We start from the raw sequence: 288,358 nt of genomic DNA on the forward strand, positions 1-288,358 counted from the left end.
TGAGCTCCACATCTTCATAACTACAGGCATTACAATGAGAAATTTTTTATGCTAATGAAATGTCAATTGTATAAACAATTCTTACCACTGCACCTAAGAGAACTGGGTGTCAATATGGAAAAAGTGCAAAATTTTGTACATTTTTCTTTTGCTTGTTAACTAAACTTACCACAAACATTTAAATTCTACTACACCCAGAAAACTCTAGCTCATCTTTATGAGTTAGCTTGAAATTTCACACTGCATTGCTGCGTTTACATACATCGCAATTTCAGAAGAGGTAAACCAAATTTCGTGCACAAGATTCCATGATAAGGCATCAATGGATTTTGCTAACCCAGTTAAAACTTGGTTTCCTGGTTGTTAGTTATTTAGTGAACAGCCTGTAGTAATCAACTGTTCCAGTTTGTGAATTAATCAACATGATAGCTGTTTCTCATTGGTTAAATATTGAAGGTGGATATTTTTCTGGTAACACCAATATTTCTTCTTCTTCTTCGCTATACAAAAAACCATTCCATCCAGATTAACCCACATTTCTAAATGCAATTAGGTACGTGATTATTCCATCAAGATCCAAAATGGTAGAGCATTTAAATGGGAATGAATATCGATTGTGGAAAATGAAATCCAGCAGCTATAAATGTGGTTTCAGGCCGAGAAATGGGATGTGTACATGACTAATCAGAAACATTGAGAAATCCGTTTCTGAAAACAAGTTTTTGGAACCCCATGTAAACACAGTTTTGACATTAGAAAACGAAATTAATCAAAGTCTGTCAGCTTCTTCATTTACTAACCCGAGTCGAAAAGGTCATATGGCATCGCACTACTTTCCACGACCAATCCATATAGGAGAATAAGGTTTAATATCTAATGCTAGAATTATTAATGTAATTTTTGTGCCTGTCTGTAACTAACTTGAAGATCTACGTCAGCATGATCTATGGTTCGTGAACAGCATTGAATTTAGGTATTCCTACTGGCAAGTTACGCTGCAAATCGATTTCATGAGGTATATTCCTTTTCTATTTGCTTGTAAGAACTACTAGTTTAAAGTTTTACCCTTTGACTTATATGTCAGATTGGGTTATTTATTGCAAGCCCTTGATAAAGTCCTTGCGCAAGAGCTTCTGTAGCAAGCCACTGTATATACTGATGATTTGCTGATTGCTGCTGCCACTGGTTCAGGTCACATTAGCCTAATGCAAAAGATCATGCAAGCTTTTATGGATATAGGAGTCACTACAGCTTACAAAAGTCAAAATGCACAAAGCAGTCCGTCATCAGGCCACGAGTGGCCTACCGGGACCATCCGACCGCCGTGTCATCCTCAGTGGAGGATGCGGATAGGAGGGGCATGGGGGTTAGCGCACCATTCCCCCAGTCGTTACAATGATATTCTTAACCAAAGCCGCTACTATTCGCTCGACTAGCTCCTCAATTGGCAACACGAGGATGAGTGCACCCCAAAAAATGGCAACAGTGCATGGCGACCTGGATGGTCATCCATCCAAGTGCCGACCACGCCCGACAGTGCTTAACATTGGTGATTTCACGGGAACCAGTGTATCCACTGTGGCAAGGCCGTTGCCCAAAATTCATGAAGAATAAATATAATTATTTGATCTTATAATAACACAACTATGTATATTAGCTAACAAAGAAAAAAATAGTGTGATAATAAACTTTCCACATCATCAAACACAGAAACAATTGAAGTCAATCCAAGGGTTTTGCTCCTCCTGTCGGTGATTTGTGCCTAACAAAGTACTCAGTAATGATGTGTGACAAATATGCACAATGTCTCTCGTGAGAAAGATTGATGTCATACAAACCCGACATAAGTGTAGACTTTTGTCTAGTGATGGATGCCTTGCAAATATGTTTGGGTTTTCACTATTTGCAGTTAGATAAGCTGAAGGGAAACTGTGATTTATGTTGTAGGTAATTCAACCCATGTCCTAAATAGATGTGAATAGGTTAGAGGCATTAGCAGTGGTGTGAACGTGTGAATACTCCAACTATTATTTAATCAAACACCACACTAAGTATACTGTGACCACAAGGCATTTAGTTTCTTGCTCAGCTGCAGATTCTTGCATTCATGACTAGCGTGTTGGTAGCCATCACTGAAGGAATACAGTATAAGTCATGGATGCAGACTATGTGTTGGATGATGCATTGTTGTGGTTACTGCAAGGATTAGGTAATATTACACAATATCTGGACACCAAACGATAATAAAGTGATAGTAGTGAAAACTGGTGTTTACAGGAAATATTTTTTAGATCTATGTGCATGTATGTTGGAATTTACGAGAAGCTGAACTTACCTGGCACAAAGTTAAGGCAAGACTCTCAAACAAATATCATGACCAGATCACATCTCATTATCTAGTTTCATCTGAGAAATCTGAGTAGGAGACATTGGTGTGTATCTATTCCCAGGGAGGTTGAAGAAAAACTCATTTAGACACATTCTGTGAGGCCACTTCGAATTAAGAAAACGTGCAAATAAGCTGTATGAGTATAATAACTTTCTTAGTAAGCTCCGAAACATGCAACAAATTACAAAAAAAACCTATGTGATTTGTCAAAAATCAAAAGCCTCAAATATTTGTCATGAGAGTCACTTACATCCTATCATTCTCACTTGACTGTAATAATTGTTTGCAACTAACATTTATTGAGCCCTTCCTCAAGCAAAGGCTGGTGGCATTCTACAACGTTTTTTGTTAGTATTTGCTACTGTACTGAGTCAGAAATGAGACAAGCATGACTATAATTATACATACACAATCAGACAATTTCGAGACTATTGGTAAGCCTGAAGAACTTCTCTCGGATAACAGGCCTCAATTTATCGGTGACAAGTGGATAAATTTCTTAAGGATAATGGGATAAAACAAATTTTAGTGTTAAATATTACCTAGAAGGGCATCGTGTAGCATGATGTTTCCATTAGCTGCATCTGCTCATGCATACTTACACATCATAGGGCTGGATACAAATGGACAAATGGACAAATTACCTGGAACGTTTTGGAGCGATTGTAAATACTTTGCCAAACATGTTAATAAATTGCACTGCACATGGGTTGTTGCTTGACAGGGAAAAAACGATCAATGGTGTAAACTAATTTTTAAGATTGAACATGAAAACAGTGCCATAAGAATAAATTCAGGCAAGCCTTAGCTAACTTTGTATGAAGGGCACTTCAAATAAAAAGAGTCACTCATGGATGAGACTACTGCATTGGTGATCTTGTTTTGGCCCAGTTAACAGAGGCCATTATTAGCCTTAAAGAAAATAAACAAATGGAAGTTGTGGTTTGAGCCATCTGAAGATGTGTGTATCCCACACCTGTGATCATATTTACTTTGCATTTAGGACTTGAAAAGAATAAAATGGCCATATCTGAACCAGGGTACAAACCCTTTCCGTTTAGAAGCAAATACAAGGGGCTAAAATGGTGTCTCTGCCTGTAAATAGTTTTCCTATAAATAATGCAATAACATTATTCGTTGCATATTGTAAGCTTATTTTTCAATTTTTGTGCTGGTATGCAAGATATTTCCCCTTTCATCTTAGAATGATTCTTGGCGATTGTTAAGGAGCCTACATACTTCTTAATTGGACATTTTTTTAGGTAACATGTAGGGTTAAACTAATGTTATGTGATGCAATATAATTTACTCCTTTAGGCTGACAATATTAATTTATGTTTGGTGGTTTTGGAATATTTGCTATGTCTTGTGTTACTTATTCTTGTATAAATACCGGTACTAGGTGACAAGACTTTGTGTTCCCATGGCAGATCTATGTCTGCATCTACGTACATACTCCACAAGCCAGAGTACGTTAAGTGGTGGAGGGTACCCTGTACTACAACTACTTGTTTCATTCCTGTTCCACTAGCAGACAGAACGAGGGAAAAACGGCTGTCTATGTGCTTTCATATGAGCCTACATTTTTCGAATCTTATCTTCCTGGTCCCTATGCGAAATTTATGTTAGCGGCAACAGGATTGTTCTGTAGTCAGTTTCAAATGCCAGTTCCCTAAACTTTCTAAGTAGTGTTCTTCTAAATGTCTTCTTCACTTCAGCGATTCCCGCTTCAGCTCCCAAAGTATACCTGTAACATCTGCATGCTGATCGAACCTACCAGTAACAAATCTAGCAGCTCACCTCTGAATTGCTTCAATGTCTTCTTTCAGTTCGACGTGGTGTGGATCTCAAACACTCGAACAGTACTCACAAACAGGTCACACGAGCGTCCTATATGCAGTCTCGTTTACAGATGAACCTCACTTGCCTAAAATTCTTCCAATAAGTCGACCAATCGCCTTCCCTACCACAATTCTAGCATGCTCGTTCCATAGAATATCGTTTCACAACGTTACGCCCAGATATTTAAAAGACATGACTGTGTCAAGCAGGAAATTACTAATGCTGTATCCAAACATTACAACTGTGTGTTTCCTACTGATCTGCATTCATGTACATTTTTCAACATTAAGATCCATTTTGAAAATACTGGATTATATTATTATTTATTGTGACTTCAATTAATATGTGTCATAGAGTTTTTTTCATGTAGGGGAGATGCATGAACCTTGAGCAAATCTTATATCTCTGGTCTTCACTCTTTGACTTCAATCACACCAAAGGTTGCCTACACTGATATGAGTATAGTCAGCAGTTGTTACAGGAGGAAGGAGCAACAGTTCCAATTTCCTACGAAAACTGTCATTTTGGCACCTAAAAGTAAGTCTTTCTGTTCTTAGTTCAGTGTTAGTACAGCTATGTACATAGCAATAAATGGGAACTGAAATGCTTAGTATATCCTAAAAACCATGCTGTGATATTCCTGTCATGTTGTTACTGTAGGTAACTTGGTTATATTTTATTTTGAGCATGGCACAAGGCACAATGCAGTGTTAGTAGATAACGGAATGTGTTACTAAAACTGCAGTATTAATTTTGAAAGATGCCAAGGACCAAGATTATCCCATCTCTGGGAGCTCTGAAAGAAGCTGCAGCTGTTGTGGACTGCCAGTGAGAAAAACAGTGAGAAATTTTCGTGTTTCAAGAGTCACTCTACAGAGATATTTACAAAATCCTACATATACTGCCTACAGAAACTGTGCTGTCCAACAGATATTTAGTCCTGCAAAAGAGAATGAGTTGGTTGATTACCTCATAACTGCCACAGAAATGCGCCAATTGAATTACGAACATTTGCATTCCTGAATAAAAGCATGTCTCCATCTTGGGACAAAAAAGGAGAACCTGGTAAACGATGGTACATCGACTTCACGAAACGCCACAGACGACTATGCTTAAGAAACACCGAAACAACGAGTCTAACTCTTTCAGCAAGCTTTAGTAGGCACAATATTACCACACCCTTCAGCACTTTACAATCAATAATGGACAAAGTAACATTAACATCAGAAAGAATATATAATGTTGGTGAGAGTGGTAACTCCATTGTGCATGTGCCAGGAAAAATATCGGCAGCTAAGGGTTGCAAGCAGTTTGGACCTAAGAGATCAGCTGAGTGTGGCAGTAATGTATAATGACTGCATGCTTTAATGCATTAGGCAACAGCGTGCCACCCATGTTCATATTTGCAATGGTCAAATGTAAGGAACATACACTGAAGGGTGCACCACCTGGGTCTATAGGTTGTGCACTACCAAGTGTATCCAACATCAGTATTTCTTGGAAACACTTGGAAAACTTCATCTCCCATGCGAAGCCAAATTAAAATGACAAACTGCTGCTAATACTTGACAACTGCAAAACTCATATCATCATGGACAGTATCACATCAGCAAAGGACAATTGTATAATCTTACTTACGTTGCCTTTTGTAGCCACAAGCTGCAGTCTCTACATGTCTTTGGTCCACACAAAACTATCTACAATGGTGCAAAAGCAGAATGGCTACAGTCACAACCTGGAAAACCTATAACCATTTACAATGTTGCTCAAATTGCAGGTCGACCTTATCCATTACCATTCACACCTGTGAATATTCACTCTGGATTTGGAGCAGCTGGGATATGGTCTGTAAATGGGAACATATTCCACGATAACGAATTCCTCACATCATGTGTTATGGATAGACAGCAACCTACTTTGAATACAGAGGCTTCCCTAGGAACATCCAACTGGCGTCAGGACAAAGTGGTATTTCTACTCATCCACCAACGAAATTACAGTCATCCCCTATAGGGTCACTATGACCATAACTGAAAGCTCTTCCACGAAACAGTGGGTCTACAAAAGTGTGATTCATCAACAATAGAAACACAGCACACTGCATGAGAAGAAAAAAAGAAGGGGCTGTCAGCCAGAAAAGGCAACTATTTAAGTCGAATGCAGAAGGAAGGAAAACTAAGGAGAAAATTATAGAGGATTCCACATCAGACAGTGACTCCTGTCAAAGTGATTTGTGTGAGGATAGTGACAGTGATGTGAGTCTGACTAACTTCTCATTGCAAAAGCCGTCAGACAAAAAGGAAGCAGACGATATTTCATTTGATGGAGGCATATACGTTCTGGACAATGGGTTTTGATGAAATTTGAAAAAAAAAAATTAAAACACCTTGTGGGAAGGTTTATTTCTGTAAAATATGGAGACCTGACTGTAAAATTTGTATAAAAGGGGGAGAGTAGGTGGAATATTTGTATGGCCTTTAGTAGATAATGTTGGTGAAATTTTGCAAGAACACGTTGTCAGATTACTTCCAGAACCAGCATTATGTAGGTGTGGGAAACTGAGATTCCCTCTTCATTTGAAGGTTACAACATAAATGAATCAAAAATGGATTAAGCTTTCTAATACACATTAACAACGGCTCTGAGCACTATGGGACTTAGCATCAGAGGTCATCTGTCCCCTAGAACTTAGAACTATTTAAACCTAACTAACTTAAGGACATCACACACATCCCTGCCCGAGGCAGGATTCGAACCTGAGACCATAGCAGTACCGCGGTTCCGGACTGAAGCGACTAGAACCGCTTGGCCACCACGGCCGGCCACATTAACTATGTGCCAATAGAGATTAACAATATAGATGTGTTACAAACGCTTCAGACAGTAAAAGTACCTTTTGTTATTGAACTGTTAATTAACATACACTTTGAGGCCTAATTGTTTGCAACAGGTATAGTACTATTGCGTGTGTTTGTATGGATGTTCCGTGTTTATTCAAAGTAAATGACTTGTCATTTTACTTTCAAGGGTGGCTCATGGTACATAACCACACTATACCTTGAGCCAACTACAACATTTTGTAAAAATGTCTCCATATCCCAACTGTTTAAAAATCTGATTATGTGTTCTGATCATTCAGGAGGAAATAAGACAAGTAATGCAATGGGTAAATTAGCACACCAAAAACCTTACAACTTCGTCTAAATAGACGATCCAAAAAGACGTCACCAAAGTACAAGCCCTTCCTCTACATCCTCATGAACTACATCACAAGATGGCTGATGAAAAAGTAGACTGTTGTTTCTGCTGTCATCACATTCCAATTGTCAATACAACTCAGATGCCTGATGCAAAATTATGTCATTAGATGCAAGACAAATACCCAAGGCCATCTCACTGTTGCTTTTTGGATTGGTTTCTGGTAACTACAGAGTGAATCCCAGGATGAAAAACCAACAAATCCCATTCACATTTACAGGTAAGTATCAGGTCTGGCATTTATACAGGTTGGTCCATTTTTAGTGACCGGGCCAAATATCTCACGAAATTAGCATCAAATGAAAAAGCTAAAAAGAGCTAAACTTGTCTAGATCGAAGGGGGAAACCAGATGGCGCTATGGTTGGCCCGCTAGATGGCGCTGCCATAGGTCAAACGGATATCAACTGCGTTTCGTGTAGTAGATAAAGAAATATGAATGTTTTAGTTGGACCACTTTTTTCGCTTTGTGATAGATAGCGCTATAATAGTCACAAACGTATAAGTACGTGGTGTCACGTAACATTCCGCAGTGCGGACAATATTTTTTGTGGACGGTATTTGCTTCGTGATAAATTACCCATGTTAAAATGGACCATTTACCAATTGCGGAAAAGGTCGATATCATATTGATGTATGGCTATTGTGAACAAAATGCCCAATGGGCGTGTGCTATATATGCTGCTCCGTATCCTGGACGACATCACGCAAGTGTCCAGACCGTTCGCCGGATAGTTACGTTATTTAAGGAAACAGGAAGTGTTCAGCCACATGTGAAACGTCAATCACGACCTGCAACAAATGATGATACCCAAGTAGGTGTTTTAGCTGCTGTCGCGGCTAATCCGCACATCAGTAGCAGAGAAATTGCGCGACAATCGGGAATCTCAAAAACGACGGTGTTGAGAATGGTACATTAACATCGATTGCACCCGTACCGTATTTCTATGCACCAGGAATTGCACGTGGACGACTTTGAACGTCGTGTACAGTTCTGCCACTGGGCACAAGAGAAATTACGGGACGATGACAGATTTTTTGCACGCGTTCCATTTAGCGACGAAGCGTCATTCACCAACAGCGGTAACGTAAACCGGCATAATATGCACTACAGGGCAACGGAAAATCCACGATAGCTGCGACAAGTGGAACATCAGCGACCTTGGCGGGTTAATATATGGTGCAGCATTATGGGAGAAAGGATAGTTGGCCCCCATTTTATCGATGGCAATCTAAATGGTGCAATGTATGCTGATTTCCTACATAATGTTCTACCGATGTTACTACAAGATGTTTCATTGCATGATAGAATGGCGATGTATTTCCAACATGATGGATGTCCGGCACATAGCTCACGTGCGGTTGAAGCGGTATTGAATAGCATTATTTCATGACAGGTGGATTGGGCGTCGGAGCACCATACCATGACCCGCACGTTCACCGGATCTGACGTCCCCGAATTTCTTTCTGTGGGGAAAGTTGAAGGATATTTGCTATCGTGCTCCACTGACAACACCTGACAACATGCATGAGTGCATTGTCAATGCATGTGCGAACATTACGGAAGGCGAACTACTCGCTGTTGAGAGGAATGTCGTTACACGTATTGCCAAATGCATTGAGGTTCGACGGACTTCATTTTGAGCATTTATTGCATTAATATGGTATTTACAGGTAAACACGCTGTAACAGCATGCGTTCTCAGAAATGACAAGTTCAGAATGGTACATGTATCACATTGGAACAACCGAAATAAAATGTTCAAACGTGCCTATGTTCTGTATTTTATTTTAAAAAACCTACATGTTGCCAACTGTTCGTCTAAAATTGTGAGCCATATGTTTGTGACTATTACAGTGCCATCTATCACAAAATGAAAAAAGTGGTCCAACTAAAACATTCATGTACTAAACGAATATATAATTAAAAATGGGGGTTCCTATTTAAAAAAAAACGCAGTTGATTTCCGTTTGACCTATGGCAGCACAATCTAGCAGGCCAACCATAGTGCCGTCTGGTTTCCCCCTTCAAGCTAGACAAGTTTAGTTCTTTGTAGTTTTTTCGTTTGACTCTTATTTCGTGAGATATTTGGCCATGTCACGATCAATGGGCCACCCTGAATATGAAATGGTGTGATCAGTAAAATATAATAAATTCTGATGACTTTACTCGTGTGTTGCTGAGAAACTGTTTAAACTTTATTTTAATGTAAGTTGTGTTTCATTGTACTCATATATTTAGTGATTTCATGACAGTGTTTTACTTCACATGTGGAATTTCTACAGTAATAATATGTAAAACACATCTGAAATCAGATATTAAATGCTATCATTTTGTTATATTGAGCTGTTTATGAAATATACTGTGACTGCCATTATAAATCCAGCTCTTTATATTACTGGCTACGATTTTTAAAAAATGTGTTTGAGATACATCATGAACATGAGACAAACATAGAGACAATTCAGATGATTTGCACACTAATTACTACATAAAATGTGTCTGTGCTGTATGTGGTCTTGTGACAAGTAATGCCTCCGAATTTTTTATGTGAAAACTCTCACACCTTTTTAAATACAATGAACGTTATTAACATTCTAGATCTTTATTCTTTATGTCTGCATATTTTCAGCCATCTGCCACTCGAGAGCTCCGAATTGTAGCATATAACGTGGTGGATGCAACATAACCATGCCAGTGGGTGAGAAACAGTGTGTTGCAGTCGAGTATAGAATTCCAAGAGTTTCTCCACACATGGAGCATCGCCTCCATCAGTATGACAATGCTAGACCATGGACTAGAACTGTGACATCTGCAACAATACAGCATGTCGGATTCACTGTCATCGATCATCCTTCGTATAGTTCCAGCTTGGCCGTATCCGAAATTTATCTGTTCCCAAAAGTAAGAAAAGAAACACCTTCTAGGACTTCACTTTGATAGTGATGAAGTAGTGCAAGCAGAGGTGAGTCAAACATTCTACAGTGACGGTATCAACAAACTGGACTCTTTTTCGGAGAAGTGTCTTCGTCGCCAGGGTGACTATGCTGAGAAATAAATATACAGACATGATGAATAAGGGTGTAGAATGTTAAAAAACGTTTATTTTATATAAAAAGCTTTAGAAATTTTCAAAGAAAAATTCTAAGATGTTACGTTTCAAATGGTTCAAATAGCTCTGAGCACTATGGGACTTAACATCTGAGGTCATCAGTCCCCTAGAACTTAGTACTACTTAAACCTAACTAACCTAAGGACATCACACACATCCATCCCCGAGGCAGGATTCGAACCTGCGACCATAGCAGTCGCGCGGTACGAGACTGAAGTACTTAGAACCACTCAGCCACACCGGCCGGCTGTTACGTTTCAGTGCACCCTTGTATATAATTATGATTGTGGTCTAATCTTTCCCTTTTTTATGTATTGAGAGGCTGAGTAGAGACACCTCTGTGTGAAGTCAGGATAGCTGTTGGGCACCTGTAAAGTGTCTTTGACACTGCTATAATGTTATTAGAGTTCAACCATTTGTTCACAATATGTACTAGTCGTCATTATTCTGCACCAGCCTCGACTGATGCCTCACTAATCTTCTTGTTGGATTCTAGCTGATGTATGTCCAGTCAGCTCAGCATCTGCATTCGCATGCGAGGTCTTAGAGTCCTTGGCCCTGTGGTGGGTTGCTAGGGATCAGCCATAGCCATTTCCCAGCATGAAGTGGCCTCATGCAGGATGCTGGATTGTCCTCGGTTCCATTCCAAATTCTATGCTGACCACTGATCATCAGTCAGGGGTGTTGGTTGTCATGTGATCAGTTGATTTCCTCACTACCAGGTGTGGTAGGTTCCAACACCAAAGATTCCTGAATATTGAAGAGGAAATAGACCCTAAGAGGCACTGTTGTGGGCTACCATGTTGAAGAACGAATATGCTTGTCTCACTGCCTTTGGTTTTCTATCGTAGTCTTCTTTCTATTGAAAGCATATTCTCACTCAGCAGACAATGTCAAGTGTCTGACCCACCTGAGACATACCGACTTGCTTAACGTTTCTGTCTCTGTCTCTGGCATGACTTGCTTTTACCTGTGGCAGTGTTGATGAGTTTTTATAAAGTAATTTCCTACCCCTTACTATCCTGTGCCACAACACATCCCTTCTCTTTAAGAAAGCGTCCCGAATTTTCGATTTCACCCACTTATTACTAATTAGTCTATACTTGTCTTGTATTTCAAAAAAAGTTACCATATAATTGTTTTCTGGGCTGCTTCCAAACCTAAGTCTTGAATGTTAGCTTAATTAATTAATTAGTTTTTCGTTATGTCCTGGTTGCATATGCCATATACACTACACACATACATTACTTATTACTAGTTCATATCCATTCCAGTTATCTAATGGATGGTTGCGTCTTTTGAATGAGATAAGCTGCACAAATAGACGCTAGAACCAAGATTATGCTGGTCGTTGATGTGCTGAAAACAATGACACTTTGACTATCTTTCTCACGATATTGTTTAACATGTTACAATATTCAGTTGACTGAAATTCATACTCTTTCTGAAGTTATTAATTTTGCTAGGGATTGCAGCCAAGTGAAATCTAAGGTATCGCTAATAAAATTTACGGTTTGGTTAGGCAGTAAGAGTGGTGATTCGCCGGCCAGTGTGGCCGAGCGGTTCAGTCTGGAGCTGCGCGACCGCTACGGTCGCAGGTTCGAATCCTACCTCGGGCATGGATTTGTGTAATGTCCTTAGGTTAGTCAGGTTTAAGTTGTTATAAGTTCTAGGGAACTGATGACCTCCAATGTTAAGTCCCATAGTGCTCAGAGCCATTTGAAACATTTTGAATTTGAAGTGGTGATTCCTTCATCCAACACAACATTGGTCAGGACATAATAATGATTATTATGCCCTGCTGGTAGCTAGAAAGTGAAATTGTCTTCCTGCCAGTTACTGTTCCAGGTATAAACATGGAATAAACCCATTGATCTCCAATTTTCTGGGATTTGGGTTAGGACCTAAGACTTTTTCCTTGAAATCTACTGCTTCCATTTTCTACCCCTACATCTCATCATGCTCTTCAAAGCCACCACAAAGTGCATGGTAGAGGGGAATCCCATTGTATTAGTTTTTAGGGTTTCATCCCATTCCACTGACATTTCGAGCACAGGAAGAATGATTGTTTGAATGCCTCTGTGAGTGCTGACAACTACTTATTTCACATGACTGTTTGTTTTATGTATCACTATTGTAGCAAAAAAATAATATTTTCTCCAATACAATCTTTGAAATCTGCAACAGATATAACAACATGTTATGCTGTCTAGTAACTAATAAGACTTCATGAGTTTGTGTCTGTATCCATTTCCCAACTGTATTTTTTTAAATTGGAAGTGGGTGTACCATGCGACACTGGAGGTACATGTTTTATATCTACTACTGAAAACTGTATCCTACTGTGCAATCTACCTTGATCACTATCCACTTTTACATCAGACAGGCATAAAATAAAGCTATATTCTTATTTATTAAGGGTAAGACATATTGTAGTCCTTGTGTAGTCTCTTTCTTGTTTCTGTAATGCCATCAAAATCTGCTGTGGATTTAACAACATTGCACTCAATTCCCTATGTCCTGCTTCATGCAGATTTTTGTCTTCAATCCTTGCATTGTCTAATCTGTCTGGTAAGGTTCAGAATGGTGGAGCAGTTACCACATTGCTATCTAGTTTTGCTTAACTGGGTTTGTATTTTCTCTAGATCACTACTTAAGACATTCCTGTTGTTCTGTGCACATTGCTCTAATTCTGCTATTCAGTTCTGTACCATTTTAGAGAGTTGAGCATTCCTTGCTCCATGTTTCATATCTGTGTTGAGTGCCAGTCTACTTTTGCTTTTGTATCTTCATATCCTCATTATCTGCTGTTCCAAACTCTGTTTTTAACAGTTTCCAACCTCATTTCTTATGTATTGCCGTTCATGGCACTACTTCTGTTAACAGTTGCAACTGAGTCCTCAATTTCTCATATGAGGTTTTTAATTCCTGAATAAAAAATAAGTGCCATCAGTCCCGTCTGTCTTTTATATGAGTATATAAAGACTGAACATGAGAAGTAAAGAATATTAATACTAACCTAAGTAACAAATACCATAAGTGCATTTCAGTTGAGAATTTATGCTATTTATTCCTAGACCTAAGTGCATAAGGTACATTTCTCTGATGTTCCTTTTTCCTTGGTAACTCTTCTTTCTCCATGATGGTTTATGGAATCTATTGCAATGCATCAATGTCACATCGATACGGTTTTACTCTACTTACATTGACTATAGACATTCTAGCTGGCAACTGTAATTTTACGTTGACTGGTGAAGTCATTTCCCTATCTTGGTAAGGTCCATGATACTTCGTTAACAGCTTTTTTATTTTGCTGTTGGGGTAATATCCACTGCCCTAGTCTATATAGCGGCAGTTTGCTCATCTGTTGCCCAATACGTTCTTGCTTCTCTAATAGTTTGTATTGGCATACTTCACCTTTTGTGAAATTTCTTTCAATTCCGTCACAAAATTCTCCAGGTTTCACAGTGTAGACCCAGTTTATGTTGAATTACTGCATTTTTCGCCCATATATCGCTTCGTATGGTGAGAAACCAGTTGCAGTATGAACTTTTGAATTATATGTAGTGACGACAAAACTTAAACACACATCCCAGACTGAATGCTGTGCATTAACGTAATGGCTTAACATCTTGGATAACGTCCACGTCTCGTGGTCTTGTGGTAGCGTTCTCGCTTCCCGTGCACGGGGTGCCCGGGGTTCGATTCCTGGTGGGGTAAGGGATTTTCTATGCCTCAAGATGGCTGGATGTTGTGTGTCTTTCATCATCATTTCATCCTCATTCACTTGCAAGTCGCCATAGTGGCGTTAAAGAACTTGTGGAGCGGTGGCCGAACCGCCCCGCGAGGGTTCTCCTGGCCACCAATGGCATACGCCCATTATTATTATCTTGGATAATGTATGGTACATCACTTCGTTCCATCCATTTGTTTGAGGATGGAACAGGCTGGTATGCAACTTCTTAATTTGCAGTAAGTGACATAACTACTTCATTAGTTTGGGTACAAATTTCGTTACCTGCCCTGTAATAATGGTTTCTGGCATGCCAAATTTCAGTAACTGATTCTTTCTCATTGCCTGTACTACCATACTCGTCTTCTGGTCTGGGACGACTACCATAACTAAATATCATGAAAAATGTTGTAACAACATAAGAACATATTTATTACCCGCACGTGTTGTATTAAAAGGTCCTAAGGTGCCCAACTGGTACTCAAACGCAATACCTTTGTCATTTACAGACAAGTTCTCTACCAACTGAGCTATTCAAGCATGACTCACAAACCAAATTCAGAGCTTCACTCACACCAGTACCTCTTGCCTACTTTCCAAACCCTGCAGGTATTCTGTGCACGTAGTGGGGCTAACATTCCTGGAAGAAATGGCTTACCCACAGCCCTAGGAATTGTTTCCAGAATTAATTTTCACTCTGCAGCAAAGTGTGTGCTTATTGAAACTTCATGGCTGATTAAAATTGTGTTTTGCAAAACTCAACTCGCTCTGGCCATGAAATTCAGAGCGTCTTAACGCAAGATGAAATAGTGTTCATTGATTTCTGGAAGCCATTCAGTACCGCTACAGTCTGTCGCTCAGTGAACAAAATACCAACTTACCGAGTAACAGAAAAATTTTTTAACCTAATTCAGAACTTCCTAATATTTATTAGTCAATATGTTTTTCTTAAAGGAACAGAATCGGCAGATGTAAAGCAAATTTTGGGAGTAGCCCCCATGATGCTGTTCAAACGAGGCTGCTAGCTATAGGAAATTAGCATTACTGGGAGACTGTAATGAAATACAGGAAGATATGGGAGGGTCAATGATTCGACAAACAAAAATCTTGCGAAATGCAGATCTCCCTGTTCATCCATAAAATTCAGAGTGTTCTAGACAAAGGCTCCCATGTTGATAATGTGTTCCTTGACGTCTGGAAAACATTCAGTGCCGTTCTTCACTGCTTTTCCTTTAACAAATCACGAGCTTACTGAATATCAGACCAGATTTGTGATTGGATCGTAGCAGATAGAGCTCAACATGTTATTCTTAACAGGAAAAAAATGACAGACGTAAAGGTAATGTTGGGAAAACCTCAATGGAGTGTTACAGGACACTTATTATTTACAGTATACTTAAATGATATAGTGGATGATGACAGCAGTTCTGTCAGGCTATTTGCAGACGGTGCTGGTGCCTACAGGATGATTGAAACCCCACAAAAAGCTGTAGCAAAATGCAGAAAGACTGGACGATGCTCAATGATAGGTGAAGTGCTTGACAGTTGACCAAGAATACAAATGCATTTAACTTAGTGTGCATAAAAGTGTAAAGTAATCCAGTATTTTTTTAATGCACTATTTGCAGTAAAGTACTAGAAACATCAACTTCTGTAAAATGACTGGAAGCAACCATCTGGAACAGCCTAAACTGGACTGATAATGTAAAATAATAGAAGGAAACTCGGATGCCAAGCTGAAGTTCATCACCAAAATTGCCTTATAAAACAGTCATTCGACACATTCCGGAGCATTTCACATCAGTTTGGAACACTTATAAGGTGAGATTAATAAAAGTGAAAAGAAGAACTGAGAAAGAGTGGTATTTTTCATCATGGGTAGGTATGAGATCATCACAGAGATGCTTAAAAAACTAAGCATAGTGCTGTTTGATGTGTTTGTAAAACATAGAGCATATTTGTTGTTTTTGAGTGAAATTATGATAGACAGCACATCTGACAAAATGATGGACGTTGTTTGTATCGATATTTTGCTACACATCTACCGAAAAAGAGTTTCATTACAATTTATCTCATTGTACTGTGAGTTTCCACAACCACGAAATGTAAATAATATAACAGTGACAATTGCCAAAGTGGTAGATGAACTGTGTCTTCCCAAGCCGTAAATTACACAGTAGGAGTTTAAGAAGAAAATCCGTATTCTACACGCAACATACAAGTGAAAATGCAATAAAATAAAATAAATCGAAGCTATCCAGATCTTCCATGGACGATGTGCATGTTCCCATGTTGTGCTATTTTAATGAACTGTTATTAGAAGACATAGTAGAAGAAAATAATTTTTGCATAATTGTGTCTTCTTTTTGAATGTTGGGGCAAAGACACTCCGACAGCAATTAAAAGTCTGACTGTCAATTTGGAGGAAGCTGATGTAATCATAGGTTCCTGGTGTATATTTTCATGGGTACACTTATATCTCAAACTCAAGCATTCTCTAGACCAGAGTCTTGTTTTATTTTACTTCTATATACACAGTGCTAGTTCAAAGCAAGCAATAGTTTGTCTGCATTGGTGTCAAAATACTTTTCAACATGAACAGCATCTGCTTCAAAAGTAGATTAAATTGACAAACTTTGTTGGTATGTGTATGGGCTTGTTTGAGAAATATGATTCCCCCCCCCCCTACCCCATCCACACACGCACAGACAAGAAAATATTTTGACAATTAGAGCCCATATGGTGGTTCATCAACAGTTGTTCTTCCTGCATGCCATTATTGAATGGATAGTATCAGAAGTACCCTCTGCCACAAACTGTAATGTGGCTTGCAGAGTATAAATGTAGGTATGACCTATAGACACAAACGTCTTGAGTGGTATGTGTTATACAGTCTATAAATTATGAACATTTGCCTTTAAAAAATCGTGCTTCATCAGTAAATCTGAATTTTCTGAGACCCATGTGAATGACGTAGAAGGTCTGTGTTCTCATCTGGATAAAATTCTTCAAACATCACAGTCCAGAGAACGTTTCTGAGTGTTTGCAGCAAACAGACGTTTTTGGCTCGTGATAATGTGCTCTTAGAATAAGAACCTAACCTAATAAGTTGCACACTATCTTGGTAATGTTTACCAATTGTGAACTATTCTGAATATTATTTTAATGCCATTTAAGGAATAGTGAAATATTTTAAAATATTGTTCGTGTTTCCTCCAGAAGAGAATTTACTATATCTTTCACAACTGAAGTCAGCTGTGATTCAATGACATATGCTACAATTTTTATGGTTCTGCAGGTACTGCACATTCTCTATCTGTTCATGGATGTAAGTGTGAAATAATATTCAAGAATACTGCTAGAAAGAGTGGAAGTTGTAACATAAAGGTTTAAGAAAGTACAGTCCATAATAAAGAACTACAAAGTGTAATTAAGTTTGGCAACAGGCAAAATGTTACAGAAGAACCTGAAAAAATAGAGAAGAAGAAGAAACGAAGTAAGGAAGTTAAACCAGACCTGTGGAAAACAAATGGTCAGAAGTAATAAATTCAGTAAAGGAAAAGAAGAGAAATTAATGAACGCTACTATTGGATTGGTGGTGTAAATGCACGGAGAAACTACTTAAATTTGTTAGCTGAATCAGAGAAGCCAGTGTAGGACCAAACCTCACGTGTGATGCATGATAAAATTCATTTCCATGAGTGCCATTTCATTATAGTCATAAAGACTCTGCAAAAGAGTACCTACCAGCAGATCATGAAAGTTTGAAAAATTTTGAACTCTATATAGAAAAATGTGGAAGTCCACATATTTCTCCCAAAAAAGACATTAGTATATGGGAACAGATTGAAAGATAACTTTGATCTATCTTAATAACCAATGTGTGACAAATGCCATATGTTTGAGGAAAGGAAGGACAATGAAACTCTAGAAAAACGGTAGAAAATGAGAAAGATCTAAAAAGTAAAGTGGGAACTGGGAACAATTGAGATACATTCACTGTGGCTTGAACGAGAAGCTGCAAGAGGATCCACTGGAGTAGCCTCCAGTGTTCTTGATAATGTGAAAAACAAGAAAAATTGCTGATAAACTGAGGGTGCTAGTGTGGGATCTGTGTAGTGGACAGAATCAAATTAGGTGTTTTCACACTGAATCTGTAGTTACTAAATGTCCTGAATATAGCGCAACTGTCAACCCTATGACACAAGTCTATGATGCCGTAGTCTAGCTAGTCGCAGTACCATCAGAGTCCTTGGTTCAAGCCTTCCAAACGACTCAAAAGCAGAAGGCCACGAGCTGTTGTGGGAGTAACACTGTGAATGTGAGCTTCGTTAACTCCATGAGCAAGGCCGGTATTTTCAGTCCTCCCTGCTAGTCACTGGAAAGATCCAAGTATGATCTCAGAGCCCAGATGCGAAACATCATTTGTTCCAATATGTGTCACAGTCTGTAGTTGATTGCACACTATTCCCTCAATGGCTGCTAGAATAGTCTCTTCAGCATTCTGAGTGAGGCCTACAGTCATACACACTGTATGTAGCCAGTGTTCCTTCCCATCCCTTGCTACCATTTCCCTGAGCATTACCATTATTCACCACATGTTTGAACAGCCGATGATTGATAGATTTCTACCCTTTTGTGTTTGCCTCTTCTTGACACTAGACAAAGCAGGTTACCCCAAAACAAGTGCAGTGTGTCCCACTGGCTCAGTTTCACTTTCAGTGCAAAACAGTGCCTCAGACATTTGTTAGAGGGATTAGTATAGCACCTTGAGTCTTCTCTGGCCCCTTTACACTGTGTATAGGATGTCTTGACATGCCACTCATTGTCAAGTGGACATGTAACAATGGGGTTTTTGAGGGCATGGTTACTAAGAAAGTTCGACAAGAGCATTATTTTACGATAAATGTAGACAATATACACTCCTATTAAAAGGGAGAACTAATGTGACACGACACGTTACTTAATCAAGTGACAGTAAATCACAAACACCGATTGAATACGAGAATGGTTATACAAAATACTTGTAAATTGCAAAAATCTTTGCAAGCTTCTGAAATGATTCAAAATATACCTTTTACATTTAAATACTTAAAGAAATATGGGAAATGTTACTTGTGATTGAGGATACTGTAGCCAAGATTTCTAAAAAGCACAGTTAACTTAACAGCTGATGATATAGCACTACACAGTATAACATGTCCCTGCAAAGCGCGGGCTATGTTTACAATTGACAAACTAATACTACACAATATATATTGACACCAACAGGAGTTTTTAGAAAATCAACAGTATAAAGATGTTTAAATTTTACATCAATTTATTGTACATAACTTTTCAAAAGCTAATTTATGCAGGCTGATGCTAATAAAGAGAAAGGAAATGCTGGGACTCGGTTTATATACTTAAGTATAAGTAAATAGACGTGCGAATTTCACGAATTTGACCACTTAGCTGATTTTGCATCTCCTTTTACACTAGCATGCCAAAAAAGAACACTGCAGCTTCAGTGTAGCTCACAACAACGTGCACATCTATAAGGAGTGACCAGATGCTCAACATCGTGTGTGAGAGCATGAAGTTGCTGAGGTTCATACTATTGCAGAACAAACAATATTGTAACAATATCTTAATGTCAGTATAATACGTTTTTGCTTTAGTCATTGCGTCTAAATATTATGATGAAGTGGAGATTTTATTTATTTTATTTATTTATAGAATAGGGATTTACTTCCATTGTTGACCCAATTAAAATCCCATGATGTTTCCTTGTTCACACTCACTGAATGTTGTCCGCTTCTGGAAAGTAGTACAAAGTTTGGTTACAAAATTAACTGAAGGTAACGTTGTATTTACAGCACCAGTGAGCTATAATAGCCTTGACTAACCCTAAAAATAAAAACAATTCACAAATATTCTTGTAAATGGCACACAGAACAACACACGAAAATTTAGAAACTGTGCATTTAGGAATTCAGTAAACAAACCACACTGATAATAAAGAAGTCTCCCGTTGTCAGGCACCTCAGTGTTACTTTTACTTTAATGAGTGTCTCAACATTATCTTTCATATGTACATCTAAGTTCTATATAGATGTATACTAATGTTGGGTTTCCACAGGCATGAATTTCTTATGCACGTATGATCCCATTATCACTTGTTTCATCAACTTCCATTTGTAAACAGCCCACTTGCGCACTATCATGACAACTTCCAATTATGTTACAAAAGTTAAAAGTTGCTTAAATCTCTTGCACGATTTCACATTCCCCAACATCGCCTAAGAGTTTTAGCAAGTGGCACTAAATGGATGTGCCTTCATTTTCGTCTTGTTCATTAGACAGTTGATGTCCTGAATCGCGTGTTTATGTACATGAATAATTAGTGTCATTTCAAAATAACAAACTAATCAGCTTAGTCTTCAACTAAATAAATAAGTACTTTTTAAAGTGGCAAAATGTTCTGAATCCAAGCAACAACAATATAATTCAGCAATTGTTTATATTCTCTTATTTATAGTAACACAGGATAGATTCAAGTAACATACAGATTCAAAAGACATTGCAACTCAGAGTTCGATTTTCTAAGGCTCATACTGTGGCAGTACAATTAATACTGTAAAGATGTCCTTTATTTCAATATAATAATAATAATAATATTTCTTGCTGTAGTCATTCAGGGTAAATGTTATGGTGAGACGAAAGTACAACAAATTTAAAATTGGAGTTTGTAGAAATGACAATGCCAAATACGTAATTTAAACTAACTGTTGACAGTAATATGCTCACAATGCTTAGTTTTGATGAAAACGCAGTTTCATAATGTGCTTTTACTTGTAATAATTTCTGACAATCAGTGAAGAAATCGTAAATCCACTTCTCCCAAATTCAGTCCACTGCATCTTCTAATTCAGTCAACTCCATCTTAAGTCAATTTCAGCCTTCATCATGATTCTGTTCCACAGCGATCTGCCCATTGATATGTTATAAATTTGTAACTAATAGCTAAAAAAAGATCAGTGAAAATCTGGAAGCTAACCTTAGACTGGTTAATAGGTAGGAGAGGAGGCAATGATAATTGTAAATGTTTGAAAATGTCGTTTTATGGAGAAACCTAGTTAATGCCATTTCACCCTGGCCATCACATCATGTCCAGCTATTCCACAAAGAAGTCACAAAGGTCATCAATGGACATGTCACATAATGTCAAGGTTTCTCAGGAAGAATGATTTCGCAGTGTTATCATCTGCTAAAGTCGGAAGTTAACCTGTATTCATAGCGCTCATGGTTATTATTGTTAGGACAAAAAAATATATATCCAACCTCTAAATGATTGCGGAAAGATTTATTAAAGTGCCACAACTTAACGTAAGATCAACAACAGAACAACTATATAAATATTTTTTAAAGCTTCACAGATCTCTAATACAAAGAACAAATACATCAAATATTAACTTTGCATCAAAGACACTTGCACACATGTAACAGAAACAAATATGAACTTGTGATATTATTTACAATCCTTTAACACTCTCCCACAAGTTCAAATTTCATCACCAAATCAAGAATTTAACTTAGTCTCTATTTTCATTAGTCACTTCCATCCCAATCAGAGTTTTCATTCTTGATAGTTTCTTTGCTGATAAGCCCTTAGTAAGAATGTCAGCTACCTGAACTTGTCTTGAAACATACTCAACATTGATCTTCTTCTCATTGACTATATGTTGTATATACTGATAGCATTTTTCAATATGCTTAGAATGTTCATAGAATCCTGCGCCTTGGACATATTTAATAGTACTTTGATTGTCAATGTGTGAAGTAGGAATGAACTCTTTTCAACACTGTCAATATCTTTCAATAAAATATCAAGCCATACTAAAGATTTACTTGCCTCACTGGCAGCAACAAATTCAGCTTCCAATGATGATTGTGCGACACATTTCTGTAGTTTACTTTTCCACATTACTAGACCACCACATAACTTCATTAAAACTCCACTTGTTGAACGTCTAGTCAATTTTTCATCTGCATAATCAGGATCGCTATAACCTTCTATAGCAGAATTGTTCGTTTTCGTAAACTGAATTCCATCATTTATTGTACCCTTCAAATAGCGAAGAATCCGTTTAACTAATTATAGGTGTGCTTCGGTAGTCGAATCTTGTGCTCTTGAAGCAACATTTACAGCATAAACTAGATATGGATGTGTCCCCAATGTTAAATATGTGAGACTGCCTGTAATTTCTCGGTAAGTGCCGGTATCAGTAGCTGATGGTGAATTACCAGATATCCATCCAGGCTCAATTGCTAATGATATTTGCTTTGTATCAGTCATATGATACCTGGCTAACACTCTTTTCACATATGCAGTCTGATTAATCTTCATACAGTCATTAAATTGCAAGACTTGCAAGAAAAGATAACAATCCACTTCACCTACTACCATATCAAACTCTTCATATAATTGTTTTGTGTAATTATTAATTGTTTCACCAGGTCCCATTATCAATCCATCATCCACATCAAATGAAACGATTAAATTTTCATTAAAATACATACAAGGATGAGCATTACTCTCCCACAAATTTGATTTCGTAAGGTATAACTTTAAACACTCATACAAAAATTTTGCTGCTTGCTTCAGTACATACAAGCTTCAAAGCAATCTGCAAACACGACCTCTACCATCATCATAACCTTGTGGTTGTTGCATATAAATTTATTCCTCCAGTTTACCATTCAAGAATGCTGTTTTAATGTCAAATTGTTTGATGTTGCAATTTCTTTCAACAGCAACACACGAGAGCGTTCTCAGAGTTTCAAACCTAATCACAGCAATGAAAGTTTCAGAAAAATCAAGCCCTGGCCTTTGGTTAAACCCTTTTGCAACTAACCTTGCTTTGTATTGTACCATGTATTTGTTATTATCCAGTTTAATTGCAAACACCCATCGATTTCCAATAGCCTTCTTTCTAGCTGGTAAATCAACTAATTTACAAGTACCAACCTTTTGATGTGAGTCCATTTCTTCATCCATTGCAGCTTTCCAATTTTCTACATCTGAGGATTTCACTGCTTCGTCATAGTTCCTCGGAACTTCTCTCAGTATCACCATCTTTTGTCGCTCAGATTCATCTCTGTATCGTATCGGCCTTCTAATTGTTTGTCTGTCCCTCAAAACTCGATGACCATCTGCATTTTCAGTCGCTTCTACATGATCTTGACGATCCAGTCTTGTAATATTTTCTTCTGATATTTCTTCATCATTAGAATCAGATGTTTCTGTTGGGGATATGTGAACAAACATTTTCCATCGTGCATAGTGGTGTACAAGATATTATACGGCATATACATGTTCCGTGTTTGTTGATGGGGCAACGTAATATAATTTGGTAGACAAATGTATTAATATGTGTTGTGCGAATAAAGCATAAGTTTATTTTGTCCCTCAAATCGTGTTAACTGTCATTTAGCTGCGTTAACCTGCATAAATTACAACAGTTTCTGTATCATTCATACTCGAGATGTCAATTAATTTGGTCACTCTTCAATAATTGCTTAAATATTTCATCCTTGAATTTTACATCTCGGCTAACAATAACTAAAGGTATACACGATGCCACAGTAATCATAACCAATTATATAACCTTCCAGAGATTTGGCATCAAATTTTCTCCATTTCTGTGCTGGAATCCAGACAAATCATCGTGTCCCAAATACATTTAGATGATTAAACTGACCCCTCCTTCTCAAAAATAATTCTGTTGGTGTCTTTCCTTTAACCTTCGTTGCCCTGCCCCCAGTTCATTTCAGAGTATGAGTAGCTGCAAGTACAGCTTCTCCCCATAAAGCTTTTGGAATTTGCTTTGCTGAAGCCGTGAACATACCATTTCGCAGATAATCATGTTTCCATGCTCAGCAACTCCATTTTGCTGTGGTGTATGGAATGTCTCAATCCAATTGAGTCAGTAAATCTTCTCACATCACACATAGCCACCATTAGTCTTCAGTTTTTTAATGGTACATTGAGTTTGTGTTTTCACCATCTCAATACATATAGGGAACTTCTTCTTTACCTCCTCTTTTTTCCGTAAAAGCGAAGATTAATTCACCTGGGCTAGTTGACTTGTCAACTCATGAACTAAAACCTAGATTATGATGTTTACGTAGCATACAACCTTCACATAATTCATTGTCTAACGTTACATTGATATCATGCACTGTCAAAAATATTTGTACATGTTGTTTGTTCTGGTGCCAAAATCTTTCATACCACAATTGAAGAGTATCAGAAGCTTCCTTTACTACACACGACTTTATATGCTTAATCACTTTCACCGCCAAGATTGAAGTTCATTTTTGCTTTTAGATAGAGCAATAGCAATTGGAATATCGTCTCTAGAAAACGGCCATATTTTACCATCATTTTTGATACTTTGATCAATACCTTTTTCTCCGGCCTTTTTAACAGAAAATGAATTACAAGCACCATCTGGACAATACCATACATTTTCAAAATACCGTCTGGTCCACTCTCGTCCATTCAAACTTTCAACATCAATACGACCACTCCCAAATGCTTCGATATGCACATTATTTTTAGCACTGTCCATTTTCTGTGGTACATCAAAAGAAGTGTATAAAACATACCAGTCTTGACGATTTGTAACGTGATGTGTCCTGCCACTATCAATATACCACTCGACACATTCTGATACATCTACATTTGTAGGTAAATTACATACTTTAAGCAAAGTTTCTTCTGGAATTTCTCGTAACATTGCAGAACCACAACTACCACTAGGACAATTCCTGGAGATATTACCTTTGCTCTTGCATTTAAAACACACAATGGGCGTTTTGCAGCCTTTCGAAATGTGTCCAATCTTACCACATGAAAATCATTTCTTCACATCGCAGCTGGTTGAATTTTGCGCCTTTTTCGCACTACGCAATTTAATTTTGCTTCGTTACTGATAGGTACACTACCCTTGGTTCTTGAAAACATTGCAGCAGCTACATTTGTTTCTTCTCTGTCTTGAATTCGCGGCTCATAATTCAAACACCTTTTCTGTAATTTATGCTATCTTTTGTCAGCTTGTGACAGATCATGCCAAGTTACGTAAATGTGATCAAATTCTTTTGGCAGTGGCTGAAGCAAACTTGCACACAAATAAGCTTCCTCTATTGGCTTAGTTAGCATAGACATCTTTACTTGTACTTCTTCAAATTTTGCTAAATGACCTTGCATACCGCCTGACCATTCCCATTCCATATTGTGAAACTTATGTCGCAACAAGTCGATATTTTCAGCAGACTGAATAACATAAATCTGGTGTAACTTATCCCAAACATCTTTTGCAGTTTCAAATGTAGCTAGTCGAAGTAGCGGTTTTGTTTCTAGTGACAAAACAAGACGTTTCTTCACTTTTGAACTCGCTTTCGTCCAAGCATTTAATTTCGTTACATAATCTTCAGCATTTGTTTCCGGTTTCACCAAAGATCCGCATACAAAATCGTAAAGAGCGTCACATTCTAAGACAGGCTTCATGAGAATACGCCAGGTAGCCCAAATTTCTTCGCCATTTACTTTTTCAACTGGTTGTTTTTCTTCAGTCATAATGTTTTGCCCTTATTTTCTGTTTACGCTTACAAACACGACGAATATGTTCGTAAACTGTCTGCAAAAAGGGTGATCGCGTCACGAGCCGTCTGCATGAATTAGTCGAATCTTACACTATTAAACACGTCTCAGTTATATATCAAATCCATGCTGATCGCAACCACGCTCCTCTGCTACCATTTTAGGGTACAAAAAATTATATCCAACCTCTAAGTGCTTCCGCAAAGATTTATTGAAGTCCCAGAACTTAAAGTAAGATCAACAACAGAACAACTACATATATTTTTAAAACTTCACGGATTTCTAATACAAAGAACAAATATATCAAACATAAACTTTGCATCAATGATACTTGCACCCATGTAACAGAAAGAAATATGAACTTGTAATAAGTAGCGGATTTCGTGCTTCTTTGTTTTATTCATCTTTATTTTATTATTGTATTTTGTTTTCTTGGCCAACTGCAAATGTTCCGTGATAACCTGGATTTTTTTTTTCAGTGGGTGTTCTTGCACTAGCGAGGTCAGATATCTGAAAGCAAAAAATTTTGCAGGCTGTACAAAAATAGAACTGAGTGAGCCCTGTATGGTGTATAAGTAAGAACATAAGTTGAAGTAATGTTCATGAAATAATATTTTAAGTAAAAATGTCATCGTGAATGTATGAGAAAAATACAGTTATTTATGACATCATTAGTTACATAAGGACAAAACCGTAATGGGTTAGGTAAACAATATCAATTTATTCATTCATAAACACTGTTCGATGTGTTTGTATGTGTATATTTCCGTTAACAGATAAATGTCATCATTTGAAATGATATTTCTATTCTGAGCATTTAACCACTCAAAATTGATCAAGAAGATAAGTTATGAAGTTCGCTTTACCTTTTAATAAAGTTTATCCTCATTACTTCTTCATTTACGACTCTATACTGCAACTTTCATGGACAGTAGCTCATAACCTCATTTTTACTGTACGGTACTAGGCTAAACGAATTAACGTGATGTGACCTGACGGGTAGTGTGAAGATAACCTTACGTGACAGTGGCGTGACGGGCAGTATAAACTGATTTTTAACGAGATGAATCAGCAGCAAACCCATGACATTGTCCAGTGTTTATGATTTTCCCTGTATTGAGTTCTGTTTGTACACTTCGTTGTTATCCAAGTTGCAGATCCTAGGTCTTTACACAGTACTCAAAAATGTCCGCGGTACTCAATCTGTTGATTATTTCTGATTGGTGTTTGTTACTCTGTGGTAAAATATGTCTCATGTATGAATTTGTTAGTGTTATATACCATACTTGTGTATATGGGTAACTATTTATTTACACGTGTATTACTACAGTTGGAATTGGTGATAGATGCGCCAATTCAATTTCGTCTATGTGAATTAGGTTCTTCGAATCTGCTGCGCACTATCTCGATTTTAGCTCTGCGATCATTCGAGACGCCAGGATCGAAGTATCGTTAATTTACTGGGCTACTCTTGGTGATCGATACTAGTTGCTCCAAAGATGCTAAATAGGCATTGAAAACTTGGAGCGAGTGTTTGGGGAAAATGTGCAACAAACTGATAAGGGATGATGAATGTTAGTGTATTTTGAAATGGAATAACACACTAAAGGGGTAAACATTATGGAGCAATTAATGGGAGGAACATTCGGGTGAGTCATGAAAGCAAATCATAATTAGTGAATGGAGACAGAATCACGGAATATGCACTTTTATTCTAATGCTGAGTTAAAAAGTACCTAAAAGTACCTGTTTGTCTGCTTTGATTAACGTTTATAAGGCTTTCTGTTCGTAGTAAGCGTTTCGATTTGGTGCCTTGCAGACATTGTATCCGCAGGATAGGTTGAAAGACCGGTTGAAGTATGAGAACATATTCGTCTTTGAAGATATATCTCTACAAAACAATTAATACAAAATCCTGTGTAAGTTCGAGGTCCCTATTTTGACATGTCAACTCGATTTTGCGTAAGAATAATAAATGCAGCTCTGTTTTGCATGAGATGTAATCCGTCATATAAAATGACATGTTTGTAAATTTGTCCTCAATATCTCATTTTCAGACAAAATATCTGTGATGATAAATGGACTCAGTGACGTTTTTCTGAATCAACTATCATTAAGATTATGCCGAAACATAATCCTATCATGAGTCAGACGATATTTGTGTCCAAGAGACTTACCATTTACAATCTCCGCCCTACCCCTCCCGTGACACACGCCCACAAACGTGTTTACACGATTTGTCAAAGGCTTGTAACTGTTGGGGTACCCCATCTGCAGTGGCACATCATCTTATAAAACAATATTATTTTATAAAACACACAAATATTCCAAATTCGGGATGCTACCAAGACTTAATAAGTGGTGTGGATAGGCCTAACATTTATCATAGTGTAAAAACATAGAAATACTTTTTGAAATGCATATTGTAAGTTTTATGCTACTGTCACTGTGTTTCCGTAATGCACATTGCCAGTTCGTCGTAGAAACGTGTAATTACCACGTTTCAGTGCCTACCGCTTCTGTTAAGGAACTAGTGTAGATGATAAAAATAGAGCTGTTAGTGATAAACTTGCATTGAAATCTATTTTGAGCTGCCTGTTGTGACACTTTGTCCTGGAGTAGCTTATTAAAAGATCTCAATTTAGTCCTGTATTTCTCTTTCCTTTCTTTACTCGGTAAAAATTAATATTACCTTTGTTAGATTTGGAAGGAAGTGTCATTTACATTATAGTTCACGGGTGCTTGCAGTGGCACATAACAAAGGTTGTCTGATGTTCCTCAAATTGAGGTTGTAGTGACATATATTGTGGAACAGAAACACTCATAGTTCGAGTAAGCTGTGTGTTTGTGTGTTGTTTTCCTAGTCTTGTTTCGTAAGGGGCATGTATGATTGTGGTTCTTTTCCTCCATTGTATTCATATTGTGTGATGTTAATGTAGATGTAGTGTCACTTGTGAAGAATTAATTACAAGAGGGATGAGTTTTTTTGAAGAGGTGTTTGCAGGGTGAATTTGAGCCAATACTAGGTATAATTTTTCTCCTAGCATAATTCTTTGCTCAGAAAAATACTTTCCTGTAAGTGTAGTTGCCCAAAAAATAATTCTATAACTTGTTAGAGACCGGAAAAATGAAGAGTAAACTAGTTTCTACTGTTGTACTGTCATGTAGTGTGAAGCACCAACGTTTATTTTGGCTCAGATTCTTTCACATATATAGTAATATACAAATCTAACACTGTGCTCTCTTTTATGTAACATCCTCTCTATATTTTTCCAGTCAAGTAAATTCCTGTCACTGGCATGGGAAGTTTCAAATAAATATATTGGCCTAAGAATGTCTCGGAACTTACTTACACCCCCGTAAAACTCTTTAAAGTTGTTAGGCGAATAACATTGAACAGTCAGTGCTTGTGTGCCCCATCTCTCGTGGAAGTATTAAAGGATACAATACAGTGCAGCAGGTGTGACTGATCACTTTCAACAGGGCATAATTATATTTCTCAGCACTACCTTACCACTCTGGCACAGTACTGTCTTCCACACTGTTTTTAACTATAAGTGTATAGTGATCTGCACAGGAATATAAGATTTTGCTCTGGGATGTTTGTTTGTAATGCCTTAAAACATGTAAAAAACTTGAAAATATCGCATCTCAGTAATCAAATAGAAGGTTTCATCGGGCACAGAACAATGTATTAATTTTAGACAAACTATCATGAAACATTTGTTGTCTTTGTCAACTTGCAACCAAACTGTGACCTAACGCACACCTCCCACTACAGAATGGATCAGTATGCCACTGCTACCTTTATTTAAAAGAATAATGCCATAGGTGATGACACAACCTTCTTTTTTATTATGTCACTAGCCAAAGCAGAATGGTCCACGAACTTGTCTGCACTTCGCCATTTAACTGATGCTGGCGTCCAGATTTTGATTCTGTGATGTATGAAGCACCTATTAGTCATTAATGCACATATCAGTGCACTGCATCAGTAATAATTTGTTTTGGATCTAGTGAACATACTGCTGAGCAAACAGTTTCCTCTTGGCACAGTGAGTTTTTATAATGCATCAGATATTACCTTGGTCCACCCATATGCTTCATAAAGAAAATATGTAATGTAATTCCCATTGCAATCAGCTGTCAAGGCGTCCCATAGTAAATATAAGCAGTGGTGTATATTTTCTTAACATGTAGTTGCTTAAGATGATAAACTTTCAAGATGATGGTCTGTTGACTGTGAGAACCGTCTGCATTTAGGTATTATTTTATTTCAATGTAAAGTCGAAACTGGTAGCCTAAAAATAAAACCTAAATAACGGCTGTTGGTATTGTATTATTAGAAACTGACCAGCCGTAGTCCCACACTTCAGACAGAAGATGTAGTTACATTCTTTTATCACTGTAAGTTTCTTGAACTTTGCACGTAACTTAGAAACAGCACCTTTATCTATACTGATGGTTCTAAGACCAACTCTGGTGCCATAAGCATCTTTGGCAACAAACATTTTAGATACCGGCCTCTAGAACAGTGCTCGATTTTTACTGTAGACCTTTCCGTCATCTATCAGGCCACCCAGTATGTCCAATGACAGAGGCTTGTTGATTGTGTATTATGTTCTGATTCATTTAGTGCCCTCCAGAGCCTCTGTGCACTATACACATATCGCCCTTTATTACAACAAATCCAACAATGCCTCACTTGCTTGCTGCTGATAGAGCTCGTGTGGGTCCCTGTTCATGTCACAGTGCCGGGAAATGAAGCTGCCGATGCTGCAGCTAAGGCTGCAGTCTGACTACCTAGCCATGTAACTGTTCTGTCCCTTCAGATGATCTCTGTGTTGCCACTCGTGGAAACATTATGTCGCTCTAGCATGAGCACTGGTCTTCTCTAGATGTGAACAAACTCTGGGAAATTAAACGCCTACCAATGTCTTGAATCACTTCTTCTCACCCCTCTTGCCACATGGAGATACTTTTAGCTAGGTTGTGTATTGGGCACTGTCATTTCAGTCACTGTTATTTGTTAAGTGGGGACTCTGCACCACTCTGTGCTTGCTACAACCAACCATTGACAATGTGCTGGTGCTGATTTTACAACCGTTGTGTTTTAATGTATGTTTGCCATCTGAATCATCAGATATTTTACCAGATACAGCATGAGCTGCTGATCGCATTTTCCTTTTTATTCGCTGTGATACTGTGATTTCGGCTGTTTCAAGCCTTAAAGAAAAAAGAGGGGGGGGGGGGGGGGATTTAATATGATACAGGTGCAAATACTCGACTGACTCATAGTCTGCCATAACTAAAATATATTAAACTGCTCCACTTCCTTTGACCAGTGACCTATAAAAATCTGCTGTCACTCCATCACATAAGCATTTACGTATAATCAGGTACAATTAATAATGCTGTCATGAGCTTCATATGTGTGAAATAGCTTTGACTTTTTGACTGCAATTTTTTACATAGTTTAAACTTACACATCTGCTATATACATTTTTTGAACTAAAGTGATCAGGTGCACTTATGGTGTCAGTGGCTCTTGGATTGCACGCTGATGTTGGCAATTTGTTTATATCAGTTGTAGCCAATCAGATGATATTATATGGCAGTCGGTAAGAATCACTGAATCTAATGATTTCTTTCAGTAAAAGATGCAAATTGATTACATTTCTTTTCAATGTGATGAGTGCCAGAATAACTTTTACTGGTCTGATTATTACAAATTTGAACGTTTATTACAGACTTTTGCATTTCTTTGGCGACTGAAAAAAGGCTAGATTTGCTGATAGATGACCTGTAGTGAAGCCTAATGCCTGAGGTTGGTTTGTTTGGATGTGACAGTTTGATTACGAGTTGATGAACCCAGTGAATGTGAATGACAGAAAACTAGATGTGCTGACAGACTGATCTGTGGTGTGCATCGAAGGCTAGTTTAGGGTGGAATTTGATAATTTGCTTGTGAGTTGGCGAAACCAGTGTATCTCAACACGAAAAACTTGACTGTCACAATAAATTGATCTGTAGCATAGCCTGATATAGGCCTATACATTTTCATTGCAATAACTGCTTGTGTGTCTTACTTTGGATTTTGCTGAAAATTCTGATGTGGCTAAATTATAACGTAATAGAACAAAATACAAGTTAATTTTATTTACAAATCATAGGAAATTGTCACTAAGAATTCATATTGACAGCTGACTCCCGATTTATTGTATTTCGTTGTTACCGGCATTAGCCCCCATTGCTGCATCCAGTGACATCTCAAATTCACTTTTACTGTAACATGTGACTGTAATTGTCATATGTTTACCTCATTAAAGGTTTATGATGATCTCTGTCACATGGCTTCACCATCATTGCTCTATTTCAGTGCGTTTTGAGTATAAAACTAAACCATTAATTTTATGTATTTTTTTTTAGAATTAAATACTTACAAGAAAATGACCATTTTGTGAACTTGTCATCCATCCGAAAGTTAAGAGCTTGATGATCGGAATAAATTACGATTCCTTGCCAGTGAAAATTAAAGCTTTTCAAGCTTGTGAAACATTTTTTTCCCAGTGTAGTGTGGTTCATGCTTATTTAAAGTTTAACTTGTGTCACAGAGTCACACGGGAATTCTGCGACCATTATGCCATTAACTCAGCACAGTCTTAACACTGCTTCAGGTCACTGTGTAAAAACAAACCCACATATTATAAAAAACCTCATTGACACATTGTGGGCATTGTCCATAAACATTTCAGCTGTCACAAAAGCAAAAATTACCAATGCCATGCCAGGCTGAAGCTATTTATGTTTAACTGGCGATAGAATAAGGCCTGGCACACATAGTTTTTTCATTGCTTCTTCACGGTCTGTGTAAATATATGATACTTCATTGTAACACCCAGAAATTGTGGTGCTGGCAGTCGGTCATTCACGTCAGCTCATTCTTTAGTCGAGTGTTTTGTGGGATTTTGACAGTGATACATTGAACAATGTGTATTTTATAATAGTTTATGCAAAACTCTTAGAAAACACACTGCGTGTCAGTTGCATTTCATGTATATTTGGTTTTGCGATTGTAGTGGTGATCATAACCTACAATCTCCTCCTCTTCTGTGCTGGATGACTTTTCTGCAGAAAAGTGTAGCGAGGGGTGAGTGAGAACAAGCGGTTATAATTCACAGTTGTGGCAAATTCTTTGAGATTTTCTGTACAGTAATTGGTTATGATTGTGTTTGCACCAAAAGGTGGTTCGTAGAATGAATTTTGATTGTGATACGGAGAACATACATTGATGGTGGTACAGGTGATGAACTGGGATCATGACATACCCTTTAGTGGTGCACGGATCAAAGATTGTTTGTGATATAAGCATCGTATTTTGATCGTGGTACATAGAACAAACTAAGATGGCGCCATAACTTGGCAGCTTCAGCCAACAAACAGCTTGTTGTGGACCAGCATAGCTGTCATTAGCCCATAAGTCTGCAAGGGCACCTGTTGCTTCCATTAACGAATTAAATGGAACACCAGTGCATGATGTTTGGTTGTGCACTGCTCCACGCCTGTGTCTACGTGTGACACGTGGAGCAACAAACACAGCCCCAGCTGGCAGTGGCTTCTTCTGCTCCATGTATGGGCAGATCAAGCAGCACCTCGGTGGTGGTGGAAATACCAACACAACCACTTGAGACAGCAGCAAGATGTACACTCTCTGCATTGCAGAAAGGTGCTCAGAAAATTGAGGAAGAGTAGCTTCTGAGCACTGAGTTTACTACCCCAGAGGTGAATCCACCCCACATTGTTAACTAGTTACATGAATGAACACATCATTGTACATACAATAATATGAATGTGGTTCAAATTTAATGCAAAGTAAGCAAGCAAAATCAGACAGTGTAAATACACAACAGAAACAGATTATGCAATTATACAAAATTAATGGGTCCACTATTCAAAAAAGTCTAGTTTTAGTCTACAAAAACATTTTTGCGAAATTAATTATTAGTTAGTGGTGACTTGTTGTTTCTCCTATAGCTGTGTTGGAAGAGTATGTAACTTAATTAGATTACATTGAGACAGGATATTGTTCTAAACCCATGCAGAGTTCGTCTACTAACTATGCTAGTAGTAATAGTTTATATATAACCTAATGAACATCTGCTCTCACAGCATTCTAACAACACCAACATAGATTAGATTTGCATGGACTGAGGAAATCTTGTTTTCCCAAAGAGCAATGTTAATACGGATAATAGTAAAATGAATAGCACCACATGTGGACACTGGACTTGAAATTCAATCAGGCCCCCTTCCCGAGGTGGTGTTGGTGAAGGAATATCTCTATCTGCTCATTTCTGAATTCTTTTATTCTCTTCTTAAATTATACAATAAATTTATGATTTCCTACTTCCAAATTCCTGTATTTTTCTTTTAAAAAATAAGTGCAATTGTTGTAAGTAAAGAAAAGATAGCACCAAAATGCGGACAAAAGAACTCCACCTAGCTCCGCCTTCACATGGTACTGCATTGACAACGGTGGCCATGGCTGCAAGTGTGTAGCACAATTTTGCTGCACAGTGGTGGCTATGGGCAATGGCCAAGAAGTCTGTGTCGAGCACTACTTACACCCTACATAAAGCAATAAGATGGCAGGCCCTAGCAGTCATAATGCAGATTTTCTTTTATTTATTTATTTGTTTGTTAAAGGTAACTCTGTGTATTGTGACGTGATTAGCTTGGTCATGCACACATCCCCCCCCCCCCCCCCCCCCCCCCCCCCCACACACACACACAGGTGCGCGCACATGCACACTATGCAATCAAAAGTATCTGGACACCCCCCAAAACATACCTTTAGATTTCCACACTTCCAAACATTCCTAGGTCCTCTGTTTCCGATGCGATAGTGAAGTGCAAATGCGAAGGGACACATACAGCATAAAAGAATACAGGCCATCTATCCAGACCATCACACAGGAATTCCAAACTGCATCAGGATCCAGTGCAAGTATTATAACAGTTAGGTGGGAGCTGAGAAAACTTGGATGTCATGGTCAAACAGCTGCTCGTAAGCCACATATATTGCCAAAAATGCCAAATGCTACCTCACTTGTTGGAAGCAGTGTAGAAATTGGTCTTTTGAACAGTGGAAACATTTTCTGGAGTGACGAATCACGGTACACAATGTAGCAATCAGATGGCAGGGTGTGTCTATGGCGAATGCCTGGTGAACGTCATCTGCCAGTGTGTGTAGTGCCAACAGTAAAATTCAGAGGTGGTAATGTTATTGTGTGGTTGTGTTTTTCATGGAAGGGGTTTGCACACCTTGTTGTTTTGTGTGGACTATCACAGCACAGGCCTACACTGATGTTTTAAGCTCCTTCTTGCTTCCCACTGTTGGAGAGCAATTCAGGGATAGTGACTGCATCTTTCAACACGATCAAGCACCTATTCATAATGCACATCCTGTGGTGGAGTAGTTACATGACAATAACATCCCTGTAATGGACTGGCCTGCACAGAGTCCGGATCTGAATCCGATAGAACATCTTTGGGATGTTTTGAACGCCGACTTCATGCCAGGCCTCACCTCATTGCAGCACTCCATGAAGAATGGGCTGCCATTCCCCAAGAAACCTTCCAGCATCTTATTGAACGTATGCCTGCGAGAGTGGAAGCTGTTGTCTAGACAGGGTGGATCAACACCATATCGAATTACTGCATTACCGATGGAGGATGCCACAAACTTGCAAGTCATTTTCAACCAGGTGTCCGGATACTTTTGATCGTGTAGTGTGTGTATATCGCTGGTGTGGATGGCAGAAAAGAGATATTTTTTATTGGGCCAATTAAGAGTGAACTGTCGTTAACAAATCACTTGGTAGGTGATGTACAATTTTATGTGCTTTTAATGACTGAATCTCTCTTTGCAATCTTCACAGTCCAAAGATCGACAGTGTTGTGCTGACTGCATTTTTTGGTTTTCACTAATCAGGGAGATGAGTGACTCAAAAACAAGGAAAGTCTTATTAATCAGTTACTGCCTTTTGTAATAAAATATAAATTTGAACAAGCCAACCTAAAGTCCAGTGTTAGACGTCCCTACAATGTCGGATGTTTGTGCCACTGTAGCTGTGAATTGTAACACTCTATTAGTGTGGTATCTCTGTGGCAGGAACTCAGGAATTTTCAGAAATTCCTGTGTCGCTGCATGTTGTCAGAACTGAAGTATTTCCAGAATTTATTCTGTGCTGACAATACTTTTATAGTAGGGTTTCTTCTACTGAGGGGAGCACATACGAGTTACTAGTCAAACATAGGCCTAGGAACTCCGTGGAAGAGATCTGCAAAAACACTGAGAAATTGTTGTTGTTGTTGTTGTTGTTGTTGTGGTCTTCAGTCCTGAGACTGGTTTGATGCAGCTCTCCATGCTACTCTATCCTGTGCAAGCTTCTTCATCTCCCAGTAGTCAAGTTGTGCCACAAACTTCTCTTCTCCCCAATCCTATTCAATACCTCCTGCTTCTCTTTCATGCCCCTCGACTCTTATAACTGCCATCTGGTTTCTGTACAAATTGTAAATAGCCTTTCGCTCCCTGTATTTTACCCCTGCCACCTTCAGAATTTGAAAGAGAGTATTCCACTCAACATTGTCAAAAGCTTTCTCTAAGTCTACAAATGCTAGAAACATAGGTTTGCCTTTTCTTAATCTTTCTTCTAAGACAAGTCGTAAGGTTAGTATTGCCTCACGTGTTCCAACATTTCTACGGAATCCAAACTGATCTTCCCCGAGGTCCGCTTCTACCAGTTTTTCCATTCTTCTGTAAAGAATTCGCGTTAGTATTTTGCAGCTGTGACTTATTAAACTGATAGTTCGGTAATTTTCACCTCTGTCAACACCTGCTTTCTTTGGGATTGGAATTAATATATTCTTCTTGAAGTCTGAGGGTATTTTGCCTGTCTCATACATCTTGCTCACCAGATGGTAGAGTTTTGTCATGACTGGCTCTCCCAAGGCCGCCAGTAGTTCTAATGGAATGTTGTCTACTCCCGGGGCCTTGTTTCGACTCAGGTCTTTCAGTGCTCTGTCAAACTCTACACGCAGTATCATATCTCCCATTTCATCTTCATCTACATCCTCTTCCATTTCCATAATATTGTCCTCAAGCACATCGCCTTTGTATAAACCCTCTGAGAAATTACTTTGTTAAAATTGATTGCCAGAAACTTGTTACATTAGTATGCACACTACTCTGACCTGCCACTGCTGTGTCTTTTGCCTTGGCCCAAATTGTTAAAAAGTTTTCGAGACTCACCAATGTGAACATCCTCAACTAACTGAACGGCTTTTCTGCTGGAAGCTTATCACTTTCTGTTGGCACATTCAGTGGTGTGCATTACCCTGTTCTGATGTGAACAGTATGTCAGCATTCCTAAGGTAGCAGAAGCTATGAGTGTTTACAGGATTTGTTGTGTGTGTGCTGTCAGCCATTTCAAATTTTTGCTAAATTAACCTCAATTTTTCTAGTAATTATCAGCATACAATCTCAGGAGTAGTAATAAAAAAGAAGAGAAAAACAAGCATTCAGTTATTACTAATGAGTTACACAAATTACTTTCAAAACAGCAACTTCTAATCTCATAAGGCAACTTTTTGGTAAAGTAGGCCCTCAGTACGAACAATTAAACTCAAATGTAGATATTCAATGTGTATTTCAGTTATCATCACAGTACATTATATAAAAGCCAATAGTTACCTTGTACCGGAAGAAATACCTTTATACTTCAACAAGAATGCAATGCTACAAATTCTAAAGAAGGCAGGTGTCAACAGACGTCAATGCTGTGATACTATTGGTTTAATAATTCACACTTGCAAAATACTTGTACAAATTATTTAAAAAAGAATGGAAAAAATGGTGGAAGCTGTCTTTGGGAAAGATCAATATGGGTTTCAGCGAAATATGAGAACATGCGAGGCCATTCTGATCTATTCTACTTCTTAGAAAATACGTTGAAGAAAGGTAAAATTACAAAAATAGCATTTGTAGTTTTAGGAAAAGCCTTTGAAAATGTTGACTGGAGCACACTCTTTAAAATTATGAAGGTGTTAATGATAAAATAAAGGCAATGAATGATTATGTACAACTTGTAGAGGAACGGATTGCATTTACAAGACTGAAAGGGCATGAAAGAGAAGCAGGAATTGAGAAGGAAGTAAGAGAGTTGTAGCTTATCCCCAGCGTTATTAAATCTGTACCTGGATTAATGAGTAAAGGAAACTAAGGAGAAATTTGGAAAGAGATTTAAATTTTAAGGAGAAGAAATAAAAACTTCTAACATTTGCTGATGACAGTGCAATTCTTTTAAGACAAGGCACAGGACTTCAAAGAGCAGCCAAACAGAATGGATAGTGCCTTAAGAGTTCATAAGATGAGCATCGACAACTGTAAAACAATGACAGTGGAATGTAATCATCTAATTTGAGTGAACGACATGTATTTGTAATTGCGAATGTGATTAGACACTAGCTGCGCAACTGTGGAGTGATGATGAAAATACTTGCCAGAGTGGGACTCGAACCTGAATTACCCACTTATCGTGAGCTGTCGCTCTAACCACTTCGGCTATCCTAGAACGACACCAGGGCCAACCCAAATTCCCATATTTCACTGTGTCTGTCCTGAAATGGCACAGTGATAATGTGGAAGTTTGGGTCAGCCCTGAAGCTGTGCTCGGGTAGCCCAAGTGGTCAAGGCAACCGTGATAAGCAAGAAATATGGGTTTGATTCCTGGTACAGCACGAACTTTCATTGTCACTAATTAGTTGCGCAGCTAGAATCTAAATATATTTGCAATTGGAAATACATTTCGTGCAGTTGTCGATTGCCATAGTGTCTGTTCCTTCAAACATGCATGCATATCTGAAGGACACTGCAAATACTAATATTAGTGATACTGACAGAATTAGATCAGAGAATAAGGCACTAAAAGTAGCAGATGGATTTTTCCATTTGGGCCGCTAAATAACTGACAAATTCCGAAGCAGAGAGGATATAAAATGCAGACTGGCAATAGCAAGCAAAAGTTTCTGAAAAACAGGAATTTGCTAACTTCTAATATCATTATTGAAGTGTTCGGAAGTCTTTTCTGAAGATACTTGTCTAGAATGTAGCCTCATGTGGAAGTGAAACGTGGATTATAAGCAGGTCAGACAAGGAGAGAATAGAAGCTTTTGATATATGCTGTTACAAAAGAATGCTGAAGACTAGATGGGTACGTAATGTAACTAATGAGGTGGTACTGAATAGAATTATGGAGAAATGAAATTTATGGAACAACTAGACAAAAAGAAGAAATTGGTCAATAGTACATATCAAGGAATAATGAATTTGGTAATGGATGAAAACATATGGCATAAAAATTTTAGAGTGAGACCAATGAATGAATGAGTAAATACAGTAATGGATTGAAATGGACGTAGGTTGCAGTAATTACACTGCAACAAGATCAGCAAGTATAAGATAATGTGATGGGTACTTATGAAGTTTTATTTGTCAGTGAAAAACATAAAGTTACATAATTAATTACTGCACAGTACTCCGCTTTATCAGTGGACTGTGACATTTTGTTTAAGGTCCTCTAGTGGCTTGCTGTAGCACTGTTATGCTCTGGTTTCAGTCAGCATCAGAACTGCTATTAAGTACTTTGAAATCAACAAAAGATTAATTTCATAACAGGATATTTTTCCCCCTCAAGGTGGCAATTAAGATTTTGAGTATAGCTCGTATGTTGTTAAGAGCCGTTGCAGGAATTACAGGTTGGTTTTTTTGTGGGAAACTAGTGCTGGGTGAAGGATATAGATTGCCAGTAGCATGCTGTGGCAAGCACTCAGGTTGTCTTCAAGACAGGCTGTACTTCTGTGTCCATTGTTGCACTCCTCTAGTTTAGCGGTACTGGTGGTCATTCATATACGGGGTGATTTTGATGGTGCAGGAAACAGTTCATATAAAGATAAGGAGGAGAAAAGGTCATGTGAAGGGTGACAGTGGAAACCAATGTAAGTGCCATTTTTCCATAGAATGCATTTTTAGTGCCACAGTGTTCTCAGAACACCTAGACTTGGTCCTGGTGCCAAACAGTGGAGAAAGTCATTCAGACGTGCCCACGCATTCCTTTTGTTGAGCTGTACTTCCCTCTGGAATTCCAAAATTTAGATAAGTGTTTTTTGTTGACTACAGCCCTTCTAGTTAAAAATGTAAAGCTGTATTTATGTACTTTTATTATTGCAAATAAAACTTAGTGTGTCAGTATTAATGGCACTTCAAACAACAATTTTTTTCCTGCTATTTTGTTGAAAAGCTGCACTTTTGAGAATGTGGCTGTTTACAAAATACAAGACGGTCCTTGCAAAGAAGAAAACAGCAATCCACTACTGTTAGTAATGCTATTTATTTACACAAGTTGCACAGTCTCTGCCTTCAAACTGATAGGTTTGTCTTCAGACGGTTGCTCTAGTTTATATTTCATTTGTTGTCGTGTACATTAATTGTTGCAAAAAAGCAGCTGCCAACAATTTAATATAAACATGAACAGATGTTTGAAGATGAACCTGTTGGTTCGAAACCAGTAACAGTGCTACTCGTCTCAATAAATAGCAATAGTATCAGTGCCTGGTTGCTGTTTTCTTCTGTGCAAGAATCAGCTTGTAAAAACTTTCTTATTCACACACCAGTCAGTTTCCTAGTATGACATTTAGAATGTTCTTAGTAGAATATTTATTTTCTAATTTGTATCATTTCTTGCAGTGAGTGGGATAATTCTGTTGTACCTAATAACTTCTCAATTTTTGGGATACAAATCAGTTATGTTCAAACTGAGGTGCATTGTTGCTCTACTCCCCCTCCCCCCACCCTGTCCCCTGACAAATGCCAGATTTAACACTTTCCATGTCCACTATTCGTGTGGATGTAAAGACTGCAAATGCGTTCCAAAAGAAGTACATCCTGTTGAAGATGGAAAAGATATCTGACAGTGTAGGTTTCAGTGATTGAAAGCATACATGAAAACACACCAGGCAAGCGGGAGTAATCCATCTGTATTAGTGTCTTACTCGTGCAGTAACAGTGTACCGTTAGCACTCGTTCAGTCTCGATGTACTGGTGGGGATTGTTTGTGCCTGTCTAGTGGGACCAGTCATTCCTCTACAGTCCCTCAAATGTGAGGCATATCTGCACATCCTGCGGGTGATCCTGCCTCCCCCACAGGGAGACGTGTCTTTGGTGGTACAAAGTGAAATACGGATTTTGGGTGACGTTGCCCGAGCTCTCCCCCTCATTTCTATGCGGAGGCATCTCGCCGAGATCTACCCCGTCCACTCCTGTTGAGACTGAACTGGTACCGATGGTTCACTACTCCCTTACTACTAAAACACTCGTACAGTCGTACAGACAGAACATAATCACTTGCATAGGGTGTTCTCATGTGTGCTCTCAGTCACTCAAACCTACACCGTTAAAGATCTTTTATCTCCAGCTTCAAGTGGGTGTACCTCTTTTGGAACATATTTCCAACCGTATTTCCATATGACCTTTTTTGCTCCTTATCCTCTCAGGCACTATTTCCTGCAGTTTGTTGCCGTTTTGCAAAATTTCCCTGCATGTAAGGCGAGGAAAGAATGCCGCATCCAGAGGTCAGCATCTGATTCCTCGTCAAGATTCGAGAGAAAAGTTTATCTAGCAAAGCCAGATCGGTTACATTTTGTGAACGTGTGTGAAAATGAGGAGCTGGTAACACTGTTTTATTGTGCAGTGCATCGGAATGTACAGAGGAATGTGTATCATTCTGCACTAACGTACTAGCTGTCGTAGCTACTGTAGACTTCCGGGACATCAAACCTCTGTCTACAACAGAGCTGTGGTTCAAATTCTCACCCTGTTCCTTTCTTACTTTTTAGACATCCGTTCCCCAGTTCTCGCTGTTTATAAGCGGGCCACCATTTTGTCACGTGACGGTAGCTCGTCACACGACAGTGGAATCTATTAAGCTTCATACATGTGTCTACTAACCTGTGCAGTGCACGGCTGTAACTGGTCCAGTCAAGTTCACGTAGGTTGGTTTCCCGATGGAGTACACAAAGGACGAATACTACTTCAATGTGCTTCTGGTGCTGGGTGCATCCGATAACTGAGCTGCTGCTGCTGCTCAAGCATGTGCTGAATGGTACAGTCAAAGGTGCCATGATATAATGCTTTTCATCACCTGGAGCATCTGTGTCCTCAAGCAATGGACAGAGGTCATCCGAACACTAGATATACTCCACAGAGGACACGGTTCTTGAAACTGTTCACCAGTCACCTCGACGAAGTATCCGTGATATACGAGGCAGCTCCAGCTGTCTCAAAGACTGGTGTGTGAGGCTACATTCCGAACAAAAACCTTCAGCACATCTCCTTAGGACTTACATTTGTACTTGATATTAAGAAATATTTCTTTTTCAACTACTGCTTCCCTCTCACGCCATTCCATTCTGTTGAAACTGCACAGGGTGCCCGCTGTGGATAATCTTTCAGTACTTGTATTGTATCTCTGCTGTAGTAAGACTTTGAAAGAATGTATTCCAGTAACACTTGTCTTAAGCTTTCTCAAAATTTTTAAATACTAAGACATCAGTCCGTCTTTCTTGCAGTTTATCTTATAAGATCATTCATAGGGTCAGTATTGCCCCGTTTGTCATTGCATTTCTCTAGAACTCAGACTGATCTTACCTGAAGTCAGTTTCTACCAGTTTTTTCGCTTTTCTGCAAATGATTCATGTTAATATTTTGCAAGTGTGACTTATTAAACTTATGCAACAGTATTATGAAAAGGATAACTGCTACTCACTATATAGTGCAGATGCTAAGTTGCAGATAGGCACAACGAAAAGACTGTCAGAAAGTAACTACCGACACACGACCATAGTCTGCTTCAGTGGCCAGTCTGCAACCAGACAGTGGTCATGTGTGTGTGAGTTGTGTGTTGTCTATTTTTGACACAGGCCTTGTTGGCCAAAAGCTCACTTTCTGACAATCTCTTTGTTGTGCCTGTCTGCGGCTGAGCACCTCTGCTAAATGTTGAGTAGCAACTATCCTTTCCACAATATTGTTACATTCCATCCTGGATTTTTCACTGCTTTATTAAACTGGTGGTTTGGTAGTATTCACACCCTCCAGGTCCTCCATTACTTGAAACTGGAATTATTACATTCTCCCTGAAGTGTGGGGGTGTTTTACCTGTCTCGTTTATGTTGCACACCTGGCTCTCCCAAGGTTGTCAGTGGTTTTGAGAGGAAGTCATATACTCAAGAGGCCTTGTTTTGATGTAGGTTATTCACTGCCCTGTCAAATTTTCCTCACCCATCTGTTTACTTTCACCTCAGTTTCGAAAATAGCATTAGACCCCATCCACGGGTCTTTAAAGGATTGAACTCCCGTATGGAACACAGGTTTAAGCATCTGTTTACTTTACAAATGTGTTAATACGTTAAATATTTTACATTAAGAACATAAGAAAGAAGAAGTTTAGAAAAGATTTTAAATTATGTTAATAGTTTGCTGTAAGTCGCCAAGTGCTCTCATTACCAAGCACTGGATGAGTGCGGTGCCAGTAATTTTACTGTATTTTAAACAAAAACTAATTCTTCATATATCTCAATGTTTATGATGATACTTTTCCTGCACTGTAGGCCGTACACTGATATAATTAATTGTAAATACATTGGACACTATCTGCAAAATGTGTCGTGAATAGTGTCAGTAATAAAAAAAAAATAATAAATTAAAACATCATGCCTGCTGCTGCAGTTTTACTGGATTAACAACAAAAATGTGGTTAGAAATAAACTACTTTTCATCATTTTGTGGGGGTCTCAATGAGATTTTTTTGTAATGGATTGAAATAATATGTAAAATTTGTTAGAAGGCACCACTTGCTCTCATTCTTGAAAATTGGATGAATGTAGTGATTTGCATGTGCGAGTTAATGCTGCCTCAAGACATGCAGAGTGTCCCAGGAGGAATGGTCATTATTCAGGTATATGAAGTGAATGACCATGCGAAGCAAAAAAGTCTAGTAAACGTGCTCTACAATACATATCTTAAGAGCCGCGAGCATTTATTCAGTAGAAGAGATATCTGATGGTGGCAAAGACGAACAAGGGCTCATAGCTGGCAAGGTATGCGCCTTACAGCCCACATTTACTGGACCCTTTTATTATTATTATTATTATTATTATTATTATTCTATACTACCACCTCTGAAAATATGAAAAGCAAAGAGCTTGCAGTAGAAGAGATTTGTTTCACATTATTGAAAATGAAGAATTGCTCATGGCTTTGGACGTACACGTTTTAGAGTCCAAGTTTAGTAGACTTTTTGTTTCAAATGATCATTCCTGTCTTGTCCCTGGATATTGACCGTTTCTCCTGGGACATACTGTGTTAAACATTTAGTATAAGATTATAATTCTTAATTAGTAGAGCTGCACACGTCTGTCGATATTAAACCTACTATCAAACAACAGTGCTTACAATTTGATAGTTCCCATTCTTTCCATGTCAAACGCTCTCTCCCATACAACATCGGCATTCGTGGCAAACGTGTTTGTTCGGGTGCACTCTTTATGGCAATACACCACCACTCTTTCAGCCTTCGCTGGACATAATTATCCCAACAGCCTAGTTTAAAAGCAGATTTCCTGGGCCATCACATGCAATCCTGGTACCGCTGATCCCTCCAAAAAACTACTTTGGAGTGCACCACTGTTACTCAGTGTTATCCTGGGAATGTATTAATCAGCTACTCCGACAAGGCCGTGAGTTCTTAAAATAGTGCCCAGAAATGAGATCCATTCTGTCTTTTGCCCACCACACCTAGAGTAGCTTTTCATTGTCTTCCCAACCTCCACAATATTCTCGTCAGACCCTCTGCTCCTTCTGTACCTATCTCCCTTCTCTGTGCCTCCTACCTCTCTTACTGTCCCCGCTGCATGACTTGCACCACCACCTATACCAGCCCTGTAACTGGAAAAACCTATACTATGTCGCCTGTGAAACGACACGTGTCACTTACCGGCTGTTACGTGAACACTGTTCAGCTTTTTACATTGGCACGACTACCACCAAATTATCAATTAGGATGTATGGGCATAGGCAGAGGGTATATACTGGCAAAACGCAATGGCAGTCGTGATCTCGGTGCCTGTTTCACCGCACGTGCCATCTGGGTTCTTCCCCCAGACACCAGCTTCTCAGGACTCTGCAGTTGGGAACTATCGCTACAACATATCCTCGGTCCTAATTTATGTTAATTCCTTCTGTCTCAGCATTTCTTCACAGTAATTACTTCTACCTTCACTCCATTTTAGTTTTCTACATCTTTCATTGTCTTACCTGTCTATTTTTCACTGCCCCCCCCCCCCCCCCCACCCCACCTCCCACCTCTGTTACATACAATGCACTTTGCTTTTCACTCTTATTAACTCATGCACAATGTTTAAGCAGTAATGTCTGCCTTCCATATTATGCAGTCTTCCACTTTTAAGCTCTCAGGTTTTCAAATCTTGGCCGGTGCAGCCCCCAACAATCAGTCTTTCCTTCTCATTGCCTCTGGTAAGTCTCCCCTGACCTGTGGTTCTGGGTGACTTTCCCAAAATCTACCCCATTTCTTAAACCTCTCCAGTCCTTTTCCTCCACCCCGCTTCCTTCCCCTTCAACCCTTCTTCCTGAAGAAGTAGCAACTGGCTCAGAGAGCTTGCCTAATTATAACCTTCTTTTACATGTGTGTGTTATGCCGCCTCTTGGTGAGTGGGTTTCTTTTTTCTATCTAATTACATTTTGTCTTAATGTGTAGAGTATGACAGCATCCCAAATTTTTTAAATTTCCTCAACAACTGTATGAAATATTGAAAATCAAAATTTTTGTTGCCCCTGGAAGCCGTTAGATAGGCATTAGCAACTGGGCTCGTGCTCTGGATTAGCCATTTAGTAGTGTGGATTGTCTTTACGTGAATTTCATCTGACATCCCTGAAGGTAGGGGGTGGCTATTCGGCAGATACGAGTGATAAACACTATCTTCTTTTTTAGGTACCGAGTGGTGCTCGTGCGGCGCAGTGGTGGCGCAGCTGTGCCGATGGTACGCTGGCTGTGCCACCTACATGGGCGCGCCGGCTACCACCCGCACCGCCGGCACGCCAGTCCTCTGCTGCTGCAACCGCGTGCGCCGGCCGGTGCGTACGTGCCACGGAGGGGCGTGGTGATGTTTGTCGGTAGAATCTTGCGAGGGGCATTGAAAATTCGCTACTTACTGCTCGGCGGTGCTGTCGGAGGGGGTGTGACACTGAACAAGGTAAACTTTTCTGCTCATTTCCTGAGGCTACACGTGGCTTGAAGTGTTGTGTCAGATATTGTATTTAATGCAATTTCTTTGTTACCTTTTTATGTTCGAGACAGTGACGTCTGGAAAGGTTATACCTTACTTCTTCTGTAACTGTTATGTTATTGCTGTTAAGAAGAATCATACCGCAATTCTAATTTCTTTTAAATAACGTAACATGTCCATTCATATTAGTAAACTGTACATGATGTGCATAACATGACAGGGTTCTTGTTGCAAGACTGTTAAATAGTCTTGAAGTAGTTTTAGTTTCAATATATTACTAGTTAATTGTACTAGTATGTGTTTGGAATAACTTTCAACTGGTTTATGTTGTGGTGGTGGTGGTGGTGGTGGTGGTGGTGGTGGTGGTGGTGGTGGTGGTGGTCTTCAGTCCAGAGACTGGTTTGATGCAACTCTCCATGCTACTCTATCCTGTGCAAGCTTCTTCATCTCCCAGTACTTACTGCAATCTACATCCTTCTGAATCTGCTTAGTGTATTCATCTCTTGGTCTCCCTCTACGATTTTCACCCTCCACGCTGCCCTCCAATGCTAAATTTGTGATCCCTTGATGCCTCAGGACATGTCCTACCAACCGATCCCTTCTTCTAGTCAAGTTGTGCCACAAATTTCTCTTCTCCCCAATTCTATTCAATACCTCCTCATTATTTATGTGATCTGCCCATTTAATCTTCAGCATTCTTGTGTAGCACCACATTTCGAAAGCTTCTATTCTCTTCTTGTCCAAACTATTTATTGTCCATGTTTCACTTCCATTCTTGGCTACACTCCTTACAAATACTTTCAGAAACGACCTCCTGACACTTAAATCTATACTTGGTATTAACAAATTTCTCTTCTTTAGAAACACTTTCCTAGCTATTGCCAGTCTACATGCCACAGTTAGTAACATCTATTACATGAATTGTACCCGTTTAGATTTTCAGTGTGAAAGTATTCTTAAGACTTTGTAAGAACACTCTGGAGATATCTTTCAAGTCTCTTTCGATATTCAGTGTTATCAAATGTTCTCCATTGAAGAGGTAATGTCACCTATTTTGAGACTCTCCTTCAGTAGTCCATGTGGTGTTGGAAGCTCCACAATGTACTCAATGTGACCTAAAGGCATGCACCGGAAAACTCCAGCTGCTGCACACCACCCACAGAGTACCTCAACCAAATAGTAATACAACACAAACAAAATATTGTACTAACATGGGATATCATATGCAGAAACCCAGACTTGCACTTTTATTTGTAGCATGCCTTCAAACATAACGTTAATAGAGAAAGTGTTTACCCATTTACAGATGGTGAGGATACAGAAAAATTCGCACCTCTTAGTCTGGACAGAAACAGCCCAAATTTTACTAAGAAAAATTTTGTAACTTCACACATGCTGTTCCCTATAAACCAGCAAGCGTATTACTATTTCTTAAGTAACTGTAATCCAAATGTTAAATATTATATAGAGATCTTTTCTTCATTCATGCATTTGAGTACGATGCGGAGGAACCGGTGGAAAAATGCCCGTTGGGGCACAAAAAAGGTAGATATGTTCCTGTGTCAAAGACTCTGACAGAAAAGTGGGAAACAGCTATCTCAGTCCTCATTCCACCATCCTCGCCAAAAATTTCGGCAAAGGAACATATTTGTGCTCTTTTAACACACAACATTGTAAATCCTTTTCTTCATAGTTAAGCCTTCATACTCAGCATCTCATTCTCGCTGACACTTTCTACATATGTCTCTCTGTCTCATTTTTCTCCCATTGCCACTTTCTCCTGTGTGTCTCCCCCACTGTCACTGACTTCATTCCTTTCTCTTGCCCTTTCTCAGCAGTGTCTCCCTCTCTGACACTTTGCCTGTCTCTCTGTCCAACTGTTGCTGTCTTCCATTCCCATTGTTTTTCTCTCTTTCATGCTTAAAAGTCTGCTGCTTTCTCTTGAGCTACTGTTCTCTCCTCTCCACATTTGTGCGTGATGAGGGGTTGCTCAAGGTTTTAAACTGTAGACTGTGAAACTTTATCTTTTGGGTATAGGGCACTGGGAAAATGCCCAAATTTTTTAATGCGTGGAAGTAGGACGAATGGGAAAAATGGACAAAAGTTGGCCCGCTGGGAAAAGAAGGGACCCAGCAGGAAAATGCCCTTGTTGGAGCACAAGAAGACGAATATGTTCCTCTTTAAAAGATTTGGGCGGAAGTGTGATGAACCAGCTGTCACAATCCTCATGCCTCAACAACAGTTTTGGCGTGTGGACATATTCATGCTTTTTTGTCCTGAGATAGAGTAGTGGAGAGACAGTGATGGTGGAAGAGATATGAGACAGTGCCTGTGTGTGTGTGTGTGTGTGTGTGTGTGTGTGTGAGAGAGAGAGAGAGAGAGAGAGAGAGAGAGAGAGAGAGGGGCAAGAGTATTGGTGGGAGAGGGAAAGGGACAGTGAAAGAAAAAGAGAGAGAGTGATGGAAGAGACAATAGCAGTGAGAGCCAAAGAAAGAGGAGATAGTGGTGGTCAGGCTGTGAAAGAGAGAGATGGTTGGAGATAGTAGCAGTGGGAGCAAAAGAGAAGGGAGGCAGTGGAAATGAAACAGAGATAAGTGGAGATCAGATGCAGGCTCGTGTGGTGGGGATCCCCCACCCCTGCCTCACCCTCGCCAACACCCCACACCCTTCCTGCCGTACACCACAAGAGTGAACTTTAATGCTCTTGTATAGGGGAGGGTACGTTTTGGACCGAAATTTTAAACACGTGTGTAGAGAGGAAAAAATAAGTTAGGCCTCCCAGAATTTTTGGGCTGCCAACGATATGGTGGATACAGTGGTACTTGGAGGGAAAGTAAAGGAGAAATTATAACTGAGCTTGTGGTGTCTTTCCATATTAGTATCAAAAATCCTGCAGTACTCTTGTCAGAGATGATACAGTGCGCCTTCTTGTGGTCTGTTGCCATGTTGGCGCACTTTCAGGTCAAACCTACAACAAAGCACAAAGGAAAAAAGCTGATGAATATTTCATAACAAACTATGACTCTCTGTGTTGAGTAGTTCTTGAGTTACGATTTTTGGAAATTATAGCAGGACTTTATGGACACCCTGTTTATTGACATTAAACACATAACAATGACACATTTTAACTTGGCTGCTATGTGAAAAGTGCCGTGTATGGAAGCTCGTGATTGGTTCACGGTGAATTGTCTGCTGGGACAAGTCCCACCTCTTCCTCCAAGTGCAGTCAGATCATAAAAGAAGGAAACATGTAGTGAGTTAATGCATCACTGGAAGAACAAGGTAAATCTTTGTCCACTTTTATAACAAATATTAACAATTGCTACAATGTTAACAATCACTGGACACAACATTGTCCGTGGATCTTCCCTGTATTCACAATGACTACTTAATGCTGCAGTGCATAATATTGCAACATAGCTATAGGCTGGGAAGAGTGTAAACATAGGAGAGTGGCTCAAAATCAGCTGACTTTCACAGATCAGAGACAGGCCAATGTAAAGTGTGCAATTAATGGATCATTGAACTGATGGCATAGTTAGATTCTGTCAGTGGTAACATCCTGACACAGCTTCTCAAAATAGAATGAATATCAAAAAAGGAACATTCCATTTGTCTTCCTACACCATGTAATAACTGTTGTCAAAATTATGTATGTATCATTTGTGACTTCTGCACCTCTTCAGAGAAGGTTGGTGATCTCTGGAAGTTATACAGGGTGATTCAAAAAGAATACCACAACTTTAGGAATTTAAAACTCAGCAACGACAAAAGACAGAGCTAACCACTATCTGTCGGCGAATTAAGGGAGCTATAAAGTTTCATTTAGTTGTACATTTGTTCGCTTGAGGCGCTGTTGACTAGGCCAATAAAGTTTTTGGTCCCTTTTTCTTCGAAGGTCCTACTGTAACTGGACTACAGTATCTGGAGATGTTAGAGAATTGGCTGTTCCCTCAGCTCGAACAAGAAGCACAACAATTCATATTTCAGCAGGATGGAGCGCCACCACATTGGCACTTATCTGTCCGTAACTACCTGAACGTCAACTACCCGAGGCGATGGATCGGCCGCCAGGTAGCTCATGACAGAGCACTTCATCACTGGCCTCCAAGAAGCCCTGATCTTACCCCCTGCGATTTTTTCTTATGGGGGTATGTTAAGGATATGGTGTTTCGGCCACCTCTCCCAGCCACCATTGATGATTTGAAACGAGAAATAACAGCAGCTATCCAAACTGTTACGCCTGATATGCTACAGAGAGTGTGGAACGAGTTGGAGTATCGGGTTGATATTGCTCAAGTGTCTGGAGGGGGCCATATTGAATATCTCTGAACTTGTTTTTGAGTGAAAAAAAAAACCTTTTTAAATACTCTTTGCAATGATGTATAACAGAAGGTTGTATTATGTTTCTTTCATTAAATACACATTTTTAAAGTTGTGGTATTCTTTTTGAATCACCCTGTATATTTGTGCCAGAGCAAGTATTTTCTCTTGTGAAGTTTCTGCGATTGCCGTCACGTCCTGAAGACGTGGGATGTCGCTCAGCATGACGTGACGTGCAAATAAAATTACTATCCCGTGCATTATCTGTGCTTTTACTTGCAATACCTCATTTTATAGTTTTCATTTATGAGTATTGTTCACTGCTAAGAAGACATAGGAATATGCGTCACTCCTCTGGATTAGTAAATTCCAGCTAGAAGTGGGATGCTTAAAGCTAATATGCTAATATGAGCTCCATATTTACATCTGTGGGTGAAAATGTGTGATGATGGATCAGATATAATCTAGACTCCTCTTTCTAATCGTTTTATTTACTGTTACTGCAAAACCAAATACAATAAAAGTCTAGATCAGGTAAGTGGCATACTCACATGTTTTGTGCAACAGTGTTGTTAGTGCTCACTGTGAGGTACGTGGGGAGGGGAGGGGAGGGGAGGGGAGGGGAGATAATGTCTTTCAAGGTACGAAATGAAGGCATATTGTCACTGTCTCATGTTAGTATACCACAACCTCCGAAACTGTAACACATTTGGAAGAAATGGGAAAATATTTTGACAACCGAGATTGTATATTTAGTGTACGCTTTGCCGTTAGGTCTCTACATAAGCACAAAATTTGACATATTTTGAAAAAAACCAGTCAAATATGTATGACAACAGACATTATTAATTTAGTTTTTGTGAGTGAAACTTAGCTCGTGGCCTAACCTAGGCCGTGAGCTAAGCTTAGTAATATACCAGTATGTCACTGACTGGTTTTTTTTAGTGGTCACATTACAACCTAGCCACAACCTCATAATTTGTGGTGTACTAGGGAAAAAGTCAAATATTTGTCATGTTGTTGTTTTTGTGGTCTTCAGTCCTGAGACTGGTTTGATGCAGCTCTCCATGCTACTCTATCCTGTGCAAGCTTCTTCATCTCCCAGTACCTACTGCAGCCTACATCCTTCTGAATCTGCTTAGTGTATACATCTCTTGGTCTCCCTCTACGATTTTTACCCTCCACGCTGCCCTGCAATACTAAATTGGTGATTCCTTGATGCCTCAGAAAATGTTCCACCAACCGATCCCTTCTCCTAGTCAAGTTGTGCCACAAACTCCTCTTCTCCCCAATTCTATTCAATACCTCCTCATTAGTTATGTGATCTACCCATCTAATCTTCAGCATTCTTCTGTAGCACTACATTTCAAAGGCTTCTATTCTCTTCTTGTCTAAACTATTTATTGTCCGTGTTTCACTTCCATACATGGCTACACTCCATACAGATACTTTCAGAAACGACTTCCTGACACTTAAATCTATACTCGATGTTAACAAATTTCTCTTCTTCAGAAACGCTTTCCTTGCCATTGCCAGTCTACATTTGATATCCTCTCTACTTCTACCATCATCAGTTATTTTGCTCCCCAAATAGCAAAACTCCTTTACTACTTTAAGTGTCTCATTTCCATACCAAGATTATAAATGTGATTGCTGCTCATTTCACTTTTATCAGTTTAAACTGTGCTGTTAGCTCTCAATGAAACCACAACCACATAATTTTTGACGTATTCAGAAAAAAGCCAAATACTTGTGAAAATAGCGAGAATTGTCTCTTTTGTCACCTCTCGTTGGCATGTCAAAGTGTCATTACTTTGGCTACATGAAACAGAGACACTGTCAACCTAAGAGCAGTAGAGATACACTGCCACGGCACTTTCCTACATGACATCGTATTTTAGAAGTGCACTTAGTCCACTGTGTGGGCAGCTTCGTGACCCTGTTGTGTAATTGGACGGTTGGACTCGAAGTTTTTGCGGCTGCGTAGTCTCGGAAGAGCAAGCCTGCTACTGCTCCTCACGCGGTCCAGACAGATGACAATCACTGGGCGATAAACCTGTGCTGTAAGGAGGCCGGATGAGTGGTACTCCTCTTATTTCTTCGAATTTATAGCTGCAGTAAGGGTTTGTGAACTTTTGTGAAGAAGATTGACTTGTCATATTTGTTTGCCATGTCTTTTCCTGCAATAAGCAAATCTAACCTCGTACAAAAAGTGGCAGTAATATCCTTTGTTCGTCACTGTGCAGTATGCCATAAAGCGTTTTGTCTTTTACTGTGGTGGCCTCAACTTTTCTGCTGTTCACTGGCTAGTTTTGACTTGTTTGTGGTGCCCTGTAGATCTTGTGTGACTCAGAACGTGCTCTTTCTAACTGCAGATTTTACTGGGATTCTTCCACTAACCAGCAAATGTTCAACTTCAGTCAAAACCACAAGGGACCCACTGGGGGGGCACTCCACGGCAATGGCTCGAGAGCTGATCTCGGAGCGATTTCGGACACCGTCAAACATCAGTCGCATTCCTGGAGATTGGAAATGGCATTAAATTTCTCATTAGTTATACATATGCGAGGATAACAATTGTTCTCATTTGCTATTTGTTTTGGCCTTCCTCAAACTCCTTATGTCAAGTAAACACACAATGCTGTGATTGTGTTTAGTCACCAAATTGTGCTTGCCAAGCTCAGCAGACAAACATTAATCACTCTTTAGTGTCAGTCGATTTTGGAGTGCCGTAAGTGATGTAGCAGTCTTGTGACCCCCACGACTGACCTGAGTCGTGGGAATGAAGTGGTATGTGCCAGAGCATTCTATGGAATGCACGTGGTGTCGCTGTAGAGATGTGGCACAATGGTAGAAACGACCTATTGGGTTCAGATTTGCCCATCACTGTGCCTGAATAAAGTTGCCTGATGTATCAATGCAGATCATCTGGCTTGTCTGCAAGGAATGGTGTGCCTCTTCAACCATGTAATGCAGTATAAGAACAGTGGTCAGAAAGAGGTCCTAACTTCAGGGGACTAGAAATGAGTTTTGTGTCTCATCACTAACAGTTGGTTTGTAACCCGACAGGAATATCTGCTGTCAGTGAACGCAGGTAGGTATCTCTGAAGTAGTCTGGCATATTTTGCAAAGGGAACAGCACACAGTGGATGTTTGGAATGGAGTACCTTGTTAAAGGCCATTGCTCTCAGGAGCACATAAAGCTGCACACCTACAGTGGGCCAGTGGGCCAAACCACACAGAAGTGGACAATAATTGACTGGAGGCATGTAATGTGGTTGCAGTTTTGCGTCTTTTCGAATGGTGTGAGGTGTCGAAGGCACTGACGGATGGCACCGTGAGGCCTTCAATTTGCAGCATGTGGAAGGTAAATTGTAAAATTTGTGAATGGCTGTAGTGTAAGCTGTTATTGTGCTTTATATAGCTTGAGTACACCTTGACACGGTTTTAAGCTGCCGTCTGTTACCTTAAATGTCTCTTCTTGGTGAGTTTTTGTCTCGCTACTTCATTCTCATAGTTCAGATTCTGCTTGCTACCGCCATGCTTGAACTTCTAAAACTTCTGAACTCATTGTGTATTGTAGGCAATGATAAATGAAAGATCGCAACTTCTGCGCCGAGCTATGAAATGACTTTAAATGAGCTGTAGCTCAAGTAGGTTGTATCGATGAAGACGTCAATCGTTAAAACACTTGTGACTCATGAGTCGTATGGATACTCAGTGGTAAATTAAAAGATAATTCACTTGTCCTGATGACGAAAATGGCATTGTCAGTAGGCTGCATATTGTGGGCAGTCCATGCCACCTTCAACTGGAGGCATCACGGTGTAAACACGCAACCAGCCAGGAGATGCCTTGCATTCACTACCATTGTACCTCAGCCCTCCTGTAGCATCTGTTCAAAAATAAATCGATACATACGGCCTCTAATTTGACCTTACACACCTGTTTCCTCTATCACGATCATCTTTTGCAGGGATAATTGTTCATAGTTGACCAGGATACTTGCTAAAACTTCCTGGCACGCTGAAATGGTGTAGTTCAGGCTGGAGATGATTTTGTATTTTTTTGTACTGTGACTTGGGCTCAGTTATTCAGGCTTCTCTCTCTCTCTCTCTCTCTCTCTCTCTCTCTCTCTCTCTCTGTTAAAAAAGGAAGGAAAAAAGTAGAATGTTTATGTATGCCTTCTCAGTGACCAAGTATTCCCACTTCTTCTGCGTCTTCATAATGAGTTTGGTGTGTGCACTCCCGTATTCCAAGATGACAAACATCACAAAATTGCAGAACATTCGTAATTATGCGCCAATGGTTTTTTGAGCAAAATGCAGTTGGCATCCCTGCTCATGCTTGTGTTTAATGTGTAACTGCCGGAAGTTTAATTGTTGTATGTCTGTTAGTTATTGTTCACTGATGTACTGAGTGAAACATTGTGTCACACAGTTTACGAATTTCGAGTTTGCAAAGTTAGAGAAGCAACTCGTCCGCATTAAATTCTGTGTGAAACTTGAGAAAAACTTTACAGAGAAACATAAGTAGAGAAAAACTTTACAGAGAAACATCAAATGCTGCAAGAAGCCTACGGTGATGAGGGCTTAAGCTGCACTCGGTGCTACAAATGGTTCACACAGTTTAAAAATGACTGGACACAAGTTAAAGGTGACCTTCATTCAGGAAGCCTTTTGAAGTCTGCCGACAACACTCTTTTAAGGAACATTGACGAAACGGTGTGTGCGAATTGAAGACTGACTGTCCGAGAGATTGCAGAAGAATGTAACATTTCAGTTGGATTGTGTCACGAAATACTGACACAGCATCTTGGAACGCATTGTGTTGCCGCCAAGTTCATCCCACGGTTTGTGAGTCATGCGTGACTATTGCACAAAAAATGATACCTCTGTGCTGCTTCATCCTTTGTACTCTCCAGATCTGGCCCCTGCAGACTTTTTTTTTTTGTTTCCTGTATTGAAAACCCCATTGAAAGGACAAAGATTTGCAACAATAGATGAGATAAAAGAAAATTTGCAGATGCTGATCCAGCAAGAATGTACCAAGACTGTTTCTGGAAGTGGAAAAAGCATTGACAGCAGTGTATCAATTGTGAAGGAGAGTGTTTCGACAGGTGCCGTGCACAGTAAGTAAAAGGTAAGAGTAGAAAAATTTTGTGGACAGAGTTCCGAAATTTTTTTGAACAGACCTTATATGTTGTTTATTTGACAAGCATTTGCGCTCCCAATCACACTTCATCTGGTCCACTAACTTATCCGACGTTAATCGTGCTGGGACTGTTTGGAACAGCAGACAGCAGGCAAAATGCAACAATAGACATACCTGCATTTTGCTAGCTCCCGCATCCCCCCACCATCTTTCTCTGCCCCCCCCCCCCCCCCCTCTCTCTCTCTCTCTCTCTCTCTCTCTCTCTCTCTCTCTCTCTCTCTCTCTCTCTCTCTCTCTCTCTCTCTCCCCCCCCCCCCTCCCCCTCCCCCTCCCCCTCCCCATCGCCCTCCCCCCTCTATTTCACACACACACACACACACACACACACACACACACACACACACTCCTGTGGTGATCCTGTAGCTGTCACCACATCCCACATGGCTGTTGCCATCAGTTTCTGTCTTCCCATCCTTCATTATCTTCTTCTCTTTTTCTTGTGCCCTCCTTTACCCCATTTATCCCTGTAAAGACAGTTTGCCTAGGGCATCATCATCATTGGCAAGAGTGTGGGTTTTATTGAAACCAAAAACGTGCAAAAAGCAGCCAACAGATGGCACTAGACAGAAGGGTGCTGCTTTCCAAACTGTCAGCATAATGGGTGCGAGGTACGTCGATATGTTAAAGCCTGGCTGATAAAGACCTGCCGGAAGATATGACAGTTATGCAGGATGGTGCTCCGTCTTATATTGCTACACATTTGAAAGATATCTGACGCACATTGTTTGGTGAGGATTGCGTGCTGAGCTGCCACATCCACCGTGCTTGGTCTTCCAGGTCCCCATTCCTCAGTCCATATGATTATTGGTTGTGAGGTTACCTGAAGTCACATGTCTACCACTATCTTCCAGTCTCATAAGGGATGGTACAACACAATATCCGAAGACCATATCTCACCATACCTACAAATATGCTGTACAGTGCTGTTCACAACATTGTCCGTCGACTACAGATATTGCTCGTGAATGACAGCTGACATATTTGGCATTTCCAGAATGAGATTTTCACTCTGCAGCAGAGTGTGTGCTGATATGAAACTTCCTGGCAGATTAAAACTGTGTGCCGGACCGAAACTCGAACTCGGGACCTTTGCCTTTCGCGGGCAAGTGCTCTACCGTATGAGGAACCCGAGCACGACTCGCGCACGGTCCTCGCAGCATTACTTCTGCCAGTATCTCGTCTCCTACCTTCCAAACTTTACAGAAGCTTTCCTGCGAACCTGGTCCCGAGTTCGTGTCTCTGTCTGGCACACAGTTTTAATCTGCCAGGAAGTTTCATATTTAGCATTTGTCATAAACATCATCATCTTCGCTAAAAATCAACTGTTAATGCTAATTATTGCTTTTGTACCACACGAAGCACCATCTGTTGGTCATTTTGGGCACCTTTTTCTTATTTCAGTGAAATCCCGCGTCCTTTCCAGCATGTATTTCAATTTGTACCTGTCTGCCTACGTTATTCCACAAATTATTGAATTTTCAAATGTTAACAACTTTTGAGTCACTCTGTATCTGACAATGTCTTGTTCATTTTATATATTATATAATTTGTACTTGAATCTCCTCCTCCTCCTGACATAAGTTTTCTTACACTGGCCCAAGAACTTGCCTCAAGATCGTTCTTTCAAAGATGCCAAGTTGCTTTTCATCAAATTTTGTTAATGTCGATGTTTTGGCACCGTATGTTAGCACCAGACTCACTAAAGCTTTATACGTCACAACTTTAGTTTTCTTGATCAGCAACTAGGTTTATGTGCCCACAGTAGCAGTTGTTGGCGAACGCTATTTTTGGATTTCAGAGCTGATATTATTTTTCCAGTTTACTTATGATCAAAGATAGGTGAAACTGCATACGGCATCAAAATTATACGAACAAATTTCTGTGGACAGGCCTTATTAGGATACTCTTCCTTAGTTATGGGCATATACTTACTTTCCCCTTCATTTATCTGTCGATTCATCTTTCTAGCAGCTCTTTCAAGATCTGTAAAGGCTTCTTTCATTATTCTTGGCTTTCTTGCCGTTGTGATCTGCGTATGCCAGCACCTGAAGTGATTTTTATGGAATAATCCCCCCCTGTTTTGATGCCTGCATCTCTTACAACTTTTGATAAGGCTATGTTAAACAGAAGGCAGGATGATTCATTCCCTGTCTTACCTATTTTTTGTGGTCACAACACTTGATAACATATTCTGTATTTTAACTGTAGGTGTTTTCCATAGCGCTTTTGCTAATGCAATCAATTTATTAGGAATCTCTAACTCTTCCGTTGCTGTATACAAGGCCCATTTGTCAGTGCTGTCATAGGCTCATCTGAAGTCTATAAAGAGGCGACAAGTATCGATCCCAAATTCTGTACATTTTTCTTGTATTTGTCATATTGTGAAGATCTTTGTCGACGAACTCCACATTGATAGTCCCCAAAGGCATTTTAACAAAGGGTGCAAGCCTATTAAAGAGGATGTTGAAGAACATTTTTTATTCTGTAGATAATAGGCGTATTCCCCTATAGTTCGAGCACACCATAACGTTGTCTTTCTCATGTATTGGGCGTTTCATGCATATTCAGAGATACTTTCTTTTAACCAAAGCTTAATTACTAGCAGTCGTAGAGGGAGACCAAGAGATGAATACACTAAACAGATTCAGAAGGATGTAGGTTGCAGTAGGTACTGGGAGATGAAGAAGCTTGCACAGGATAGAGTAGCATGGAGAGCTGCATCAAACCAGTCTCAGGACTGAAGGCCACAACAACAACAACAACAATTACAAACATGTGGGAATGTTTCATAAATTCCTTCCCTGTATTTGAATGAGTTATGACTGTATTAGATCCATTCCTGGGGCCATATTATTCTGCGTGTTCTTGAATACTGCTTCCACTTCTTCAGCAATTAGTACTGGTCCCTCTGTTTCCGAGTGCCTTCTATTTACAGAGGGTGAGGTTCCTTGGTGCTCAGCCGAATCCTAATATAACAGTTTTCAAAGTGGTGCATCACTGCTCAAAATTGAGCTGTATGTATTTCTACATAAATTTATCTCATTCTTGTCTTTCAAGTGTTCCGTTTGAAGAATTTGACAATGTCAGACACAGACAATGTAAAAGATTCTTTAAAAAGTTTATTAACAAAATCAAGAAACGCTGTTCCTCTTCTTAAATGAATAATAGCTGTAGTTAAGAAACGAACAAGGTGATAGCACAAAATGAAAATGAGAGGTCTCACTGAGACTGTCTTAAAGCAACGTTAGACTAAACTTTCAGTTCTGCCATCAGTGCACGGAGTTCAATTTCCACAAAAGGTTTAATTCTTCTGTCAAAAAATGGAGTTAAAGTTCCTTTGGAACAGTCTGCAGTCACTGTACCACAAGAATAATTTGAGCCAAGTTTTACGACATCCAGTATTGCGAAGACAGATCTGTCAGCGGTGTCACAGTGACCCGAGGTTATGTCCGTAGCGCCGGCGGCAGAGACGGTGGTGTCGGCGTGGGCCGGATGTCCGATTCCTGGCTCGGAGTCAACTGCTGAAGGGGGCCGTGCACTGGACTAAATACTGTTCAGCGGCAGGATATCGTGGGATCTGTTTTCTGTCACACATGTTGAGGAAGCAAGTAGCAATGCGCAAGTGCGAAGTCTACTTTTTGGCAAAAGTAGTTGCCTGGCAAGCCAGCAACTCCACGATGCTGAGACGGAATGATGTATGGTCATCCTCGCAGACATAATGTTGCAACATACCATTTTTTCGTTCCTGCTCTCTGTCTGTTTGTACAGCTTCTTTTCTTCCCTTCTTCCTAGTCTAATCTCTTACAGATCTTTAGGTATGATCTATCTTTTGCATTCTCTTGTATGCTTAATTTTTAATTGCTGTTACTCCTGTGTAGGATACGGCAACCTGAAATGTTGCACAATCCTCCAGGGTGGGGCTTGAATTGTTGCTTCCCAACACTCATAAAACACAGATACATGCTATAGATGGCTGTAAAAAGCCTTTGTTAAACCTATAGGATCTGATGATCAGTGAGTTTCTTCAGGTGCATGTGGGATACACAAAGAAACTTCTGGACACACTTCTTCATTGATTTGAGGCCATTATCAGGGCTACAGGCAGTGTGCTGCAGTATTACTAACATTTCTCTTGGGATTGACTAATTTTATGTGCAGTGTGCATATCTCTGTAAAATTTTTGCTGCTTGTACATCTTCATGGCCAAGAAATTTAATTAATTACAACAACCAGCCACTTTTTTATGTATTTTTATTTATACCTATACACATTTAAGACTTTTGTCCACCTTTGGTTGCTGTTGTATGTATTTAAATCTTCAGTTAGCGCATCATTATTAAAATATTGGATACAGTTTGAATCTTGCAGCTGCCCAGTGCAAAATAAGGATTTTATTTATGTACTACACTTGTGTGTATTATATTTACAATATAGTGGTTTAGCACCTGCTACTTCACTCACATATCTTTTTCTGTGCGATTCAGGCAAAGCCGATTTGTGGTGGCGACTGTTAAATAGCTTTCTTTGATTTAGTTCACAAATTTCAACACCGTCTAAACTTCTCACACTAATACAGGCCATAGAAGTATGGTCTCTCCTGGATGTACTTCTGACCAAAAAGCAATTCTGTAAACTAGAGTTGGAAGTTTTTGTTAATCTTGCTTTTTGAGTTCATGTACTGGTATTTCCGTAGAAGGTTTCATCACATATTTCTTTATTTTTAACCAAGAAGTCAAATGCCAATTTTTGTAGATTTAACTTTAAAGATGTTTCAATATAATGAAATATTTTTGTAAAACTTTTTGCCCCCTATTTCACTCTTTTAGGGGTTGAATTTACCACTGAAATTTATTTTTTTTATTTCTAATCACGAAGTCACATACCAATTTCCGTAGATGTAGTTTAAAAATGTATTAATAATTGTTTAATAATGATGTATTTTTCAAAAACCTTTAACTCTTTGTTTCACCCCTTAAGGGATTGAATTTCCAAAAATGCTGAAACACGTATTTTTGTGTCTCTGACCAGGAAACAAAATACCAGTTTTTGTAGTTACAGTTTCAATATTGTCTTAATAGTGACATAAAAAAAAACTTTTGTCCCCTTTTACGCCCTCTTAAGGATGGAATTTTGAAAAGTTCAAACACAATCAATGTTTACAGTGTAAGCTCAACACCCTTTTCAAATTTCTGTTCTTAGTGTTTGCGGCTGGGCAATGAGTCAGTGAACCAGTTAGGGTGTTTCCTGTTGTGTATAGAGATAACTCATTAGAAGCACTTACTTTCTGTCCTGCTTGTTGTTGCTCATATTTTTGACATTTGTAAGTGTGGCATAAACACCTTTTGCTTTGTGCATTGTTTGAAATGATCACAGCCTCCTCCACGTTGCTGACTGACGTGTTTGTTTAAGTCCGAAAATTGTGAACCTGTAAGCGAAGTGTAACTTAGATATAGACAGAATTTTCTGATATAAACAAACATTTTAGTTGGCAACACGGTACGTACTGTGCTAGATTTCATAAAGTAATATAATCCACAGACAGAGACCTCAACATTCAGTAAAATGAATATAAAGTAAAGAAATTTGATGATAAGATGTTAAGCAGTTCTGCTGGGCAGCAATTTCTCATATATTGTGAAGAGTGGTAGAGTGTCAGTCTGTGAATGCAACGTGCCTACAATGCTCGCTTGATATCCCTGCCTTTACTGCATAGAAGCCGGCACTAGCTCATCAGCTGTACACACTTGTAACATGCAGCCGCCTTCATATTTGATCCTCCATCGTACACTTAATGCTTTACTGATTATCGAAGGGGAGGGGGCAGAAATGTGTTGCACGTTCCTTGTCCCTGTGGGAACTGGGAAGCAAATATATCGGTGGAGTGCACACATCCCACCGGCCACAGAAGTTTCTCACCTACAGTCTGTACAGAGCATCTTTTGCCGTGACGTGTTGCAGACATACGAGAAGTGGAGGGACTCCATCCCAGACATGGGCTGGCTAAGCGACATGTTCCCTGACACGGAGCAGTGGAACAGCTTCCGCTCGTCACTGTCGGAGGTGAAGGACAGCATTCGCGACAGTATAGACCTCGGTAAGTGTATGCTGGTGGCAGGTGGCGGTAAGTGCGACACGGTCGATCGTGACAGAGTTGGAATTATCCACATATTTGCAAATGTGCATCGTCAGATTTCTGTGGGTGTGGGATCTGCCCCGTATCGGTTGGTGAGCAGTAGTGGACACGTAAAGGCAGCCCCGGCACTTGGATAGTGCACCAAAAATGAGCATCCAGCTGTGGTAGACTTTCTGTGGCCACTCGGCGAAATGAGGCTGATTGTTAGTCAGCAACCTGTGTGTGTGTGTGTGTGTGTGTGTGTGTGTGTGTGTGTGTGTGTGGTGCAACAACAAAAGTTTGGCTAAGTTCTGACTTCCTGTAGTAAGTGCGCACTGTTATCTAGCCTTACAACTGTATTGTCACTGAAAAGAACATTATATGAAGCTTTCAGAGTGAGAAATCCCTCCTTTCTGTCTGAGTGAAACCAAATGGAGGATAGTGTCTGATGATGGCTGAGTTACACATAGATCAGAATAATGCAGTGATTGACAGCAAGGGCAGTTGTATCAACAGCAGCCAACCAAAGGCAAGTGAGCACACGTTCTGTTCTGTTCAGTTGTGTCAAATCACCCTGTGGACATCGTAACACCACTGTTGCAATTCAGATTGGTAGGGTGCTATGTTTCTCAGTGCAGATATTCTTATTTTAAGAAGTGGTGTCAGAAGCCAGAAGTGGACAAGTGGAAATAAATTGAGTGTAAAACCCTACAGCTGTTGTTGCCCCAACTGTATTGGTTGTGTTGATAATGGAAACCTGAGTTCTTTCCCTTCTGTGCATAACTGCCAGTTACTTTATTGTTCTGATCTAATTATAGTCGGATACATTTCTACAAACAGAGGAAACTGTGTGATGCAGATTGTGTGTTGGCAAGTGTGCATCTCATAATGATTTTGGCCAAACATTGAAACAGATGCCGTGCCTAGCAATTATTGGAAGCCGTCATAAGTGATGAGTGTTGAAAATTTTGCGTGTAGTTTACAAGTAACATTAACATTTCACTGAATACTGGAAGTGTTGAGTAATTGGCAGGGACATTAAAAAGAGTGAAAACGTCATTAGACTAATTTTTCATTCTTTTTCATGTTCCAGTCGACAACTGAATGATGCTATGATTCGGGGAGCTGCTATCTTTACACTTAAATTATTTACATTCTGCCAGAACCTTCCATAACACATTTCATATAACTAAATAAATATTCATTTTCTCTTTAGAATTGACTGTTTGGTTTTACTCAAGGAGGAGGAGTTGTGAAGAAGAAACATCTTCAATCTTGATATGTGAAGCACTTCCACAGTTGTGTTTTTCACTAATTTCAGAGGCAAAGTATATTAACTTCAAGGAGCACAGAACATTCTTCTTTCTAGTATTTTTACATCTGTCATTATTTCCTTCAGTCTGAACTGAAATAGTCGATGACAAATTTGGGCATTAAGTACGTAGTTTGTGTGATTTAAAATTTTTTGTCACCTTTGGATTTTTCAGTTAAAAAAGTGTTTGTTTATTGCATCATTGATTTGTGTAGAGTGATTTCAGTGTAAGGCCACTGTGTAGTGTTTCTTGACACATTCAGTATAACAAGCAATAACATCGGTATATTACTGACATAGAAGACTGCTTAAGATGACCGAGACAGTCGGAAGTAGTCGCCCTAACTAGTTTTTTCTTCCAAATAATCGTATGTTTGTGTGACAGTGTGGTAATGTGGAATTTGTGCCATTGCCCTTTGTCATGAAAATATCAGTGTTTTTCCTTGTTGTGTAGCATCCGTGTGTTAAATCCAATAAATTGTCTCTAGCGGCCTACAGCTGTACTATAAACTTTTATTTCTCACACCAGACCCGTTTTGGAGCGAATTTAATTTTCAACACAGTCAAATGGTCAAAAAGAAATGGAAATATGTTACAGGAAACTGTTTATGCAAGTAGAAATGAACACTCACCTATTGTCTTCTGTTCTACAGCAGTATTTCTTATAAATTAAGAATATGGTTAAAAACAAATCATTAGGAACAGCTGTTTTAAACCCTAGTATTTTCTTAATTTTTCAGAAAAATTGTAGACTGAAAGATAATTTATGTTTTACATCATCTTAATATTTCTAATTAGAATCAATTGAGATTTTTGGAATGTATTTTCAGTCTACAACTGAGTGTGCACTGATTTGAAATTTCGTGCCAGATGAAAACTGCACTGGACCACAACTCGAACCAGGGACCTCTGCCTTTCTCGGGCAAGTGATCTACCGACTGAGGTGTCAGAGTATGACTTACGAACCCCACCCTCACAGCTTTACTTCTGCCAGCACCTCATCTCCTTCATACCAAAGTTCTCAGTTCCCCTGCATAACTTGTGTGACCAGCACTTCTGGAAATAGAGCTATGGGGGTGAGTATGGCTCACGAGTCGTGCTCAGTTAGCTGAGTTAGTAGAGCACTTGTATGTGAAAGGCAAATGCCCAAGGTTAAGTTGTTGGTCCAGCACACAGTTCTAATCGACTCAGAGCTTTACACTTTAAGATGATTATTCAAGCAGCTACTTTCTGTATATACAAAAACAACAAAATAATTAGTTACAATGGAGTTGTGGCATTTGGATGTGCTTTCCAATGTGAGACTTAAAGGCATATTGTTGTGGACTGACAAGACAGCCAGTCCACAGTGACGGGTAACCGAAAGGCACGCGCTTAAACTCACGCAGGCTGGCGTGAGGTCTGAAACAGGAAACGTAATGAATGCTATAAAGAAAAGTATGTAGCTGCTGGAATACTTAACTTTAATCCACAATTGTTGAACATTGGTCTTGTTACTGTACATGCTTCATTAGATACATAGCAAAGGATAAATGGCGCCTTGCTAGGTCGTAGCAATTGACTCAGCTGAAGGCTATGCTAACTATCGTCTCGGCCAATGAGAGCGTAATTCTCAGTGAACCTTTCCTAGAAACGCCGGCTGTACAACTGGGGCGAGTGCTAGGAAGCCTCTCTAGACCTGCCGTGTGGTGGCGCTCGGTCTGCAGTTACTGACAGTGGCGACAAGCGGGTCCGTCGTATACTAGCGGACCGCAGCCGATTTAAAAGCTACCACCTAGCAAGTGTGGTGTCTGGCGGTGACACCACACACATATTTGCAAGATGTTTCAAATGTAATATAGCCTCTCCTCCTCTTATTTTATCTTTTTAAGTATTTTGGCATTGGTGTCATTACTTGTACCCGTGCAACTTCTTTTTCCAAATAATGCTGTCCTGAAACTCTGCATTTTCCATTTGTGCTTTAAAAAATGTTCTATTTCTTATTGTGTCAAAGCTGACTACCACATTTTTGATATCCCCTCCTATTTCTTTCAGCACTGTTATTTTGGATCTGTAATAGCTTAGTAAGTTAAAAGATTTGTTTTTTATTCTGTCGCTATTTATTCCCGCATAGAATTCTATTTTTCATTTTCTCATTACAACTTTGTGACTTTCAGATACAGTTCTGCATTAGATTTTAATGTGTATTCTGGTTAACTGCTCCATTTAGGTCATAGTATTTTTCCTTGGATTCTTCTTTCAATTTTCCTAATTTTTCGAGTTATCTGTTAGTGTTCAGTTTAAGAGTTTTTGCTGCGTAGAACGTTTCCTGCATGACCACTGTTTCGTAGTGTTTCAGATATTATGATTTCATTTGTCACAGAGAGAACTACATGATGGCTTCATACTGAAATTAGCTGGTAGTGCACAAGTGTATGGTAAAATAAACAATAATTTCAGGAATATTAAATAAAAGCAAGAGTGGCAAAATAGTTTTAACCTATAAAGTGTTAAATGCAACTGTGGACAGGTGCACAAGAATATTAATAGGTATCTTCCAAACTGCACGAAAAGTTTTTTAAAGACGTACCTGTGTAAAATGCACTAAGATTTCTGATTATTTTGTGGAAAGTATACTTATTGTCAACAGAGGAGTTGCAACAAAGTATTATCTTTTATAACACTGAGGAACATGTTCAGTTCCTGGTTTAGATGCTTGCAAAATTGGTGGTTATTCTCAGATCAAAAGCAGCCTAAAATGCCTCCTCTTGTCATTTTGCCTGTTTGACACACTACTTTAATCAGTGATGTATTTTTTTACAGTATGAAACTGACAGCTGCATTTCTCAAACGAAGTAATGTTGGATAATCAAAGTGTAACTGTTAATTGTATAAAAGATTTGCTTTGACATTTGACAACAAGTTTAGTGGCTTGTATTCTTGAAGTTTGATATTGTAGTCTGTGATGTCCTTGTTTTGAAAGTATTTGAGGCTGCACATAATGAGCAGTAGTTCGAGATAGTGCTTCAGAATGTAGTCAGTTGGTGAAAGCTTTTGTTGCTGTATTTATAATAAATCTTGTGCCACTGAAATTTCAGCATAGTAGCAGTAAATTGTTGAGTTGTAGAAAGTAGTGAGGAGTGTGATAATACTGCACTTCGTGGGGACGTGTTTTTCTGTTTAATTTGCTGTTCATGTGGTTATCAGTCTTTCTTCATTGCATTACATTTTCTCTGTCCATCAGAAATGCATATTTGTACCAGTAGCTCGCTACTCCTCTACAATCTGCCAGCTTGCAAGACGGAGAGGTGAGCCAGATCTGGATCGAATCCGTGCAGCAGATTGAAGGCTTTGGGCTGTTACAGCATCCAGCACTAGTTTAGCACTCGGATAGTTTTCCGTGAACGTTCAGGGAAATACAGGGCTGGTCCCCAAATTCTCCTCAGAGAATAGGATACACGAACAGTTAAAATATAATGACACACGGTACAAATATATATTATTGACAGGCAGATGATGCCATGGTTGCCATTCTTTTGGTTAACTTTGATAATTTTGTTGTCAGGAAGGGCCTCCAGCCACAAAAGTGTGCGTGCGCGCGCGTGTGCGTGCGCGCGCATGTGCGTGTGCGTGCGCGCGCGTGTGCGCATGCTGACAGACTTTTGTCTATGACTACCCTCTGCCTCCCACTCATGGTTGTGGTGATAGATTGCCCCTGGTCTCATGCTGTTATAAGGGAGTTGGGTTGCAGTATGTGGCAGTGGGTTAGTGTGTCGAGTGAAAATCTGTGAAATATGGAGCAGTAAGTACTCTTGGGAAAGACTATGTACTCTGTGACTTACAAACTTTACCGAGTGTGTGAAAATGTATTTATTGATATGAATATAATAGAGGGAAACATTCCACGTGGGAAAAATGTATCTAAAAACAAAGATGATGTGACTTACCAAACGAAAGCACTGGCAGGTTGATGGACACACAAACAAACACAAACATACACACAAAATTCAAGCTTTCGCAACCAATGGTTGCTTCATCAGGAAAGAGGGAAGGGGAGGGAAAGACAAAAGGATGTGGGTTTTAAGGGAGAGGGTAAGGAGTCATTCCAATCCCGGGAGCGGAAAGACTTACCTTAGGGGGAAAAAGGACAGGTATACACTCGCGCGCACATACACACATATCCATCCGCACATACACAGACACAAGCAGACATTTGTAAAGGCAAAGAGTTTGGGCAGAGATCTCTGCCCAAACTCTTTGCCTTTACAAATGTCTGCTTGTGTCTGTGTACAGGGTTATTACAAATGATTGAAGCTATTTTACAGCTGTACAATAACTTTATTATTTGAGATATTTTCACAATGCTTTGCACACACATACAAAAACTCAAAGTTTTTTTAGGCATTCACAAATGTTCGATATGTGCCCCTTTAGTAATTTGGCAGACATCAAGCCGATAATCAAGTTCCTCCCACACTCTGCGCAGCATGTCCCCATCAATGAGTTCGAAAGCATCGTTGATGCGAGCTCGCAGTTCTGGCACGTTTCTTGGTAGAGGAGGTTTAAACACTGAATCGTTCACATAACCCCACAGAAAGAAATCGCATGGGGTTAAGTCGGGAGAGCGTGGAGGCCATGACATGAATTACTGATCATGATCTCCACCACGACCAATCCATTGGTTTTCCAATCTCCTGTTTAAGAAATGCCAAACATTATGATGGAATTGCGGTGGAGCACCATCCTGTTGAAAGATGAAGTCGGCGCTGTCGGTCTCCAGTTGTGGCATGAGCCAATTTTCCAGCATGTCCAGATACACGTGTCCTGTAACGTTTTTTTCACAGAAGAAAAAGGGGCCGTAAACTTCAAGCCGTGAGATTGCACAAAACATGTTAACTTTTGGTGAATTGCGAATTTGCTGCACGAATGAGTGAGGATTCTCTACCGCCCAGATTTGCACATTGTGCCTGTTCACTTCACCATTAAGAAAAAAATGTTGCTTCATCACTGAAAACAAGTTTCGCACTGAACGCATCCTCTTCCATGAGCTGTTGCAACCGCACCGAAAATTCAAAGCGTTTGACTTTGTCATTGGGTGTCAGAGCTTGAAGCAATTGTAAACGGTAAGGCTTCTGCTTTAGCCGTTTCCGTAAGATTTTCCAAACCGTCAGCTGTGGTACGTTTAGCTCCGTGCTTGCGTTATTCGTCGACTTCCGCGGGCTACGCGTGAAACTTGTCCCCACGCGTTCAACCGTTTCTTCGCTGACTGCAGGCCGACCCGTTGATTTCCCCTTACACAGGCATCCAGAAGCTTTAAACTGCGCATACCATCACCGAATGGAGTTAGCAGTTGGTGGATCTTTGTTGAACTTCGTCCTGAAGTATTGTTGCACTGTTATGACTGATGTGAGTGCATTTCAAGCACGACATTCGCTTTCTTGGCTCCTGTCGCCATTTTGTCTCACTGCACTCTCGAGCGCTCTGGCGGTAGAAACCTAAAGTGCGGCTTCAGCCAAACAAAACTTTATGAGTTTTTCTACGTATCTGTAGTGTGTCGTAATCATATGTCAATGAATGGAGCTACAGTGAATTTATGAAATCGCTTCAATCATTTGTAATAGCCCTGTATGTGCGGATGGATATGTTTCTGTGTGCGAGTGTATACCTGTCCTTTTTTGCCCCCTAAGGTAAGTCTTGCCACTCCCAGGATTGGAATGACTCCTTACCCTCTCCCTTGAAACCCACATCCTTTCGTCTTTCCCGCTCCTTCCCTCTTTCCTGATGAAGCAACCGTTGGTTGCAAAAGTTTGAATTTTGTGCGTATGTTTGTGTTTGTTTGTGTTTCTATCAACCTGCCAGCGCTTTCGTTTGGTAAGTGACATCATCTTTGTTTTTAGATAAAATGTATTTATTGTTTCATTACTCTGACATGATATGATACTTGTGTAGTTTTGTCAGTTAGACTTTAATAATACATGAAATATCCAGTAGATCAGTTTTTAATCTCTCAGGGCGTTTTCGTCATTCACACTTTGCCAACAATCAACAGATATATAAAGAAAGTAATCCAGAGGGACTAAACATTAAAAATACTCATAACTAACAAATGAATAATCAAATGGTACACTATAGTGATTTCAGATAAACATTTTGCTTATTCTTAGTGAGTATAATCCTTTTCATAATTTAGTGTATTTTCATCAATAACTTAATTTATTCTTCTTTTGCATTATTATTCGTGAGTATAGTCACCCACCACATTATGGATGAAACATGTTGAGAACTGTATCACCAGACCTGGATTGTGAACGAATCAATAAAAGAATCTGCACATATATGGCGAAGTTCGTAAGTCGTATATCATTTAGCTTTACCCAAGAGTATTTATTGCTATATATTTCACAGATTTTTGCCCACCACACTCACCCAATGCCACGCACCAAGACCATAATAAAATAAAATTTGCCAAATTTTGAAATCTGGACACCATACTACAGGTGATAAGTGCTAGTAGGTGATAAATGCTAGTGTAAAAAAAAGAAAGATCTCTCTACTCCACTCGTAGCTGCCTCTGCGAAGTCAGAGAGAGATGACAGAAGCAGGTAGATGGACACTGTTGTCTCTGCTGTTGAAGAGCTCGGTTGTGGGTGTCAGTTTCTTTGGCCGATACATGTGTGCTGCCATTTTGTGATTGGAGTGATAAATGGCAGTCAAATCCAAATGTCGAAGGATGTAAGTAAATGCGGATATAGTGTCCTGCGTGACACATTTAAGTCGTTTAAAGATCTGAGCATTATGTTGCGAAGCAGTATGAAACGGAACGCACATGTGAGGATTGCGGTAGGGACGTCGAGTTGTCGACTTCAGTTTATTTTAGAATTTTGAGGAAGTGTGGTTCATCTGTAAACTAGACCGCATATAGGATACTAGTGCAACCTGTTCTCGAGTACTACTAGAGTATTTGCGATCTGTATCAGGTCGGATTAAAGGAAGATATCGAAGCAGTTCAGAGGTGGGCTGTTAGATTTGTTACTGGTAGGTTAGAACAACGTGCAAGTCTTACAGAGATGCTTCGGGAACTTAAATGGGAATCGCTGGAGGCAAGGGAACATTCTTTTTGAGAAACACTATTGAGAAAATTTAGAGGACCAGCATTTGAAGGTGACTGCAGAGTGCTTCTACTGCTGCCAAGCATATGGATCACAAATATTTGATACGAGAAATTAGGTCTCGTAGGAGGCACGTAGATGGTCATTTTTGCCTCACTGTATTTGCAAGTGGTGCAGGAAGGGTAATGACTAGTAGTGGTACAGGGTACCCTTCACCATGCACTGTGCGGTGGCTGGCAGAATATGTATGTAGGTGTAGAGTTGAAGAAGTGGGCTGGGTAGGGGGAATAGAGAAGAGTAAAAGAGTAGTGGTTGCATTGGCGGAATGAAGGCACGGAAAGAGCAGTATTGGGAGTAGGAAAGTGATGGTCGACACCAGGGGGATTGCGGAAACAGAGGATATGTTGTCGGCACAGTTCCCACCTGTGAAATTCAGAAAACCTGGTCTTGGTAGACAGGATCCAGATGACACAGGCTGCGAAGCAGTAATTGAAGTGAACAACATTGTGTTGGGCACCATGTTCTGTGGTCCTGCTGTCTAAAAGCTAAGCTGCAACCATTGTACTGCTTTCTGGGTATCACGGGAGCCTTCAATACTGTTCTGTGTGTGACGTCTGCTAATAAGCGAAAGATTGGCAACTGTGAACGCTGGGTCATCTCGTTCTCTTTTCTCGATCAGAACGTGACTTGATTTTGTATCTTCTTCACTTATGTATGAGGTCTGTTCAAAAAAATCCAGAACATTGCCAATTTAGTGTCAATGGTGTGTTGGAGAGGAATGCTGTTGACATCCGTGCACACGCCTGTGTTTAATGTGCAACTTCTGGGAAGTCCCATTGTTGTATGTCTGTTAGTTATTGTTTGGTGTTGTATTGAGTAGAATGTTGTTGCTCAGTTTGCGAATTTTGAGATGGCAGAGTTAGAGGAGCAACGCGTCTGCATTAAATGTTGTGTGAAACTCGAGAAAACCTTTACAGACACACTTCAAATATTGCAGGAAGCCTATGGTGATAAGTGCTTAAGCCACACTTGGTGTTACATATGTTTCACACAGTTTAAAAATGGACAGGTGCAAGTTAAAATTGATCCCCATTCAGAATGCCCCTCAATGTCTATCGACGACACTCGTGTTAGGAGCATCAGTGAAACTGTGCATGCCATTCTGATACTGACTGTCCGAGAGATTGCAGAAGAATGTAACGTTTCAGTTGGATCATCTCACGAAATCTTGAAACAGTAACTTGGAATGCATCTTAGTGCATCATGTTGCTGCCAGGTTCATCTCATGGCTCATGAGTCAAGACCAGAAAGACCTCCCCTCACAATCTGTGAAGAGTTTGTGGATCGTTTTAATGAGTACAAGATGCTACTTAAGAGAATCATAACTGTTGATGAGAAGTGGATCTACGGTTGTGTGTTGAGACCACGGTTCAATCTTCACAGTGGATTGGAAAAGATTTTCTGAGGCACAAAAAAGCTCATCAGGTCACTTAAAATGTCAAAGCCGTGCTGATAGTTTTCCTTGATTTTGAAGGATTACTTCATCAAAAATTCATGCCACAGAGTCAAACTGCTAATTGATTGTACTGTCGGGACGTGTCGCGATGCCTGTGAGAAAATGTAAGAAGGAAATGACCTGAAATGTGCTGGACAATTCGTGGCTCTTGCATCACGATGATGCATCTCGACATTCATCTCTGTCGGTGCATTACTATTGCACAAAAAACGGAATCACTGTGTGGCCTCTTCCTCTGTACTCTACAGATCTGTGTGCTGTGAACTTTTTTTTTTTATTTCCAAAGTTGAAAACCCTGTTGAAAGGGTGACGGTTTGTCAAGGACAGGCAAGATAAAAGAAAATTCGCAGATGGCGCTTTGTGCGATCCAGCAAGAGGTCTACAGAGACTGCTTCCGGAAGTGGATACGGAATTGGGAGTGGAGTATCAATTGTGGAGTAGTATTTCAAAGGAAATTGTGCACAAGAAGTAAAAGGTAAGAGAAAAAAAAAATTTTTGAACGAAGTTCTGTAATTTTTTGAGCAGAGTCTTTGTCTATCAGTTCATACAGATTTCACCTGATGATGCAGCTAAAATTCTGTGAAACAGTCATGTGTATAAATAAAGGACTTACAGGTAAAGCAGTCCTACCTTTTCAAAATTCCAGAAAACTCCAGACCTAGACAAATCTAATACAGTGGAGAATTTTTCGAGAGTGGAGTCAGGTTAAAATGAGAAAACACGATAACAGAATGAGGCCGAGTGCACTCCAATCCGGGATTATATTGGATAGACGGCTCGTCAGTCTCACGAGGGGCGCCGAGGTGCTGCCTCCAATGTGCAATCGTGCTGCCGCCCGATAGCCGGACCTGCAGTGGCAGTTGCTGGCACGGGCGAGTTCTGTCGTGATGGTTTGTGCCAGTGCCTCGTGTCCTATTACGGTAGCTGCTTCCAGGGTGCTGGTGTGATAGGATTCGTAACCACATATCCTAACTTGATACAGTAATTGTTCTCTTTACCTCTTTTTATTCCCGGCTCAGTACGCTACTCGAGTGTGGGCTGGCGATTCGAGGAGCGTATGCGTCACGTGTGCACGAGTACTCCCTCTCATAAAATTGTTGTCATTGCCATCCCCTCTTAATGATACGCATTGTCTCTCGGGTCGGTTCTCCACGTGAAAATAAATAATAAATTTCGACATTAGCTTTACTCTCTTTTACGACAGTCTTTTTGTTTGGGAGTATCATTTACCGATAAGGCGTATGTAGGGATCCGTAAGGCTCTTCTAGAGTGATATGTAAGACCACTGGCCTACAGGGGCACTGGTACAAAAATGTTCCTCCGATGGATAGCAAAAATATAATGTAGTAAATAAAAGAATGGTAACTGCTGAAAAGATGAAACTAAATGGGAAGACTCGCGTCTCTGCCAGTGGCGACGGTGTCACGAGAGGGGTGCGTATGACGTGTAGCTCGGCGACACTAGTCTCGGAGGCAGCTTTTGTGTAAACTTTCAGACCCTAGGATCTACAAGCTAGGAGAGGCGAAGATGCGGGGCTTCCGGGAGTGGTTCAACAGCCGACTGCAGGACGCGATCGACGCGGCGGAGCGGGAGGAGGGGCTGCGGCCTCTCCCGCCCGGGGAGTCCGACGACAGCTTCTCGGCCAACCTCGCCTCCAGTGAGTATTCGCAGCCGACTCTGTCTCGCTTCTCGCTCACGTGTGAGAGCTGCGAGAAGTGTTGAACCTAATGGTACCACCTGTTGGCTTTGACGCGTGACCTCATCAAAACTGCAGAGAAACCTATAGTGTTGTGTGTGTGTATGCGGGGGGGATTACAGATCGGTCTGTTGCTATAACTTGTGTTACAAAAAATAATGTAGAAGCAAAATAAATAATGTCTGTCTGCACTCGTGATGCCACACACTCCAACATCATTACTTTACAAGTCAAAGCTGACATTAGGTATCAGAAGGTTCTAGCCTCTTGTGCCTTTTTTATTTACAAATTTTTGTTGTCCATCAAACTCTTGTTGAGATGTTGAGCGAAGTCCACGTGGTTATTGAATGATCCACTCAGAGCTGAAAGAAAAATTAAGAGCAAAAAGAAAATTGAATAATAAAAAAAACCTCAGATTCATGATAGCATATGCACAAATGATAAGTTGCAGTGTGAGTTCTTAAATTAATGTGAGAAATTTGTGTACAGAATCAAAGGAGTGTACCACAAGAAAATCTTTCAGCTGAAAATGTGAATGTTTATTACTAAGTGTTTCAGTTCTGCTGGAAAACTGTTTAAAATGTGAAATCTATTTCAATACTGCTCTCATTTCCATTCAATGACTAAAAATGTGTTGCCTGAGTGTAAATAGCTTCCTTGTCTACTGTTTGATGAAGGGACTATATGTCACGCGATGAAAGAGTTAGAATTCTGAGGTGCTTAAGATGACCACCACTGCTCCCTCTTCCTTATCCTTGTCCTGGTCTCCCAGCTCTAGTGACCTCAGTGTGAACACCGTATTGAATTCTTATCTTTCCTGTCCCGCTGTACGGTGTTGTAAACCTGTCGGAAACCCTTTCACGAGCAGTCGTCTGTAAGAATGTTTCTTGTATTTCTGGAATAATTCGACTTGTTCAGTTGTGTGTGGACAGACAAAAGAAATTTACTTTGGTTGTGGCCACTACATAACATAGGAAATTTTATAAATGCTACTTGCATTTCTCTTATCAAATAAGCTGTGTCAGGTGTTTCCATCATGTTACAATACAGAATTTTCCGACAAGTCTACATGTCTCACTCAGTCAGCTGTATTCTGTTTCTGTGGCTAAAAATAGTGTTAAATGTCAAAATAATTGCTACTGGACCTTTGGCAAGACCCTGAATGTGATGTGTGGACAGTGTTATGAAAGACCTACAATAAGTAAAACTGCTGGAAGGATTGCAGGAAAGAGCAATGGTAAAGTATAGATAAGGTGACATCTGAGCGGAGTGGGTGATCCTCTCCACCTGATCGTGGCAACAAACTATTTAATTACAATGAAAAGTGACTACAAGAAAATTTTTGTTTGTGTTATTATAATAGTGTGTCCATTTACATGTGTCTTGCGATGCACATGAAAGAAATACCACAATGCCATTGTACTCTTGCTGTGTAGGCGTAGGTATAGTTTTCTGGTGGGAATTAAATGGTGAGAATTGTTGGAGGGGGAGGGGGGGTGGTAGTGCGGTAGAGTGAGAAAGTAACTCCAATAGGCACAGACTCCATAGACCCATCTCGGTGGAGGAGAAACAGAAAAGAGCTTAGTGTTGCAGCCATGGCTCCTAGAGCCTCAGTCTCACAAATCAGGTGATACTGCAGCATGATTTGGTTGCCAGAGTGGCTTTGCTGATGACAGTTTATCCTACTCTGCCACGAACCAATCGGGTATTGTTACATCAGCAGAAAGGTAACTGATGAAAGAAGTGGTCTTTTTGTGAAATTTAAATGATAAAAATTACTCACGTTAGGGCAGTTGTGAAGTAGTTTTGCACAGACTATACTGCATATTCAGAAATTATTCTGCCGAGCAGGAGGAGACCTCAAGCAGATATGGTTTCAGCTTTTGTTTGAGGTTAATTTTATTACCTATAAAATTCTTTACATCGCTGGGTCCCCCCCAGGGGGTCCACAACTCTTTTGTGGACACGTGCGTAGCGAGCACGGGACCCCGAGCTAATGTGGCCCTCCTTCCTTTCCGGGCTGCATACCTTCCCTTTCCGCATCCTTCCCCGTCCCCCATCTTCGCTCCCCCTACGGGTCCGGGGATTAGAATAGGCCCGAGGTATTCCTGCCTGTCGTAAGAGGCGACTAAAAGGAGTCCCTCCCCCTCAAGGGGGTAGTTAGCACCTGCGTCCGGAGATGGACGGTTCCACGACCTCTATTTGCGGTCATTTTGCTTTTTCACTTCTCGTTTCTTCCTTCCTTTGGTTGGTTCCTTTCTTTGCTCTTCTCCACCTCACTGTCTTCCTTACTCTTTCCCTTGTCTTCTTCTCCTTGCCTTCTCATTGCCTTCTTCTCCTTGCCTTCTCATTGCCTTCTTCTCCTTGCCTTCTCTGGTCTCCGCCTCGGCATTTGAGACAGTCTGTCCTCTCTCTCCCTCTCTCTCTTCTTTTTCCTCTTCTTCCTTCCTCCCTGTGCGCACCTGAAGGCCGACCCACGCATTCGCACGCGTAGCCGGTGACGGGGTAACGCGTAATTCCCCACCCTGGGTAGACAAGTAAGGCACGCACGTACCCCCTGGTAAAGGCCAGGCCCAGGGAGGGGTGATTGCCTGAGCTGATACCTTCTGACCATGCCGATTGGTCCCTCCGTCTGTTTCTCGGGAGGTGTGACCTGAGGTGTAAACATTCACCTCTCTGAGAGGGTCCCCACAAGGAAGGAGCGCGCCATCGGAGACGCTGGCAATCATGGGGGATTCCTCCGCAATGGATTTCACTCCATCTCTCTCGACTTCTGCCCAAAAACGGAAACTTGACCAGCCACCAGTGACCAAAGTACTACCGCCTGCCCAACAGTTCCTCGTCGTTTCTCGATCGGAGGACGGAAAGGATTTTTCCTCTGTGAACCCTTTCGTTATCCAGAAGGGCGTAGATGCCATAGCCGGACCTGTCAAATCTTGTACCAGGTTGCGTAACGGTACCTTATTACTAGAAACTGAGAGCGCCTTTCAGGCACAAAAACTGCTTCGGGCCACACTCCTGTACACGTTCCCCGTCCGGGTGGAGGCTCACAGAACTTTGAATTCGTCTCGTGGTGTGGTCTATACTAGATCCCCCGACAGATTGGCTGACGAGGAGATTCAATCTTTCCTCGCTGAGCAGGGCGTGACAGCTGTCCATAGGGTCATGAAAAAGGTCAATAATGACCTTGTACCGACCCGGACACTTTTCTTGACCTTTGATAGTGTTAAGCTGCCATCGCGCATCAAGGCGGGCTACGAGGTTATTTCTGTTCGCCCCTATGTCCCGACACCTACGCGCTGCTACCAGTGTCAGCGTTTCAATCACACTCGACAGTCTTGTTCCAATGCGGCTAAATGTGTCACTTGTGGCAGGGATGCCCATGAGGGTGACTGTCCACCTCCGTCTCCTCGTTGTGTGAACTGTCAGGGTGACCATGCCGCATCCTCCCGCGACTGTCCTGTCTATAAGGAAGAACGCTGTATCCAAGAAATTCGGGTCAAAGAGAAAGTGTCCACCTCGGCTGCTCGCAAGCTATTGGCTAGTAGGAAGCCCACGCTGCTCCCAGCGGGGAAATACAGTACTGTCCTCGCCTCTCCTCGGACTACCAGGGAGGTGGGAACCCAGACATGCGATCTGACCTTCAGCACCACGGTCGTCCGTTCGGCCAGTGCTGAGATCGCGCGGTCGACGTCTCCTCTTCCTCCCATCACCCCACAGACACCAGCCCCTTCATCAGCTTCTGCTAAGACGAAGACCCAGAAGTCAGATGCACGGGCCTTCAAGAAGGAACCGTCCCGTGCAGACTTCCTACGATCCCATCACATTGCACACCGGCCTGCAGGCAGTTGCCATCCGCATTACTCTCCCCACTTTTACATTTTCCATTTGTACCGTTTACACTCCATCGTCATCTGCCATTACCAGGGCAGACATGATGCAGCTTATTGCTCAGCTACCTGCCCCATTTTTGTTCACTGGAGACTTCAATGCCCACCATCCCCTTTGGGGCTCTCCAGGATCCTGCCCGAGGGGCTCCCTGTTAGCAGACCTTTTCAACCAGCTCATTCTTGTCTGCCTCAATACTGGCGCCCCTACTTTTCTTTCGGACACATCTCACACCTATTCCCATTTAGACCTCTCTATATGTACTACCCAACTTGCACGCCGGTTTGAGTGGTATGCACTTTCTGATACATATTCGAGCGACCACTTCCCGTGTGTTATCCATCTCCTGCAGCATACTCCCTCCCCGTGCTCATCTAGTTGGAACATCTCCAAAGCAGACTGGGGGCTCTTCTCTTCCAGGGCGACCTTTCAGGATCAAACCTTCACAAGCTGTGATCGTCAGGTCGCACACCTCACGGAAGTCATTCTCACTGCTGCTGAATATTCCATCCCTCACCCTACTTCTTCTCCACGCCACGTACCGGTCCCCTGGTGGACTGCAGCATGTAGAGACGCTTTACATGCTCGTCGACGTGCTTTACGCACCTTTAAACGCCACCCTACAGTGGCGAATTGTATCACTTATAAACAATTACGTGTACAGTGTCATCGTATTATTAAAGAAAGCAAGAAAGCCAGCTGGGCTGCTTTCACAAGCACCTTCAACAGTTTTACTACTCCTTCTTCTGTTGTCTGGGGTACTCTGCGCCGGCTATTTGGCACTAAGGTCCACTCACCAGTTTCTGGCTTGATGGTCGCGAATGACGTCCTTGTGGCCCCGGAGGATGTCTCCAATGCCTTCGGCCGCTTTTTCGCAGAGGTTTCGAGCTCCGCTCATTACCACCCTGCCTTCCTCCCCCGCAAACAGGCAGAGGAGGCTAGGCCACCTAACTTCCGCTCCTTGAATCGTGAAAGTTATAATGCCCCATTCACCATGCGGGAACTTGAAAACGCACTTGCCCGGTCACGGTCCTCCGCTCCAGGGCCTGATTCTATTCAAATTCAGATGCTGAAGAACCTTTCTCCTGCGGGTAAAGGTTTTCTTCTTCGTACTTACAATAGCATCTGGACTGAGGGACATGTTCCCGCATGCTGGCGCGAGTCTATTGTTGTCCCGATTCCTAAGCCGGGGAAGGACAAGCACTTGCCTTCCAGTTATCGACCCATCTCGCTTACCAGCTGTGTCTGTAAAGTGACGGAGCGAATGGTTAACTCTCGTTTGGTTTGGCTGCTCGAGTCTCGACGCCTACTTACCAATGTCCAATGTGGATTTTGTAGGCGCCGCTCTGCTGTTGACCATCTGGTTACCTTGTCGACCTTCATTATGAATAACTTCTTGCGGAAGCACTCGACCGCGGCTGTGTTCTTTGATTTGGAGAAGGCTTACGACACCTGTTGGAGGGCGGGCATTCTCCGCACCATGCATACATGGGGTCTTCGCAGTCGCCTCCCTCTTTTTATTCGTTCCTTTTTAATGGATCGACAGTTCAGGGTACGTGTGGGTTCTGTCCTGTCAGACACCTTTCACCAGGAGAATGGGGTGCCACAGGGCTCAGTTTCGAGTGTCGCTCTCTTCGCCATAGCGATCAATCCAATAATGGATTGCCTCCCAGCTGATGTATCAGGCTCCCTTTTCGTGGACGATTTTACCAATTATTGCAGCGCGCAGCGTACACATGTCCTGGAGCGCTGTCTTCAGCGTTCTCTTGACCGTCTTTACTCGTGGAGTGTCGCCAATGGCTTCCGTTTTTCTGCCGAGAAGACGGTCTGTATTAACTTCTGGCACTACACGGAGTTTCTCCCACTGTCCTTACGACTCGGTCCCGTTGCTCTCCCATTCGTGGAGACAACAAAATTTTTAGGTCTTACATTTGACAGGAAACTTAGTTGGTCTCCACATGTGTCATATTTGGCTGCCCGTTGTACCCGTTCTTTAAATGTCCTCCGTGTTCTCAGTGGTATGTCGTGGGGAGCGGATCGAACCGTCCTACTTCGTCTATATCGGTCGATCGTCCGCTCCAAGCTGGATTATGGGAGCTTCGTATACTCCTCTGCACGGCCATCCATCTTACGCCGCCTATCCATCTTACGCCGCCTCAACTCCATACAACATCGGGGTTTACGACTCGCGATCGGAGCGTTTTATACTAGTCCTGTAGAGAGTCTTCATGCCGATGCTGGCGAATTGCCACTCACCTACCGGCGCGATATACTGCTTTGTCGGTATGCCTGTTGGCTACTGTCGATGCCCGACCACCCGTCTTATCGTTCCTTTTTTGACGACTCTCTCGACCGTCAATACAAGTTGTATGTCTCTGCCCTGCTACCCCCTGGAGTTCGCTTTCGTCGCCTCCTTCAACACCTTAATTTTTCACTCCCTGCAATCTTTCGAGTGGGCGAGAGCCACACGCCACCTTGGCTCCAGGCTCAGGTTCGCGTTCACCTTGACCTCAGCTCGCTCCCAAAAGAGGTTACCCCCGGTTCGGTCTACCACTCCCGTTTTGTCGAACTTCGTTCGAAGTTCATTAATATGACCTTCATTTATACAGATGGCTCAAAGACCAATGACGGGGTCGGGTGTTCCTTTATTGTGGGGGCACAAAGTTTCAAATACCGGCTCCATGGCCATTGTTCGGTCTTCACAGCTGAGCTCTTTGCCCTTTACCAGGCTGTTCTTTACATCTGCCGTCACCGACATTCTGCTTATGTCATCTGCTCTGATTCCCTGAGCGCCATCCAGAGCCTCAGTGATCCGTATCCGGTTCACCCTTTCGTGCACCGGATCCAACGCTCTCTTCAGCAGCTGGTGGACGTCGGTTCTCCGGTTAGCTTTATGTGGGTTCCTGGCCATGTCGGTATCCCTGGGAACGAAGCTGCAGATGCCGCGGCCAAGGCTGCGGTCCTCCAGCCTCGGACAGCTTCTTGTTGTGTCCCTTCGTCGGATTGTAGCAGGGTAATTTGTCGGCGCATTTTATCGCTGTGGCATGCCGATTGGGCTGCACTTACGGACAACAAGCTTCGGGCCTTGAAACCTCTTCCAGCGGCTTGGACGTCCTCCTCCCGCCCTTCTCGGCGGGAGGAGGTCGTTTTGGCCCGGTTACGAATAGGACACTGCCGGTTCAGCCATCGCCATCTGCTGACGGCTGCGCCGGCGCCGTTCTGCCCATGTGGGCAATTGCTGACAGTCCGCCACATTTTAACGTCCTGTCCGGATTTTAACACACTGCGTCTTGATCTTGGCCTGCCATGTACTCTAGATGCCATTTTAGCGGATGACCCACGAGCAGCTGCTCGCGTTCTTCGTTTTATCAACTTGACAAACCTCTCTAAGGACATTTGATTATGCTGCTTTTTTAATCCTATGCCTGTCAGTCTGTCTTTTATCGTGTTTTCCCTTTTAGTTGTTGTTTTAAACTTGTGCCTCGCGGTGCATTCTTAACGTAGTCTGGGCACTAATGACCATTGAAGTTTTTTTAAATGTGGTTGATTGTCATGAACAAACTTCATAAGAGGGTAAATATATTACCAGGCTGTCGTCAGTATGCCCAGCTGTTTAAAGAGATGTCTACAAGAGGCACTGGAGGGAATGCCATACATTATCTTTGTACACACATCTGGGCAACACCATTTCTTCAGTGATAAGTTATCTAACAATATGAGACCATAAGACATTAGCTAATGAAAATAGGAAAAGCAAGTAGACTTTCTGACATTTTGCATCTGCACAATCTAAACATGATCCGCAATGAAAAAGTCTCCTTTTAGAACAGGCTACAGACTCAAGTAGTAGGAAATTATTAAGAACAGATTTACATAATTAGAAAATTTAATGTGATGTTATGTACTGCAGTTTTATGTACAATTATTAATGGCTTTTGTCATCTGACAAACAGAAAGAAAATGACACTGAGGTTAAAGTAATTATAGTATTTTTCCAAATTCTGATATTTTTTCCATTGTAAGTGACAGAAGATATATTTGTAGGTGTATAGCCAGATCGACAGTTCCAATTTTTTGCACACTGTTTTCACGGCTAGCTGTGATGAGTAGTTGAATTTTTGCACAACTATTTTGAGGACTAGGTCACTTACTGAAACAATGGGGTAGAACACAGAACTGTTGAGCTGGCTAAACACGTGGAAATATAACTTCAGAATTTATAATTTCATGAGGCCATTGCAGTATGCTTCCTGCGACTTTTATATGGTGTTTTATGTTTTCTCAATATTACAGGTTTCCAGACACTGACTGCTTTTCTGGAGAGATTAATAGAAGGTCTGTAAAGTGAGGCTGGAGCGTTTTAAACACTACTTCCCTCGTGCTCTTGCCATTCTAGTTTTTTTAGCCAGTGGGAGTGGAAAGATGAATCCTTCCTTTCACCCGTCCGCTACTATAGCATTGTGCGATTGACGACAATAGGCGAGTTCCGTGCCCTGTTTGGGCATGTCGATGCCACAGCTCTGACTTAGCTAAAGATGTTTTTTCGTTTAGGGTCGGCAACCATTTTCTATCTGAGACTGGGAGAAGCCTTACTGTTGATCACTCACATTGGATATCATCTGACAAGAGCTCTGTTTTCATAGAGAGTTTTGATGTCAGTTTGATCCTTTCTCTCTTGAGATGTGAGTGAGGACATGGTTGACGATTGCTCAGAAAGGTGCCTGTCACAATCTATGACTGCAGTTATTTCTAGGAGTAATTATCAGATACAGAGAGCTTTGAAAATATTTTGTCTGCTTCCAGAAGTAGTGTCATGTACAACAGATTTGAATGAGCAGAGAGAGTTTCAAACATCTTTCAGGAGCTAAAATTCTGACTGATTAGGCATTGAAGAGATCAGTCAGCAGGAGGAATCGCTAATCCTTTGTTTGGCTAGGATTAGTCTGATCGCAGTATCTGTTGTGTTTTTGAATACGTCACCTAATGATAACTTGAGTTTGTTCGTACTGCTAGAAAGAATTGTCTACTATATAAATTGTTTTTTCTTACTGCCTTTATGTTCTTGTCTTTCAGTTTAACCAACTTATAACAGGCAATAACTGAAAATTATGTTCTCATGTGTTAGCACTTTCTTTCATCAGTCCTTTGAATTATGAAACTGATAGCTACCACATACACTATTTCAAATCCTCACATCAGGTTTTGGTTTTCCATGCCCCTAAATCACTTAAGGAAGATGCCAGGACGGTTACCTTCAAAACACATGGCCGATTGCTTTCCTCCGCCTTTTTCAAAGCGAGCTTGTGCCCTGGATATTGCTATCTGACAGCTTGATTTTCAATTATTTGCTTGCATTTTTCCCATTTACAATAGCCTCAGCATTCATTTTGTGATAACAATTTTAAACAGCACTTAGCAGACAGGCTGAGATTCATTACTTGTCCACGATTTTCCACAGTTTGTGTAACCATTCTTTCAAAAGCTTTGAAATGATATATGAAGGCTGTAAATGTAGGTTTGTTGAATTCTTTATGTTTTTCAATTAACTGTGTCATACTAAATAAACAGTCTGTACATGATTTGGAACTCTGATTGATTAAAACTCTGTGCCAGACAAGGACTCGAACGCTGCCCTTCTTTGAACTTTTCCGATGTACTCTGTCAGTCCTGTCTGGTAAAGATCCCACACCGCGCAGCACTAGTCTAAAAGAGGGTGGACAAGCGTAGTACAGGCAGTGTCCTTAATAAATCTGTTAGATTTTCACATTTTCTAAGTGTCCTGCCAATAAACACAGTCGTTGGTTAGCCTTCCCCACAACGTTTTCTATGTGTTCCTTCCAATTTAAGTTGTTCATAATGTAATTCCTACGTATTTAGTTGTATTTACGGTCTTTAGATTTGACTGATTTATCGTGTGACCGAAGTTTAATGAATTCTTTTGATGGATGACCTCGCACTTTTCATTATTTAATGTCAATTACCAATGTTCGCCTCACACAGATATCTTTTATAAATCGTTTTTCACTTTGGTGTGATCATCTAATGACTTTACTAGTCGATAAACTGAGGTTTGAGTCCTGGTCGGCTGTTTGTTAGAAAGTTTCAAATTGGCTTACTATCCACTGCAGAATGAAAGATTCATTCAGGAGTCTTTAAAGGATCTTACTCTTATAAAGCTGTGTTGGTCACTTAATAACATTTTTCTTATATCCGACTGCCTGACAAAAGAAAAAAGACGCACCCAGGAGGGAAGGAGGAAATGAAATGAAGCTTTATGGGTTGAGGGGGTGCCTGATGTTTCAATGATTACAAAATCGAGTCAAATTTATTGTCAACTTTGCGGTATGAGGTGAGTTATGATCCTGAAGTTACACTGCTTCTGGCTCGGATGTGTGCATGAATTCACTCGGAAAGGTGCTGTATGTTTGTTGTACCGTTTCCTGAGGTAAAAATGAGAGGATGGGATGTGTGTGTGATGTTCCAGCCGTGACCCGAGGTCGTACCCAGCGACTCCCCGCACCTCGACACCAGGGGTAACACAACTGTGTCTCGCGAAAACGTCGGAAGAACGGGACTTCTCCAGGTTGCCACCGTACTTGTTGACGATGGCCGTCCAGAGTAGTGCAGAACACGGTGCGATGCCGTTTGTCAACATTCTGTGCCTCTCAATTGAGGCACAACTTGACAAGTAGATCTCTGTGTTCTGCTTACGACAGCTTCCACTGGGAAGGCAATTTCGTTGTCTAGTTGTTACTGATATCCAGTCAATGGTGCCGGGTGACAGTGTTGCTTTTTCCTCGAATTGCAAGGACTGATGCGAAGGGGTTCCAAAATGCTCAGTGCACAGTATGTGATCTTCTCTGGTAGTAGTCAGATATGATTGACCGGAACCTTGATGACTGGTAAGCCTGTCCTGTGGGCCACTGCCACATCCAAATGCTTCACAGATCTGGATATTATATGACCAGCTGTGCAGATGGAGACCCACAGTGTCCCCTTCTGAACTCAGTAAGGTGTTGGTGATGCTGAGTCATCCGTGTACATAGTACCACACTGTCCTTCACAGTGATTGCTCAGTGTCTGATGCTGTTTTTGTCCTTCACATACCTTAAGAGGCCTGACAACAACATGAAACATATAATGCTCTCTAGTGGCAGTCCTACCTGTCACCGAGAATTGCAAATCTCATCATTTAGATACCCGCTGATAACGTGTATATATGTATTCCAAGTTAGAGTGACATCTGACCGTGTCATCTGGGTGATTCACTTTTTTGTCAGGTGATTTATGTTTCCCTCCTAGTTTTCATCCACATTTTTCTCAGGAAACAAACAACATGTAATTGTTTGAGAAAATAAGGGGAAAATAATGGGTAACAGAAAATGTTGATATTACTGATGTTTGGAAGAATTCCACTGATATATTCAAATACATACATCAGAAAAAGTTTTGCATCTCCCCGGTTTCCACAACTCCTGAAGAATATGTTGACTGTATCACACACACAGTGCCTTTGACTGTTCAGAGATGTCATTAAACCCACCCAAAGATGTAAACAACCATGCAGGAGCAGCACTTAGTAGACGTAGGGGTCCGACAGCCTATCAGTTCCAGTCATTCCACGAGGAAGGAGGTAAATGGCTCATGATGTCTGTAGTTCAACTGTGCCTAAATGATCAATACTGCAGTTCGATCGCGTCCGCGTTGTTACTTTGTGCCAGGAAGGACTCTCAACGAGGGAAGTATCCAGGTGTCTTGGAGTGAACCAAAGTAATGTTCAGATGTGCAGGAGATACAGAGAGACAGGAAATGTCGATGACATACCTCGCTCAGGCTGCCCGATGGCTAGTATTGCAGTGGATGACCACTACCTACAGATAATGGCTCGGAGGAACCCTTACGGCAAAGCTACCGTGTTGAGTAATACTTTTCGTGCAGCCACAGGACGTTGTGTTAAGACTCAAACAGTGCGCAATAGGCTGTATGATGCGCAACTTCACTCCTGACATCCGTGGCGAGGTCCATCTTTGCAACGACGACACTGTGCAGCATGGTACAGGTGGACTTGACAACATGCCAAATGGACCGCTTAGGATTGGCATCATGTTCTCTTCACTGATGAGTGTCGCATATGCTTTCAAGCAGACAATTGTCGGAGACACGTTTGGAGGTAACCGGGTCAGGTTGAGCACCTTTGACACACTGTCTATCAAGCGGAGCAAGGTGGAGGTTCGCTGCTGGTTTGGGGTGCATTATGTGGGGCTGACGTACACTGCTGCTGATCACGGAAGGTGCCGTAATGGCTGTACAATAAGTGAATGCCATCCTCCAACTGATAGTACAACCACATCGGCAGCACATTGGCGAGGCATTCGTCTTCCTGGACGACAATTTGCACCCCCATTGTGCTCATCTGAACCCTATCGAACATGTCTGGGATAGATTGAAAAGGGCTGTTTATGGACGACGTGACCCACCAACCACTCTGAGGGATCTACGCCTAATTGCCGTTGTGGAATGGGACAGTCTGGACCAACAGTGCCTTGATAAACTTGTGGATAGCATAACACGATGAATACAGGCATGGATCATTGCAAGAGGACGTGCTACTGGGTATTAGAGGTAACGGTGTGTACAGCAATCTGGACCACCACCTCTGAAGGTCTCGCTGTATGGTGGTACAACATGAAATGTTTGGTTTTCATGAGCAATGAAAAGGCTAGAAACAATGTTTATGTTGATCTCTATTCCAGTTTTCTGTACAGGTTCTCGAACTCTCGGAACCGAGGTGATCCAAAACTTTTTTTGATGTGTGTATAATATATTCAAGAATTACTCTCAAAATAGTTTTTTTTAATGTAGTATGTTTACATTTTCTGAAGAGTTTGTGATGCTGTGCCCCTCTTCACGTAAGTGCGCTGTTAATGTAGATTGGGGATTACTAAAGTTAGGGTTGCCCTGAAATCTTATATCTTAATCAAAATGACTTACCGGTTGGCCCTATTAATTTCTTAGGGCAATTCCATGTATAATTTGTATAATGCCATGACTAAGTTAGCAGTGACAATTTTTTATTGCCAATCTGGCCCCTTTAAAAATGTTTAGGGTCCTCTCACTATAAAATATGTTTCTTTTTTCTTTTTAGATGCAGGCAAATTGTAAAACATGGCACTGCAACCCTTAGTTCATCTTAAATTAATGGAGCAAGTCTTCTTTTAACATTATGAGTGAATTTTAGATATTCCTTTATTAATTTTAATGTGCACAAAATGTGATGACACTGTATTTTGCTTTTATCCATATAGGTTGCACTTTGATGCGGTTTTAGGCCTCGAAACCAATTGTGTTTTAATGAACAACAATTTTACCAGTTATTAGCAGAATTCCTCGTAATGTCATGACTTTCAGCAGCTACGGATGCCCAGAATATAAAATTGTTGAATTTTTCTGGTGTATAGTTAAGAACTAGATGATACAATTGATGTGACTAATCGTGCCACATTGCACATTTTTGTCGAGAGATTGAGTGCCTTGCTGAAATTGGCGCCCACTTTGCTATGTCAGCTTATTGCCTCTTTCCACCCTCATTCCCATTGTACAGGTTATCTGTGTGTAGACTGTCGCTATAAGGCAGTGAGTGGTAGTGGTGCTACAGGATGCGTGAGATGGCTGTATTAAATGAAACGAAGGTCGACAGGGGTGCAGTGAATGAAGGTGATCGTGATAATGGAACAACAGTAGTATTCTGTACTGGAGAAACAGGTGTGCTGTGGACGAAAGATAGGAGGGGTTTGTGTTGGTGTGCAAACTAAATGTGACAGTTTCTTTTTAGCAGAGCAGAAAGGTGATTTGTAGCTACAAGTATGAGGCTTACTTTTTCAGTTAGTGCAGAAGCAATGAAAGATAAATATGTTTTGTAGAAGTCATTTTAATTTTTCTCAAAATATTCACCTTTAAAATTTGTATGCTTTTAAATATGTTGTAACTAATTCTGGAAACATTTTACGCTCTTATTTTTAGCCATTCTCAGACCCATTTTCCCTTACTCATTGATTTCCATTGTTTATCAGTTGTAGCTACTGTAATGGCAGCATGTGCTTTCTATTGGGTGATTGACACCTTAACCATGTAAAATCATGTTACCAACAGACATAATTATTGACAGTGTATGTTGCTTCAGTATATTGAAGGCTTGCCAAACTGGTATTGTCAGTAAATACTGAATGTGTGCAGGCTCCTTAAGAGTTAGTCAACTGAGGTTCTCCTTTGTGTAAATAGTTGCAGTGCACCTCTTTTCTCGGCTGTGATTGTTAGGGCTGTGTTCAGGTGTGTCCTGTTAGCTGCTTCTAATATTGAATTAATATGCCTACAAGTTCAGAGCATCTAGCTTCTTTTATTGGGAGTGAAAGCTCTGTTCCACTGAATAATTTCTCGGAGGAAGGATTCATTTTTCCCCTCGCTATTAGATTCCATTTGTTTTCAGTGACTGATAATTCAATAACTTGAGTTCATAAGAATTTCGTACTTGTTTAAAAACAGTGTATGTGATATCAATATGCAGTAACATTTTCAGAAACTGATTTTGCCTCTATTTGTAAATGATTTTGTTTTAACCAGTGTACAGTATGCAAAATTGCACATAAAAATTGTGAAAGTCTATCTTTGAATGTACTTTTAATTTTTTACTAATCATAATTTATTCTGCTTTGTTTTTAACTGGCTGCTTTGTGCTGCTGTAGATTAGCTGTGGTGGTTGGCTGTTGCTGCTTTGCTCATGTAGTTGGCTTTCTGTAGACCTTAGTGTTTTTATTTTGCTTATTTTGGGTGCTCATAAGTTGCTTATCACAGAGGTATTATCCAGTTTTGAATGGGGCCACATTCTCTGAAAATTTAATCACCTCACTGAAACAGTATGATTATACTAATATCAAAAAAACGTAATTATTTTTTTTCCCTTTTTCTTTAAGAAATATATTTGACTGTGCATATTCTGGATAGAAAATAAAATCTATTGTAGTCAAGTAAATCTCTTCTCTACAGTGAAGACAACAAATTGTGTAAAGTGAATCTTCTCGATGAACTGGAAATAATTGGTCTTGCTGTTCATAAATAAAAAATTTACTCTTCTTAAATGTCAACAATCCTGCCCAGATGAGAAGTAAAGATTTTATTTCAGTATGTGTGATATGATATTCAGTTTTAACATTTCTGCTCACATAGGCAATCAAATGATGACTGACAGTTTTACGTTTGCATTGTGCTTATTTACAAACAACAGAAATACCTTATAGTTTCACTTTCATTGAGGCATAAACCAAATTATACAATATTGAATGAGAATGTCTCCTTTCCGGGATGCTGCAACAGTCATTTAAGTGATAGACCACACACCCAGTCTTAGATTGCACACTTCTAACATGTTGTAGTATCACCTGTGGAGGTGCCCATTGATGTGCAACTTGGGAAAGATGACATTTCCTCAGGATGTACAAAACAAATGAAAATATGGAAATCAGCGTGCAACATTAACAAAAGCTCACACATTTCAGAGTCTCTTCATAAACTGGTATTAATAGTATTAATTTCCATGGTTTTCTTTTGTAGAATATGCCTAAAACATCCTTTATGATGCACTAAGTTCCACCACAGCATAGTATTGTATCTTTTACAGAGATATGCGAGTTGAACCCAGAAGGTTCTCCTTTGTAAGTCAGTTCAGAAATTGCAGGAAGGCAAGTACTTTCACACTAGTGACTTAGTTGCAGTGATTCAGCCATGTGGTTCACTTAAAGCCGTGCACAACTCTCTTAGGATTGCGTCACACATTGCCAGACACGCAACTGAACTGCTCGGCAGAGACTCTGTGGCAACAGCTGCGTTCTCATGTGAGCCACTTACAAAAGTCAGCAAAATGGTGAATATTTCATAGAAAAAAATGTGAGAGAGGACACCTATGCAGTAATCATTAGAGCTTGCTGAGTTCTGCACGGCTTTGTTCGCTAAAGAGATGAGTTCATGTTGGCTGGAACTTTAGAAATAACTGGTACAGTGATATGGAGCACCGTGCTATAGAAACCACTGTGCCACGAGTATCTGGGACAAATTCACGGATTACTTTGTTAGCCCTGAAGAGGCTGTTCTTAGGCAAGTGAATAAGATGTAAAATGTGTTCCAATAAATAATAAACAAACCAATACATGTGGGCATTCTTTTTTTATACAGTTTTATTTTCAAAGTAAAGACACATTTTTTCTTCTCCCAATCATTGTTTGATGATCTTACTGCTATAATCCTTATTTCCTGAAACCCAAATTACAGGACGAAATTCTGCTTCAGTGATGAAAACTTCCAACTTGCAGCATGAAACACAAACAAAAATCTTTAAAACGACACAGGAAAAGCCCGTTATTTGACAGTTGCAAAGCACAAATGACCAAAAATGCTGTACAACATGGCGATATGGCAGCTTGCTTTTATCTCCTTTTTCTGCAGCCGCACTGCTAGATCGCCACGTGAGAGAGGGTCGAATGTGGCCGAGTCATCTTAAAATGTCGTGGGGCCAGTGGCTGTACAGCATGTCATACGGTCATATGGCCAATTAGTAAGGCCATATGGGAACTGCCTGTTAAATGAAGAATGCGACTCAACTGCACAAGTTTGTAAGGAGCCTATCACTTCCACTAACAATTTACGGATTGACATCAGATTTACTGCTTGTTGTACTCACAGCGGTATTAAACCTTATGATGAGAATTAAATGAAACCATTTTTTTTTTTTCCAAGCCTGTTTGTCTATGGTTATTCACAAGCCCACCACAAGGCTAAGTTTTTGGTAGCATTCTAGTGCACTTGAAAAGTAAGTGTAGATGAAATTGACCAATTATGATGTATAAAACCAGGAAAGATAGTTTCATTTAATACTTGTAATAATGTTCACTATTGTGAGGAATTGATAGTATTTTCCTTACCACAGATAAGCTGCAGCAGTTTTAGTGCTGTTAGGCAAGTGGTCTTATGTTATGACCGTGGCTGTATCCTGGTGATAATTATTTCAAGAAAATTAATAGTTTATCACCTTGTTATGCTACAGATCGTTTATGCTTTCTCTTACATCAATTTTTTTTGCATCTTTGTAGCTATCCTTACTTTGCCCAACTTTGAAACATATGTATTTGTGACGATGAACATTAACAGTTGTTATTTGATCTACATTTGTGAAATAAACTTTGCCTGTTAAGGATCTGCCACTATTGGAGCATGAAGCTTTAGTTTCTTTTTGTCACACAGCCATGTGCGGTCTTTCGGTATTGCTTTCATACCTTCAGAAGCATACAGTACATTTTGTACAGTTTAGAACACATTTATTTTTAGTATTTGATTTAATTCCAGATGTGAAGTTAATGGAGCTAATGGGAATGAAATCTTTAAAGATACAATGGAGAGCCCTGCAGTTGTAAGGCCTGTCCAAGTGGTCCGCTTGCATTTGTGGTCCAGCAGAGAGAGAGAGAGAGAGAGAGAGAGAGAGAGAGAGAGAGAGAGAGAGAGAGAGAGAGAGAGAGAATAAACTTCATAGTTTGGTGGACCCCACTCCCACTCACTTGCACATAAGCTGCGAATTAACAATGTGCACTTGCACAATGTGCTTGCCTTACACCATTACACCTTGAGCGTCCTTCCTCTTCCCAATCTATGCCGTTAACATTAATAGATGTAACAAGTTCTGTTAATTCCTTTTTGTTAATTATGAACAAAGTTGAGATTTATAATCAGTTTTCACGTTCCTCGACAAGAATCTTTCTCATTTCTTCTGTCTAATATAGTTCTCATTGTCAGTGTACTTAAACTGCAAACTGAATACTCGAATTATTTCATCAGTTAGTTATTCATTCATGCACATTTACAGACCCATGTCTAAATCGGTGATTTTTAATTATCTTAAGTATTTTGTTACAGCTTTAATTTTAGTTACACATAACCGTACTCAATCAGTTGGGATAATACTTGTAGAATGGCCCATATACAGCATACAGTTCCTTCTCATAAAAGAAGGAAAATTGTCAGCTAACAGCAGTTACAATTCTCAATGCATTCCAACACTTGCTGGGCCCATTAAAACTGCCATGTAATGACATAGTTGTATGGGGTCCACATTTCTGTAGCCACGCTGAAGGGCCACTCGTCCGTCGCCCTGAATCGGCGAGTGCACACCTGCTGGACGGTGAGTGCAGTTGCCTGCTTCTGAACCATCTGCAGGGTGGTGAGAACGAATGCCGTTCACACAGGTTCATCGTGCTGTTGGAGTGCTCTAATGCATTGGCCTGAAATGATTTCAGTAAAATAAATTTAAAGTTACTGTCCCTGCCATGCTGACAGGTGTAAAGCACTCTCTTTCAGTTATTTTAGTTATTTTCTGGCTATCAGACTCGAGTGTGGGTGTTATATGTAGAGAAGTAAACCCGACTGTGTACCTAATGAGAACATGTCTCTCTTATGAATTTGATATTAAAGTTGTTCAGTTTGAAAAACAGAAAATATCGCTCTGAAATAATAACAACACATAATATTGCTCTGAAACAATAACACACAAAATATGTATAGTCATTCGTTAATAGTTAAGCTCGTTTCACATTCATACTGAAGCAACCATTGCTACATTGTTTTTCTCCATTGATTAAACAGGTAATCACTGACCACAAAAGCCTTTTCATTACATTCTATTATCATTGTGTTCCTCCACAAAACTTATATAGTAACAAACTTGGTACTGTTTCAACCTAAAATCTCGTAACTAATCTCCTGTGCTGTTCCGCGAAATGACTGAATTACTCACATTATTGAAAAGTTATTTGGTCTGCTGTGATAATGTGTAACTTACTTTTTTGAAGCCCCTTCTGGATAGGAAGATGACAGACATTGTTCTTGCAAAACCCCATTGAGAAAATCATGGATATTATGCTGCTGCCACCATTGTCTATATTGTGTATCAACCATGAGAATAAAGTAAAACGACATCAGGGCACTTAGAGAGACATATAGTCAGCCAGTATGCCTCTCGATCGGTGTGAGAATTGTATAGGACAGAAACTTGTGAACAGTGGTAAAAAATATCCTCTGCCATTCACTGTACATAGGCTTGGGGAGTGTGCGTGTATATATACTTTTGTAGTGGTATCTGTCCCTGTATTGTGAATTCTGCGTCTTTAGGTAAGAATTCTGAAAGTGATTTCTTGTCCTTTGGACACACTGTACATTACCTTAGTGTTTTTCATATTGTATACAGGGGGTTTGAGTATTACGGCTACAAACAAAAGGGGTGAATAGATGACTATAAATAATCCTAATAAACGTAGATCCAGAAACAAGCGATTACCCTGCTACGACGTTTCCACAAGTGCACTTCACACGAAACAACCATTTCGATGATGTTCCAGATATGAAATTTTGTCACTATTACAAATATTTTTAACATCGTCTGGATTAGACATGGAAATCGTACCTATTGGTGGTGTGTGAAAATTTGTGCCGGATCTGGAGTCGAACCTGAATTTTCTGCTCATCACGAGTGGTTACCTTAAGCATCACATCTATCTGTGCACGCTACGAGGACCGATCCGAACTTCCATATGTCACAGCATCTAGTCCACGGTGCCCGCATCTTACCTGGATTCCTGCAGAAGGGTTAATGAGCCATACGTTTTCAATGTTACTATTAATATGTATTGCTATCTAGACTGTAATTATTATTACAGTGTCTGTTCCTTCAGACATGTATTGATATTTGAGGGAACAGAGATTGATGACGATCTGCAAGTGTTGTAATATGAAATTTTGTCGTAGCTGTAAATATTTTTGACATCGGCTATGTTGCCACAGCTGCAGATTGTCACCATTGTTTGTTCCTTCAGATGTGCATGCAGGTCTGAAGGAACAGACATTCTAATAATAAATATTACAGCCTACATGAGCAGTAAGATGCTAATACTAATGTTGAACACATTTGCCTCATTAACCCTGGTTGCGAAAGTCCAAGTAACCTGTGAGCGATGGGGACATAGACACTGCATTCGGGAGTTCAGATCGGTCCTGGAAATGTCCACAGGTAGCGGAGACAGTTAAGGTGACCACTCACGATAAGTGGAGAGTCAGAGTTAGAGTCCCGGTCTGGCACGGTTTCCGTGCCTGATACAGCTGATTTAAAAAATATTCACAACTGCGACAAAATTTTATAATTTTACTACGGCTGGAAATCGTCACTGACATCTATTCCTTCAGACATGCGTGCACGCTTGTTCCTAATGGTACAGATATGCTCGTTTGGTACTCGCACGACAGTACAGTGGCACCCTTTCGTGTAGTAATATGTAGCGTGAATCGTCAATACGTATATTGGTCGTGGCTCCCTAGTGTCGTGGCCCCCCGTATCTGTCAGCTCGACCCCGTTGGATTTTTTTGTGTGGGGATTTTTAACAGCTTTCCTGTATTACAGACCTGTTCCTAGTTCCAGTGAACTCTATTGTTACTGAATTTGGAACGCGTCTGTGATTTTTTAATATATTGTCATTGATTAGGAGATGGGCTGAAGCCTGCCTTCACATTATTGGTGGCCATTAATGCTTTTATCCATAAGTGCATGTCTGCAGTTTGGGTCCTTGGGGACTCTTACACTCACCTATAATATCATACTGGAGAAATCATTGGTTTCCGGATGGAATATTTTGTGACTTATTCTCATTCCAGAGGTGATGGGAAATGACTGTTGATACAGTCCAGTAGTCAGTCTGCAATTCTTGTATTTTACTGGATTTTCCATTTTTTCTGTTGGCCACTGTACAATATCAGTGCTGCAAGGGTCCTGCTACATAGTGCCCTTGAACCGTGAACCAGTTTCTCCGCCATGGACTTCGATCCACTGCATCGATGATGTTGGAAGACACTTGGTGAAATAACACACCCAGAAAAGTTGACCCGTATCAATTTCCTGTAACATACAATCCTAAGTTCTTCTAATTGATCGGCTACACAGGCATTAAATTCCAAATAGATGTTTGGACGAATGCATCTCATAATGGACTCTGAACAACTTTTACAATAAAATCTGAACATCCGTTGTCTTTTTGGTGACAATTTCTTTGACGTTGTGGATGTCACTTGCCCTCTGTGCCCTTCACTTGCGGCCCCGTGGAGCAAACGACTCCACCCAGCAAGTAGAAGGACCATTCCGCAACCTTAATCTCCCGTAGCACAGGTTCAGTACAGCTGGGATCTGCAAAACCCGTCAAAAACTTCCTGAAAGTTGGGTGCTTCTTACATCCTACCTACTTTAACCCACGAACTTCTTTTGTCGGTCAACGGAGATCGAGGATGTGGAACATCTCATTCTACAAATGACATGTTACACCTCGCAGACCTATGATTATTAGGATTGTTCTCTGCTTGTCCCTTTCATTTGTACCTCAAATAGTCAAACACCCCTTATCCCTTATATTCTCCCAGTTCCTTTATATCCTGTGTAGCTGGGGTTGTTACTGTGGGCATTCAACAATGGTACCTAGGCAGACTCCCTCCACAGTACAGTATGGTGCAGTTTAAATGGATTTTTTGGATTGGTGTATTTAACTGAAGTGGATTCCATTTTCCTTGCATGTGGCATGTGCATCTTACATTATTTGGTTTTTGTATTTTCATTTGGCATTTTTTTATCCTTGTGTTGCATCTATTTGCATTTGAGTTTTTAACCAAACCAAAAGTTAAGAAAAATTGTTAAAAATATTCTTCCATTGCCATTTGTACTTGACATTTGTCCTTTTCTCAATTTTCTTTTTAGAGGCAAAACCAGATTTGAAACTGAATGCTGCAGATCCGAAATACGACGAGGCAAGGAAGAGGCAGGGTAAGTCGGGATAGCTTTTTAGTCCACTGAGAAGCTAAGGAAAAGCAGGCAGTGCTCTGGAGTTCTGTAGTGTACTGGCCATGCCCATTGTGATTGTCATTACTGATTACTTTATATTTATTGTGGACAACTATAAAACTCCTCATTAAAGTTAAAAATTTGACAGATTTTGAGAAAAGAACCTGAGCACTTCATGGCAAATGAAATTTGACTTGTTGTTATTGTTCAGTAGCCAGTTGGAGAACAGCATGGAAAAGTTTCAACCAAACTTAGCAAATATACGGTTTACTACCGAGGAAAAGAATACTGTGCGCATGACACCCGTAGAAGCACCGGGACGGGGGTGAGAAAATAGTGACATCTCTAACATTTTATCATCTCATTCAATATATATTCAAAAATTTATGATTGTAAGTCACAAGTACAAGTTGCCTAAACAAAATTAAACATTCATCAAACCGTACTTTTTCATATAACATACATATGCGTCGAAGTGAGCATCACTCGATTATATGCAGACATTATGTTGTAGCAATGGCGCTCACAATCTATTTTCATTATATCTGATTCTGTGTCATTATGAAAGGCCAAACTGAGAGCTTTAGAAAGCATTCCAAGGAAGTGTAATTCTTCCACAGTGATGATTTATTTTAAAATCCTTAATTGACACTTTCTTAACTGTTGTTTGGTTTAACAATCAATAGACTCTAGTGGGAGTTGGACGAAATCCTTAGTGATTGAAATTCTAGCACAAGGAACTCTTCAATAATCAACAGTAAGGAAATGTAATTCAAACCAAATATTTATCACAGTGTAAAACACACACACAGTGGTGACAAATAATTCTTAATTCCTATGTTATTTGTGTCCTCTTGAAAGTGGACATGAAACATACTACCTGTAAAGTGTTGGAAAAAGCTCGATTCCACATTTTTTACTTTCATCTGCTTTGATCCCAGTTCCTTAGCAAGAGCTATCCTTCAATCATTCACATGCCGGTGGACCTCCTGAAATCTTGTATATCTGCAGCAAGAAAAGAATGCTAAAGTGTCATATAGAATGTAAACGTCCTTACATAAATCTTAAAAAAAAATCCCTTTTGTTATTCAAGTGATTAAATACCTGTAGGCTAATAGCAGAGTGAGGCATTTAAGTTGTAAACAGGTCTTTAGGTTCTCTAATAGAGTAAAACATTTGGAAAGACTAGAGGCATCTATTTATATCTATAATGTTGTCAAAAATTGACTGGTCACCATCTGCCACCTGGTGGGGGGAATATGACCGAGGTCAAAGTCTTGCCTAATCATATGTAGTGTAAGAGCTTATGTTTGTGACATTTTAGGTCTGTGACGCAGACAGGGGTAGCCAAGATAGTGCCAAGAAGAGAGTAATAAAACTGGGTGATCCTGCATGCAGTAAGGTAGTTATTTGACAGATGGTGGAGAAAATGGTGAAGAGAGATACGTAATTACAGTTTGAAAGGGGTGTGATTAGTTGAAACTGGAAGAGAAGAGGAGGTAAGAAGGAAGTGGTAAGAAAAAAAAAAGTGGCAAGTACAAAGGAGATTTGAAGTGTGTGTAGATGATTAGTGGTTGTGAGCAGAACAGAAAAAAATCTTAAAATGTGAAACAAAAAAAAAAAGGCCAAAAAGGGAGTGAATGTAGAGAATGGAAAGTGGGAGGGAGCAGATTATTTAAAAAAAAAAAAAAAAAAAAAAAAAAGAGGATTTTTAAATGAAGCATAACGTAGGTAGAGTTGATTAGTTTTATTGATAGCTGAAGAAAATCGTAAAATTTGAATGATGGTTAAGGGAATAAATATCGTTAGAGAGAGATGCAAAAGAATAGACCAGGAAAAACATGGTGATATGGATTGGCCAGGAGCTAAACAGAAATGTTATTAATGGAAGAGATTTGTGGAAGGAGGGTTAACAATACATGATAACATGAGGCAGCAATGTGGACATTTGAGATTGTTCAGCAGGTATTTGTTAAATTTGTAATTGTTTATCAACTGGCACAATCACTTGATTTTGGCACAAACATGTAAAAAGTAAAATAAAAATAAAAGAATTAAAGTACTTAGCAGCTAAACTACTAATGTTGAAAATAGTGTGATAATGTAAGATACATAAAAAAAGTGGCCAAACACTCGCAAAGCCACTGATGGAACCATATTGTTAATGAATACGTTTGTGAAGTGTATCGTATAAAGGACAAACTTGAACTGTTCAGTTGAGAAATATTTTCTAAATATTCTGCTCTGAATGTCCTGTGATTCCCTGTGGCTCGTTACAGAGTAACATACTTATGTTTTGTTGGATTTGTCACCCAGTATACTTTTTTTGTGGAAATATCTTCACAGCATTGAAAAGCCTGTAAAATACAATCACAGAAGGATGCACTTTGTCGAAGGTGTCTCGAAAGGTACTGTGCCGCAGTTGTCATCACTGTGGAAGCAGCTCAGCATAGTGTCCTTATGTTGCCCTTCAGTTGCTTTCGGTGTACACGTACACCAAGTACGTATAAGCTGAGACTCCAGCAGTACATCTGTCCACACTAGTGTGTGTCATGACTGACACTGCTGGAAAACACGACCGAGCAGAACTGAAGGGTAAAGTGGTCATTACTGTGCAAGTACCATTAGTAAATGGATCAAGTTTGGAAACAAACTAGACACAAAGATTGTGCTGTTGGCATTTGTACTGTTGTGGCAAATATTTTCAATGTAATATACACACAGAAATAAAGTGGGGTAATGAAAGGGAACAGGGTGGGCAAAACATACCAAATTCTTGATATGGGTTTCTTCATAAAATAGTACTTAATAATTAGTCTCCTAATATTAATCTTTCATAAAATTACTTTAGACCACAGTAATAAACTATTAATGTATACTTGCATACAGAGTTGTTTATTCAGCAGGTGCTAGGCTCACACTAACACTGTCACAATAGTAATATACACTGAGCTGACAAAAGTCATCGGATAGTGATATACACATATACATATGGTGGTAGAATCACATTCAGGAGATATAAAAGAGTACTTCATTGACGGAGCTGTCATTTGTACTCGTGTGTTTCATGTAAAAAAAAAAAAATAAAATAAAAAATAAAAAAATAAAAAAATATTCCAATGTGATTGTGGCCACACGAATTGAATTAACAGGTCTTAAACACGGAATGGTAGTTGGAGCTAGGCGCATGGGACATTCCATTTTCTAAATCATTAGGGAATGCAATATTCCAACATCCACAGTGTCAAGAAAGTGCTAAGAATACCAAATTTCAGGCATTACCACTCACTACGTACAACGCAGTGGCCGACTGCCGTCACTCGATGACCGAGAGCAGCAGCATTTGTGTAGAGGAGCGACACTGCACGAAACGACCACAGAAATCAGTGTGTGATGTACGATGAACACGTCCGTTTGGACAGTGCAGTGAAATTTGGCACCGACGGGCTACGGCAGCAGACGACCGACGTGAGTGCTTTTGCTGACAGCATAACATCAGCTGCAGTGCCTCTCTTGGGCTTGTGACTGTATTGGTTGGACCCTTGAAAACTGGAAAAGCGTAGCCCAGTCAGATGAGTCCTGATTTCAGTTGTAAGAACAGACAGTAGAGTTGGAGTGTGGTGCAGACCCCACGAAACCGTGAACCCGAGTTGTCAACAAGACACTCTACAAGCTGGTGGTGGCTCCATAATGGTGTGGGCTGTGTTTATGTGGAATGGATTGGGTCCTCTGGTCCAATTGGACCGATCTGTGACTGGAATCGGTTACGTTCAACTTCTCAGAGACCATTTTCAGCCGTTTGCGGACTTCATCTTTGCAACCCACAAGGGAATTTTTATAGATGACTGTGCGCAATATCACTGGACCACAGTTGTTCGTAATTTGTATGAAGAACATTCTGGACAATTCGAGAAAATGATTTGGCCACCCAGATCGCCCAACACGAATCCCGTTGAACATTTACGGGATATGATTGAGTGATCAGCTCGTGCACAAAATCCAGCGCTGGCAACACTTTGGCAGCTACGGATGGCTGTACAGGCGGCGTGGCTCAGTATTTCTAGGGGACTTCTGACTTCTTGCGTCCGTGTCGTGTCGAGTTGCTGTGCTACACCGGGCAAAAGGAGGTCCAATACAGTATTTGGAGGTATCTGATGAGTTTTTTTCACCTCCGTGTACATTATTATTTTGCTTCTTTGTCTGTGCCACTATCAGTGCAAGATTCTGATCTCCTACTACGCAGTCTGTGCTGTGTCGGTAGCTCCATGTGGGACCTGCTGTCGTGTAGTGACGGTAGTGATGTCTGCTGTCGAACTCCGTCCGAAGAGTATCTCGAACAAATAATAAAATACAAAACAGATATTTGAAACAGTCTTCAGAATGATGTAACTCTTCAGGCTTTCCCGGCGAGATCTTGACACGTGGAATAATCGGGTCTACTGCCGGATGTTTGTGTCGCTCTGGCGCAATGTTTCGGCCACGTAACTCGTTGCCTTCTTCAGGTGATACCTGAGACTGCCGTATGGGAGGATCTTGTCCAGTATTTATGCCCAGAGGGCGCTGGGCGCTCTGTTTGCCATCCGCACCCGCCTGGCGCTGCTTGTAATGTGTTGTCTTTTGCCCGGTGCTCCCTCGGACGTCCGCACCCGACTTGGTCGCCATCTGGACGTAAATACTGGACGAGATCCTCCAATACGGCAGTCTCAGGTATCACCTGAAGAAGGCAACAAGTTACGTGGCCGAAATATTGTGCCGGAGCGACACAAACATCTGGCAGTAGACCCAACTATTTCACATGTCAGTCTTCAGAATGTTTGCAACTTTATTTGTTGTTTGCAGCCTTGTCTAAACTAGCTACAAACATTTTCACTTACGCATTCGCATCTTATGCTACCCTGAACTGCCGGCAAGAACTTCACTTTTTGTGTTTCCGTCAGGAGCTACACAAACAAGTGAAGGGGATGGATTAATGATGTATGGTGGTGCATGAAAAATATTTCCTGTTGAAATCCGACAAAGAAAAAGATGTAGGCATTGTTGGTGGACAATATCATATTAGAGAAGACACGGTGAGAACAACATGCGGTAAGAGCTGAATTAGGAGAACAGCTCCAATTTTGAAATTCTAATGAATGCGATAAGCCTAGTTGTTTCAAAGAAGAGATAAATTTCAGTAAAACAGTTGCTGTGAAGTGAAGTGAAGACCCTCTAGGTTTTGTCAACAGGAGATTCCTATCAAAGCTTTGCATATTTGTTCCATATATCAAAACCAACCAAATCTCAAGTAGTTGCTGTAATTTGTGTAGCTTTGGATGAAGAATTGAAAGATTATGTGAAGGTAATTCAGTTACGTCAATAGTAGTGAAACATATTTTGTTGACCACAGATCTGTACATATATTAAAATCACACAGATGTTCATCATCTTCAACAAATGCTACTGCTTTCATTTCATTGTCACTGGCAGTTCCAACGAATGTGACAGGGTAATCTGTTTCATTTTTGTGCTTTTATAATTGGTTCAATGTATGTTTCAGAGGCACTCTCCTGCTTCACAATGTGTGACAAGTTCAAATATCTGGTTCCTTGTTGATTCCATTTTATAAAACACAACACAGAATGCAACACCACGTGACACAACAAATCGCGTAACATTCCACAAAGTAGGGCAAGGCATAAACAAACAGTAGTGTCGTATGGTGTTTTTGTTACTTGCAGTGCAGAAACAGTTTCCTTTTATCCGTATTGACACAGCCGTGGAACATTGTTCTTCCATTTGCACTTGTTGCAAACATCAATAGTCCCATTGTAGCTGCAAACAACATTACAAACATTGCTGCAGAACATACATAAAAAGTTGATATGAACATGGCTCAATATACGAGGCATTCTGAATAGTAACATTACTGAATTTTTTATGTGAAAACTTACATAAAAGAAACTTTATTAACGTTTTACACCTTTATTCTTCATGTCTACACTACTGGCCATTAAAATTGCTAACCAAGAAGAAATGTAGATTATAAAGGGGTATTCATTGGACAAATATATTATACTAGAACTCACATGTGATTACATTTTGATGCAATTTGGCTGCATAGATCCTGAAAAATCAGTACCCAGCACAACCACCTCTGGCCGTAATAACGGCCTTGATACACCTGGGCATTGAGTCAAACAGAGCTTGGATGGCGGTACAGGTACAGCTGCCCATGCAGCTTCAACACGATATCACAGTTCATCAAGATCATCAAGTGACTGGCGTATTGTGACGAGCCAGTTGCTCGACCACCATTGACCAGACGTTTTCAATTGGTGAGAGATCTGGAGAATGTGCTGGCCAGGGCAACAGTCGAACATTTTCTGTATCCAGAAAGGCCCGTACAGGACCTGCAACATGCGGTTGTGCATTATCCTGCTGAAAAGTAGGGTTTCGCAGGGATCGAATGAAGGGTAGAGCCACGGGTTGTAATACATATGAAATGTAACATCCACTGTTCAAAGTGCCATCAACGCGAACAAGAGGTGACCGAGACGTGTAACCAATGGCACCCCATACCATCACGCCGGGTGATATGCCAGTATGGTGATGACGAATACACGCTTTCAATGTGCGTTCACTGCAAGTCGCCAAACACGGATGCGACCATCACGATGCTGAAAAACAGAACCTGGATACATCTGAAAAAACGACGTTTTGCCATTCGTGCACTCAGGTTCGCCATCGAGTACACCATCGCAGGTGCTCCTGTCTGTGATGCAGCGTCAAGGGAAACCTCAGCCATGGTCTCTGTGCTGATAGTCCGTGCTACTGCAAACGTCGTCGAACTGTTCGTGCAGATGGTTGTTGTCTTGCAAACATCCCCATCTGTTGACTCAGGGATCGAGACGTGGCTGCACAATCCGTTACTGCCATGTGGATAAGGTGCCCGTCATCTCGACTGCTAGTGATACGAGGCCATTGGGATCCAGCACGGTGTTCCGTATTACCCTCCTGAACCCACCGACTCCATATTCTGCTAACAGTCATTGGATCTCGACCAACGCAAGCAGCAGTGTCACGATACGATAAACCGCAGTCGCGATAGGTTACAATCTGACCTTTATAAAAGTTGGAAACGTGACGGTACGAATTTCTCCTCGTTACACGAGGCATCACAACAACGTTTCACCAGGCAATGCCGGTCAACTGCTGTTTGTGTATGAGAAATAGATTGGAAACTTTCCTCATGTCAGCACGTTGTAGGTGTCGCCACCGGCGCCAACCTTGTGTGAATGCTCTGGTAAGCTAATCATTTGCAAATCACAGCATCTTCTTCCTGTCGGTTAAATTTCGCGACTTTAGCACTTCATCTTCGTGGTGTAGCAATTTTAATGACCAGTAGTGTATATATTTATTTCTCACGGTATAGTCACCCTGGTGACAAACACAATCCTCCTAATGAGATACCAGTTTGTTCAAACTGATGTTGTTCACGGAGCCACAGTCCGACCTCTGCTTTCACTGCTTCATCGCAATCAAAGTGAAGTTCTCGAAGGTGTTCTTTATTTTTTGGACACAGATGAAAATCGGATGGGGCCCATTCGGGACTGTGCGGACTATGATCGACAGCAGTGAACCTGAGGCATAAGATTGTTGCAGATGTCACAGTGCTCGGGTGTGACATTATCGTGCTGAAGGAGAGGGTACTCCATGTGTGAATGAAATTTTCTGTCGTTAGAAACTCAGTTACAGCATATTGTTTCTCAGGCACCAACATAAGTTACATTACACACTCGGAACTGTCTAGCGACAGAGGGCTGAAACTTACGTCACAGAAGCACGAACGTCGAGCGAGTAATGACGATTGAAACAAATGTCTGTATTGTAACCCGAAATCATTTATTCAAAACGTGCTACCCATCTTGACTCCAAAAAGTGCCACCTTCAGGCCCCGAGCGTATCAGTGTACGAACTACAGTGGAAAATACCAACAGAGTCTTCAAATGGAAACAGTAACTTATTATGTGAGTTGTGCCAGTGTGTGGAAGCAACATGTTGTCTCACCATTGATGAGCTTGTTACTACTACGAAGGTACGGAATCCGGTCGATTCTGGCCCCGCTGCATTCGACTTTGTCAGTTGCACGTGCTGGCTTAATGTGGTTAATAAGTTACTGTTTCCGTTTGAAGACTCCTTTGGTCTTTGTCACTGTGGTTTATACGTCGATAGCAGTTTGAGCTCGGGGCCCGAAGGTGGTGCTTTTTGCCGTCAAAACTGGTAGTATGTGTTGAATAAATGATGTTGGATTACAGTACAGCTGTTGGCTTTAATTATCATCACTCAGGTACTTCATGTCCAGCTGCTGTCCCACTGTCCCGAATTAATTATCAGAGTAATGTGTACATCATATATCTCAACCGATACTGAGAACATAACAAAAGTTCGGAGGCATTACTATTCGGCATGCACTTGTACATAGAAATTGTGCACTTATATACTATTTAAACATCATAATTATCATAAAATTACGTACCTGTGACACTTTCTGGAAAAACCACAAATTAAATTCAGAGAACTTCGGTACCCTCACAGTAAAAAAATGAAATGTGATTACTCTGTTATGAGCTACTGAAACCCGCAGGCGCCTTATAAGAAAATTGATCAAAAAGTATCACAGTAAAAAATCAAATGAAATGCAATTACTCTGTTATGAGCTACAGGAAACCACAGGTCCTGTATACTAAAATTGCTCAAAAAATATCACTGAAAAAACTCTGAAATTTTATTGGTGGAGTGTGAGTTCTACCTGGATAGTCAAGTGATGATGTGATGTGAGATTGTTAGAAAGTCTCAGACTGGAGAGGTTAGTGCTGTGGCATTGCGGATAGACTCGTGTGTGTGTGTGTGTGTGTGTGTGTGTGTGTGTGTGTGTGTGTGTGTGAGTTAGATGTAAGTTTGTGGCCACCGTGTGCCCCCACCACGGGTGAGCTGTGAGCCGCAGGGCACGTGCTGCAGAGACGTCGGAGCAGCGCATGGAGCACCTGCAGGACGAGCTGATCCAGGTGCAGCTGCGCTACCAGAAGGAGCTGGAGCGGTTGGAGCGCGAGAACAAGGACCTGCGCCGCCAGATGCTGCTGCGCGCCAGCGCGGGGCAGCTGCCCGCCAAGAAGATCAAGGTACCGGGGCCGGCAATAGGGGGGTTTACACATGGCCGCTAGGCGGCACTGTCTAGACTTGTCGATGTTATTGTTTTTAAATTTGTCATTTATTTTTCTTAAAACACTGGCAACACAGAAATTGGTTGAGTGTTTAATGAAACAGTGCGGCAAAGCAATGAAAAGAAACAGAAAGTGTGATACGTTAGAGATAAATTTTGATTTGAGAAATAAGTTTGACTGTTTATGCATGTGTTTGCCAACCAGTAGCCAGCTGTTTCTGGGACTACTGTGTATAACATTGGTATACACTGAAGAGCCAAAGAAACTGGTACACCTACCTAATATCGTGTAGGGCCCCCGCGAGCACGCAGAAGTGCCGCAACACGACATGGCGTGGACTCGACTAATGTCTGAAGTAGTGCTCGAGGGAATTGACGCCGTGAATCCTGCAAGGCTGTCCGTAAATCCCTAAGAGTATGAGAGGATAGGGATCTCTTCTGAACGCTATGTTGCGAGGCATCCCAAATATGCTCAATAATGTTAATGTCTGAGGAGTTTGGTGGCCAGCGGAAGTGTTCAAACTCAGAAGAGTGTTCCCTTAGCCACTCCGTAGCAATTCTGGACGTGTGGGATGTCACAATGTCCTGCTGGAATTGCCCGAGCCTGTCAGGATGCACAATGGACACGAATGGATGCAGGTGATTGGACAGGAGTTTACGTAAGTGTCATCTGTAAGAGTGGTATCTGGACATATCAGGGGACCCATATCACTCCAACTGCAAATGCCCCACACCATTACAGAGCCTCTACCAACTTGAACAGGCTGCTCCTGCCTTGCAGGGTCCGTGGATTCACGAGATTGTTTCCGTACCCGTACACGTCCATCCGCTCGATACAATTTGAAACGAGACTCGTCCGACTGGGCAATGTGTTTCCAGTCATCGACAGTCCAATGTCGGTGTGTCATCGGGGGTCCACAAGTGGGCCTTCGACTCTAAAAGCCCGTATTGATGATGTTTCATTGAGTGGTTCACACACTGACACTTGTTGATAGCCTAGCTTTGAAATCTGCAGCAATTTAAAGAAGGGTTGCACTTCTGTCACGTTGAACAATTCTCTTCAGTCATTGTTCATCCCATTCTTACAGGATCTTTTTCTGTCTCCAGCGATGTCAGAGATTTGATGTTTTACCGGATTCCTGATATTCACAGTACACTCGTGAAATGGACATACAGGAAAATCTCCACTTCATTGCTACCTCAGAAATGTTGTTTCCCATCGCTTGTGCGCCGACTATAACACCACATTCGAGCTCACTTGTGTCTTGATAATCTGCCATTGTAGCCGCAGTAACTGATCTAACAACTGCAGCAGACTCTTGTTTTAAATAGGCATTGCCGACCGCAGTGCCGTATTCTGTCTGTTCACATCTTTCTGTATTTTAATCTGCATTCCTATACCAGTTTCTTTGGTGCTTCAGTGTATCTGGCAGCCGGAGCAGATTTTGAAGATGTGAAGTTCGTATATCCTGCATTGCACCTCGTATATGGTCCACTAGTGTCATAATACTTCGCAACATAGTATGCACAGCCTGACAGCTGCTTTAAAAATGATATTAAATTTGATGATAATTATGTCGGTATGCTTGTTTGACAAACCCATGTATGGTAAACAATGAGCAAAACAGAAATGTTTGTGCCTTTACTGTGATGTAGAAATAGTGGCAGGCATGTCTGAGATGGCAGTACATTTTATTTCACATGAATTTACAGCTGTGAAAAAGATCTGTTTCTGATGTTTTCCACACAATTTTACAATTCTCAGTTAGAGGGTTGTGTAAACTGGTGTAACAAAGTGCTCCAAAAATTCGACCAAGAAAATTTAAGATCTGGGTATGATGTCACAACAGGAGACAAAACTTAGATGTATTTGTCTGAGCAAGAAACAAAGCAAACACAAGTTGTTTGGATCAACTGAAACTAAGAAATACAGTACAATCACAAAGCCCTCCCAATATTATTGCATGTTGTTTTGGTTACATTGGACATGATGTGACCATTGCTGTAGGGGATCGAAGAACAGGTAACGCTGAATGGTATACTACAATTTGTTTGCCACAAGTTATCAATAAAATTGATGTTGCCAGCTATCACATGACACATTGAAGTATTGAGAGTTTGGTGGAGCAAAACTCAAATTAATGTTAACAGTGGAAAATCCAGTATGGAATAACATCAGTATCGAGAGGATAGATTACTACTCTCCTTTCTCACCACGTAGAGGAGGCATTGAGTCACAGATAGAAAGAGAATGCTAAAAATCTTCAGCTATCGGACTAAATCCTCCATTGGACATAGAAAACTAATGCACAGACACACAAGTGCAACCTGGAGACTACAGTGAGCCTTTGTGTGTGTGTGTGTGTGTGTGTGTGTGTGTGTGTGTGTGTGTGTGTGTGTGTTGTGGGGGGGGGGGGGGGGGGGGGAGTGGGTTGTGCTTGCGTGAATGTGAGATGAGGGTCCCCCCCCCCCTGGAGGACTTTCACTGGAAAAAGAATTTCTTAGGTTGTTTTTGTAAAAACTTGAAAGGGTCCCCTCATACACCGTATATAACTTGTCAATGTTGTTTGTCGTGGGAACATAACTTGCATAGCCCCATTTTGTAAATATCAAAAAATTTTCATAGATTTGAACCTGGCATTCCTTTTCATATATCTGTCCACTGAATATTACTGGATAATTCTAAAGACCCATTTGTCTTTTGCTGCTTTCTTACTGTATATTGCATGTGGTATGTCCTGAAAGGGTCTTCTTTACTGGTGTATTGTGAAGTGTTGTTTATTTAAATAATTTCACATATTTTTGTTATAATCTATATTTTTTCATACAAGTACTGCTACAGATATGTTTGATAACACAAATACGTTGAGACTGGATAATATTCATCTATTTTTTCATGTAATTCGTGCAGTTGATAAATGGGTGTTGGAATTTCAACACAGAATTTATCAACCATCAGGAACACATCAGAAATTTGTGGCAGTTGAGTTCAAGTTTGCATTCTGTGTGATATTGCTTGCACAACAGATCTACTACCTTTAAAGTGGAGGTAATGATCAGATCTAAACGTGGTTAGCTGAAAATCAAAACTGATCATTACTAAAAAAAAATTTTAATGCCATTGTGGTAGTTAGTACATTCTCTATACTGTAAATATTGGGTGAACATGGATTCCATAGACATGATATCTTTTTTCTTAAAAAAAGTGTGAGAGAGACTCAGAGAAATAACCTTCCCTTCTGCTGCTGCCAGCTGCTCCAGGCAAAAAGATTGTACTTAACATTTCACACTCATCTGTTGTACCACTTCGGCAAGTTTACTCTTCTTTGAAAGAAAAATTGTATCTATAATTCACAGTACATGCTATTTTGCAGAGCATTCACCTCTTCTCATCGATCCTACTAGAAGTTATTTTGTGGGATGACTTTCATCGAATGCTTAACCACTAAATGCCGACAGGTACTTGCGTCAAACTCGGTAAAACCTTGTTCCATTAATTAAGTAAAAGCAGGCAGATTTGTAAAAAAAAACAGTTATCAGTGTGGCAATTTAATGCAGGAGGAAACAAAATGAAACTTCACAAGCTGAGATGGTATGTGATGTCGTTTCAGTGATTGCAACATCGAGTAAAATTTACAAAGAATTTGGCAGTAATAGCCTGCATATCAGTATGACGTTGCACCTACTCTTACCGTAATGCGTGCACCGATTCGACGGGGAGCAGTGCACCGAGCCGTCGTATCCTCTCCCGATCCGAGCTGGCCCACAACTGTTGTAACTGGTCCTCGATGTCACGGATACTGCCACTGAGACGGAGTACTGTCAGGGACAGATTTTGTGGTCTTGCTGGCCACAGTAGGACCTCAATATCACATAGATAGTTGATAGAGGCACGGGCCATGTCTGGATAGGCATTGACCTGTTGAAAAATTGCACCATGGTACCGTCTCACGAGAGGTAACTGGTGAGGCACAGAATGTTCCTGACGTACCGCTGTGCCGTCAGAATTCCTTTAATCACTGGCAGCCGTGACCCGAAGTCATATGCGACAGCTCCCCACACTGTGATAGGACAGCTGTAAGTCTCCAAAATATTGGAAGAGTGGAACCAGTTCAAGTCAGCACCGTGCTCACTGACGATTGTTGTCCGGAGAAGAGCAGAGCTGCGATTCGTTGTCGAACACGGTGTGACGCATTCGTCATCAGTGCAGGCTTCTCAATTGCAGCACAACTGCAGATGCAGAAATTTCATCTAGATCTACATCCACATGTACACTTTTCAAACCACCGTGAGGTGCACGGCAGAGGGTACATCCCATTGTACATTTATGTTGCAGTAAAGAAAGCCACCACGTGGGACAGTACTTTCCTAGTCTGACGGCTGCTGGTCTGTGACCAGTGGTATGTGACAATACAGAATGTTGCAGGGAGTCCATTACTTGTTCTTTAGTGACAGATACAGATGTGAAGGAATTGCAAAGTGCTCGGTGCTGAAGGTGATCCTTTCTCATTGAGGTCAGATCTGGTCACCTGGATTCTTGATGATGAATACTCGTGCTCTCGCATTCCTGTGCGGTCCTACAGTGGGTCACTGTCATACTTTAGTGCCACAAAAACCTGGATATTGTGTGATTCGACCAACCTGTTAAATGGGAACACACTCTTTTAAAGTGTCGATTACACTGTGTTATGCAAATACAGGGCATCTCCGTGTCCTCCAGAGTGATAACTCGACATCTAACACTGTTTGTACCCTTTGTATATCCTACTAGGCCTGGTAATAATGTTAAACACAAATAAATCTGATGCACTATGGTGGCTGTTCGACCTGTCTCCGAGAACCGTAACTCTAATCGTGTATGTACGTGCCAGTTCTATGTATGTGTACAAAGTTGCATTGACATAGGCCCGTGTCTTTTGGGTGCTTCACTTTATTTTGTCAAGTGGTGTATATGTCCATTTATATGAGCTGTTTGCTTCCATAAAATTGAGAAGCAAACACCGTACTGCAGTGTGCTAATACGTATAGTTGAAAGCTAATCTGAGGGAACTCTCCACTGATATTGGCATATTGTGGCCAATTTATTTGTTGGGGATGTATGGTAAAAATTAATTGTGTGTGGGTTGTGTACAGGCACTTTGAGTCAGCAGCAGATGGGTGTTTCCATACAAATTGTGTAGGGATGCATTGATTTGTAAATTCTCAAAAGAATGTCTTTTTCACCAAATGAAACAGTTGTAAGTCAATTTAAATCACAAGCCCTAGAAATTTAGAAAAGCTAGATTTTTTTCGACAGCGCTGAATACAAAGTTATGAAGAAGCAGCAGATTAAAAGAAGAGAATTAGTTATCTGTCTATACTGAAATCTCTAACATCAAGTCAATACACTATCACAGCAGAACGGGAAAGAAGCCACAATAATTAAATAACTACCATTCTTCTTAACATTGTTCCACTGGGATAATCTCCATGGATTGGGTTTCTAAATGAGTTACTACAGTAGTTACACACATTGGACTCAATAATTATCAGTTGCCTCCATTTATCAGCAGCAGCCATTTCTTACATTGCTGATAATGTCCTTAATCTAATTGTACAGGTCCAAGCAATTATTTTGAACATAAGGCATCTGGGAGTAGAGTTTTCATGTATCTCCTTAGCTTTTGTACCTGAAACTACTTCTTTATTACTTTCAAATTTTCTCATTACTTTTGTAGTGACATTAAGTTGTGAAATGACAAATGAAATTAAACTCAATTCTATACATGAAATTTTGCTTGTAGGTTTGATTATAGTTCAGGGCAAAAATCTGCATTTAACATATGTACAGTCTGCAGATTTCTGAGTTCAGCTCGATTCGAGCCCATTTCCGTGTTTAATACAGTTGTCCCTTTGCTCCGAAACATGTTAATGTTCACTGTAAGAAGGGTCATCGTTATGTTGAGGTTGTTAAGACTGTTTGTCAGTACACAAAAATATGTCGGTTGCATTTCTTTGCAGCACCTGTTTGCCTTACAAGCCGTGCGACTGTGTGTGCTCAGTTGTGTCTCACGTGATGTTTCCCTCTGATTGCAGGCAACCCCGAGCCTCCGCCAATACGCGTGGGTACGTCTCTCGCAGTCGACTTCCTCTTTTTGGCAAGAGAGAGAGGCTGGCGAAGACTGTTGTGTTGCGCTGCTTTCCTATTGCTACCTTTCCCTGTGTATTAAAGGCACGTGCTGTTTTCCTTTACTCTATCCAGTGTACCTACGCAGCTTCCCGCTCCTCACCTTTCGCTTTAACGTCGCTGTTCCGGCCCTGTAATCTGTTTGTGCACCCGAAAAAGTGGAAGTGCTTTTCCTTTACGTTAGGTGTATTTTTACTAGTAATACACCATCTCCAGTCGCAGTATTTTATCCTCTGTCGAGTTGCAGTTTGGAAATGCTGAAGACTTACACAGAAAAGTGAAATATTGTTACTGAAAATGGATGTTTACTACTGAAAATATCTCTGATCTAGAAGCTACAGTCAGGGGCAGCAATGATGAGCTGTCCACTAATAACTGCTTTACCTTTGTTGTCGTGTGTAACACTAACTCTCCTTTAGTATATAAATATTGAAAGGAGCGAAAGTACTAACTGCTGCAAAGTCGAGGTGTTCAGTGGTCGATAGGCACGTAAGCGAGATTCAAATGTTGCTAAGCTTTTGCGTTATGCCCTTCATCATAACTAACAGAATACATGTACAGATGCACTGCTACATTCTAACACTGAACGAGGGAGATTGTATTTCAAAATTTAGATTTTACTCCTTTTAGTTAGCGATAATCAGAAATTAATCTGCCGCCCGCCCCCCCCCCCCCCCCCCCATTTTTTTTTTTTTTTTTTTTTTTTTTTTTTTTTTTTTTTTTAAAAAAATACATAGATACATAGTTGACCTTTATTATGAATGCAGCAACTGTGTACCACCTTTTATTATCATGTAATATTTGGTGAAAGACAATAATACAGAACAATTTCTACTTTTCTTCAGTAAGTGTACTGGCACTTTTTTCCCACATATTCTTCACAACTGTTACGCTAATGTTTATATAATCATTACTTCAGTCTTCATATTGGAGTCAAGAACTCTACCAAGTTTAGAATTCAGGCCCAGAATATACAGTTCTGAATGACTTATCAACTCATTTGTTTTACATGGATTATCGTCATTGTTATGTTTGTCTTCATTTATTCTTGGGAAGATACGCTGCTCCAGAATATACTGAAGTGACAAAAGTTACGGCATAGCGATATACATATATACAGGTGGTGGTCGTTTTATGTACACCAGGAATACCGTATTTACTCGAATCTAAGCCGCACCTGAAAAATGAGACTCGAAATCAAGGAAAAAAATTTCCCGAATCTAAGCCGCACCTGAAATTTGAGACTCGAATTTCAAGGTGAGAGAAAAGTTTTAGGCCGCACCTCCAAATCGAAACAAAGTTGGTCCATTGTGATACGAGACATAATTTAGGTTGAACGAATGACGATACAGCTACAGTAGTTTGGTTTGAGTCGTAAGCTTAGCAGTTAAGCTTTACCAGGTAGCCATTGCTATGCGTCAGGCGCTTTGTCCGTATTTATACGGGTACCCTTCCTTTTTCAAGTGCTTCATCCGGTTTGAATTGATTGCTTATTTGTCTTTGATCTGATAAGTGCCGTTCCCTTTTTGAAGGTGTTTACGTCACTCTAAGCTGAAAATGCATTACTGTATTGTGCCATGCATTGTTAGTCGCTTTCTGATAAAGAGTGTTTACGCCGGCCTGTTGCCGCTCGCCACATTGCTTGCTTTTGTGCACGGTACCGCCGCTTACAATAAAAAAATAAATAAATAAATAAAAATAAAAAAGAGGAATCATCTCAGTAGCGAAACAGTGGCAAGAGACTGCTATTTGTTGTTACTTACACTGCTGCTCTCTTTGATAATGATCGACAAGAACCAAATAATAGACTGCGTATGATAGAAGATGTTCTGAACGAGAGTTTAGCGAAAATTTTTCTCCGTTTGGAAACCTTTGTAGACGCCTCTTTTAGTACGTTACATTCTGCACCGAAATTAATCATCAAAGATTTAAAAATCTAGTCAATTGCCATGCTTCATTTCTAACTGTATCACTATTAGGCATAAGAATAATACGAATATAAACATGACATATGTGTATTCTTCCCCGTTTGCTGTTCTCTCACTCTAGTTTCGTAGTTTATTAGGCAGACAGGATTTAAATGAGATAGCAACAAACACGAAAGAATACATGGCAAAATGTTTATATTCGTATTATTCTTATGGTGAAGAGAATACTGCATGTGATTCACAACTCATAAAAGTTCCTATTAGCGTCTATCTCTTATCACAGGTAGGAAAAAAATTCAGTTGGCCATATTGACAAACATCCCAAACAGTCTTGCCGCTCGAACTTTCGTAGTACAGTGAAATGTTGCTACATTCGAAGATGAAAAATACGGAGTTTGTATTTCCTTCGTTGGATAATGTATGAAAATGAAGTGGTCAAAACTCGGGGTGGAGAAAAAGGCTCGTCTTCCACTTTTTTTTTTAATGACTCAGAGTTTTTGGCACCATATCTTTGTGCCTGCAAAGCATGCCTGTGTAGCGCTACATATATTCGATGGCAGAAGTTAGTTCTGGCGGCACCTACCAACATTTTTCAGAACATCCGCTTACTTTGCACTCGATTCTAAGCCGCAGGTGGTTTTTTGGATTACAAAAACCGGAAAAAAGTGCGGCTTAGACTCGAGTAAATACGGTAAAAGGACAGTGCATTGGTGGAGATGTCATGTACTCAGGTGATTCTTGTGAAAAGGTTTCCAACGTGATTACGGCAACACGACATGAATTAAGACTTTGATCACAGAATGGTACTTGGAGCTAGACGCGTGGGACATTCCATTTCTGAAATTGTTAAAGAATTAAATATTGCGAGATCCGCAGTGTCTAGACTGTGTCGAGAATACCAAACTTCGGGCATCACCTCTCACCACTCACGACGCAGTAGCCGACGGCCTTCAGTTACTGACAGAGGGCAGCAGTGTTTGTGTAGAGTTGTCGGTGCTAATAGACGAGTGACGCTGTGTGAAATGACTGCAGAAATCAGTGTGGGACATACGACGAAGGTACCCATTGCGACAGTGCAGTGAAATGTGGTGTAAATGGGCTATGACAGTAGACATCTTACACGAGTACCTTTGCTAATAGCACGACATCACCTGCAATGCCTGTCTGGGGCTCAAGACGGTGTCTATTGGACCCTAGAGGACCGGAAAAAGGTGGCCCGGCCAGACGAGTCTGGGTTTTGGTCGGTAAGAGCTGACAGTAGGTTTCGTGTGTGGCGCAGACCCCAGGAAGCTGTGGACCCGAGTTATCAACCAGGCACTCTGCAATCCATTTGTGGCTCCATAATGATATGTGTTGTGTTTACATGAAATGGCCCGGGTCCTTTGGATGTTCAGTTACATGGAGATCATTTGCAGCCATTCGTGGATGTCGTGTTTCCAAACAGTGCAATTTTTATGAACGACAGTGCCCCATATCACCTGGCCACAGTTGTTCACAACTGGTTGGAAGAACATTGTGGACAGTTATAGTGAATGGTTCGGCCACCCAGGTCACTCGTCACGAATCCCATCGTATATTTGTGGGTCATAATTGAGAGGTCAATTTCTGTGCAAATTCCTGTACCGAAACACTTTCACAATTACGGATTGCTGTAGAGGCAACGTAGCACAATATTTCTGCAGAAGACTTCCGACGACTTGTCGAGTCTGCGCCGTGTCGAGCTGCTGCAGTTAGCTCGGCAAAAGGTGCTCTGCGACAATATTGGTAGGTACCCTGTGGCTTTTGTCACCTCAGTGTGTGACAAGACAACTTTCTTGGCATAGTGGTTATCTCTGATGCATGCACTCTTAACAGGTTGTCTGTTAATTGCCCTTGTGAACCGATCAATCTGTTAGTGAAAATTGTGTCAGGATTGTTCATTAATTCCTGAGATCGTCCAAAACCCAAAAAAAGAAAAACGTTTTGGAGGACTTTAATTTATGATATCCATACACTATCTAAGCAAAAGTATCGGGACACCTCTATGTAATGTGAAGTTGACCACTATACCATGTGTACCGGTATGAAATGAACGTTTAGATACAAATGTGTCAATAAGGAACATTTGTTGTGAACAAGCCCTAATTTTTTTTTTCTTCCTTTCTTCCTTTCTTTCTCTTTTTTTGGTATGACATCTGTGAAAGATATTTAGTATACATCAAGTCGTGGAACAAACATCATCATATGTTTTCATCGTGTTAACAATGCCGAATTTTGCACCAGAAAGTGATGATTTGCGGAATGCATTAATTTTTTGTTTTCATTTGAAAAAAAGTGCTGCAGAGTCGCATTGAATGCTTGTCGAGGCATATGGTGCTCTATCAGAAGCAACATGCAAAAGATGGTTTCAACAGTTCAGAAGTAATGATTTTGATGTAATAAATGAAGAACATGGAAGACCACCCAAAAAGTTTGAAGACGCCGAATTGCAAGCGATATTGGATGAAGATGATACTTTGAGTCAGAAGCAAATGGCAGCAATGCTAAATGTTGCACAACAAAAAACTTCTGACCGTTTGAAAGCTATGGGAAAGATCCAAAAGCGTGGAAAATGAGTGCCACATGAATTGAATGAAAGACAGATGGAAAACCGAAATACCATTTGTCAAATTTTGCTTCAAAGACATGAAAGAAAATCAATTTTGCATTGAATTCTTACTGAAGATGAAAAACGGATTTATTTTAAGAATCCTAAACGGGAAAAATCATGGGTTAATGCGGGACAACCATAAACATCGTCTGCAAAACCACATCGATTCGGAAAGAAGACAATGCTCTGTGTTTGGTAGGACCAGAAAGGTGTGGTGTATCATGAGCTTCTAAAACCTGATGAAACTGTGAATACTAATCGCTACAGACAACAAATGATCAATTTGAACTATCCATTGATTGAAGAAAGATTAGATTGGGCCAGAAGACATGGCAAAGCAATTTTTTTACACGATAATGCACCTGCACACAAAGCAAAATTGGTTCAGGATACAATCAAAACACTTAACTGGGAGCTGCTACCACACCCGCCGTATTCACCAGACTTGGCCCCTTCCGACTACCATTAGTTTTCACCAATGGGACACGCACTGGCTGAGGAACACTTTGATTCCTACGAAGAAGTCAAAAATTGGGTGTCTGATTGGTTCGCTTCAAAAGACGAACATATTTGTTGGCGTGGTGTCCACAAATTGCCAGAAAGGTGGTCAAAATGTATAGAAAGAAATGGTCAGTACTTTGAATAAAATGTTTTTACTTTTCAATTCAAAATTAGTGTTTCATTTCCACAAAAAAAAACGCCCATTTCATACCGGTACTCGTGGTATGTCACAAGAGATGGACCTGCCAGTACATAAAGAAACGGTGAGTATTGGGTTGTCAGTAGAGAAGCAGTGATGACAGAATACGCTTGTCAGGAGAGTTCACTGGCGTCACATGTTGACGAGTCGTCAACAAATTTGTCAGGGACATTCGACCCTTCTAAAGCTCCACATGTCGACAGTCAGTGAAGTGGAAATGTGAAGGAATAACCACAACTAAATCGAGACCAGGCAGTCCTCTTATACTGACCATTTAACACAGTACTGTGAAGTAAATGCACATGCGTCAGAAATAACAATGTTGGCAATGAGACTGCCAATTGTAGATAAAAATCTGTGCCCGAGATTAAAACAAAGCAAGTACGGATAATGTGGTTGATTATTACGGACAACATCCTTTGGAATCACAGACCGTGAAGACTGGTGGTAACGATAATTCATCTGAGAAGAGATTAAAACCATGTGCCGGACCGAGACTTGAACTCGTGACCTTTGCCTTTCGTGGGCAAGTGTTCTACTGCAAAGGCAAAGGTCCTGAGTTCGGTCTTACATGCAGTTTTAACCTTTCAGGAAGTTTCATATGAGCACACACTCTGCTGCAGAGTGAAAATCACATTCAGTGAAATGAGGGATTTTCATAATCTGTCGAGCTGGATACCCGCGGCTCGGTTGAGCAAGTAGCCTGCTAATTGTATTTCTGTGGGGTCCTTGATCACTGAATCGCAGTAGGATGAGGCTTTGACCGGCATCTTGACCTAATTGTGATAAGTGAATGACCGGTGGAAATATGATATTCGGCCACTGCTGATCTGCTGGGCTGTAGAAGTCAGGTATATCGTGTGTTCGGTGCAGTGTTCTTGTAGAGTGTGTATCGTATGTATTATGTACCTTTTACTACATCTGACACAGACAGTGTTATTTCTGATGCATGCACGTTTACCCCACTGTATTGTGTCAAGTGATTTAAATTCTGCCAGCGATTAACCTTGATGATGGCTGTATGCTAATCAGTCAAAATGTCAGGACAAGAAAAGTATTAGCATTGGACAGATGTATGCCCAAAACACTTCATTAGTGTCCTCCCGTGATTTACAACTGTTTGTGTGATTAATGAAAAGGCCACTTCAGTGCTTCGTTAAACTTTATGAAATCCAATATCAGTTTTGGCTTTTTTTATTAAACCATACATTTATTAATCTGTACATTTGATAGCTGTATAAATGTATATAATTAGAGTTGGAGAAAACGAGACTTACTTATGTTTATGTACAGATACCATAATACTTTGTCCAAAATATATGTGTCTGCTAAATTTAAAGTCTTGCTTGTCTAATGGTATTGTGAGAATGTGGTCATCTCAAGACTATAATTCATTACATTATAATTATCCTTTGGGTTATGAAAATTTATGTTTTGATGTATTTGAATTTGCACATTGTATAAGTAAAAGGCTAAAAATGGTTTTTTAATAAAAGTGGAACATGATTTCAGTGGACAGGGCATCCGAATTAAGTGCAAAATTACGCTCTTAGTGTACAAAAGATGAAGTATGGGAAACTGTAGGGGTTGTTGGTATAGCTTGGATGTTAGCACAGCTTGGACATGTTGTGGACTCTTACAGAGTGTATTTTCAAACATCTAGATACAGTTAAAATCTACGGAGAAGGGAATTTTAAGTATACATTGCTCATTGAGCTTGTGTACTTCTGGATGTTTTTGGTGGGAGTAAATTTCTATTTCTTCAAAAATGTCTATAAAGTATCATTTATTCATTGTATTTCTCTTTCAAATTCTAAAGGTGGCAGGGGTAAAATACAGGGAGCGAAAGGCTATTTACAATTTGTACAGAAACCAGATGGCAGTTATAAGAGTCGAGGGACATGAAAGGGAAGCAGTGGTTGGGAAGGGAGTAAGACAGGGTTGTAGCCTCTCCCCGATGTTGTTCAATCTGTATATTGAGCAAGCAGTAAAGGAAACAAAAGAAAAATTCGGAGTAGGTATTAAAATTCATGGAGAAGAAATAAAAACTTTGAGGTTCGCCGATGACATTGTAATTCTGTCAGAGACAGCAAAGGACTTGGAAGAGCAGTTGAATGGAATGGACAGTGTCTTGAAAGGAGGATATAAGATGAACATCAACAAAAGCAAAACAAGGATAATGGAATGTAGTCTAATTAAGTCTGGTGATGCTGAGGGAATTAGATTAGGAAATGAGGCACTTAAAGTAGTAAATGAGTTTTGCTATTTGGGGAGCAAAATAACTGATGATGGTCGAAGTAGAGAGGATATAAAATGTAGGCTGGCAATGGCAAGGAAAGCGTTTCTGAAGAAGAGAAATTTGTTAACATCCAGTATTGATTTAAGTGTCAGGAAGTCATTTCTGAAAGTATTTGTATGGAGTGTAGCCATGTATGGAAGTGAAACATGGACGATAAATAGTTTGGACAAGAAGAGAATAGAAGCTTTCGAAATGTGGTGCTACAGAAGAATGCTGAAGATTAGATAGGTAGATCACATAACTAATGAGGAAGTATTGAATAGGATTGGGGAGAAGAGAAGTTTGTGGCACAACTTGACCAGAAGAAGGGATCGGTTGGTAGGACATGTTCTGAGGCATCAAGGGATCACCAATTTAGTATTGGAGGGCAGCGTGGAGGGTAAAAATCATAGAGGAAGACCAAGAGATGAATACACTAAGCAGATTCAGAAGGATGTAGGTTGCAGTAGGTACTGGGAGATGAAAAAGCTTGCACAGGATAGAGTAGCATGGAGAGCTGCATCAGACCAGTCTCAGGACTGATGACCACAACAACAACAACATGAAGGATTACTAGTTTTTTCTGATATGGTGCATTGTATGAAGTGAGTAGCAAAGGAGGATTTATTTCTTGTGTTTTTCTTTTTTGTTATGTGTGTTCTTTGTAACACTCTTTAAAGTTCCTTCCTGTTTATCCAACATTCAGAGCAGTAAATTTTATAGATGCTACTGTTTTGGTGTAAGTTTTGTATTATGAAAAAGATAGTTACTCACTGTGTAATGAAGAAGCTGTGTTGCAGCAAGCGCAGCAAAAAGGCTGCCAAACAAGTTAGGTTTCAGTCAAAAGACCGGACCTACACACTGCTGAAGCCAGGATCTTGTATTATATCAGTGTCACATATGAAAAGATGTAATAGGGATTGAGATTTATATGCGATGAATTTAATTATGTTTTTTAAAAAGGATATGAATGAAGAATTTGTAGGAGACTGGATCATAGAATGGAAATGAAATAAAGTGTTAAGTACACCAGGAGTATAATTCTACACCTGACTTCGATGCTCCCAACCGATGCAACCGTGTTGCACTATTTAGTAAAAACCATTTTAGCCTCTTACTCCTACAACATGCAAATTCAGATATGTCAAAATATAAATTATTGTAAACCAGAAGACTATTTATAATCTAATGAATTACACAGTCTTGAGACGACTGTATTCTCATGATACCTTTAGAAAAGCAAGGTTTGAAACTGCCAGGCCTGCACTTTACATGTCTACTGTAAGTTTCATAGTCTTATCTGTATGTAAAAATGTAGGCCTTGTTTTTTCATCTTCAGTTACATATATGTATACATCTGTCAGGTGTATGACAGTTTCAGATCCACTTGAGAATGGCATAACAGAAAAAGGTGAAATTCTACAGAGCAACTGGAGCAGGTTTTTCATTAATTCCCAGTGTTTCTTATGTGCCTATAGACTACCCAAAGTCCAGTTCTGTGATGAGTTGTTGTTACCTTTACTGTGTCCCAGTATTTGTACTTCTCGTCATGCAAATGTACTAATATTGTTGTGTGTGGAATTAAATAACTTGTCTCATCTCCGCTACGAGCAGTGTGTAGACATATATGACCAACTCCTTTCTGTCTTCTTACATCACCTTCAACCTGTCTCCTCTTCTCCCTTATTATTTTAGGACAATATGTAGACAGCTACTCAATTCATATTTCATGGACAAGTTTTGTCACTCACCCATCACATCTTGGTCTCAGTCCCATCATATTGTAGCTGAGATGCTGTTAATCACAACTGTTTTCTCTGTAGGCCTGTACAAAATATCTCTAGTATACTTATAAGAGTTTCTGCATCTCACTTGAAAATGAAATTGTGTTTCTTTGGACATGGAATTAGTTGCCTCCTGAAAGAGCTTTACTAATGTATCAGTCATTCGTGTGACTTGGGCAGTCTTAGTATTTCTTAAACAGTTAAACTTGTAGAAAACTATTTCACATCTGATAGTGCACAAAGGAATATCTGCACAAAGAGATGACTTATTTTCCAGCGCATAAAACACTCATAACTTTCTCACCTTCAGATATTTCCAGGCAGCTTTTGAGTCTACTGCAGAATGACTGGCGTGTTATTCCTGTACCGAGGCTCACCCATCGCAAGTGGTCTTTTTTTTTTTTAATTTTTTTACAAGTTTGTATTAAAACTACTGGTCTTTTGAGAATATTGAATGCTGACAAGTGGTCTGTTTTTACCTTTTTTTTTTTTTAAGAGTTGTTATTAAAAATACTGGTCTTTTGACAATACTGAATGCTGAAGTTAAAGTTAGGAGTGACCACTTATCTTACAAAACATTTGAATACAGTAATGGAATCAAAGAACTAGCAAGGATGATAGTTTATTAACGACCAAAGCCAAATTTGTTATGCATGATCTCGACAAAGGTCTCATCGTAAAACATCCATACTGCTTATAACTGAAAAAATGAGAGAAGTGTCATCCAAACACAGTAGACATCAACACTTATCTACTAGTGACAATACATATGTAGACTATCTGATGGAAAGTATGCGGACACCTCAGTGTAATGTAGAAGTGACCACTAGCTGTGACAAGAAGCAGACCCTCCGGCATAAAAGGATGCAGGGAATATTGTGTTGTCAATAGGGCAAACAGTACGTGTAGAATCGGCCACCGAGCAAAGCTTGACAACTTTTTAACCCCTCGGTGCCGAATGTCACAAATTCGCATCGTACCAATGCTGTGCCAATAATTGGAAGGTTAACTGTTTCTGAGTGTCAGTGCCGTTGGATGGTGTTCTGCACAAAGCTACCGACACTTCTGACAAATGCTGCATTCTCCCAATTGGTGCAGGTATCACTAAAGTGCCACAATTTTTTATTTTTATCTTTCCTCTAGAAATTTATTCACATTCGTGTGGACTAGTCAGTGTCTGTCACGTGAGTAACAAATCCCTCGGGAACATTGCAACCCTTACAAAGCCACCCATGTTCAGTGTCGGTGATGTGATTGTGAAGTGGAAATGAGGAGGCACAAGCACAGTTAAACAGAGACGAGGCAATTGTACATACTGACGGTCGGGGACCCTCTAGAATTGCTGAGGGTGGTCGTAAAAGGTTGTGTGAAATTGGCAGAAGAAATCGCTTGTGAGTTCCGGAGTGCTACCGGTACTCCAGCTAGCACAGTGACACTGTACTTGGAGGGTTAAAAAGAATGCGATATGGTGGTCGAGCAGCTCCTCGTAAACCACTCGTTCGTGTAGCTGGCAGTAAGGGACTCTCGTGGCAGTGCGAAGTGCAATACCCTGGACAGTGGACGACTGGAAACGAGTGATTCGGAATGACAAATTGTGTTATAGCCGTGGCCGTTTGATGGAAGGGGTCGGTTTTGCTGAATGCCTGGAGAATGTTAGTTGTTGTAGTGTGCAGTTCCTACAGTGAAATAAGGAGGGGCTGGTTGTGAAATCTGGAGACATTTTTCGTGTTTAAGTTGTGGCCGCATTATTGTACATAAGAAGTCATGAAATGCAGAAGAGTATGAACACATTTTGCAGCATAATGTACTGCATACAGCAGAGGAAAAGCTTGAAGATGATGATTGTTGGTATCAGCGTAACAATGCACCCTCTGATAGAACAGCATCTGTGAGGCAACAGACTGGCTGTCCAGAGTTCTGACCTGAACCCAACAGATCACCTTTCGGACGAGCTAGAACATTGAATTCATTCCAGACTGCAGTATCTAACATCACGCTACCTTCTCTGGTTTCGGCTCTTGAAAAAGAATGGGCTGCTGTTCCTTCACAGACATTTGGACACCATATAGAAAGTCTCTCCAGGAGAGTTCAAGGTCTCATAAAGACAAAGAGTGGACACACTCCATATAATGTCTACTAATACGTGGTGTGTCTAAAAAGTTCAGTGAATGCTATCAGACAACAAAACAAAAGATACAAACAAATGGTCTTTATTGCCCTTCAAAATAGTCGCCACCTGCTACAACCCACATTTGACAATGTCTATAGAGCTTCTGGCAACTATCAGCAAAGGCCTCCTGTGGAATTGATTGCAGAACGGCTGTCATACGGTCTTTGGTAGCATTCACATCCACATGACATTCACCTTTAATGACCGCCTTCAAGCGGGAAATGGGAAGAAGTCCGCAGGGGCAAGATCGGAGGAGTACGGTGGGTGTTCGAGAACAGCTACCATTTTCAGCACCAGAAATTGGGGCACACGGATCGCGCAGTGTGCAGGGGCATTGTCGTGGAGCATCATCCATTTTCCAGTCCTGTGCAACTCTCTCTAAACCCACCAGATATGCTGTATCAATCGGTTCAAAACTGACTGCTAAAATGCAGCATTAATAGTTTGATCTGCAGGAACAAATTCGGTGCGGATATGCCGTTGTTATCAAAGAAGGTGATCGACAGTTTCTTCACCTTCGATTTTTGCAGATTTTTTTTGTTTACGGGGAAGACTGAACACTGTGACATCGATTGCCGTTTTGATTCCGGATCAAATTGAAAGCACCAAGTCTCATGTCCCGTGACAATGGTGTTCAGAAGCAATGGATCCTGGTCACACGTGGAAATGAAGTCACCAACAGTTTCCATCCGTTTTGCTTTCTGCTCGTCTGTCTGCTCCTACGGCACAAACCGGGAGCGGATCTTCCGGTTATCCAAATCACCGCAGACAGTGGTGTGCACCGTGTCTCTGCTAAAGCCCAGTTCCTCTGCAATCGATCAGAAAATCCATCGCCAATCTCGTGCTAGCATTTGTCGCACTTTCTCGATCTTTTCTGGGTTCTGCTTGTCGATGGCCGATCTGAATGTGGCTCGTCCTCAGACCCATGACGTGCACCTATCACACTATTGATTTGGACCAGAAACTTGCTCTTGTAAATTGGATTTTATTTCAGAGTTGGTTGGAAGGATTACTGTAGTGTTCTCGACAGTTGACTTAATAGTCCATTTCTCGTTAAGTATTTGTACTGAATTAACACCACTTCCTAAAGCTACCTAATTGTGAATGTTATGGAGCTCAGCACTATGACTGGCAGGAAATCACAACATGAGAAAATTGATCTGTGACATTTTGTGCCTAAAATATATTATAAGTTATTTTCCATTTGTACTTTTCTTGCTGCTTCATTTGTCTAACTGGTGTGGAAGACCTCTCAGAGGGGAAAATTTTTTTTTTTTTCCATTGTAGTACAAGTGTTCAGTGGTGTATCAGGATCAAAACACTTGCCGTTCATTTATATGATAAATTATAAACAATGTATTCCCTTGTTCAGTTCACTCATATCGTAGGTATTTTGATGTCCTCTGTTGGCACATATAACTTACTTTTTCTTTGTGTGTGCGAGAGATGCGTTCTGAAAATTTGGCCTTCTGTTATTGTCACACAGTGCATATGATGCTAATTACTCATGGTAACTAGTGGCCAACAACTCTGCATTGTATCTTGACGAAAGCTCATAAGCCATTTACAGTTAACAACAATTGTGCTGCTTAAGAAACTTTCCTGTTATATTCTACAAATTTATTCGGCTTATCAAGTAATCACACCAATCTTTAAACATGGAAACAGAAAAGATTGTAACAACTACAGAGGTATCTCGTTAATCAACGTTGTGGGTAAAATCTTCTCAGGCATTGTTGAAAGGAAAGTGCGAGTATTAGTTGAGGACCAAGTGGATGAAAATCAGGGTGGGTTTAGGCCTCTTAGAGGTTGTCAGGACCAGATCTTTAGCTTACGGCAAATAATGGGGAAGTGTTATGAGTGGAACAAGGAATTGTGTCTATGCTTTATAGATCTAGAAAAGGCATATGACCGGGTTCTTAGGAGGAAGTTATTGTCTGTTCTACGAGATTATGGAATAGGAGGCAAACTTTTGCAAGCAATTAAAGGTCTTTACATGGATAGTCAGGCAGCAGCTAGAGTTGACGGTAAATTGAGTTCATGGTTCAGAGTAGCTTCAGGGGTAAGACAAGGCTGCAACCTGTCTCCACTGTTGTTCATATTATTTATGGATCATATGTTGAAGAAAACGATAGACTGGCTGGGTCTTGCATATGCGGATGACTTAGTTGTGATGGCAGATTCGATTGAAAGTTTGCAAAGTAATATTTCAGAGCTAGATAAGTAGTGTAAGGACTGTGGTATGAAGATTAGCATCTCCAAAACGAAAGTAATGTCAGTGGGAAAGAGATATAAACGGATTGAGTGCGAAATAGGAGGAACAAAGTTAGAACAGGTGGATGGTTTCAAGTACTTAGGATGCATATTCTCACAGGATGGCAACATAGTGGAAGACATGGAAGCGAGGTGTAGCAAAGCTAATGCAGTGAGCGCTCAGCTACGATCTACTCTCTTCTGCAAGAAGGAAGTCAGTACCAAGACTAAGTTATCTGTGCACCGTTCAATCTTTCGACCAACTTTGTTGTATGGGAGCGAAAGCTGGGTGGATTCAGGTTACCTTATCAGCAAGGTTGAGGTTACGGACATGAAAGTAGCTAGGATGATTGCAGGTACTAGTAGATGGGAACAATGGCAGGAGGGTGCCCACAGTGAGGAAATCAAAGAGAAACTGGGAATGAACAACATAGATGTAGCAGTCAGGGCGAACAGGCTTAGATGGTGGGGTCATGTTACACGCATGGGAGAAGCAAGGTTACCCAAGAGACTCATGGGTTCAGCAGTAGAGGGTAGGAGGAGTCGGGGCAGACCGAGGAGAAGGTACCTGGATTTGGTTAAGAATGATTTTGAAGTAATAAGTTTAACATCAGAAGAGGCACCAATGTTAGCACTGAATAGGGGATCGTGGAGGAATTTTATAAGGGGGCCATGCTCCAGACTCAACGCTGAAAGGCATAATCAGTCTTAAATGATGATGATGATGATATCAGTCCACACCTGTAATTGGACACCACACACAAATACACAAACACTTAAAGAATTGTGGAAAATTGCTTAATTGATGCTTGTTGTCAAATGAAAAATGTGCTGCTCCAAGATTAAGTAATGGCTGACGGCTTCATTTGTTGTGTTTCTGGTACTGCCACATGCTACTAAATAGTAGTTCCTTATGCATTGCTAGTAGGTACTGTATATCATATAAACTGCTTCGTCTTACTTTTTATGTTCTTTTGTTTGAACCTAGCCCAATATATAACATGGAATGTGTCAAAATAATGCTTTTGTGAGTTAGAACTTTCCTCTTTTGGCCTCTTCAATTTACAGTACACTAGATAGATTCCTAACCATTCTCCAGTGGTCATTTGCCTGTAACAGATCACAAGCTTAAAAGAAAAATTATACATGTGTATGTGAGAGAGTGAATGTTTCATGTTACAATATAGATTTCAGGTAGTAAACCTTCCCCCCAACACTCCTCCATGATTGAGGTGTAAGGCTGTGTACCATTTTTACTTCAACATTTGTGATTATTCTAGCCACCTAATGCTGGAAAATTTTATTTTATAGTAAACTTTATTATTTCATGGAAACATTAAGACAGATTGAGGTGGTTATTCTATATTCCTTACTCCAGTAGCTTAGTCTTGGCACTTTTCTCAAGTTTTAAATGAAATAAAAATTCCCACTTTGTCTATTCCCATTATGTAAGACATGGGAATAGACAAAGTGGGAATTACATAACTAAGTAAAAAATTTTGTTGGACTATAAACTGGTTACATGCCAACCTGTTATAGTTCACAAAATTTTGTTGTTATATATTTCACTGATCCCCATTTCATAAATTACTAACACTTGATGTTTATTACTCAGTGCCTGTGCGACTTCTTTATTGTGGCTGTGTAAGTGATTGTGGTGGGTGCAGTATTTTCTCTTAATGTTTGTACAACTAATTCGGTACTGTTGGCTGGAAAAATTTAGACTGAAGCTCTTGCCCTAAAAAAAAGTGGTAGAACAGATTGTCTCTGTTAGTCACAAATCCAATTCTGCACCTGTATTTGAATGTTGTTTTGTATGTTTTTTTTAATTTCATTTTTTAAATCTTAGTTATTAAATATTTGTAATGCTCCAAGAGATTGAGGGTGTGTTTTTAGCCACATAGTATTACAAGTAATGAAAGAAGTACAGGTAAAACTCTCAGTGTATAGTTGAGATGTTGAGTGAACAACAGGCACACGAACAAGATTTAAATCATTGCTTCCTTCCTCGTAGTGTTTCTGTCAGTCAGTTATTAGTGTACAATAAATTATTTAGTATGGAAGTGAAGATGTCTGTAAGAGAATTAGGTGATTAACATATATCATTAGGAAAATTTGTTTGAAAAAACTAAGACATTTTTAATCATGAGCCTCCTGACGAGTTTTGCATCAACCTTTCCATTTCAGAGTAGACCTTGCACTCAAAGTCCATGTTATTTGTTGGATATATTCCAACCTTTGTCTTCCCCTAAGTTTTGCTCTCTACAGCTCTCTACAGCTCTCTCTAGCATCTTGGAAGTTCTCCCCTGATGTCATAACAAATGACTTATTGCTTTCCTTGCTGATTCTGTGGGGAACTTCCTAATCCTTTATCCTATTTGTCCATCTAATTTTCAGCTTCCTTCTATAGGAAATCTCATACGCTTCAATTCTCTTCTTTCCCAGTTATTCACACTGTCCACAATTCACTATTGTACAATGCTGCACTCCAAACATACATTCTAAGAAATATCTCCCTCCTATTAAGGCCTTTGTTTGATGCCAGTAGACTTCTCTGCCCAGGAATACCTTTGCTAGTCTGCTTTCTATGTCCTCCATACTTCATCCATTATGTCCACCTTGTCCCCAATTTTGATCTAAAGTTTATCTCTAATATTATTTCTAGTACTCCTTACTACTGGCGAGTACTTTATTTTGAGACGTAAAATCCTGAGTAAAATGAATCGAATGAATTTTGCCTCCCAAAATTAATTACTGGCCAGCCGTACTATCTCCTTGAGTTTATAAAAGTTTTTTTTCAATGAAGTTTTCCTCTTGGTACAGTTATTGGCAGTATAATTAAATGAGAGTTAGTGAATTGTAAAGAGTTGGTTCCAATTGTCAACATTACAGCCCTCTTTGAAGAGAAGCGCTGCGGGTTACGACCATTGCTCAAGAGGTGTCTGTTACACACCCCTTTTGCCGTGTCAGAAACCTGCGTGTTTAAGTTATTTGCTGGTGAAAGTATCACCTTCTGAAATCATCCAGTAGTTTGTGGTAATTATACAGGTATAGGTGTCCATACAGGTATAGGTGTCCAGACAGAGTTGCAGTTATCATCACTGTACATCTCCCAAAGTCAATACAGGCCCACCTTCTCCAACTCAGAAGTTGACCCGATTGCCACCGCACGTGTTGCAGAAGTCGCTGATCGACATGTACTCGGAGGTTCTGGATGAGCTGAGCGGCTACGACTCGAGCTACAACACGCAGGACCACTTGCCGCGCGTCGTCGTCGTGGGCGACCAGAGCTCGGGCAAGACGTCCGTGCTCGAGATGATTGCGCAGGCCCGCATCTTCCCCAGGTGAGCTGCTGCCTACAATAATGCAGTTGCTGCTGCAGCTAGCAGCACGTAAGGTAGCATTTGCTCTCACATTCAGAATGTGCACTCTGTTGCATTTGTGTGTTAGTCATCAATAAAATGTGCTTGGCTCAGAGTACGTTATTTTTCTGTTACAAGTCTAGACTGAAGTGCTGTGTTCAAACCATAAAATTACTCTCTTATGTTTCATCTGAGTTTGAGGGGAGACATCTTTTGAGAGTATAGTATTTTACGTCCCCATGTTTTGTGTAATGAAATCCACCCAGAGTTCTGTTATATTTATATGAGATCTTATAACACTTCTGTCCGCTACTCTTATACTCTAATCACAAAGCTGGCAGCAGTTCGTATAAGGAAATTATTTTTATTCAAGCAATTATAGTATAAAGAAACAGAGCAGTGTTACCCTCTGAGAGGAATGTTGTTACATTGACCATGTTGTACCTAACGGAGGTGGCTTATCGGAAGTGAAAGTCAAAATTACGTTAATATTTAAAAAGTACCAAACAATATTTTACCTATCTACACTGTTCAAAGAATAAGGAAAACAGTCGCCAGCCTAATTAGGCAAGAGAATGATTGACATTCTAGTTCAAGAAAATAAGTATTAGTAACTTTAATGGACAAACACAACCTATACTTTGCCACATGTGAGTGCAATAAACTCTGGCACCTGAATACAGTATGTTCACGTTAAGGTTGGAGCTACCAGATCAGAACAAACTATTTGCATAAATATAACAGATAACAAAACACACTATTACCTTGAGGACTTAGTCAAACTGAATGGTCTCGATAACATTACTATTAATATTCACTATAGAATCGTAAAATGGACATAGGTTCAATATTACTTTTCAAACATTTTCCTACCTGACAAAATATTATAAATGTAGTTCACTGCAAAATTATAAGCTGGTCATAGGTTAAGTCTCCCTCAGCTAAATACGTTTTTATTTAGAATGAAAATTAAATGGAATTCACTAACAGATTACTTCTCAGTGTCTTTTGAATAAAGAAATTATTGTTTTCATAGAGAGTGGTCTTTCTAATAATCGTTATCTAGCATGAGCACAGTAGACAAACTGCTGATCCTGATACACAATTAATATGCACTTTTAATACACAAGAGGAGTCCAATATTGTACAGAAGTTCACTTGAATAGGAAGAGTAATTGAAACTTGCTATAATTAAGTAACTTTGTACATTTGACTTACTTTCAGTGGAGGAGGGCCCTTAATCTTAACCACTGTAGCAGATCATACTAAACACACTTTCAATACACCAAAGAAACAAGTCCTTAACAAATATGAACATGTAACCTTCAACAGTATTAGTTTTTAACTCTTACTGCAGTAGGAAACTACTTGATGTGGTTATAAGACAATAGCTCACCTTTGGTTGATTTTCAACAGACTGCACTGTGATCACTTACTAAACAAAACTTTGTAAGCCTCAGTTTTGAGAACCTTCACTTTAGAAGTTGGCAACAAAATTTTAATAAGCAGTCTTAATAAAAAAATTATTTTCATCAAGCACTCGGTACTCACTTTAGCGTGGGAAGGACCCTAGATGGTTGTGTGACTAAGGATTTAAAAAAAATCAAGGTAGGTATAAGAGTTCGAGTATAAGTTAACTTATATTTGAATATAATAGAGGGAAACATTCCATGTGGGAAAAATATATCTAAAAACAAAGATGATGTAACTTACCAAACGAAAGCGTTGGAATGTAGATAGAGACACTAACAAACACAAACACACACACACAAAATTCAAGCTTTCGCAACCAACGGCTGCTTCATCAGGAAAGAGGGAAGGAGAGGGAAAGACGAAAGGATGTGGGTTTTAAGGGAGAGGGTAAGGAGTCATTCCAATCCCGGGAGCGGAAAGACTTACCTTGGGGGGAAAAAGGGACAGGTATACACTCGTGCACGTGCCCACACACACACACACACACACACACACACACACACACACACACACACACACCCATCCGCACATATACAGACACAAGCAGACCTCTGTAAAGGCCATTGGAATGACATTTCATTTTGTACCGGGACACCTTCGGTAGACATCCGCAGCACCCTCGGAGCACATCAGTACGTCGACTATATTCTGCGCCCCTTTTAATTGCCTCGCATGGCCGGCCGTCCTGGGCTTATGTTTCGGCAAGATAGTGCCCACCCACACACGGCAAGAGTTTGTACTGCTCGTCTCCGTGCTTACCAAACCCTACCTCGGCCGGCCGTAATGTCGCACCTCTCCCCAGTTACATTTTTTAGCATTGAGGGCACAGTCCTCCAACCGACTCAGAATTTTGGTGCTCTAATGCACCGATTGGGACGGAGTTTGCTACGATATCCGTCAGGAGGACATACAATAACTCTGTCATCGATGCCAAGCTGAATGACTGTTGGATAAGGGCCAGAGGTGGACCAGCATGTGACTGACTTGCTCAATTTGTGAAGCTATTTCTCTTGAATAAATCATCCATTTTGTTCTGAAATTGTTATCATTTATTTGTCTGTACATGTACATCAGATCTGCAAATTTCCATCCCATTTGGATTCCTTTGTGGTGTGTTGTTGTCTTTTTTTTTTTTTTTTTATTGAGTTTGTGTGTGTGTGGGGGGGGGGGGGGGGGGCAACATGCTGTTATTCTTTTATTGGCTACCAAAGAACAAACATTGTTAGATGTTCCACAGAGAATGAAGAATGTGTATGAGGCAGCATGTCTGTTGAAAACAACCATTGTCGATTGGTGCGTTGAGAGGTGCAGCTGCTTCATGATAACATACATCCTCATACCATAGTGGCATAACATGGGAGTAGGAGATAGAGTACCTACCCTATAGTCCTGATCTCTCCCTATGCGATTACCACATCTTTGGTCCCTTGTAAAAAGGCCTCGAAGGTTCGACGATTCGTGTCATACAAGGATATGCAGCGGGCAGTTACAGAACCCAAACACAGCAGGACATGGTTTTTTTTTTTTTTTTTTTTTTTTTACTATTCTGCTATCTCCAACCTGGTGCATCTGTAGGATGGATACACAGCAATTTTGCCTAAGTGATTCAAATGGACACACACACACACACACACACACACACACACACACACACACACACACACACACACACAGAGAGAGAGAGAGAGAGAGAGAGAGAGAGAGAGAGAGAGAGAGAGAGAGAGAGAGAGCGGGGGGGGCTATTTCAAAACCTTTGGATCAAACATCCAAACATCTAGGGGTGATATACCACATCATGGCAAACTTTTGTCAGAGGTTCACAGGCACTTCCTGGTGATGTTAGGCATGTTTTTTTTATTGGTTATGCCCCTGAGAGATGGCAGGGTGTGAGCACAGTGCTCTATATGTGTGTGTGCGCCTTGTGTGTTTCTGATTAACTTCTAAAATATGTTTCTCTGCTTAGAGATGTTCATTCTTGAACTTTCCTTACTGGGCTAGCTAGTTTGCAGCACATCTGGTTAGTAGACCCTGCTAGTTCAGTGACATTTTTTGTCCCAAAGTTGGCAAATACAACACATCAGTCATCAATGTGGCCACCACCTATTTTCTACATCAACGTGCAGTAACCGTTCACAGGTGGCAGATGGCAGCACTGCCAGTGGAGAGTAAATAAAGCGTGTCAGGGAGACGTGGAAAACAGTGCAGTTGTTGTCGTTTTGCGGGAATGGAGCAATTTACCTGACATCCGAAGGGGCACGATTATCGGCTTTCGGGCCTAAGGTGGGAGCATTTCAGAAACAGCTAATTTTGTAAACTGTTCACGTACTGCTGCGGTGAAAGTATAGTGCGTGTGGCGAAATGGTTCTGACCAAAACTGGTGCTGAGGCACCTGTCGTGCACCACTGCGTTGACGTGTACGGGCAAATAGATGTGCAACTTCTGAGCTGCTCATTGCCCAGATGAACCGAGGGACTAATTATATTGTCTCCTCAGTGACTGTTCGGCAAATATTGCTGCGTACGAACCTCTGCAGCAGGTGCCTAGTTCGTGCAGTGGTGCTGCCTGCTGCTCACAGGCGACAAAGGCTAGACTTTGGATGCCGATACCACAGCTGCTCGTGCTATATATGGCCTTTCCAGACGAGTGACATTTTCGCTCCGACTGACAGGTGGCCACCGGCACATATGGCGTGAAACATCTGAAAACGACGACCTGCCGTGGTCGTCGGAAGGATCCAGACTAAATGGCATTACTTGGGTGATCTTGTCATTCTGGAAGACTGGGGAAAATGTCCAACCGTACATGCAGTTCGTGTTTCCTCAGCAAGATGGCGTGTACCGGCAGGACGATGCAACTTGTCACTCAGCTCGCAGTGTGTGCACGTGGTTTGAAGAGCACATAATGAGTTTACTGCACTATCCTGGCCACCAAACTGACGAGGTTAAAACACAATCGACAATATGTCGGACTACGGGCCGTTCACGCAGTAATCTTCACCTGAGAAACCTTGTACATCTGACTGTGACACTGGATTCGACATGGCTCCACATCCCTGTCGGTACCTTCTGGAACTTCATTGACCCGTGCTTTGCAATTGCTAAACATGCTTTGGAATTGGATATAAGGCCTAATCTCCCTCCTCCCTCCTCCCTTTATCCATCTCATCCTTCCCCTTCTCTCTGTCCATCTCTTCCTCCATATCTCCCTCTCCCTCCATCTCTCCCCCCTCTCGCCTCCTCCCCCATCTCCCTATGTTCCTATCCTGCCCCCTTCTGTCTATTTCCTCTTCCCCCACCCTCCTTCCTCCCTGCTGCCTGCACTTGAAATGAATAGGTAAACGGTTTAGGACACAACAACAAACTGCCTCTGATGACTGTGACATCACAACGATTTACGTTAGGTTCGTTTGAGTAGTTACCAGTGGACTCATTTACATGCGCAATTTAGTATGAGCATTTTCCTGCTCCCACTTATGGCTACTTGAAGTACGGCTGTTAGCTGTATCAGCAGTAGCAACAAGCAGCTGGACACGAGCTAGAAAAATTCTTCTATCGAGCCCAAGCTGCCAGATTCGCGCATGCGCAGAGCAGTCTAACTTACAGTGGAGAGGGCAGTAGTCTCCACATGACCCGTGTTTAGGTTTAGTGATTTTGTTGTTTCTTCCTCATTTACAATTATCACGTCAAATGAAAACAAAACAGATTTCTGTGGCCATTCAATATGCATTCACATACTTATGGAAGGATAAAATATGTTATTAGTTTTAGTTTCCTGATTTTATTTTATTTTCAGGTTTTTGGCAGTCAAGCATTAATTGCATTGCAGAACACTGAAGTTATTTTTGTTTATTCGCTAAAGAAATTGGACTTTTATGAATCTTTTCCGCAGAGGCAGTCAATTTATTTGAAATGAAGTGTTTCATTCCACATTATTGGCTAGTGTCAACTGTTTGCTGAATTACAAGTGCCTGTTTTTATCTCCTGGCACATATGGCGTTATGCCATAATAAAGAACCAAACCTGAGACAATACTATACTGGTACTCCAAGAAAATCTGCAGCCCGAAAACAATGCTAAAATGCTTAATATCAGGTTGGGGCCTACATATTTGCAAATCTGGACATATGGATGTGCACTTTACGCTGAATTATGCATGTTAGTCTGATTTACGAAATTCCAATGGTCTTGGAGTACCTCTGATGATGTGTTTTGTTTACGACGTAATGTAAGATCTCTTACTGCTATATACGTATGAACATGTGGGCTCCCTACATCATTGTAGCTGCAAATTTGCAGCAACGCCGTTTTCTGGTGCTCTCTGACAACTGCTGAAACGAATTCTAATAGGTCATGGGAAAATATTGTGAATAGTTGTTGAAAAGCATTGCTTTCAATGTAAATTTCATTTTATGCCAGATGAGTTTTGTTACGTGTGTGACTGCGCTTTCAATTTATAAATCACAGAGCGTTTGATTCTCATTTACAGCTTAATACTCTGAGGGCCAACCACTTAGAAGAATTTCAAGCCCAGACATTTATGTATTATTTAAAATTTGACTGGCACATTTGTGTGATGTATATTAAAGTGTAACACATGCAAAAAAAGACCAAGTTTATATATGAAAGCTAAGTACTTCTTGCAGCTACACTTTGTATATTCATTTAAACCATTAACTTTTCCTATATACGTGTTCACCCTACTAAACAGTGATGTCAGTTGCTATTGGCTGACTACATCACATCTCCTATGCTCCGAATATCTGCTATTACCAGATGGCGAGATCACGTGATGTCAGCTGTGACCGGTTCACTAAAGCGCATCGCAACCTCGATTTCATTGCTTTGGAGACTAATGTGCTGTTTTTGGTGGCATTCAAATATATACTTTGCTAATATGAAAATATGCAGCGTACTTTTTTTTTAAAGGTGGGTGGTTGTTCGTTTTATGAAGTGCCGGGAAATTTCTACGCCAGTGTATAAAACCTCAACCATTCAAAGAGTTGATAAGTTTTATGGTTCTGAGAGAAAGTATACTTAACACAGAAAAAGCGTGTTTTCACCTGGGGAAAAAGTGTTTTTGGACGGATATCTGGGAAATTTTTTTCCTTGTCCACGTATTCACCCTGTATTAACAGCGACAGTAAAACACGTAAAATAACAAGTAATGCAACAGCGACAGCACCGTCCTGGCCTGCACTGACTGCCACGGCCTTGCTGCAGTGCTGCTCAGCTGCTGCTGGATTACTGGTTCCTCCACATGTCTTATTGCCACTGTGAACACTTAACAGCTAAACCAAATATTGCTCTGGACTAATTTGGGAGCACTCTGTCAAACAGACACGTGAAATCCCATTTTAAAAGTTACTTTGTTTGTAACAAGAAACAAATCAACTCTTTCTGTCGACACTGGGCAGTGCGCGAAAGGTTTGATGGACAATATGTGAACGGAATGGGAAGAAACCCTAGTAACTATTAGAATGGGACGTACCCTCTTGCACGTGGGACGTACCCTCTTGCACTTCATGATGATTGCAGAGTATAGGTGTAGAATTAGAAATATTTGTTTGGGTGGACTACACATAGGCATTTCAAAGCTGAAATTGCTAATATCTGCCGAAACATTGGAGGAAGTGTGCATGACAACTCTTAGTAGGGGCACACGACTACTAATCGATAAATCTCGAACTGTAAATTTGATTGAGGAAGAGATTAATTTATGCACAACTAGGCTGAAAGAAGGAATCGGTTGATTGGACACATTCTGAGACATTAATGCATCACTAATTTGATAAAGTAGGGAAAGGTTGGGAATAAAAATTGTAGGAGGAGACCAACAAATGTGTGCAGTAACCTGGTCTAAATGAATGTACGTTTCAGAAGGACGATTAAGGTTTACGGTCCTGTCGACATCGAGGTCGTTGGAGACGGAGCAGAAACTCTGAACAATAACAGTATGGTGAAGGAAATCGGCCGTACCCTTTCAAAAGAACCGTCCCAGAATTTGCCTGGAGAGATTTGGGAAAGTGACAGAAAACTGAATCGGGATGGTCGGACACCGTGGTTGCCTGGAGATGAAGCAGCTTGCAAATGATAGACTAGTGTGGAGAAATGTTTTAAATCTTGAGACTGATTATTTTGCTGGTGTGATTTGTTATCTTTGTCACTACCATTTGAAATCCCTAATGGCTGTTCCACTGCTAGGTGCAATATGCAAGCTGTACACATGCCTTTGCTTTCGTAAACTGCATGGCACGTTTGCCCCTTGCTCTTCCTCAGACAGATCTTTGCTATCCAAAAATGGCGGAAACTTTACAAGATCCTCTCAGTTTCACCAGATTTTGCATTCCTCATCTGTAGATTGTCTTACAATGTCACATGATGTGGAATATTTCATTCCTATTGGCCAGCGAAGTCTGTTATAAAACTGTAGGGCTGACTTTATGAATTGAAATAACAGAAGCCAACATGCATAAGTTTCACTCAAAATTGCTCTCTCTGCAAAGTGCACTTCCATATATTATTTTACTTAAATCCTACTTTCTTTCTGTTAAAAATATTATGCTTTGTAAATTTCTATTGACTTTCGATACAAGTCAACGTGCTGATGTATTGTCTTGGCTAGAACATTAGTTCCCTGAAATTTTATTCCACAGCCTTCTTACTGTAACCAGCGTTCCACTGTGGCCTAGTTTATCCAAAGAGACAGTTCCTCTTATATTGGGCTACACAGGTGTTAATACATTTTTTGTGGTTCCAATATACAGGGTGCTCCAAAATAATGTACATGCTCTGTGAAAGTGAGTCTCTCTCTTTAATTAATGCAAATAGAAATAATTTTTTGTGTGTAATGATTCCAAAGACTGTGAAGAGCTTCCGTTTGTTGCATGATTGCAAATGAATGTGATACTATAGCTTTAAGAACCAAAGCTGTTTCTAAACTGATACTGGAAAACGAGGAATGTGAGTGAGGTTTGACAACATTCCAGAGTTGAAGTTGGATTATCTTTCCCTCCACAGTTAACAATCACAGGAATCTGAAAGAAGTTTGAAGTTGATGGAACAGTGCATGATGTGAAGAAATGTATGTAAAGGAAGAAAAAGACGTTCAACAGACAATGAAAGTGGTGTTGATGCAGTAAATCAGTTGTAGACAAAATTCCTGAGAAAGTTTGAGGCAAATGGTCTTGTGAGATTGAAATAAGTGAAACCATTGTTTGCAAAATTATGTGGACTAAGAGAGGAAAATGCATTCTGGCGCTTCTCTGTGATCTGAATTCGGCTGAGTGGTTCAGCATGCTTGAAGAAGATGAACATTTCCAAGATCTAATTCTTTGATCAGATGAAGGGACTTTGAAGATAACTGATCAAGTAACTGTTGAAGTTGCATGTACTGGAACAGCAAAAATCTGTATGGAGCTGAAGAAAGGCATTTGGTAATCTACCAAGAGTATCATCCTGGAGTGGCTTGTCATCTAGAGATTTCAGTAGGCCGTACTTCTTTGAAGAAACTATCAGGTCACTCTTATCTAGAAATATTGCAATAGCAACTACAGTTCATAAATGGCATTTTTGACAGTGAGCTAATATAACAATGAAAATAATCAATTTTTGACAGTATAATGTAATTGGATAGATAAAAAATCTACTCACAAAGCAGTGGCAGGAGAAAGCACACATAAAAGAAGGTTATACTTATGCAAGCTGTCGGAGCCAGTGGCTCCCTTTTCCAACAGAAGGGTTGAAAGGGAAGGAAGAGGGGTGAAGGAAAGGACTGGAGAGGTCAAGGAAAAGGGGTAGATTTCCAGAAATGTGGGTCAAGGGAGCCGTCCAGTAAGTCTCTACTTTCTAGCAGTTCTGGTTGACTTTCCTGAAATTTTGCCCCTTTTCTTAACCCTCTCCAGTCCTTTTCCTTCCTCCGTAAGCTTGGATAAATATAAACTTCTTTTATGCGTGTGTTCCCCTCCTGCCACTTGGTGAGTAGATTTTAGTAGGAAGAGCATTATTTTCAACAGGATGGGTTGCCACCTCACTTTCAGCTTGATACGAAGGAATTTCTCGGCCGTACGTTTCGTTTGAGATGGTTAGGGCAAATATGGTACGTAGTATCCAGCTCGTCATTGGATTCAACCCCTTCGGCTTTTATCTCTGGGGTGCTCTGAAGAACACAGTGCATGCTGCAAAACGTAAAGACTGGATGGTCAAACAGAGAAAATTGAGCAAGCCTGTGATGATATTCCATTAGAAAATACAGCTGATATTTTGCTCCTTTCTAAGTCTTTGTTGACTGTGCATTGCCGTGGTACCTGGTTATTGTAACCATGTACCATCTTAAGTTACACCTTAATATATTCAACACAAAAAACTTTTCATTTCAGTGTGATAAGGAAAAATACGCACACCTTTTATAGAGCCATGCAGTTTATCTATTTCTGTCAAGACCTTAAAATTATTTTATCCCCATGCTTCACCAGAAAGTTTCCAGTGAAATTACTAATCTTGTTTGTAAATGCTTGGGATGTATAGCAGCTGTTGTTATTTATTGGTTATGGAAATCTTTCAGATGAACGATAGCTTGTAATTGATGATGATGATGTTGCCTGTAGAAAATCAGATATATTGTGCCCTCCTAAATCCAAGACCAGTGTTTCGTCTCTGAAGATACGTCCCGCAGACAGTGACGAAATGTTGGCGAATAGTTTTATGCGTCGACCGCTTTCTCCCTGACTAGAAGTTGACATCGGCCGCAAAAGCCTCGGTTGTATCAGAATATGTTATGTAATTGACCCACAAATGGAGCTACACAGTTCAGGTCGGTAACCTTGTGGTGATGTCTCCTGCCATCTTCGTACACAGAATGTCACAAAGTGTGTGATTCGATAAAACTGTGAAACAGAGCTGCTGCTCAATACTTGCTTTCAGGATGTGAAATATTTGTACTGTCGACAGGCACATACACGGTGTATCGTAATTAATGGCATAAACACGTGCAGTTGAAAGTACACGATGCTAGAAGCAAAAAGTCTCAGTAAGCAGTGCTCCAAAAGGCATACCTTAAGAGCTATGAACAATTCATCTTCGATCCAGTGAAACAAATTTCTTCTATTGCAAACTCATTCCTTTCCATATTTTGGGAGGAGGTGATCTGGATCAAAACAAGAAAAAAACATTCCAGTAAGTGTGGAGTCTAAAGCACTTACCTTAAAAGCTATGAGCAATAGTTCATCTTCACGACTATGGAGCACGTGCTCTACTGAGCAAGCACTCTTTGCTCTTGAGGTTGGCACTATAAAACCCATTTTATACTAGACATTTTTTTTCTTCTTTTGGTCTAAACTACTCTCAAAATATGGAAAGTGATGAGCTTGCAAAAGAAGGGATTTGTTTCACAATATCGAAAATGAAGTACTGCTCGTAGCTGTTCAGGTGTGCATTTGAGAGCCCACATTTACCGAGACATCTAGTCGAGTGTACTTTCAGCTGTTTGCATTCACACCATCAATTATGATGCACCATGTATAAAGGTACAGGATAGCCAAAATAAAATTGTCCCAGAAAATACAGTGCCTGACAAAAAAAGTGGAGCACCCAAAGAGGAGGAGGTAATGAAATGAAACTTTACTGGTTAAGGTGGGTGGCAAATATGAATGAGATTTACAAAGGTTTTGGCACTGGGATAGGGTTGCTGTCTGAGCTTGTCCCACACGTTCTGTTGGGGACGTTGAGCCCAATCAAAACGACACCTCCCTGTACAAAGACCTGTGTGCATCCACAAAAGATAAGGTTACGCCTCTGGTGGAACAGCGGCAGTGTGGTATAATACGAATTGCTTCCTCAAGAGGTACAAACATCACTTCTGACTTTTATTGTCAACAATTGAGACGTCCTGCAGACGCAGTCCGAGAACAACAACCGGGAAGACTGTTTGAAGTGACGGTACTCCAGGCTAATGCCCGCCTGCATTCTTCTAGACTGACAAAAAACAGTTTACAGCAGTTATGTTGGGAAATCATCCTCACTCACCTTATTCACTTGGTCTTACGCCCACAGGTTTTCAGCTTTTCAGCTCTCTATCAAACAGCTTTCGAGGAACTTCCATTCTAGATGAAAATGTGCTCCGAGCGTGGCTTGACGAGTTCTTCGCCTCAAAACCACTCGATTTCTACAGTCACGGAACTGACAAGTTAATGCAGCATTGGCAGACTGTTCTAAATAGTGAAGGGAAATACATTATTGATGACTAAAGTGTGTGTTATGTATATCCGTCGTGTTTATGAAACTTACGGAAAAATGCTACGAAGTTATGCGCCACCCCAATAGTTTCTTCAGGTGAATTTTCCTTATGATTCAATGAACTGTTCAGTTTCTGTTTCGTAGGTGAAATGTCAATGTATGTTGCAGAGGAGCGGGTGAGATGATGACCCGGGCACCCGTGAAGGTGACTCTGAGTGAGGGTCCGTACCACGTCGCCCAGTTCCGTGACAGCGCCCGCGAGTTCGACCTCACCAAGGAGTCCGACTTGGCCGAGCTACGGAGGGAGGTAATCCCGCTTCAGAGCTTTCGTTTCCTGTCTACACATTACTGTTATCGTCAAGCAGTTATGGCCTACTGACTTAACACCATTGTGCCAAACTTATCTTTAAAACAATCTCACCAACAAATAAATTTTGAAAAAATTTAGATTCTTTTCTGTGTCGTTTAAAAATCTCATTCTCAGCTGTCCTGACGGTCTTCGTCCTTTGGGGGATTCTTCTAGCACAGTATTGATGTATCTATCTTTGTGACCTCTCATTACATGGCTAATCCCCTTATGGTTGATTCACACTTGATGGAACAGAATGTCAAAACATTCCTCAGTACATTTGAAATCACTGCATTCACAGTGGCCATCAACGGAACGGAATGGGGTGGGACGGAACAGAACAGTATCACCGTCAAGGTTTCTCGGGCAGAAAGTTTCGATGTTGATGGTGCGGAGGTGGTATCGTTGCCTGCTAACATTGGAAGTTAACCTATTTTCGCCATGTTCAGTCATGTTACAGTAGTGCATTTAATGCTTTTGAATGTTCTTAGTCTTTATTGTATTATTTTCATTTGTTTTTGCAACACATTGCAAATTTTCCATGACAGCTTGGGTATTTTCTTCCATTGAGTGTTCCAACATAAGAGGTCAGATATCTGAAAGCAAAAATTGGTTTTGGTTTTGCAATAATGAGACAGAGAAAAAGTCTACGCTGTGTGCAAATTAGAACATAAAATTAAGTAATCTCTATTTAACAGTTAAAAGTCAGGTTGGTTGAAGGAGAAAAATGGATGCGTTTCTAAATTAATTGGAACTTAGTAGAAAAGAAAAAAAGATGGCTAAGCTGAACAGGGTTCATGTATTGACTTGTTTGATAGATATAGCTTCCTGGTGGGGGGGGGAGTAGAGGGGGAGGGGTGAGTGAGTGCTTTGAAATGAAATGTTTGGACAACACTTCCTTTGTTTTCTTTCTTAGCAGTTTACCGCACGAACTTTATCATGAGCATCCATTATGAAGTTTGCTTTGGCTATTAATAAATGTTAACATTGTTAGTTCCTACTATGTTCTGACTTTTTGTACCGTGGACAGTGTATTACAGCCGGCCAGTGTGGCCGAGCGGTTCTAGGCGCTTCAGTCTGGAACCGCGCGACCGCTACGGTTGCAGGTTCGAATCCTGCCTTGGGCATGGATGTGTGTAATGTCCTTAGGTTAGTTAGGTTTAAGTAGTTCTAAGTTCTAGGGGACTGATGACCTCAGATGTTAAGTCACATAGTGCTCATAGCCATTTGAACCATTTTGAACAGTGTATTACAACTTCACTTTGACTATTCATCACTGGGCTAAGTGCACTGACATTGTGTTGACTTTCCTCTAGTGTGAACACTCCAACATTTGATGGTGACGTCACCTGCCATTCTGATCCATTCTATTAATATGTAGTGTAAAATGACCTTTAATCCTTTTGGCTTTTGTTATTATTACTAAGCCATGTTCTTTAAGTATGTTATGTTTTCTTTGTGTGTGTGTGTGTGTGTGTGTGTGTGTGTGTGTGTGTGTGTGTTTTCCTGTTCCTGAATTCACCATTTATTACTCATAGAATCTTTCAAGATGCCAAAAATGTTGTGCAATACACTGTGCAAAATAAAGTACCACTTTTTCAAAATCCCTCCATTGTCTCCCATCATGACGCAAAAGCTTGAAATTTGGCTCAGAAATGCCTACAATCTTCCTTTGTAATGCTGCAAAAGCTCAGTGTCCTGGGACATCATGCCCGAGCTCACAGGCTCTTCAAACGGCAAGGTGCTGACTGATGTGAAAAAATGGCCAGAGCTCAGAAGTTGATGTGAGGTGTAATGTATGGGGTAGTCAGAAACAGTCTCAAAAACTTGTAAGCGTGTTGCAGGGTAGGTTGTGCTGCAAAATAATTTAAAAGAGAAAAATTTTATTCGCTGTGCCATTTCCGAATTATACTGTATATCATGGTAGTTAGCCAATCAGGTCTTTGTACACACAGGCATCTGTTGGTCCATGAGTTACCACATGTTCAAATGCTCATTACTAGTTAATATGTGCCTTTTGCAGAAGTCAAAAATGTAAGCTCTGTGAGCAAAAGCTACATCCATTTGGGTTGAGGAAATTAAGTGTACACACCCATTTGGTGACACTGACTCCGGTAGGCTGCTTGAATTTGTGCGTGATGATTCGATTGGTTACATTCAATGTTAAATTACTCAGAAATGGCATACTGTATTGAATTTATTTCTGAACAGTTATTTGTCAGCACAGCCTACCATGCAACGCCCTTACAAGCTACAATTTCCATGAAAATGCTATGAAATGAAGTGTCCATTTGGATGCACTTTAATAACTTTCAGATGTCTTGTCCACACTTTGTATTATTTCCAAAATAATATTAAGCATTTTGACATTCCATCATTTTCAAAGCCTATTAAATGCAACATCAAATTGGTCTCAAAAGATGTCAAAATACACACACCAAAAAAAGTTTTGCATCACCTCAGTTCCGACAGTTCTGGAACCTGTACAGAAAATTGAAATAGAGATCAACATAAACATCATTTCTGCTCTTTTTTATTGCTCATGAAAACAACACATTGCATGTTGTACCAACATACAGCGAGACCTTCAGAGGTGGTGGTGGTCCAGATTGCTGTGCACACCGGTACCTCTAATACCCAGTAGCATGTCCTCTTGCATTGATCCATGCCTGTATTCGTCGTGGCGTACTATCCACAACTTCATCAAGGCGCTGTTGGTCCAGATTGTCCCACTCCTCAACAGCGATTCGACGTAGCTCCCTCAAAGTGGTTTGTGGATCACGTTGTCCATAAAAGCCCTTTTCAATCTATCCCAAGCATGTTCAATAGAGTTCATGTCTGGAGAACATGCTGGCCACTCTAGTCGAGTGATTTTGTTATCCTGAAGGGGGGAATCATTCACAAGATGTGCACGATGGGGTCGCGGATTGTCGTATATGAAGACGAATGCCTCGCCAATATGGTTGCACTATCAGTCGGAGGATGGCATTACGTTTCGTACAGCCTTTATGGCACTTTCCATGACCACCAGCGGCATATGTTGGCCCTACATAATGCCACGCCAAAATATCAGGGAACCTCCACCTTGCTACACTCACTGGTCAGTGTTTTTAAGGCGTTCAACCTGAACCTCCAAACACGTCTCTGACAATTGTCTGGTTGAAGGCATATGCAACTCTCGTCGCTGAAGAGAACGTGATGCCAATACTGAGCGATCCATTCGGCATGTTGTTGGGCCCATCTGTACTGTGCTGCACAGTGTCATGGTTGCAAAGGTGGACCTCGCCATGGATGTTGGGTGTGAAGTTGCACATCATGCAGCGTATTGCGCACAGTTTGAGTCGTAATACGACGTCCTGTGGCTCCACGAAAAGCATTATTCAACATGCTGGCATCGCTGTCATGGTTCCTCTGAGCCATAATCCGTAGGTAGCGGTCATCCACTGCAGTAGTAGCCCTTGGGCAGCCTGGGGGCGGCATGTCATCGACAGTTCTTGTCTCCCTCTATCACCTCCATGTCCGAACAACATTGCTTTGGTTCACTCTGAGATGCCTGGACACTTCCCTTGTTGAGAGCCCTTCCTGGCACAAAGTAAGAATGCGGATGTGATTGAACCGTGGTACTGACCCTCTAGTCATGGTTGAACTACAGACAACACGAGCCGTGTACCTCCTTCCTGGTGGAATGACCGGAACTGATCGGCTGTCAGACCCCTTCCGTCTAATAGGCACTGCTAATGCATGGTTGTTTACATCTTTGGGTGGGTTTAGTGACATCTCTGAATAGTATCAGCAGTCGATGTCTGTCTTCAGGAGTTCTGGGAACCGGGGTAACGCAAAACTTTTTTTGATGTGTGTGTTACATTTCATCATTGATTGTAGACATAGTATAATGAGTAAAATATGCTTTCCTAGCTTACCAGCATTATGTCAGTCATATAAAATCATTCATTAGATACATTGTACCTTGTCAACATTCTCATTCACAAGACGAAGTGCAAAGTGCCACCAAGGAAGAAATTGGCAACTAAGTTGACTAAACCACTAGGTGGCACTGGATACATGGTACATGTTGCATTTTGAGAGTTGGCTTCCACCTCCACCAGCTAAAATATTGCAAAATTTGACCAGAATGAAGTTTGTAACTGTCCCAGATTGTTGTTTGGAGAGCCACAACAGAGGATGTAGATGGATGGAATTTTAGAAAATGTAAATTGCATATCACAATTTGATAACCACTCACCGCTGTACGATTGATTAAAAATATTGGACTTCATTCTCTGAATGACTGGAGGCTCTGGTCGTATGATAAGGAAAAATTAAAATTGCAGATTAGTAATAAAATCATGCCAGTGACAGATTGGTGTCACATCGGAATTTTTCTTCTTCCTCACAAGCCGAAAATCAGAACTTGTAACAATAAATATAGCAGAAACATGTGATATGGTGAATTAATAAGGCTGCAACATGTTGTTAACTCAAGTCAGTTTGTATATTAGAAATCATTAATAACTACAGTGTATGTTGCTTACATTCTGACGGCTGAAAGAGGAAAGACGAATGCAAACATTCATCCTTCTCATAGCTGCTCTCTGAAAAAAACTGAAGGTCACGCTTTCTTTAATTTAGGCTGATAATGCAACTATGAACAGTGACTCTTTGGCCACAAATCTGTACTCAAAATTTTTCATAAAAAATTATTTTTAAAAAGGGATATTGCAGTTTGTTTGTTCACAACTACAGTTTCATTATCATAGCAATTTCACCAATAAACAGTTCATCGAAATCACTATACAGTGTTTTAAAAAAAGGTATCTTTTTTTTAATGGTTGAAAATAATACATTGGAAGAGGCTACTGAGTGGCACTAGAGTACATGAAGCAAATTGTCTGTTAACAGTTTTTGACAACTTACAGTGTGCAAAGTACTAACATCAGTAAAAGTTCATAAATAGCATTTTATAATCATTCCAAAAGCACAGAAATACCAGTTGAGGCACACAGCACTCACTTATGAAGAACAGATGGCACTCATGCATTGCTATTTCCGCCAGTGGGAGGAATTGCATAATTGCCATAGAGGAAATTCAAACAATTTGAGGAGGTGCAATCCTGGAGCCCCATATATCAGTTCCATGAACAGTATGGATTGCCTTATCTAATTAATTTCGGAACCTCCAAACATTTTAACTAATACACAGTCCACTTAAAAACCAATGAAATATTACTGCTAATGGTACATTGGCAATTGTGCTACCTGGCATAATGTGATCCCTTTTATTTATATCACACATCACAGTTTTTTTCTAGGAATCAGAGATAACTTCTACACAGAAGTATAACTGTACGACGAACCATAAAATATGCACACACACACACACACACACACACACACACACACACACACACACACACACACAGAGAGAGAGAGAGAGAGAGAGAGAGAGAGAGAGAGAGAGAGAGAGAGGGGGGGGGGGGGGGAGGGGGGGGGAGGAGTGGGAGGGAGGGATAAGAAAATAATAAATATAGATTGAAGGTAAGTTGATCTATGTTATTTAATTGTGATCCCAATTGATGGTTCCAGTTGCAGGTAACTTATCTAATGGCTTAAAGGAGCAACAAAAACTTCATTTTCTATATTTATAGAATTATTGACCAATTTTGAAAATTTGAAATGTCATAATTTACTCAATAAGAGATATAATCTTACATTAAAGGTTTAACATAATAGGAGAATTATTGCAATATTTGTAATTGTGTGTACTGCGTGTCTCAAGGCAGCATGACTCATTGCACACCAGTTACCCAGACCATCTTCACGCAGTATTTGAGAATGAGAGTACTTAGTGGTTTCCAACAAATTTTATACATAATAGCAGGCCTTTACAAAAACTTTTTCCCTCTGAGACTCCCTACAGAATGATGAAATGAAATAGTTTATTGCCTACTAAATTTTTGCTGTTAATGCACTAGAACTTCAGTATCTGATACGATGCTTTAATGTATTACATCTTTACTACTAATTCTATTTGTAACACACCGTATGGCAGATACTGTCCACATGTACCACTAAGTGTATGTGCAAAATTATATCACTGTACAACACACAATTCAGGAGATATGACATCATAAGTGTAGAGATGCGTGAAAAACTAGCTTTTGCTTAAAATGGAGCACAAATTACCCAGACAGAGGTTTAGTGGTAGATGAGGAAAGGGAAAAATTAGTATTTTGTTATGAGTAGTATTAGGGCAAGTGCATGTCTTCCACATTGTTATATTTCAGGACGTCGGCCTAATGATCTTTATTTTTTTCGCAGGTCGAGATCCGCATGCGGAACACCGTAAGGGATGGAAAGACAGTGAGCAGTGAAGTGATCTCGATGACAGTGAAGGGTCCCGGCCTGCACAGGATGGTGCTCGTCGACCTTCCGGGCATTATCAGTGTGAGTGTCGTAGCGTACTATCTGTGGGATAGCCGAGGTGAGCTGTCGGACGAGTGTGTGGGTTTTGTTGAATTTTGAGTGTGACTAGATAGGGATGGATGTGATCTCGGCCAGTAGCGAAGCGAGTGTCGCTATCTGGTGGAGTTGCTAGTAATTCTGTTGAATTGTGGTTTGGCTGTGGAGCTGGAACCTCATGGGTTGGTCTCCTCTGACCTGCACCAACTGAGCAGCTCGGCAGACTCTTGTTGCCTACTGAATGTTGTGGTCAGTGTCTGGTACACTTATTTAGGGGTTAGAGAATTCACGTTGTCACATAGCTAACACAAATAATTTGTCCTTAGATGTAGTTAGTGATTAAAGAACTCTGGTTTAAACTCAACAAAGATTGATTGATCTTTAACTTGCACGTAGGAGAGTAGTGAGCAAACGGAATCTCACCAGAAAATTACACAGTATCCGTTAAACTTCGGTTACACAATAAATCACTCAAATCTAAAGGCCGTAAATTCAACTAAATATCTAAGAATTACTATTACAAACAACTTAATTGGAAGGAATACATAGAAAATGTTATGGGGAAGGCTAACCAAAGACTGTGTTTTATTAGCAGGACACTTAGAAAATGTAACAGCTGTACTAAAAAGACTGCCTACACTCCGCTTGTCTGTCCTCGTTTAGAATACTGCTGCCTGGTATGGGATCCTTACCAGATAGGATTGACGGAGTACATTAAAAAAGTTCGAAGAAGGGCAGCATGTTTTGTATTATCGCAAAACAGGGGAGAGAGTGTCACTGAAATGATACAGGATTTGAAATGTACATCATTAAAACAAAGGCATTTCTCGTTGTGGAGAAATCTCACAAAATTCCGATCACCAACTTTCTCCTTTGGTGCCTACATAGGGAGAAAAGATCACATGATAAAATAAGGAAAATCAGAGCTCCATCAAAGATATAGGTGTTCGTTCTTTCTGTGTGCTATACGAGATTGGAATAATTGAAAATAGTGAAGGTGCTTCGATGAACCCTTTGCCAGGCACTTCAATGTGATTTGCAGAGTATCGATGTAGATGTAGATGTAGAACACTTGGATATTGATAAATATAGAAGGTTGTAGAATTGAATATTCAAATTTAAATTTACTAGGGGCTGGTGTTTACCAAACTCGTGACCATTTACACTTGATTCCAACACTTTATCCACTAAACTGTAGTGATATTAGATTCTTTGTCTTCACCTGTGATCATTTACTTAAGGTGTTTCCCCAGTACCAATTACAAAAAGACAAATTAAAACAATTATCCTATTCAGTGACCTATTATTTTCTTCCAGACTTGTTTGGAGGGCATGTACCCTGTTTATTGTGGGGATCAGTAACTTACATGAGTATTTCTTTTGCTGTTATAGTGTTGCCATTGTTATTTCAATGTTTAGATTTATCTCGAGCAGTGTATACTAAATATTATTCCACCTGTCACCATTTGCTTATTTGTCTGCACGTGCAGCAGTCACTGACTTCTTCACCTGATTGTGCAGTATCAGGTGGAAGACAATGACAGAACAAACTGTACTTAAATCTTCATCTCAAAGTAAAAACACTACTTACAAACTCTGAGTTCAGAAATCAAACTGAAAACTGTCAGTTCCTAACAACAGACCAGGAGGAATCTACAATACAGTTCTCTATTGTCTCCCAACTCAATACAGACATTATTCTGTTTGCTTGCTTTCATTCCCACTATGATACGCAAATCCATTGTGCACCAGCAATTCGTCGAACGTACAGGTGCGCCCTCACAGGTACTACTTCTTATGAAGTTACTATGGTCGCCATCCTGTCTGGAAGAGTTGTGTGGTCTTTTAGTCTGTTTCTCCAAATGAAAATAAATAATACATCCACACATTAGTTGTAATCTTCTATGTAGCAATATTTACTTTTCTTTTTTTTTTTTTTTAAGTAACTTCCGTCGTTAAGGAATATGTAAGGATACACATAATTCTGCTAGAATGATAAGTAACTCTACACTAGATGTAGCCAGTTGTCTGCCTTAATTTAATTTTAAATATGTTCCACTGAGACATCAGTACAATGAAGTGTATGGCAGATGACTCATTATGTTCAGGTAAATAAATTTCATATAATCCACCCTTCTACCTGGGATGTGGGTGCAAGCCTTTGAAATGTGTCATGGAAGAAACTACGGACAACTTGGAACCCTTACACAGAAAATGTTGTGGGGAAGGTGGGCCAAAGATTGTGTTTTGTTGGCTGAACACTTAAAAGATGCAACAAATCTAGTAAAGAGACTACCTACGCAACCGTTGTCGTCTGCCCTCATCTTAAGTATTGCTGTGCAGCATGTGATCCTTACCAGTTAAAACTGACAGAGGACATATAAAAAGTTCAGAGACTGGCAGCTTGCTTAGTATTATTTGAAAATGGGGAGAGTATGTCATAGATATGATAAATGGGTAGGTGTGGCAGTAATTAAAACAGAACTGTTTTTTGTTGTAACAGCATCTGGTCATAAAATTTTAATTACCAACTTCTTCCTCTAAATTTGAAAATATTGTTTAGAGTCCAACCTACATAGATAGAAATGACTGTTGCTAGAAAATAAGAGAAATCAGAGCTCGCGCAGAAAAATTAATTTTTGTTTTGTACTGTTTGAGACTGTAGCAGTAGATATATATTCTTAAACTGGTTCGATGCCCCCTCTGCCAAACACTTTAAGGGCGAATTGCAGAGTAATGATGTAAATGAAGATGTAGAAAATAAAAGTTTACCAATGCCGATAAATGTTGTAATTAGCTTGTGTACTGTATCTAATTGCAATTTCCAAATGACTGTCTGACATGGATGACTTAAAGGTCATTGACATTCAGTTTGGAAACAATTTGAAATAAGTCCTGACAGGAGGTAGCACTCTCCAGGAAATGACCTATATACATAAATATGAGAGGATGATATATGAGAGTGCCCGTGTTCGTAAGTTTTTTTTTTTAATTGTACATTTAAGCCACAGATCATGCAGGGGTATCATTAATGGGTTGGGCATATTACCAAGTTGACATCAGACAATCTGTTTAAAAACAGAGAAAATTTGGATTGTAGAAAACCAGAAACCTAAACTAGTTGTTATACACAATTACACATACTTGAATATGTTAAATAGTAAGTAATCAACCAAATATGCTCAGAGAGGCACTCAAAATATAAAAATGTCTGCACTACAGTTGTTGTAACTGAAAGCTACAAGTAAGTATGTAATTCTATGAAGTTGGTATCTCTTACATCCATAAAATATTATTAAAACTATTCACAGCATAGAATTGATGGTGAGGAAAGCCTTCTCAGAGTGAAAACTAGTAGGAAACTAGTGCCACGATCCGGCCTCACATGGGTAGCATGAAATATCAGCGGCTGGAAAACTTGTTTGGCATAGCAGTTATTTTGTTTATGGGCCGCTGGCAAGAGTTAAGATTAAAATTCAGAGAACTATGTTAGGTAACTTAAGATAAACTCTGAATACTATTATAACTAAATTATTTAAGCCGCGCACACCAGGGAAGTTCTCAGGAGGCACTACTTACTTGACAGTCATCGTCATAGTTCACCCGATTTACACAAAATGTTTATAAATCACACGAAAACATTCCTTATGAATCACTCTGTATATTAATGAGAACAGTATCAAAATCCATACAATACTTCCTGAGATTAGCCTTCACACACCGACAGAAAAATATGTCGGGGGACTTTAATTTACTAATTTGTATACATTATGTACCTACTGGTGTAGAGGTGTAGATAAGCTACATATACACTATTTTAGAAGTGGGACAGGTGAAGCTTGCCTGATTATGCTCTTTGCAAGTAGCAAACTGATGACTAGCAGTTGCAAAAGTAGTTAAATGGCCAGAATGAAGCTACTATTAAATAGATTTGAAGCAACAGGAAGAAAAAAGGGGGGCAGGAGGAGGGCCATGTGGCATGACGACCTGGCAAGAAAAGAAAACCTGACGAAGAAAAAGGTAAACAAACTGGGGAGAAGAGACAACATACGGGCTAGAAACACTTCAAAAAACGCTGTGATGTGGAAGTGTCTTTGCCTTTCAGTATGTTGTTGTTGTTGTGGTCTTCAGTTCTGAGACTGGTTTGATGCAGCTCTCCATGCTACCCTATCCTGTGCAAGTTTCTTCATCTCCCAGTACCTACTGCAACCTACATCCTTCTGAATCTGCTTAGTGTATTCGTCTCTTGGTCTCCCTCTACGATTTTTACCCTCCACGCTGCCCTCCAATGCTAAATTTGTGATCCCTTGATGCCTCAAAACATGTCCTACCAACCGATCCCTTCTTCTAGTCAAGTTGTGCCACAAACTCCTCTTCTCCCCAGTTCTATTCAATACCTCCTCATTAATTATGTGATCTACCCATCTAATCTTCAGCATTCTTCTGTAGCACCACATTTAGAAAGCTTCTATTCTCTTCATGTCCAAACTATTTATCGTCCATGTTTCACTTCCATACATGGCTACACTCCATACAAATACTTTCAGAAACGACTTCCTGACACTTAAATCTATACTCGATGTTAACAAATTTCTCTTCTTCAGAAACGCTTTCCTTGCCATTGCCAGTCTACATTTTATATCTTCTCTACTCTACATTTTATATCTTCTCTACTTCGACCATCATCAGTTATTTTGCTCCCCAAATAGCAAAACTCATACACTACTTTAAGTGTCTCATTTCCTAATCTAATTCCCTCAGCATCACTCGACTTAATTCGGCTACATTCCATTATCCTCATTTTGCTTTTGTTGATGTTCATCTTATATCCTCCTTTCAAGACACTTTCCATTCTGTTCAACTGCTCTTCCAAGTCCTTTGCCGTCTGACAGAATTACAATGTCATCGGCGAACCTCAAAGTTTTTATTTCTTCTCCATGGATTTTAACACCTACTCCGAATTTTTCTTTTGTTTCCTTTACTGCTTGCTCAACATACAGATTGAATAACATCGGGGAGAGGCTACAACCCTGTCTCACTCCCTTCCCAACCACTGCTTCCCTTTCATGTCCCTTGACTCTTATAACTGCCATCTGCTTTCTATACAGATGGTATATAGCCTTTCGCTCCCTGTATTTTACCCCTGCCACCTTCAGAATTTGAAAGAGAGTGTTCCAGTCAACATTGTCAAAAGCTTTCTCTAAGTCTACAAATGCTAGAAACGTAGGTTTGCCTTTCTTTAATCTTTCTTCTAAGATAAGTCGTAAGGTCAGTATTGCCTCACGTGTTCCAATATTTCTACGGGATCCAAACTGATCTTCCCCGATGTCGGCTTCTACCAGTTTTTCCATTCGTCTGTAAAGAATTCATGTTAGTATTTTGCAGCTGCGACTTATTAAACTGATAGTTCGGTAATTTTCACATCTGTCAACACCTGCTTTCTTTGGGATTGGAATTATTATATTCTTCTTGAAGTCTGAGGGTATTTCGCCTGTCTCGTACATCTTGCTCACCAGATGCTAGAGTTTTGTCACGACTGGCTCTCCCAAGGCCGTCAGTAGTTCTAATGGAATGTTGTCTACTCCCGGGGTCTTGTTTCGGCTCAGGTCTTTCAATGCTCTGTCAAACTCTTCACGCAGTATCGTATCTCCCATTTCATCTTCATCTACATTCTCTTCCATTTCTATAATATTGTCCTCAAGTACATCGCCCTTGTATAGATCCTCTATATACTCCTTCCACTTTTCTGCTTTCCCTTCTTTGCTTAGAACTGGGTTTCCATCTGAGCTCTTGATATTCATACAAGTGGTTCTCTTTTCTCCAAAGGTCTCTTTAATTTTCCTGTAGGCAGTATCTATCTTACCCCTAGTGAGATAAGCCTCTACATCCTTACATTTGTCCTCTAGCCATCCCTGCTTAGCCATTTTGCTCTTCCTGTCGATCTCATTTTTGAGATGTTTGTATTCCTTTTTGCCTGCTTCATTTACTGCATTTTTATATTTTCTCCTTTCATCAATTAAATTCAATATTTCTTCTGTTACCCAGTTTATTTCTACTAGCCCTTGTCTTTTTACCTACTTGATCCTCTGCTGCCTTCACTATTTCATTCCTCAAAACTACCCATTCTTCTTCTACTGTATTTCTTTCCCCCACTGCTGCCAATTGTTCCCTTATGCTCTCCCTGAAATTCTGTACAACCTCTGGTTTAGTCAGTTTATCCAGGTCCCATCTCCTTAAATTCCTACCTTTTTGCAGTTTCTTCAATTTTAATCTGCGGTTCATAACCAATAGATTGTGGTCAGAGTCCACATCTGCCCCTGGAAATGTCCTACAATTTAAGACTTGGTTCCTAAATCTCTGTCTTACCATTATATAATCTATCTGACACCCATTAGTATCTCTGGGATTCTTCCATGTATACAACCTTCTTTTATGATTCTTGAACCAAGTGTTAGCTATGATTAAGTTATGCTCTGTGCAAAATTCGACCAGACGGCTTCCTCTTTCATTTCTTAGCCCCAATCCATATTCACCTACTATGTTTCCTTCTCTCCCTTTTCCAGCACCCGAATTCCAGTCACCCATGACTATTAAATTTGCGTCTCCCTTCACTATCTGAATAATTTCTTTTATCTCGTCATACATTTCATCAATTTCTTCGTCATCTGCAGAGCTAGTCAGCATATAAACTTGTACCACTGTAGTAGGTGTGGGCTTCGTGTCTATCTTGGCCACAATAATGCATTCACTATGCTGTTTGTAGTAGCACGCCTTTGAGTAAGTGAGAAAAAATAATAATGTAGAATTAAATTTCTGATGTTGTGTATGTACTTTCTGTTGATAATGCTTTATAATACAGTGGCATAATATGGCAGAGGAGTAAGTGTCAGCTAAATATGTGCAGACGCAGACAACCGACATGGCCACAGACACGCGGGAGGCGATCCGGCAGATGTCACAGGCGTACATGTCGAACCCGAATGCCATCATCCTGTGCATCCAGGACGGCTCGGTGGATGCGGAGCGCTCCAACGTGACCGACCTCGTCGCACAGATGGACCCTCAGGGCAAGCGCACCATCTTCGTGCTCACCAAGGTCGACATGGCCGAGGAGTCGCTCGCCAATCCGGAGAGGGTGAGTACGTTTCAGTTATACACACATTCTGTGGGTCATAATTGTGATTTTTCCGTATGATGTGGAACTAGAAAGTTTCACAATTACAGTTTGAAAAGCGAAATTGTGTCGGGGGTGAATCAAAATTAAAATTATTAATATTCTCTCTCTTCTCCTTTCTCAGTTTTCATAAGCAACAACTATGTAATATTTATCAAATTTGAACGTGTTCTCCTTTCTGTATAACATTTCTCTGATCATTGCAGCTTAATTTTTTCGACGTCTCAAAACTAAAATTCACATCAGTAGTGGTTTAGTGATTTCTTCTTACGAAACCAAAAGTTTTGCAAAAATCAAATGGTGGAAAGTCCAGGATGGAATAACAGCAATGTGGAAAGGACATACTTTTACTCATCAGGTGGAAGAGGGGTTCAGTCACAGACTGGCACAATGAAAAAAATACTAGAAATATTTAAGCTTTCAAACAAAATTATTCTTCAGGCGTGTAACTCTCAACATTCAGACAGCAACTTACACACACGTGGTTACTTTATCTGGATACTGAGGCCCACCTGTGACTGTATCTGATGTGAGCAGCTGCCTGTTGAGGTAGGTGATGAGGGTAAGGAGGGGAGTATTCCTTTCATTGTGCCTGTCTGCGACTCACTTCCTCCTATATCTGGTGGATTTTACATAAATTGTATTTGTCTTATTAGTATTGTTGTTTTTCACATCTTTGGAATTACATGGGGATGGCATACTTGGAGCTTCTCACAGACAGTCCATATAGTGTTGATTGCTCCCTGCAGTGCCTACTGTGACTGCGGGATTTCTGTTGTCGAATTCTTTCCGTTGCACGTCTCGTGGGGAGTACGCCAAACAAATAATAAAAATATAAAACAAATATCTGAACTTACATAGACATTCATCTATGTATAAGTAAAAGGGGTTTGGAATGCCCATTTTCTCTTTAAGTATGATTAAAATTACTATAAAATTAGTTGTACACATTTAATTTTTTTTATTTAGTAAGTTTTTCCTCCACACAACAGTTTTTCTTCAACATAACCAATACTCGAAAATTACTGCGTTTGTTACATAAGATCTTAATTTATCTCCTCAGGATGTCCCTCCAGGTGTTTCAATCTTGTAGATCTTGTTCCTCTGCCCCAAGTCTTCTCACTGTCAAGTGTACATTTTGGAGCCAGGTGGTCATAGGAAATCCTCTTCTCTTTTCCCCTCCAGTTCCCATTCCAGGATCAATTCTGGTATTCTGGTTTCCTCCATTCTTCTTTTTCTTGTATCAATCACATCATGTATTCTTTCTCGTACTTCCATTCTCTTAATTATTTCATTATTTCTTATTTTCTCTTTACTAGAAATTCTTGCGGACCTTCTTCAGAAGTCCATTTCTGCTGCTTGCAGTTTTTTTTACATTCCAGATTAATAGTCCAAGTCTCCAGCCCATACATAACTATGCTCTCTAGTATCAATTTATATATGATTCTTATGATTAGTTATTAAATTTCTGCGCCACAAGATTGAGTTCAGCATCCCAATAATCTTCCTTCAACTGCTAATTCTTTTATTAATTTCTAACTGTGATTTTTCACTCCAACTTTAAAGTGGATTCCAAATAACAGAAAGTATTGGCCACCTTAATTTTCTTTTCTCCTATGCATAAGCAATCAGGATCATTATTGAGGTATTCTGTGTTCTGATAGTTAATCTTTAGTTCTCAGTTCCTGTTTTCCATTGCTAACTGGTTACATATATAATTTGCGTCCTCCCCATCTTGTGATATTACTACTTGATCATCCGCAAATAATAGGTGGTGTAAATAAACTCCATCTGTAATTTCTAGCCACATACCAGAGCTACAGACACATTCCTATAAACAAACACAAAATTAATTAGCTGTGTGACTACCCATCAAAAAGTACACCAGCTATGCAGCAATTTAGTTTTGCCATAAATCATTAGAGTAACTTGCATATGTCAAAATGGGTGTGAGAATTGCAACTGGCATGTTGACTTGCATGTGCAGATGAAGAAGATCCTGGCAGGCAAACTGTTCCCGATGAAGGCGTTGGGCTACTTTGCTGTGGTGACTGGTCGTGGCCAACAGGACGACTCCATCCAGAGCATCAAAGAGTATGAGGAGCGATTCTTCAGGAACTCCAAGCTCTTCAAGTGAGTCGAACATTACCAGTAATCACATTACGTGTTAAAGTTTTCTAATTAAGACCATTTTCTAGCATAGTGTTGCATAGTATCAGCTTTCAAACTGGAAACTGCTGATTACCTTTACCCTTTACCTTTAGCTTTACCTTTGTGTGTGACCACTAAGGCTGTCAGTCCCTCCCCCCTCTCTCTCTTTTCCCATTGAAATTCAAAATTGCTACACCACATTTCTATGCATAACTTTCAAGACTCTTTTTGATTTAACAGTTTGTATATTCTCTTCCACAATACATACATTAATCACATTACACTACCATCTTCTCAGTTCAGTATACAGAATAAGAATAATATATCAGAAGTTGATTTTGCATTCATCGCTCATATATATCTCTACTTTGGAAGTCTGCACATCTCTGAGACAGGTCTGGAATCTGGCAAATACCAATTTCCATGTCCAAGCAACTATTTCCTCTCACAAAGTCACTGCAGTCGCCATTATGTATTGGAAGATCTACATTGGCCCCAGTGTAGGTCACCACATTCTGAATAAAAATAGTATCCCCAACCAATAACTGTACCCTTACACCTGACACATTATTTTATTATTTTTAGTTAAGAGTATCATTTGTCTGTAAGAAGACGTAGGCATATCCATGAGTACTCTGGAATGGTACTTATCTCCATACTGTTCAGAAGGTGGTGTTGCTATAGTCCGATTAATATTACTTCATAGTTGATGTCTGTCACTTGCTACTACGGTGTTACCATATCAGCTGCTGCCTACCGCTCAGTTATAACTGACTCACAAACGTGGCAGGTCCATTCACAAATGCTGTTAATGTGAAATGCAGAGCAATGTTGGAAGCGGCAACTGCGAGATATATTGGAAATGTGAGATGCTGTGTTGACAGCTGATTTTAAATGACCAGTGAATGAACTGTGGCAGATGACACGTTTTGCAGTGTACCTAAGGAAATGGTGGTCAACAGTGTTCAGCAGATCTAAAAGCACGATCACTCTGTTCACAGTGATTAAAGCTAACCTCTACGACCAAACTCGAGACACACACAATGCAGTTTCAGTGCTAAAAGCAAACTGTAATTTCTTACTGTCATTGGTTACCTGAAACTGTCCTCACACTTGATACACGAGCTGACACATTACCAACAGACGAGCAGTCCTTTTTGGTATTTTGTTAGAGATTATAGGCGACACAAGCAGATTGCAAATGGAAAAGGAATGATAGGAAGAAAAATAAGAGGAAATAAAAAAGTCAATATGATTGTGAAAATGACACGGAAAAGAACTAGTGATCAATAATAAATTTGAAACAGTTAATTGAATAACAATAATAATCAAACTTCCTGGCAGATTAAAACTGTGTGCCCGACCGAGACTCGAACTCGGGACCTTTGCCTTTCGCGGGCAAGTGCTCTGCCATCTGAGCTACCGAAGCACGACTTACGCCCGGTACCCACAGCTTTACTTCTGCCAGTATCTCGTCTCCAAACTTTACAGAAGCTCTCCTGCGAACCTTGCAGAACTAGCACTCCTGAAAGAAAGGATATAGCGGAGACATGGCTTAGCCACAGCGTGGGGGATGTTTCCAGAATGAGATTTTCACTCTGCAGCGGAGTGTGCGCTGATATGAAACTTCATGGCAGATATAGCGGAGACATGGCTCTTGTAGGAGACGAGATACTGGCAGAAGTAAAGCTGTGGGTACCGGGCGTGAGTCGTGCTTCGGTAGCTCATTTGGTAGAGCACTTGCCCGCGAAAGGCAAAGCTCCCCAGTTCGAGTCTCAGTCGGGCACACAGTTTTAATCTGCCAGGAAGTTTCATATCAGCGCACACTCTGCTGCAGAGTGAAAATCTCATTCTGGAAACATCCCCCAGGCTGTGGCTAAGCCATGTCTCCGCTATATCCTTTCTTTCAGGAGTGCTAGTTCTGCAAGGTTCGCAGGAGAGCTTCTGTAAAGTTTGGAAGGTAGGAGACGAGATACTGGCAGAAGTAAAGCTGTGGGTACCGGGCGTGAGTCGTGCTTCGGTAGCTCATTTGGTAGAGCACTTGCCCGCGAAAGGCAAAGGTCCCGAGTTCGAGTCTCGGTCGGGCACACAGTTTTAATCTGCCAGGAAGTTTCATATTAGCGCACACTCCGCTGCAGAGTGAAAATCTCATTCTGAATAATAATCAAATCCTTATGGTCAGATTTAGAAATAAAAAATAATTCACTATTTTTGATGCACGAGATAACCTACACGAGAGGTTTCAGTATTAACTGTTGCACTATGCAACCGTGCTATGTTATGTCGTTACCTGTATCACTCTGGTGATCCAATCGCAACGATGTGATTTGGTATCCAAACAAATAAAGAAAGAACGCCAGACGAGGAATTTCAACTGAACTGATGAATTGTTGTGGCAGTTTGGCAACGGCAAACATTTCAGGCGTGATGTTGAGTGCTGTTATTGGAGGAAACCAGCTCCAACACTTGAAGTATCAACTATGAAGTAATTTTAATCAGACTGTAGTCTGTTCAAAGTAGAGCAACTGCTAGCTAGTGAAGAGATTGTGACTAAATAAATATGGTGTAACAGGACACTTTTCACAGAAAAAATTCTACCTACCGTATTTACTCAAATCTAAGCTGCACTCGATTCTAAGCCGCACCTGAAAAATGAGGCTCGAAATCAAGGAAAAAAAATTTCCCGAATCTAAGCCGCACCTGAAATTTGAGACTCGAAATTTAAGGGGAGAGAGAAGTTTTAGGCCGCACCTCCAAATCGAAACAAAGTTGGTCCATTGTAGTATGAGACACAATTTAGGTCAAATGAATGACGATACAGCTACAGTAGTTTGGTTCGAGTCGTAAGCTTAGCAGTTAAGCTTTACCAGGTAGCCATTGCTATGTGTCAGGCGCTCCGTCCGTATTTATATGGGTACCCGTCCTTTTCCAGGTACCCTTCCTTTTCCACGTGCTTCACCTGGTTTGAATTGATTGCTTAATTTTCTTTGATCTGACAAGTGCCTTTTTCTTTGTTATAGGTGTTTACGTCACTCTAAGCTGAAGATGCATTACTGTACTGTGTCATGCATTGTTTGTCGAATTCTGATAATGAGTGTTTACAACCTGTCGCCACTCGCGGCATGTCTTGCTTTTGTGCGCGCTACCGCTGCTTACAATTAAAGAAAAAAAGAGAGGAATCGTCTCATTAGCGAAACAATGGCAAGAGACTGCTACTTGTTGTTACTTAACACTGCTGCTTTCTTTGATAATGGTCAACAAGAACCAAATAATAGACTGCATATGATTGAAGATGTTCTGAACGAGAGTTTAGCGAAAATTTTTCTCCGTTTGGAAATCTTTGCAGACGCCTCTTTAGTACATTACATTCTGCGTAGAAATTAGTCATCTTAGATTCAAAAATGTAGTCAATTGCCGTGCTTCATTTCGGACTGTATCACTATTACTCATAAGAATAATATGAATATAAACGTGACATGATATGTTTATTCTTCCGCGTTTGCTGTTGTCTCTATCTAGTTTTGTAGTTTATTAGGCAGACAGAATTTAAATGAGATAGCAGCAAACACGAAAGAATACATGGCAAAATGTTTATATTCGTATTATTCTTATGGTGAAGAGAATAGTGCATGTGATTCACAATTCATAAAAGTTCCTATTAGCAACCATCTTTTCTCACAGGTAGGAAAAAATTCAGAACATAGAGTTGGCCATATTGCCAAACATCCCTAACAGTCTTGCCAGTCGGATTTTCGTAGTACATTGAAACACCGCAACATTCAAAGATGAACAATACGGAATTTGTATTTGCTTCGATGGATAATGTTTGAAAATGCAGTGGTCGAAACTCGGGGCGGAGGAAAAAAAAAAAGCTTGTCTTCCACCCTTTTTTTTCCAATTTATTTACTGATGCAGAGGTTTTGGCGCCAGTATTTATCTTTGTGCCTGCAATGCATGCCTGTTGAGTATAGATTTAAGTGTCAGGAAGTCGTTTCTGAAAGTATTTGTATGGAGTGTAGCCATGTATGGAAGTGAAACATGGACAATAAATAGTTTGGACAAGAAGAGAACAGAAGCTTTTGAAATGTGGTGCTACAGAAGAACGTTGAAGATTAGGTGGGTAGATCACATAACTAATGAGGAGGTATTGAATAGGATTGGGGAAAAGAGAAGTTTGTGGCACAACTTGACTAGAAGAAGGGATCGGTTGGTAGGACATGTCCTAAGGCATCAAGTGATCACAAATTTAGCATTGGAGGGCAGTGTGGAGGGTAAAAATCGTAGAGGGAGACCAAGAGATGAATACACTAAGCAGATTCAGAAGGATGTAGGTTGCAGTAGGTACTGGGAGATGAAGGAGCTTGCCCAGGATAGATTAGCATGGAGAGCTGCATCAAACCAGTCTCAGGACTGAAGACCACAACAACAACATGCATGCCTGTGTAGCGCTACATATATTCGACAGCAGAAGTTAGTTGTGGCGGCACCTACCAACATTTTTCAGAACTTCCGCTTACTTTGCACTTGATTCTCCTTCTAAGCTGCAGGCAGTTTTGTGGATTACAAAAACCGGAAAAAAAGTGCGGCTTAGATTCGAGTAAATACGGTTAGTCAGAAATACTGTTAAAAAGAAGATTTCTACATACAGATTTGAGGGAGTGGAAGCCACATTTCACTTCACAGAAAAGATTTGTAACAAGAAAGAAAGCTGCTCCTGGAACTGCAAAATTGAAGTTCTAAAACTGTGATCAAACCAGAGGCAACGTGTGCATCAGAGACGCTTACTCCTAACACGAGACATTATAGGAGAAGTGAGTAGTAAAATAATGGGAAATAACAAGAAAATCTTTACAGGAGTTAAAGATGGAATACATCTCCCAAAACACAGTGCAGAGAGCTCCTGCCAGATCTGTTGTTACACTCCCAATGTGTAGAATCTGACTGCTGGGACAACTAGTAAGAATGGACTCGAACAGCTTCATCAGACAGCCTCATGCAGTCTTCAAAAATGTTATTAACTGACCCAAACTAATGCAAACAAACAAAAAAAGTGTTAAGGGATTAGGACCACCAGTTTTACAGAGCTGAGATGCAATCTCGATGAAAACGAGAGGAGGGCCAAACAGCAGATATGGATGGAACAACAGAAACGAACTCAGTTATTGGTCTTCCTTTTAGCACAGTATTCTTTAATTACTTATTTGAGAAAGAAAAAGATTAACATTTTATTTTGTTTATTTCAAGAGGTAAATTAATTTGGAAATAAAAAATGCACTGCCTGACAATAAAAGTGAAGCACCCTGAAATATGGTCAGCTGTCAGTGGGACATAATATAAGTATACCATGGTGGCTATGTAAACAATTTGAGTTGTGGAATCGTACAGAGTTTGAAAGGGGCCTCACTGTGGCTCTCTACTTGGCCAGCTGGTCGAATCCCACAGTGACGGATGTGACAGTGGCCGATGTTGAACTGCACGAGATACGAGGATAAGCATTTTTGTCACCTCGGACTCGGTCGACCACATTTGAGCACCGTGAGGTCTGATTGCTGTATTGTGCACCGAGCACCTCGTAACCCCTTCACGTCAGCACTCGTCATTTGAGAACGAGTAATGGGCTTCCGACATCATTCTTTGCCATTGTGCCGTGCATTTGAAGTGGTGACATTAACAGACAGTGCAGAATTCTGACAAATGGCATCACATTGCATTCGTCGATGCACTCTCCCGGGAGACTGGCATCGGTGAATGTGGTAGCAATCTGGGGAGACGAGCTGATCTTCCAATGTTTCAGAGAAGCACAGGGGCATTACTCCTGTCATCGTGGTGTGGGGAACCATCGGGTATGACCCGGTAGTGATTGAGGGAAGCCTAATGGCACCGTGCTACATTACATTCTCAATCTCTGTGTGTTATGCCTCGTGCACGTGTTTCTGCTTGTGAAAGAGTATTGTACTGTCATTTTTCAATAGGACAACGCTTATCCACATACGGTACGTTTGTCTGTGAACTGCCTGCGTTGTGTCGAGGTACTTCCGTGGCCGGGAAGATCCCCAGATCTGTCACCAGTAGATCTAGCTCGGACGCTAACCCGGTCCCAGTGCCAGCATCCGATACATTGAGGACCAGTTGTGACACGTGCGGGCCAGTTTGCCTCAGGAGAACTTAACAACAGCTTTGACACCTTTCCCAACCGAGTCTGCACACGCATCCAGGCTAGATCGAGTTCAATGTTGTACTGACAAGTGGGCCAAAACTTTGTATATTTGACTCAATTTTATCATCGCCGAAATAACATACTGTACCCTCTTGACCAGTAATCTTATTTTTTATTTCTTCTTCCCCTACTGGGTGCTTCTTTACTTTTTCAGTCAGCATGTAAAATTATAAGACAGAATTCGTATCCAGTAATTTACACTCTCTCTCTCTCTCTCTCTCTCTCTCTCTCTCTCTCTCTCCGTCTCTTTCGCTCACTCACTTTCTTTTCCTCCAGTAGCAGGTTCAGTGACCATCAGAAATCTAACATGAAAAAAATTTACAATGTAGGAAAAGATAGACAGCTACTTATTATAAAGATGACATGCTGAGTTGCTGACGGGTGCAATTAAGACACTTACCCATAAGCTTTTGGCCACAGCCTTCATGAGAAAAAGAGATCTAACATTCTGCATGGTGTCTGTCTGTTCTAAGTCGTGTCTCCCTACCACTTTCGTGCAATGATGCTCTGAGTGTGTTTTTTAGGGAATTGACTAGTTTGAACCCGGGACCCGTTGCTGGTAAGGAGACGCCAGACCACACGACATGTAGAGTTCAGAAGAGTTCAGTGAGACTAGCGATGATATAATCAAATACTTAATGATTTCAGCGTCAGCTCCACTGCACTCCCTGTAAAAGAATCTTAATACTAACTAAATTTAGTGGAAGGGGTTCAAGGCTTTCCTATTTTTAGTTAGCTGGTAAAATAATGTCGAATAAGCAGCTAAGTTTACCATTGGAATTTTTCTTCTAAGAAACAAAACATAGGAAAAATTTTAATACAGGATGATAAAAACCAACTGCGTTCAACAAAAATGTGAACAAATATTCCCTGAATGGGTTTCCAGGTTCTATAATGGATTAAAGGATGACCTACGCCATATCACGTCCATAATTTAGGTTTCAATTAAGTTTCATAAGAGAGGAAACTATCGAAACTGGTCTACAGTCACCCTCAATTATCTTTAATTACTTATTTAACTTGTCGTTAATTACAGTGACTGATGTGGCTTCTCAATAATTATATAACAGAAAAATCATAACGTTTCAGATTTTAACTTCAAGTAGCAAATGTGAATACCACGAAGTTTAATTGACGATCGACACTAGTATTATGCAAAAAGGGAATGTAACAGATGAGACTTCTGCAGTTCTGAGTGAAGCCTTATGCACTCTTATGCGGCATGACGTGCGTTCATTACCTTGTCGGTGGTTAGGCAGCGTCAGGGAGCAGTGGGCGGCACAGCTCCACACACCTCGCCGTCTCGGTAGCAACTCTCTCGAACTTCTCCTTACTACTGTTTACCGAAGTTGGTTTAAGAAAAAGGTATCTGGCTGCGTTTTCAAGTGACCAATCAGCGTCTCAATGTTAAGCTCCGCCTACAAAAATTCTGTCTATCCAGCGAGAAACGCTGTACTTTTCGTGGTGGGGCAATGTTTTTAATGTTTGCTATGTAACAGAGGCGCGTGTAGTCTCATGCTAAAACTTGCAGCTGGTGTGACCCCTTTTAGTGTTATCATAAGATCTATACTGTTCTTGCCGGCCAGAGTGGCCGAGCAGTTCTAGGTGCTACAGTTTGGCACCGCGCGACCGCTACGATTGCAGGTTCGAATCCTGCCTCGGGCATGGATGTGTGTGATGGCCTTAGGTTAGTTAGGTTTAAGTAGTTCTAGGGGACTGATGACCTCAAAAGTTAAGTCCCGTAGTGCTCAGAGCCATTTGAACCAATACTGTTCTTCTGGAGGGCTCTATCTTTTAACATGGGCTGGGGGACGGACCTCTTGGCGGTCGGCCGACGATGCGGGTGTCCCATTGTTCCGCTCTTATCGTAGGGCCTTCTAGCCTACACGGTTCTGCTCTCGGCTTCTGTTCTCGTTTCTCCCCTCGGAACTGCGTCTGTCTCACGGTGGGAAGGTACGACATGCATTTAGGCATTCTTGTGTTAGTCTGTGGTATTACATTTGCTCACTCGTTGATTGTATTACTTTGGTTAATTTAATGTCAGGATTTATTCAGAGCTGTGTGGCATATTGCCGGATTTGCTATCATGTCAGGGTTTTCATGGAAGATGTTGGATTTGCCTGACACCTTACAGAGAAATGCACACCATTCATTCGCACAATCAAGCACACCTCGTGCACACAAGACCGCCATCTCCGGCAGCTCGGGCTACAATGCAGCTATCACGTAGGATGGAAACACCGATCCCACATGGAAGTTGCATTGTGGCTCGAGCTGCCGGAGTTGGCGGTCGTGTGTGATTGAATGTATGTGTTTGCCTTTTTGTGGCGAAGGCTGTGGCCGAAAGCTTATGTATAAGTGTCTCTTAATTGTGCCTGTCCGCAACTTATTGTGTCTTATTGTATCTTTTCGTATGTTGTTAATGTAATGTAATTAGATAGAATAAAAAATCTACTCACCAAGTGGTGGCAGAACACACATGTAAAAGATAGTTATAATTAGGCATGCTTTCAGAGCCAGTGGCTTCTTCAGGTAGAAGGGTTGAAGGGGAAGGAAGAGGAGTGAAGTAAAAGGCCTGGAGAGCTCTAGGAAAAGCGTTGGATTTCAGAAAAGACACCCAGAACTGCGGGTCAGGGGAGACTTACTGCACAGGATGAGAAGGAAATACTGATTGTTGGAAACTGCATTTGACAAGATTTGAATACCTGATAGCTTAAAGGTGGAATACAGGGTAATATGCAAGACAGAGATAACTGTTAAAATATTGTACAAGAGTCAATAAGAGTTAGAAGCTAGGTGCATTATACATAACAGAGGTGGGAGGGAGATGGCGAAAAACAGACAGCTAAGAAAATGAAAGATGTAGAAAAGAGTAGTTATTGCGAAGAAATGCTATTGCAGAAGAAATTAATGTAAATGTGGCCGGATGGATGGCAAGAACGAGGACACGGTGTAGCACTAGTCCCCACCTGCGGAGTTCCAATAAACTGGTGTCTGGAGGAAGAATCCAGTTGGCGCATGTGGTGAAACAGGCACCGAGGTCAAGACTGTCATATTGTACAGCAGGATATTGTGTGTTGCCAGTATACACCATCTGCCTATGTCCATTCATCCTAACTGATAAGTTGGTGGTAGTCATGTCAATGTAAAAGGCCGAACAGTGTTTACATAACAGCCGGTATATGACGTGTTGTTTCACAGGTGTGTCTCCATTCGATAGTATATGTTTTGTGAGTTATAGGGCTGCTATAGGTGGCGGTAGGCGGGTGCCTAGGGCAAGTCTTGCATTGTGGACGGTCACAGGGGTAGAAGCCGTGGTGTAGGGAGATGGTAGCAAAAGGAGCATAGGGTCTGACAAGAATATTGCGGAGATTGGGAGGGCGATGAAAAGCTATTCTAGGTGTGGTGGGTAAGATTTCAGAGAGAATGGATCTCATTTCAGGGTATGATTTTAAGAAGTCATGGTCTTGTCAAAGTAGCTTATCAATACATTCCAGACCAGGATAATGCTGTGTGTGCCATGGTGTGCTCTGAACTTGTTTTCTGGAGGGATCAGCAGTACCAGGATTGGAAGTGATGGCCTGGGAAATCAATTTTTGAATTAGGCTAGTGGGGTAATTACGTCCAGTGAAGGCTGAGATGAGAATGGTGGTGTATTGCAGTAAAGTGTCTGCATCTGAACAAATTTCTTCACAGTAACTACTCCTTTCTTCATTTTGTTTTAGTTTTCTATGTCTTTTATTTCTTTTTTGCTATCCCCCTCCCACCTCTGTTACGTATAATGCACCTAGCTTCTCACGCCTATTAACTCGTATACAATGTTTTAGCAATTATCTCTGTCTTGCATATTACCCTGTCTTCAACCTTTAAACACCCAGGTTATCTAATCTTCTGCGGTGCAGTCCCCGACAATCGGTCTTTTCTTCTCATCCCATCTCGTAAGCCTCACCTGACCCATTGTTCCAAATGACTTTTCGGAAATCTACACCTTTTCCTAGAGCTCTTCAGTCCTTCTCCTTCACCCCTCTTCCTACCCCTTCAACCCTTCTGGGTGAAGGAGCCACTGGCTCCAAAAGCTTGCTAATTATAACCGTATTCTGCTTGGTGAGTAGATTTTATTATCCATCCAGTTACATTATATTGTCAAAACTCGATTATTTACATACATTGTTGATATTCCAACCTGAAGTTTTCATTGTTTGAGGGGAAAAAAAACATTGATTGCAGTTACTTTTTCATCATAAAATGTAATTTTTATTTCTTTTTTCTCCGCTCTCTCTCTCTCTCTCTCTCTCTCTCTCTCTCTCTCTTTCTTCTCTTCTAGTATATAAATGTGTTTCCCTTGTCTCTGCTACTCACTGCTCAACAGAGCTGATTAACATGTCTATTCCTTTCTTACAAAATTCTTCCATTCTTCCAATAAATACAAGAAAAAGATTCACAGTGGTTATTGTTAAAAAACCAAAGAACATAACCTATGCAGTATCATGGAAGTCTTCCTCTTAAACATCCTCGGGCTGAGCAACAGGGGACCCCAGCAGCCAGTGTACAGTGCACAGCAGTTGACTCCCAGTCAGCAGAGCAGTCATTTGCCCCACTTGAAATAATAATAATAATAAAGCAGAGTCAAATCCTGTTGAAAGAAAATTAAACAGATTGAATGATAGAGTGTTAGAACACAAAATGTATGTACCAGCTGTTAAGTTTCTGAGCCTTGTGATAAAGTGTGTGCCTGGAAACTGAGAGGTTGTGGGATTGAATCGCAGTCGGACCACAGGAGTTTTCAGTCTGCCTGTTCAGATTCCATGTTAAACTGTGGGTGTCTTTGCTCCCTTCGATAAGTGGGATCGATTAGGGACGCACGAGTTGCCGAAATGCAGTCCAATTGAAAGACGTTCGCCACACCATTGAGACACATCAAATTATCATTATCGCTCAATTTTACCCTGCAGATATGAAGTGTAGCTAAATGTGACACACAACCTGGGATTGCACCAGCAATAGGAGAATAAATGTTTGTGTCAACAGTTCTTTGACAGTTGGAAGTTACCTCTAGGAGGCAAAGTGTGTAGTACTGCTGATAGATACGTATAGTAGTTAGATTGAAAATACCTCTTCAGTTGTCTTCGGTGAATGTTTCAAGAATTGGAAATTAGAAGTGTCACGTTTTCTACAATATTCATTACCCATACCCCTATTCTTTCAAACCTAGCAATCATCATTTAAACAATTCTGATGGAGTAAATGAAAATAGTTTCTCAAGGCTATACATGTTCGTAAAGCCACAACACAAGTGATATTATATCTTAACAAAAAATATCTGGTTGGTTTACTTTTTGCCACGGGGAACAAAATATGCTATGTATTTAAAAACTTTTAAGTTATAGCATACATGTTGACTGTACATTGGCCAGAAAGTAACTGATTACAGCACTAATGTCAACATTAAAGTTTTAACAAATGCATTTTTCTTCGTTATTACTAATTGTCAGTGCAGATAATGTTGTGTGACATCAGGCCAGTTTACGTGAAGAACAGCTGTTGGCTTGTGCTTGTTTTCTGTGTCTCGTGCAACAAAGAAAACAAATTACAAACAAATTGTAGTTTTTAGGGTTCCGTGCACCAGCTGATAAAAAATAAACCCTTATAGGATCACTTTGGTGTCCATCTGTTTGTCTATCTTTGTTTCAAAACTCCTATTTTTCATGAATGTGTGTAGGTATCAAGTTGAATATTATGTCAGGTACTAAGATCTACAGTCCCTTAGTGGTGTAAAAATTTAAGCTTCTAAGCCAGTGCAGTCAAAAGATGGAGCCATATATATCACAGATTTTGATACTTTCAAAACCATTTTTTCAAACCTATATAGATGAACTATGTATATATACATCTCAGGACTGGTGATCTAGTGGTAGGAACTGTGAGACAGGGGATCGAATCTTGGTCGGACTTTGGATTTTTCAGCCCTCATTTTAACCTTGCCCTCATCTCTTGACCATGTGAGGAGTTTCCAGAAACATTATTTGGTTTGGCTTCCACATATTAGACTTAAGGTTTATCCATTGGGGTAACCGAGTCTGGGGAACTGGTTGGATAACTGCAGTAGGTTAGGAGCACACACACCACCGAAGTGGCATTATTTAGTAAGACTTGCACCAGGCCTTTGAGCCACACCAAGTTGTTTTTGTTGTTGTTGTTGTCGTCGTCGTCGTCATCGTCATCGTCATCATCATCATCATCATCATCATCATCGTGTCCTCCCTCTGTCGGAGAAGTTCCGGGACAGATTTCTTTAAGACGATCCTAGTTCCTATAGAAGTAGTCCCCTTGGCTATCTATACACAGTTGCCATCATTTCTGAAGGTCTTGGAAGCAAGCAGGGAAATCATCTGTGATGCTTGTGAGCTCATTTGTCACAGCCCATTGGATGTCTGTGATATCTCAGTGAAGCTTTCGTTTCAGTCACCTTTTCACTCGTGTAAACAAGAAACAATTGCAATCACCTGACTAGGTGAATATGCTAGATGTGGGACGGCAGTAACAGAATGTCTGGCCAGATACTTGGTAGCAGATAAAGCAGTATGGCGTCTTGCATTGTCATGCAGTAAGAACCAGTCCTGCAAATGCCACAAATCAAGGTGGCAGTGTTGAATTGCTTGTTGTAAACATTTCAAGACTTAAGTGTAAACAGTTCAGTTCACTTTTTGTAAACAGTTCAGTTTGCTGTTTGTAAACAGTTCGGTTCACTGTTTGATCTGGAGGAACATACTCATGGTGAACTAATCATTTACTGTCAGAGAATGCGATCAACATTGTCTTTGTTCTTGAAGGTTGTCATTTCACTTTTTTGAAGGCTGCCGATTGAAGACTCTGTCATCAGTGCTTTGACACCTTGTGTGAGAATCATATTGGTAGCACCAACTTTCATCACCAGCAGTTATCATTGACAGAAACGTGGGATCACATGTGGCTCTATCTATTAGATCAGCAGAAATTCTCCACCTTTCCCCTTTCTGTTCATCTGGTAGTGTGTGAGGGATAAGTTTTGCATTAAGTTTCCATTTCCATAAATCTGCACGTAAAACAGTATGATGCAAATGATGACTCAAATTATCGTAAAACAGTATGACGCAAATCAGGATTCAAATTAAGTTGTTCAGATATCGTACAATTAGTTACGTGATGGTATTCTTCCAGCGATTGCCTTACATGCTTCATGTTGTATCCTCTCTTCTGCTTGACTCCTTCGTCGTCATCGGTGGTGGTTGTGGTTTGTTTGGTTCTCTATTCTTTCTCCTTTGCGTGCTCGGCAGATCCTCAGGGTCGTATGTTCGAGGAAGTGGGGAAGGGGAACATCTTATTCACGTTTCGAAATTATGATATACAACAAAACATTAAGAACTTCCAATCTATAGCCTTTGTTCGAGTATGGCAGGAAATGAAAAAAAATAAGTATCACTGTTTTGACAGAAGTGATATCGTTGCTGCAAAATTGTAGTGTCTACAGTTGGTCGTCTACTGAAATGAGAAGCAACAGATGAATTGTCTTTTCATGTAACTGTAGTTTATTGGGGTCCCGATTTGGCTAAAAAAAAAATCTCATTCATTCAGAACTCAATCATAATTAATGCCAAATTTTATAGTGTTCGCCTGTGTGTGTATGGGATTTACAATGTATAACTCCGTTCCAACTACACGTAACCCAAGACTGTTGATACGTTGCTATGCAACCATACAATCAAATCTAATTCCCGAAATTTGTCTTTTGTCTCGTGAATTGATTATCTTTCGTAATAGTTAGTTAAAAGTCAGTTCAGAATCGTATGCTTTCTCAAAACAACTTCCGATCTAATTATTAACGTTAATAATTCTTCGTTTTAAACGAAGTCTACATTGATGCTGTAGCGCGATCCCTTGTAACATACATCGCGCCTCGCCGATAAAATCCACAAGATGTGACCTTTATTTGGACAGCTAGCGTATTCCTTTTTGTTTCCCTGTCTCTCGTCCTTTTACTACTCAAAGGACTCAATAATTAATTAAAATTGCCCTCTACGCAATCAGTTAGGACCAAAACACGGAATTCACTTATCGCGCACCAGAGTAACTTGATAGAATGCTAACATCTCTGTCTTTATCAAAGAAAAAATATACTTCTTCATTGTCAAGTCTGTGTCCAATCACTATTATATCACTGTGAATATGATATAATAGTCACATAATTTTAATCAAATCATACACAATTATTTCAGTAGCTTTTCAAATAAATAATCAAATGAAAAACCACAAATATTACTATTGGGGTACGTGCAATACCTTTCGATATATCAAAAAATTTTGATTAAGTGTGACATCACACATTAACATTTTCTGTTAGTCTACAACCCAAGCATTCCTGGGAATCGAAACTTCGCTGTTAAATTACTTTCGGAGCATTTCTTACTTTTACCACGATTGACATCTGAGGCAAGGTTACAGCATCTGCATCAGTATATGCTGTAGACAGGTGACCTGCTCTGGGATTTGTCTTGCACTGAATCTCTGCTTTCACGAAACCTTTTTTGCCGCTTGAAAACATGTCTCCTTGAAAGCGCCTTGCCTGCTTATGCGTGCTTAATCATTGTCCACATTTCACTAGGAGTTTTCCCGAGCTTAATGCAGAACTTGATGTTCACTCTTTGCTCACAAACAGCATACATTGTCATAACTGGTATGCCAAGAACCCAAACAGTGTGTTGCTAAGCACACTCCTGCCACCTAGTGAGTTTGCACAGAAACGTGGCCAAGGTCATTTCGAGGACACATACATACTGGTTAAAATAAATCATCATTTGTTCTTCTTACTATTGCAAACTCGGAAATAAAAAAAAAATTAAAAAAATAAAAAAATTAAAAAAAAAAAAACTGTCCTGAACTTTTCTGACAAAGTGAGTGTATGTATTTATATATAATTAAGATTGTACGGAATCCTGAGAGTGTGAGTTCTCATGCCCTTATATAAGTGCGATGAGAACTCACACTCTGAGGATTCCAAGGGAAACATTCCACGTGGGAAAAATATAACTAAAAACAAAAATGATGTAACTTACTAAAGGAAAGTGCTGGCATGTTGATAGACACACAAGCAAACACAAACATACACACAAAATTCAAGCTTTCGCAACCAACGGTTGCTTCATCAGGAAAGAGGGAAGGTGAGGGAAAGACGAAAGGATGTGGGTTTTAAGGGAGAGGGTAATCCCGGGAGCGGAAAGACTTACCTCAGGGGGAAAAAAGGGCAGTTATACACTCGCGCGCGCACACACACACACACACACACACACACACACACACACACACCCCTATCCATCCGCACGTACACAGACACAAGCTGACATAATTATTATATTCATATATGTAGAGGGAAACATTCCACGTGGGAAATATATATCTAAAAACAAAGATGCTGTAACTTACCAAACAAAAGCATTGGTATGTTGATAGAGACAATATCGAAGACAAACACACACACACACACACACACACAAATTTCAAGCTTTCGCAACCCACGGTTGCTTCATCAGGAAGGAGAGGGAAAGACGAAAGGATGTGGGTTTTAAGGAAGAGGGTAAGGAGTCATTCCAATCCCGGGAGCGGAAAGACTTACCTTAGGGGGAAAAAGGGACAGGTACACACACACACACACACACACACACAGGTCTGCTTCTGTCTGTATATGTGCGGATGGATACCTGTCCCTGTCGCTTTCTCGTTTGGTAAGTCACAGCATCTTTTGTCCCACGTGGAATGTTTCCCTCTATTTTATATATATTACACACACTATATTATATAGTAATCAACATGCATATACAACATACTTTTCCATAATTGGTGGATGCGAAAAAATCCACAGTGATACAACCCAAATTCTGTATCACTACAAGCACTAACAGTTACTTCCTCCGGGAAAAGTAAGGGACAGGTTGAAGTAGATGAAAGAGAAGCAGGTCACTCGGAGCCCACGAGGTAGCGAGGAGTAGCGTAGACAAAGACGAAAAGAGAGGGAGGAGGGCTGTTGTCAGAGTAGTAGGAGGAGATCAGAGATGGTACATTGGTAAGTGCTGTGCCAGCTTCAGTCCAGAGGTGATGAGAGAGAGTCAGAAGTGCAATTAAGAACGCAGCAATTGGAATTAGGAGGTGACAAGAAAAATGTTTCTGTTTAGCCAATATCAGACACCTAAAATAGATGCCAGAAAACAAAATTAAATTGAAACAAATGAGCCCTCGGTCACAATTTTTAGTATTATTAACCAGGTTGCGGATTGGGCATTGCCGATTTAGCCACCGCTACCTGTTGTCCGGTGTCCCTGCCCTGCAGTGCCCGTGGCCATCCGTTGATGGTGCGCCATGTTTTATTGTCCTGTCCCCGTTTTATTCACTCTCTTGTTGTCCTATGTCTGCCGTCTACCTTACAGGAACTTTTAGCTGATGATGCTCGAGCAGCTGCTCGTGTCCTTCGTTTGATTACATTGACGGACGTGTCCAAAAAGATCTAACTCTTTTATTTTGTTTCTCTGCATCTTTGAAAGTACTTTCTGATGTTGCCCCCTTGCGTTTTTCTACGCTATTAGTGCACTAACGTTTGTGAGTGGGCACTAATGACCTTAGTAGTTGAGCGTCCTAAACAAAACAAAACAAAAAAAGAATGTAAACGTTTAAAGTGACCTATAACATAATTACAAATTTATGGAAAAAGAATTTTTTTATATAAAAGTGTAAATAGTGACTAACAATACAAGACAGCGACAGTACATACATGTCACATATGGAATAAATGACAGGCCAGAAGGGCTTTAGTCAAATTTTTTTTTTTTTTTTTTTTAATTTTTTTTTTTTTTAAAAAAACAATGCATGAAGGTGAGCCCCTATGGGCTGCTCATATCTGTACAGCCACAGGTTGCAACCTGTGGCTTTCGTGCATTTAAAAAAAATTGTGTCTAAAGCCCTTCTGGCCTGTTATTTATTGTATATATGACATGTAAGTGATGTCTCTGTCTTGTATTGTTAGTCAGTACTTCTTCTTTTATATAAAAAATTTCTTTTCCGATAAATTTGTAATTATGTTATAGGCTACTTTAAATGTTTAGATTCTAATGAAGGCACTCTCAAAAGTGTTGAAACCTGGTTAATAAGACTAAAAATTGTGACCGAGGGCTCCCCACCCATCTTTGTAGCAGGTTGTCACAGGACTAAGGCATTTTATTGTGAATTGATTTCAGGGATGGAGTGGTGATGCCAAACCAGGTGACGACACGCAACCTGAGCATGGCGGTTTCGGAATGCTTCTGGAAGATGGTGCGTGAGACTGTGGAGCAGCAGGCAGATGCCTTCAAGGCGACGCGCTTCAACCTGGAGACTGAGTGGAAGAACAACTTCCCCAGGTACGGACCACGTGGGATGTCTGTGTGAAATCTCTGATGTGCATGAATCTTCGTGGCAGTGCACTTACTTTAACCAGTAGTAATTTTGTAAAAACATGTTGACAGTCTAATAGTACTAAAATTTCTAGTGATGCTGATATTGACAACTTGCTTGAAACATTCAGAAATGTAAATCTAGCACCTAAGAAAATGCGGTTTTTATCACCAGCACAAAAAAACGCCCGGATTAAATGTACTGTAAACTGAGTGTCGGAATTCGAGAATCTTCAGTCGGAATTCGAGAATCTTCAGAGTGATCTCTGCAAGACTTGAGTTATCTAGTGTAGACAGTGTTCTTACTGGAGAACAATATTTATCTTAGATGCACCACTCCAGAATGTAGGAAAAATGTATAAACAAATGAACATGTATATTTATATCAGTATAGTGGCACACACATGTTGAGCTGTGCTCTTGAATAACTTCATATGTTTATCACTCTCTGTGCCCTAAGGAAGCAGCCATTTCGGTAGGTTGTGAGTGACAATCGGTAGGTACCTACAGCTTTCTCATTGCAGCTGGCTGCAGCGATATTTGCTAGAAGATGGCACTGTGTTCAGAAAAGAAAAACAGTTGTAAGGGGCAGAGATAAGAGATAGCAGAAATGTCGCAGGAATGGCAGAAAGTGTGGTCCATTTAAAGAAAATTCGTATAAAACTTTTGTTGTTGTTTTGAAATAAGGTATAGCTGCATAATACCTATACCTGAACATTTGTTTATGTGTAAATGATGGCAAAAGGATTTGTAATGAAAATGACAAAGCAACAAAAGATTTTCTAAGATATACAGTTGTAGATACGATGAAAAGTGTCAGATAGTATGGACCGTACAACAAAATATATAGGTTTCTAAATTAAAAAAGTGTCATTTGGTTCCCAAATAAATTACCCCATTTAAATATTAAATGTACATGATAATAAACAAACATCTAAACTTGTCCACTGAACCTGACACAGCACATTAAACTTATGGGCTGAGGATTTCTGGAAAACAGTTCTGGGCACTTCTTCATTCAGGTTTGACAGAAATTTTTACTTGTCACTTTTTTTTCCTCTGTTAAACCGGTGAGACAGTTTTTAAATTTTCTGCCAAATGATAAGCCAACTTTTGAAACTCAGTCTTAGCCAGCAGCATTAAGTAGGAATCAAAACTGCTCCTGTGCTACAAGCAGTTCTTCATACTTTTCTTAAAATGTTGGTTTGAAAAACCCCCACATAAGGGATCATAGATATCTGCTGATTCCCTAAAATCATTTTGCTTTCCTTTACATGTTATGTTATGTTAATCGGGGACCTAGAAATGACGGAGAGGCTCCGTCCCTGCCGCAGTCGCAGTGGACCGCAACCCCATGGCGACTACCGCAGTCCACTTCACCCCTCCGCTGCCCCACACTGAACCTAGTGTTATTGTGCGGTTCGGCCCCCGGTGGACCCCAGCCAGGGAACGTCTCACGCCAGACGAGTGTAACCCCTATGTTTGCGTGGTAGAGTAATGGTGGTGTACGCTTACGTGGAGAACTTGTTTGCGCAGCAATCGCCGACACAGTGTAGCTGAGGCGGAATAAGGGGAACCAGCCCACGTTTGCCGAGGCAGATGGAAAACCGCCTAAAAACCATCCACAGACTCACTGGCTCACCGGACCTCGACACAAATCCGCCATGTGGATTCGTGCTGGGGACCGACACACCTTCCTGCCCGGAAAGCTGTGCGTTAGACCGCACAGCCAACCGGGCGGACTTCCTTTACATGTACAGGGTGGTTCAAAAAGGGCGCTGTTTTTGATACCTCAAAGTATGAAGTTTATTTTTACAAGAAACAGAAACAAAATACATAGATATGTTCTTCTAGCCTTCCAATTTTGTGTAGGAAAAATGTGAGGCATACGACCACCTCTACTGTGCTGACATACAAGAACTCTGTCCATGAAATTCACTATGACTACAAGACAAGTTTTCACATCCATTTTGTTGGCAACTCATCATATTTCCTCCTCCAAGTCATGGATGTTTTGGGGTGTATTGGTATGCACCATTGACTTAAGATGACCACAAAGAAAAAAGTCTCAAGGTGTTAAGTTGTACGACCTCGGTGGCCATCGATGATCGACATTGCGCGAAATGAAGCGATCTGGGAACTACTCGTGGAGGAACTGAATTGTTTTGCAAGAAGTATGGTAAGTCACACCGTCCCGCTGAAACCACAAGTATTCGATGTCCATTCCGTCTAAATGACGTGACAAAAACTCCCTTATTATTGTACAGTATCAGCGTCCACTGGCTGTCACAGCTTGTCCTGTGTCATCTTCAAAAAAATAAGGGCCGATGTTGCCGCCCGACCAAAGCCAGCACTGAACTGTCACGCTTTGTGGATGCATTCCCCTTTTTTAGATTGTGTGATGATTTTCTGATGGCAGTTCTGCTTATTCACAAAATCATTCAAGTGGAAATGTGCTTCATCACAGAAGATGATTTTGCTTGTGAAGCTGTTGACCTCCTGTCATCCTCTCAGAACCGAGTCAACAAATTGTCGTCTCTTCTGGTGATCTGTCACTTTCAGATGTTCCGTCAACTAAATTTTATAGGTGTGGTAGTGGATATCATTCCAGAGAATCCTCTGTACTGATGAACAACATAAGCTCTATTGCTGGGAAGAGTGATGAATTGATTTCATTGGGCTAACAGCCACACTGTCACAAACCACTGCAGTGTTCTGCTCAGAACACCGCTCTCTAGGACTTTTAAGGTTTACTGTTCAACTCGTCTCAAATAACTTTTCCTTAAGTTTGCAAACTGTCTATTCATTAGTTGCCCCATTACACCCTATAATCGTGCGAAGTTGTCTGACAGTTGCTGCATAACTTTCTCCATTCTTATAACACAATTGGCGCACATTGCCAAAAGTGAATTTCTCCGTGGTTAGACAACTAATGCAAGGAATTCAAACTGAATCCACAGTCAGAATGTTACTGGAAGTAGAAACGAATCAAAACAATATCACCAGCTGAGAAAGAAAAATTTACCAGCTGTGTCAGAGCTTCTACAAACATTAAAATGATCAGCAGCAGCCTTTTCGGTCATTTCATCTTCCAAAACGCTTGGAACCTGTTGCTTTATTGCAGACCTCTCATCTCGCCCGTCATTGGAATGCTGCTTCTTCAAGCTTGGCCTTGTTCTTTAAAAACAAAACAAAAAGTTTTGTATGTAGCTCTTACCATCCAACTTTGGTATGGAGCATACTACTCAGAAACAGACTTGAGTGAATAGGGTTACATTACAATCTACATTACACTACTTAAATATTAATTTATGTACGATAATAGCACTTCTTACCTTCAGAAGTATAGACTTATGCTAAAACATACACTGTTCACCAGACTCAACACTCAAAACTCATAAAGTTTCTTTTAACACAAATTTGACAGATTCATGACCCAGGCTCTAGCAAATGGCGGAGTGATATCTGTGCTTTCTTCCGAGCACTGCACGTTTGCCATTTTGCGGCAAACCTGAGAAACACCAAGTGGCTCTTACTTGTCACAGGCACGTACTAACCACTGTTCCTCTACTTGTAATTGAAATTGGAAAGGTTCAAATTCAGCAATGTAGGAAAAGACAGAGTGCTACTACCATAAAGAAGACACGTCAGGTTGCAGACAGGCACGATTAAAAGGTGGAAATTTGTCAGTACATTCACTGAAGATACTCCTCAAGTGCAATATTGACTCGTAACCGGTGATTGTCGGTCCAGAGTAGAGAACCGTCGTCAGACTCGTACGGAAATGGCTGTTCCCGTCGCAGTCCGGTAAGTAATGACTAGGGTCCGGATTTTAATTACCTAAAAAACAGTAAAATATGCAAGCATTTATGACCTAAAACTTACATAAGTATGACATTAAAAAATAAAATATGACTTAATAGAAGTTTATTTAAAGCATTCTTGTTTGTTTATAATTTTTTATTCACCATAAAGTAATACAAAATTCACTTCTCAGAATATTGTAAGTATAGTTCTTTCTTTCTGTAGGGTTCATGGTTAATTTGCACATATTTTTTGAATGTCTGAATGTTTTATTTTCTAAACCCAAAGTACAGTGAAAAAATCATCTATCGAAACAGTGAAACAAAGTTTTTATTTCTACATAGTATTTAAAGCATTTCACATTATTTAATACCGTGTCATTCTTCAGTATCTGCAAAGTTGCACTGGATCACAAGGTGCATTTTCAGGTTGTACACTGTCAAAGATCTACGGTTGTCGCTGAGGATAGTTTTGTACCTGGAAAAGCTCCTCTCCACTTCACAAGACGTCACTGGTGTGTATTTGAAGGCAGCCAGATCACTGGAGTTCAGCTTCGTTTCAGTATCTTCAAATGTTGCGGCATTCCCTGAAAGACTGTCACTAATTTTGCACAGTGTAGAATATCCAGGATTCCATTGGAGAACACTTTGCCATTTGGTTTTCAATTTGTCAGCCACGTGACCATAAGCTCGACCCAACTCCCTCTGCACATGTTACCCAATACTCAGGGCCTCACATAGCTGAGTGCTAACAGCTTCCAGTCGTCTGATGGCTTTTGGTATCACGGAAAAATTGGCGTAGATATATACCAAGTTTTGAGACAGTGTATCTGTAAAAACTTCTTTCACAATTTTGATAGTACTTGATTCGTTGCTATCAAGCTCACAGAAGATTGACTTTATTTGGGTGTAGTTGGTGCAGTAATACTCACAAGGGAACCTCCCCATCGCACTCCCCTCAGATTTAGTTATAAGATGGCACAGTGGATAGGTCTTGAAAAACAGAACACAGATCAATCGAGAAAACAGGAAGAAGTTGTGTGGAACTATGAAAAAAATAAGCAAAATATACTAACTGAGAAGTCCATGTGGAAGATAGGCAATATTAAGGACCATGTGAGATAAGGAGGGCTGTGGTCCCGTGGTTAGCGTAAGCGGCTGTGGAATGAGAGGTCCTTGGTTCAAGTCTTCACTCGAGTAAAAATTTTAATTTTTTATTTTCAGACAATTATTATCTGTCCGTCCGTTATGTTTTCATCACTTTTATCGAGTGATTATCACATCCACAAGAAAACCTAAATCGGGCAAGGTAGAAGAATCTTTTTACCCATTCGCCAAGTGTACAAGTTAGGTGGGTCGACAACATATTCCTGTCATGTGACGCACATGCCGTCACCAGTGTCGTATAGAATATATCAGACGTGTTTTCTTGTGGAGGAATCGGTTGACCTGTGACCTTGCGATCATATGTTTTCAGTTCCCACTGGAGAGGCACGTCCTTTCGCCTACTAATCGCACGGTTTTACGATGCGGTCGCAAAACACAGACACTAAACTTCTTACAGTGAATAGAGACGTCAATGAACGAACAGACAGATCATAACTTTGCGAAGATAAAAAAAAGTAAACTTTTCACTAGAGGAAGGACTTGATCCAAGGACCTCTCATACCGCAGCCACTCACGCTAACCACAGGACCACGGCGTTCCTTGGCACATACTCTCCTTGATGTTGGCTATCTTGCGCATGGACTACTCACTGTATATTTTGCTAATTTTTTTCATAGTTCCACACAACTTCTTCCTGTTTTCTTGACTGATCTGTGTTTCGTTTTTCAAGCCCTATCCACTATGCCAACTTATAACTAAATCTGAGGGGGGGTGCGATGGGGAGGTTCCCTTGTCAGCAGCATTAAGCCAAGAACCCCATCATGTAAGAACAGGTTAGGTGGGAGGGGCGTTGAAGGTACTTGTTCCTTGAATTTCTGCACCCGTAGCAGAGCCTTCACATAGATTTTATTGCCACAGGAAATTAATTTGTCCATGTCAGGGTAATTTGATTGCACCTCTTCGGCAGCTCTGTGCAACGCATGTGGCTTACACCATACTGGGGTAGAGAATCTGAAGCCCTTTGGCTGCTTTAGCCGTATATGAAGCACCATCTGTTACAAGCAGCAAAATGTTCTCTCTTTCACACCATCCGACTACAGTAGCTTCAGAAAGTTGTCAAACAAAATAGCAATCATCGAATTGTTTACTCTATTGAGAGCTTCACACGTTAATAGGAACATATCTCCAGGGCCATCAGCTTTTAGAATACCAACAACAACATTTGCAATATATCGCCCACTAATATCTGTAGTTTCATCAATTGACAGCCAGACCTTTTGCTCAGCAATAGTAATTCGTATTTTGTTGAGCACGTCATTGTGGCATACGGATAAATAGTTCTTTCTCAGTGTAGATTCATCTGGAACTGGATGTGTTGTGTACTTCTCCAAGAACCGTCTGAAGTGTGGATTCTTCAGCTTTTCCAATGGGATGTTGCAGGACACCATCATCTCACACAAATCCTTGCAGAATGATTGCACGGTTGACAATTGACCTGTCTGTTCAAATAACAGCATTTGCCTGCTGTTATTTTCAGCACTCCGTTTCACACAGCTGCTGTGTGTTTAGCGTTATTACAGTGTTGTTGCAAATTAAAGCGCTTTTCTGCACTAATTTTAACTTCACACAGTTTACAAAAAATATTATCCCATCAGTACTAAAGAACTTCTCTCCAAATTCTCGAACATATCCTTGCAACTTCACGCTGTCGGAGCACTTTGCTTTAGGCATGTTGAACAAGGCAATGGCTGTATTCAAACTGGTTACTGGGAACACCTGTGTGACTGCGATGATTACTACGGCAGAAGCCGCCTTTGTTGGCTCTTAGAGTGTATTGTCGACTCTGCACAACAATGTTTTGTGTTCGCGAAACGACTGTTGTGGTGCAACGAATTTCTGCTACGGTCCTGAGAAATAAAGGTGTGTACTAATTTATCTGCTCATCTTTCATAATAGCACGTCAAATATTGTCTCGTGAGCAACATATTCATTTTCTTATTCGTGCGTCCCTTAAGATACAAGAAAAACGATATGTGCATTTTTGGCAAAAGTTGACGGAAATATGACCTATTATATTAAAAGTTAGCCACAATATGACCTATTACTAAAATTTGTTGAAATATGACTTTATATACACAATAAAAATACATTTTTCAACACTAAAATGCCTAGATTTGTGTATAAATTGTTCTAAAATTCACCCTATAGTTTAGAAAAAAGTATGACTTGTCATTAAAATGTGGGCCGTAGTAATGACCGAACACTGTTCCCAGGCTGCGCGAGCTGGACCGGGACGAGCTATTCGAGAAGGCGCGTGGTGAGATCCTGGACGAGGTGATCAACCTGAGCCAGGTGCCGCCTCGCCGCTGGGAGGAGCTGCTGATGCGCAAGCTCTGGGAGAAGGTGTCGACACACGTCTTCGAGAACATCTACCTGCCCGCCGCCCAGACCGGCAACCAAGGTGCGTGTCATTCTGGTTCAGGTGTTGTACACTCCAGTTTCTTTTATGTTTAATTTCCCTGTCAGTGTGGATTATTATTTTTTGTTTATATTGTTGCTAGAAAAAGAGATTGGAGATAATCGGGCCGTATATTTTTATAATTGTACAGGATGGAACAATGGAAACGTGTTTTTCACTGTTAAATAATTGAAATCTGGTTTTATTGGGGAGGGGAGGGGGAATGGGAGAACTCAAATTCAGTAATAGTAGTTTTATTACATTTTTTTTAAATCTACGTACCTTAATTAGGGTCAGAAAATAATGTCATTGAGATGATGTCCTTCTTGCTGGACACAAATTTGGGTCCTATGCTGAAAGCTATGTATGGCTGTTTCCGACATTTCTTTCGGCACAACTCCAGGTTCCTGACAACTGGAAATCTTGAGGTAACCAATTGTGTGGGGCTTGTTCATGTACATTCTTAATTTCATGTCAGAGTGATAGACCAGGTGAACACGGGGGGCTGAGGAACATCGGCATTTGTGAAATTGTGTGTCCTGGGAACATCTGTTGAATCAGTTCCGTTAATACTCTCACTGTGTGAGCTGTGGCACCCTCCTGTTGTAGGTTCATTTCTCTTGTGTTCACTATACACCTTTCGAGTTCTGGGTGAAGAAAGTTGTTTAATGCTTCGATATAACACGCAGATGTCACAGTAACTGCAGTTCCTCCATCTTCAAAAAAGTAAGGTCCAACAATACCTGTCTCGGAGGTACTGCACCACACCTTTACTTCTGAGCTGTGGAGAGGTATTTGGTGTAGTTCGTGTGGGTTCTCCGACACCCAATGCCTGTAGTTCTGTATGTTAACATAAACGTCCAGGTGAAAATGAGCCTCGTCACTCACAAATACTGGAACATCTGCATCTTCCAAAAGAGTAGTGTCCATTATGCCACAAAACTGTCGTCGTAAATATTTTGGGTAAATCAGTATGAGGTTTCTTTTGCATCTGATTTCATTTACTTGTGTTTTGATTCCATTTTCCGTGGTGGTTTCACTCAAGCTGTGGAAATCATTTGATTTTACCACAGTTCATCTCTGTGAATTTTGGAGCTTGTTTCTTGTAGGGCTCATATTCTGACATTTGAAAAGATAATCTGGAGACACTTTTTCTTTATTGATAACCTGCCTCTACCTAAGGTGAGGACTGATTTCTGTTTGTGCTTTCTTTTAACACTCTCTCAAGGAAACAGTTGGAATGTGAAAATATCTGAGATTTTTCTTATAAATGTAACCTTGTACTTTGTGTCTGTATTGTGATTGAAGAGTTTTCACATCTAGACCACCTTCTTTTAATATCTGGAATAGTGATTCTCGATCAACTGTGTAATAGACTTTTATGAAACAACCAATTTGCTACAAATTCCCTGATGCCTTAGGATGAGCTTTAGACTGCAGATTTTCTCTGGACACAAATGCCCTGGTCTGAATCCTGCCTGATATTCTCAAATTCTCTATTCATGTTGTTTCTGTGTTATATCAAGAAGACACTGGGATAGTTTTGTGTGCACCTGATACTACTGAGATTCTTCAGTAGTTATTTATGTCTACTCTCTCTCTCCCTTCTTGTGTAACTAGTGAATTAAGGAATTTTTCCTATCTTCTGGGTTTTATTATGTTTGTCTAATGTCTTGCATGAAACAAATAAATCCGCTTTACTTAAATTTTTTACCTCGGTAAAACTTAAGATATAATTTCATCAAAACTAAGAATTACCTCCTTTTTAAATTTCATTAGTGACTTTGATTGGGCCTTTTGTGATATTCAAACTTAAACCAATAAACCGTTCTGGAAGGCTAAACTGTCTGACCATCTTTTAATAGTTAGTGCCCCAGGAAGAGGATATTTCAGTATGTCATCCTTTGTAAGATATACTGTGTTGAAGTCATGGCCCTCGCAATGTGCTGAGGTGGGAAGTACACCATTCATTCATAGCCACTTGTTGTTGACATATAAGAAAAGCAAGCTCTACCACTCTCTTAAATTCTTTTGTTTTAAATAACCCAACATTATACCAGATCAGTAATCGTGTATATCTTTATTCTTTTGTCTAAGTTCTGTTATTTATCTTTCCTTAATTTCCAATTGTTGGCACAAATGTGCATTGTCAAATTTGCAGCACTGTCTGTCAAAAAATAAATTAGTGTGTTTCCAAGCAACTACCCGTTCTGTTTTGTCTCATTTTTGTGAGGAAGTACATGAAACTTGATTCCTAACTTTATTCATTTTCTGCAGTGGTTAGCATAATTGTAATTACACAAGAAACCACTATTTTTCACTGAAAACAATGAAGAATATACACTGAGAATTTTAATAAAATTCAGTTCAGATCACAATAATTTTGAGGAGTCATTGTTAAAGCTCGTTATTGTGCACAAACTGTGTGATCACTATTTTGTATTCCTGTAACTGTGGCATTAGGGCAGTGTGTTGGGACCCTTGCTGTTCATGTTTTACTTTAATGAAGTGATATGTAATATTAATCATAACCAAAGAAGTTTTTGTGGTGATGCTGTTAACTGTAATGGAGTAACTTCTGCAAAAAGCTGCACAAATATTCAGTCAGATTTTGATAAGATTTCAAAGTGGTGCGAAGATTGGCAGCTTGCATTAAATGTTCAGAAATATAAAATTGTGATCTTCGTAAACCAAAAGCATCTATATTACTAGGACTATATCCTGGAACACAGTACCAGTTGCAATATAGACACAGCAAAAATTTGATTTTGAATATTTTGCATAATTATTGACCAAATTTAAAAATTTTGAATGCCATCACAATCTACTCGTTAAGATGAATAAACTTATATTAAAAGTTTAACATGGTAATTTGAAAACTGTTTGTTTGTGTTGGGGTAACTTAACATACAGCGTGGAAATATGCAGACTCATTCATCCAGTATTTGGGAATGAGAGGACTTAGTGAACCCTGTCAGACTCTGCACATAATTTCAAACCTTTATTAAACTTTTTCTCAGTGACACCCCACAAAACAACAAAAGGAAAAAAAAGATTATCACTTACTATGTTTTCACTGTTTATGCAGTCAAACTCCAGCATCAGGCATAACAGTTAATTTCTCACTACCACTACTAATTTTACCCACATCACACTTTGCGTGCAGTATGTACGTATATTACTGAATGTACCGGCATAATTATATCATTTTACAACACATAGTTCGAGAAATATGACACTGTAAATGTTGAGATGAGCTTGGGAGGGGGAAGGGGGAGGGACTAACTGCTTCTTAAAGTGAAGCACAAATTACTCTGTTTATGTTCATCCATTGTTTCATAATGAGAGCATTTAGCAAGTAGCAACAACCTATAAGCATAAGTTCAAATCTTTCCTAAACATTTTTACGCTTACATGCTTTAAATGCAAATATTTAACACATTACCTCATTTGTAAAGAAGCTGTTTTATACATGGTAGTTTGATTATTTTAAGAATCAGGGGTAGTATACTATGACCTCAATATCAGTGAGTTGCAAATCCAGTGCTCCAACTCATACAAATGCCTGGATGTAACAGTAGTGAAAAGGATAGATTACTACTCAAAATATAGCTGAGGTTGTGAGTCGCAGATAGGTGCAACCAAAAGACCGTGAAACAATTAAGCTTTCAACCAAAAGGCCTTCATCAGAATTGGACAGTGTACATAGGTACGTGTGCATGCGCATGTGCACACACACGCACATGCACGCGCATATGCGTATTCATTTTACATACGTGTGACCACAGTCTCTGGCTCCTGAGGCCAGGCAGCAAGCAGCAGCGCATGGGGTGGGAGCTAGGAGGAGGCTGGGATAGGGAGGTAGGAGGAGGCTGGGATAGGGAGGTAGAGGGAGGCTGGGATAGGGAGGGAGAGCAAGAGAAGGGTGAGGATGGGGAAAACGCGGCTTGTGGGAGCATACAGGGACGCGGGGTGGGGGGGGGGGGGGGGGGCGCTAGGTGCAGTCAGGATGTTAGAAGGAGGGCTTGGGGGGAGGGGGGATGGCAGTCAGCAGAAAGAGAGAAATAAAGATTGTGGGTCTGTTGGTGGAATAAAGAGCTGTGTAGTGCTGGAATCGGAACAGGGAAGGGGATAGGTGAGTAAAGGATAATGACTAACAAAGGTAGAGGCCGAGAGGGTTATGGAACACAGGATATATTGCAGGAAGAATTCCCACCTGCACGATTCAGGAAATCTGGTGTTCGTCCAGAGGATCTGGATGGCATAGGCTGTGAAGCAGTCACTGAAATAACTTAAACAGTTGCCACCCATTCCATATCAAAGAAACCCTTCCATACATCCTAGCCACCTGTGGCTGTTGCATCTGTATTGACAAGCAGTGTCTCTCAAAATATTCTGAGGGTTCTCACTGAGGCCTTCACAGACTGTGATTGCCCTACCAATCCTGTACAGAAACAGATCTCGTGTGCCTTATTTCTCCAGTCACCTACCCCCCCCCCCCACCCCCACTTCACCTCCCAAAGTCCCACCATCTGGCCACAGAGGAACATTCCCCTCATGCCTCGTGACTCTGTACCACCACCAGCTGAATGACATTCTCTGCCAGGGTTTTGACTACCTGCCATTGTGCACTGGAATGAGGAATGTCCTACTCACTACCCTCCCCTCCCACAATGGTATTCCACTGCCCACCAAACCTCCAACACAACCCCTGCTCCCAACCCCTTGCCTCATGGCTCATACCCCTGTAATAGACGTAGATGCAAGACCTGTCCCATAAATCCGCCCACCACCACCTACTCCAGTCTGGTCACAAGCGTCACAAGCGTCACCTGTCCCATCAGAGGCAGGGCTACCTGTGAAACCAGTCGTGTGATCTGCAAGCTAAGCTGCAACCGATGTGCTACATTCTATCTGGGTATGACAACTGTTAAACTGTCTGTCTGCGCGGATGGCCACTGTCAAACTGTGTCTGAGAAACAGCTGGATCGTCAATTCGCCGAGCACCCTGCTCGACACGACGTTCTTTATTACAGTGACTGCTTCACAGTGTATGCCGTCTTGTTCCTTCCCTCAAACACCAGCTTTTCTGAACTGTGCAGGTGGGAATGCTGTCTACAAATCCTATATTCCTCAATCTTTTTTCAGTCATTGTCCTTTACAGACCTGTCCCTTCCCTGTTGCCACTACAGCGTTGCACAGCCCTCTGTTTTACCGACACACCCACAGTCTTTTTTATTTCTCTCCTTTTCTGCTGTCCCAGCAGGTGGCATACTTGAGATCATTGGCAGAATCCTGGGAAATGCAATCAGTCCACAAAGGAAATCATTCACAAAACACTTATGCTACTTATCCTGGAATACTGCTGAAGTGTGTGGGAACCGTAAGAGATTGACTATATCATCTTACACTGGCACTTTTCTGAAATAATCAAAGTAAAGGGAGAGAGAGAGAGATATAGATAGATATATAGTAAACTTCACTATCTCCCCAGTGATCTGTTAGTCATTTGTGTCATTACCCTTCAGTGTCGTAAAGGGAAATCAAGAAATGGTATTAGAACTGTTTTAAAGCCAATGTTGAAAAAAATTATTTTTCTCTTACTGAACTTTTGTTCATGTGCTTTAATTGTTAGGTTTTGTTTATGTTGTTGGCACAATGCTTCTTGAGATGAATTTCTCCTTGCAGGACAGATTTTGGGCTTCAAATTTAGTTCTATGAACACTTTTAAATGAAATGCAACTATATGTTCACTTCTTTTCTCCACATTACATTATAATCTTTACTGATAATCACAACTAGTTGTCAATTTCTTGAATCTTCTGGAAGATTCTGGAATATACTCAAATATCCTAGAAGGAACACTGTGGCCAGTCTCAGTCACTTTGGCACTCGATTCCGAGCTTTGTCCCCATCTTCCCATATGAAGTCCATTAGTATGATGACCTCTTTTGACACCCAGACGTTCAAACCAAACCTTCTTCACGGATGGGGCATAGATGGCTACTGGACCATATAAAACACATGGGGCTGCGGGAGTGTGTGGTGGAGTTATAGTAGCGCATACCAACATACCACACTTAGATATATTATGTTGTCAAGAGCAAATGCCCTCTTCAGACACCCAAATCTTCATAACTAACCCTTGCAGTTCCAAAATGAAACCAAACCTCCTTCATGGATGGGGGATGGAGGATTACCAGACCATATGACCCCCCATAATGCTGCAAAATTTGCTTGCGAAGTTTTGGCGACACACACACACACACACACACACACACACACACACACACACACACATTTCAGTGGTCGATATTAATGCTGATAATAAATCTTTGATGATGATGATGATGATGATGATGATAACAGTCAATGTTTCTTGTTTCAGAAAAGCACAAAATATGTGTGATAATCGTAAAATTACATTAATGAAAAGAACTGTTTCTTATACACAGTTTTGTAGTTCAGGTGTAAACGTTACATTAATAATATTTGCATTGTAAACAAATGAATTCATTATGCGTGAGCAATTTTATTGGCTTGTGAAGTGAAATAAATGAATATATCATGTTCTGTACTAATCACTGAGAGTGTACCACTAGGCCCAACAGGGGATATTGAACTTATGCAAAGAAAGACAGCACAAATGAGCGAAGGTTTGTTTGACTCGTTGGAGAGCATCACAAAGAAGCTGAAAGATCTGAATGGACAAACACTTGAAAAACCCAAACTTTCACATGAAAACCAGCTTACAAACTATTAACAACCAGGTTTGAGTGAGGGGTACAGGAATGTTCTAAAATCCCCTTCGTGCTGCTTCCGTAGGGATCACAAAGACAGCAGGCTGCACACAGGTATCTAAGCAGACATTCTTTTCACACTGTGTACATGAATTGAACTGGTAGATCCACTAATGACTTACAAATAGTGCAAAGTACCCTCTGCCGTGCACTTCGAAGTGGTTTGAAGAGTACAGACACGGGCGTATTGTTTCGCCGTACTGACGGGACATTCGATCTGCAGGCACGTTCAACACGACGGTGGACATCCGACTGCGGCAGTGGGCGGACCAGCAGCTGCCGCAGAAGTCGGTGGAGGCCGGCTGGGAGGTGCTGAGCGACGAGTTCCAGGCCTTCATGCAGGCGGCGAGCCGCAGCAAGGACCACGACGACATCTTCGACAGCCTCAAGGCGGCCGTGGTGGGCGACGCCATGCAGCGCCACTCCTGGGAGGCCAAGGTAGGCAGTCCGCCCGAGGTGCTCTCTCTACGACAGCTGCAGTCATTGTCGTCATCTCCCATCCGCTTCACTTGGGTAGCGAGTGGCGGAGGCTCGGGAGCTCTCGTAGGCTCTTAGTAATCGCAAATGCGACGGTAATGGTTTTAGTGCAAAGTAGCCAGTGTGTGTTTGTTTGTCGTCACATTCCACTTCCCCGGAACTAAACGACGTTCACATTCAGGTGTTGCAGCCTCTATTTCCAATATTCAAATTGTATTTGGAAGGATGGCACATTTCCTAATGAAAAAAAAGTTCTGAGGAGGATCGGAGAGTGAAAAATGTGAAAGTGACATGTAATTGCTTTTCGATAAGCCTCTTCTGCTTTCTGAATTTCCAACAACAATTGTGAAACGTATATCAGATCTGACTTCATCCAATATTTAGTTTCTCTTATTATTGCAGCTTTGCTTTTTCACAAACCCGTGCGTCCACACACGGATGCTCTTGCACTCGATCAGCTGTTTCACACGAATTCAATTTAATTTTCTTGTTGTCATTGTTATCGAGTTCTTTGTCAGTCCGTACTGCACTGGTAGCTCGGTGCAGCACCTGCTGCGACAGAGGGATGGTGTCATACTCCACCCACCGCACGCTACCCGAAGAGTACCTCAGACAAATAATAAAAGTGCAAAACAAATATTTGAAAAAATATGTAGGTTTTTATCTACATATAAATAACAACTTTCAGGTCTGTCTGGTCTGTAACAAAACTAACTATATACATGCTCGCTCATTTGTTGACGAGGGTACATATAGTTTCACACATCTAATGCTTATAGGAAATTTCCAAATTTAATTCAGCTAAATTCTGTACTCTCTCACTACACAGTGGCACAAAGCCACCATAATCCGTGAGCCTGGCAAGCGCAGACTCCTTCACTCTAGCTGCCATTTCATTCCCACCATCATTATTGTCTTCAAAGTGAAGGAACAAATGGTCAACAGGTGGCTAGTATGGTGGTTTGAATCTCGGAAACTGCTAACAAATGTTCAGTGTGGCTTTCGTAGGCATCGCTCCGCAGTCGACCCCTCACCTTTCCGTTCACTCACTTCGTGGACAACTTCTGCTTAAGACGTGGACTGTAGTTATATATTTTTTATTTTTGAAGGCGTATGATGCTGGAGGATGGGACATCTAAAACCAGCAGTTACACTTCCTTACCTACAGAATTTTTAAAAGATGAGGATTTTTATTAAGTGATGGGCTGACTTCATCAGACCTTTTTATTCAGAATAGGATACCTCAGGACTGCATGTTGAGCATATGTAATTTGTCCACCTATTATTAACTGCCTCCCACCAGGCATCTAAGGTTCTCTTCGTGGCCTGTTCCAGTTCTCAGCGGATATATTTATTCAAACTGCAACTTTGGCACTGTCTCAACTGTCTGTTCTTCCACTTTCCCAGTTGCATAACTTAATGGTGGCACAAGAAATTCCTTCACATCTTGGTTTTACTGCTCTTCTCTTCATCAAAATTCTTGAGGCTAACACTCTGTAAAAAACTATGTCGTGGTATGATCTCTGCTGAAATTGATGAGCATTCGGAGGGCGGACTTCGTGTAATAATTCCGATGCTTTGACGCACAGATCTGCAATAAAATTACTGACTTGCTTGTCTGGAGTACATTTCCTCCTTACGGTATCTTGTGGACTATTTCTCCTGTGCAGTCTGGCCTATGCTGGAGATAAAAAATTGTGCTTATCTATGCCCAAATAACTGAAGTCTGCATATATTGTTCCAATCGGACAGTTTTGGAAAAATACAATATACAGCTGTCCACAGTTTTGCTTTCACAGCCACACAGAATACTAAAATAGTTCAGCGTCCACTCTGTAATGGGTCTCAGAACAGACTTTCCAGCTGAGTTAATTCTTTTTGTCCATTGTCAAGGTGTACACTATTCTAAGGAGTGCAGCATGTCTCCAAGGCGAATCCAAAGCTGCGCAGAGTAACTGCCAAACTCTCGGCACTACAGAGTGTGACCAAACTCCTAGTGCCGTCCCATCTTACAGAATTTCTGCATCCGTCGAGCTTGTTAACGTGGACAAGCAATACAAATTGTCTGCACAATATGCGTATCCAAACACCAATACCAAATACCAATTAAAATTAACTGTATTCACTTTACTGAACTGGTATGTTCCATCTTCTTTGGTCTCCCCATATATAGTGTGTTTCAAGTACAGAGGGCACAGTTTCCAGTGTGTATTCTCAAATGTGTACACAAGGAACATGCTTATACAGACTAGGTGGGACCAGGTGTAATTTGCATTTTTTTAAAAAAATATATATATCCAGAAATACACTACTGGCCATTAAAATAGCTACACCAAGAAGAAATGCAGGTGATAAACAGATATTCATTGGACAAATATATTATACTAGAACTGACATGTGGTTACATTTTCATGCAATTTGGGTGCATAGATCCTGACAAATTAGTACCCAGAACAACCACGTCTGGCTGTAATAATGGCCGTGATACACCTTGGCATTGAGTCAAACAGAGCTTTGGATGGCGTGTATAGGTACAGCTGCCCATGCAGCTTCAACACGATACCACAGTTCATCAAGAGTAGTGACCGGAGTATTGTGATGAGCCAGTTGCTCGGCCACCATTGACCAGGCGTTTTCAGTTAGTGAGAGATCTGGAGAACGTGCTGGCCAGGGCAGCAATCGAACATTTTCTGTATCCAGAAAGGCCCGTACAGGACCTGCAACATGCGGTCGTGCATTATCCTGCTGAAAAGTAGGGTTTCGCAGGGATTAAATGAAGAGTAGAGCCACAGGTCGTAACACATCTGAAATGTAACATCCAGTGTTAAAAGTGCCGTCAATGCGAACAAGAGGTGACCGAGACGTGTAACCAATGGCACCCCGTACCATCACACCAGGTGATACGCCAGTATGGTGATGCCGAATACACACTTCCAATGTGCGTTCACCGCGATGTCGCCAAATACAGATGCGAACCTTATGATGCCGTAAACAGAACGTGGATTCATCTGAAAAAGTTTGTGCACCCAGGTTCGTCATCGAGTACACCATCGCAGGCACTCCTGTCTGTGATGCAGCGTCAAGGGTAACTGTAGCCACGGTCTCTGAGCTGATAGTGCATGCTACTGCAAATGTCGTCGAACTGTTCGTGCAGATGGTTGTTGCCTTGCAAACGTCCCCATCTGTTGACTCAGGGATCGAGACGTGGCTGCACAATCCGTTACAAACAAGCGGATAAGATGCCTGTCATCTCGACTGCTAGCGATACGAGGCTGTTGGGATACAGCACAGCATTCCGTATTACCTTCGTGAACCCACAGATTCCATATTCTGCTAACAGTCATTGGATCTCGACCAACGCGAGCAGCAGTGTCGCGATACGGTAAACCGCAATCGCGATAGGCTACAGTCCGACCTTTATCAAAGTCGGAAACATGATGGTACACATTTCTCCTTCTTACATGAGGCAAGACAACAACGTTTCACCAGGCAGCGCCGGTCAACTGCTGTTTGTGTATGAGAAATCGGTGTGAAACTTTCCCCATGTGAGCACGTTGTAGGTGTCGCCGCCGGCGCCAACCTTGTGTGAATGCTTTGAAAAGCTAATCATTTGCATATCACAGCATCTTCTTCCTGTCGGTTAAATTTCGCGTCTGTAGCATGTCATCTTCGTGGTGTAGCAATTTTAGTGGCCAGTAGTATATAAACATTTTATTTGGGCACTAACCAGAGATTTTTGGCACTTAAACTCTATGGCGTGTAAGGTGGGTTTTTTTTTAACAGCAGTTTGGCTGGAGTTGTTTCTGGCTGGTGTTGTAGGTAAACCATTAGTACTTCTATCTGTGCTGTTGCCCTTGAATGAGGTATTACTTCTTCCCCTGAAATCACCTTTCATTGTTCACTTCAACATCACTGTCATTCTTCGTAGTACAACAGGGTCAGTACAGACTTTGCCGTTGGTCATCATGTTGTTATTCTACAGCCAAGCATCTGCATCACTATCATCTAAAACAGAACAACCGGGAATGTTTGCTAATATTCCAGGAAACGGAGTGGTGTTGACAACTTCGTGAACTTCAGCGGTGAATTCACACCTAGTAGACCACACTGTTTTTCATTATTTGAGAATCAATAGTCACAGGAAGCTGGGATATGCCATAAGGAGCATTTCACCTTTCCGACTGACTTGCAGGCTGTGCAGTTAGGATTGCCACCCGGTAGCTCCCTGTTTAAGTTAGTAGCTTTTCCTGCTGGATTGAATGGGATGTCTGAACACAGTGCTCTCTTTTTCACTGAACCAAATGAATAATGCTCCATGCAGTGTTTTGTTTCTTGCTTTCTTTATTATACCAAAGCTCTGCTAACTGTCGTTAGTTGTCATTTTGAAACACACATCTTCAACTTCTTTTTGGCTCTGCTTCCAGTCTGACACAGTTGATGGGACATCAACTACACTATATCTGCAGCTATGTTTTACAGCAGTTTGTCTTTTTGTTCTGTGCCTCCAACCTTTTGTCCATCAAAAAATCTTCACTACGACTACCTCTCTCGCTGCAAACGATGAGCCGACACAGCATTTGCGACCCACCTTACCGTATCTGAAGTGCACATTTGTCAGCTCTAGATTTGAGTACTTGTTAAATGCCAAACTCTACACTCAAAGTACCTTTTGCTTCGGAGTTAACTGCGCTGTTAATACTTCTGTCACAGCAACTACCTTAGGGAACAAAAAATGTTGGGGCGAATATTACTGTTATGAAGGCCCTTTATGGATACATGTTGTACTCAACTTTTTTGTTGTCTACACATGGGTAATACATACTTGCCCAGAACATATCTGTAATCTGAAGAACACCATCAGGTACAAAAAAACCAGAGGAAATAACTACGTGCTCTTGTTTGTTGATTTTCAGAAGGCATATGACTCCATCAACCGAGAGGCATTAATGGATATTTTGGAAGAGTTTGGGGTGAATGATACATCGAGGAAGCTGATCAAACAAACTCTCACCAACACTGTGTGAAAAATAAAATTTATGGTTGAGATATCAGAACCCTTTACAATCAGAACGGGCATAAGACAGTGAGATGGACTATCCTCACTCCTTTTCAATTGCATCTTGGAAAAGGTCATTTGAGGGTGTAGAAAGTTGTTAATCCAAGAAGAAACAAATGAAGAGCACTTCAGACTTGGTCCAAAGTACAAAGGGGTGTACATTGGCTGCTTGGCATTTGCAGATGACCTGGCCATTCTTGCTAACAACATAGAGTCAGCAGTCAACAAGATCAATAGGCTGTCAGAAATTGCTGTAAAAGTTGGACTCCAGATTTCTATTCAAAAGACAAAATACATGATGAACATCTGTGATGGACCTGAATGAATGATCACAATCTGGGAAACATCGGAAGAGAGAAAAAGAAGCAATTAATGTCAGGATGAGGAAATTAGACGAGGCATACCAACTGACAACAATACCTATAACAAAAAGTCTCTCAGTAAAGGGGCCAAGTTCTGACATTATAATACAGTCGTAAAATCTGAGGGCTTATATGCATCCGAAACTTTGACTACAAATAGACGAGGTCAAGCTTAGCAGCTCGAAAAGCGAGAGTGTAGGATATTAAGGAAAATCTTAGGTAAAAGACGGGTCGATGGACAGTGGCGAATGAGAGCAAATGAGGACTCGTACAGCAAGACAGAACCTATCACAGCATCCATTAAGAAGAGTCAGTTGTTATTTTACGGTCATCTCGTGAGCACGGACGATGATCGACTAACGAAAAGAATACGGAGTTTCATCTAATCTGAGAATGCGAGATCGAGACGGTTCGAAGAATGTGAAAAAGATCTTACGCAGATCAGTAGCTCAGAGAGAGAAATTCCTGACAGGAACAAATTTAGAAGATCGGTGAAAAACTACCGAGGTTTTAAAATGGCACCATCGTCCAGGAGATGGAGAGGACCTTTGTCCGAAGAGCATAAACAGGCACTTCTAAGTCCGAGCTGAAACGAGAACAAGACCTAGACACTAAAATGAAATTGGTTGTTACCACGCAGTCCGTAGAGGCAAAACTCGATTATAAAAAGAAAATACTTTAAATTTTGCAATTGTGAAACAGCCGGTATAATACTTGGCAACTTTCTGTGTCAATTCTGAGTGTCCTATGTGCTCTAAGTGGCATCACCTGGGGAGTGGACTGGAGAGTCCATCTACATTTGTACGGATATTTAGCCGTATTCAAAGTGGACTGCAGATGCACCGTGTGTTCGTATGTATGACTGTCCATTTTATGTATTCTGAGTACATTTTCACAATTGTAGAATCCAGTGCTTAACTGTCGCATTCCCCTCCAGTCCCGTTACGAGCCTCTGCAGAAGCTGCCGTTTAGTGTCGCCCCCAGACTAGGGCACCGACATCGAGGTAAACGCACTGGTGTCGGCTGTTTAGAGTTGTAAGGTTGCACAGCTGCACTGTGGGCAATGTGGACACCGCGTGAGTTGGCGAGACCCTCTGGCGGCGTAGGCAGTGCGGAAAATACACGCGTTCCTCAGGCAGTTGTGTTTACGTATCTGAAGTATAGTGGCCTAAGGTGAGTGGGGTCACTTCGGTGTAGAGGTAGCAGGTTCTGGAGGTGCTGTTTTGAGCAGGGTGGCTGGGAAAACTCTGCTGCAAGATATGGAAATTTTATTTGTCTCAAATTGTAATTCTGGGGTGTCACAACACCCCCGGATTCGCCCTCTGCGAGCAAGAGGTGCACTGGTAATGCCGCAGTCGTGGGATGGCCGTCTGACGTCCGCGTCCGACTTTGCCGACACCGTTTACCTCGTTCGGCAGTGTGTGCCCGAGTCGGCACTACGTGGCCCCCGAGTGAACGGAGCCGGTGACGTGTACGTACACTGAATTCGCGTAGGTGGCCACGGCTAGTGGGATAGAATCTTGCCCCATGTGGAGGAATGACAGCAGTAATGTCCCGGTTGCGAAGTGCCGCCCTCTGAGGCGCGACTTTGGTGCTGCCGTGGCACAGTTGTGTTGCCTAAATGCACAGGGCAGAGTGGAATTGTGAGCTGGTCTTGTGGAGATGGCATTGCCTGCTGGTTGGCATGCAACGTTTTGTATGTAGACTGCCAGTCTGTGCAAAAATGTGCTAAAAGACAGGGTATTTATAGTGATCAGTAGCGCACTTGTTGTGCTGTTACACTGATTCAAGGCATGTACAGGTCAACATCTGTGTCCTCCAACTGTGTGAAAATACAAGGAGGTGAGAGAAGTCGTGGAATAGCCGTATGCACGTATTCAGATGGCGGTAATATTAGGGATGCGAGGTATGAAATTATAGTGCATTGGAAGAGCTGTTATTTGTACTCGAGTGATTCGTGTGAAAAGGTTTCCGGCGTAATTATGACCGTGTGGCAGATATTAACAGACTTTGAATGTGGGGTGGTAGTTGGAGCTGGAAACATAGGATATTCCATTTTGGAAATCATTAGGGAAGGCAATATTCTGGTATCCACAGCACTAAGAGTGTGCCGAGAATTTCAGGCATTACCTATTACCACAGGTGATGCAGTGGCCAACCGACTTCACACAATGACCGAGAGCCGTGGCTTTTGCTGGGGGCAATACTAAATGGCAGCTTCTGCAGAGGCTCGTAACTGGACTGGTGGGGAATCGAACAGTTAGGCACTGGATTCTACCATTCCGAATAGTATTGAGAAAACGTAAAGTGAGCAGTCGTGCACATGAACGTTTGCTGTCAGTGCTGACAGAGAAGCAACACCGCATGAAATAACTACAAAAATCAGTGTGGGATATACGACAGATGTATCTATTATGACAGTGTGGCAAAATTTGGTGTTACTGGGCTATTGCAACAGGCAAGCAGTGCGAGTGTCTGTGCTAACGACACAACATCGCCCGCAGTGCCTCTCCTGGGCTCGTGACCGAATCGGTTGGACCCTAGAGAACGTGAAAACCGTGGCCTGGTCAGATGAGACCTGATTTTAGTTGGTAAGAGCTGGTGGCATGGTCAGTGTGTGGTACAGACCCCACAAAGCCACGGACCCAGGCTGTGAACGAGGCACTGTGTGAGCTGGTGATAGCTCCGTAATAGCACGAGCTGCGTGTATGTAGAATGGACGGGTCCTCTAGTCCGACTGAACTGATCATTTACTGGAAATGATAATGTTCGGCTACTTGAAGGCCATTTGCAGCCATTCGTGGATTTCAGTTTTCACAGATGAAAATGCGCCATGTCATCGAGCCTTAAGTGTTCGCAATGGGTTGACGAACATTCTGGACAATTCGAGCAAACGATTTGGCCACCCAGGTCGCGCAACACGAATCCCTTCGAACATTTGTGGGACATAATCGAGACGACAGTTCGTGCAAAAATCCTGTCCTCGCAACACTTTCTCGGATATGAACAGCTGTAGAGGCAGCGTGGTTCAGTATTTCTGCAAGGGACTTCCAGTGACTTGTCGAATTCGTGTCACGTGGAGTTGCTGCACAGCACTAGCTAAAAGGAGGTCCAACATGGTATTAGAAGATATCCCATGGTCTTTACACACAGCTGGACGGGATCTTCTTTAATTCAGTAACACCCAAAATTTTGGAATGGTATCTTTCGCAGTTGGTACTAACACACAGTGACAGACTTACCCTAGGTTATTCTCATGGTTTACTATTCAGCTTTTGGTGTACACTATTAAAGATTATTTCGACTTCCTCTCAGATTGTCATTTTGGATTTGAGAACGGCTTCCTCACCCCCCCCCCCCCCCCTTCCATGAACCATGGACCTTGCCATTGATGGGGAAGCTTGCGTGCCTCAACAATACAGATAGCCGTACCGTAGGTGCAACCACAATGGAGAGGTATCTGTTGAGAGGCCAAACAAATGTGTGGTTGCTGAAGAGGGGCAGCAGCCTTTTGAGTAGTTGCAGGGGCAACAGTCTGGATGATTGACTGATCTGGCCTTGTAACACTAACCAAAATGGCCTTGCTGTTGTGGTACTGTGAACAGCTGAAAGAAGGGGAAACTACAGCCGTAATTTTTCCCAAGGGCATGCAGCTTTACTGTATGATTAAATGATGATGGCGTCCTCTTGGGTAAAATATTCTGGAGGTAAAATAGTCACTTCATTCGGATCTCCGGGTGGGGACTACTCAGGATGACGTCGCTATCAGGAGAAAGAAAACTGGTGTTCTATGGATCGGAGGGTGGAATGTCAGATCCCTTAATCAGGCAGGTAGGTTAGAAAATTTAAAAAGGGAAATGGATAGGTTAAAGTCAGATATAGTGGGAATTTGTGACGTTCAGTGGCAGGAGGAACAAGACTTTTGGTCAGGTGAATACAGGGTTATAAATAGAAAATCAAGTAGGGGTAATGCAGGAGTAGGTTTAATAATGAATAAAAAAAATAGGCGTGCGGGTAAGCTACTACAAACAGCATAGTGAATGCATTATTGTGGCCAAGATAGACACGAAATCCACACCTACTACAGTAGTACAAGTTTATATGCCAACTAGCTCTGCAGATGATGAAGAAATTGATGAAATGTATGATGAGATAAAAGAAATTATTCAGGTAGTGAAGGGAGACGAAAATTTAATAGTCGTGGGTGACTGGAATTCGATAGTAGGAAAAGGAAGAGAAGGAAACGTAGTAGGTGAATGTGGATTGGGGCTAAGAAATGAAAAAGGAAGCCACCTGGTAGAATTTTGCACACAGCATAACTTAATCATAGCTAACACTTGGTTCAAGAATCATGAAAGAAGGTTGTATACATGGAAGAACCCTGGAGATACTAGAAGGTTTCAGATAGATTATATAATTGTAAGACAGAGATTTAGAATTGGGGAGAACAGGAGTTTGTGGCACAACTTGGCTTGAAGAAGGGATCGGTCGGTAGGGCATGTTCTGAGGCATCAAGGGATCACCAGTTTAGTACTGGAGGGCAGCATGAAGGGTAAAAATCGTAGAGGGAGACCAAGAGATGATGAATACACCAAGCAGATTCAGAAGGATGTAGGCTGCAGTAGGTACTGGGAGATGAAGAAGCTTGCACAGGATAGAGTAGCATGGAGAGCTGCATCAAACCAGTCTCAGGACTGAAGACCACGACGACAACAACGGCTAGCCGTCATCCACTTGGTCTTCTTAGGTCACTTAGCATTTTATAGTGAAACCATGTAATGACCTTCCCATGACTGGGTAGTGCCTTATAAAATAGCCATTTATTCCTGGCACTCTGTAACAATGTTGACCTCTGCAAATATGCTTGTGAAATGTCCTCTGCATACATCTGTAACTACATACAGACTTCACAAGCCACCTTACAGTATGTGGCAGAGGGTATCTTGTACTGGGTAGATATAATTAAATTGACGGTGTTCAGAGTGCTGCATCGTGGGCTGTATACATTGTACGATGCTGCGATATCATAGCTGTGTTAATTAATCAGTGTGGTCATGGAGTTTGCTGAAAAGAAAGAATAGTTTCACTTTGTGCTGCCAGTTGAAAATACGGCACTATAAGAAGTGAGAATTTGAAATGTTTCCTGTCTCGATGTCAGTATGGTGTTTGTCACTTGGCAAAGTGCGTTGATTTATTTTGTGAAGTGACTCTCGGTGTAAAGGGTTAGGAAGGTTGAAGTTTTCCATATGAAATGCAGTCGCTAAAGAAAGACCCTGCACTGTTGGTAATGTTATTTTCGTTGTTTTATCAGAATGGCAGCAGTAGCAGCACTGCATTGCGAAAAGATTGCCAACAGAAACAGTTGCAAAATAAATCGGTTTAAGAGTATGATAAAGTAATTTGAAGAAACAGGGTGGTGCAGCAGGCAAAAGGCGGTGGTCCAGTCCCGTAGGAGTTGTTGAAGTGGTGATCACAAATTCTGACCCAGCTTCAGTGTTGGTAGGTGGGACATGTACCACAGAGAACGCAGTGAGTTTCTCTGTAAGTGCCCCTTACACAAGCAGTGAGTCGCTGGCAGTCTCGGCAGCAGTGTATTGACTATATTCAGTAGCTCTGTTGCCGCCCCCCCCCCCCCCCCCCCCCCCCACCATGCGTGAGATTTGCTGAATGATTTCAACCATTATAATGGATATCACTGTATTGTGAAGCTTTGACATGGGAAACGAACTGCCGTGTTCACAAGTAGTTGATAAGCATATGCTGACCAATACTTGTAAAGTTAAAAGAGGTGAAAATTTATTACACTTGATTACAAATGCTCTTCATATTATGTCTTTCATTAGCCCCAAGTCTGGTTTGTACATCTTTCCAGTCAGTATTTTGCAAATACATCTTTTTCATTTATTACTCTTGTGTACTACTTCTGGTGCAAATTGATTACTGTAGACGTTTCTTTCCCAAGAAATAATACATTAAAAAATGGGTTCAGAGTCCTTCCACCGAGGAGAAATCATTGGCAGTATCAGGAACTAAACTTGTATCATTCACAGTGTTGTGCTCCCAAAATGTCTTTACTTTTTTCTTCCATTCTTGCAACCATTTCTTGCCAACATCCTATTTAAGCTTCTTTGCAAACCTGTGATTCATTATATAGTCGGCAACAGCATTACTGGCCTATGGCCGTGCAGCACACCGTGAATTTGAACTCAGCTGAAACTGCATAGACAGCAACTACATTAGCTTCCTGCATGTTGCCAATGTCACGGACTGGCTCGCCTGAATCTGCTTGATGTTTGAAGAATGAGTACTTGTTAAAAATAAGTTTCCTTGCCAGTTAGTGAAACATTTGGCACCTCGTAGGTGTTTCATCCATTATGAGAAAATACAGAATACCACAGAAATTGGTTAATTGTAGTTATGCACACATGCTCAAATTTGATGGAAGTTTACGCAGTATGGAATGAGGAAACGGACTGAACACTGATTGGCTAACTGCACTGCTGTCTATTGTGCATCCCCAGTCCAGAGGTCATAAATGCTGTTGTGGACTATAGTGTTCAAGCTAGACAATCAGTTATGGTTCCTTGTTCTAACTCTTCCTTACTTACTTCTAAGCAGTGGTTTTTTTATCTTTGACTTCATAATTTTGAATAGTCTTTTGGTGAATGTGTTGTTGTCCACCCAGTTTTACAGTGTTAGTGAACTCTTCTACTAGAATGTAGAGGTCAAATGTTCACCCATTTTCTTTTGTGGGAATATTGATAAGCTATTGCTGTTTGCCCTACAGGCTTCTGAGATGCTGAGAGTTCTCCAGCTAAACACCCTGGAGGACCGCTCGATAGCGGAGAAGCGTTACTGGGACGATGCTGTAAGGTTCCTGGAGGCGAGTGTCAAGGACAAGCTGGAGGTGGGTCTTACTCGTTCTGATCACGTTACTATTGTTAATGAGTTAAAAGTATTGTATTCTTTGCTTTTTATGTCTTCAGTACAAGAGAAGTGACCATCATATCTGTAACACCGTATGGTAAAACACATGTGTTGCTACTGTGCCAACTGTAGAGCCACTCTTGCACAGTGAGAGAGAATTCTGTGGAAGTGCCCAGTCTTTTTGTCAGTGTAAAGATACGGCCACGTGATGCGTCTTTCCTCATGTGCAATCGAAGACAAAAGGGCACAAAAGCGCATGCACAAAAATTAGTAGAAAGGACGTACAAACGGATATGTGGTCCTTTGTCCACACGTTGCCTCACTGTCGAAGCAATCTGCTATACGCCTATTTCTTTGTTCGGCAATTTGGGCTGCATTTGTTGTGGTGAAAGGCAACAGAAAAAGAAAACACGAGACCACTGTGTGTAAAACAGTTTCTAAATAACAGAGCAATGTTTTGTTTGTAAATTTCAGTTTACAGTGAGATTAGGTTTTCTGCATGGGAAATTGCAGAGATAAGGCTGGCAATAATATTTTGTTAGTTGGCAAGCAGCAACGCACTTAGCAGTTTGAGCCATATATTTCACGTTTCAAAACAAGGCATTTCAGCAATTCTTACTGAAACTGAGAAATACTTAAGGGAGGCTCGTAGTTGTTCTGTGAAGGAGTTGTACTGTGAAGGTTAACTGACTGTCAGTACGTCATTCATATATAATTTTATAAAAAGTTATTTTACACATCTTCTGTCAAAAGAGATTATATTAACTGCCTCAAATTTGGTAATGCAATTGTCCTCAAAATGCACTAGAATGGAGGTTATGTTTTTCAATTTTGTATTTTTTGCATCGTCAATATGCTGCATTTCAATTTGTAATACTGTGTTCAGGAGCTTCATCTATCTCATCTTTTCTGTTGTTCCGATGTTGTGCTCCTCAGTTGTTGTGCTGTTAGGTTCTAATAATGTGAATATTCGCCCACAGTTTTCATATACACTTTTAATAAATTTATAGGCTTTTTCTTTTCTTTTCTCCTGCTTCGAGATACATCTCATTCTTTAAGGTGATTGGTCAGAAACTTTTTATCTCGTAGTTAACAGTCAGGGCATTACAGTTCAAATTTTTATTCAAATAATCTTTAGAGGTGACATCCCATTCACTTAACTGTGTCTGTAATCATCTGTAAATTTCAGCGTGCATTCTTTGGAGTTGGAAGATATTACTTCACATAAACTGCCTCACAGTGTACCTCGACACACTATACAACAAAGCACACACAGGTCCCTGCTGCCTGTCATCTGCTAAACAGCACTAGAGATTTCCACCAAAACCTGGAAGCTGTGTGCTTTTACTCACGGCCTTCATTTTGAGGAAATTATTTCTGCACAAATTCACATTTGTATTGGTACTGTTGGAAATGTAAATGCTTGCACAAAGTTAAACATGAGAAAAGGCACCATGTACATGCATGTTCAGACCAACTCTCTGTCTACATCTAATTGACTGACGATACTCGTCTCGAGTATGCACTTTGATAAGGTATCATCTCGACACAATATTTCAGCTGACCAACTGCCCACCATCTTTTCCACTCGTGATGTTCACAGTATGTGGTCCCTCCAAAAATGGGCTAACAAGACTTCACGCTAGAGATTAGGAACTCGAGTGAGTGCCGTCTCTGCACGGCCGACTGTTTTGGCATCCTGACGATTCGACTGTGCGTATTGCCCGGGGACGTCTGTCCGGCTGCCTCTGAACGCATTGCCTTTTCTGTCTAGTCCACAGACAAGATCCTGAAGGAGATGCTGGGCCCAGGCTTCTACGAGCGGTGGGTGTACTGGAGCTACCAGACGGCGGACCAGGCCCTGCGGTCGGCAGTCAAGACCGAGCTGGACAAGATCCTCTACAGCGACCACGTGAGTGTACCCTGGGGGCTGTGCCCGTGCTTGTAGCGTTCCCTGTTGGACTTTTGGATTCAGTGGAGAATTTATATTCTTCTTCTTAGTTGACTGTTGTCTCGAATGCAGCAATACGAGACTACTTTTCTCGAAAGAACTATTCTTGCTGGAGGGATGTGTCATTTGTGCTCTGCTTCAATAAGTATTTGAACATTTTTCTCGTACGTACAGGGTGTCCCCCTTAGGAGTTGTCAGGAGCATTTTCCCTGATGTTTTGCCACGTATTTGCAATATCACTTTTGCAATGTTGTAGTGGTTAATAAAAAAAAAAAAAGAGAATAAAAGAAAAGAAAAAGGTTGAAAATGTGGGAAGAAATCGTGAATAAAAGGAGTTTTTTAAAATTGTTAATGACCGTGAAAAAGGAAATAATGAAATGCAAGTCGAACTTCGTATTACAGAAAAATTATCGGACTTTGTGATTTGGAAAAGCTATTGTTGGGGTCGTCCTTGTGTCGATTCTGAGCAAAAGTCAAACCAATTTCCACTACAAAAATTATTCAGAGAATAACAAAACGTGATTAACAGGGGGAAATGGCGTAGATAAGAGTTCATCTTTTACCATGTTAACATGCCTTCTTTCGTGCGGCGTCCAGGTCTTCAAAAATCTCCTACTTCGTTTCTGCGTGAAAAGTAGTAACTGCTCCAAAATCTTGCAATCATCCAGGAATCACTAATTTATACAAATCAAAATCGTCTTGAGATTAAATGCAATGTATTTTATGTTGCCGCTTCCATCCTCTGAATTTCATACAAATTTCCACAATACATCTACACATCAATAAGTTGTTTTTCGTCTTAATCAGACCAAGACTAGCTAATAAGTTTTTATGTCTGCATCAAGCTTCAGCTCTCGAGAGACAAAAAAACGGATAGATAACAAAAGTTACAATTTTAGTACTTTCCTTTTCTTACATATTTTCTCTGCCGTCGAGTGCTCATACAGCTGTGACGGTATAATTTATATCTGAGGGAACAAGTGTAGCACGGCGAAATTCGAAGTCCCGCTACAGTGTGTAGCAGGAGCCAGTCTAAACGAATAACACTTGTCACATCTTTCGTGCGACACCCGATATCGATGCAAAGAGTCCATTTGTTTTCCATTACAAACAAAATTATTTTTAAAGCAGAATTTAAACAGCCATTCAATAGAGATATTCCAAATTAGTCTAGTGGGATATTTGTTTTAGTGGAGATAGTAAAACAGAAAGAATAAGCAGTACTCCAGCAGTGACATCGCCATCCTGGCCCGTGGCTACACTTGCCGCATTGCAGCAGCGTACTTAGTCACGACTGTAATTCTTCTTATCATTTGTTTTACTATCTGTGTTAACCGTGCTGCATACCACTGAAACAAATATCCTGCTAGATTAATTTTGGATCTTTCTTGTGAATTTTCCATTTTTAAAATAATTTTCTTTGTAGTGGGAAACAAATGAACAGTTTGCATTGTCACTTGGCATTGGTGAAAGATGTGATGAACAGTATTTGTTTGGTCTGACTCTGACTTTTTATACACTACAAAAATGAAATTCGAAATACCTGCCAAAACATCAGAGAATATGCACCTGATGACCCTTTGGAGGAATATGCGGTATATTGTCCACAAACATATACAGTATCCTTCAGGTGGCATCAGTTAGAATTGCAGTATTCCTTTTCGGTTTAAGTTCCTTTCACATAGCGTCGAGGATTATCGAGGATTCAAAATGACAACCCGATTCCAAATTTTTTTTGTTTTGGTATAAATATAGTCATTATCCTCTTTTGCTGTGTTTATTCCGAGGATGACCCAAGTCTCCAAAGAAAGCCAGCCATTCACAAGGCTTCTATATCGTACCTGTGTGAGTATTTCCTATCACAAAGTTATTGCAATTACATTCGCGTCTCGAAGGCACGCCTCATCCTTCATTTTGGTTCTCCACGTGCAAATAAACTAGTAAATCCAACATTGTTAAGAATATGTAGGGATGCACTTTACTCTTCTGGAGCAGTACGTAACACCACAGGCAGTGGGAAGCCTCCCCCACAGAAAGGGGGCAGCACCTGAAACCTCTGTCTCGCGATATCCGACCCTCACTCTCGGCACACGGTATCCACAGTGTAGTGGATATCGGAAACCGGGTTGGTGTGGTGTTTCTGGACTTTGGAAAAAATTTACATTTGGTCCCTTGGCGACATGTTCTCTAGAATGTAAATTTCTGCACGCTGTCTGACTGCGTTTGTGACCGGATCGAACTTCTCTGTCACAGCCAGAACACTACACTTATTCTGGTTGGAAAACCACCTGCAGACACTGTGGGGTAGAGACCCTTTTACACAAATGACTTTTGCGTCTCAGTCCACTGCTCGTGGCAAGTGCACCTACTGGTGTATTATTGCCGTGCTGCGACTCGTTTGTCACGAGTAGTCCTTTTTTCTGTTCTGTAGTTTGGCACTGACACAGTGAAATAGAGGCTCCAAGGCAGTATCCTTCTTACAGAAAATCAGAATATAGTAACAGAAATGAGAAACTAGCGATGCCAATACAGAACTTTAGATTTGTTGTGTGCTCCAGTCCTGCAATATCTGGATTTGGGGGGCATTCGGATGTGACAGTGGTCCATCGGTGGACGGCACGGGAACATGACGGCATGCACAGTCGTAGTCGAGATTCTGTGTGACTGCCAAAAGGGAAGATTTTGCACAAAATACACCATAACTGCTTCACAACTGTGCCTGCCACCTGAGAAAAAAGTATTGGGTTCCTTGCTACGTTGTGTGTCATCCTGTCCCATTGGTTGAACTCTAGCAGCAGCTGGCTAGTGAATTATAGTCCCTCACATAGGCTACCATTAACACAACAATGCGAAAGGGTTTGTTTATAGTGGAACTGTGAAGAGGAAGCACAGACTGCTGACAAATAGCATTAATGTGTTCAGTAATGAATTGTGATTCTTTACTGCTTCGGGTAACCAATATTGGCAAGTATGACAGCGATATGAGGACAGGTCCCATTCTTCAACCTATTGGAGAATCGTCAGTGTTATCCATGGTGTCACGATGCGGGGAGCCGTCGGGGTATGATCGCAAGTCACGGCTGTTAGTAATTGTGGGAGCTTTTACGGTACAAAGGCACATCACGGACATCCTATATTCTCACACGTTACCTCTCGTGTGACAGGATCGTGATGCTATTTTTCAGCAGGATAACGTTTCACCACAATCGGAACACGCCTCTGTGAACTGTCAGTGTGATGTAGAGGTTCTCCGGCAGCCAGTGAGATCACCAGATTTGTCCCCAATAGCACCAGTGTCTGGGATGTCGAGGACCAGTTACAACTGTTGGGGGCCAGCTTGCATCGGGAAACGATGTGACGGCTTTACGACACCCTTCCCGACCGAATCGGTGCACGATGCAGGCCACAGGGGCTGTAATGTTGAACTGGTGCGTGGGCTCGGGCTACAGAGTTTACTGTAAATTTGTTGTGATGTGCATCTCCAAAATAACATCAATGCTCTTTCAACTCCTAAAGTTTTGTTGTGTTTCCTCCTCCTCTTCTCGGTGCTGCTCCTTTTATTTTTCAGGGAGTTAAAAAAGATTTAACAGCTGACATCTATAATATCCAGCATTATGGAAGCACCAGGTTTAACTGGTTTATTTGCAAAGTAAAATTTGCATAGATGCACAGAAAGGGAGATTGTATCCACTAGACATCAGCCATATTTCTGGGCACAGATTAGAAGCCACAGATACCTGTCTCACTCACGAACACCTGTGCCGAAGCGTCCACGATTTCTCGACAGATTGTATCTCGTGAGTCCTGAACTGTACTGTGCCTTCCTTGGCTCCGTACACAGTGGATTATCTTATTCCTCGTGTCAGTTAGTGGCAAATAGATGAAACACACAAATATGGAGCATTGACTAATTGGAGTCACACTTCAGGGAAAGTTTTGCAAATTTTTCAAAATTTTCTTGTGTACGATTTCTTGTTTAATCTGTTAGTATATTATGTCTGTGTGGTGGAGATGGTGAACCGTACTGTTTCCTCGAGCACTAGTACACAGTTCTTTGTTCATCTGAACCTTCTTATGCGTTCAACGAATCCAAAATTAATATTTTGTGTACAAGCTGAACAGAAAGACCTGAGAAGTTTTGGTCTTACGTTAAATCGGTAATTATATTGAAGCCATCTGTCCAGATATTCTGTGATCGTGTCGGCATCAAAATGGACGACGACACAGAAAAAGGCTGAAATTTTAAATGTCTTTTTCCAAAACTGTTTCAAAGAGGAAGATCGCATTATAGTTTCTCCTTTAAATCATCGTACAACTGACGTATTGGCAGATATTGAAATAAGTGACCGTGGGACAGAAAAGCAATTTAAGTCTTTCAACATAGGAAAGGCCACTAGATCTGACATGACACCAGTAAAATTCTACATTTAGTATGCGGACGAACTTGCCCCTCTTCTAGCGACAGTCTACCGTAGATCTTTGGAGGAGTGGAGTGTTTCTGCCCGATTGGAAAAAAGCACAGAGCCTGTTATTTTCGAGAATGGACACCGATAATTGAATACTGCTCATCAGAATAGGATCTGTACCAGACAGGATTGGTAAAGGAAATATAGAAGATCCAAAGAAGAGCAGCACATTCTGTCCGACATCCCGCATGCCGACTGCCTGCACGCAGGTGTGACACCTGCAGTGTTACAACGTGAGGACGTTCTCGTTCGAGGTGATTGACGGATCACAGTCAAACACCTCACTGCACAACTAGACGTCTCTGTCGGTAGTACTGACACACTCGTCTACCAGTCGAATACATGGAGGTGTCTGCGTGCTGGGTTCCTCGGTGCCTAACAGAAGAACATAAAGAACAACATGGTACCTTCGTGCAGAATTGCTTGGTGTTACGAGGCTGCTATAGTTCAATTCTTTTATCTTGGCGGCTCGCGCATGCCCGCCCAGACGCAGGAGATTGCTGCGTTGCCAGTTGCAAATGGCGCACACACCAAGAGAAGCAGTGCCGTAGTATAGTATAGTTCGCAAACTTACGTTTAGGGGGGAGCGCGCAGTTAATGAAGTAAAGCCACCACGGCCGCATTAACCCTTTCGCTGCTACAGAGACGTGCTCCCCGCATACCGCGCTGTGCGCGATTTTGTCATCACTGCACTGCTCGCTTTTGCAGAGACATGGTGTTCTGACTATTTTGACACACTTATCATTCAATTTCACAAAAACTATTTGGCTCAAAAATTTGATTTTTACACATCTTCTTGACCGATACCTTCCCCCCATAAACGACTTAATTTTGTTTTGATGTTCAACGCAGTTATTGTGCAGCATTAAATGTAGTAAACCATTGACGGAATTTTGAAGAGTTTTCTAAAACGTTCTGATTAAAACAAAATTGGCGAAGTACACAAAACTGAATTGTGGATGTAATGAAACATAGAAATTAAAATATGTTGTCAGTGAGGCGCAGTGTGCAAACAATTTGTTTGTCACAACGGACAGCAAATACTCGCCAAAAAAATAGATCAGTCGACAAAAACATTGAATATGATGTTGCCAAAGCAGCTAAGCGAAGAATTGCGGCAGACAATCAAGCAGCTTGGCAACGTACGAGCCGAAATTCTGCTCTAAATTGTACTTTTATTACTGTCGCAAAAGAATATATCTCAATATGAATAGTAAAACAGCGACGGCGGAAGGGAAGATATACAAACAAAACAGATAACATGAATATTGTATGTGTGCATTTTCATTCTTTTTAATTGCTGTGAAAAGGAATATTGGAGGACAAAATTAGAAAAACCGAAAACTTATTATGATTATAATGAAGAGACGAAGCACTAGAAATTTCAAAAAATTACATTCAAGCGAATAAAATTCATGAAGTAAGGCGCTTCGATATTGTTTTTAAATAGGATATTAAGCACCGAACAAGATTTGAACTCAGAACCTTTCGCTTAGCAGCCAAACACCGTAACCATTACGCTAACGCAGCTCGTCCTTCAACAGACCCTGAGGTTTCTAAAACATCACGCAAAATACCGACAAACACTGTTGGTACGACCATGAGTTACGTTTCGTCGAAGTACAATAGGAAATAAACAATTACCGCTGTTCTTTATTGCGAAAAAGCGGTTTGTGAGAATGATACAAACACCTTTCCTTGCTATCGCCTGAATTAAGAGGCTTATTGCTTGTTTGGTTTAATTAATTAATAGAATATGAAGCAATTGTTATAAAGAAGGCGTTTTCCAAACTTTCTGTAAAAGAAAGTCTGCTATCAAGACATTGCTTTTGTTCTATTACTTTACTTATGACGGAATGTTTCTGAAACTTAAGACACTCGTCCGTGCTCTGCACTGGAGTCGAGCTCTGGCAACGGCGTTCTCTTTTCATTGGCTGACTTGTGTTTTGTGATGTCAGATGCACAGAACGAACCTAAACTCGACCGCCGTCGTAAATGACGTGCACTATAGTGACGATTTTGTGTCAAACATTGTCGCAGGCAACGAAATGTGGACCATCAGTTCGAATGAGAAAGAAAACGGCAGTCCACAGGGTGATGTTGCGACACCTCTCCTCCAAAGAAAAAGTTCAGAGCCACACCCTCACCAAGTAAAGTCATGGTGACAGTCTTCTAGGTCTCTGAAGGAGTTGTTCTGTTTGCTGTCCCCCCTCACAGTGCAAAGGTCACCTCTGAAGTGTATTGTGCTGCTCTCGGGAAGTTGAGCAAACGACTTCTGCACATTCGTCACCACAAAAATTAAAACTAACTTCTTTTCCTATACAATGCGAGGCCACACTAGTCTGAGCACCCGAGAGGAACCCGTAAAACTTCGTCCGACTGTTCTTCCTCGACCACCTTTTGGCCCAGATCTCGCACCTTCCGACTTCCGCCATTTTGGCTCAGTGGAGGATGCACTCTGCAGGAAGCAGTTCATGGGCAGGTTACTGATGAAGTGACATGTTGGCTGTGACATCTACCTGTAGAGGGATTCCATACATGCATACAGGCGCTCCCACTAAGGTGGTATAACGCTGTCACATTTGACAGAGTTTATGTTGAAAACTAGGGCTTCTGTAGCCAAATGAGGGGGAAAAATGTGGTGTATTGCAATCCTGAATAAAATCAACATGCTTCTATAAAAAAAATTGTTGTTTTACTTATTGAATGCCCCTCATAGCAATAAAATAAAAACGAAGTGACATTGCAATTACTTTTCTTTATAGCAATAAAAAAATGATTCCAACGTAAATTGGCTGGTTACATATAAAGGACAATATAAAATAGGATTTCTCTCACATAAAGTTTGTAATTCACTTAGATGTTGAACACAATAAAAAGAGAATGATTTGCAAATGATCAAGTTCCATTATTCTGATAGGCATTGTTCACACATACTGAGTAATATTATTGTTATGTTGTCAATTTGGTCTCGTTTACATTGCAATATCAGACAGTTTGCGTGAACCGTTGATGCAGATTTAGGAAAATGTTTTGGTACTCTCATCACCAGTGAAAGTTATTTCGCTCGATAATGTTATTGTTTTACATAACAGTGATGGCTGAAGATCTTCCCATGTTGGGCCCAAGTGTTTCCGCAGGAATTATTGTTCGTACTGCTCTCACTTTCGTTTTTGTGATGTGTCTCTAGTTCTCCTTCTCGAATTTGATCTGAGGTTTTCATCTGTCGATGTGTCCATTATCAAACAGTGGAAAATCCAGGATGGAATAATGACAATATTATGAAAAGGATAGATATGATTTAATTGAATAGATAAAAAACCCACTCACCAAGCGGCGGCAGAACAGACACTTAAAAGAAGATTGTAATTAGGCAAGCTTTTGGAGCCAGTGACTCCTCCTTCAGGCAGGCGGGTTGAGGTGAAGGAAGAGGGGCGAAGTAAAAGGACTGGAGAGTTCTAGGAAAAGATTCTGGGTAAGTTACCCAGATCCAGACTTGCCGCATGGGATGAGAAGGAAAGACTGACTGTTGGGAACTGCAGCAGATGAGATTTGAAAACCTGCAAGCTTAAAGGCGGAAGACGGGGTAATATGCAAGACAGATATTACTGCTTAAACATCGTGCATGAGCTAATAATAGTGAAAAGCTAAGTGCATTGTATGTAACAGAGGTGGGAGGGGGTCAGTAAAAGATAGACGGGTAAGACAGTGGAAGATGTACAAAACTAAAGTGGAGTGAAGAAAATAGTGGTTACTGTGAAGAAATGCTGAGACAAAATAAATTAACGTAAGTTAAGGCCAGGTAGGTTTCGAGAACCGAGGACGTGTTGTAGTGCCAGTTCCCACCTGCGGAGTTCTGAGAAACAGGTGTCTGGGGAAAGAATCCAGATAGCGCATGTGGTGAAACAGGTGCCGAGGTCACGATTGTCATGTTGTAGAGCATGCTCTGCAGCAGGATATTGTGTGTTGCCAGTTTACACCCTCTGCCTAGGCCCATTCATTTATTTGATAATTTGGTGTTAGTCGTGCCGATGCAAAAGTCCAAACAGCATTTACATAACAGCTGGTATATGACATGTCATTTCACAGGTTGGCTCTCCCGTTGATAGTATATGTCCTGCCAGTTACAGATCTGCTATCGATGGCGTTAGGAGGGTGCATAGTGCAAGTCTTGCAGCGGGGACAGTCGAAGGGCTAGAAGCCATAGGGTAGGGAGATGGGTGCAGAAGGAGCATAGGGTCTGACAAGAATATTGTGGAGATGGGGAGGGGAATGAAAAGCTATTCTAGGTGTGGTGGGTAAGATTTTAGGGATTTCATTTCAGGGCCCGATTTAAGGAACTGGTGTAGCTGATTAATATGTTCCATACTAGGATAATACTGAGTCACCAGTGGTGTGCTCTGAAGTTGTTTTTCTTTTTGGAGGGATCAGCAGTACCAGGATTGGATGTGATGGCCCAGGAAATCTGCTTTCAAACTAGGCTGGTGGGGTAATTACATCCAGTGAAGGCTGAGGTGAGAATGGTACTGTATTGCTGTAAAGAGTCTGCATCGGAACAAATACGTTTGCCTCGGATGCCGAGGCTGTATGGGCGGAAACGTTTGACGTGGATAGGGTGGCAGCTGTCAAAATGTAAGTACTGTTTGTTGGTAGGTTTAATGTGGACAGAAGTGTGTAGACGGCCTCACCAAAGAAAAGAAAAAAAAGTACTATTTTATGAGAATAATTTCTATTTGTATACAGAATCCCAAAGCCCGCCAAATTGAGTAATAAACAAACTAACAATTTATTCTAGTAAAGTAGGCATTTTTTTGAATCTGATAAATCCAAGCTGCAAAACTATAGTACTGAATTTTGGAAATAATCAGTATTTAACATTGTAACATTCTAGATTGTGAAGTTTTTTGAATATGAATAACTGTATATTTCAGAATTTTTTAGAAAAAGTAAAATATTTGTTGAAAAACAAAAAGGAGAATGAGGACTTTTAGATGAACTATACTACTTTAGATACAAACAGATATTTGCTATCTGAAAATTTCACCTCCAGGTGCCTTTTTGTGCATTATGAATAATCTTGCAAATAAAATATTTCCGAAGTATCCAGATGTACAGGGTGTTTTTAAATGAACATCAGGGTTTTAACGTTTTGTAATATTTAACACATTAAATTTACAGTTATAAATGATATGTCAAATGAAAGAGCAACCCAAACAGTTGTTTTTGGCACCAGTGCGCACCTCACTGGCATAGCGAAGTACCCAATTGGTTGAACTTCACTGTATCCAAGCTCGGGATAGCCCACAAGGGGCCGAATGACAGGGCTTGCTTTGCACGGCCTCCACGCGACCCAACGCCGTGCGATTTATTCGTTCGGGGTCCTCATCGAGGATAGTGTGTACGTGCCTCCGCTACCAGCAGACCTCCCTGAATTCAGAAACCGGACTGAAGCAGCTGTTGCTACAATCACTGAAGACACACGTATCAACGTTTGGGAAGGAGTCAGCTATAGACTTGATGTGTGCCGTTTGACAAGTGGTGCTCACATTGAACATTTATAAGGTTCATGATAAAACTGTTTGAGTTGCTCTTCCATTTGACATATCATTTATAACTGTAAGTTTAATATAATAAATATTATAAAACGTTAAAACCCCAATATTCATTTATAAGCACCCTATGTTACTATCATCATTAGTCTTAAAAATATCCAGTGAATAACAAATTTCACTGAAAAAGGCATGAATAAGAAATAAGCTATTTTGAGTGATTATCATGTATGTGCTCTTAACAAAACAACGTCTGAGTAAGAACAAAAACTTATACTAATGTCAAGAGTGGTTTAAGAGCAAGTACGATGGTCCCACCTGGTTCTGTTGCAGCTCTTATTAATTTTGGTGGCAGACATTAATGTGAACTATAATACGAGGATACGAAAGACAACAAACGTAATCGGTCTCCAAACGTTTTCAGAAACACCCGCCATCGCTGTCATATGACGAATTGGCAGCTGTGCGCAAGAACCTGCAGCGGACGAAGATCGACGTGGACTTCGAGTTCATCCGAGAGACGTGGTATCCCGTCTTCAGGAAACACTTCCTGAAACAGAGCCTGGCCCGTGCCTACGACTGCCGCAAGCTGTACTATATGTACCACCAGGGCCACGAAAAGGAGGTACGGCATCTCTGTTTATGTATTGTGTCGTGCACACAAGGCAGTTATGTAAATATGTACAGCATCTGACAATCAGTAATATGAATGGAGGAGTGCTCCCGTTGAGAAGGGTAAAAGATAAAAATGTTATCTTTCTCTTCTACTGTTGTACATGTACCCTATTTGATCAAAAGTATCCAGACACCGCTGTGTAATGTGAAATTGGTAACTGGAAGTCACATGAGGTGGACCCGCCAGTATAAAAGGAGGCCGGGTGCGTTGTGTTGTCAGCAGAGGGCAGTAACAGTATGATGGTTTGGTCGTGATAGTTCAGTGTCTGTATTTCATCTTCAATGTATATTAACATTTACTAAGTGGGTGTAGAGGTCTCTTGTGAATTTGTAAATCAGAACATCATCTCCAAATGGAGTCTTACAACAGGTCCAAATAGAATGGAATGACATTTCTGGCAAACTCCTTTCAACTGTTTCTGGGCGTTGTCATTGTAGGCAGTACCTCTTGTTCTGTGCCTTCTGAAACACTGCCAAGTCTCAACACTAAATTATAAGTGTCACGGTCACAGCAGGTGAGAAAACTGGATTGCCATCATCCAATGTCCTGTGCTTGTACTTCTCCCATTGTGTCTGCAGACGTATCAAATGGAAGGAGCCTCAGTTGGAAGACCTCTACTTAAATAATTTATAAATGATGATTTTAAATGAACATGTTTAATCGACTTGAGAGGAAAAAGTATAATGTGTTATTCTGAATTAATAACATGTCGCACCACAGTACAGAGGATAATGTAGCTACTACTGGATTGTGCTCTAGCTCGGTGCTCTCTCAAGTGTGGAGCTAAAACACCAGTACGGGCAGAACATTCCTATTTGCCGATGTCTTCTCACGTGTGCACTCAGTCATTGAAATCTACGCTGTCAGAGGTCTTTTATTGCCACCATAAAGTGGGTGTGCCTGCATTTCTGCCCATATGGCCTTTTCTGCACATATGGCCTTTTCTGCTCCTTATCCTCTCCACAACATTGCCTAGAGTTGTGTATTTCCCCAAAATAGGCAAAGTTGTTGCCTCTGGATAAGTGTCCCAACTCAACATATGATAGAGCAGTTGTTTGCGCAGTATATTTGGCAAGCCAGTAGAAGCTGACGGTGCCAGTACAGCCCCCGCCTGGCGTCGCTGGCAGCAGCTGTCTGGCCCACTAGCAGTCAAATGTAAACCATTCTAAATATACAACTATAGGTCCAACTACAGTAATGTAGCCCTTGTCACTCTTCAAGCTTTCCTAGCAGACATGTTGTAAATAGTCTTCACGGGTTAGCCACCGGATCACGTTGCACGAATTCCACAATATATCCTCGGAGCAACTGCCCGACATCTTCAGGTGGTTCAACCTTGCCGGTGGCTAGGTACGACCTGAAGATGTCGGACAGTTGCTCGGAGGAAATATTGTGGAATTTGCACAACGTGATCCGGCAGCAAACCCGTGAAGACTATTTAGAATGTAGCCCTTTTCCATACATAGTTTCTTCTGTGGAGCACCACCACCTCGAGCAATGTTTGCGCCACAAAATTCCGCCGACGCTATGTGCACTGCATAATTTGTTTGTAATTCTAAATGTGAACAGCTACCCAAGGACGAATCTGTCAGTTCAAAACCGATAAGGTGCTATTTCTTCTTAATAAGTAGCCTTATTAACCTTGATCCTTTCCTCTAAAAAGCTTTTACATATATGAAGATTGGAAATGAATGTGAGGAGGTCTTTCAAATTTATGTTAGTAGATGGCACACGGTCTTTGTGCTGAGCTGTTTTTTTCCTGCTGGCACTTAGAACCTGTCAGTTTTTCTGGTGCAGCGCGAAGCGGCCACGTGGTTTGCGGCACCACGTCACAGATTGCGCGCCCCTCCCGCTGAAGGTTCGAGTCCTCTCTCGGGCATAAATTCGTTTAAGTAGTGTGTAAGTCTAGGGACCGATGACCGCAGCAGTTTGGTACCTTAGGAAATTGCACACATTTCAACATTTTTAGTTTCCTGGTATGACACTTAAAATGTTCTTAATAATCGACTTCTTCAGTTAGTGTTTTGCAGTGATGCGATGAGGATCATACTTCTGTGGTATCAGAATGCAAATCACTTGTTTACAAACAGGGATATATCATCCCCCTCCCCCCCGACCCCTTGCCCCAACGTGTGTGCGCACGCACACACACGGCTCAGATCCAGGGCTTAGGTCATTTTCTGTTTCCACTCCTCATACGCTCTCTTGGCTTTTGGGTCCTAATGGCCCAATTGGTATTTAAGGATGTAATACTCATAAAGTATTAAAAGTTATTATGATTTTAAACTTGGATTCTGTTAGCTAATCTATGTTTGTGACAGGATTATTGCTACTCACCATATATAGCGATAGGCACAATAAAAAGATTCACACAATCATAGCTTTCAGCCATTAAGGCCTTTGTCAGCAGTAGACACACACACTCGTGCAAGTTGCGCTTGTGTGTGTGTGTGTGTGTGTGTGTGTGTGTGTGTGTGTGTGTGCGTGTGCGCGTGTGTCTACTGCTGGCAAAGGCCTTAACGGCCGAAAGCTATGATTGTGTGAATCTTTTTATTGTGCTTATCGTGGCTCACCATCTCCACTATATGGTGAGTAGCAACTTTCCTTCTCTTTTATTGTTACATTCCATCCTGGATTTTCCATTGTTTGATTTGTGATAGGATTATATAGTTTTGAAAATATTTCCACTTTCTCCCACAGCACTCATATAGGTGCTAATTTATTTGCCCTTCGACCGGGCTTGTCATCAAACTATATCACATGTGAGATGCAACAGAACCACTTCCATGGCATTATGAAGGAAGGATGGCTCTGTTTCTGAATACAATGTACGATTTATACACTTTGGCCATCAACATAGACCAATACAGGTTTCAAGTGTAATTTGATCTCATTCTTTCCCGCTGTCGCTATGAAATTTTTTTACCCTCAATATTAGCCATTCCCACCACACTGTTCTGAATACTTTCATCCGTAAGAGCTTGAAAAGAGAATTTTTTTATCACTTACACTGGATATAGCATATATTGTTGGACAAGAAGTCTGTTTTATAATGTTAGGACTGGATGCTGTTCCATTTTGTTGATGTGGGAAAGGTCCTAAGTTCCACATGACATTTTTGTCATTTGGCAGAACCACTTGCATGTTGCCGTGTGAGATATCAGTCTCTAAAGTGTCTTCTGATTCAGATGTAGCTTGAATGCTGTCATCACTTGTTTGATTTTCTTCTGTAAAGATTGTCTCCTCACTGTCATATGCATTTACTAATTCTTTCAGCCATTCATCAGGAAGAAACTGTTTTGTTATGATCACCACACAAAAGCTACTACAATGGGTATGTTAACTGTTCCACACCATACAGTTGCTGAAATATCACTGATAGTGATAATGTTTTGATAGTTTGAATGTAATAATCAAGCTGTGTTGTTGTGTAAGTTCACATATTTCAACAATAAGCAAGCAACGATATGCATTGTTATATAAAAAAAACATTATATACATATCTCAGAGGCGGTGAAATAAAATTTTATTACCTTTGTTTTCACAGGTTGTGAATTTTTAAACATCCAGGTTGCGTAGAGCAAAGGGACACAGATGTAACAAATTAAGCTATCATAAAGGAAGCTGTAGGTCAAAAAAGTTCTCCTGAAATAGAACAAACAAACAAACAAACAAGGGCGTGCGCGCACACACAGACACACACACACACACACACACACACACACACACACACACACACACACACACACACACAGATGTTGTGTCTGGGTGCAGTCCGCCCTCCTCCCTTCCCAGTCTGCCAAGCTGTGGTCACCGGTGTCTGTGCAGTTTGTTTGTGTGTGTGTGTGTGTGTGTGTGTGTGTGTGTGTGTGTGTGTGTGTGTGTGTGTGTGTGCATATATATTGTTTTATCCTGAACTTTTCCATTGTTTGAAAAATAAAGTCGGCCTGTTTCAGGTGCAAGGGTTTAAATATAAAAATGTTATGAAAGAATGAACTCCTGCTTGAGTTTTGTTGACTTGAAGGTAACAGCAGGATTAAGAATGGCTGGTTGCTGGTTATACCTGCATTTTATTTTTGCTCATCAATGGGAAATTATGTATTTTGGCAAGCTGCTGTCATCAGATATGAGAAAAAACAGACAACCGCTTCAGAGTACGGGTGGCAACTGAGTGTGTCCTGTGTTGCAGGTGGACTGTGCGGACGTGGTGCTCTTCTGGAGGATCCAGCAGATGCTGAAGGTGACGGCCAACGCTCTCAGGCAGCAGGTCATGAACAGGGAAGGTACGCACCTCTTGTTTCATTTCATTTCTTATTTGTCAGCTTCTGTGGGATTCCATGAGCTGACGCTACTCGGTTGTGAAAAGAGTTAGTACATTGTTAGCAGAATGCTAATAAGAAAATTTATAAACAAAATATTGTGATAGCATAAAGGGATCAATAACACATGCAAAATATGAATAAATAATCGGTGCCTTTGTACTGTGAGCAAGTAAGGGTGGGGGTGGGGGGAATTCCAGTGTCTGTTTTCCGTGGAAAGAAAAGAGACAGAGATTTTACAGTACACATCTTCTCACCACAAACTGAAAATTTCGCCTTCAAGGCATTAGCATATGTAGTAAGTCACTAATACTTCTTTAAAGGAAATGTTTCCGTAAGCATCAAATGTAATATTATCATCAGCAGTATGAAAACTATGCTGCAAATAATAAAGTTTAGTGAAATAAGGCATGAATAAGAAACCATCTATACTACTGGCCATTAAAACTGCTACACCAATGCAGATGATAAGTGGGTATTCATTGGACAAATATATTACACTAGAACTGTCATGTGATTACATTTTCATGAAATTTGGATGCATAGATCTTGAGAAATCAGTACCCAGAACAACCACCTCTGACCTGGGAATTGAGTCAAACAGAGCTTGGATGGCGTTTACAGGTACAGCTGCCCATGCAGCTTCAACACAATACCACAGTTCATCAAGAGTAGTGACTGGCGTATTGTGACGAGCCAGTTGCTCGGCCACCATTGACCGGACGTTTTCTATGGTGAGAGATCTGGAGAATGTGCTGGCCAGGGCAGCAGTCGAACATTTTCTGTATCCAGAAAGGCACGTACAGGACCTGCAGTACCGAGCGAGGTGGCGCAGTGGTTAGCACACTGGACTCGCATTCGGGAGGACGACGGTTCAATCCCGTCTCCGGCCATCCTGATTTAGGTTTTCCGTGATTTCCCTAAATCGTTTCAGGCGAATGCCGCGATGGTTCCTTTGAAAGGGCACGGCCGATATCCTTCCCAATCCTTCCCTAACCCGAGCTTGCGCTCCGTCTCTAATGACCTCGTTGTCGATGGGACGTTAAACACTAACCACCACCACCACCACCACCACCAGGACCTGCAACATGCGGTCGTGCATTATTCAGCTGAAATGTAGGGTTTCGCAGGGATCGAATGAAGGGTAGAGCCGTCGGTCGTAACACATCTGAAATGTAACGTCCACTGTTCAAAGTGCCGTCAATGCGAACAAGAGGTGACCGAGACGTGTAACCGATGGCACCCCATACCATCACGCCAGGTGATACGCCAGTATGGCGATGACGAATACACTCTTCCAATGTGCATTCACTGCGATGTCGCCAAACATGGATGCGACCGTCACGATGCTGTAAACAGAACCTGGATTCATCCGAAAAAATGGCGTTTTGCCATTCATGCACCCAGGTTCGTCGTAGAGTACACCATTGCAGGTGCTCCTGTTGGTGATGCAGCATCAACGCTACCCGCAGCCAAAGCTTCCGAACTGATAGTCCGTGCTGCTGCAAAAGTTGTCGAACTGTTCATGCAGATGGTTGTCGTCTTGCAAATGTCCCCATCTGTTGACTCAGGGATCGAGACGTGGCTGCACGATCCGTTACAGCCGTGCAGATAAGATGCGTGTTATCGTGACTGCTAGTGATACGAGGCCGTTGGGATCCAGCACGGCGTTCCGTATTACCCTCCTGAACCCACAGATTCCATATTCTGCTAACAGTCATTGGATCTCGACCATGCGTGCAGCAGTGTCGCGATACAATAAACCGCAATCGCGATAGGCTACAATCCGAACTTTATCAAAGTCAGATACGTGATGATACGCATTTCTCCTCCTTACACGAGGCATCACAACAATGTTTCACCAGGCAACGCCGGTCAACTGCTGTTTATGTACGAGAAATCGGTTGGAAACATTCCTCATGTCAGCATGTTGTAGGTGTCACCACCGGCGCCAACCTTGTGTGAATGCTCTGAAAAGCTAATCATTTGCACATCACAGCATCTTCTTCCTGTCGGTTAAATTTCGCGTCTGTAACACATCATCTTCGTGGTGTAGCAATTTTATGGCCAGTAGTGTATTTCTTGTAATTATTGTATGTGTGTTGTTAACAAAATAAGATCCAATTGGGTGAGTGATTTTCTTTTACAGTGAGTGATTGTAGAAACACTGTTGTGAAAAAATTGAAACTTAATATGAAGATTTATGTTAGATATTTTTTCATGGTTTTCAGAAAGATCTGAGTCCGTAAAAATGCCTTGAATCGCTGTTTGGATTTTGGTAATGAATCATGTGCAGAAAATACTGTTTACAGTTGGTTCAAATGGTTCTGAGTACTATGCGACTTAACTTCTGAGGTCATCAGTCGCCTAGAACTTAGAACTAATTAAACCTAACTAACCTAAGGACATCACACATCCATGCCCGAGGCAGGATTCGAACCTGCGGGTTTGTACATTGGCATTGTGATGTTGCTTCTGCCAACATCAAATTCTGTGATGGTCGACCAAAGTCGGTTATCGTTTCAGAAAACATTTACACTGTGCGTGAAGTGATCCATGATGATCAACGCCTGAGAGAGAGGCATTTTTAGGCACATCGAAGAGTGCAGTAGGTTCTATGTTGCACAAACATTTAACTGCCACACACATCTGAGCAGCAACTTTTCAAAATGCCTAATGTCCACTGGTGGACAAAATTGAGTTTGATGTGAAATCCTGCTCTACACACTTCTACAATCAGATCTTGTTAAAATGCATTTTAAAACCTTCAAAACAAGCTTTCAAAAGTAGCAAATGAAAACAAATAGCATTTTGTCTTGTACTATGAATGGATCAAATTCTATAAAGTCCATCTGTTTCAAGTGTGCACACCGTTTGTCATAACACAAATGGGCACATGGCGTACTTTGTACACATGTAAAGAGTAGCAGTCTCTATGGTTCTGAGGTAAACATGTATGAGCAAAATCATTGTTTTATCTTAGTTTAATTAAACAATGATAAAATAAACTGTTTAATTAAATTGTAATGAAATAAACTTTCATTAATATCATACGGTTGCCACAGACGGGTGTTATCCCATAGTAACAACCCCCTTGCAGTTGCATCAGATCCCAGCCAACCGCATATGCAGTTACTAATTATCTTGTAGACAGCTGCCTTATTGTGGGATTGCGGTGCTATCTTGGAATCTGGGGCATTTTCTTCCACGCAATGTAAATTTTTTTCTCACTAGCTCACTATTTATTTTATATTCTGCTGCTTACTTCGACATAGGACAACACAATTTATCACTGTGTTAGCTGAAGCAATAATGAAGAAATAGGGATGGGCTCACAATTGTGAAACAAGAGTGGAATGGGGCAAAACAATTTGATTTGCAGGTGGCACACTCGCTCAAGGGTTAAGCGATGTTGGCTACAATGTAAGAGCGTTGGACTGAAGTGAAAACTTTTAACTCGCCAACTTGACCAAAATGTATTCATTTTCAAACAATGAAAAATCCAAGATGAAATAATGACAGTATTATGAAAAGTATAGATTGCAATGCTGAGTCGTAGACGGGAACAACGAAAAACAACCAAGAAAGCTTTCGGCCAAAAAGGCCTTTGTCATTCATTTTTAGTATTACAACATTGTTGGGTGTGTTGTTGCAAACTAATGAAATTGATGTCCGTAATAGCTGACATACCACAAAACACAACAAACTGCATTTGCTCCACCCCAAAACTCCTCATATCTTGAATGAAGAAACAGGCAACCAGTGTTATAATAAACACTCTTACATCAATAGCCCTAACTGTGTATTTTGTGTAAAATTTGAAAAAAATAATAAAATGCTCTTGTTTAATTTTTTTGTTTCTCCTGAAAATTATGTTTTCTGACATTATGCATTTTGAAAAGTTAGTCGTCGTCTAGTCTTGATAGATTCAGGACTATTTCAACAGAAGCTCATGAAGTAACATATGTCAGCTGCTGTAAGGAACTGCAAAATCCATGTAGAAAACTGAAACAGGAGGCAAAACTTGAGAATATTTGTACAACAGGCGAGCAGCTGTTCGGGTGTTCAGAGACAAATAGAAAAGTGGTTCATTCTGAGAAGCACTTGCAAGAATGTGATCACTGTAGTTGCACTGGGCATGCCACAAGCATCGATTTAAAGGACCTGAGAAATACTTACTAAAACTACCTGGCAAATTAAAACAGTGTTCTGCACTGGGGAAGAAAATTTACTGACAAATGGTGTACCAAAAGTTGCTTGGATTAAATCATCAATGGAATAAATAAAAGTAAGTTAAAAAATGGAAGTATCACATTTTTTCATTGTGAAATTGCCAACTGGTGGTATGTCAAACAGTTGTTTGTCTGACAGAATAAAACAGGGAAGCAAAATGTTTCACCATCTATGTTCACTCATTTATCAGCTTATTGTTTCTTCTGGTCCCCTTATGTCAAACAGAAAATGCTCGAGCACATACAGAGTTAAATTGACGATTTCAGAAGGTTACGATGGGGTACTGTGACAATAGCGCGGCTTAATATGGGGAGGGTAGTGGCGAGTGGGCAGCAGATTTCCTCGTGCTGCCAACCGTGGGGAAGCATCCCCCGTACCTTGCTTTTTATGAACATATACCACAAAATAGGCCTGATTTCTGTCTCCCAAGTGCTGTTTCTGTTTCATAATGACAAGTTTCGGGTGATGTGTCTCATCTTGACTTATATTTTTTAAAAAAATGTTCAGTTCTAATCTTGTGTTTACAATGTTTCAAAGCCCAATCCTTATTATGTAATTACAATAGAAAAAATGTATAACATACTAAACCTTGTAGCTACAGACTAACTTGTTACAAAGTGCTTAGCAGAACTAACAGTTGACTGTTGTATACTAAAACGATACGTGTATGCTTCCACTTTGTATTAAACTTTTAAAAGATTTGATTGGTGTAAAATGTGTGTAGCTTTAAAGCGAGCTCCCTACATGTACTAATGACTTAAAATTCAATACAGGCAAAAATTTATAAATAAAACATTCCAAACCATAATACTTAAAACATTAATTGAAAGAATAGGGGACATATTTTTAAATGTATTTTAAGTTTTTCCCTCTTACAAAATAAGTTGGTATGTGTAGAGCATTCTCAGTAACATTATGTTAACACTTTTGAATGTTTTATTTATAAATTGGTTGAATATTAAACAATGGAAAATCCAGGATGGAATGTAACAATACCAGAGAAGGAAAGTTGCTACTCACCATATAGTGGAGATGCCGAGTCGCGATAGGCACAATAAAAAGATTCACACAATTAAAGTTTAGGCCATTAAGGCCTTTGTTAGCAGTACACACACACACACACACACACACACACACACATAAACGCAACTTGCCCACACATCTGCAGTCTCAGAGAGGTGAGAGTGAGTGGGGTCTCAGCTCTCTGAGACTGCAGATGTGTGTGTGTGTGTGTGTGTGTGTGTGTGTGTGTGTGCGTGTGTGTGCATGTGTCTACTGCTAACAAAGGCCTTAATGGCCGAAAACTTTAATTGTGTGAATCTTTTTATTGTGCCTATTGCGACTCAGCATCTCCTGTGCTTACCGCAGCACTGTCACACTCTTACGGACCTTCCAGGCGATAGCTTTGCTTTACTTTGTTTATTCACATGTATTAGGTTTTGAGAAATAACTGTGAATCTCTGTCCACACACAGCACGGAGACTGGACAAGGAGATCAAGGAAGTGCTGGAGGAGTACAGCCAGGACCAGGAGAAGAAGGAGAAGCTGCTGACCGGGAGGCGAGTCACGCTGGCCGAGGAGCTCAGTGAGTACCGCCCCCCCCCCCCCTCCCCTCCCCCCCTCTCCTTCACTCGTTGTTCCTTTCCTACTGTGACAGACAGACACAGAGCATTTTTGAAGTAGCTAGTATGGGATGGCGGTTTTTCCGGGAAAATTGGAATTCTCGAGGAAGTTGAGTTAACTGGAAAAGTTGGGGAATTCTGAAAAATGTGGAATTTTGAGAGACCCTAGCATGAATTGAATGGATTTTTGTCAGAAAGAAGTGTACTGAGCTTGTTTTGCTACAAATTTAGCTGCCCTTGTGCTTTGGAAATAATCAATTGTGGAGTCTCGTAAGGAAGGGTGAAGGAGGGTGTCGTATTGTATCGTTGGTGATTGTTCGGTAATCTTCATTACTTTTTTCTGGGTCATTGTGTCCCGGGCCCATTTCCAATTGGGTAATTTTTAGAGTGATGAGATGTATGTCCAAGAATTTGTCACCTTTCTGTGAATTTATTGTTAGCACTAAAGCCTAAGTGAGTTTCATTAAATTTATAAAAAAATGTGAATACCGTTCCCTACCTGAACGTACATATTTTGTAGATTGGCATTAAACATTTAGGCTTAGAGCTTTTTTCTATTAATTTCAGTGAGAAGTAGTATTAGGCCTTTTATTTGCACTGTGCCACTTGACGCTAATAATGACGTACTTTGAAGAGTATCCAGTTTGGAATACAACAATTGAGTGCCGACAGTTAAGTGTGTTTGTGCAAGAATTTCTCATAATAATAAGATAATGTGACACAGCATCAAAAGGTGACAGCCAGTAGTAACAAAGGAATTTCCAGGAATGGTTGAGACTTTATAACTTACAACTTACCGTTGAAACTGTAAATTGTAGCTGAACTTGAAATAATCATTAATAATTTATATTTTGTGGGAACCAAAGTACAGTTGAACCAGATTTATACGTATATTAAGAGAAAGAGAAAAGATTACTTGTAACTCAGAATTAGTTGGAAGTCAGATATAAAAAAAAAAGAAAAAAAAAGGTCATACAATGGGCCCACATATGTAAACTACGCAAACAATGGAATACAGTATTGAAAGAAGAAAATATTATTCAGTCCTGCTTTAGAGAAATTAGATACTGTGTTGCGATTTGATACTGTATTAAAGAAAAAATGCATAATTTTTAACATGTTCCTACATTAAAGAAATCAGATAATTTGGCTTCTTTCACATTTCTTGTACTAAGTGTATAGACCTCATTTTGCAAACTTTTATAATTAATTCAGAGCTTTTCTGCTACAGCTTTTCACAGTGATGTAGCACCTGCATACATCAATTGCACTTAACACTTCACCCAAATGAGGTGTTTCAAGATTCAAGTCGTCACCTGTCGCTCAAAGCTGGTCCCCCGTCTCGATCGTCACCGCATTGTTGGCACACATGGGCAATAATCTCCTCATCCCATAGTTCCACACACATAGCAAGATTATCATCAAAATGTACAAAACTGTCAAAATCTGTACCCTCCTGTAGAGCTAGCTCACTACTGGACTCGACTTCACCGTCGCTACCGTCGTCATCGTCAACAGCAGTCTCTTCTTGGAAGAAACCAGCTTTACAGAAACAGTTGTTGGATGTGGATGACACCAGCTGCCAGAAGGTCGAAATAAATTCCGTGGCTTGTAGTAAGTTAGTGGAGAGATTTTCATTTCCTGCATCAGTCAGTACTTTCAAATGTTGAACCAGTGTTTTTCTAGAATGCACTTTGAAATTTGCAATACTGTTCATATCAAGTGGGGTTTAGAACTCTGGTATGTTTGGAGGGAAAAATTCCACTCAAACGTTTTCCAAAACTACTTGTGGGGGATGTGCTGTACATTGATCCATAAGGAGGAAAATCCTCTTTTCTTTCTTTTTTTGTTCTAAGGTCCCGTTTCTTAAACCACTGTTCCATCAAAACCAGAAGCTTCCAAGAATTTCTGCTGGATTTGTATTCCTTAGGTTTCATCTTTACATCTTTGAAACACCTCGGATTCATATATTTTCCTGTCACAAGTGGGGGAATTTTGTCAAATCTATCTGCATTCAGGGTGTGAACAACTCTAAAAAAAGTTTACTTTTCTTCCCTCTGTGGCACGAGTCGCCCTTTTCAGCTAATGTTTTACTAGGAAGCAGACTGTGGGATAGGCTGGTCTCGTCGCAGTTGTAAATATTTTGAGGTTGATAATCCCTTCAGATACCCTGTAGGACCTCATCAATCCAGTGTTGCACCATGGCATTGTCCACAACTTTCGTTTTGCCAGAAATTGTTCTCCCTGTGATTCCGTGACAGTCTTTAAATCTTTGTAACCATCCTCATGAAGCTTTGAAATCAGCAGTGGTGTTCATACTTTTAGCTTAATGTATTGCCTTTGCTTTCAGCAAACCGCCACTGGTCTCCCTTTTTTCTGACGGCTGCGTTCTGTTGCTTTTGCATCCAATTAAAATATTGTTTCTTTTGCTGATGGACTATATATTATGTGGTATAGGCAGTTCCTAAGTACAAAGCAATTTCAGTTTTTGTTTTGTGTGGATTAGCATCCACCTCTTGTATATCTGATCTCGAGTGTAACTTTTCCTTTTTCTGTTCTCCACGGCCGATCAAAAGCGACTGAAAGATAGAACCACTGTTTGGCGGTAAACGCAGGACAAAATTTTTAACTTCTCGATTATTACCACGAAAGAAATTCTTATATTGAAAAGACAGTGCCAGGAGTGTCTTTGTTTCAGTGCTGCCTGCTCTGGTTAACCACGTCTTTGTCCCTTGCCTCTGTGGTGCCATCCACTCACTGTATGCGTCACCAGTGTTATGGGAAATATCACAGGGCTTCTTTTAGAACATCAGTGCTCATTACAATAATGCAAAAATCAATTTATTTCATTGGAATTTGCTCTGTATAACAGTGAATTACATAATAATTCACTACATACATGCATACAAGGTTTAACTGACACACTTTTAAATTATATTATTCTGGGACTGACAAAACTTCATCTATAAATATACATAAGAATTAGCCAAAACAGAGGTACATATAAATCAGGCTACGCTGTACTTAATCGATGTGACTGTGTTGACCATTACGGGAATGTTTTTCCTACACATCTGAACTAACTTTCATTTTTCTACATTTAGAGCAAGTTGACTGAGTATTGCACAAACTGTGTCTGGTGTGAGTAGCGACAGTAAATTGCATTGTGACGGCCTCTTTTGTCTGCCACAGAGAGGGTGCGGCAGATCCAGGAGAAGCTAGAAGACTTCATCCAGGCGCTCAACAAGGAGAAGTGAGCGGGCGCCGCGGCGACTCCGGGAGGAAGGTGACTGTGTGTGTGTGTATACGTGTGTGTCAGTTTTCAGCCTTGCTGCAAACCTTAATCTAAGTTAATTTATTTGATTCGGCAGAGGAACAACGCCTGCCTCAGTCTACGGCAATGTGAAGGGCAGACAGACTGCCACCACACTGTCGAATACATTGAGTAGTACTGCAGTTCTCCCAATCTGTGGGAGCGGCAGTCGTTTTCAGAGCCTCGAACTACGTTATCACCGTTTCGAAACTATTGAGAAATAATTTACAGGCACGGCACAAGTAATTTTCAATGCGGAATACTCTATAATTTATCTAACATTAGCATTCCGACTTGCACCACGAAACCTTTTGTAGTGTTTTAGATGTGTCCACAAAAATTGTATAAATTAAGTGAAGCCTCTCTTTTGTAAAATATATGTACATACATGTGTAATAAAGAATTGTAGCTCTCTCAGTTTTGTGTTATTCTTATCAACATTCTGTGAATCACTGCAAAGTGTGTGCCAGCACCATTACTGCTGTGGCATTGCCACTGAAAACACAGTTATGAGGTGACAGTATGAATCACTGAAAATAAAATACACGGTACAAGGTAATGGAACTGATGGATTTCGTAAAAATAATGAAATGCACCCAAAGATGAATTGTAACAATCCATGTCCACAGGAACATCGTGAGCATTTATTACTGTCACTGAACATTAACATATCACTTGATATTATGAAAATGGTAGAGTGCCACTCACCATATAGCAGGGATGTTGAGTCACAAACAGGCACGACAAAACAAAGCATTCTTTTTGCTGTGCCTGTCTGCGACTCAACAATTATGTTCACTATTATCTGCTACGAAAATAATAAAAGTGCATTTATACTCTTGTATAATCTCACTACCCTGAATGTTTTTATGTCTGTTGCTTTTCTGGGGAACTTACTATTCATACATTGAGGGATCTATATTCCGTAGGCCATCTTGCAATGTGTGGCAGAGGGGACTTTGTGTACAATGGTCACTTCCTCCTTTTTGTCTTCCAGTCCTGAATGGTTTACATGAAAAGCAATTACTGGTAAGCCTCTGGTATGTTCAGATCTCTTGCAATTTCATCTTCACAATCTTTATGTGAAATATACACTACTGGCCATTAAAATTGCTACACCATGAAGATGATGTGCTACAGACGCGAAATTTAACCGACAGGAAGAAGATGCTGTGATATGCAAATGATTAGCTTTTCAGAGCATTCACACAAGGTTGGTGCCGCTGGCAACACCTACAACGTGCTGACATGAGGAAAGTTTCCAACCGATTTCTCATACACAAACAGCAGTTGACCGGCATTGCCTGGTGAAACATTTTTGTGGTGTCTCGTCTAAGGAGGAGAAATGCGTACCATCACGTTTCCAACTTTGATAAAGGTCGGATTGTAGCCTATCGCGATTGCAGTTTATCGTATCGCTCGTGTTGGTCGAGATCCTATGACTGTTAGTAGAATATGGAATCGGTGGGTTCAGGAGGGTAATACGGAACGCCGTGCCAGATCCCAACGGCCTCGTATTACTATTAGTCGAGATGACAGGCATCTTACCCGCACGGCTGTAACGGATTGTGCAGCCACGTCTCGATCCCTGAGTCAACAGATGGGGACGTTTGCAAGGCAACAACCATCTGCTCCAACAGTTCGACGACGTTTGCAGCAGCATGGACTATCAGCTCGGGGACCACAACTGCGGTTACCCTTGACGCTGCATCTCAGACAGGAGCGTCTGCGATGGTGTACTTGACGACAAACCTGGGTGCATGAATGGCAAAACGTCATTTTTTTTAATGAATCCAGATTCTGTTTACAGCATCACAATGGTCGCATCTGTGTCTGGCGACATTGCGGTGAACGCACATTGGAAGCGTGTATTCGTCATCGCCATACTGGCGTATCACCCAGCGTGATGGTATGGGGTGCCATCGGTTACAAGTCCCGGTCACCTCTTGTTCGCATTGACAGCACTTTGAACAGTGGACGTTACATTTCAGTGTGTTACGATCCGTGGCTCTACCCTTCATTCGATCCCCGCAAAACCCTATATTTCAGCAGGGTAACGCCCGACCACATGTTGCAGGTCCTGTACGGGTCTTTCTGGATACAGAAAATGTTTGACTGCTGCCCTGGCCAGCATATTCTCCAGATCTCTCACCAATTGAAAACGTCTGGTCAATGGTGGCCGAGCAACTGGGTCGTCACAATACGCCAGTCACTACTCTTGATGAACTGTGGTGTCATGTTGAAGCTGCACGGCACACGCCATCCAAGCTCTGTTTGACTCAATGCCCAGGCATATCAAGCCGTTATTACGACCAGAGGTGGTTGTCCTGGGTACTGATTTCTCAGGACCTATGCACCCAAATTGCGTGAAAATGTAATGACATGTCAGTTCTAGTATAATACATTTGTCCAATGAATACCCGTTTATCATCTGCATTTCTTCTTGGTGTAGCAATTTTAATGACCATTAGTGCACACAGGAGGAAGCAATATATTTGTTGACTCTTCTAGGAATGTATCTTCTCGGCAATTTAACAGTAAATTGCACTGTGATATAGAACACTTCTCTTACATTATCCACCACTGGAGTTGACTGAGTATCTCCGTGACACTTCTGCGCTTCATAAATGAACCTTTAGTTAAACGCGCTCCTCTTCTATAGATCCTCGCTATGTATTCACTCAGTCCTATCTGGTAAAGATCCCATATTAACAAGCGGTATTGATATTGGCCAAACAAGGGTTTTGTAATCACCCTATTGACGTATTTCATTTCCTGAGGGTTCTTCCAGTGAATCTCAGTCTGGTATCTGCCTCACCCACAATTTGTTTTATTGGTCTTTTCTCTTAAAATGGCTATGCACACATACTCATGGATATTTTATAGAACTAACAGCTTCCAGTGGTTGTTTCCAATTGTGTAATGGTATAGTAATGAGCATTTCTCACTATCTGTGTGAAATATGCTACATTTGTTTATGTTGTGTCCGTGCAGGAAGCGTCAGTCCTCTGCAGATCTTTCTGCATGTTGCCACAATTCCCTATAGTTGCAACTTCTCTGTATACAGCATCCGTGAAAAGCCTCGTGGAACTTCCATTACAGTGTACTCGGTCGGTTACGTATTGTACATCGTGAAAAGTAATGGTTCTATAACAGTCCTCTGGGGGACACACGAAGCTACTTTCACATCTTTAAGATTCCTTGCCATTGAGTTTGACATGCTGTGTTCTATTTGCTAGACACACTCTAATCCATTTGGTCTGTTATTCTGTGCATTCATATTTTGTTCATTAGTTAGCATTGAGGAATTGTATCGAACGTTTTCCAGAAGTCGAGGAACACGTCATCGACACAGGTGCTGCTTTCTGGCTCTTGTGGATGAACAGAGCGAGCTGGATTTCACAAAGTTGTTGTTTTCAGAAAACACGGTGATTCCGCCAGGAGAGATCTTCACTCTCGAGAAATGTCCTAACATACGAGCTTAAAATACTCCAAAAATTCTGCAACTGCCAATGTCAGAGGTGTAGTCCTATAGTTTTGCGTGTCTCTTTGGCCCCCCTTCTTGAAAATTGGAGTGACATGTGCTTATTTCCAATCATTAGGAATGCCTTGTTCCTCCAGAGACCTACTGTACACTGCTGCTGGAAAAGAGACAAGTTCTTTCACATACTCTATGTTGAAATGTATTGTCATCCTGTCAGGTGTAGTGGCCTTTTCTCAGTTGAGTGACTTAAGCTGCTTTTCTATCCCACAATCATTTATTTCAATATCTGCCACTACGTCATTTGTACGACAGTTTGCACTCGAGCTCCTCCTGTAATCTTCCTCTCTGAAACAGTTGTGGAAAAAGATGTTTTAGTGTTTCCACATTTTCTGTGGTGCCATCCATTTCAGAGCAGTTGTGATCACAGTGTGTCTGGATCGATGGCTTCGGTCTGTTCACTGGTTTAACATAAGACCAAAAGTCTTAAAATTTTCTATTGACGTGGTATACAAAATTTTACTCTGGAATTCAGGAAACACTTCATTGTCATTCCATTCCAATTGATCACATTTTTCTGAAGTTTCCCACTCTTCCATTTTCAGTTTTGTTCAAATGTACCACAGGTACAGAAGAAGAATGGGTAGCTTTGAGAGGTGAAATAGCAAAGGCAGCAGAGGATCAAGTAGGTAAAAAGCCGAGGGCTAGTAGAAATCCTTGGGTAACAGAAGAGATATTGAACTTAATTGATGAAAGGAGAAAATATAAAAATGCAGTAAACGAAGCAGGAAAAAAGGAATGCAAATGCCTCAAAAATGAGATCGACAGGAAGTGCAAAATAGCTAAGCGGGGATGGCTAGAGGACAAATGTAAGGATGTAGAGGCTTATCTCACTAGGGGCAAGATAGATACTGCCTACAGGAAAATTAAAGAGACCTTTGCAAAAAGAACCTGTGCGAATATAAAGAGCTTAGATGGAAAACCAGTTCTAAGCAAAGAAGGAAAAGCAGAAAGGTGGAAGGAGTATATAGAGGGTCTATACAAGGGTGATGTACTTGAGGACAATATTATGGAAATGGAAGAGGACGTAGATGAAGATGAAATGGGAGATACGATACTGCGTGAAGAGTTTGACGGAGCACTGAATTACCTGAGTCGAAAGAAGGCCCTGAGAGTAGACAACATTCCATTAGAACTACTGACAGCCTTGGGAGAGCCAGTCCTGACAAAACTCTACCATCTGGTGAGCAAGGTGTATGAGACAGACGAAATACCCTCAGACTTTAAGAAGAATATAATAATTCTAATCCCAAAGAAAGCAGGTGTTGACAGATGTGAGAAATATTGAACTATCGGTTTCATAAGTCATTGCTGCAAAATACTAACACAAATTCTTTACAGACGAATGGAAAAACTGGTAGAAACTGGCATTGGGGAAGATTAGTTTGGAATCCGATGAAATGTTCGAACAAGCAAGGCAATACCCACTCTACGACTTATCTTAGAAGATAGATTAAGGAAAGGCAAACCTACATTTCTAGCATTTGTAGAGTTGGAGAAAGCTTTTGACAATGTTGACTGGATACTCTCTTTACATTTATGAAGGTGGCAGGGGTAAAATACAGAAAGCAAAAGGTTATTTACGATTTATACAGAAATCAGATGGCAGTTACAGGAGTCGAGGGACATGAAAGGGAAGCAGTGGTTGAAGAGTGAGACAGGGCTGTAGCCTATCCCTGATATTCAGTCTGTATATTGAGCAAACAGTGAAAGAAACGAAAGAAAAATTTGCAGTAGGAATTAAAATTCATGGAGAAGAAATAAAAACTTTGAGGTTTGCCGATGACATTGTAATTCTGTCAGAGACAGCAAAGGACCCGGAAGAGCAGCTGAACGGAATGGACAGTGTCCTGAAAGGAGGATATAAGATAAACATCAACAAAAGCAAAACGAGAATAATGGAAATAGTTTAGACATGAAGACATAAGAACCTTTTGAAAAGTGGTCCTACAGAAGAATGCTCAAGATTAGATGGATAGGTCACATGACTAATGAGGAGGTATTGAATAGAATTGGGGAGAAGAGAAATTTGTTGCACAACCTGACTAAAAGAAGGGATCACCAATCTAGTGTTGGAGGTTAAAAATCGTAGAGGGAGACCAAGAGGTGAATACACTAAGCAAATTCAGAAGGATGTAGGTTTCAGTAGTTACTTGGAGATGAAGAGGCTTGCACAAGATAAGGTATCATGGAGAGCTGCATCAAACCACTCTCTGGACTGAAGACCTTAACAACAACAACAACAACAACAGATACACCATAGAAATAAATTCATGCAAAATTTGAGCTTATAATTCCCAACATGATGGAAAATGTAGCCCTATGCTAGAGAGGCTCTTCGACAGTGGTGCAGTGGAAGCGAGCAAAATTCAAATGTTTGGGCCATTCTGGAGCAGCAACCAGGAATGTCTTGTTTTCAGATACATACAGCTTTTGGTCCTGAATCAGAAAACACAGTATGTCAAGTGTAAAACACTTTGTGAGCCAATATATTCCATCAAAGTACCCCAAAAATGCACAGAGAAAAACATTTAAATTATTGGGCCTTCTTTGGAATTGGAAAAGTACAACAACTTGGCACATACATAGCCGGTACCTGGGGCAAGACTCTACTACTACATCTTCCTGTCCAAGCACTTATTGTGGATCATACTCAATCAGAAACCATGTACCAAATATAAAACTGCAGAAAGTGAACCAAGTTCAAGTGCAAATGCTGCATAAAGATTATTTCATAAATTATTCTTTCCAATACCACTGGAAAGAGCACACTTTCCTCCACTATAAATATCTTGTCGTTTACAGTCGATTCAGCAAAGGGATGAAAAGTAAGGTTGAACTCCAACAAAAATCAAGTGCAGTATGCTACCATCACAAGATAGCGCAGGTTGTTAAATGCACAGTGGGAGGTCAAGCAAAAGTGGTGATAGGCAAATTTATGCTGATTTACAACTAACCATGAAGACCTATACAATTTTCATCTAAAGACATCCCTCTGTGAAGCCACAGGACAATAGTTTAATCTGATATTGCAAAATTGTATGAACATATGATGCCTGTATATATTGTCCAGAAAAGAAGGATTTTATTTCAATTAGAAGTCCTAATGAAACAGAAATAGAAATGCCTATTGCTTATAAATTTGAAAGAGTTGTTTATTCAATATTTGAAAGAAAACATGCAGCTGGAAATTGTATTCCCAAAAAATTGTGTTTGACACTGACTACAAAGCCTTCTTGCCAGGATTGTCTGTAGTTTAGATTTGAAGGATTACATGCTTCAACAGTGTGAAAACTGCCCAAGAGGAATAGAATTAGAGAAATATGTAACAGAAGCTTTTAAAAGCTTTGATTTTGACAATTTAAATGAATTCAAACAATGAACCTCACGCTTATCGTGGTACACTGGAGACAAAGCAGCTGCCTATTGAAGAATTTAGTGAAAATTTGATTGCCAGAACTTTGAAGCTTAATAGTCACCACTATGTTGCAAAATACCAGACTTGTCACTTTAAGAAAAACAAAGAAAATTTGAAGCCCAGTGAAATAGTCCTTCCAATTCGTTTTATGAAAAATTATTCTTTCATCACCCAAGATGCTCTTCAAGGATATCACTGGGACATTGGTCAAACAACACTGCACCTGTTTGCTGCATACTATAAAGCTGAAAAAGTACAGTGTATTAGCTTATGAATTGCTGACTGATTTTATCAGCCTGTGCTACCACAAACAGGACTTTGGTATAACTGCTGAATGGAATTTTTTTTTGCACAAGCCACATTAAATCTCCAAGCGATGGAATTGGTGGAGCGGCTAAATGCATAGCAGCAAGAGCAAGCTTTCAACAAATTACAGATGATCGACACCAGAAGATTTATTCAAATTTTGTGACCAACAAATACAAGGAATCAAGTTCACTTTTGTTAGAAGGCAAGAAATAGAAGATGAAGGATAGCTACAAGAGCAATGATTTGGAAAGTGCAATACTTTTTTGCCAATGGGTTCGAACCACATTCAAGTTAGCTGGGTTTCGAGTGAGAAAACTTCTTTTGAGGCTTCGATTTACAAATCATCTGACCCCAATGTGGCTTTCATGTCAGTTTTAAGCCTTATTCCTGACCAATACATTGCCTGCATTTACAACAGTGTGAGGCAGATTGGTAACATGTGAAATTGGTACTGAAGAATATGGTACCCTGGTCAAATTCATGCACCCTTTTAGTCCATCTTGTTCATTCTATTGGCTTCTAATGTTGGCTTCCTGAACAGCACACCGCATGAATATAGCAGCACCTTCAGCAACTACAACAGGACGTCAGTATAATTTTCCAGAAACAATACTGAACAGTATTGAGGAAAAATGTAAGGGAACCCGGAACCTAAAAATGATGAAATTTTGGGTTTTCAGTTTATTGTGAAATAAAATACTACAGATCTTCCTCTTTAAAATGACATATTAATCTTAGCTGTAGCTCAACTCCAAGTATTGAAAATATTATTTTCAATAATGTGCTGTAGAGGGCATGTTGCGACATTGAATTTCCATGGATACATGTTCATTGAAAACATCGTTTTTCAAAACTTCCGGTCTTTCCAAAGACTTTATATTATGTTGGCAACACGATTTGATAGGCAGTTATTTTGTCTGCGTATTGTAGTCTTTGGATACTGTTGTTTACATTTAGCATTTGGTGGTGATTGTATGATTTGTGTTGTATTTCTATTGCATAACTGGAACTTACCAAATATACCTTGATTTAGTAACAGAGTTTATAAGAGTAAGAAGCCTCCTCCGAGGTACACTAGTGGAACTGACAATTTCTCTGACCTTGGGAAATGATTCTGAAAATTCTGAAAATAGTGAAGTGAAATCTACTCCTGTCTCTAGCACAAGCAAGAAGTTGCATGGATCAACTGAAAAATACTGCCATTTATTGGAGAATTGTAGTGAGGATAATGTGAACGAAATAATTAACATTTCCTTGCTCTCAAAGGTGACTGAGAGTTCAGTACTGTGTAAGGAATGTTGCAAATTGAGTATGTCAGTAAATGTCAAGCAACACATAGGACTTGCAGAAATCTGTCTCCATTGTACTAGTTGTCATTACAGTGTTTCATTTTGGAACTCAGAACATGCCGAAATAGGCCAAGGTGAAACTGATAGTGAGAAAAGCAAGTACTATGGTGTAAATATTATATGTGTTTATGCTCTAAGGCCAATAGGTAAGGGATACTCTGCTGGTCAAATGTTTTGTGGTGTAATGAATCTACCACCACCACCAACGAAATTCTCAAAATATAATTCGCTTGTTGGATCCTGTGTTGAAGATATTGCCCAAGAATCCATGAAAGAAGCAGTGGAGGAGGCTGTGGCGGTGAAAGAAGAAACTCCAGATGTTCAGAATCCTCGGGACCTGACTTTCGCACTAGATGGTACATGGCAGAAGTGCGAGCTCACTTCACATAATGGGGTAATAATGGCAACAAGTGCTGATACTACAAAAGTTATAGATGTTGTAATTAAATCCAAGCACTGTAGGTGTCCTAAAAGAGTGAAGGATGAGCATGCAGAAAACTGTCGAAGGAATTACAGTGGGTCTAGTGGGGCCATGGAAGTTTCCGGTGTGAAAGACATTTTCAGTCGCTTTCTTCTGTGGTACAAGGTCAAATACCTATAGTTCCTGGGTGATGGTGATTCAAAGCCTTTTGCTGCTGTATCTGAGCTGAAACCTTATGGAAATGATGTTACCATTACTAAACAGGAGTGCATAGGTCACGTTCAGAAACGTATGGGAACAAGGCTGCGTCGACTGAAGACCTCAATGAAAGGCCAAATACTCAGTGATGGAAAACCTTTGGGTGGAGCTAAAAGATTGACAGATGACGTAATCAACAGATTGCAGAGAGACTATGGACTGGCAATAAGACAAAATACTCACAGTGTTGATGCAATGGAAAAGGCTGTAATGGCACTTTACTACCACACCTTATCGACTGACGAGGAACCACTACATGGACTATGCCCACAGGGATCCAATTTCTGGTGTAAGTGCAACAAATATCAGGGATCTGAACGTGTATACAAGCATCATCACAGTCTGCCAGAAACTGTCATGAATGCTATAAAACCAATTTTCAGAGATCTTTCTGCAACTGAACTTTTGAAGAAATGTCTCTATGGACGTACACAAAATCAAAATGGGAGTGTGAATAATGTATTTTGGACCATAATCCCAAAAAATGTGTTTGCGGAAATTCATGCTCTTCATTTTGGAGTATATGATGCCATTGCTACGTGCAACAAAGGTAACATTATAAAGTGCAATGTGCTGCAGAAGTTGGATGTGATGCCAGAAAACTACATGGTGAGTGCAATGATGTTAATAGACAATGAGAGGAAACAGGTTGCTGAAAGGAAAGAAAAGGAGTGTGAGAGGCAAACCAGACAAAGAATGAAAGGTGTGAAAAGATGGCTAGATGGTGAGATGTCTAGTGACAGTGAAAACTCCTCTTATGGTGCTGGACTCCACTAAAATGTTAGTGAAACTTTGAAACTCGTTTTCCACAAGTTCACTTTTTTGCCATATAAGGAACATTTTCTGCTAAACTATTAGAGATAAAGACATAAAATTTTCAAGGAATGTAAACAGTGCCAATATACACCTTATATCATAGCCTTTTTGTGATACATAATTGATAACAGATTTTATTTCAAAGATATTATGACAAAAATGTGTCAATTATTTTCAGTAACAAAATAATTAATATCTTCCCAAAAAACACCAATAAATTAAAATCCATATGGTAAATGGTATTAAATATTTGTAATATTATACTGTAAAAGTTTCATCAGTCTGGTGTTAATAGTTCATAAGAAAATGTTCGTTACATTTAACATTGGAGGTATAGGACGTTCTGGGTCCCCTTACGTCCATGGAGCAGTAATATTAAATAGCACCAGCTTGGGAATCAACATGAAGAGACCGACATATCAACTTGGGAACCACGGCAAGAAACTCAACTGAACCATTATAACCTCAATAAAGAAACCAACAAACGCGGCTTGGGAACCAAGATAAGAAACCCAACTGAGGCTGTGGAACCTTTATGATGAAACCAGCAGGCACGGCCATCTACATGTAATAGAAAAAGCAATGTTTGATATCATCATAATACCCCTCTTGCGTTTGCAACTATACCCAATCACTAGTAGGACAGGTATAGAAACTTACTCAACAAATGGTTCTGAACTAGGTTAGTCATCGAATTTCCATGGTTTTCATGGGTAGCTGGAAAACCGACATTGATCTACCCATTGTCATTCTTGCATGTCTTGAAGTTATGGATTCAGCAACCTGTACTGTGTTGCAGTCTTAACATGTTACACATGACTGTTGAAGTTCAACTTCTTATTTGGTACTTGACTGTGCTGACTCTTAACATCCAACAGGTTGTTTCCAGTGCAGAAAATTGTGCTCTTTCCAATAGTACTGGAAAGAAGAATTTCTGAAATGATCCTTTTGCAATATTTGCATTTGAATTTGCCTTATTTATTGTAATTTTAAATTTGGTGCCATGTTTATGTTGAGTATAATCGAAAATAATTGGCCAAACATAAAATACGCTAATAGAATCATGGACCAGGCTTTGTCAATGAATGTGCCAAACTGTAGTTCCTTTGTACAAGGTGCATTCAAGTTCTAAGGCCTCCGATTTTTTTTTCTAATTAACTACTCACCCGAAATCGATGAAACTGGCGTTACTTCTCGACGTAATCGCCCTGCAGACGTACACATTTTTCACAACGCTGACGCCATGATTCCATGGCAACGGCGAAGGCTTCTTTAGGAGTCTGTTTTGACCACTGGAAAATCGCTGAGGCAGCAGCACGGCTGGTGAATGTGCGGCCACAGAGAGAGTCTTTCATTGTTGGAAAAAGCCAAAAGTCACTAGGAGCCAGGTCAGGTGAGTAGGCAGCATGAGGAATCACTTCAAAGTTGTTATCACGAAGAAACTGTTGCGTAACGTTAGCTCGATGTGCGGGTGCGTAATCTCGGTGAAACAGCACACACGCAGCCCTTCCCGGACGTTTTTGTTTCAGTGCAGGAGGGAATTTGTTCTTCAAAACATTTTCGTAGGATGCACCTGTTACCGTAGTGCCCTTTGGAACGCAATGGGTGAGGATTACGCCCTCGCTGTCCCAGAACATGGACACCATCATTTTTTCAGCACTGGCGGTTACCCAAAATTTTTTTGGTGGCGGTGAATCTGTGTGCTTCCATTGAGCTGACTGGCGCTTTGTTTCTGGATTGAAAAATGGCATCCACGTCTCATCCATTGCCACAACCGACGAAAAGAAAGTCCCATTCATGCTGTCGTTGCGCGTCAACATTGCTTGGCAACGTGCCACACGGGCAGCCGTGTGGTCGTCCGTCAGCATTCGTGGCACCCACCTGGATGACACTTTTCGCATTTTCAAGTCATCATGCAGGATTGTGTGCACAGAACCCACAGAAATGCCAACCCTGGAGGCGACCTGTTCAACAGTCATTCGGCAATCCCCCAAAACAATTCTCTCCACTTTCTCGATCGTGTCGTCAGACCAGCTTGTGCGAGCCCTAGGTTGTTTCGGTTTGTTGTCACACGATGTTCTGCCTTCATTAAACTGTCGCACCCACGAACGCACTTTCGACACATCCATAACTCCGTCACCACATGTCCCCTTCAACTGTCGATGAATTTCAATTGGTTTCACACCACGCAAATTCAGAAAACGAATGATTGCACGCTGTTCGAGTAAGGAAAAGGTCGCCATTTTAAGTATTTAAAACAGTTCTCATTCTCGCTGCTGGCGGTAAAATTCCATCTGCCGTACGGTGCTGCCATCTCTGGGATGTATTGACAATGAACGCGGCCTCATTTTAAAACAATGCGCATGTTTCTATCTCTTTCCTGTCTGGAGAAAAAACATTGGAGGCCTTAGAACTTGAATGCACCTCGTATTTTTTCTTCCTGAGATATCTGATCCCAAAGAGGGTAAAATTCTGTGTGCATTTTTCTCCACTGGCCTTTTGAGCCAGTTACATGCATTATGCTGGCTCACAAAATGCTTTAGATTCTGTCATTCTGTATTTTCTGATCCACAGATGAAAGTTATCCAAGACCTGAAAGTGAGAGTTCTCTTCTTGCTTTTGTCTTGTAATAAAAGAGCTAGGTTGAAAAGGACTGTTTATGGATGACGTGACCCACCAACCACTCTGAGGGATCTACACCAAATGGCCGTTGAGGAGTGGGACAATCTGGACCAACAGTGCCTTGAGGAACTTGTGGATAGTATACCACAATGAATACAGGCATGCATCAATGCAAGAGGACATGCTACTGAGTTTTAGAGGTACCAGTGTGTACAGCAATGTGGACCCCCACCTCTGAAGGTCTCGCTGTATGGTGGTAGGACATGTAGTGTGTGGTTTTCATGACCAATAAAAAGGACGCAAATGATGTTTATGTTGATCTCTGTTCCAATTTTCTGTACAGGTTCCAGAACTCTCGGAACCAAGATGATGCAAAACTTCTTTTTGATGTGTATATTTATAGCTGTATTCGGCGATGCTGTAACAATCTTACGATCATCAATTACCTGCTCTACGGTGAATCAAAAAGTTACCAGCAGATCTAAGATGTTATCTTCATGAATTGATTCATAATTAACTGCTCAAGGTAATTTTCAGATGAGGCATTTACAACAATTTCTTACATTGCCCTGTCCCTACTACCAGTCTATAGCTGGTAAATTGAAATCATCACCTAACACTACAATACGATCAGGAAATGTTTACAAAATATTTTATCTGAAATGTTTCACCACTAACGCTTCTGATGCAGGAAGTCTATATATGCATCTGATGACCATGATTCACCCCCTTTAACACTAGGCTTCACCTATATTATTTTGCATTTGGAATCTGTTTTAATCTCTCTTGATAGTATTGTGTATTTCTTTTGGCTAAAAATCTGCCTCCTGCACCACCACAGTTCAACCTATCTTTGCAATATGCATTCCAATATGAGTTTAGAATTTCATTGCCATTTACATCTGGTTTCAGCCAGCTCTCCGTGTGTAGTTGTTTGTTACCATTTATAAGTGAGTCCAGTTCTGGGACCTTTCCATAACCACTTCTAGAATTAACCCATACTATATTAACATTTTCTTTCCCACGAGTGAGACTAGCAGTCATCAGAAAAGTGGCCAGCTACATGTGGGAACAGAGAATGGCTCTGAACCCACGCGGCAGGCGCCATTTGTGCCTACACACACTGCAATTTGCAGCTAGGTGCACCCAGCAAATTACTGCTCACTTTGTCGATGCCAAGATCGTACTACATTATCATACAGGTAAATCTTCTAGCTGTTGACCCTCGAATAAAAGGTGCAGTAACAGCTATCTTTGCAGTTTCCTTCACAGATACATGGTGCATAACTACTTGTAAGCTACAAAACCGTTTGTGACACTCTTGTACACTACTGGCCATTAAAATTGCTACACCAAGAAGAAATGCAGATGATAAACAGGTATTCATTGAGCAAATATATTATACTAGAACTGACATGTGAGTACATTTTCGCGCAATTTGGGTGCATAGATCCTGAGAAATCAGTACCCAGAACAACCACCTCTGGCCGTAATAACGGCCGTGATGCGCCTGAGCATAGAGTCAAACAGAGCTTGGATGGCGTGTACAGGTACAGCTGCCCATGCAGCTTCAACACGATACCACAGTTCATCAAGAGTAGTGACTGGCGTATTGTGACGAGCCAATTGCTGGGCCACCACTGACCAGACATTTTCAATTGGTGAGAGATCTGGAGAATGTGCTGACCAGGGCAGCAGTCGTACATTTTCTGTATCCAAAAAGGCCTGTACAGGACCTGCAACATGCTGTCGTGCATTATCCTGCTGAAATGTATGATTTCACAGGGATTGAATGAAGGGTAGAGCCACGGATCGTAACACATCTGAAATGTAACGTCCACTTTTCAAAGTGCCGTCAATGCATACAAGATGTGACCGAGACGTGCAACCAACGTCAGCCATACCATCACGTGGGTGATACACCAGTATGGCAATGACAAATACACGCTTCCAATTTGCGTTCACTGCGATGTCGCCAAACACGGATGCAACCATCATGATGCTGTAAACAAAACCTGGATTCATTGGAAAAAATGATGTTTTGCCATTCGTGCACCCATGTTCGTCGTTGAGTACACCATCGCAGGTGCTCCTGTCTGTGTTACAGCGTCAAGGGTAACTGCAGCCATGTAGATAAGATACCTGTCATCTCGACTGCTAGTGATACGAGGCCGTTGGGATCTAACACGGCGTTCCATATTACCCTCCTGAACCCACAGATTCCATATTCTACTAACAGTCTTTGGATCTCGACCAACACGAGCAGCAATGTCGTGATACGATAAACCACAATCGCGATAGGCTACAATCCGACCTTTACCAAAGTCGGAAACGTGATGGTACGCATTTCTCCTCCTTACACGAGGCATCACAATAACGTTTCACCAGGCAACGCCGGTCAACTGCTGTTTGTGTATGAGAAATCGTTTGGAAACTTTCCTCATGTCAGCACGTTTTAGGTGTCGCCACCGGAGCCAACCTTGTGTGAATGCTCTGAAAAGCATTTCTTCTCCTTACATGAGGCATCACAACAACGTTTCACCAGGCAACGCCGGTCAGTTGCTGTTTGTGTATGAGAAATCGGTTGGAAACTTTCCTCATGTCAGCACGTTGTAGGTGTCACCACCTGCGCCAACCTTGTGTGAATGCTCTGAAAAGCTAATCATTTGCATATCACAGCAGCTTCTTCCTATCGGTTAAATTTCACGTCTGTAGCATGTCATCTTCGTGGTGTAGCAATTTTAATGGTCAGTAGTGTATGAAAAATTTAACAGTGTTTGTTCAGTATACAGCATTGTACTGAAGTGTATTACGACATTGCAAGAATATGATGGATGATTCGTACATGATGCATACTAATTTCTTTCTTTTTTTAACTTACTCACTTATTTAGTATTTGTTTTCAATATATCCTTACAGTCTTTCAGTATAGTCTCCCTGCTTCCATCTGAATCCCAACATCTCAGAATCTCTGTTATTCCATCCTGGATACCACTTTTTTTTCATCTGTCGAATGGCTTTGGTAACAGTGGTAGAAAGCACTTCCAGAGAAAGGTAATCACGTATATGCATAGGCTTTTCCACCTTCGAGAACAAGTCAAAGTCCGGTGGACTCGTGTCCGGGTAGCAGGAAGGATGCGGCATCACTTCCATTCCGTGTTCGTGCCGTTTCTGGGTCACAGCATTGCCGACACGCGGGCGAGCATTGTCGTGGTGAATGAGTGGTCCGGCCTCGAGCAACTGAGGTCAGGTTTTGTGCCGGTCTCTGCGCGGTTTATGCATGAAGTTATGATAGAACCCTGCTGTGGCATTTGTTCCATACCGGACTCTATCTGTTGTGATGATTCCTCGGTGATCACAAGCAAAAGTCATCATGTGATTGAGTGCATCAAAATTTCTTTGGGCATGGAGAATCTGAAGATCTGTGTTCATTGGACTGAGATTTCGAGTAATCCACGTTTCACCAGTAGCAACAATTCAACACAAGAATCCGTTACCTTCATGGTCGTTGCACAGTCTAATATAACAGTCGCGACACTCACTGCTGTAAAAGTTGTTGCCGTTTGACAGATGGAGCGACACTAGCGCTCAGAGCGGCAGGTAAGGTGAACGTCAGATGCGTCGTAAGCATAATGTTTGTTTGCATCCATTTCCTACGTAATTTCCGAATTATTCGAGTTAGTATCTTGCCTCCAAGAGTTTGTGTAGTACCAGAAGGCATATATGTTTCTAAAAATGATTCTAAAATAAGCGCAAGTATGGACAAAAACCATGAATAGTGTGGCAAGCTACAACACATTCGTGAAGAAACACTTGTGACATTGGACAGAATTGCAGCTTACCACGTTGATATCAAAAGAATATAAACACACAGATTCACATGTAAGAAGCACAGACATGTACCTCTACTTGCAAAAGCGATGGACAGCTCGTTTATCGTTCTGTAGGCCTACTGTGTTTGTCATTGTCACTTGTTTCCACGACCTTCATCTTTATATTATTCTAAGTGGGACAAGCAACTGACAAATAGTGGGAGAAATATGCTGAAAACATAATGAGCTGATTAAATTACATTTCACGAAAAACCAAATATTTGAATAATTTTCAAACAATCTGTCTGTAGGCACTTTCCTTGTCCCATAATAGTTTCGCTCGAAGTCTAGCGACCTGCACATTCTGACACTTCACATATTTTTGTAAGACACGAACAGCTGCACTTAATCTAACCACTTCATCGCCAAAGCAGGTCTTGTGTTGATGATTCTCACGAATCTGGCACTAATAAATGGAGAGTTGAACTAGCTGCTTCTGTGTCATAGGACTGTTTTACAGCTTTAGATTGACTGTCGAATCTTTGTGGCAGTTTCTTCTTCATTGTCAGCTGAGGGGGTTTATTTGGAATGTCAAACAGTGTGGATACTGCATTCCACACGAGTTTGTTATTGTCTGCGTTCATGACCTGGTTTTGTTCGAAATGTAGCGAAGAAAACCTAATATTATTATACAGGTAAACCGGGTCTTTCTTCATAAGGTCTTCTCGTCTGCTATTAATTAGCCATTTTTTTCCTCCTAAAACGAAACATTCATGATTTATACACATACATTTGCAAATGAATCGTGACGATACAGTTTAGTAACATGATGGTGTATACCTCTCAGGATCCTTAGGAAACCTAAAAAAGACAGCTGCGGTGTCTTCTTCCTGTTGCTGCTGCAATTTATTGCGCTACAAACGCTCTCGATGGTAAAAACCATTGTATAAATCAAAATAAACAATCACTATTCGCTTTCACGATCGCGCCGAACTCACAGTTCAACCTGCCGTCCGCTTGGAGCACTGCTGGCGCTGAAGGCAACAAAATCGAGGCGGAGTGTCGCGACTGTTATGTTAGACTGTGGTCGTTGTTTGAGCAAGGTTTGCAGTGGCTAGCCGTCTCACAGAAATCTCTCTCTTCTTCAGATCATTTGTCAGAACATGGAATACTGCTATGGGGGAGTTTCTGTGCCTTCAGAGAGTTCCTGACAAGTCACAGTGCGATCTTCTTTGAGAGAATCTGCCACAAATTTCACACTTTATTCATCTGTTTACTTTTTTGGCCTTCCAGGTATTGCTCTATGCTCATACGACCACCACAAAAACAATAAATCCGACATGGAACTGTACAGTGATACGCTGGCTGATTTCATCTCAAACCATACATGTCTATGGTGAATGTGTCACACCACTATTTCAAAGCTTTCTGAAAAAGATAAACATTGAAGTTCCACATGATACCTCTCCAAAACTGCAATATTTCGGTTTTATAATAATTTGTTAAAATGCTACAGACCTCTCTAAATGAGAGTATCCGTAAAAGTGTTGCAACAAAAGGGAAAATTGAAAACTTGCATAGAAAGAAACCAAAAGCGATAGAAATCTGAATTTATTATCAATAAATACTTTGTTACCATTACTATCAGGCATATTTAATATATACACACTTCTGACGTCTCTCTCTCTCTTTCTTTTGGGAAAATGAACCATGAATGTTTGTAACTCTGTGTGAATTTCAAAATTATGTTTTGAAAATATGAATAGTCATAGGATGTTAACTGCTTTGAGAAGTGATAAAGTGGAAGGACTGCTCACTGCTAACTGACAGCTATGACATTAATGCATAAAAATTCTTAAACTGTCAAAATATTTCTACATAAAGGTGAAAGAATGTTAAATTTTCTGGTTATTTAGAAATTATTTTGTCCACACCCCCATCCTAAATGTTCTAAAAATTTCATGGTACATTAGTCGGTCATTGTACTTAAGGAATGTACAATCAGAGTGGGCTGTACTTGTCTACTCAGAATGTGAGAAATTTTTAGGTAGACCTAGCTCTGCCCTCAAGGTCAAAAAATCGTGGACACTTAAATATTTAAATTTATCGCTCATTTTAAATAAATCCCATGCAAAACAGTTGGCTACAGTGTAACAGTCAACACCGCACTGTTGAAAAGAGTTCTTCGACCCTTTTTGTTTTTTTGAATCTCCTTCTTATTGAACATGTGTAGACAAGCTGAATTTGCACATGGACAAGGATGATACAGCAAGAGCAGTATTTGGGAAATGTGCCCAGATTTTTTGATGATGGCCATTTGAAAGCATTAGCAGGACCGCGAGGTACCATAAAGGGGTCGATTAGACACTTATTACCTCTCCCTACAGTGTAACAGTCAACACCGCACTGTTGAAAAGAGTTCTTCGACCCTTTTTGTTTTTTTGAATCTCCTTCTTATTGAACATGTGTAGACAAGCTGAATTTGCACATGGACAAGGATGATACAGCAAGAGCAGTATTTGGGAAATGTGCCCAGATTTTTTGATGATGGCCATTTGAAAGCATTAGCAGGACCGCGAGGTACCATAAAGGGGTCGATTAGACACTTATTACCTCTCCCACCCACCACTGATTGCCATTTTTTTTTTTTTTGGTTTGAAGCGGCCCGCCACGAATTCCTTTCCTGCGCTAACCTCTTCATCTCAGAGTAGCACTTGCAACCTACGTCCTCAATTATTTGCTTGACGTATTCCAGTCTCTGTCTTCCTCTACAGTTTTTGCCCTCTACAGCTCCCTCTGTTACCATGGAAGTCATTCCGTCATGTCTTAGCAGATGTCCTATCATCCTGTCCCTTCTCTTTATCAGTGTTTTCCACATATTCCTTTCCTCTCAGATTCTGCGTAGAACCTCCTCATTCCTTACCTTATCAGTCCACCTAATTTTCAACATTCGTCTATAGCACCACATCTCAAATGCTTCGATTCTCTTCTGTTCCGGTTTTCCCACAGTCCATGTTTCACTACCATACAATGCTGTACTCCAGACGTACATCCTCAGAAACTTCTTCCTCAAATTAAGTCCGGTATTTGATTACCATACACACAAGAAATGAAGTGCCTCACTACAAAGTCTTATGTATGTAATGTATACTATGGTCTCTGTCTTTCACACACAGTAACATGCTGCATTTCTCAGAGAAGCGTTGTTGCAATGTATGTGCCACTCGGGGATGCAACCCAGTAGTGACACGATTGAATTCCTATGACTGGCTTCATAGTATACCACTCTTTTATCTTTTTTAAACGTAAGTCCCTTAATATATACTTTCATTTAGAATTAAGAAATTCATATTGGTATAGTGTGTACAAAGACAGTGCAAGATGTTTACAGAGACCCCCTACCCCATCTCGTGCACTTTTTCCATAATCTGTTGCTGAAAATATCCATTCTTTGTCTTAATTCCTGTACTAAGTGTTGAACAAGCACATAAAGCTGAAAGCAGTTTTTAAATGAGATGCTGCACCGTCAGTCACTTACACATATGTTTAAGAAACGCACAATCTCTGGATGCCGTTTCATCATTTATCAAGCTGACAGCATAGCACGAATGATCACTTTCATGAATTAGATCATCACTGACAATAGCAAAACAGTGTGATGTTCCGAGGAAGTGAGCAACATCTGATGGTGGCAATTCTGAATCTCGTTCTGCAAAGCAGAACTCTCCTCCCTCCCACAATGCATAGGTTACGTCATTGTCAGTATCCTGAAGGTGTAATGCTTCAACAGTCATCACTTCAACACCAGGACACATTGTACACTCTTGTAACCAACATATATGTGGCTCTTGACATATACATAAAAGTATCATGTCCATCTCTCTGTACTTCTTCCTTGTGTCACTGCTTATGGATAAACAAACAAGTTTCAAATTAGTGCGGTAAATACGTGTGCATACTTCTATCGCTGGCTGGCATCTTACCCATTTTGGTCGTAAGAAGTAGAATTTTGTGGGACCAATTTTTAAATTCGGGTTCTGCTCCTTCATTACAGGATATGCTTCTCTTATTGATCTTGTCATACATCATTTTAACACTTTCACCATGGACTGGTCACACTACAAATTGCAGCTACATTGGCGCCTACGACGCCACCGCCTACCGATGCCGTCGCCGCCATTTCGTGCTATCAATCCTGACGTTCAATGCTGGCCAGAAAACATCGCACAGCTCGAGGCACACTCTGCAGCATACAACATAACAGGCACAGAGCGGTTTGCCTTTTTCATTGCCAACGCGGGTGTTCAAAAAAAATTATACTCACGAAAAATATTGAACTCTCGAAAAATATTGACCCCTTAAAATGTATCTATGGCTCGAAACTTGTTTTGCTCCTGAAAAACTCCAACCGCTCGAAACTCTTAATCTCTCGAAAATTATAGATCTTGTGAATAATATCGATATCTCACAAACAACGATCTGTCGAATAATATCGGTCGCGCGTAGAATATCGAACTCTCGACGAATATCGCTGTAAGAAACTTCCGATCTTCTGTAAAATGTCGATCATTCGAAAAATAGCGACTTCTTGGAAAATAGCAAACTCTCAGAAAAAATCAACCTCTCAGATAATATCGACTGCACGGAAAATATTTATCTCTCCTAAGATATCTCTCTCTATAAATATAGATGTCTCAAAATATCGATCACATGAAAATTATCTATCTCCCGAAAAATAACGCTATGGAAAGTAACGACTCCAGAAAAGAGTAAAAATCTCGAAATCTGTCAATCACTCGTAAACATCATTTAATCGAATAGTAACTATATCCCAAAAGGAATCGGTCTCGCGAAATGTATCGATCTACCGAAATGTATTAATCGATTGAAATGCAACGGTCAGACGATGAGGATCAATCTGTATAATAGATCGAATATTAGCGATTCATAGAAAATCGAATTGCTGAGAATAACCTATCTCTCGGAAAATATCTGATCTCGCTGAAGGTATCGATCTCTCGGAAATCGGCCAATCCTTCGGAAATATTATTATCTCTCGCTTTTATATGATCTCTCGAAAAGTATCGAACGTGCATAATCTTTGAAATGTCGAACAGTATCAATCGCTCAGAAACTAACGATCAGTCAAAAAGTATCTATCTCTCAAAAAATATCTATCTCTCTAAAACTATCGATCGTTATTTTCGAGAGGTTGTTTTTTCTTTAAGGAACACAACAATTTTGAGTGGTAGATACCTTCCCAGGGGTTGGTATTTTGTGAGAGGTTGATATTTTCCGTGAGATCGATATTTTTGAGAGGACGAAATTAGTTCCAGTCGCTCACTGTTAGCTTTCCTGAGAGAAACGCAAGCAATGCTCTGGCATTAATTTAGTGCGAAAACAAAGGACATAAACGGTAGGATTTCTAACGTTTTAGTACAAATTAATACTTCTTGCGTTATCTCGTGGAATGTGGTTGCTACACCTAGGTCAACTGCAAGGCACTTCAAGCAGTCAGTAATTGTAGTTCGACATTTAAATCATGACCTGGTATATGGACTACTTGTCGATTGCATTAGCTTAGAATCTTCTATTTTGTACAGAATGAAGAGCCTGGAAACCTCAGTATGTTACATAAATTTCCAACCGATAAATGTAAACTTTCTCGAGGTAGAGGTGAGCAATTTATCTAAAGATCAATACCCTTCGAGACATCGACGCCTTTTTGAGTGATCGACATATTTTGACGGATAGATACGTGTCGAGCAATAGATATGTCTCAAGATCTCTAAAAACACTTCAATCTTTGCAAACGCATCGCTCTCCCGAAACGCAGCGCCCTCTCTAACGCAATCGTTCCTCGTTACGCGTCGATCCCTCTCAAATGAACGATCCCTCGGAATGTGTAGGTCCAACGAAACCAATAGATCTCTCGATACGAATCAATATGTCAATAGTATTATCACCAGAAAAGTGTCCATTCTTGAAAGATATCCGTGTATCTAAGGATACCCACATCCCACAAATGTCAATCTCTACAATTTATCGATCTCTCGATATGGAATGATCTCTCGTATGTACCGATCTCTCGAAACGTATAAACCACTCAAGAAGAATCAATCTCACGAATAATATAAATCTCTTGAATGGTCTCGATCTCTCGACTAGTATCGTTATCTCGAGTCTTATTGATGTTCCTGTAGTATCGATATACTGAAGAATAACGACCTCCCTAATAGTATCGATCACTGGGATAATATATGGTGACTCGGAAATGTTCTGAACTCTGGGAAATTATCCAATATCTATGCAAGTCATTCACTCCAAAGTATCAATTTCTCGCGTATGATCGATCTCTTGTTAAATACCGATATTTCGGAACAATCGACGTCTTGGAGGTACCGATCTCACTGAAAACTACATATCTCTCGTAATGTATCGAACTGTTGAAAAATATTGATGTGGCAGAAAGTATCGGAACTAGGTAAAAATATCCGATCTCTCGGAAAATATCCGATGTCCCGTAATATTTACGATCTCTCGAAGATTATTCGATCTCTTGAAGGATAACGAATCACTCGAAAAATATCGTATATCCAAAAGTATGCCACAAGCAGAATCGACACTCGAAAGGAATCGATCGCACGAAACGCACTTATTTTACAAAAAGTAGCTTTCTCTCGAAATGAAACAGTCTTTCGAAAGGTAACTATCTCTTGAACAATATAATCTCAAAAAGGACTTAGATCTCTTGAAATATATCGATAACATGAATAGGTCCATATTACTAGTCGAACGCCTCATTTTCAGAGAGCGACATTTGTTGTGATACCTATACATATCGAGAGATCGGTACCTTTAAGTAACGTAAATGTTGATGCGTTTCACGAGGTTAATAATAATATACTTTCGAGAGACTGATCTATTTCAGAGAATAGCTATTTCCCGAGCGATCAACATTTTACGAGAGGTGACATTTTTTGAGAGATCTATATTATCTGAGAGAAAGATATTCTTTGAGAAATAGATGTTCTTCGAGATGTCAATGATTTTGAAGAGATCGATGTTTTTTAAGAGATAGATATTTTTCGAGAGATCTATATTTTCCGAGAGGAAGATATTATGAAGAGATGGATATTTCCCTGAAGCTGTATATTCGATGAGTCATCGATATTCTTAGAGAGAACAATATAATTCGAGCGATCGGTATTCTGTGAGATTCTAGTTCTCTTTGAGACAAAGATGCTTATCAAAAATTAATGTAGTTTCAGAGATCGATACCTGTCTAGAGATCGAGACATCTCGTGTTGTTCATACTTTACCTGATATCGAGACATTAATGGCGGTCGTTACTTTTACTGCTACAGTTACCTTATGATAGCTCAATATGTATTTGGTGGGCCGTTATTTCCAGGAGATCGATATTGTCTTATTGTCTGAGAGGTGTACATTTATAGTAATATCTATATTTATCTATACATCGATATTCTTCGAGAGTTCTGTATTTGTCGTTAGCTCCTTGTGTTTCAGAAGACAGGTTTAATAGGAGAGATCGCTATTTTTTTGAGAGATTAAATATTTTATGTATCAATGTGTCTTAGAGATCGATACTCTTCGAGAGATCTATTTCTATAGTGGATCGTTATTTTTCGAGAGATCTATACGATTCCAGAGATCAACATATACCGAGAGCTCGATGCATTGGGCGTGATAGATACTTCTGGGTGGACCTATGCATTTGGGTAGGACGATATTTTTCCAAGATCTATATTTCTCCCATAGATCGGTATTTTCCAAGGTATCTTTGTTATCGAGAATTGATATTTTCGTGAGTTCGGTTCTTTCCGAATGATCATAATTTTTAAGCATTTGAAATTTTACTATAGATCGTAATTTACTGGTGATCGATACTCATGAGTACTCCCTATATATCGACAGTTCCAAATGTGGATATTTTTAGAGACTCATAATTTTTGCGAGATCGTTATATTTTAACACGTCGATATTTGTTGGGTGATAATTATTTTTCCAGAGATCGATATTATTATAATTCAAGAGATCGACATTCTTCACGAAGTCTACATTTTTCGACACGCTGGTAATTTTCGAGATATCGTCAATTCTAGAAGAGTATTATTTCATGAGCACAACATTTTTCGAGCAGGCGATACATTTCAAGGGATCTATATTTTTGAGATATCGATTTTTTTAAGCGCTTGATAAATTTTGTGAGGATCATTTAGTTCCACGTGATAAATGTTAGCTTACCCGAGAGAATGGGATGTTCTGACATTATGTTATTGCGAAAACAAAGGACATAAACGGCAGGTTATCTTACGTTTTTAGTACAAAATAATACGTTTCATGTGTTCTCTTCTAATGTGGTAACTGCAGCTAGTCTCGAGCAAGATCTTAAGGTCCTAGGTCAACTACAAGGCACCTCAAGCAGTCAGTAAATGAAAATTCTATAGCTGAAACATGACCTGTTATATGGATTACTTGTCGATAGCATTACCTTAGAACCTCCTATTTTCTGCAGAATGAAGAGCCTGAAAACCTCAGTATGTTACAAAAATTTCCAGCCGATAAAAGTAAACATTCCCAAGAGAAAGGTGATGAATTTGATCTTTTTGTGACATCCATTCTTTTCGAGCGATCGTTACTTTTTGAGAATTTCATACTTTATGTGAGACTGATAGTTTTCGAGCTACTGATACTTTTCGACTGGCTGATACGTTTAGTAGGCTACATACTTTTCGCAAGATCGACCACTAGAATAATATTAATATCACGAATATCGTCATTTTTGAAAAATAACAGACATCTCAAAACATCGATATCTCGAAAAATACTGGTATCTCCATAATTTCGATCTTTTGAATACAGCATATTGTTGGAAAATGTCGACCCCTAAAGATAATAACGCTCTATTGTAAGTATCGAACCATCACTGAGTAAGACGCCTCGAATGATATCGATCTCACGAAAGGTATAGACGTCTCGATGGACATCAATCTCTCTAAATTTATTGATCTCACTAATAATATTGATCTCTTGAAAAGTATTGTCCTATCTAAAAGTAAAGACCTAGCATAAAGTGTCGATCTAATGAATGCTATCGACGACTCATAAAGTTTCGACCACGGACGTAAAAATAAGAGGAGTTGTCATGACGTCACAAACTTGAAGCCAACCCAAGTGAAGATTCGCCATGTTACCTACCCCAAAACATTCGCTTCTGGTGATTTGATTCCGTGTAGTCATGAAGTGTTTTGATAAAAAATGCCGGCTTCCGTCGCTTACAGGTGTACTAATCATTCTGATTGTAGTCAAAAGTTTAAACAAATCACATTTCATTCGTAAGTGGGCTTATTTAAGCGGTATTTTCTTATATATACTTGAAGTTCTGATGCACTGTGAAGTTTTACAGTATGGTCTTATTTCTGTGATTTGACTTTAGATTTCCTATCGGTCGAACGCGAAGAGCTCTCTGCAGGTGAACAATACACTTGGTTTTCATTGTTTTGTTATTCCCAAGCAAGTGAAGAGTCCTGGCAAGAAATAGCCTGGAAATAGGGACTAATGTTTTAAAATGCGATAATTTAATATAAAAGTAATGTAACTACATGGAGTTAGTTAAATCTTCAGAAAAATGTGTGGAACACCTGCTACAGTGGTTAAATATATATTTGTTAAAGCAAAGTTCCCTATGTAAGTGCAGGCTATTTAGATCATTACATTAATCACTGTGTTGTCGTGTTACCCTGCAAATTGCTGTTATTTGCCACACTGAGTGTCACTTGGTAGGTACAATTTATGAACAAAGCAGATGTGTAAACAACAATGGGCCTAACAATCTTAAATTCTGTTCGTTTACTTCGTAATTTAACGTACCTTTCAATTTGTTGACATGATAGCTGTCTTGTTTATATCATCCCTGCATACATCTATGGGACACCAAGGAAAGAATGTAAGTTCTTGCAAGCTTGAACATTTAAAATTTGCATTTGACTTGAAAAAGCAACGAATGCAAATCGGTGCCTACAAACGATCAATCATTGCTTTTGGAGTTCTGGCTTTATCAATTATCGACACAAACACAATGAAAGTGAATAGAAATGGATTAAGAAAGCACGCTTTTCATAGCACATACTTCTCTTTTCAGTTGTTCGAAGTGTATAAACAAAAAGGATTTACAGTACTGAGACCAGAAGCGTCATATTTTCGTGTCGTAGTACTGAATCGAATACACATTTAATGCCAGAAAAACGTATGAAGGCGCGTTCCTTATGCTGTGTTGTTCATAATACAGTGTAACATTTATTGCGTGCACAAGACAGAAATAACGAAAAAGAAGCAATTGTAAACACTCGTCTGCTAATGTTTTGGGGGATCCAAGATGGCGGCACGCCCCGCCCACTGCCCTCAAAACAACTTACAGCATAAGTCTGCAGCGCCAACTCCACTTATTCTACCTCCATGGTTTCGACATTCGGAACTATCGATATCACCAATGCGTCGACTACTCGAAACGTATCGGTAATACGAGTGACAATGCTCTCTGGAAGAATATCTAAACAAAAATATCGATCCATCGTAACCCATCATCCCCTCGAAATTATCGACCTCTTGACAATTATTCATCTGCAGAATTTTGTCGATCTCTCGAGAGGTATCGATCGCACAGATAGTAGTGATCTCACGTGAGGCATCGGTCCCTCGGAAAGTATCGATCTCTCTGCATATGAATATCTTCATGCCAGTATCGATATCATGGACTGTTTCGATCTCCCAGAAATAATGAGTCGCTCGGAGGGTTTCGACCTCACGAAAAATTTACGATCTATCGAAAAGTGTATCACACGAACATGATCCGATCGCTCGAAACATATCCATTGGCTAGAAAGTTATCCGATTGCTAGAAAAATATCCGACGGCACAAATATGTCGATCGCTCGAAAAATGGCTATCTGTTAAAAAGAGTTGATCACTCGAAAAATTTCGATCTTTCGAAAAATATCGAGCGCTCCAATAATATCGGCCTCTTGAAAAATATCGATCCGTTCAATTTACTGATATCCGAAGAAGAATTGTTGTATCCATAAAATTTCGAATTCTCGATTAGCATTAACGTCTAGAATGTTATCGATCTTTCGGGGAAAGTAGATCTCTAGGAAAACGTGCATCTCTCGATAATATCGATCCCACTTGTAATACCGAGCCCACGAGTAATACCGATCTGTCTAGAAAACGCAGTCTCAAGGTACATTTACACTGGGATACATGCATCGCGACATGTATGAGCAACAAGTCAATTTGACATGTCGCGAAACATCACCTCATACAAAAATTCATGGAACTTGTATGGAGTCCCTCGAGCTCATACATATTGCGTATACATTTTGTATATCACTTTTTGGTCATATACGCGACATGTATGAGCGACATTGGGTCTGAGCACTATGGGACTTAACATCTATGGTCATCAGTCCCCTAGAACATAGAACTACTTAAACCTAACTAACCTAAGGACATCACACACATCCATGCCCGAAGCAGGATTCGAACCTGCGACCGTAGCAGTCGCACGGTTCCAGACTGCGCGCCTAGAACCGCTAGACCACCGCGGCCGGCTGAGCGACCTTTGAAGAACTCGCACGTACGCAGTGCTATGTATTCCTGTCGTATTGTCTCCTGCCGCTTATTTTGACGATTAGCGCATGTGTAGTACCAGGCTCTTTGGCGGCTGTTTGAGTTTTGGAGGTGCCGACTGTCGTTTCATACTTTAAAATTTGCCATGACTTCTAGGTCAAAACAAAATACACTGCATTTTATAGAGGCAGTGCACAGGCATCCCTGTATATGGGATGTGAAACTAGGAGACTATAAGAACACTCAGAAAATGTACGACGAGTGGGAGGAAATTGCTAAGGCATTTAACGTGTCAAGGAAGGAATGTGAGGACAAGTGGCATAATTTAAAAAGCCAATATAGTCGCGAGTTAGCGAAAAGGAAGGTTATCAAAGGAACTGGAAGTGCTATAATCAATGTGTACCACTCTACATGTGGCCAAAAGATGGAGTGTTACTGCCAACTGATCCTCTGGTGGAATCGCTTCCCAAAAGTTTGTGTTGGTTTTGGACACAAGCGGATCCACAAGAGATAACAAACCGCGGAAATCCTCCATACTCATCCTAACATAATTTCTAAAATATGCGCCATCCTCTAGCGTTAATTCCAGAACGAGCATTGCGTAAGCTCCGTGAGTAGCACGTTTGTGAAGAAACTCTCTCTGCCACCATCTATGCTTCCTCCGCCTTTTCTTCATATCACCTTCCAAATGAGCAAGTGTACCAGCAAATGTTGTTGTTGTGGTCTTCAGTCCTGAGACTGGTTCAATGCGGCTCTCCATGCTACTCTATCCTGTGCAAGCTTCTTCATCTCCCAGTACCTACTGCTACCTAATTCCTTCTGAATCTGCTTAGTGTATTGATCTCTTGGTCTCCCTCTACGATTTTTACCCTCCACACTACCCTCCAATGCTAAATTTGTGATCCCTTGATGCCTCAAAACATGTCCTACCAACCGATCCCTTCTTCTAGTCAAGTTGTGCCACAAACTTCTCTTCTCCCCAATCCTATTCAATACCTCCTCATTAGTTACGTGATCTACCCACCTTATCTTCGGCATTCTTCTGTAGCACAACATTTCGAAAGCTTCTATTCTCTTCTTGTCCAAACTGGTTATCGTCCATGTTTCACATCCGTACATGGCTACACTCCATACAAATACTTTCAGAAACGACTTCCTGACCCTTAAATCTATACTCGATGTTAACAAATTTCTCTTCTTCAGAAACGCTTTCCTTCCCATTGCCAGTCTACATTTTATATCCCCTCTACTTCGACCATCATCAGTTATTTTGCTCCCTAAATAGCAAAACTCCTCTACTACTTTAAGTGTCTCATTTCCCAATCTAATCCCCTCAGCATCACCCGATTTAATTTGACTACATTCCATTATCCTCGTTTTGCTTTTGTTGATGTTCATCTTATATCCTCCTTTCAAGACACTGTCCATTCCGTTCAACTGCTCTTCCAAGTCTTTTGCTGTCTCTGACAGAATTACAATGTCATCGGCGAACCTCAAAGTTTTTACTTCTTCTCCATGAATTTTAATACCTACTCCGAATTTTTCTTTTGTTTCCTTTACTGCCTGCTCAATATACAGATTGAATAACATCAGGGAGAGGCTGCAACCTTGTCTCACTCCTTTCCCAACCACTGCTTCCCTTTCATGCCCCTCGACTCTTATAACTGCCACCTGGTTTCTGTACAAATTGTAAATAGCCTTTCGCTCCCTGTATTTTACCCCTGCCACCTTCAGAATTTGAAAGAGAGTATTCCAGTTAACGTTGTCAAAAGCTTTCTCTAAGTCTACAAATGCTAGAAACGTAGGTTTGCCTTTTCTTAATCTTTCTTCTAAGATAAGTCGTAAGGTTAGTATTGCCTCACGTGTTCCAACATTTCTACGGAATCCAAACTGATCTTCCCCGAGGTCCGCTTCTACCAGTTTTTCCGTTCGTCTGTAAAGAATTCGCGTTAGTATTTTGCAGCTGTGTCTTATTAAACTGATAGTTCGGTAATTTTCACATCTGTCAACACCTGCTTTCTTTGGGATTGGAATTATTATATTCTTCTTGAAGTCTGTGGGTATTTCGCCTGTCTCATACATCTTGCTCACCAGATGGTAGAGTTTTGTCATGACTGGCTCTCCCAAGGCCATCAGTAGTTCTAATGGAATGTTGTCTACTCCCGGGGCCTTGTTTTGACTCAGGTCTGTCAGTGTACCAGGCAAATAAAAATGTGAAATCTTCCAAATCGTCGTCGGAAGCCATCGCACAGTTATACAAATCAACAAGTGTAAACGCACGCTCATACATGTGTGAGGTTGATACTTGTCAACTAATACAAGTCACGATACATGTCGCACAGTCGCATATACATGTATCTCATACATGTGCCGATACAAATCGCACTGTAAGCGCACCTTCACGACTGTTGTCATTCTCGTGAGTCATACCTGCTTCGAAAAGTATCGATCTCTAGAGAAACATCCACATTGCGAGTGATATCGATATACTAAAGAATACCGATTCCTCGATAATATCAGTCTTTTGAAGAACATGAACATCTCCCAGAATATCGATCTCTAGAGAGGTATCATGTCATGAAAGGCATGTAAATCTCGAGGCCATCGACCTCTAAAGAAGTACTAGACATTATTGTTATCGATATATTGTATAGTATCGATAATACAACAAATGTGTCTGTCTAGAAAAGTCTCGATCTTCCAAAAAGTATCTATCTCTCGAAAAAATATCTGTCCTTCGAAAAGTATCTGTCTGCCGAATAGTATCTATCTCTCGAAAAGCATCGATCTCCCGAAATTTATTGATTTGTGTAAATGTATCCATCTCTCGAAAAGTAATGACCTCTCGAAAATTACCGATCTCTCAAAATGTAGCGGTATCAAATATAGTAAAGATGTCCCAAGGAATTTCGAACGCTCGAGGGATATCCATCCCACCAGTAATATCGGTCTCTATGTGGATATCACAATCTCGAAATATTTTTACTTCTCGTAGTTTATCGACTTCTGGTTATGTGTCGTCCTCACTATAAGTAACGACAAATAGAAATGTATCGACCTTATTAAAAATATCGACATCCCAGATACATTAAGCGTCTCTGAAGTATCGATGACTCGAAAGTGTCGACATATTCAAGAGTATCCACCTCACGAAGTGTGTGAACCTCTCGAAGAGCTTCGACCTCTCGACGAGTGTTGACCTCTGTGTGTCGTCCTCGTGCAGAGTGTCAGCCTCTCGCAGAGCGTCGATCTCTCTAAGAGTGTCGCTTCCTCGAAGCGTGTCACTCACTCAAAGAGTGTCACGCTCTCGAAGAGTGCCGCTCTCTCAAAGACTGTTGCTCTCTCGAATAGTGTCGCTCTCTCCAAGAGTGTCGCTCTCTCGACCAGTATTGCTCACTAGAAGATTATCGCTCTCACGAAGAGTATCGATCTCTTGACGAGTTTTGCATTATCAAAGAGTAGCTATCCGTCATAAGTATTGATCTCTCGAGATGTGTATCTCTCGAATCATGTTTATCAATTGATGATTATTGATCTCATGACGCATATTGACCTCTAAAGTGTATTGATAACTCAGAAGTACTGACGTCTCAAGAAGTATCGATCTCTCGAAAATTATCGTTGTCTTGAAAGTATCTATTTTGAAAAGTATCTATCTATGTCTTGAAAAGTATCGCTTAATCGAAGATATTAAAATTCTCAATAAATGTGGAAAACTGAAAAATATCGACCGACAAGAAAATATCGATGAATAATAAAACGTCGGTCTATCGAGAAATATCGAACTCAAGCAAAATTATTTCTCCTGATGAATATCAAACAGTCGAAAAGAGTCAAACTCTCATAGTTTGTCAATCTCTAGAAAAATGTCGTTCTCTCGAAAGATATCGGTGGGTGGCTAGGTATCGATGCGACAAAAAATATCGGGCTCCCGAAGAAAATGCCGTTCTCTCAGAAGTATCGATCTATTAGGAATGTCGATCCATCGAAAAATGTCGATCCGCAGTTAAATGAAGATCTTCTGAATTATTTCATTACCTCGGTAAATATCGATCTGTCGTGCATTGTAGACCTGTCGAAATGTCAACCTCTGGTAGAATATCGATCATCTACAAAATCGATGCCGCAAAAAGTATAGATCTCTCGAAAAATTTCGATAGTTGGTAAAGTACATGTTCCCTTAAATCTCGTGCTGGTACATAGCCTATAGTTTAGATCAGTGAATTCTAGTTTGCGTACTTATCTCATGCAATGGCTTTTGGCTAAGCAGAGTTTCTAGCAACTTGATAGAGATATCTACTTCTGTTTAAGACCTTACCATCTTTGGGTATAGAGAGATATCTGCAGAGCAGTTCTTAGCGTTTCTTTATTCTCCTTATTAAATTTTGTGCACATTCCAAACTCAGTAGCTCCATTTGAAATCTTTTACACACAAATGCACGGTTAGGGTCTGTGCTTGTTGTGATCTGACACTGCCGTCTATAAACAGTGGAAGCTGCGTCGGCTCCCGTCGACGTGCTTCTGGCCAATGCTCGAAGTTGCACCAACATTGGGGCGCTGGTGACGAGACCTGCGACACCTTTCATGCTGTTGGGATTCCCTGGTGACCCAGGTGTAGCTGCATCCTTTGATACACAACACCTGATGTGTTTGTCCTCTCTGGATTGTGGGTGGCAGACATTGGCCGGTTTGCGTGTCACTGGGCAGAAGGCAAAACAGGGAGCAGGTTGTGTGGCTGGCTCCCTGCAACTCAGCAAGAAGTACGAGGCACTACCCAGTGCTGGTGATAACTCTGAGACAGCACAGGTTGTCTCTCCTGTCGAGCCAACAGCTGATTTTCCTGCCCACAAGTGCCAAGGGCGTACCCAGGATCTGAACTAGGGGGGGCAGGTCATACTAGTCTCAGGAAACAAGGACTCGAGACAACATACAGCAATTCTTATTAAATAAAACAGGAAATCAGTGAAAAACTGCTTTTAATAAACATTTTAAATACAAAAATGCACTTGTACAACCCGAGAAAACATGCAGCATTTTTTATTAAATAAAAAAGTGAACTAGTGAAAAACTGCGAATATATTGAAGGGGGGTGGGGGGTGGGGCAGCTGCCCCCCCCCCCCTGCCCCTCGCTGGGTACGCCCATGACAAGTGCAGAGGATGGGTATGTTTCTCGTTTGGAGCTCCAATGTTAGAAAGGTGATATCTACATCTACATCTACATCCATACTTTGCAAGCCACCTGACGGTGTGTGGCGGAGGGTACCCTGAGTACCTCTATCGGTTCTGCCTTCTATTCCAGTCTCGTATTGTTCGTGGAAAGAAGGATTGTCGGTATGCTTCTATGTGGGTTCTAATCTCTCTGATTTTATCCTCGTGGTCTCTTCGTGAGATATACGTAGGAGGGAGCAATATACTGCTCGACTCTTCAGTGAAGGTATTTTCTCGAAACTTCGACAAAAGCCCGTACCGAGCTACTGAGCGTCTCTCCTGCAGAGTCTTCCACTAGAGTTTATCTATCATCTCTGTAACGCTTTCGCGATTACTAAATGATCGTGTAACGAAGCGCGCCGCTTTCCGTTGGATCTTCTCTATCTCTTCTATCGACCCTATCTGGTACGGATCCCACACTACTGAGCAGTATTCGAGCAGTGGGCGAACAAGCATACTGTAACCTACTTCCTTTGTTTTCGGTTTGCATTTCCTTAGGATTCTTCCTATGAATCTCAGTCTGGCATCTGCTTTACCGACGATCAACTTTATATGATCATTCCATTTTAAATCACTCCTAATGCCTACTTCCAGATAATTTATGGAATTAACTGCTTCCAGTTGCTGACCTGCTATTTTGTAGCTAAATGATAAGGGATCTATCTTTCTATGTATTCGCAGCACATTACACTTGTCTACATTGAGATTCAATTGCCATTCCCTGCACCATGCGTCTATCCGCTGCAGATCCTCCTGCATTTCAGTACAATTTTCCATTGTTACAACCTCTCGATGTACCACAGCATCATCTGCAAAAAGCCTCAGTGAACTTCCGATGTCATCCACAAGGTCATTTATGTATATTGTGAACAGGAACGGTCCTACGACACTTCCCTGCGGCACACCTGAAATCACTCTTACTTCTCTCCATTGAGAATGACATGCTGCGTTCTGTTATCTAGGAACTCCTCAATCCAATCACAAAATTGGTCTGATAGTCCATATGCTCTTACTTTGTTCATTAAACGACTGTGGGGAACTGTATCGAACGCCTCGCGGAAGTCAATAAACACGGCATCTACCTGTGAACCCGTGTCTATGGCCCTCTGAGTTTCGTGGACGAAAAGGGCGAGCTGGGTTTCACACGACCGTCTTTTTCGAAACCCATGCTGATTCCTACAGAGTAGATTTCTAGTCTCCAGAAAAGTCATTATACTCGAACATAATACGTGTTCCAAAATTCTACAACTTATCGACGTTAGAGACAGCACCTCAGGCAAATAGCAGGCAAGGTAGGAAAGGATGCCAGTGTGCACTAGGTATGTTTCCTGGGGGGTATCGTCTACGCTGTGGAGGAGGCCCTGTGGTGGCTATTGAGTGCGCAGGATGCTATTGGCTGCATATAGTGACACATGTCAGTACGAATGATGCCTACTGCTTTGGTTCTGAGGGCATCCTCACCTGCCTTCGGTGGATGGTTGATTCGGTGACGGCAACTAGCATCACATGCAGGGTGCAGGCTAAGTTGTCTATTTGTAGCATTGTACCCAGGGTTGATTGTAGTCCTCTGGTTTGGAGCAGAGTGGAAGGTCTAAACCAGAGGCTCAGACGACTCTGCGACAGTATCGGATGCGAATTTCTCGACCTCCGCTATCGGGTGCAGAATTCTAGGATTCCCCTTAATAGGTCAGATGTGCGTTACACGCAGAAAGCGGCTACTTGGGTAGCAGAGTACGTGTGGTGTACCTGTGGTTAGGTTAGAGAGTCCCTCCCTAGTGATCAAAGACAATTTGCCTGACAAATTAGCCACAATGTCCTCAGATAACGTTCATCGTCGAGGAGCAGAGATCGAAAAGATTGTAATCTCCCCAAAGAATAATAATTAAATGAATTTCATATATTGTAACCTCTGAACAAAATTGGCTCCCATTTATAGTCTGTGCGCAGAAACGCATTCACATTTAATGTTCCCACAAAATTCTTTTCTCATTTAATGTCAAGTTCGAAACAGAAAAATTCCTAAACATCAAAAATAATAAAAAAGTTTAATAACCTGATAAATTTTATGAGGACAGCAGCGCTGCCCTTCGGCCCTGTATTCTGAATAAAAAAGTAAAAATTCTTACCTCAATAAAAACTGCAAATATATCTGCTCTTAATTAGATATTTTTCAACACTGCTTCATGCAATGCTGGCGTATATTTCTTTTTGATTCTTGGAAGGAATAATCATGCATTGGAAATATTCTTTAAATTGAAATGAATGCTTTTCTTTAAAAGAGTTACTTTATATTGTAAAAATTATTATTGGGGCATTTTTTTTGAACAAATTAAATTACAATTAACATACATTATTAAATATGCGCAAGGCTGCTTCTTTACCTTCTACAACAATACTCATCCTCCAGAGTCCTGACCAGAGTCCCGAGCAGAGCACACAGCCGACACATGCCGACTCCCGCCGACTACACCAGACTACTGTCGACTCGCGCAGACTAGCGACAAGCAACAACTAACGATAAACTACTCTCCGGTCAGAGATTCTGTCATGCCTCGCCCATCGCCGGCAAAGCATACGTCTTACAAGATTAATACGATTTTTGTAAAGTGCAGGAACATCCAAGGAAACTTCCAAGAATTAGCATTGCTTACTGAAGCTTATAATGCACAGAAAGTTGGTTGAAACTGTCACTCCACATCTTTGTCCTCATCAGCGAATATGTGATGCTGACTTCTCAGATACTCTGACACTTGTACCCTGTCACTCTTGCTGAGCAGAAATATTTCCCTGTCTGTGTTAACATTCTTTGGAAGACTGGTTATCATAAATGCTATCACAGCCTTATGATGACTGATACTGTCCCCTGCTCAAGGTTATTTTAGAACAAGACGTCCATAACACTGTCACATGAATTACTGTCTATGGCACCAGTTTTGATAGTGTGAGCAGATGGTTAAAGAACTAGTTCATAAGGGTAACACTTAGGCCTCAGCCGGCCGGTGTGGCCATGTGGTTCTAGCTGCTTCAGTCTGGAACCACGTGACCACTACAGTCGCAGGTTCGAATCCTGCCTCGGGCATGGATGTGTGTGCTGTCCTCAGGTTGGTTAGGTTTAAGTAGTTCTAAGTTCTAGGGGACTGATGACCACAGATGTTAAGTCCCATAGTGCTCAGGGCCATTTGAACTATTTTTTGAACATAGGCCTCCTGGCAACAAACAGACCTGAAGTTATCGAATCAGTTAACACAGAGGAAGGTATCAGTCATCATAAGGCTGTGATAGCATTTATGATAACCAGTCTTACAAAGAATGTTAGCACAGATAGGAAAATATTTCTGCTCAGCAAAAGTGACAGGGTACAAGTGTCAGAGTATCTGAGAAGTCAGCATCACATATTCGCTGATGAGGACAAAGATGTGGAGAACAAATGGAAAAAATTCAAAGCCATCATACAATATGGCCTACACATGTATGTTCTGAATAAGGTCTAAAGGAATGGGCAAGACCCACCATAGTTTAATAGCTGTGTTAGAAAATTTCTACGTAAACAAAGAAAACTTCATCTCAGATTCAAGAGAAGTAAAAACGTAGCTAACAAACAACAGCTGAACAAAGCAATAATGAACATAAGGAGAGCAATGAGAGAAGCATTTAATGACACTAAAAGTAAAACTTTGTCAATCGATCTGAGTAAAAAGCCTAAGAGGTTTTGGTCATAGGTAAAATCAGTAAGTGAGTCAACATCATCTATTCATTCACTCAATGGCCATACTGGCACTGCAAGGAAAGTAACAGAGACAAGACTGAAGTCTGAATTCGGTCTTCTGAAATTGGTTCATCGCGGAAGATCTAGCACAGTCCCTCCTTTCAGTCATCGTACAAACGACAAACAGGCTGGTATTGAGATAATCGATCATGAAATAGAAAAACAACTACGGTTGCTTAGCAGTGGATAGGCATCAGGACCAGACGAGATACCTACAAAATTCTACAAGGATTATATGAAACAATTTCTCCCCTTCCAGCAGTAATGTATCGTAGATCGTTCGAGCAATAAAGATTAGCTAACGACTACAAGAAAGTCCTTTTATAAGAGGGGCCTTCCGACAGATGCACATAGTTGTAGACCTAAATTTTTGACATCAGTCTGTTTTAGAATTATGGAACATGTGTTATACTCAAGGATTATGACGTTTTTAGAGAATGAAAATCTCCTCTATAAAAATCACCATGGATTTCACAAAGAGAGATCATGTGAAACTCATCTCACTCTGTTCCTCCGTGAGATCCACAGCGCCGTAGACAATGACACTTAGGTTGTTGCCATGTTCCTTGACTTCAGGAAGACATTTGACACTGGCCGTCACTGCAGATAGAAATCATGAAACAAAATCGACATATGCAAAGGTAATTTCCGGAGTACCCCAGGGAAGTGTGATAAGACTGTTAGTGTAATTACTTAAATTTTCCAGGCGATTCGCTGTCATCTCGAGGAATCGGGTATACTGTAGAAGACAAAGGGTTATTTTTAGGAAATACACTGCGAAATTGTGATTTAGTGTGTTTCAGTGCGCCAGCCTGAAGGCAAACAGCGGACGAAGGCCGGCCAGCGCATTATGCAGGTGACACAGTTTTGCAACAAGCATCGGTGTGTGTGTACGTGCGCAGCAGCCATGAGAACGCAGCATTAGCAGAATTACTCTGGCGCGGGCCTCGTGTGGCGCGGTTGCATTAGCCAACTCATTGAGAACCTTCTAATAAACACGCCGCCGCTTAACCGGTGGATTCAGCAGCGGTCTGAACCATTTAAGGACATCAGAGGTGGGCGTCGGCATTCGGTTCGACCGATTGGGCGTTCGGTCGCTGTTACGTCGTCTCCATCAGTAACGCTGTCCCCGAGGACCGGCCGGCGGTGGGCGCTGCCCGCTGCTGCACCGGCGACTCCCGGCGTCGTCACGAGCCGCCGCGTCTGCGAGCTGCGCCGGGCCTCGTACCGCTAACCTCCCACCACCTGCGCAGCCGCTGACTGAGTTCCCCGGACTGCGTGCATCGGCACGTCTCCACCACGACACGAGCGGTGGGGCTGAGCTACCGGATAAGGTATTGGAAGAACTAATCATAAAGAGGTAGATTGCTAAAACAGGCACCTTCTTCTACCCAGCCACACCCAACAACCCCGACCACGTCACCCGCTTTGGTCATCCTGTTACAGTACTGACGGTGGCCTGCATCTTCCCAACACAATATTTCGACGTTGCAGCTTGGCATCTTCATCAGGCGCTTCCTGCGACTGGTCGACAATCTGACCATTCTCCCGTATGGGCGGTGTCTGCCGTTCCCTGTGCTGTCTGCACCCGTTGTGGCCGTTTCTTGTGGTACTATTCATCTCCAGGCTCCCCGTCTTCCGTCCACGCCCATTTCCGCTATTTTCCCCGATGGCGGCCGTGCCGAGACGCTCCCTACTAGGTCCGTGTGCGCCACGTGCTTTCCCAGCGCTATCGGCGTGCTGCAGATGCCTCTTACGCTGTTGGCGACCGCTCCGGCCTTCAATCGTGCCCCTCTCAGTCCCCTGGTCTTGTGGGTTCAGTATGTCCCTACAATGCGTGCCGTGTGAATTGGATACTCTGTCTGTGCACGCCGCAGCAACCTCTCGTGGCGGCGGCCGCCATCTGGAGTTCTACAGGGTGCGTCAAAAAAATGTATACACACTTTGAAGCGTCATAGAAAATTTATTTCCCGTTCTACAATGTTAAATTTCTGGAAATGGAAAGCTTAAAGTCCAATTGAGAAAATAAATGTAATTTGCCAATTTGATTAATGTTCAAACTGGTGGCCTTCAGCATCATACATTTCCGAGTACGAGTCACCACCGATTCCGTACATCGTACCAAAGTGTCCGACGAGATTTCTGCGCACACCGCCCGAATCTCGTTCTGAAGTGTGACCGGGTTATGTGGTTTGTGTCTGTACACCTCATCTTTTACTCTGCTCCGTAAGAAGCAATCCAGCAGCCTGCGGTCTGGAGAGCGTGCAGGAAACTCGATTGGTCCCCTGCGTCCTATCCACTGGCCTGGCACATTGTGATCCAGGTACGCTGGTACATCCTTACGATAGTGCGGTGAGGCACCATCTTGTTGGAAATAAAACTCATCATTACCGTATAAAGCACGAATGGCAGGGAATATGGACTCAGCAAGCATTGTTAGGTACGTTTCTCCAGTAACAGTACCTTCCAAGCGGAAAGGCCTAATGAATCCCCTTGCAGACAAACCACACCACACATTTACACCAGACAAATTCACAGCCTTTTCAACTGTAATGTGAGGATTGTCTTCAGCCCAGTACACACAATTGTGCCTATTGACAGTTCCATTGAGTCTGAATTGGGCTTCATCCGACCAAATGCTACCCATAAATCCCGGTTCACGTCTCACCATCTCCTGAACCCATTCACAAAATTCTAACCTTCGATCTGGATCGTCGTCATTTAGCTGTTGCACCAGCCTTGGAATGTACACACGAAACTTGCCTTTCTTCAGAATGCGTAGCACACTACTAGCACTTACATTACTCTCACGTGCCGCTTGCCTTGAAGATTTTTGAGGCAAACGCTGAAACAGTTCCGAGACCGCAGTTGTGAAATCGTCACTTGTAGCTGTACGAGGTCGCCCTGATCTACCTTTATGCACATCACACACTGTTCCATGAATTTCGAATTTGTCTCTTGTTAACCTTGAAGGTGGTTCTGTACGATACTCACTTCTCCACTGTCTTCGAACTGCAGCTACATTCTCAAACCTCAAGTACCACTTAATTATCTGCTTCCGCGCTTCAAAGCTCAAACGCATGACCGCCATGTTGCAGTTACTTCCTTGCCACTGCTGCCACTTGTTGAAGAAACATAACATTACTTTTTCACAGATATTTAACTTTGTAGAACGGGAAATAAATTGTCTATGACAGTTCAAAGTGTGTATACATTTTTTTGACGCACCCTGTAAACCAGGAACGGCGACGGTGTGCCAAACTGCACGCGTGTGCAGATGTGCTGCACGCGTGCCGTCCAGGGCTCGGTCCGCCTCGCCACTACTCGGCTTTCCTCGGTCTTTCGCGGCACTGCTCGGCACGGCGCGACATCAGACTAGCTGTGCGATGCGACATCTTTTCATCCGGCATAGGGTGCATTAGTTGATCCGTAGTGGCAGCCGTGTTTATTCCTCGCTATTTGTTAGTGATTCGTAGGAAGTTTATACAGGGTGTTTCAAAAATGACCGGTATATTTGAAACGGCAATAAAAACTAAACGAGCAGCGATAGAAATACACCGTTTGTTGCAATATGCTTGGGACAACAGTACATTTTCAGGCAGACAAACTTTCGAAATTACAGTAGTTACAATTTTCAACAACAGATGGCGCTGCAGTCTGGGAAACTCTATAGTACGATATTTTCCACATATCCACCATGCGTAGCAATAATATGGCGTAGTCTCTGAATGAAATTACCCGAAACCTTTGACAACGTGTCTGGCGGAATGGCTTCACATGCAGATGAGATGTACTGCTTCAGCTGTTCAATTGTTTCTGGATTCTGGCGGTACACCTGGTCTTTCAAGTGTCCCCACAGAAAGAAGCCACAGGGATTCATGTCTGGCGAATAGGGAGGCCAATCCACGCCGCCTCCTGTATGTTTCGGATAGCCCAAAGCAATCACACGATCATCGAAATATTCATTCAGGAAATTAAAGACGTCGGCCGTGCGATGTGGCCGGGCACCATCTTGCATAAACCACGAGGTGTTCGCAGTGTCGTCTAAGGCAGTTTGTACCGCCACAAATTCACGAAGAATGTCCAGATAGCGTGATGCAGTAATCGTTTCGGATCTGAAAAATGGGCCAATGATTCCTTTGGAAGAAATGGCGGCCCAGACCAGTACTTTTTGAGGATGCAGGGACGATGGGACTGCAACATGGGGCTTTTCGGTTCCCCATATGCGCCAGTTCTGTTTATTGACGAAGCCGTCCAGGTAAAAATAAGCTTCGTCAGTAAACCAAATGCTGCCCACATGCATATCGCCGTCATCAATCCTGTGCACTATATCGTTAGCGAATGTCTCTCGTGCAGCAATGGTAGCGGCGCTGAGGGGCTGCCGCGTTTGAATTTTGTACGGATAGAGGTGTAAACTCTGGCGCATGAGACGATACGTGGACGTTGGCGTCATTTGGACCGCAGCTGCAACACGGCGAACGGAAACCCGAGGCCGCTGTCGGATCACCTGCTGCACTAGCTGCGCGTTGCCCTCTGTGGTTGCCGTATGCGGTCGCCCTACCTTTCCAGCACGTTCATCCGTCGCATTCCCAGTCCGTTGAAATTTTTCAAACAGATCCTTTATTGTATCGCTTTTCGGTCCTTTGGTTACATTAAACCTCCGTTGAAAACTTCGTCTTGTTGCAACAACACTGTGTTCTAGGCGGTGGAATTCCAACACCAGAAAAATCCTCTGTTCTAAGGAATAAACCATGTTGTCTACAGCACACTTGCACGTTGTGAACAGCACACGCTTACAGCAAAAAGACGACGTACAGAATGGCGCACCCACAGACTGCGTTGTCTTCTATCTTTCACATCACTTGCAGCGCCATCTGTTGTTGAAAATTGTAACTACTGTAATTTCGAAAGTTTGTCCGCCTGAAAATGTACTGATGTCCCAAGCATATTGCAACAAACGGTGTATTTCTATCGCTGCTCGTTTAGTTTTTATTGCCGTTTCAAATATACCGGTCATTTTTGAAACACCCTGTAAGTACTGTACAGTGGTTGTTGCAATGGAACACACACTCACAAAGAGGCGGGGTAGTGACACAACGCCACGAGCCTTCAGAGTTGAATCGGAATTGCAATATTTTTTCGAATACTCGCCGGGCACCGCAAATTTGCAATAGAACGGCATTATAACACCACACACAAAGAACTTGATGATTTAGTTGGGGCTGATAGATCAAACAAATTGGCGGAATTAAGAAGACGTAGTGTTATGCAGCGAGACGGACCAAACGTCAGTACCCCTTACAAATCTTTGTGTTTCTGATGTTCGTATTCTAAGATATTTGTCGTTAGAATTCGAATTTTCAGTGATGGTGATTTCATCAAGGAGTGTATTGTTGAGGTGGCGGAACTCTTGACGCCACTGCAAGTAAAGAAGTGTAGTGAAATTAGTCTTTCCAGGCAGACAATAGCTGATGTCTACAGGCAGTTAATTGATAGTGCCTGCAAGTTTATTGCATTGTCGATTGCTTTGGACGAGTCGACCGACATTTCGGACAGAGCACGACTAGCGATTTACGTTGGTCTATGCCCTCTCGTTCCCGACCGGCGAGCTGGTGCTTAACTTTACTTTGTAACAAGAACATCGCAGATACACCAGGCTACGATGGGCCACTAAATCATCATTACCAAAACATTGCCTGGAACTGGAACGCGCCATGCGTTAAGATAAAACCGGGATCCTGGATCAGATCTCCAGATTTTAGGATAGTGCGATTACTGAATTTATCAAAATCGAGATTAGACAGTACACGATCAACCTCGAAGCAGAATACCTGATCACTATGGAGCGGAATCTAGCTTTAGAATTTCCTTTCTCTGGTAACGAACCTCAGACAAAAAGGGGTTTAATTAACGGGATCGAATGTCTTATGGAGCACCAGACAGCAACTACCTCCTCAAAAGATAACATTAGCGCTCACGGACGAAAGAGGGAACAACATCAACCAATTAAAAACTTCAGACGCCATGCATCCCACGGCAGACAGAGTTCAGAACCACCGCCAAGAGAGGTTACTGCGGCGTGCACGAACAGAATATCTAATTCCCACAGCTGCCGGATTCGGCAGGCAGCGCACCTTGTAGGGGCAAACCGAACCCACAAGGCCAGCATAATGATAGGAGCACGATAGAAGCCCGGAGCGGTCGCCAACAGCATGACAGAGCTGGGAACGCAGCTGGTGGACGCGTATCTACTACGTAACGCCTTGGCATAGCCGCCACAGGGAAAAGCAGCGGAAATGGGCGCGGACGGAAAATGGGATGCCTAGAGACAAATACACTACTGGTCATTAAAATTGATACACCAAGAAGAAATGCAGATGATAAACGGGTATTCATTGGACAAATATATTATACCAGAACTGACATGTGATTACATTTTCACGCAATTTGGGTTCATAGATTCTGAGAAATCAGTACCCAGAACAACCACCTCTGGCCGTAATAACGGCCTTGATACGCCTGGGCATTGAGTCAAACAGAGCTCGGATGGCGTGTACAGGTACAGCTGCCCATACAGCTTCAACACGATACCACAGCTCATCGAGAGTAGTGACTAGCGTAATGTGACGAGCCAGTTGCTCGGCCACCATTGACCAGATGTTTTCAGTTGGTGAGAGATCTGGAGAATGTGCTGGCTATGGCAGCAGACGAACATTTTCTGTTTCCAGAAAGGCCCCTACAGGACCTGCAACACGCGGTCGTGCAGTATCCTGCTGAAATGTAGGGTTTCGTAGGGATCGAATGAAGGGTAGAGCCGTGGGTCGTAACACATCTGAAATGTAACGTCCACTCTTCGAAGTGCCATGAATGCGAACAAGAGGTGACTGAGACGTGTAACCGATTGCACCCCATACCATCATGCCAGGTGATACGCCAGTATGGCGATGACGAATACACGCTTCCAACGTGCGTTCACCGCGATGTCGCCAAACACGGGTGCGACCATCGTGATGCTGTAAGCAGAACCGGGATTCATCCAAAAAAACGACGTTTTGCTATTCGTGCACCCGGGTTCGTCGTCGAGTACACCATCACAGGCACTCCTGTCTGTGATGCAGCGTCGAGGGTAACCGCAGCCGTGGTCTCCGAGCTGATAGTCCGTACTGCTGGAAACGTCGTCGAATTGTTCGTGCAGATGGTTGTTGTCTTGTTAACGTCCCCATCTGTTGACTCGGGGATCGAGACGTGGCTGCACGATCCGTTACAGCCATGCGGAAAAGATGCCTGTCAGCCTGACTGACAGTGATACGAGGCCATTGAGTTCCAGCAAGGCGTTACGTATTACCCGTCTGAGCCCACCGATTCCATATTCTGCTAACAGTTATCGGATCTCGACCAACGCGAGCAGCAATGTCGCGATACGATAAACCGCAATCGGGATAGGCTACAATCCGGACTCTATGAAAGTCGGAAACGTGATGGTACAGATTTCTCCTCCTTACACGAGTCATCACAACAACGTTTCACGAGGCAACACCGGTCAACTGCTGTTTGTGTATGAGAAATCGATTTGGAAACTTTCCTCATGTCAGCACGTTGTAGGTGTCGCCACCGGCGCCAACCTTATGTGAATGCTCTGAAAAGCTAATCATTTGCACTTCACAGCATCTTCTTCCTGTCGGTTAAATTTTGCGTCTGTAGCACGTCATCTTGGTGGTGTAGCAACTTAAATGGCCAGTAGTGTAGTACAGCCTGAAACGGCCACAACGGATGCAGACGACGTAGGGAACATCAGACACTGCCCAGGCATAAATACGGGAAGACAGTCAGTTTCTCGACCAGTGACAGGAAACACCTGGTGGAGACGGCGAGTTACGATATCGAAATATTGTGTTGGGAAGACGCAGACCACCAGCAGTACAGCTGATTCCTCTGGATGAGGACCATTACTGTTCGTAACATATACAGCAATAATCTAGTAGAAAGTGTCGGGTACTCTTGAAGGCTGTTCATAGATATTGCAGTTGTCTACAACAAAGTAGCAGCGATAGAATGACCTCCACAGAACTGATGGGTGATGCAGGCTCGGGCAGTTGATCCTTGAAGTAAACCGAGCGAGGTGGCCCAGTGATTAGCACACTGGACTCGCGTTCGGGAGGACGACGGTTCAATCCCGTCTCCGGCCATCCTGATTTAGGTTTTCCGTGATTTCCCTAAATCGTTTCAGGCAAATGCCGGGATGGTTCCTTTGAAAGGGCACGGCCGATTTCCTTCCCCATCCTTCCCTAACCCGAGCTTGCGCTCCGTCTCTAATGACCTCGTTGTCGACGGGACGTTAAACACCACTAACAACCAACTAACCTTGAAGTAAATAAATGTAACATATTGTGCATACATTGGAAAATAAATCCGTTACTGTACAGCTATACTATTGATGACAAACCGCTGGAAACAGTACCTACTGTAAAGTATCTAGGAGTAACTATCCAGAGCAACGTTAAGTAGATAGTGGGAAAAAAGCCGATAGTGGGAAAAAAGTAGATGCCAGACTCAGATTCAAAGGAAGAATCTTAAGGAAATGTAACTTATCCACGAAGTAAGTGCCTTTCTTCGATTGATTCTTGCATCTATCTGGGCTCCCTGCCAGGTAGGACTGATAAATGAGACAGAGAAGATCCAATGAAGAGTGGCGCGTTTTGTCACAGGATCATTTATCCAGCACAAGACATGCTCAACAAACTTCATTGGCCGACGTTACAACAGAGGCGTTGTGTATCAGAGAACTGATATTTCGAGAGACCACTATCCAGGAAGAATCGGATAATGCTTACCCCCACAGGATCCTTTGGTTCAAAAATGGTTCAAATGGCTCTGAGCACTATGGGACTTGACTTCTGAAGTCGTCAGTCCCCTAGAACTTAGAACTACTTAAACCTAACTAACCTAAGGACATCACACACAACCATGCCCGAGGCAGGCTTCGAACCTGCGACCGGAGCGATCGCGCTGTTCCAGACTGTAGCGCCTAGAACCGCTCGGCCACTCCGGCCGGCACAGAATCCTTTAATGTACGATTATATGATAGCGGAACAAGCACTGGTAGCTGTTACTTCTGTAAAATATCTGGGAGTATGCTTGCGGAACGATTTGAAGTGGAATGATCATATAAAATTAATTGTTGGTAAGGCGGGTGCCAGGTTGAGGGTTCATCGGGAGAGTCCTTAGAAAATGTAGACCATCAACAAAGGAGGTGGTTTGCAAAACACTCGTTCGACCTATACTTGAGTATTCCTCATCAGTGTGGGATCCGTACCAGGTCGGATTGACAGAGGAGATAGAGAAGATCCAAAGAAGAGCGGCGCGTTTCGTCACAGGGTTATTTGGTAAGCGTGATGGCGTTACGGAGATGTTTAGCAAACTCGAGTGGCAGACTCTGCAAGAGAGGTGCTCTGCATCGCGGTGTAGTTTGCTGTCCAAGTTTCGAGAAGATGCGTTTCTGGATGAGGTGTCGAATATATTGCTTCCCCCTACTTATACTTCCCGAGGAGATCACGAATGTAAAATTAGAGAGATTCTAGCGCACGCGGTGGCTTTCCTGCAGTCGTTCTTCCCGCGAACCATACGCGACTGGAACAGGAAAGAGAGGTAATGCAGTGGCACGTAAAGTGCCCTCCGCCACACACCGTTGGGTGGCTTGTGGAGTATAAATGTAGATGTAGATGTAGAAAGTCTATGGCCACACTTTGCGATGGTGATTGCGACTTAGGCCAAACAGAGAATTTTTGTAGTGGAGTGGACTGATTTTCCTCACATGCTTGACGTCATCTGTTCTATTTGGGTGGCTATACCCATTCAAGTACAGTGTCGACGCTCTCACTGTTTCATATGAACAATCTCCCAGTGTCCTCAGTGAAGTAACTCCGACACTTCTTTTTGCATTGAATGCAGTCACTGACAACACATTGTCCTGAATATGGAAGCCAAACAATTCAAACGAATCAAGGTCAAATATGCTCTCACAATCGTGTGATTATAGCACAGCGAAAGTTACAGTTCGCATATGTGAGCGATACGCAGCAGGCAAAGTACATGTTCCAACAACGGAATGTCTTGTCCATTATAAGCTGTCAGGTGCATGCTAGTTTTAGAAGCCTGACAGTTCATATGTGTTACGATTCAGCAATGTAACAGAGGCTCCTGTGTCGAACTGTAATTTCATGCGTTTTTCCACTAATATGCAAATGAACAAACGGTTCGTTGCACTAGCGTAGAAGTGTAGGAACCGTTCGCTTACTCGTTTCGCTAATGCCTGCAGCAGGCTTTGAATACATTTCATTTATTGCATGGGCCTTGTGACTAAATTTTTGTAAGTGGACAGAATTCTTATGCTTGTTCCGTTGCAAACATACGGATTGTATGTGAACTTTCTTGCCAAAAGCGTAACACTGTGCTTGTCTGGACAGGCAGTCTTGGTGTTTGTGCTGTGAATAGCACTTAATTCTGTTCGCCTGTTTAGAGAGCCGTTTACACAGCTTGGCGCGTGCGGGCTGTCACTCCCTACTGGGCCGGACGTAAGCAAGGGGTGACTCAGTCCGACAAATTGGTGGCTGCTCAAATTTATAGGCCGACATGGCACGGGAATCGTACTGATCTAGGATTTGCACTACGTGTTGAAAAGATGGATCTGACTGTTTCAAAGTCTGTTCCCTGAGCTTGACATCAGTTACACTGTACACGATCGCATCACGCAACATAACATCAGAATATAAAGCACTACAAGAACATCTGAATTTGCATTTTCTCGTCATACCCCGCAAATCTGTTACCCACTCGCGATAAGTCTGTTCCGACCGTTTCTTGGTTCAGATGGGCCGGCCGGAGTCGCATAGTGCTCAGAGCCATTTGAACCATTTGGTTCAGATGGCTCTATGGGACTTAACTTCTAACGTCATCAGTCCCCTAGAACTTAGAACTACTTAAACCTAACTAACCTAAGAACACCACACACATCCATGCCCGAGCCAGGATTCGACCCTGCGACCGTAGCGGTCGCGCGGTTCCAGACTGAAGCGCCTAGAACCGCTCGGCCACTCGGGCCGGCGACCGTTTCTTGCAATTAAAGAATAGGTACCTACACTACTGGCCATTAAAATTGCTACACAACGAAGATGACGTGCTACAGACGCGAAATTTAACCGACAGGAAGAAGATGTTGTGCTATGCAAATCATTAGCTTTTCAGAGCATTCACACAAAGTTGGCGCCGGTGGCGACACCTACAACGTACTGGCATGAGAAAAGTTTCTAACCGATTTCTCATACACAAACAGCAGCTGACCGGCATTGCCTGGTGAAACGTTGTTGTGACGCCTCGTGTAAGGAGGAGAAATGCGTACCATCACGTTTCCGAATTTGATAAAGGTCGGATTGTAGCCTATCGCGATTGCGGTTTATCGTATCGCGATATTGCTGCTCGCTTGGTCGAGATCCGACGACTGTTAGCAGAATATGGAATCGGTGGGTTCAGGAGGGTAATACGGAACGCCGTGCTGGATCCCAACGGCCTCGTATCACTAACAGTCGAGATGACAGAAATCTTATCCGCATGGCTGTAACGGATCGTGCAGCCACGTCTCGATCCCCGAGTCAACAGATGGGGACGTTAGCAAGACAACAACCATCTGCACGAACAGTTCGACGACGTTTCTAGCAGTACGGACTATCAGCTCGGAGACCACGGCTGTGGTTACCTTTGATGCTGCATCACAGACAGGAGCGCCTGCGATGGTGTACTCGACGACGAACCCGGGTGCACGAATAGCAAATCGTAATTTTTTCGGTTTAATCCAGGTTCTTTTTACAGCATCACGATGGTCGCATCCGTGTTTGGCGACATCGCGGTGAACGCACATTGGAAGTATGTATTCGTCATCACTATACTGGCGTATCACCAGGCGTGATGGTATGGGGTGCCATCGGTTACACGTGTCGGTCACCTCTTGTTCGCATTGACGGAACTGTGAACAGTGGACGTTACATTTCAGATGTGTTACGACCCACGGCTCTACCCTTCATTCGATCCCTGTAAAACCCTACATTTCAACAGGATAAAGCGCGACTGCATGTTGCAGGTTCTGTACGGGGCTTTCTGGATACAGAAAATGTTCGACTGCTGCCCTGGCCAGCACATTCTCCAGATCTCTCACCAACTGAAAACGTCTAGTCAATGGTGGCCGAGCAACTGGCTCGTCACAATACGCTAGTCACTACTCTTGATGAAGTGTGGTATCGTGATGAAGCTGCATGGGCAGCTGTACCTGTACACGCCATCCGAACTCTGTTTGACTCAATGCCCAGGCGTATCAAGGCCGTCATTACGGCCAGAGGTGGTTGTTCTGGATACTGATTTCTCAGGATCTTTGCACCCAAATTGCCTGTAATCACATGTCAGTTCTAATATAATATATTTGTCCAATGAATACCTGTTTATGATCTGCATTTCTTCTTGGTGTAGCAATTTTAATGGCCAGTAGTGTAGTAGTAAGTTGATTATAACAAATGCTACAAAGCGATAAATCCCGTATATTCATTTTGATACATTCTGTATATGAACTGTGGTTGAAAGCATATTCGTTTCATTGCATTATTTGCACATTTAGGTAATATGATACTTGGAAATGAAATCCGATAAAATTGAGGAAAATCATAATTAGAGGATGTAATTATTAAATACAATGACTTTAGGTGTTTATCATGAGTTGGTGGCAAAGTCCGTGGATGAGTCAAATGAAAACCTTAAATTTGTAATAACAAATCGAAATTTCGCGCCGTTATCCTGTAAGTTGGTAAGCGTGCTACAAACAGAGTGCAGAATGGTTTGTAGGTGGCAGCAAAGTGCAGATCCACACATACCGTCGCAGTATCAGTATAAAGATGGCCGCCCCACTTCCGACTTGCACCAGGGAAGAACAGCGTTCTATTGTTCGGTTTTTGCGTAATGAAGGTGTGAAACCTATTGAAATTTATCCACGAATAAAGGTTCAGTACGGTGATACATGTTTGTCACAGCAGCAAGTCTACGAATGGAGTAGGAAGTTCGCAAATGGTGTGACTTCAGTGGAAGATGCTCCTCGTCCAGGTCAGGCACAACGAGTTGTGACTCCACAGAACAGTGCAGCAGTTGAAGCCGTAGTGAAGGAAAACCGCCGAGTGACACTGAATGACACTGCAGCATGTTTACAGTTTAGTCACGGGTCAGCACACCACATTGTGCATGATGTACTCCAGTTTCACAATGCGTCTGCAAGATGGGTGTCACGGCAGCTGGCTCCTGAAATGAGAGAACGACGTGTTGATGCTTGTAAAGAACTTCTTCGGCTCTTTGAACGAGAAGGTGATGGCTTCCTTTCGAGAATCGTTACTGGCGTTTCGAACAGGACCATCAGCAGGAAAGGTTATGCTGACTCTCTTTTGGGACGAAAAAGGCGTCACTTTATAGCATTACATACCTAGAGGGACCACTGTCACCAGTGCATCATACACATATCTCCTAAAAGAAATCATCTTCGGCCTGCAATCAAATCAAAGTGACGTGGATTGCTATCAGCGGGTGTCCTTTTGCAACATGTCAATGCAAGGCCCCACACTGCCCGTACAACAGTTGCAGCAATCACAGACCTGCATTTTGAGTGTCTTCCTCATCCACCATACTCACCAGACCTTGCCCCAAATGATTTCCATATGTTTGGACCACTCAAAGACGTAATGGGAGGAAAGAAGTTCCGTTCTGATGAAGAGGTACGTGACGCAGTGCGTGAGTGGTTGTGCAGACTACCAAAACAATTTTTTTCTAAAGGAATTTATGCACTCTGTAAGCGCTGGAGGATTTGCATTGAGCGTGGGGGAGATTATGTTGAAAAGTGATACAGCTTGGTACCACTTCTACACAAGAAATAATATTAAAAAAAATATTTACGGTTTTCATGTGACTCATCTTCATATGTAAAACAACATTTTACATTGGCCTGCTCTCTATCAAAAGTACCTTAGTAGTTTACAAGGAATTAAATATTTGTTCTAAATACTTAGGGAACTTCCCCAACAACCATCAGTTGTGGTGTTATTCAGGGGTGGACAGTCCAGAAACAATCTTACGTTTCTCCTTTTCCGCATATAACCGTTTAACACTACAGACAAACGAAATTTGGAGATACAATTCTCGACTTATTGCAATAGGGGTGGAGGTTTTCTTAAAAGGTGGTCTTGCTGACGTTTGAAAAATTCTGAAGGAAATCTGAGTGGTTTATCATGCATGACCTCTGCTGCAGAAGCTCCAATAACAGGTTTACCACGGAGAGTCATGACAAATTAGCGAAAATTTTGAAGTATGATACCACCATTGCAAAACCTCATTACTGGCCAGATGATAGCTGGTGATATGGTGATGTTTAACGCCATATTAATCTGCCAGCTTGTGGATCAAACCTGCCTCAAACAGACATCCTGATCAGTTGTGACATTCATGAGACATGCAAGTCGAGTGATCCCAGTGTTTAAAAAGTATGTGCCACTGTTTTCGCCAAAAAGTCCGTATGACAAACAGCTTTCACCCTGAGAGTAGACCAGTCAGTTGTCGAAAAATGTATTTAAAACCTTGTAAAGGGTGAGAGGTCCCATCAAGCTGATATCGATGTGTGCAAATCACCGTGTTGGCTCACTGAAAGAACCAATAAGTGTTCTGACAAGGCACCCTGCAGTCATGTTTGATACGTGACCATACATACAGGGTTATTACAAATGATTGAAGCGATTTCACAGCTCTACAATAACTTTATTATTTGAGATATTTCCACAATGCTTTGCACACACATACAAAAACTCAAAAAGTTTTTTAGGCATTCACAAATGTTCGATATGTGCCCCTTTAGTGATTTGGCAGACATCAATCCGATAATCAAGTTCCTCCCACACTCGGCACAGCATGTCCCCATCAATGAGTTGGAAAGCATCGTTGATGTGAGCTCGCAGTTCTGGCACGTTTCTTGGTAGAGGAGGTTTAAACACTGAATCTTTCACATAACCCCACAGAAAGAAATCGCATGGGGTTAAGTCAGGAGAGCATGCAGGCCATGTCACGAATTGCTGATCGTGATCTCCACCACGACCGATCCATCGGTTTTCCAATCTCCTGTTTAAGAAATGCCGAACATCGTGATGGAAGTGCGGTGGAGCACCATCCTGTTGAAAGATGAAGCCGGCGCTGTCGGTCTCCAGTTGTGGCATGAGCCAATTTTCCAGCATGTCCAGATACACGTGTCCTGTAACGTTTTTTTCGCAGAAGAAAAAAGGGCTGTAAACTTTAAACCGTGAGATTGCACAAAACACATTAACTTTTGGTGAGTTGCGAATTTGCTGCACGAATGCGTGAGGATTCTCTACCGCGCAGATTCGCACATTGTGTCTGTTCACTTCACCATTAAGAAAAAATGTTGCTTCATCACTGAAAACAAGTTTCGCACTGAACGCATCCTCTTCCACGAGCTGTTGCAACCGCGCCGAAAATTCAAAGCGTTTGACTTTGTCATCGGGTGTCAGGGCTTGTAGCAATCGTAAACGGTAAGGCTTCTGCTTTAGCCTTTTCCGTAAGATTTTCCAAACCGTCGGCTGTGGTACGTTTAGCTCCCTGCTTGCTTTATTCGTCGACTTCCGCGGGCTACGCGTGAAACTTGCCCGCACACGTTCAACCGTTTCTCCGCCAGAAGCTTTAAACCGCGCATACCATCGCCGAATGGAGTTAGCAGTTGGTGGATCTTTGTTGAACTTCGTCCTGAAGTGTCGTTGCATTGTTATGACTGACTGATGTGAGTGCATTTCAAGCACGACATACGCTTCCTCGGCTCCTGTCGCCATTTTGTCTCACTGCGCTCTCGAGCGCTCTGGGGGCAGAAACCTGAAGTGCGGCTTCAGCCGAACAAAACTTTATGAGTTTTTCTACGTATCTGTAGTGTGTCGTGACCATATGTCAATGAAAGGAGCTACAGTGAATTTATGAAACCGCTTCAATCATTTGTAATAGCCCTGTATCTATCACCCACCATACATACTGTGGAATTTTCCTCAAAATATCCGAGTTCATGGACAGAACCAAAGACTTGTTTCTCAAAGCCTGGCAGAGCAAAAGAGCAAGGTCGGTTTTTGGAAATATAATACTGCACTAGGAAACTGACAAATGGTAGTCTTTTTAGCTGTAACCCTGATAATCTCCTGTAATAACACGTCAGCGTCGTGGGCCATTGCCAGCTGCTTGTAGTCGGTGTTCGTAAAAACTGCTTTTAATTCCGGAAAAAACAGTCACCCATGACATTATTGGCCCTCGTTACATAGAAGATGTCAGTAGTAAATTGACCGATGAATTCCAATAGGCGAAATTACCTTGATGGTAAGAATTCACGAGGCGTTTTGAAAGCAGAAGAAATATGTTTATGATCAATGGAAACTGTGTGGGTGTGTTCTTACACATGCAGCCTGAAATACATGATGGCTTAATAGATAACTAACAGTTAGTTCTCTATCGTAGGTGCTCCATTTAATTTGTGACTTGGACAATTAGCAGGGAGCAAACCAAGTGGTTGTTGGTGAAGTGCCACTCCTGTCGCTACCAGGCTAGCTTCTACCCCAAAGCCCCTACACTTGTCCTTATCCTGTATTCGCACAGAACGACTCAGTGTGAAGATATTGGTTAACAGTAAGCTTACTACAGTGTACTTGGAATGTGTCAGACTGGTTCATCTGCATTTTGGGTGGGGCCCTCTACCGCATCTTCCTTCGTCGTCGGCGTTGTTGTTGCTGTGAGGCACCGTTATACCAAGTGGAAAGGCGCGTCCATCTTAGAGCATGAGATACGGTAACCTTAAGTCATTGACAACACGCAACGGTCACGGTAGCACCTAATTCCAGAATAGTTGCAGTAGTTAGGATCTACCAACTACCCCCTCTTGACCAGGTCCCCAAAACTTAACTCGTAACGAGATCCCTTCGAAGCAAATTGCCATAAAGATCGTCTATAAAGGCTTCATACAACGATAAGTAATGTTACAGTTTATGGAATAATAACAGATACGACCAAACTGTCTTGTTTCTCCTGTTTTATTTAATGTAACTTTGTTCACAGTTTTATTTTGCATTCACGATTCATTCACACTCTGATGTGGAGTATATGCGAGTCCCTGAACCCTAACTCCCAAGTTCCATCGAAACCCTTTGATGAACAGTTTTGGTTGCTCGACACCAACAGTCAATGATAATGATACAGCATTTTGTAATTGACTCCTCTAGTTTAGCCACCGTTCTTCACGAATGTTTGTTAGGCGTAAGACAATTACACACTTCCAGAATGAGATTTTCACTCTGCAGCAGAGTGTGCGCTGATATGAAACTTCCTGGCAGATTAAAAATGTGTGCCCGACCGAGACTCGAACTCGGGACCCCTGCCCTTCGCGGGCAAGTGCTCTACCATCCGAGCCACCGAAGCACGACTCACGCCCGGTCCTCACAGCCTTACTTCTGCCAGTATCTCGTCTCCTACCTTCCAAACTTTACAGGTTCGCAGGAGAGCTTCTGATCGAAAAACGTTGTCTTTCTCGGAAGGCAAATCTGTAAAATTCCGTTAAAGCTGCCAATATATTTTTGAAACAATTCAGTACTACTGACCAAGTTTGCCTGCTTAGTCATCATTAAGTGAACATTTATGTATATTCGTACATACATTAAGAGATCTTATGTCATAAAAGAAACAGGACAACAGTAAATACTCCAAAAGCATCAGACATTCGTCAACCATACTGAAATGCATAATTAAGCTAAAAGTGCATATTCATATGACCAGATTCTCCCTGAACTATCTCGTATTAAGCTGTTCAACGTCGCTTTTGGGATGTCAGCATTCTTGGTGTACTAATTTTGTGTTATGTCATGTCTGGTTTTTTACTGTGGCATGATGCCATATGTGCCAAAAAGTGATAACCTGCACTTGAAATTGAGTGCCAATAGAATGAAATAAAACATTTCATTTCAAATAAACTGACCACCTATGCGGAAAAGACCATACACCACAGCATAATCAGCAAACAACTGCAGATTGCTGCCAACCTTGTCCACCAAATCATTTATGTATACAGAGAATAATAACTGTCCTCCCACAATTCCCTGGACAGCAGCCAATGATTTGCTTAATAACATAGCTCACTCTATTGTATGTTATGCTAGTGATACAACACTACTTACCACATATCAGGGAATTTCAGATCTGAGTAGGATAATGAAAGAAAATCTTGATATAGCCTTTGACTAATTTGCAGCTAATAAATTCCTGTGTAATCCCAATAAAACCCATTAACTCCCAATGGGAGTGTCAAATTAAATAAAAAATAAGTCAGTAAAACTTTTAGGTATTTACATTGACTACAAACTCCGATGGGTGGAACATATCAATCACGTATGTGAAAAAATATCTCAGCTGTCACATTTTATTTTGAAGCTTATGGATTTAGTGAGATTGGATTGCTATAGAGTGACATTCTTGGGACTATTCGAGTGACATGTGTCAAATGGTGTGATTGTATGGGAATATTCCCGTCACATCAAGAATGTTTAAAAAATGAAAAATAAAAAGTCCTACGCATAATGTGTAAAATAGGTTACATGGCGTGCTGTCATCCTCTTTTTTCCAAGCTGAGAATACTCAGAATTATAAATTTATACTTACATATGTGCATGCTCTATGTTAAGAATAATATTTCAGAATTTGCTGCTGGGGGGGGGGGGGGGGAGGGGGAACTCATGAATGCAACACTAGAGCTAAGGCTAATTTAGATACTCCGAGGCACAGACAAACAAGGACTGGAAATTCTAATGAAGTGAAACAACTCAAAATTTTCAACAAATTACCAATCTATGTTTGGTCTAAAGATTTAATTTTTTTAAAAACTAAGTGGTACAGCTGGCTATCAAATTACCCATTGCACCATATTAAAGAGTTCTTTGAGATGGCCGAGGAAGGTAGTAAGAAGCATTTAACAAATTTTACTAGTTTGTTGTATCGTTATGTCCTGTGGTTATGTTTTGTATAATCATGCTTCTATGTTTTGTGTAATTATGTCCTGTACTCTCTATCCTATTGTTATTGCACAGTGTTTGTACCATACTGCATCATAATATCACTTATGGACACTAGCTCTCTCTAGTTCGTGGTGGTAAAGTGGAGACATTACCAGGGTTGGGTTGGGTTATTTGGGGAAGGAGACCAGACAGCGAGGTCATCAGTCTCATCGGATTAGGGAAGGATGCGGAAGGAAGTCGGCCGTGCCCTTTCAGAGGAACCATCCCGGCATTTGCCTGGAGCGATTTAGAGAAATCACGGAAAACCTAAATCAGGGTGGCCGGACGAGGGATTGAACCATTGTCCTCCCGAATGCGAGTCCAGTGGGACACTAGCCCTCAGAAATCTCCCTGTAGAGCATTTTATTATTGTGATGCCTAATATGTATACTACAGTTAATTGACGTTACTTTATTATTATATACCTGTATGTATTACTATATACTATACAGATAGCCGTACCATAGGTGCAACCACAAAGTAGGGGTATCTGTTGAGAGGCCAGACAAATGTGTGGTTCCTGAAGAGCGGCAGCAGCCTTTTCAATAGTTGCAAGGGCAACAGTCTGGATGATTGACTGATCTGGCCTTGTAACACTAACCAAAACGGCCTTGCTGTGCTGGTACTATGAAAGGCTGAAAGCAACGGGAAACTACAGCCATAATTTTTCCCTTGGGCATGCAGCTTTACTGTATGGTTAAATGATAATGGCGTCCTCTTGGGTAAAATACTCTGGAGGTAAAATAGTCCCCCATTCGGATCCTGGGTGGGGACTACTCAAGAGGACGTCGTTACCAGGAGAAAGAAAACTGGCGTTCTACGGATCGGAGCGTGGAATGTCAGATCCCTTAATTGGGCAGGTAGGTTAGATATAGTGGGAATTAGTGCAGTTTGGTGGCAGGAGGAACATGACTTTTGGTCAGGTGAATGCAGGGTTATAAATACAAAATCACATAGGGGTAATGCAGAAGTAGGTTTAATAATGAATAAAAATATAAGAGTGCGGGTAAGCTACCACAAACAACATAGTGAACGCATTATTGTTGCCAAGGTAGACACGAAGCCCATGCCTACTATAGTAGTACAAGTTTATATGCCAACTAGCTTTGCAGATGATGAAGACATTGATGAAATGTATGATGAGATAAAAGAAATTATTCAGGTAGTGAAAGGAGACGAAAATTTAATAGTCATGGGTGATGGGATTCGAAAGTAGGAAAAGAGAGAAGGAAACGGTAGGTGAATATGGATTGGGGGTAAGAAATGGAAAGAGGAAGCCGTCTGGTAGAATTTTGCACAGAGCATAACTTAATCATAGCTAACACTTGGTTCAAGAATCACAAGAGAAGGTTGTATACATGGAAGAATCCTGGAGATACTAGAAGGTATCAGATAGATTATATAATGATAAGACAGATATTTACGAACCAGGTTTTAAATTGTAAGACATTTTCAGAGGCAGATGTGGACTCTGACCGCAATCTATTGGTTTTGAACTGTAGATTAAAACTAAAGAGCCTGACAAAGGTGGGAATTTAAGGAGATGGGACCTGGATAAACTGACTAAACCAGAGGTTGTACAGAGTTTCAGGGGGAGCATAAGGGGACGATTGACAGGAATGGGGGAAAGAAATACAGTAGAAGAAGAATGGGTAGCTTTGGGGGATAAAGTAGTGAAGACAGCAGAGGATCAAGTAGGTAAAAAGACGAGGGCTAGTAGAAACCCTTGCTTAACAAAAGAAATATTGAATTTAATTGATGAAAGGAGAAAATATAAAAATGCAGTAAATGAAGCAGGCAAAAAGGAATACAAACGTCTCAAAAATGAGATCGACAGGAAGTGCAAAATGGCTAAGCAGGGATGGCTAGAGGATAAATGTAAGGATGTAGAGGCTTATCTCACTAGGGGTAAGATAGATACTGCCTACAGGAAAATTAAAGAGACCTTTGGAGAAAAGAGAACCACTTGTATGAATATTAAGAGCTCAGATGGAAACCCAGTTCTAAGCAAAGAAGGGAAAGCAGAAAGGTGGAAGGAGTATATAGAGGGTCTATACAAGGGCGATGTACTTGAAGACAATATTATGGAAATGGAAGAGGATGTAGATGAAGATGAAATGGGAGATACGATACTGTGTGAAGAGTTTGACAGAGCACTGAAAGACCTGAGTCGAAACAAGGCCCTGGGAGTAGACAACGTTCCATTAGAGCTACTGACGGCCTTGGGAGAGCGAGTCCTGACAAAACTCTACCATCTGGTGAGCAAGATGTATGAGACACGCGAAATTCCCTCAGACTTCAAGAAGAATATAATAATTCCAATCCCAAAGAAAACAGGTGTTGACAGATGTGAAAATTACCGTACTATCAGATTAAAGAGTCACAGCTGCAAAGTACTAACACGAATTCTTTACAGATGAATTGATAAACTGGTAGAAGCTGACTTCGGGGAAGATCAGTTTGGATTCCGTAGAAATATTGGAATGCGTGAGGCAATACTGAACCTACAACTTATCTTAGAAGATAGATTTAGGAAAGGCAAACCTACGTTTCTAGCATTTGTAGACTTAGAGAGTGGTTTTGACAATGTTGTCTGGAATACTCTCTTCCAAATTCTGAAGGTAGCAGGGGTAAAACACGGGGTGCGAAAGGCTATTTACAATTTGTACAGAAACCTGAAGGCAGTTATAAGAGTCGAGGGACAAGAAAGGGAAGCAGTGGTTGGGAAGGGAGTGAGACAGGGTTGTAGTCTCTCCCCGATGTTATTCAATCTGTATATTGAGCAAGCAGTGAAGGAAACAAAAGAAAAGTTCGGGGAAGGCATTAAAATCCATGGAGAAGAAATAAAAACTTTGAGGTTCACTGATGACATTTTAATTCTGTCAGAGGCAGCAAAGGACTTGGAAGAGCAGTTGAATGGAATAGACAGTGTCTTGAAATGAGGATATAAGATGAACATCAACAAAAGCAAAACGAGGATAATGGAATGTAGTCGAATTAAGTCAGGCGATGCTGAGGGAATTAGAATAGGAAATGAGACTCTTAAAGTAGTAAAGGAGTTTTGCTATTTGGGGAGGAAAATAACTGATGAAGGTCGAAGTAGAGAGGATATAAAATGTAGACTGGCAATGGCACGGAAAGCGTTTGTGAAGAAGAGAAATTTGTTAACATCGAGTATAGATTTAAGTGTCAGGAAGACGTTTCTGAAAGTATTTGTATGGAGTGTAGCCATGTATGGAAGTGAAACATGGACGATAAATAGTTTGGACAAGAAGAGAATAGAAGCTTTCGAAATGTGGTGCTATAGAAGAATGCTGACGATTAGATGGGTAGATCACATAACTAATGAGGAGGTATTGAATAGAATTGGGGAGAAGAGGAGTTTGTGGCACAACTTGACTAGAAGAAGGGATCGGATGGTGGAACATTTTCTGAGTCATCAAGGGATCCCCAATTTAGTATTGGAGGGCAACGTGGAGGGTAAAAATCGTAGAGGGAGACTAAGCAGATTCCGAAGAATGTAAGTTGCAGTAGGTACTGGGAGATGAAGAAGCTTGCACAGGATAGAGTAGCACGGAGAGCTGCATCAAACCAGTCTCTGGACTGAAGACCACAACAACAACATTACTATATCCTGTATTTTACAACAATGACGAAATCTGTTTCATTGTACAATTATGAAAGGTGAATAAAAGTTCTTGTTCTTGATATTTTAGTCTCTGCTATAATGTGACTGTATTGTCATTCACTTGATACCTCCCACCCATAGAAACCCGTTTACTTTTATTTGACGAGAGAGCTGTTAACGCAGTGAAAACAGCAAAATCACGAAACGGGAACAAGTTGACACGTGGCAACCATCCTCCGCCACATCTCCCCTTTTACATCTATTACCACTCTGCGCATGTGCACATCTGGCAGCTTGGGCACGTCAGAAAATTTTTCTGGTAGATTCTGGCTGCTCGCTGCTACTGCTCAAACACAGCCGCACACGACTTCAGCTCTGCGCGTGCGCGTGAGCCTGCGGTGTGTAGGCGTCTCTGCTGGCAACTGCTCAAACAAATATAATAACTTTGACCAGCAGCCTCACAGAATAACCAAAGAATAACGCTGGCACAAGTTTCTGAGTGAGTAGTTTGTTGTTTTGAAGAAGATCGAACATTAGTAGTTGGTGAGCTGATTTTTATTTATTTATTTTGAATGAGTATAATATGATTCTGTATAAAGTTGCGATGAATGTAAAGGAGAGAAAGACACATGCAGCTGTGTTTACTGTTTACTAGGTATCACCGATTTATGTTTGAATGTTATGGGTGAAGAATAAGTACTTGTGAGGTTCTCAAAAAATCCTACGAAATTAGAGGAGATGAAAATGAACTTGAGTGTGGGAGAACATGGGATTTTTACATATATTGATTAATTTTTCACCTTTCGGGTAGGCGGCATAACATGCCAATTCGAGTTCCTTCAGGTAAGTATTTCTAAATGTAACATGTGTCATCCTCGGTTAATTTTCTGTATTAAATACACTTGATGTGATTGTAGCGTATTGTCATTCACTGTTACATTTACTCATTCTTCCACATTGTACCTGTTACCTTCGTATGTTTGTACTTATTTCTTCACTACAGCATAATTGACATGTTGTGAAGTAGTTTTTGTTTTGGTGCTATTGTATAGGTCTAGTAATTGTGATGTTTTGTGTGTTGTATATTTATGGTAGGTCGGTTGTGTTTTAATTGATGTAGCCTAATGAATATGGGGCATTTGGGTTTTTGAGTTGGGATTTTGGTTCCATGTTTCGGAGTTGTAGCTGCGGTTGAGCTATATAGGTCAAGGAAAATGTCTGTGTCTGCTTTTTGGTTTTGTAGGTGTTTTTTTTTCGGTAGCTGTGGTTGAGTTATATAGGTCAAGGGAAATGTCCAATTCCTATGGTTTTATGTGTGGTGGAATGCTATAATTTAAAAACTTTTGGATAGTTTTTATTTTGAGATGGCGTGCTGTTTTGTTTATTGTCATATATTTAGTTTGTCCCCATCCTCAACTCCAAATTTTTTGCAGTTGTCCCGCTAATTTCATTTTATTTTTGTATTGAGATGTTATTGTCATTTTTGTTTTTGCTGGCCTGTGTCAGTGAGACATCATTGTCGTCATTTTGTATACGGTGGAAGTAGTTGTTTCCGCGATATTGGTGTTGTCATGGATCAAAGCAGATGGATGGGATCATAGGTATCTGTAATACCAGATTCATTACTGTAAGCAGATTCGAATGGCTGTAGAGAAGAATAGTTGTTGCACAGATACAACCAGCAGAGGGTGGACTTACGTGAAAAGTTGCATCAAATCATGCCTTTGGAAATTGTGTTACTGCAGTGTGTGTGATAAGTGTACATTGTAAAATGAATATTGAAGCGAGTTTCCCATTTCTTAATAAAACAGAATTGCAGATTTCATTATCATTGCTCTTTATGATTTCATTCAAGGT

At 41.1% G+C, this 288,358-nt stretch overlaps 1 protein-coding gene across 2 annotated transcripts; it reads left to right on the plus strand.

The window, feature by feature from the left end:
* The first annotated feature begins 27,474 nt into the window (after positions 1-27,474).
* Positions 27,475-226,964, plus strand: LOC124553788 (dynamin-like 120 kDa protein, mitochondrial). Of its 2 annotated transcripts, XM_047127766.1 has the most exons (21): positions 27,475-27,628; positions 46,103-46,364; positions 61,893-62,028; positions 73,458-73,619; positions 81,840-81,881; positions 95,371-95,436; positions 104,452-104,612; positions 127,742-127,905; positions 139,794-139,932; positions 146,293-146,418; positions 153,338-153,568; positions 155,595-155,740; positions 173,234-173,395; positions 180,612-180,799; positions 187,820-188,034; positions 200,279-200,398; positions 202,193-202,330; positions 212,809-213,009; positions 217,250-217,343; positions 223,087-223,197; positions 226,427-226,964. In XM_047127766.1, the coding sequence occupies exons 1-21, from the start codon at positions 27,600-27,602 to the stop codon at positions 226,489-226,491; spliced, it is 2,958 nt and encodes a 985-aa protein (XP_046983722.1). In that variant the 5' UTR covers positions 27,475-27,599; the 3' UTR covers positions 226,492-226,964. The 2 variants fall into 2 exon arrangements, with proteins under 2 accessions (XP_046983722.1, XP_046983723.1); XM_047127767.1 differs by lacking the exons at positions 81,840-81,881; positions 95,371-95,436.
* The last annotated feature ends 61,394 nt before the right edge of the window (positions 226,965-288,358 follow it).

The sequence above is a fragment of the Schistocerca americana genome, chromosome 11 (genome assembly GCF_021461395.2).
Source record: "Schistocerca americana isolate TAMUIC-IGC-003095 chromosome 11, iqSchAmer2.1, whole genome shotgun sequence".
NCBI classification, from domain to species: Eukaryota; Metazoa; Arthropoda; class Insecta; order Orthoptera; family Acrididae; genus Schistocerca; species Schistocerca americana.

What these genes read in the sequence shown, in the direction of transcription:
- LOC124553788 (XM_047127766.1), top strand. Translation starts at nt 27,600, where the DNA reads ATGGAGCAATTAATGGGAGGAACATTCGG. An exon ending in GGGGTGTGACACTGAACAAG is followed by an intron (nt 46,365 to 61,892) that starts GTAAACTTTTCT and finishes GACGTGTTGCAG; the next exon opens with ACATACGAGAAGTGGAGGGA. An exon ending in ACCTTCCGGGCATTATCAGT is followed by an intron (nt 146,419 to 153,337) that starts GTGAGTGTCGTA and finishes AAATATGTGCAG; the next exon opens with ACGCAGACAACCGACATGGC.